At 39.1% G+C, this 258,209-nt stretch overlaps 1 protein-coding gene across 5 annotated transcripts; it reads right to left on the bottom strand.

The window, feature by feature from the left end:
- Positions 1–48,840: 48,840 nt before the first annotated feature.
- On the bottom strand, positions 48,841–196,215 carry EML4 (EMAP like 4). Of its 5 annotated transcripts, none has more exons than XM_015621767.2 (24): positions 195,896–196,215; positions 117,723–117,905; positions 107,097–107,226; positions 101,922–102,095; positions 99,691–99,819; positions 96,599–96,624; positions 96,122–96,154; positions 85,265–85,388; positions 80,254–80,403; positions 78,735–78,804; positions 77,368–77,478; positions 74,961–75,056; positions 72,618–72,752; positions 72,259–72,394; positions 70,345–70,496; positions 68,702–68,827; positions 68,451–68,582; positions 67,744–67,811; positions 63,719–63,807; positions 62,488–62,585; positions 58,616–58,703; positions 56,617–56,715; positions 52,156–52,286; positions 48,841–51,689 (listed from the first exon to the last, which is right to left on the bottom strand). In XM_015621767.2, the coding sequence occupies exons 1-24, from the start codon at positions 195,918–195,920 to the stop codon at positions 51,225–51,227; spliced, it is 2,970 nt and encodes a 989-aa protein (XP_015477253.1). In that variant the 5' UTR covers positions 195,921–196,215; the 3' UTR covers positions 48,841–51,224. The 5 variants fall into 5 exon arrangements, with proteins under 5 accessions (XP_015477253.1, XP_015477252.1, XP_033369210.1 ...); XM_015621766.2 differs by lacking the exon at positions 195,896–196,215 and adding an exon at positions 135,984–136,168; XM_033513319.1 differs by lacking the exons at positions 96,122–96,154; positions 195,896–196,215 and adding an exon at positions 135,984–136,168.
- Between the last annotated feature and the right edge of the window lie 61,994 nt (positions 196,216–258,209).

Raw genomic sequence — 258,209 nt, 5'->3', positions numbered from 1 at the left:
GGGAGAGGAGGGAGAGGAGGGAGAGGAGGGAGAGGAGGGAGAGGAGGGAGAGGAGGGAGAGGGAGATTCTTCTATTTAAATGAGTAGCACTGCTCTTAATGAAAGAGGAAATCTGTGAGATTTTACTTTTCTGCTAAAGCCTTTTCATGTACTCATTTTTTTAAAAACTCCTAATCTGAGCTTTATATAGACAGTTTAATCACTCTTGATAGAAAACCTGGTCTCCAATCCTATTTGGCTGAAAACCCAAAGCATTGCTTGCTGCAAGATTAGCTCCCTAGGGACCATACTTCCTTATGCTTATATATCAGTCTTGAAAGCTGTTCAACAGATTGTAGGCAATTTTAAGTCTGAGATTAACTACCTATTTAAAAAATGAAAACCTGTCATGGTCTTTTTAGATCCATTCAGGTTTGGAAATGTGAACTCTGTTATTTTCTACAGACATAAAGTCTGTTTTTTAACAGGTGGTTTCCAAAATGTCTTTGATAAATAAACACCTCAGGAATGTTTTAAATGGCTGTGTCACAAATAGAGGGTGTTCTTTCATTTGTTTACTCTGCATTTTCTCTTTGCATTTGTAACCATTATATGGAAATTAAAGCAGGGAGAGCACCAGGCATAGTTTCAGATCTAACAGAAATTCTAAATTCCATGAGAATGAAAACTTACAAATTTAAAAACCAGAAAAAGGGGCACCTCCCATCCTTCCCCATTAGAGCACGTACACTATGCACATGGTTAAATTATAGACCTCATTGTCTCAGAATTTCTAAGTTCAAAGAGAATCAAAACTTAAACTGATAAGAAAAATACCAAGGGTTATAATGATAAAATGACATTAATTATATTAAATATCATGTATATTTCATATAATATGAAAGGTATAATAAATTATAATGAAGGACTAAATAGAGACTGTCTGCTATGATTGGGTCCATTACAACCACAAGGATTGTTGGATTCACTGCCCTCCTTCAATTTTCTGCTGTGTGTGTTGTGCCCTCCTCACGTGCTCGGATGACAAGTGAGATGTTAAACCAAATTCCTGGCCTGAGCCCATCTGGCCATCCCTCTTACAGGTTTCTCCCTGCAAACCATCACACTGCCTCCAACAGCCCAACTATTTTACCACCCAAGTGGGAGATATTTCATTACCCTAGGTGTTCTCAGGGGACAGAGATAAAGATAAAAGAAGATAAAAGACAGAAAGAGGGCCTGGTAGAGTGCCTTGGGTAGGTTACAGCCCTGTTCAACCAAACCAGCTGTTAAAATGGAATGTACCTCCTGGGCTGCTCATTGCAAAACTTATTTTGAAGATCACTCACTTTTCTGTGCTCCTGTCCCCTCTGTAGAGTAGAGATCACCACTCAGTCTCTGCTTGGCGAGTAGTGCCTTATCTTCCCTCTCATCTCATCCAGCTCATGAGGACCGTGGGAGCCACCAATGTCCCTCAAACAAGCAGAATGGAACTTTCTGCTGGTCACCATCTGCTGAGCTGGGTCATACTAAAGGTCCATTACAACTCTGGATTTACATATATGCTGCTGCATTCACATGCATAAAAATTAAATTGATTTTTTTAGCAGCCTTTTAAATAGGGAAGGAGGTTCCTAAAAAAAAACAACCCAACCCTTTTTCTGAAGGTGTTTAAAAGATTCTGAACAGAAGTATGACAGAATAAAACCATGTATAAACACTTATATATAAACTTCATTTTATTTTACCTTGTAGAATAAGTATTTTTACCCTTTATGGCAAAAGAGAAATTTTTGGCACCTGATTCTTCCCATGTCACATGTGTATGTCTGGAATTGTTTCACTGTACTTGAGGGGCCCATCAGGTTTCAAGGGCTGTGATTGCACTTTGTGTCTGTCATAGGCTGAGCTGCGCAGAAATCCAGTGGATTCAGACAGTCTCTTCCTCAAGAAGGATCAGACACTCCCAGAGAGTGGAAAACCATTGTCACCTGGCTCCTGCTTGCTTTGTTAATCCTCTGCATGTGTCCCAGCTATGGATATAGTGCATGTTGTGTGATAGCAAGGTCTAGAAAAGAAAAGGAACAACAGAATTGACTTTCTTTTCTCTTCAAGTACAAACATGAGAATGAGCATCAGCCAGCTAATCTATCTCAGATCTATCTCAGATCTCAGGAGACACACCAACAGGACAGCTATTAACAAAGCAACTGGGTAGCTAAATGCAGCTCAGAACTGATTTATCCACCACAAGGTCTGAATATTTCCAAATCTGCCTTAAATAAATACAAGACTTCATTTTAGTGTGTGACAATTAAAATCTGTATTTTCAAAAAGAACAGATTTCTAGGTTCTGTTAAAAGCAAGAAGTGAAAAACATGGACCAGCTGAAAAACACTGATTCAGAGCTACTCTGGGTCTGTTATATGCCAGGAGTTTTTACCAGAGCAGTGTTAATTCATGAGTAAGGCCAGAAAAAAAAAATGGACATGGTCCCTTTGAATTAAATCTATTTAGATTAGCCTGTAACAGGAAGGGAAATACTGATATTAATCTATAAGCTCCCAGTAATTTGCTAATACATTAAGTATGATTAATTCAGTTATCTCTTCTTTAATAATTCATCCAACTACATTAATCAACTTATTATTAATAGGAAAGGTAATCAGGCTTTTTTTTTAATCAAGAAAAAGATCATCTAGACTAAAAGCATAATTATGTTTACTAAGAAATTCTTTTGTTTGACAAAATATTTGACTAGTTCAATCAAAATGCAAATTATACCCCTATGGAGAAAAAAAGACTGCTTAACAGCTAAATGTTCCAGGATTGCACAGACCTTGCTGGTAACAATTTATTTTGTAAGATCTCACTCTCAAAGTTCAGTCCCATGGATTATATTGTTGTGCATTTTTCACAACAGTATCTTAAGTCTGGGAGAAAATCTTCCCAGAGATTCAGTGCTTGTCTTGTTGAAAGCATAGTACTCATATTTTTCCTGTACCCACTATATATGCCTATATATCCCATACCTATCAAACACTAATTCTCTTGGAATTTCTCTCTCTGGTCATGGCCACAGGACAAAAATACAGCAAAACGTTTAAATATTAGCAGCCTCCTCACCCAGAAGCTGCCAGTTGTTTTTCCTCAAGGGGGTGAAGGTGGTGTGTACCACTCACATTTCTTGGTGGTGCTGGAACACCTCCTTACAGCTGCACCTCAGCTCTCCACTTGTGTTATTCACTGCAAAAGGCCTTGATTTTGTCTTCCAGTTGGTGTTTAATCTGCCCAGTGTAAGCAGATTGTGGCCTTGAGAGAGACTCAATCCTGTGTGTCTTACAGCCCTTGTTGTTTCTAGTCATGCAGGTTCCTGTATGTCAGCACATCATGGCACCAGGACTGGACTTTTCTTGAGCTTCCCCAGCTATCTCATGGCCTCCCCTGCAGAAATCAGTTCCACATGATTAATTTCAACATAGCTTTCCTTTTTTTCCTATATACTTCTTACCAAAATAAATAAAGAGATCAGGGAAAAAAATACATGTTTCCATGAAAGTTAGATACCCTTCTTCATTTTCTCTCCAAGCCCTTCAGGCTTTCAGATGCTTAGGAGGTGAGGTTATTCTTGACAGCACAGTAAGGTCTTTCTGGATTCTGGGCTTTTTAATTTTAAAACTGAACTTTGGCATCTTAGAGAAGTATAGAATTTTTTTTCACAATCTACATGGATAGTTCAAAAGAGAGGGAACATACTAGAAAGACAACTTGCCTGCCACATTTACAATAATAATTAGGCTAACTGCTGAGCCAAGAATCAAAGACTAAAATTTCATTCCTCGAGCCCCATGTTCTTCTTCCTGTGGCACTTGAAGAGCAAAGCTCTGGAGAGAAAGGGAAAGGATTTGCTTCTGGGCATCCACAGGCTGACAAGCCAGAGCAGCACAGCTTCCAGCTTGATCTCAAACCCTGCTGGGAACTATGAACTTGTTACTGCTCTGGCTCTCCTGTGAAGCCTGATCTGATGGGAATTCTCAAAGCACATCTGCTGGCTTGGGCCCTGCAAGGAAGAAAAGCAGACCAGTCTGTTTTTATAGGCTGGCTTCATTGCCAACTTCTATATCTGCTTGCCTCTCCATTTCTGTCCCTTCATCCCTGCCATCTCCTTTTTCTCCCTCCTGATTTATCACCTCAAATAGCAGTCCCAACATGCCTGTGCTGAGCCACACCTGTAATTGCTTTACTACATTTATTAGTCTCTTTGGAAACAATTCAACTTCAACAGACTATTTAAATTTGCCTTTTGACAGAGCATGATCTTGAGCATGATTAAAAAGTGAGAACATTTTCCTTCAGTAGGAACCTGTCTCCCTGTCACCACTCCAGCACCTGTTTATAGTATTTTTGTTAAGCATTCTCTGGAAAAGGAACTGAACTCCAGTCCTTCCTCCACAGGTCACCAGTCTGTAATGACTCCTCCTAAGCTGCCGTGAAGTCTGTCCATGCAACAGGAAGGAGATAAGATAAGTGGCGCTTATGGAGCAACATCTCAAAAACACAAACAATCTGGCAGCTATTTCAGTCTGGGCTGGGAATATGAACCTATGCAGGCAGAATTCCAGTTAGAAGGTCAGTAGTGACCAATTTCTCTACTATGCAGCTGGGAAACACTTTGCAATTAATTCAGCCTCTACTGAATTACATTATGACCCTTTGAAATCGATAAATCTGAGACAGGGAGACAGAGATGCTCTTTTATGCAAGGAAATTTTAGTTTGTATAAGAACTCTAAATGATATAGCAACATTGCCTTTATCCATGCCATTAAGCCATCATGTGCTTGGGGGCATATATTTTTACTGATCACATACCAAATGTCAGCATGATCATGAAGAAAATACCAGCAACATTCACACCTAAAACAGCAGCATGGAAAAGCAGCATCACTGACACTAGGTAAGACTCGACATCTACAGCCATCTAAACCAATGTCTGGGTGTGTGCTGACACCAATTGGATGGTGGGAGGGGATATGTGGACTAAGACCAGTGCAGTCTGCAAATATTTAAGCATCCTAGGGAATGAAAATGCAACTTATATTTAGATGCTCATGTAAAACATATTTAAAAAAATTTTAGTTTGATGGTGTATAACATTCAATTTGGTAATTTAACAAAACTGTTGGGTCTTTAGGGATGAAGACAGATCTTTGCAGTCAATACAGAATGCATTATCCTACCACACACCATTTTCTCCTCCTGATTTGCTGCTCTTTTATTAGAGCAAAACACCCATCTTTATATTAACTATTATTTATAGACCTATAAGGGACAGAAAATGACCTCTTCTATAAGTAACCTATTACTAATAATTCTGGATTTAGTTTTACTATTTGCTTCCTTGGCAGATATAGCTCAATTCAGTTGAAAAAAGAAATTGAAAATCATCCTAAATAAGGAATGACAGAGAGGAGTTGTAGGAAATATGGACTGAACATGAACCTGGAAATGACATTGGCAAATGAAACAGGTTTGCCAGGTCTCCTCACTGAAATATCACCTTTGTTAAGGATTAGTTATGACAAATTTGTGTTTTTGCTGAAACTTTCCCTTACAACATAAATCCAGGAAGGACAATTTAGATACAGCAATTTGTAGTACATTCAACTCTGGAATATTTTCTCTATTCTGAATTTACTTTATTCTGCCACATGTAAATCTTGGCTCATGCAAATTAAGACATGGAACATTTTTCATTTGATTTATATGATAAACAGGTGATTTCTTATATTAAGCAGCTGTGGGGTTTTTTTCCCCTTTCTTTGCCTTTTTTAACAAACAAACTTGTACTCTTAAGTCTTTACATAACAGGGAATTTTTGAGAAACTTTTCTTGGAGATTTTAAGAATCTAGAAAGTACTTCTGTGCTGGAAAGAAGAGCTACATGTATCAATCCATCCCCTGGATGTAGGATAAAGTAATACTTATCTAGCCTTTTGGACACAATTTTTTATAACTTATTCCTGATGCTTTACATCACCACACCTTCTTCAGTGCTGCTCCATCTCCCTGGCCCAAAAGGGGATTAAGCAGACTCCACCAGGATGGAAAGCAAAAGGAAGAAATCTGTCCCAGATGATGTTAATGGCAAAATTCCTGCTATCTTTCAGAGGGAGCCAAGATCTCACTGGCATTATTTTGCCAAGCTCCCCTGAGTTTTCCAGTGGAATTCATCTGTTTTGAGTTGGTCTAAACCAACACACAGGTTGGTCTAAACTCTCACAGTCCCAAGGAAAACAAAGATCTACCACCTCAAGGCATAATATGCAAACATCAATCAGGCCCCAATTTTCCCCTGATTTCTGTAAATTTAATTCACATTTAAAACCACAAGAGTGCTGCTCGATATTAACTGTGCTGGGGATCCCAGCAACATTGGTCTGCTCTGCATTTGAGCTGATTGAACTAATATTGCATTTTGCTACATAGAAAAGCAGAAGGACTCAGAAGAAAACCATGTTGGCAATTCAAAGCAAACATTTAAACAGTAAACCAGGATTTCCAGCAAGATATATTAAAAATTCTTTTTCTACCATAAGAGGATAACAATTGGTAGAACTTTTAAGTTAAGCAAGGATTTTTAAAAATGGACATGTCTCCTGTTTTTTTGGAGTCTGGTAACAGGCAAAGTGCTGTTATACCTCAGAGTTATGAACTCATATAAAATTGTTAGCATCAAACAATCTCTGTCTACCTTCAAAAAATTGCTGGTGATACTGCAGTCTTTCCTGATTGCAAGTCACAAGAAATTCTGGGTTATTTTTTATTTTAAGTCAATATTGTTACCTAAAAGGTGCCACCAGATATCTCAGGAAGTCCATACTGATGTCAGAAAGAGGTCAGATTTTTTGCTGGCAGTAATATTCATTGAGATCTATCTCCCAATAACCCAGCCTTTCAACAGCTTTGATTTGTGCATATCTGATTGTTTTATATAATACTTGGCAATCCTAATTTAAAACCACAGACTTCTTGTAAATCCAGTATTGTTCAGATGTCTGTGAGTAACCAAATGATCTTAACACTGTATTCTCAGGCCTGAAAGGAAGTTGTTAAAATCAGATGAAAAATACCTGTAATTTCATTTGCATTAAAATTAAAACATTAACACTGCAATGCTGCCACCATTTCTCATAGTAGCTTTATCTATGAATTGCATTTGTGTTTTCCTCTGTGTGGCTCTAGCCTGTTTAAACATTGGTTTTACTCTTGTAGATGCATTAAAGTCTTTGTAACTTCAGGACCCAGTGAATGCTTGGAGATAGGATTGCCCAGTCTCGTCATATTTTTGGGTAAAACCATTTGAGCAACCCTCCTTTAACACATCCATGATGGAAAAAGAAAAAACAAAGATGAGATCATTCCAGTAATCCAGGTTCAGAGGGTAAGAAGCCACCAGAACTTCCTAAATCAAAGCTGTTTGCAGTGCTGCATTGCCTTTGCGCTCTGTAGCACCCCAAGTTTCTGAATGGATGCATGTCAGGCATCTCGAGGGTAGCCAAAGAGCCACTGCCTGGGCAGTTACAAATCAAGGTCAGGTTCTCATTCCAACTCCCTTTCTGGTCACTCAAATTACTTTTTTTCCTCATTTTTAATAAGAAATTTATATTACTTTATATGTAAGTGTACATTCTATATTTTTTGTAATTGTGAAATAGATACAGAAAATACTGATTTCATTCATGTCACTTTTCAGAACACAAAGGTAGGCACTCTACAGTCTCAGAACAATTATGTTTATGTAGATTATAATCCAGCTGTCCTTTTTCCCTTCAAATTTTGCAAAGATGTAGCCTATTGATAGCAATTTTCTGTTGCTAGACTGTCCTGAATTATAGTTCCCCCAAGACTTAACAACTTATTTTCATATTGCTTTTACACTTTCTGATTCATTAAAATAAAAATTCAACCCTCAAAATAGAAACCTGAGCTTTCCAAAGAAAATGTGTGAAGAGTCTTAAATTATGAATGTAAAAAACTTATTCACATAGTGCCACTGGCGTGATTCATTTTCTGTTCCCAAATGCTTTCTTTAATCCAGAACTTCTGAGTTGAGAAAGTTCTGTTAGTATGAAACAAAATCTCTCAAAAACAGTGTATTCCATGACTAAAACTATGAAACATCATATTTATGGGGAACACAGGTCAAAATACACACCTATTCAATGTAAATTCTTTGATATTTGTGTGAAAATGGGAAACTGGAATGGATATGGCCCATTCCTGTGATGTGACCTGCTGGGAGGTTTCAGACCACACCTGGGCAGTGCATGAGGACTGTGTCAGTGCCTCAGGCTGGCTCACAGCATCCTGAGAGGGTTTCTGCACATTGGCTACGTGGCACAGACATTCCTCCTCCTCACAGCACAGCTGCAAACTGCTCCAGCTCACAGAGTATAAGTCTGTGGTCTGCTCCAGGCAAAGCCTAGTGCTTGTCTCCTTGCCCTTGTTTACTTTCCTTAAAACACCAAACATAATAATAAAATGCCATTTATCCTGAACATTCCAAATCCATGGGGCCATCAGTTATGAAGAGTGAAATATCCTTTTAAAAATAAAAGTATTTCTTTTACTTTGTTTCAGGTAGCCTTGCAGAATCCAGCACAAAAAGAAAACACACACAGAATGCAGCTATTCTCTGAGGACCCAGTTAAGTGCACATAAATTCCCTTTGTGTTTGTGTGTGTTTACAAACACTGAGAGTCAACTTTTCAGTATGAACTTCCAGTTCTGCCTGTTGTAAATGAAAAGGTCAACAAAACCTTGCAGCCATATTTTATAATTTGTCTTACTAATGTCGATAACAAATAGTTAAGAACAAACTCAACTAACTGAACCTGTCTCAACATGAAACTCAGTTTTACAATTCAGTGAAAAAGAACCAGACTGCCACAATAATAAATTCTTCTTACAACCCCTACCATTTTCCTGTGGATCCATAACATTTTCCTACATATACTTTACTTCAGTAGCCAGTAGTAGTCCATTTTACCACGCAAATCTTGACTCACAACAGGCATTAAGGCTTCTTTCCAGTGAGCTGAAGCATTGTTTCCTTCCAGGGCCAGTACTGCCTCAGAGCTGTTGTGGCGTTAACTTGTCCCAGGGAGATGCTGCTTCATGCTCTGAGCTGAACCACAGACCCTCTAGAGCTGGTATTTCCAGGAATAAAGCAAGAAATTCTTCTGAAACAAGAATTCTGTGGGAGAGAGAGCAAGCTATCACATATTAGCAAAGAGCATTGGCAGAGTGATTTTGAGCCCCACCACACAGGTGACAGTCAGCATGTGTTGTGCACCTCACAGTCACAAAGTACAAACCATGGAGCAGTTTCCCAAAGCACCACTGGTGCTGGAAGTAGCAGCTCCCAGACAGTGCCTGGGGAGGGCCATGGTGCTGGGAGATGGGTATTTCCACACCACTCTTGGGCTGGCACATTTATCACAGAGTAGGGAGGCTCCTCAGAAAGTTCACTGCAAGGTTGAAGGCAGCTCTCCTTGGCTGACGTGATGATTAATGCCTCTGCTGGCCACGATAGATTCACACGTAATTTACACCTGTGTAAACAACTGGAGACACAGCCCGAAGGATCAGAAGGATCTGATCCTACTGGAGCATAACTTTGGCAGGTTTGCACTGATGTCAGTGGGAGCATGCTGCAATCAGGTCCTGCTTGTTTTAATAAGTGTCTCTAAGCCTCTGGAAAGTTTGCTTTAAAAAAAAAAATTAAAAAGCAAGCTGTCTATCATTTATTGACACTGTGAGATTATTTTAGCCACTCACACAGAGGCTAAAGCTATATTTCAGCATGGAGAGAGAGTGCTTTTCCAAAATCCTTGCCATTTTCTTCAGCATGATATAAATAGATAATCTACAGCAGTCTGTTGTTATCTTTTAAAACAAATCCAAGGACCCAAACTTGAACAGCATGTGTCTTGATTTACACACCCTGCAAGGTATCTGATAACCTGTGCTTCAGACCCCTCTCCTCATGTCTCTGGGTAATAGGGGCTGAGGTCTCAGCTCTGCCTGAATTCACACCTATCATCCACCTTCAGCCTCTCACCACCAGCAATGGCAAAACAACTGGAAAACTTTGTGCCCCTGACTTTCAAATATTCACCTCTGTGTTTTCCCTTGAAGCCATGGTACTGCTTTTGTGCTGCTTCTTCCTTGGGCCTCGTCTGTCAGATCAATGCATTCGTTAAGAAAATCTTCACTGCCCAGATCATGAACAGACATCATAAAATCGTTATATTTGACATTTCTTATTGCAGGTTTTATATGGTAGCTACATTCCTGCCACAAAAAGGACTCAGAAGACTTTTCCTGATGTACAACATTTCCAACAAGAGGAGGAATGTAATTAAAGTCTGTTTTCTATAAGTCTCTACTTTGTTCAAAGATGAATCCAGACCTCATTCTTCACATTCCCTTAGTTTTATGGTAATTGTGGATAAAGTGAAGGGAGCTGCAAATATCTTTACAATTGCTTTATATTACTTGGATAGATAATTATTTGGTTGTGCCAACAAATGCATACTTAGTCTTCAACCAGTGAAAGAAATTATATGTATTTCTAGACATAATTGTGTGCAGATGAAAGAGCAAGAATAAATTTTGAGAGCCAAACTGAAGTCCCTTTCAAAAATCAAGAACTTAACTGTTCTCACACCCAACAATTAAGATTACATTTTAGGAGAAAAAGTTTTAGATTTTCATTTAATTGTGATTCAAGGAAATATTGAGGCTGAGAATTCTGCAGTTAGTGGGGAGGGAAAAATTTCCCCTTTCTAGTGAACAACACTCAGGAAGGCTTAGCCCCTTGGAAACACCATAGTTTGCCCAAGTTTGCACATTACAAAGAATATTGCTCTTCTCCACAAGAACACGTGGGATAGTTTCTGTCTATCTCCCAGTAATCACTGAGGTATTTTGGAATGAGAATTCAGCACACAGATAAATCCAAGTATTCTCATCTTAGTTTTCCATAATTTCCAACACTCATCTCTCAGAAATTCAGGGGAGAGTGAGAGAGGTAAAAAATTCACAGTCTCTGATGCATGAAAAGCCACTATATAGTTAAAGTATTTCCTCAGGTGCTCCTAGTTTACAGATTTAGAAATATTCCTTACGGACACCACAGTGGCAGAGCGACAAGACAATTCTCAGTGCTGCTCATCACTGAGCCAGGGTATCACTGAATGATATCTCCCTGCTTTAACTGGGAAAAACTGCTCCTCCACGTATAAGGGACTAAAACCCACAATTCAGTTACTAAAAGTATGTCTATCATTGCAGCAAAATGCACCAAAAGAAATATCAGTGGGAAAGGGTACATGCTCTTTGTATAATCATCATATCTATGTGCTCATCTATGGTATTAACCATCAATAACAGGCATCTTTTTAAGGGGTTTCTTACAATTATTTTTTTTTCATATCTTAATTCTAAAGAGAGAGAAAATCATCTGCATTGTCTTGACACATGCTTGTTCTGGAAAGGCAACTAAGTGAAGAAACTGAAAATAAAACTTAGTTTAAAATATTTTCAGTGACCAAATCAAACCTTAGGTGAAAAATTCTGTGTAGTGACATATGGATTTCCCCTCAAGTGATATTGATATTTCAGTGTACTAGGTGCTATGCGGACAGACAAATTCATATTAAAATCCTATTTCTTGACCTGTTGCCTTAAGAAAAAAGATGTAATGTAAAACTTCCATTATACTCAAAACACAGTCTGCTAGGTGGAGAGAGGGATGAAAAAAATTCCAGCCCATGACTTGTTTATGACAGTCCCTGAGCAGTGCTGGGTAATGAATTATTCTGTGTGAGTCAGCAGGGTGAGAAAAGCCAGGGCTCACTGCGAGACAGGGCTGCTGAATTATCTCCTCTCACCTGCCACAGTCACCACCTGGAGATTTGACATCCCCAAACTCATTTGCACACAGTCCTCTCCCATGGCTCCTTCTAGCAGCCATGGAGCACCTGTTTCCCTGCCACCTCAGGTAAAGTGCAAATTTCCTGTCATTTAGTCATTTCTTCTCCCCCAAGGCCAGTGGTACACAGGAATGCTTCTTGAAGAGAAGCATTCCTGCTAAATACAGGGAGGATTTAAGACAAAAATTGGGCTGCTGTGCTCCCAAGTGGGGAAAACAACCCACCTAAGCTACAAGCATCAAAGACAGGTAGGCAGTAGGAGAGAGAGAAGATTTACATGTAGGAGCACCTTCTCCAGTTTCTTAAAATCTTGCATGACCTCATCTTCATATTTAACATGGAAGTTATGATATACCTGTTGTTAACCTTGGGTAAAATTACTTAACACAGAATTTAAGAATATCTAATTCAGAATTCAAGAATATCTATCAAAATACCTAATAGTTGTGGGATGGTCTTTTTTAGCAGTGAACATCAAAAAAACATGATCATCCAAACAGGAGGTTACTTGCCCATCACTGTTTGCATTCAGTTTAAATAGGATGAGATTCCAGAAAAGCACCAAAGATTGCTCAGTCCAGACTGTTCTGCTCACTGGCAAGAGTTTCACAAGGTGCTGCAAACAGGCACATGTACACATCCTTCACACTGCCCCAGTCACACCAGTGGATTTATGGCAAAGATGAATTCAGGCTAGTATGTCTAACACAAGGGCATTAGTCCAAAGCAGTGGAAAAAATGAAGAAAGTCCATTTTAGGGATAGTATTGTTTTACTTATTAAATTATCTCTGTTAAAGCAATATCACTGACATAGTAAAATGTTAGAGTTCAGGAGCCTTGAGAGATATTGTAGTTCCTAATCATTGCCCTCAGCAACTGTGTATAATATATCACTTTTATCCCATGTGGAGAATCATTACCCTTTGATTCTGAATTTGCAGAAGAGAGTTCAAGAGCTGCAGTCTGTTTCCCACATGATAGAAGACTAAATATTTCCATTAAGACTGCCTAGTCTGAGTGATATTTTTTGTCACTGCATTATAAAAAAATTAAAATATTGGGAACTTTTAATGTTCCATAGTGCTGAAACCATTCCTTCTGGATTTACTGAGGCATCCCAGAACCTTTCATAGTCTTCCAGTCACACAATACAGAATAGCAGGTCTTCCTGTGCATATCTTAAAACATTATTCACAGCTGTGTTTGGACACACATTTTAAGACTGCTATAGACAGGGCTGGCTGTAGCTGCCTGTGGCTGCGATGTGGGTGGGAGACTGTGCAGAGACATTTGTCTCAGGAGGAAATTCTCCCCCTTTTTTATTCATTCCACTATTTTTCCTTAAATGTGTATAGTGTGCATGAAAGGTGCTGCAGTTGAAGTATCTTTAGTGCTCAAAATCCCAGCAGTACCAAGCATGTCCCCACCCGACAGGCTCAGAAACAGCCCCCTGCTCAGGCTCTACAGTGAAGCACAACCTGCAATAGCAGTTTCCTTGTCCCCATGCCCTTGGGCTTTGGGGCCCAGAGACCCTCTTAAATACTTGGGAAAATTAAAAATAACAAGAGTAACAAACTGTAAAAGGTCTACCAGTAAAATAGTTTACTACTAGACCTCTTTGTTACTAGTTTTTGAAGACTTCATGTGGTCAGTACCAAAAACTTTGGAGGATGTTCTATACACCCTCTGAGAAACCCCTGTGAAAAACTTTGTGCAGCATCCTGTACCTCTAAAGCAGTTAATTCATAACCTAAGCCAGAATCAATTTCAAGAGAACAGTTTCAAGATATAAGTCATGGCACCTTATCAAGTCCTATCCACTTCTACTGAGCTTCACACAATAGTGAATTACCACAGTGATGATTTAACATTTGTTCACATTGGGCAGAGTTTCCTGATGGTTGTAACTTTGTTGCTGGAAGCAAACAGCTGCATTTTTTGGACATCTTTTACAAGCACACTAAACTCATCCTTCCTCAAGAGAGATCTTAAGCCATAGGTACACACTTGGTGGCTAAATGGGAAATTCCATCTGTAACATCCAAAGATGTAAATATCATACCACTGGTAACAATGGCTGAAAAAACCTCATCAAATTAAGCACCTTCAAAAAGAAGCTTTTTGTCATATACACATCATTAGAAAATAAAATAGGGAGACTATTTGGTATCAGTTATGGTTGGCCAACCAGCTGGATTTCTACCACATCAAATTTCTTGCCTGTTTTGTTTTTATGGAGACAACTGGGAAAAAGTATACTGAGGTCCTGGGGAACAGCTGGGTTCTCTCCAGACAGGTCTGCTTATCCACTTCAACCTTGATCCACAGCAGAAAAAGAGTACCTGAAAACTGAAATGTTATCCAGACATTCACTGTTAGGACCTTTTCTCTACTTCTTTGTTAAACAGCTCTGGTAAGCCCAAGCAAAGGCAGAGGAAGCAGCCCTTTCTCTGCCTGCCTGCCCAGCAGCAAGTCCTTGGGGCTCTGCACCAGAAAAGTGTCCCCAGCTGCAGTGTGTTTGCTTCTGGACCCTCCCGACATCCTCAGTCTCCACAGCCTGTTTACTCTTAAATACCTAGTGAAGTGATTCATTGGAGGAGTAAACCTCTCTTTTCCATTAGGAAGAGCTGTGAGATGTAAAATGACTTGGAACTTGCCTGACAAAAACATATCAATGGCTAATTGTGCTTGCACTGAAATGGAAGCAATTAATCAATTCCAGCATGCACATTTATTTACAGTAGGAAATTATGAAGGCAAAGCAATCTGTTAGGCTGAGCTTTCTGGCTGTCTGTTGGGATTTGCCTTCAGATTTACCTGTGCTGGTTTCAAAACGTTGCTGCCTGTGATAATGAAAATAGCAAGTAAGCAACAAGAGAAAATGGTGTCACAGGAGCATTCTTTATCAAGGAAGCACATGGATGAAATTTATCCAGTTTATCCAGCACCTAACACGTGAGCTTTTTATGTGCAAGAATTCTTCCTCTCACATTAATTTCAGCCTCCCTTGAACTCAGCACATGCTGAGCAGCAGGACCTGAGCCAAAGCAGAGGCTCAGCTCCCTGCAGAGACCCTGGGGTTCCCAGCCCCTCACCCACTGGGGTGATGAGATAATCAGCACAAAGGGGTTTAAAGCCCAGGGCAGGTGTGTTTTTCCACTGTAAGACATAATTTTGTTGAAAAAGTATTTTGAGTTTTGCCTAAATGTGGGCTGGTGACAAGATTCCAATGAAATGAAAGGTTATGAAATTCACATCATTTTTATGAGTGACTTTTGTGAGTCATTACTATTAAGTAAGCAAAAAGTATTCAGTGTCTGCCAACTGACTTTCAATAGCTATGGAAAATTGTTTATCACAATTTAGGTTATCTGTGAACTTCTTCCTTCTGACAGAAGTAGACCGTGCAGAGTTCAGACTTCCCAGAATTCAAACCAGCACAAAATCTCCTTGCCAAATCCAAATCTGAGATAATGAAAGATGATCTGTTCCAAAGCATCCAGCTACAACTGTGTGGAAATGCAAGATACAATACAATATGAAGGCATTTTTTGATTTAAAGACAAAAATGTGGGCTATGCACAGTTCTAACTGTTCTTTACATTGATTTCATGCACTTGTAATCACTCTATTTCAAATGGGTAAATGTCTTTAAAACACAAAACATGTACTTGCAAGAGCAATGACTTTTCAGAAGCTAACGTGACATTAACCTAATCTTTCCTGTTTAATCTGCAGTCAGCAAATGGGATATAACATGACTGTCCACATCCTCTGTGGCTTGAGCTCAGAGGGAAAGCTGATATGGAACACATTGATGGAGGGGAAAAGAGGGAAGCAGGACTTTCTATGCATAAAGCACAGCTCTGTTATCAGGATGATTAAAGTCATTTACTGTAAAACAACAACCTTCCAGATCCTTCCAACATCCTGAACTCATTCTGCTGTTCTGGGGTAATTAGATGGGTTTTAAATGTTGTAAAATATAAGCCTGTTTACGGAAAAATGTTCTGCTGATCAAGATGTCTCAGTATATCTGGTACAAGTTTTCATTTCTGTTCTTTCTAACATCTGTCACATAAAGGAGCCAATGGAGTTTTGTGAAAACATAACTAAAAAACCCCTGCAACACCAGCTTGCTGCAGTTTAAACCAAAACATCAAAGAAGAAACACAAATATAGGAGGGCTGTCAGGGATGCAAGGAAAATAAGGGTTTTGTTTGAATTCTTATTTTAAGGAATGGGAACATGTCTCTGTGTGTGTGCACACATCTGGGGTTAGGTCTTCTAGGGCAGGTTTGAGGAAGAAACACAAATCTCCTGCAGCCCTGAAAAGAGTTCTGCCATTTAAAAAAAAGTTTGAAAGAGAGGAGATAGCAGAGCTTCCAACAACACTGTTTTTAGATCTCTCAATTTATTTTTTTTTTCCTTACAAGCCAGAGTTTCCAAGTAAAATTTTTTGGTAGCCATCCAGTTTCTCTTACCAATTTTCTTTTCCATGTTTTCCTTGTCCTTTGAGGCACTGACTGAATTCTTGGCCAATGACTTTTGATTGCAGTCTCATTTTTGTCCATTCCACCACTCATTTCACTGTCCCAAACCTCTCTGTAAATACAGTCTCTAGCTTCCTATAGCACAGTAAGGAGACAAGACCTCCCCTCCACAGCTCCTGCTCACCAGCTCGTCCTGCTGAGCTGTGCTCCCACACCATGGCAGGGTCATGCATCACGGAAATAGTTCACCAGTGGAGAAGATTTAGGAACTAGGATATATCTTTTGAAGTAGGCATCACTTGATTAGCAGGGCTTACGGGCAGAAGCTTTGCCAGAGGGACTTTAACAACACAATACAGATGTACCTATGTCTGTGTACACAAGTTTCAGGGGAGTGTGGATTTCTCTAAACTCGGTTAAGGGTTCAATCTTTTCTCTGGTAATTACATAGTGTTTTCTGCAACTGGTAGCATGATATAACCTTCCAGGGTTAAGTGGCAGCCACCTGCTCCCTAACCAAGCCTGGGTGTAGTCAGCCTCCAGGCAAAATTGAATTACCTGAATCACTAGAGCCCAATGAAACTCAAACTCAGGGCCAGCAGCGAGCTACACAGTGCAGGCAGCTCACACCAGATCAGCTCATCAGATCTCTCTCCACACACAGCCACTGACTGATAAGAGTAGCATCCCATCACAGACAGCTCAAGGAAGGCAGCAGTCCAAGTGCCACTGGAAGATTTGAGTCCAGTTAAACTGGATATTTTACAAGTGGACATGACAGTTCAAATATCCACACTTCATCCCAGAGCTGAAAAAGTAGAATCATTCACTGTGATAATTTCTTTCTGGATTGAGCAAATAACAGCTGCACTGTTGTAATTCCTGCCTCTTCAGAATGCTTCTAATAATAATTCCAATAATTTTAATAAAATAAAATGACACAAAGGAAAAAATGGATACAGAAGCAGCAAGAGACTAATCAAACAACACTTTTCAAACTCTAAATCGGACATACTGACAGAAGATGTTCTACATTTAGTAAATTTGGATCACAGTCTCAGGTTTCTGATTTACATAGAGTTTGGTTTCAAAGTAGGTTCAGTCCATATTAATAATAGTTGACAATAATCTTATAGAGACTCCAGTACCTTTTCCTGCCACTATAAAGGCAAATCCTGATTGCATCTGAACATCAGAATTGTTTGGAATAGATATATCTACCCTTTGATGTTTTCTTTTGGTACTACTGAAAATGCTGTTTCTCATTAAAAAGCTGAGCCAAATTCTGCAAACTTCCAGTTTTGGTACATCTACTGGGCACTAACATGAACATGAAATCCTTGTTTGTATAATTTCAAGAAGTTACCAACCAGATTTTCAAGGCTGATGGCCTGGTATGCTTATCTCTCTCTGACTCCCTTGTTCTTATACCTTTCCTTAAGTAGTAGTTACCATTTGCATCAAAAACTACGGGATTAGATGGACATTTGCAGGACAGATCTGCTCTAGGGTTTGCGTAATTGAAGGAAACCTGAAACAGATTCATTATTCATTCAGAAGCACAGTTTTAAACATAAATTCTGTTCAAGTGGAAAGCTCAATTTTTCTCTTGTCCTTCATTCAGAAGATTACTTACCTTGATGCTTTCACTAGAACATGTATTTTGAACACTTCTGCATCAATTCTTGTAAAACTTTGACTTGAGACTACTTACTTTAGACTAAGTTTGAATATTTTTGTCAGTATATTAAAAACAGCAATCTAACTGGTCATATATCTGAGATGGAATGAAGTGGACCAGAAAAAAACATCCTAGAGGAGTGTAACAAATGTTTTCCAAAAGAAAAATAAAAAAAAAAAAAAGGGGAGCAGGGGGACTGAACTACATCACCATATTGCAGTGTCAACAATACAGATTCTGGCAACCTTTTCCCTGGAGGTTCCATTGGTAGGGGGGAAACACAGTAGGCTTAACTAACTTATCAATGGTTCCTGTTGGTTTGGACAGAGAGGCTTGTTAGACTCTTGGCAAAAGCAAGGATAATTTACAGTAATATTTGGTCATTAACAGAAGTTCAGTGGATGCACAGCTTGGAGTTTCAGCAGGTACACACAGGTGTACCTCAATTTCACTGGGAGGGAATTCCAGCACAAGGAACAGTCAGAGAGATAGTGACATAATGAAACAGCTCACAGCAATGCTTGCTGAATTTTTGATGCCAAGACACTCTCTCTGCAACTTTACCATGGCTCATCTGGACAATTTCCTCTCGGCAATCAAAATCAGTTAAAAGAGAAGACAGGCAGCCAAATCCAGGCAACGCACAGTGACTCAGCACCAAGAGCATCAATAGATCCATGCCATTTATAAGTGACACAAATGACCTGTCTTGTTTATACCAGAAGAGTCTGTCAGTTAAAAAAATCTATTTATATTTAAATGAAATTACTTCTTCCTTATCTACAATGTTTACAAAAGATGAGCAGTGATCGGAACAATTTCTGTCTGCATGGGAATTATGAAAATTCTCCACTGTTTTGTAGATGTCACCAATGGTTAAAGGAAAATACATTATTTTACTTTTGACCTTTTGTCAGACTGATCTGGAACATCCATATGTCTTTTTATTTGATTAAAAAGTTGCCTTCTTTTTTTTCTTTTTCTCTTTTACCTGGTGCATTGAGGTTCTGGAACAAGGAGCATAACAGCCTTTTATTTGTTCTATCACATATCTCAGCTCTCTGTTCTTATATTACTTTAATTCACCCATCAGCACAAAATGTTTGATTAAAATAGACATGGGTGGGTGTGTGGCATAAATTGCACTTAAAACAGCAATCTGAAATGGGGTTAAGAAAAATTATGTCCTTATGATTAATTGCAGTACTTTTTTATTTGATGTGAGGTACATGCTAATGACTGCTTTTAACATATTCCTCTTCTTTATTTATCTGTTGCTTCTTCTTTATTTATCTGTTCACAAAGGCATTTGATTAACTGCTGTGAGTTGGGTTTTATATAAGCATGCTTTACAAAACAGAGGAATAGGAAATAAATTTCTTTAAAGAGGCAGATTCTGCCATTGTCAATCCAGAAAAAGCATGAAATTGGGTACATCAGCCTTTAATTTTTCTGTCTTTTCATTCAGCTGCTATTGGCACAGAAGCTCCATTCTGCAGATAGTGTGAGTTTAAATTATGGGAGGTGGGGGTTCCATGAAAATGTCCAAGCAAGCCACTAACATTCCAACACCTCTTTCCATCCCCTGACACTTTAAACTCTTCACTCTTCTGACTGGTTTGGCCACTCCTATCAATTCAAAGGCTGCCAGGGATGCCAAGAGTGCCTGTCACTGGAAGAAAAGATCACCTACCCTCCATTGCTCCCACATGCACAAAAAAGACAAAACATAATAAGCACAATATATTTTGACCCTTAAGAATAGCAAAAGTCATATGAATAGTGTGTAGGCAAGTGAAGTTGACCCAAGTGGTTCATATGAGAAAGTCTGAAGCCTGTTTGGTCTCAGTTCAGTTCAATATCAATATTGACTATATTGACATCAATACATGGCCACATTATAAAGTTTCTGTCACCATCTTCCCTACTGAGCAACATCCTTGCTGATGTCACTGAACATCAGGGACTCCTTTGTCAGCAGCACCTGCTACACAGAAATCACACACTTCACAAACCTTGTCAGCATCTCATGGAGAGAAGTACCTGTGGACCTATATCCACAGTTTTATAATAAATAAAACACTTGGCCATAATCAAACATATCATGGTGTGTATATCCTCTTCTTCACTGATTTTTTAAATTTTGAGCCGGAAATACATTTACCACTCATCAATTTCAGGAAAATTTCTTTAGTAAAAATTTGCCATTACAATCCTCAGCTCTTATGATCTCCATGTTGCAGTCATTTGCTAATATCTGCCCTTTGCCAGCATTTTAAGCCACAACCTTCTGTTCATTATTAAATCACTCTAAAAAATGTCACCAGTGACAATTAATCTTTAGGAAACAGAAAAAATAGCTGCAAGATTCCATATGTTATCAGTTAATTTTATTCCCTCCCAGTCTCATAATCCTCCTTCCATTTGTTCCAGTAGTTTACTTATCAGCTCCCTGAGAGTACCTCAGACAAGTCACTTCTTATCTCCTGACATTACTTAAAGTACAAGTTGAACAATGATATTAGTCAGTCTCTGTGTTTTCCTCTCCCTTTCTTCGTTAGAGCACAGGTTTAATGCAGCCCACTCTCTTGCACTTGGTATTCACAGAATTAAACACTTAACAAATACAATGGCTTTTTAATAACTGTGTCTCTCAATAGATCACAATGAATTTGAAGTAACTTGACTGTGTAAGATAAGTTAATTTAAATATTTGTTTAGTGTGTTTCATGGTGAAAACAGTATTTTCTCAGTAAGCTTGAGAGCAAAGGATGACAGCTGGGCTGATGGCAGAATAACCTCTTATCCTATGGGATAATTGCCAGGGCTGCTGACAAGAGCAGTTAGAAAACACTCCCACACTGAATATTTACCTCAGGATCCTAAATCCGAATACTTCTGAAGATAACGCTTTCTGCTTAGATTAGACAAGATGAATTCAACTTGCAGGGTCAACTTAGTAAGGCATAATCAGCAAAGGACTACAGCAGCATGACTTCGAGGACCAGATGGCAAACTAGAGAAATATACGAAATTCCAGGGTTATTCAACATAAAAAATTATGCATAAACATTTATATAATACATGCCTTTTCAAAAAAAAAGCATTTATTCTGCAGCTGGAAAGTAAAAGGAGAGAGTGGTTCCCTAAGAACAGTTGTGAATGAAGAGCAAGTTGAGCTAAAGAGACATCAGAGAAGACATGAGAAAAGCCGAGGTTGTCCAAGAGAAGAGTGGATCAAGAAGCACCAGTGTATGATGGCAAAAAGAAAAACTGGTGAGGAACAGGAAGGAAGTAAGGAAAGCCTGGATCTTTATGGAGGCAGGAGAAGAGTAACAGGAAAATAATGGTACGGTCAAGCTGCGGGGCTGGAAATTGGTTTTTCCAGCAGAGCTCAGACTCCAATTATCAGTGTAATGCACCCAAATGGAACAGCACAGTGGGAGTGGTTTGTTGGTGGTTTTCCCCTTTCCCCCAAAAAATGTCTTTCAGAAAATCCACAATAATAAAAATTTATGCATCTTTCTCATCCTTTGCCAGCAGCTGTCTTTACAAGCCTAATGTGATTTCATGGCCAGGCACTAGCAAAATTAATTTGTATTTGCTACCAGACCAATACTCAGTTGCTTTATCTGCAGTTCCCTAGAAAATTTGATTTGTCCAGTCAATGTACTTTGAGTCATATGTTGAGAAGCTGAGTATAATAAATGCTTAATTCTTTATAAATTAGGTTTTTTCAACCTGTGACTTCACCAATATTTTTTCAGTGCACCTGCAGAAAAATAATTAAATTCCGTCTCAGCTCCTGGTGAAACAAGTCCCATGTCTCTGGGAGTCAGCTCTAAGTGCATTCCTGGAGCAAAGACTGGAAACCATATGGAAATAAAGACTTTGCAAATCTGTTTGCACAGAAGTACATGACAGTGTTTACTGAGAATAACAAATTTTATGTTGGCACTTCAGATCCTTAGCTTCACGTGTCAGGGACAGCACCTCCTCTCTCTGTGGATGGAGCAATCAACAAGCAAGGCAGTTGCCATCCAAATTGCCTTTGAGAGTACTAAGTAAATATTCTCTGTTTTTGAGAAGCCTGGAAAATACAGCCACAAAACAATAAAATGCAACTACTAGGAGAACAAGGGAGAAATTGCCTGCCTGCAATCACTTATATTACACTTCAGAAATGGTCTAATTTTTATTCCATTTTTGAATGCCACTTGAAAACAACAGTGGTCAGCTCAGACAAAGGCTTCAGCATGCCCTGGTGGTCCTTGTCCAAGGCTGGTGACCCCAGGGGTGCTGGCTGCACCCTGCTCTTACAAAGCACAGAGGAAAAAGTAGAGCTGAGCCCAATGGTGAAAACAAAGGCCAGTGACAAACCTGGGGAGGTTCTAAAATTTAGAACTCCATGAGCTGCCTAAATTGGTCTAGGAGCTCTTCCAGCTTTGAATACAACTAGAAATTAGGATATAAAACACATGGGCTGCCTTTTCCAGCATATATCTGTGGGAGGCTGAGCACAGCACTTGACCCTGTATTTAATACCTGAATGCCCTTTTTCCCATTTTTCTGAGTGCCACCAGAGATTTGTGTTCCCTCTCAGTGCCACGAACCTCCTTACAGCACACACTGTTTCTGACAGCTTGGTTCATGATCTGGAATGATTTCATTCCCACTGTGGAAAGCAAGAGAAGGTCTTCTCTGGTTCAGCATGTCCTGTGTGCCCCTCTCTCAAACCATGATTAGCTGTTTCAGCTCTTATTGAGATACTTTCTGACAAATCTGCAGTTTAGATAACCTCAGTTCATGCCACAAAATCTCTCCAACCAAATGAATTTTGTATTTCAGTCTAAGATTTAGGGTATATTATGTAGGCTATTGGAAAAAAAATAAAAAAATAGGTCTGTTTTGTGAATGTGTGGAGTAGTATTTCTTGTTTTCTTTTAATACCAATGCTAATAATTGTTAAATACAACTTTAATGCAGAGTTTAATTTTAAGGGTACACACTAAATAATAAATTTAAATATTTCAAAGTATTATTTTTAAGTCTAAGAGAGTGTAGCATGATGCAAATTACTGGCAGCTTACTGATACAGAGCAAGTAACTACCCAAGTTTGCTGTTTAAATTTAGTCACTAGGATTATAACTGGCTAGGCTAAGTCCTAGATACAAATCTTATGGGATCAAGTGAGGCTTGCATGTCACTGCAGTTTAGTGAGCTGCCTACATTTAAACCTGATTGAAGCTTAAGTAGATCAGAAAGATGGCCAGCCTGTGACATATTCTCAAAGGCCAAATCTCCACAGGAGGAAGAGAATCCCTCAGATTTTAATAATTAATTTTTAAATTACTTCGCCAGTCAGTCAAAACTAAAGAAAGAATATGTTGTAATTAAACAATCAAAAAATGCTTTTGGATCTATCATCTGGTAACTCAGATAAAATTGCATCCTTATGTTTCTTTAGGATGTTTTAATGCCTTTAATCCCTGATTATATAACAGTGTTTTAATCTAAGATAAATTGCAAAAGAGCAACAAGGTCCTCGAGAGTTTTGATTTTCAGATTCAGTTTGGCCTAAAGGCACCTTATGCTCTTAGAATACCCCAACAGAAAGCTTTAGATCTCAGTAGAAACCATGGTTGTTTTGGGATTGTTTCAGGTCCAGAAGAGATGCTGGGTTTTAACTTTTATGCTCAGCACAGTTATAAAGTTTAATCAGTCTTTGGTGTGCATGCATGAGTGCTGTGAGCACTTGAGCACAGTTCAGTGCCTTTTTGTTCATCAGTGGGACAATTTTTAATCCTCTTCTGTGTCTGTGGTGCCTGCTGGCTCTTCAGAATAGAGTTCTTCTACTCTATTTATACAGCCAGACAAAGCAGCTTTTGTCAGTCAATTGTTAATCATCCATGCTGAAAATACCAAATATCCCAGTTGTACTTACTCTTAGAGCTGACATAAATAATACTGAACAAATACTTAAAGAAACAAAATCCATGTCTCTAGAGAAAGACAGAAAATAAGGCTGTAGAATATACTCAGTGTTTCTTTTGAAAATTAGTTAGATAAGGATAATCGCTGTCATGTCACAGATATAAAGACAATGATACAATTAAAATACGTTTTATTTCTGTGATAATTTTTATGGCAGAGGGGAACAATGACTTATTCAAATTCACAAAAATAAAAATATTTGCTAAGGCTAGTTCTCCACCTAGAAGTGAGGTTTAGGCTCAAGAAAATCAAAAGTTTAAAAGCCAAACACCACTGGTACCTAGCAGATGTCAGAAATGCAAGTTTTGGTTGGGGGGGTCTCGAGATTTTAGGTACTTCCCTCAAACTATGCTTGAAAGACAACCTCAGAAATAAAGAAAATGACTCCTTGCAATTCAGTTTGCCTCAGCTGAAAGTGCAGAAAAAATGACAAGCAAGTGTCACACAGAGCAGTGATTTTTGTCATTGCTCCTATTCAGAATAAAATGGGAGCCATCACACTACTGCTTTGTAGTGAGACTTCCAATCAGTCATTATTATGATGACAAATGTAAGGCACTATTCACCTGAGCTGAACATAAATTAGAGAGTTCACTATAATAAATCCTGGTTAAAATATTAAACTCAATGAAATTACATTCATTAATTAAAAAAATAAATTATGCCCTGACATGTGAAAAGCTCTATACTGTTATGTGAGAGTAGTTGAAGTCTTTGGGGATGTTTAATGGAGAACAATAGAATTTCTTTGTGGAAAGAAATGTGGAAAGTCTGCCAAATATTTTAGAGAACATTCTTCTCTTGATACATTTAAAAATATGAATAAAAACTTTTATATTCATAATTTACTGGAAGGTCTTAAATAAAAATACATTTTGTGAAGTTGCATCTCCTCATAAAGAGGGGAGAGGCATTTATTGAAAAGGCATGTTGACTCCCAGGGGCTATTAATGCTGTTCCCAATAAAGACACAACCCATTGGGAATGTACCTTTAACACGGGTTTTTCTACACCATCTCTTCCCTTCTGAGGAGGGGAAAAGAGACTTCTTCCTGCTTCCTGTCAACTTTTGGCCTTGCAACCACTCAAAAAACATCACACTAGATGTAGAACTGGTAAGCAATTACCCTCTCCTTTACTCAGTCTCCAGTTCCTCCTTGCATCCCTAGGATTTGTGTCAGCTGGGTGTGCCAGCAGATTATATCAATAAAATATATAAATAAAATAGGAGGCTACAGCCTTGCTTGCAGAAAAGCACCTGCTTGCCAGCTGAGGTTACACATGGCAGGGTGTCCAGCTTTGATTTCCACTCCTGAAACTCATCTGGGTTTTCCTTAAGGAGGCACGGATGCAGTGTTACGTGGATGGGAATCCATGGTTTACTGCCCCTAAGCAAAAGCCGCTGGGCTGCTGAGTCAGGTTCAAGCTCTGTTACACTCCTGAGTTCTTCACCAGCCACTGCTGTGCTTGAGAAGGAGACAGAGGATGTGTCCTCTACCTGCCTTGCTCCAGCCATTTTCTATAACCTGAAGAAAAGAATGGAAAAAAGTAGGTGTGTGGATTCATTCCAGCCTTAGCACGCGAGAACTCTGCCTGCATGGTTATTACTTGCCAGACTTCTTTGGACAGGTTTTTCCTACTGATCTGACCACCTGACCTGATTGCAGAGAACCAAAAAGGATTGTGATAAAATGTGAGAAAAGAGAAGAGCAGCATGGCCAGCTGATAAAAGTCAAGGCAGAGGCAATAATTACACTTGTCATTAGTTGTCATTTAGAAGGCTGTTATGAAAAGAGATGTGTTTGGTTCTCTGAAAAAACAAAAACTTGTTGGAGAGGTGCAAATTGACTATTAGGAAATTATTCTAATAATACAGGTGGAGAGACACAAATACAGGTAACCAATATGGTGTTTGCACTGGGACATGAAGCACAGCAAAACCGAGCACAGAGCAGAAAAAGAGAGTGGCTGTAACAATCACTTGCTACCACGTCTTGTTTTTTCATAAAAAAGTACAGTCAAACAGCTGAATGTAACATATATATTTAAAAAACCTCAGAGTTAAGTCACTGCACCCAATATGGCAGGTTTTAAGTTCTGCATGCCCAATATTTACTATGGAGAGTGGAGCCTCTAAACAACATCATGCTGCCCCCTTGAAGCTCCACCACAAAACCTTCTCTTCCCTGCGAGCCTGCACATCTCCAGAGCTCAGGAAGGTGTGTCCACCAACAGCTCCCAGGTGCCTCACCACAGCAGTCTGTAGTACACATCTCATGGAACAGATGATTTACCAGAAACCCAGAGACGTGGGTTTCTGTGGATTTTCATTTCCTATTTCATAACACTGCTACTTATCCGCACTGGAATGCATGATGAATACGTCTATACAAGCCTAGTGGAAAAAACATACTGGCATTATGCATTTTATATTTTTCAAAGGCTCAGAAAGTTGGCCAAATCAAAGCCAATTTCCACTGAAACTCTCCAAAGTCCTTCCCAATGAAAGCTGTAATCCTGGCCAAATGTCAGTTCTCAAATGGGCTATTCAAATAATAATTTTCAAATGTTTTCACAAAGGGAAAAAAATATTGGGGTTTCTTTTTCCCTATTTTTACTTCTACAAACAGAATACAGGCATATCATCAATATTTATTAAACAATGAAAAAGGGCTTCCTTTCTCAAGCAACATTTCAGCCTCAGAAGAGAAAGATTGTGCCAGATTGAAAAGAGGTAATTTTGATGGCTAACTCCATCATACAGTCTGTTTTTGGAAGATCGCTGCAGTAAGTTCAAAATCAATTATATTAATATTGATTCCTTGCCAGAATGAGGACACTGCCACATCATACCCTGACCAGGGCATCTCCCTGGGTGGGGGAAGCAGCAGCACTGACATCCCACGTGCTCATCCCACACCCGCCCTCACACCTCCTCAGTTCAAAAGGTTTTATCACTTAAAGCAATAAACTGCCAAGTCACATAAAAAAATTAGTGTTAAATCATTCAGAAAAGAAAGTGAACCAGCAAGTACATCATGACTCATGATCATTTATATGTTTGTTTTTACAGATTCCCAAAGCCTACCAAGAGTTTGCTGCTTATAGGAGTGTAATTAAATACCTTCAAAAGGTATGCTCAAGCCAAAATATAAATAATATTTTTCACTGGTATGCTGACAAAAGCTTTATTAAGGTGGTAAAATGAACTTTTCACTTCATCATTTCATTAAAAAAAATACAAATATTTGGTATATTTATGCTGACTTTGTTGCAGTGAGGTCCAGGTGTCATGTTATCCATTTTAACTAAGCTCAGGCTTTAGCTCAAAAGAGAAAACACAGCTGACTCAATTTTACTTAGTAAAAGCTTATGGCTGCCTCAGAGTACATTTTCTTTAATATTCTGGTTCACCTCTAGCTTTCACCTGTTGTTAGAAGCCTCTGGTATCATTAGCCTGTGGGAGGAACAAGATTAACATCTGATATTCTGGGGGAGGAAAGGAAAAATGATCATAATTTTGTACCTTCTTAAAAAACGTCCTGTTATTATTTGCTATTTTTACAGGCTTCATTAGAACATACAATGAGGGAACTTCCAATCCAACTTCTTTCATGGTTTAGTGTTTTATGGGCAAGAGCAAATCCAATAGATGGAGAGAAACAGGACTGCCAGCAGAGAACTTGAGCCACCCTTCCTTGGTGACAAAGTCCCCAGCTGACCTGCTGCACTGCTGGGAGCAGCTGGTTCTCTGGGATGCTGGTATCTCCAGGAGCCAAAGGCACACCATAAACCTGGCTTTGCCATTCTCAGAATACCATGGTCTGGAGGGTCAATCTTCAGCTTCAGAAAGCAATCTGGGGAAGATGAAAACACCATGCAAGCAAGTGTAGCTAATTCTATTCTCAACCCCTTCAGCCTTTCCTAATTTTTTTCACATTATGAGTGAACAATATATTAGTGATCAGACTCCATTGTCATCTTGTGACTGAGTTTGAATTGTCCCTGACAAAAGCCCTTATATCTGTATTTTACATGGTTTCCACCCTGACATGACATTTCCAACTTTGTCAATCCTAAAAGCCAGGGAACACTTATTTTCTATCTCAAATGCAACTATAGTCAGGAAAGTCCAACACAGCTAGCTATTTAATTATGGGATCATGGCCAATCCTTAAAATATATTTGTATAGCTTGGGTTGGAAAGGATTGGAGTTGACATCTGGCACAGCTCACAGGAGATGCTCTCCAAACCTGCCACTGAACTGACATTTTAGTTGGTACACAGTCCGTAAAAGACCTGACAAACTTGCTGGGGATGGAAGCAAAAGCTGCTGAAAGGCACCTTGTAGAATATATTTTAATTTTTAATTAATTAAACTCCTTGCAACAAAGGAAAGAAAAAGCTAGGAAAGTTGGGAAATAATGTCTGTACCTAACTAAACTTGCTACCAGGAGAAAACACCCCTTAAAAAAAAGCACATCCTCCTCAAATGCCTTAATACCATCCCCTTTCCTCATTCTGCTCAGCAATCTGACACCCTGGATATGAAATCCTTTAAGCTTGGATAGACAATTCTCCTTACCTGAGCCTCCAACACCTTGCAATACATATTTCCATCATGTTAGGAATACCTCTAGCCTAGGAATTGCTGGACTAGTGTTCAGCACAGAATTTTACAGTCCGTACTGTAAAACAACAGTTGATCTGCACTGCTCCTCTCCTAAAACCTCAGTGGATTCAGCTGACTGCCATCCTGTTTCAAAGTATTGCTCTCCTCTATCATTTCTGCAGCAGACCAAAATCCAAGGGTTCACACTTTTCTCAAAAAGCAGAGCTCTAGGACTGAATTAACATCTTGCAACAACGATTTTTCTTTTGAACAAAAGTCTCTGCTGTTTACTGAGGCATCTGACAAAATTCAGTCCTGCATCAAGATTATTTTTGGCTGCTGCAGAAAGCATCTAAATAAATCCAGAATCAATTTTAATGCAAATTTATTTAAATTAATTGTCTAGACATGCATATTAATTGTATTTTCATATTCCTTTCAGATATTTTTGGGGAACAGCTAAAGCAGGAGGGAAAACATCTGTTCCAGGTGAATGACATACAGAAAAGCCATCAACTGGAATACGATACCAAGGGTGGATGAGCCACTAACATTTCTCTTTAAGCATTGTCTTAAGCATCTCAATAGCCTGAGCCTAAAAATCATAAGAGAGCCTTTGTTTCCGAACACTTATGCCAGTCAGATTTAAACATACATAATTAGATATGGAAGATAGACTGAGCTAACAGAAAACCAAATGTATTAAAGATCTGAATTTCTAATATCATACTTAAAATCAAAGGCCAAGTTCAGCTTCCAGCTCTGCTGGTGCACTTGTTTCTGTGGTATTACTCCAGATTTACATAGCAAAGACCTGAACCTCAGTATAGGTTGAGAATTAAATGATATCCCAGCAAAGAATGCATGTTGCATCTGTATCTTACTTTTGAGAATGCTACCTTTTTTTCCTCACCATAGGAAATAATAATATGTGTACATATATATATATATGTAAAATGTAATAGAATTATTACTGTCCCATCAAAAAACCTGATGTAATTTGTAAGACAATTAAATACAGAATCAATGAATATTTTTTCAGAAGCATATATGATAGAAAGCAAAAGGAGGAAAGACAAGTATATTACTTAAAAAGCAGCTACTTTTGAAAACTGCTCTAGTTAGCCAGGATGACAAGATAAATGACTTACTAAATTAAAAGTTTTGTTACCCACGCAAAGATTCATTCAACCCACTCACAAGTGACGTGTTCACCACCATACTTAGAAAATTAAAGGATTCCCAAGCATCTCTTGCACACTAAAAGCCAGATGATCCTTTCAAAGGGAAGCTTTATACTTGCAATGTTTTCCTAGGAATGAAATATTGTTAAAAGGAGATCATGCACAGTAAACACTTAGATTTATCAGCAAGCAAAGCATGTTCTTTGATTTTTTTTCCATAAAGTTTTGCTTTCTCTTCCAGTTTTCACTGTTTCTATTACTTCAGATCTAAAGGCCCATGATAAACAGAGGAATATATGTGGAAAGATAGAGGAATATATGTGGGTAGATAGAGGAATATGTGTGGATAGATAGAGGAATATGTGTGGAGTTAATTACAGGCCCTGGAGAACAGCCAAGAAGATACACAGCTATGAAACATTTACTCACATTCCATAGGTCATATGAACAATGCTAATGGGATTCCCAGTTTCAACACAGCATGGAAATGAAAGTGGGAAGCCTCCCTCAGGAATAGAAAAAAATCTAAGCTGAAAATGGAAATTCAGACAATAGGGAAGGCAGTTTTAGGACTTAATAATACAGGGAACCTGTGTCGTGATGGAGGGGAACACACAGGTTTTTTAATGATATGAAAAAAGCAGATTGTTAAGATCCTGCATGGGAGTTTTCAGCATTAAAATATAGGGATTAACATGCTGCCAGCAGGTGAGCCTTCCCTCTCCAGCCTCCAGGCTTTGAGAGGAATGCTTGAGCAGTAAATAGCAAACATCAAGCAGGTTTGTTCTGATCTTCCCTTCTGACTCCCTTTGTGCTGATTTGATACTTAGAATGAGCAGCCAAGACCCAGAAGGTCCTGCTTTGGATTGCCTGGGATGGAATTCTGCTTGGAGAAATTCTGCACAATCAAGCTGCAGACAGCAGAGGTGCTTGGCCAAAGCCTCCTTCAGGACAGACACATGAGCAGACATGAGGAGGCACGGCTCTCCCAAAAGAGGGAGAGAGGATAAGTTGTATCATCTGGAGTGACCCTGTGCTCATTTGAGATGTTTCTGGGATGCAAACCAAAAACCAAGTGAGTGGGATCAACCAAGAGATTTTTGTCAGGATTGTGCTCCTGACCCAGAGGGCGCAGTTAATTCCTTATGTGTTAAATTCAGCCGGGTGGTGCCCTCCAGGAGTGCACACATTGTGCTAGTGGGCAGCAAGTCAACAGGATCAGATTAGAGCTATTGAAAAATAAATTTCCCCTCAGCATTTGCTGCAGACAGCAGACTCCCCAGCATGGTTTTGCCATACAGATCTCTCTATGCAGAGCATTTTTTGTTAACACCATCATTAGGGGAGTAATTAGCTCATCCAAATCAATCTGAAAAAGAATCAAGTGAGAGGTGAAAAGATGTATTCTACCTTGTGTTTCCCATTCACAGACACCTTTTCATTCCTAATTCACTTTTTTTTTGGACTGTTTTTTCATGTGCAACATCCCAGATACAAATACGCCTCTCTCAAAATAAACCTCCTTTGCACCTGTCAATATCTGCTGTCGTCACCGCCAGTCCCTCGATTGCTGCTGGGAGAGGTGGGTCTGTCAGCTTCTGTAGGTGTACAAACTTCATCTCAGGAAATCCTTTCTAACACATGTCCTCAGAACATTGCTGTCAAAGGCAGGGGTGTGCTGCAGAATTCCCTACCAAGGCTCCTAAGGATGAAACCACCTACCTACAGTTCCACACATCTTCTTATGCTCAACAATTGTTTTGCCAAGAAACAATCAGCATATAACCAATACAGACAGCTCAAAGGCTTGTCAGCAGTCTGAAAACACTCAGGTTTGTCGAGACAAGGACAAATCACATTCCTCACAGTAACAGAGAAATTGTGTATCAAAAAGAGAAGTCACATCCACAGCACCGACCGCAGTATGATTACTTAATTCTTTATGGAAGTGCTGGAAAAATATTTAAGTGCCACAAAATATTAAGTTGTTATAGAAGGTCGCATTTGAAGAGTATACTTGGATCCACATCACCTAACTAAAGCAGACTCATGCTTTCTCTAATCCTTCAGAGAAAAAGGAGTTATCATGAAGTGCTGCACTACTTACACACGAGGTAGAGCATGCCTTCCTCTGCTCAGCAAAATTCTGATGCACAGGATCACAGTTTACACATTCCCTTTTCCAGGTGTTTTTGCTTTATCACCATTTTCCAGGAAATTGTTATTTCTGCTCCAGCCATGATTGACTCTGCTCATATTGCTCATATATTTGCTCATATATGCTTTAGCTTCTACACAATAATTTTTTTAAAAATAATAAAGATAAGGAGACACTTTTTTTTTATCTCTTCTTGCAATCCTATCAATAGCCTCTGGATACTGGTGTTATCTTTGTTGGTATTTTCCCCAAGCCTCTTTAGGAATCAGCAGCTTTTGGAAAGATTTTTTTCTTTCATCTCTGGGTCACATTTTTGCTTGTCTTTTAAAATAAGTCTTGAGTTCTAGTAGCCATTATTGCACAATCCAAGTGAGAGAGAGCCAAAAAAAATTTTTAAAAGAAAAAGCCAAAGTATTTAATATGAAAATAAATTCTTCTCACTGTAGTTTAACTGGGGAAGGGAGGCAGGGAGAGAAGAGACTAATGTTTAAGCTGTGAATATTTGTGGCTGACAACCCTTTCATCCATCCCACATGCCAACACAGCCCCATCACAGTATTTGCAAACATCTGAGGCTTTGTATATGCAAACCACAGAGCTCTTTCTAACTGCAAATAACTCTGAAGGTGACCAGGTATCTTTTCAGCACCCCCAAAACCTGACTGGAGGTGTATGGGAGCCTCCTCCCTTTTCCAACACCACAGACTGCAGAGCAACAATGCATTTGTCATCAGCTGCTGCAAGAATTCTGGATAAGATGAATTCTCCTGCATAAAAACTAACAGCAGCTGGCAAGTGCATCCTTAGGAGGTTCACAGCTCCATGTACCAAATATCAAAGTGGCATAAAAGCACAGATGTGCTTTGGTTCAAATAATGAATAATGCACAATCTCTTCACATGCATTAGAGAACATTAACACCACTGCCTTCAGCAAAGTTGCTGCTGCTTTCATATATGAAAAATCTGAATCTGGCCTCTGATCTTGAAAGGTCTGCATACTTCTTCTGTCATTCCTTCAGCTGTACTTTAAATCTGTCTTGCTGACATCCCGTGGCCACAGTGCACATCCACGCCATATCACACTTTCCAATCAGACTTGTGCGTGCGTGGGAGACAACTACATCCCTAATGCAGGCCTCCAGGAGAAATGCAGACTATTAAAAGCATTCCTTCCAATGTTAAACAGGATTCTGCCAAAATACTTAAATATAGCTGGTCAGCAGCCTGCACAGTGGTTTCTGTGATGAGGCGAGACACCGGCTCTGTCTGCGCCACGGATGGAACTAAGCTGGCAGCTGGTTAGAGTCTGTGGGTCTGGGCTCATCTCTTGGTACAAGACAAACTCAGCCAGGTTGGCTGCCATTGACAGAGTATCCAAACATGTCCGTGGCCCTAGGAAGGCACTGAGTAGGTGTGCACTATTCAGATTCAGAAATGAAGGATAAGAAAATGTCTAGGGCTGTTTATCCTCTAATTTCAGGCCAAGGTTTTAAAGGTAAAAAAATGAAAAGCTGCCTCCCAGCACGACTTTGCAAACTGAGATGAGTTTTTCTTCAAAGAGTTGGATGGTTTATTTTCCTACCCCTGGTTACTACCCTCTCCTTTTCCTTGCAGTGCTGATGCAAAAGTATCACTAAAACAACACAGGGACCAAACAATAATTAAAACTTTCCATTACATTGCACTGACATTATCAAGCCGTGGGTGGATTCACTGACACAGTAGTGGAAGTAAGAATTCAGCATTGGTTCCATTCTTTAGAGATGCAGTGCTGCTGGCACCCATACAGAAACGCCTACAAGTCTTGAGAGAATATGATAGTTGACCTAAAATATTTGTATACGCTAGGTTATTCAAACAGTTTTCAAAATATTTCTCAGAGTGAGCCTTATTTCAGTTTGATCTCTGGCTCCCTGCTCAAGAAACATCTTGCACTTAATTGAGAATTTGCTGGGAATCTCGATTTTATCCCAGCACTGCATGCTTGGCCAAGGAGATCTAGGGTCTCTGCCAGCAGAAATATACACTGGAAGACAGGCTGCCTAGTGTTTTACCAGTGCTCCACCACATGTTGGACTGATTTGAAACCACCAACTGCAGTTGTATTCCTCCACAAAAAACAGTTCAGTGGGGCACATTTGACCATGAACCACCTCAGAAGGACTGGAATTTATATGGAAAATTTTGTCAGGCAGTCTTTACAGGGAGGGAAGCAGTAGCTCCCAAAAAGACTAAAGAAAAACCCTCAGCGTGTACACCAGTGTGTATGAGTATCCATTTGCTCTCATTTGGCTTTATCTTTCTTTGCACACATGACTCCAGATAGAACCAGAAGTCTTGAGCTTTATTATCCCTTAGAAAAGAAGAAATCTACAAAATATGCCCCTTTTTGCTATTACAACAACCAAAGATGTGCTATGGAACAAAAACGTGAGTTAATTATTTGAAGGGGAGTAAATAATAAAGGCAATCCAAAACATCAGATCTGCCTTACAGGAAAAAACAAGGGCTGGGCTAAAATTCAGGGGAAAAAGAAAATAATCCAGTAAACCAACTTTTGGAATGAAACTGGCAAACAGATATGCCCAGATATCCAAGGAAAATGGCACCAGTCACTTGGGATGATAAGAACTGGCCTACACCGAGAACAAGAAAAGGGGAGGGAGCCTTTAGTGTTAGGGACAGAACCCAAAACACCAGGGTCACCGAGTAGCATTAAAAAGTCAGCATTCACCAGCAATAAACACACAGATGGACACAGAGAGGCACACACCCTTCATATGAAACACATCTGATATTTTGACACAGCCTGGCATTTAGAGGCACCTGAAGCCCACTCCTCCCTCCCAGGTAAATGCCCAAAGCATGGATCTGGGCCAGGCTCTCTCCCTTTTCACTCCATCTTCCTGCTACCCTGCAGGAGGTGGAAGCCCTGCAGCTCCTCCAGCCAGGTGCTGCAGGTGCCCTGGAGCTCTCTCCTGGCAAACAGCAAATCCCCACATCACCCCCACATGCCAAGGAAGAAAGACAGCCCAGGGTCCCCAGGATACCAGGTAAAGATGTCTAATACCTAAATTAGTTCAGAAAAACCAGTGCCCTTCCCCTCCTCTGCCAGCCTCACTTTCTAGAACAGCAGTGAGTTCAGGTCAGCTTTCCCCAGAAAATGCCTTCAGCAGTCTCCCTGCTGGCATGTCCTCAGTCTCTGGCTCCCAAGGGGACAGGTGCCTGCAGCAGCCTCAGACATGCTTTTAAGCTCTGCTGAGCACACAAAATTCCCCCATACACCTCAGCTTTACCAACAACTCTCTCTTCTCTGGTCAGCAGCAGAGATGCTTAATTCTCATCATTCAGCTCAGGTCCCCAGCTCTGCCAGCTGGAGGATGAATGAGGCTGTAGCAGACGAGCCTTTGACTGAATCCATCCTTTGCATTCACAGTCACATAGGAAGTCTGGATTGTCAGACTTCAATCTCCAGAGCAGCAATCCCAGGGCTGGGTTTGTGACCCGAGCCATAGGTCACCCTCCCTCAGAAGCAGCCCAGAAAATGCACTGACAAACCAGTGGTTGACAGTCATTTTCCAAGTCATATATTTTTCTTAACAGCATTGACAGCCTGATTTTTTCTAAGACTTTCCATTTCTTCTGAATGAGGAAAAATCATCATATAAATATACATATGTATACAAATTCATCCCATATACAAATTCATTACTTAGACATACAAATATACATATTCATCCAGTATACAGCTTGGATGAACTGCAATGCAACTCCAAGGTTCCCAGGTGTTTACTGTTTGAAACATGGTTCCAGCCCTATATGCCTCAGTTCCATTTCCTCCCCTAAGGATTCACTCTACAAACATGCCCACATCATTACCCAGCTCCAGAACCCTGTCCTCCCCCTGGACCAAGAGTTGGTCCTACATCTACTCAGGCAGCATTTGACCCAGAAACCACCTCTCTATTAATCACACAACCCCATGAATTCAGTCCATGAAAATAAACAAAAAACCTTACCAATGCAAACCAGTGAAAGTTATGAAGAGTTCAGGTTTCCCTCTCCTGGCCTCCATGGTATAAAATTTACCAAGAACAAGTGGGGCAGAACAGCTGTTCTTTTAGGAGGTGTTCCACAATCCCCACTCTATTGTCTTCTGACAAGGATTATGCACCTCCATACCACTTCCTCAGAGGGCACCATATTATGAACCCCACAAAACACCATATTGGTATCTCACTAGCAAGTGCAAAGACTGGCACTATTAGAAGAAATACATGGATTTCATTTCCACCCTGCCCTCTCGTCCAGTGGACATTAGAGAGTCTTTACAATCTAGTTAAAATCCCCCTTGTTTCACAACATGGGTGCCTATCCTGGCAACTTGCTGATGAATTTAATCTCTTTGTGTTGTTGCCATTGTTAAAATGTTTACCAAACTTCAAAACTAAAGCAAACTAATTTAGATTATAGCAGAGTGCCACCTAGTGCTAAGCAGGTTCGATTTCAAAAGGCATGCTCTTCTCTACTGGAAAATATTGACCAGAAATTCATTCTTCAGCTGTACTGGCAGTGTAAGACACCCTCTATTAGATTATAATGAATTATAAAACAGTTATAACTCTTTTATATTACTAATTATGTTCTTTGTAAAGTTGACAAGGCTCTGCCACTAGCAACACTCCACGGCTCCAGGTGAGTGCGTTTTCCCAGTTACATGTGCTCTTGATTGATGTACTTTTTGTCCCACCAAAAGAAAAGTTAAACCCCCTGGATGAAGTTAGCACATCACACAAGCCAGGAATATTTTCTGTATTACAGATGAAAGTCATTTGCTGATCCCAGCAGAGCTCAACCAAAATACTTATATGTCCCACAATTCCCTAAATAGATATGAGGTGAAAACTCTGCTTGTGGGCTCTCAGAATGGTAAAGGACATGAAAAGAGATGAGGGAGATGAAGGTTTTCACTCCTTAAATGTGTTTACTGGTTCCAAAGGCTGGCAGAGTGTGGGGGGAGGAAGAAATTCCCTGATAGCTCCATCAGAGATTAAGCATTTCCTACTGTTAAGCTAGAGAAAGCCTTTCCCTGGCTAGGATGATGTTCCCATGATGTAGATTTTCTTCTCTGAGACCAACAAAGGAAAAATTGTGTTTTTAAGAAATTAAAAAAAAAAAAAATTTTTTTTTTTTTTTTAATTTCCTAAACCTACAACACACCCAATAACAGGTGTTTTATAAAATGAGATTTCCCAGAAAACAATACCCAGAGTAGAGAAACTTCAGTCCCTTCTCTGGTGAGTGTTACGTGTGGTGATGAACAACTGGCTCAGACAGACTATTGGGGTGGAGCACAGATATTCCCAGGAAAACACAGTCTGAGGTAAAGTCTATTTGCTGTTCAGTTCTGTCTTCTTCCTTGGGTGTGTTTGAGAAAAAGTTGAGATTAACTGACATTTGTTACCAAAGACACAGCCTATATTTAGGCTAATAGAAATGGGCAGAATGGAACAAGATATAATTCAATGAATTATTCTGTATTACTAACCCAGTTCTTGTCTCATCCTGTTCCGTGCTTTCCAAATCCAGCAAAGTCACAGAACACCACTGTCACTGTTGGCCTTTGTAGCCTGTTATAATTTACAAATATGGACCATGGCAAAAAATGTTATCAAATCCTTTTGTTTTACAGGAAGAACAAGACTTCATGGCTGCTTAGCAAATATTTCTACATATGAAAAATTCACCCTTGCAGAACACAATTTGATGAGGGTTTTTGGTTTGTTTGTTTCTTTTTTTGTTAAAAGCAGTTGAGTTTAAGAGGAATGAAGCTCAACAGTGTAGCAATTTGAACCCTTTGTCTGCTGTGCAACTACTGTAGGAACAAACTGAACTACTTTCTTTATGTGGTAACCAGAAGCCATCTGCTCTGACCCAAAAGCCTCAAAAGATGAGAGATGTGCCACTGTGCTGAGACAAAGCCCATTTTTAACCTGTGGAAGAACTTGGTGCAAGCCCAGCAGCACATTAGTAGGGTGTGGGGCTGCCTTGGTGCCAGTGGCCTTGGGAACACTTGCTTATAAGCACAATTTTAAGCTTCAGGCTGGTCCCACTGCACACTTTTCCATCACACAAAACTCAGGACAGGTGGCTCCAGCCAGAAAAATCACACTTCCACAGCCTTTCATTCTTCAGTCTGTGTGACAGAGCTCCTACCCCACGGGTAAATGAAAGTGCCCTATCTTTTACATCTTAAAAAATCAGGAGTCCCCTTATTCAAAACTTAAAACAATGATTAAGACAAAAAATGAACCCTGGCTGATTCTAACAATTAAAAATCATATATAAACATATACATATATACATATATGAATATATAAATATATATGGCAAGGATGCACTCCCCCCAGCTCTTCAGGATTACCCCAACACCCCATAGCTGTTAATAACCTCAGCAGTTCATAATCTCCAGAAATGAAGCCTCCACAGCTGGTTCAGCTCTCTGGTCCTGCAAACCTTGCTTGAGGCAGAGGGAGGCAGGGGCTTTTTGCTCCATCCTCGTTAGAGCAAAAAGCTCCCTTTCCTCTTACAGGGTTCCCAGACAGAGGCAAAGTTAAGTGCTGCTGTTCCCACATTCCCTGTTTTACTGAGAATGAACCCACTGCAGCCCAAGTGCAACAGGTGCCACATGCTCTTCCACCGTGTAAGATTCTGTCCCACGTGCTGGTGTGCCACACAAAAATGTGTGCATCCTTGCAAGTACGCAAAGATTGCCACAAAACCTATTTTTATATGTTTTAAAATATATAAAATAACATTTAGCTATGTACACATATCTGTATATATATGTCTGCCAAGGCAGCCCAGCTGTTTTACAGCAGTGAGATGCCCTTTGGCCACACACAGGGCAGCACACATGGGTGAAGCCCTCTGGGGAAGGTTCCCCACTGCGGGGAGCTCCCCCTGAGGAGCAGCACTTTGGCATCTCCAGCCTCCATCGGAGGTGCCCCCACCTCAGGTGCCCCTGAGGTGACATTTGTGGGTCTGAGCTGTGACTCCAGCTCAACACAAGCTCAGCTGCCTATCCAGGGCTCTGCTTTGAGAAACCACTCCCCATGAGGAAGCTTCTGTTCTAACCAAGAACTTTTAAAACCAATCCAGTAATCAGCAAAGGGTCCCATATTGCAAAACTGCCCAGACAAAACAAAGGGACTGAGCCCAAATCCCCTGCCTGATACCCGCCAGTGGAATCCTCCTCCTTGGGATATTACATTTGAACTGCTCCAAGCGAAACGCAATGCTCAGCTGTAAAATATTTTCTTTTTGGCAGCTCACAATCTTGTTCCAAAGGCACATGTGAAATACATTCCTGGGTAATCTTGGAGTGAAGTGGGCCAGATGGTAGCAGTCAGATGTGACCCAATTCTTCTTAAGCTCTCATATTTTCATAAATGTGTGCTTAAAACCCTCGTGCTTCTCTCCCACAACATATATGTATTTCAGACTTTTTTTTGAGGCAGCTGCAGGCACATACAGAGCTGTCACCTTCTGGCAGCCTGTGCCTTGGGGTGAAGGGGCTGTGCACATCTGTAATGGAACAAACCATCCCATCGCAGTTTTCATCCCGTTTCCCATGGATCAAGGGGATATCAGGCAGCCTCCTGGTTTAAGGAGGGTGAGGGAGCGGAAATACTTTCTTCAGACTTTACTGAAAGGAAACAGATAAAAGAGGAACGGGGGTGGAAACTGGTTCCATTTGTTATATCAGCTGGAGGGGAGGGAATGGCTGTCAAAATGGCCAGGGGAACAGCTGGACAGCATTTTAGCTTAAGGCCTAGGCTTGTTTTTCTCTCTGAGAGAAATCTTTCAGATTTTAAAATGCCTGATTTTTGTCCAATTAAACATGCACGCAGGTCCTCCCCTCCTTCCGGAGGGTTTCCTTTTGGTTCTTATTCTATTTTTGCTTATCTAGCAGAGGCATCTGAGTCATATCCCTGGTGTCTAAATGTTTCAACATTGACTGCAGTGTGGCAGAGCTCAGGGTGAGCCCACGTGGCTCTCATGAAAATCCATTGCCACAGGAGGATCACCTCCGAGGGCAGGATAAGGAAAAGCCCCGCCAGCCCAGATGGCAGCTGTCAAACAGGGCTAGGATGGTCCTGGCCCTGATCACTCCGTGTCCTCACTCACCTAACAGCAGTTTTAGGATGGCAGGTCCTACATTTCATCCCATATGGTGGAGAATCGGTCTGAGCAGCTGAATTTAACTTCCAAGGCAGAGCACAGCCTCCCTGGTGGTGGCTGGGAGCTGCTGCTGGCTGTGGAAGGGCTCACACTGTGCACACAGAAGCCAAATTCGGCAGCGAGAAGTACGACCTGAGAATCCCACACCTGCACCTCACCAGTGTAATGGGTTTGCATTGTCTCCAAGGAAGAGACAACTGGAGTTGTTTAGCCTGGAGAAAAGAAAGCTCAGTGAGAACCTTATCACTCTCAATAATCACTCTCTACTGTCCAAAAGGAGGTTGTAGTGAGGTGGGGTTTGGACTCTTCTCCCAGGCAACCAGGACAGGAAGAGAAGGCCTTGAGTTGTGCCAGGGAAGGTTTACACTGGATATTAGGAAAAATTCCTTCACTGAAAGAACTATCAGGCATTGGAACAGGTTGCCCAGGGAAGTGGTGGAGTCACCATCCCTAGAAGTATTTAAAAGATGTGTAGATGAGGCACTCGGGAACATGGTTTAATGGTGGACTTGCAGCACTGGGTTAATGGTTGGACTCAATGATCTTAGAGATCTCCAACCTAAATGATTCCATATAATACATTACTGAAGGTATTTTTTGAAATGTCTCTTGTCCTTTGCAGTTTCTTGGCAAAGCTTGTTGCAATGCAGAGACTGAGCTGGAGAGATGGGTTTGCTCAGAATGGGGCAACAAAGCACTGTCAGTGCTAGCAGGGTACCCATGGCACTCCTCCCCAGAAAATGAACAGCAGTAAACCTGAGAGACCAGCTACATCAAAATACAACACCAAAAACCCAAGCTACCACCACCACCAGCACTGCCAAAACCCCATCTCTAAATGTTCTTGAGAGGTAAAATCCTATTTCCACATACTCACTGTTTACCCTAGTGAAAAAGAGAAACACACACCTTTTTGGCCACTGCCCAAAGTAGAGATCCTGAAAACTGATACCATTCACCACAGGGTCGAAGTTTTGGCAGAGAGATTATATAATCAGTTCTTACCTGCAGCAAGTTAAAATACCAGATGTTCTGCAAGTGAACGAGAAATAAAAAATCGAAAAAATACATGCAGAACATGATATATTTTTGGAAAGTATTTCCTAAGTTAAAATGTAACTGTGCAGCACTGCTTAGTTTCAGTGTTAGTACAAGCCTACAGAGCCAGATTAAGTAATCACAGGTGCAACAAAGGTACTGTAAATTAATCCAAGTATTTCACCAAGAATGAGGAAAAATCTAATTAGAAAAAATTCTGAAATGTCTTTGTATAAATTTCTGCAAAGTTGCAGCATTTTCCAAGCTATCCACTAGCTCCAACATGAGGAAGAATATAGTCTTATTGCATATCCTCCTGCCATTGGTGGGTACAGGTGCTTTCCAGGTCTTAGTTTGGAGGTGCGAGCATCTTTCCACCCAGGGAGATTTTCACCTTCTGGTAGGACAGACAGCAACACAGCCAAGTCATCAACCCAGCTCCAATTTGTACTGAGCTGGTGGTCAGAGATGAGTTAGGGACACTATAAAACAGCTGGAAAAGCAGGACTGGCCAGAGCTACAGTACAGAATGTCTGGGATCTCATGGGTGAAGGTAACCTGCATAGCCTGTATCACAGATGGGATGTTCAGGGGAACACTGGATGAACAAGTTCAAAAGCTTGAATATCTGTTTCCTTTAAGGGCAGTCTTCAAATTAAACATTATTAGTTTCTGTATGCTAAGGGAAGTGCTATTGCTGAACCACAGGATACCTGAGGGGGGAAAGATATTTGAAACCTGCTTGAATAAAAAAGGAAAATAATGAAATCCAAGCCTCCCACAGGGTGCAGGGAAGGGTGAGGGTAGAATTTCTGATGAACAGAGGGCTTGTATCCACAGACTGACCCCACGAGCTTTTTTCTAATAGAATATATTCCTGGATGGATGTAAGGAAAGTCCTTTATGATGGTCTGTCTTGTAACAGGTTTTGACAAAAAATTGCACAAAATTCTTCCTATTGCCTCTTCTCTACTAGAAAAGCCCCTTTTGAAAGGTCAGATTCTTGCAGTTTAGAGAATGAGAATCACAAACCCATCTAGCCTACAATGTACTGGCAAGCACGCTCCTTTGCCAAGAGAAAGTAGGATGGCAAATCCATGCAAATCCCTCTCCTTTTATATCTTTCTCCATCCTTTCAGCTTTCAAATTTCAAACCAACCGAACTCTCTATGTCACTGTTTGGAAGCCACTTGTCTGTTATCATTTAGAAAACAAGTGTTGTAATTCTCTCTTTCCTTGTGTCAGTCCTGTTTTCTTCTCCTAATGAACTCTTGGAATCACCTTTCTGCTTCAAACTTAGGTTTGTACCCGTGATTTTTTTTTTTTTTTTAATGCTAAATTAGAATTTGCCTGGTGTGAAATTTCCATATTCATGATAAGAAGGGGAGGCTCTTTTTCCAAATGGATGTCAACAAAAAGCTGCAAGTTTCCATGCAGCATTACAGGTCAGGGGGTAAGAGCTGTAATTATGTTAATTTATATCTTTGTACATACATACATGGGCAGTGTTTGGTGCATGTAAATCAAAGAGAAACAAGATCAGCATTACCCCTGTTAAAGCAAGTACTAAAGGCAAAGTCTAATCACCAGTATCTGCAGCAGAAATGGTGTGCATGTACCACACTGGGCTTTTAGGTGGCATCTATTTTGATGGGCTTTTTCTCACAACCATATCCAGTAGCTGTGGAGCCTCACTCCTGCAACAGTGCATCAAACCATCACCTGTAGCTGGACTGATTCTGGATCACAGGACAAAAGAGTGGTGTGTTTTACTGCTGTTTAAATGGGGCTCTGCCCTGAAAATCACCCTGAACTGAAGCTCCCTGAGAACTACCAGGAACAAACCTCATGAAGGGGCTTTGAAAATGTGAAGGAAGAGGGTAAAACAAACAAATCAGGACAAGGGTGACAAAAGGGTGGCATGTTGGGCTGATCAAACCGTGCTTATTCCTTTGCACACATGATACTCATTCCCCCTCTTCCACACACATTCCATTCAGTTTTACATATTTTACAGTGACGTGGCACATCAGATGTGCAGCGAGACCATGTGCACAGAGTACAGCACCCCCAGGCCAAGCTCTTTGCACACACAACCCCGTACAGATGCATCCAGCCTGAAACTCATAGGCCAATTCCCATGATTTCCAGCGAGACAAGTTTTGAATTCAGCAAAAAGCTGGACTGTCAGCCGAGCCATTTATGGCAGCTCTCCCCATCTGCAGCCCTTCCCCCTGTGCACAAACCCTCTTGCTGCTCTTTGCTGCAGAGTTATGATCAGTTCCCACAGGCTGATTGTGGGGAGAAAGTGCTTGCAGCAGGAGATATTATAATTGGCAGTAATTCAGGACCCAAAAATGGGACACAGGCCATAGTTCCCCTTGGTCTTTCCTTACAGCACAGCTAAGCCAGAATTTCTATCACGCTATCTATGACATTAAAATCCCTGATGTTGGTCAGGCTCCAAACTGATGGGGGGAATTTAAGAATAAACTTTCCAGTCAAACCTGCGTCAGTCTTTGTGTCAATGTGTTCCTTCACTCATTTCCAGTCAAACAGATTTAAATCCATGGAAGAATGAAGGGGAAAAAAAAATAAAAAATCAAAGCAGTAAATGGGAAGGCTGCATACCAAATCCTCTCCCTTCCCTTTCTGAGAAATTTATGGACTGCAATAGCCTGCAAGCCTATTGAATGTGGCTAAGCTGCAAATACTCCAGAAGAAAGCCATCCAAGGAAGTGAAACTGCTGCAGGAACACCACCTGGTTGGCAATGATGATGAACCATTTGACAAGGCTCACCAAAACACCATGACCTTGCCAGCATTCCATCAAGAGGTGGGTGGAAGAGTCTGCACAGCCACCTCCTGCCACTCCTGAAGTGGTACAGAGGAGCCCAGGGACACAGCCAGCCCTTGGAGCCTCCATAAGGATACACAGCAACCCATGCACACACGGCCACGGGCACTTGGAGCCTCCAAGTGCAGCATCAGTGCAGAGAAACATCACCTGGACAGCTGAAGCCTCTGTCAAAAGTTTTCAAAGACACAAGGCAAGGTGAAGCCATTCCCCTCTTTGCTGTTAGGGATAATGAGTCTAATTTAATTGCTGGAAATAACCTGGAAGGTTCTCCTGTTCTTAAGAGAGAAAAAACATTCTGAAACATTATGTATAATTGAATGAATATCTATCAGAGCAAGAGGTCTACTCTGAGAAAGATGTTTCAGAGGTACAGCCCTAGGAAGGCCACTGAGAGGGCAGTTTGAAAGATGGTTATTCAAGCTGTTTGTGTGTTTTTGTTTTTGTCTTTTTCCCTAGAGAATTATTGAGTCTAATACAAAATACTCCAATGTAAGTACAGCTTCTATGAACACCCCCACAAAATACAATGTAAGCAGATCCATATGGTCCTGGCAAAGGGTGGAACGGACATCTGTCCTGAAAAATCCCTCATAGGTATGCTTTTTTGAAAGTATAAAATGCTCCACATCTGTTTTCTTCCCAGCTGGCAGAAAACCCATGGAACTGAAGGTCTCCTGATTTGTGAATCAATCTACAAATGCATTACAACTTCTGACATAAGAAACTCAGCTTAACACGCTCAATTGACATTTCATCTTCCCTTTGCCAAACTTGGGGTAAATGGGATCCTTTCAGAAGCCCTGTTTATACAACAGTCATTTCACATTAGGCAGTCATGAAAATCTAAATTTAGCATTAGCAACGGAGGACCCCTGTGCCTGGACAAGATGTTGACTCTCACTCTGCTCTCAGTTCTGTGTTGTCTAGTCCTTCAAGTAGAACTTCTAATCAACACAATGCTGAAAACAGGGTTTTCTACAGAAATTCTGCCCAGGGTAGAGTTTGTAGCAGCAGAGAAAAGAGAGTGCCCACCCATAGAGGGGTGCTGCTCATACCCACCTCTAGACCAGAGGAAATGTAGCAGGAGCAGATTTGCTGTACAGTGGGCTGCTCTGTGCACACACACTTCATAGCTCTATTTGCTCCCTCTGCTTTTGCTGTTAGATAGAAAACTTTTTGCCTGCTCTGCTAAAGCCAGAAGGTTTGGTTATAATTTTGTTTGTTTCTGGGAGTTTTTGGCTTGTTTCCCAAGCTATGAGGTGAACCCCCAGGCTCCCCTGATGTAGCAATAACACCAGGTTTGTTCCTTTTACTTAGGAAATACATAGTTTTTTTAAGTTCCCAGTTCCATTGTCAGTGTCCCCCCAACAGCAGAGACACTCATTGTCAGAGTACAAAACTCCATGGATTTTTATACTTACATCCTAGGTAGCATTTGAAGCTGTAGCCATTGTCTGGTGCACACAGCTTATGACTTTCCTCTTCTGTGATTTTCCTTTATGCAGCTATAGGTGCATAGCAGGGTGTGAATAGACTTAAAAAGGAAAAAAATTATTGCCAGTGGAAGGGCTGATCACTGATAGAGCTGTGGAGGGGGATAAACAAAGGGGACACACACACATGGATGGTAAGTGGATTGACAAGAGTGCATCTAAAGGAAGCTGAGAGAACTCTAAAGCAGCATTAAAAGCAAATGTCACCGCTTGCTTGCAGCCTGGGAGGGCAGCGACGAAGGCAGAGTGAGGAGCCTTGTGTTGTGTCACAGGGGATTGAGAGCAAGGACAACTGGCAACACAAGCAATGCACAGAACAAACATGGCACTGCTGGAACATCCACGGAGGGGAACAGAGCAGAACAAGAGCTCTCTGGAGCACATGGCTCACAAAAGCATGTTCTAGATATAGTAACCTAAAGGCACTTATCAAAAAATAAAATTGGGACAAGGTAACTGACTATGATTTGGACAGCCTCCAAGAACTTAGAGAAAGTTGGTTTTTTTACAAGGAATCGACAAGTGTGGTGGTTACTTGAGAGCAAAAATAATGTGACCCATGCAGAGGCACACAGCAGAGGCTGCTGAAAAGGCACAGCCCTGCTGGAGATCACTTGGCTGGTGGGAGCTGGGAAGTGTCCAGAGATCACCTTCTGAAAAGGGTACTGGGCTGTAAAAATCACAAGGATATACATATCCCTTAAAGAAGTAAGCTGTTTGTAGATTTTGGTTCCTTAGAAGAACTTTTTGGAAGAAAGCTGTTTTCTAGAATAATTTGTTAAAACCCATCCAAAATCCCCATAAACTTCCTTTCTCAAAACCACTTTTTAACTAACCAGTACATCCAACAGAAGTGCAAGTTTTTATAGGCTTTTGCACATTGGAAAAAAATAGAAGGAAATTTGGGGTGTGTGATGGGGAGCCTGCTCTGGTAAAACCAGTTCCACCACTGCCCCTCCTCTCCCAATCCTCTTGCCTTACCATTCTTTTGGGAAGGCTTTTTATTCCATGCTCCTAAACCTTCTTGATTAACAGTGAAGTCATCCACATCTCTCTTTCAAACCACAAAAAAAAAAAAAAAAAAAAGCCTAGCGCAGCCATATCCATTTGATGCTTGCATATGTGTATGTGCACACAAAGCCACCCCATGCATGTTAAATACATTAAAATGTGTACCCTGGCCTGAGCTCTAAAGGGTATAATCCTACTGTAAACTGTAAGCAGTTTTTCATTCTCAGTTGATTAAAGTATTAGTACATAAAACATCTGTCAGAAATAAAGATTAGGCAATGGGCTTGGACTTGTTCACGAGGAAAGCAAACATGCAGCACTAATATCACTCAAGTAAAATCCACCTCATGTAATAGTAACCCTTCCACTGCCAGGAGCCCACATTTTATTAGCATGAGGCTGTGGAAATGAAGATTTTTTTTTGGTTTGTTGGTTTGGCCAAGCCTAAATTTCACCTGGACATTCTACTTACTTCATCCTGATTCAACTGAAATACTGCAATGAAGTGAAGGAAACATAAGGGGGTGCAACACATCTTATGTGGTGAAGCGAAAAGTAGAAAATACAGCATATTGTTCAGTGGAGACTAATCAATATAACAATCAAAGTATAATTTTTGCTCATGTTTCTAGGCAAAATCAGAATCATTGCTTTCTAGTGATGATTAAGAAAAGTAAGAAGCTAGACCTTGACATGCCATCATATGCAAAAACTAGTACTTGTTATTTCTATACAAATAATATAATGAGAATTCCAGCATGATCAAACCAAAAAACCTCATCATTCATCAATACCCATTCCCATCCCCATCTCTTTCCTCATCTATCCTGAAACTTCCATGGGAAAAAAACCCCACATGTATACATGGTCATATTCACAAAACCCAGTATCACTTTATCTAATTCACCCATGTGGATGCAGACTGCAAGAATCCATGAGCATGGCACTCCATAATAACATTTCCAGTGTTTTACTACAAAATTTTACAAACATTTTAATATGGACTTTAAGTTTTCCATCATGTAAAAGGGGATGCAGTTATAGTTTTATGCCTTCAATGGTGTCTCCACCCTAAACTTCATCTCCAAGGAACAAATACCATCATGCAACTTCTCATAACAGCAGCTGCTGTTGTCTCAGGTGATGAGTGGCCACTTGGAAACCCTGCCCCACCTGCATCAGCAACAAGGACTCAGAGACCAGCTTACCTACTCTTCAGAAAGACTCCTGCCTCACTGAGAATCCCAGAAGAAGAGGTGGCAAAAGCCTTGAGCTGGACAGGAAGGGAGCAGAGTGTAGGAAAGCACAGCACTGCACAGCTGCAGGTGTGCTGGGAACAGCACAGCATGACCTTGGGACATCTGCTTGTTGCTCATGGTAGAACATTCTCCTGGTGTCAACATTCTCCTGACAATTTGGTGGAAGAGTCCAGGTTTCCAGTCCAACTCAGGGTGTCAGTGATGGTTTTTGTTAGCTTTTCCTTTAAGTGAGGATGAACATGAGGTATTTGTCTATCTTGCAGGTTTCTGCCTTCTCGCCCATTTTGTGAAGGACAGAAACCAGATGCAAGAAATGCAAATGAATCAAAGCCTTTGAAAAGACAGAAGCTCTCACAAGGAATATATTCAGCATATTGTGACCTTCTGCACCTGCAGCTGGGCAGAGACTATGAGGAATGGGGAAACATTGTGGTATTTAATACATTATAGCCAAAATAAGCTTGTACTTCTCTCATGACTTCCAGAAGAAAGCTTCTGGGCAGAGCTCTGGAAGGCAGACTGCGTTTTGCAGCAGGACAAAAACCTGTTTGTAACACTCTGCCACTCATCAGTTAGCTACAGAAGGATAATGCCAGATGTTCATGAAAAATGGAAAAGGGAAATGTCATAGAACTTTTGAGACATAAACAAGAGCAATATTTAGATCTGACAATAGAATTCATAAAGCAGAGTTAACTTACTTTTAGACAGCCTGGGAGTTTATCAAAAAAGCACATTTTGTGAAAGTTCTTTCAAAATCACAGACCCAGACATTACAACTGTAATGAGAGCGTCCACTTTATGTACAGAAGGAACAAGAACAGATATGGAGACACAGCAATATTTTATTTTGATTATTTTATTTTTTTTTTAATCTTCAAAGTTTTCTGCCTCAAGACAGGAATGCATGATAGAAATGGCTCAAACATCTTCACATGAAACACTCTTAATCATAATTCATTCACAATTATTTTTCTAAAACATCTACAGTTACATAATCCCATTTCCATCCATTATCACAGATTTAATTATTTGTTAAACAGTAGTTGCCAGCAATTGAAAGCTGTAAGGCTTTTTGCATATTAGTAGAGTCTTCTGAACTACACAAGAATATCACAACTCTAACTCTCACTTACATGGCAACCCCGGGTGACAGATGTTCCATAGAGAAATGTGTTGCTTATGTGGAGTTAAATGACCGAGAGCTCTCTGTGCCTCGTTAGCTCTACTATCCTTTCTCCTTTACTAAGATAATTTTCTAAACCTACAGCATATTCCTCATTTGTAACCAAGAACTTTGATGAGCTGATGAACTTTATCTTCCACTGCTGCTATTTGGCAAATTTGCAAGTCAGGCATACTCGAGCTCTCCAGTAAAACTGTATGTACAGAGCACAGTTTAAACAGATGGGTTGCTTGGAATCCATTTCTCCCTCCATCTGAAGGGAACTACTTTGAGGTTCTCTGGAACTGTTGTAAACAAGAGGATATTTTTTCTATATATATATATATGTGTGTATATATATATTTATATATTTTATATATAAATGTTCTAAATGTCCTTTGGGAGTCCATTTGTTTTTATCTTTCCAAATGATGACTAAATACCTGATCTGTAGCATTTCTCCTGAGAAGATACTAGTAAGGGAATGACAGTTTTGATGCACTTTGGAATGGCACAATCACGTAAACGTTTGCACAATTAAGACTTATGAACTCATCCAAAGTTTCTAAACATGATATTCTAACTAAGAACTAAAATACCAGCACAATGCAGCAGGTTAAAAAAGAAAATTCTATGTAATTAAAATATAAACAAGTACATAGGAAATGGATATCTGCCAGTAAATCTATATCTTTTTTAAAGTAGGAAATGTATGCACTTAAGAAAAAAAATGTAGCTATCTGACAAACTTTGTAAAAAAAGTACTTTCCAAATGCATAACAAATGCCAAGATATCCCGTAACTGGCCAGGTATAGCCACATGAGAGCTGCATGGCTTAGAGCAACCCAGGGAGGGGTGGAGTGGAAATAAAATCACAAAAACACTAGATCAGCAAGTCTAGGGAAAACAAAAAAAAGAAAGTCACATCATCATCATCTAAATTACTGTATGCTTATATCACAACTGCTAAAGGAGCCAGGGGAAAAAAGAGAAAGTAGAGATTGCAAGATTGCAGTTTAATGATTTTTAGGAATTACCTCTAAAAATTCAGAAGAAAAAAATATCAACTTACTAATTCTAAGCACCAATTTAATAATTTAAGTTAACTGTATTTATATTTTTCATACTAGGGATGGAGCAAGTTCTGCTTGAAGGCTTAAAGTTTAACTCTGGAGCCCATCTGACTTCTGTGTTCTTGTCATGCTTCCTCTGCTGTTCACATCTAAGTCACTATAAAAGATTCTCTCAAGTTTCCAACTCTCTAGGCAAGCAACTCGTTGAAGAGACAATTATGTCCTATAGTTTAAGTTAACTTTCAGGTCATGAAAAGTGAAACACCAGTATTTGGTTATTCTGCTAGTTAAGAGTCTGTGAAAATGGAACAGCCAACACCGTTCCTTGACAGGATTTGCCTTAGAACTAGCAGCACCCAGGGCAGACCAACTCTGAACACATCCAGACTCCATGAGGAATTAGTAGTGTTAGAAAATTGCATATGTGTTAGATCAAGAAGGCATTGCCATACATGTGGCATTGTTACATTATTTTTCCTCTATTTTTCTCAAGAAAAAACAAAGGAAAACAGCCCTACAAAGAGCTTTTTGGTTGTTTTTTTCATTCTGCTTGTCTTTGCACCTGGAAAAAGCAGCACAGTGCCTCCCAGCTGGAACAGCTCAGTGCTTCCCATCAGCTCAGTTCTTCCAGAAAGCACTTTCACATAGTTAAGGTGGTCTACTTCACCTAATTCTCAAAGCTAACCTTTTTTCCAGTATGTATTTCATGCCACTTCCTGACAGCAATTTCAGAACTGAAATGGATCTATGGTAATGTCCACTACTAACTGCGACCAGATCTTGCTACAGACCATCAAGCCAGGCCCTTGGGATGGTTCCACACATTGAACTGAAGCTCAGACTAAAAATCTCACTGAAACTCAAAATCTGGAGTGGTCATGAATCTCAGCTACTCTTTCCTATTTGAACCCTCACCCTTGTAATGAAAGCACGCACACCAAGGGAAAATAACACCCGCCTGAGCTGGGAGCATTAAGACACCGGTGAGTTATCCTGCTGCTCTTCCGTGACCGTGGACTCGCTGTGCTCCTCGCTCAGCTCGTTGGAGGGCTCCTCGTAGCTCGGCTCGGCGGGATCCAGGCTGCTTCCCTCGCTTTGCTCCTCACTGTGCTCCTCGCTGGCCTCTGCAGACTGCTCCAAGTTGCTCTCCAAGGAAGCCGGAGAGCTGCCAGTTACACTTTCATTTTGGTTCATTTCGTTAAAAGGCTGTGGGAGATGTGCAGGAGACTGCACAGCGTTTTCACTGGCAGGGATGGGCACTTTGGTGGCACCGATATCCAGGACAATGTCATTTGGTGGCAGAGTTACCTTCTCCACAAGTTTCCACTGAATAATGCTCATGTCTTTCCCTCCAGTTGAGATCAAGTGACCGTCGCTATGAGTGAAGCTGACGTTTGTCACATGACTACTGTGAGCACTGTATTTGTGACTTGGGGCCTATTGAAAACAAGCACAAAGATAAATCACAAGTTGACTAGAAGAGTACACGATACAGAAATTTAAAACTACTAACATTTTTGCTTAGCCCTTCATGAGAACTCTTAGTTCACAAGAGTAAAGAATTATATTTATATTAGATTTTTCACTGCTATACTTCCTTTCTTCTTTGCAACTTGAACAGATTTAGATTTTATAGAAAAAGTAATGGACCTAACACTAATGCCAGCAAACACAAAGCATCAAGCCTCATCTCCAGAATTAAAGGGTAATTATTGACACTTTTCTTTTATATTATTTTATATTTATATTGTTTTAAACTTTCTGTTTTATTTGTGAAATTAATGTGGGTTCTTGGATAGAAAAGAAGTATTTGCCTGCCAGGTTCCTAAACAACTATGCTGGAAGCAAGGAAAGCTTTCAGGCAATGTAAACAAGCACATGGACTAGACCAGTCTAGCCTTACCTTTGGCTTGGAACAGGGATACTGAAAGAGATGGACCTTACAAAAATCATCAGCCACTGCTATCACCTTTCGGTTATGGGATCTGACAAGGGCATTTATGTCTGTCCCATCTGATCCCTCAGGCCAAACTCCTAGGAAAGAATGTGGAAGATAATCAGCAATGGTAGTTTTGGAAACAAATGAACAAACAATTTATGAACAAAAATAAGATCTATAAAGCTGTGAGAAAAGGCAAGATGAACAAAACTCAGCAGGAAAATGGAATGTGCATTGCATTAAATGTCATTAATATTTTGCTAGCCTAATGCTGCTCCCCCTACCTTGCTCTCCCAAATCCTCAGTTTCAGCCAGGATGATATCTCAGGCTTAACATTCTTTTCCTGTTCAAAACCTCAGTCTTGTTTAAACTTTATCTTTAGATTAAGTTTGCTGCTAAAACTTGTAACTCTTAATACTGTCATTCATGAACAGATATTTTAAAAGCAACAGTGATGCTGAAGCACAGGGCAAACCCAGGTACCGTACATTGTGGTCCTACTGGTTTCTTCTCTGGTTTATTTGACTTCTTGTATTTTAAATCTTAGTATTTGTGTAACTCAGAGAAGACAACTGATTGATGATACTCTGCACAGAAACACAGCCTGTGCAAGTTTCATAGATGTAAGTGCTGTCAAGTGCTCAAATGCAATTCAGTATGGTTTTAAGTCAAAAGAGTGACACAGATATGTCTAAGACAAAAGAATAACAACATTCCCTAGATGAAAAACCCTATCAAATTTGGGATGAGGGAGACTCAAAACAAAATCCTTTTAACAAAACAAAGACATTAGAGATTCCTGTAATAAAACAGACAATTCAGATCTGCAAGGAAAGCTGAACGAAAGGTAAGCACGGGATTATAATATAGTAGTACCTTGTTTTTTTATCAGACTTGGGTTTCTGATTAGGTCTAGGAGTTAGGAGGAAATTTCCCCTCTCAAATTTCACCCCCACCTTTAAAAACTGTATGTCCAGTTGACCAAGAGGACTGTTGATTATCAGATTTGAAAATATCTTCTTCCTCCCTTACAGTTGCTGACTTCAGTAAAATAAAAAACATGTGCTGTCTACTGTTTTATACAGCACAAAAAGCCAACTCAGAATTGCCTTGCCTTCTTGTTTTTAACCAAAATGACAAAGAGTGTTTAAATTTAAATCTGTTTTTCCCCATTCTTCAGTGGGTGGAGTAAGAACTTTATTTTCTTTGAAGAATAACAAAGGCAGCTTGTTAAACTTGTTACAATGCCAATAAGTTACATTGTAGGTAATTTACTAAATAAAGACATGAAGTGCTAAGGATAGTATTCAGAAACATTTTAGTGTTCTCACATCAATGAAATCAAAGTGAAAAATACACACTATTTAAGAATTTTCAAGTAGTTCAACATGAATGAATTTTACCTTTCCTCATTCATTCTATATATGAAATACTGTCATCATGAGGGTGCAATAAATGCCTGAAGTTTCAGCTACCACCTTAGGCAGGCTTTGACAAAGAACTATGCAATTTCCTCTTCTTTTTAATTTCCTCTTCTTTATAATTTAAGATTAAAAGGACTAATAGTCAAGACTGAAGCTTTTATGAAGCATCTTTGATGTTCACAAAGTCCTTTAGCAGCTCCAAAGGTAAGGCAACCCTTTATCATAAGACAGCAGGATTTGCTTTCAGTGCATCAGGCAAACATGAAAAATCCAAGACATTAATATGACTGAGTCTTGAGTTCCTAAGATAACTGCAAAAATTCTTAATAACTGTAAAAATAACAACCCCCCCAAAATAATAGGACTTTATTATAAGGCATGACAGCAGCACATCAATTTTAATAAATTCTGCTAGCCAGCAGTAAGCCTCTCAAAAGAATCTGTTCAGACAAAACTGTGGGAAATGTGCAGCAAACCCAAGAGTGACTTCAAGTGTTCAGGGTGCAGAGTGATGATACTGCTGAGCCAATAGTAATTGCAGCTGCCAAAAGGAGCAATGCTCTTCTCATCCAAACCACACATTTCCATCCTTTTCCTTCTGCTGACAACAGTGTGATGCCTGATCCTATGGCACACTACCAAACAGAGCTGAATTGTAAAATATATACCCCCAAAAGCCCAAATCCCACAAACTTAACCCTGTCTCCTGAAGATCAGTGAGCAGCCCCTGGCTTTCTTGGATCCCTGAGCCAGCTGATCCTTGGGTCCAAGCCAGGTTAGCAAATATCTGATGGGCTGGCTTAGCTGCACTGTCTGATTCAATGGGAAAATACTTGCCATTGTTTGAGGTCAAACCATAATTTTAAGATTCTGCAAAGGGTGTCAGACTAGTAGACAGTATAAAATTAGGGCGTGATGAATCTTGGCTAGGAAATTTAAATATATTCTGTTCTGCCCTGGAATACCATCACATTATCTGCTTTACCTATTTCATTCCCGGGTCCTCTGGCACACTGAAGATTTTAAGGGCAGTTGAAACTAATTAAACTGAATTCAGAGTGGTTGAAGTTTCTATTAATCCAAAAGAAAACGCAGACAAGATCAGGAGACTTATTCACTTCTAAAAGCAATAAGTAAAATGGTTATGGGAGCTGCTCATGCCCAGCCTGGCCCCAGCCACCAGTAACAGCTTCTATCTAACAGCTGTTAAAAAGACAAAGCCAGTGATCTAGATGTGAAACCAAACTCTTTCTGCACTCCCACATCTCACCTCCTTAGGTCAGGAGTAAAGGACACTTCTGGGAAAGCCCTGGGATTCAGGGAGCTGCTATCCCTATTCTGTCTACTCTAACACCAAATGTAGTGGAAAAAGTTCAGCAGTAAGAGTCTGCTACCTCCACGTTTCTGGTAGATGTAAGTACTCTGCAAGAAACTATAAAATGTTTCAGCTCAGAGCCTATTCCAGAAGGAATACACAGTCCTTACAAAGTTTCTTATTTGCACCTGGGAAAAGACATCATATCAGCATCAGAGTTTTGCTTTTCACTTTCTGTGGCATCTCCCGAATCTTCTGATACTCCATTTTAAAAAAGGCTTTTCTACCGTACTATTATTTCAATCACAGTAGCTAAGTCAGTGAGGAAATGACTGCTGTGGTCCAATTCCTTGTCAGCCTAGGCTTACATGAACAGAACATCAGGAGATGCTTCTACTTCTCCCAGACAGATTGAATAAAAACACCTACAAATACATAGCCTGCTTCACAGTTCTCAGGCTAATGGAAGCAAGTATTTTCATTGAATTAGCAATAAGCAACAGTATTCAGCTCAAGAAAGAGCATACTCGTGTTTATTTCTACTACCTATCAAGCTTCAAAAAAAATCAGAAATATTTATTCTTATAAACTTCCTTCTCTGATCCCTTTATTTATCCTATTCTGTCTCAGATCTTTGGTATCCAAAAAGGAAATGATGCCTGGTTATTAAGCACCAAATGCCCTCCACCCAACCAATGTGCCACACTAGTGTGTCAGTGGAAGCCCTCACACCAATCCTTTGAGGCTACTTGCTTGTCAAGCACATGACAGTCCTTAAATATGCATGAGAAGTGTCAGAAGCTAGAGAAAGGACTCCTCACACTTCAATGATTTTCTTCTATCCTGCATGTAAACTGGTATTCAAAGTTGACCTCCTAGTAGCTGTGAAGAGATTTGTAGATCTAATCCTCACCTCTAAAGAATTAGCTGCTTTACTTGCTATTGGTATTTCTACCAACATGAAGAACAGACGCAGGTGCCTGATCTCAGTGGTGGAGGAGAGATGTTCAGCACCCTGCTCACACAACTTCACTGGGAGGCTGAAACTTCCTTTTATACCCCTCACAAAGGGGCTTCTCATTAATGGTCAACAGAGCTGCCTACACAAAAGCAATTTGAACTGTTTTGTCACAGTGTAAAATGGTATTATTAAAAGCAGATCTGTCAGCTTTTTTAAACTGTTTTTGTATATTGCAAAAAAACCCTACTAGGTAAAAATCTGCTTACTCTAAAGTTTGTTTTATTCTTTACAAACAGAGTATATTACTTATCTTTGACTGCCAGTATCAAAGTGCTATCATAATTTTAATTTATGAACTATAACCTACACTTGTAACACTCTTGTTCCTGTCCCAAAACAATATAAACAAAGGCAAATGCATATGTGCCATATGAGCACTTTAAAATACAAGTCTTTTGCTTCAGTGCCTCCATAACTGGTAGCCTAAAATGACAGTGGAAGAGTCAACCCCCCAACTTCAATAACTAAATAGAAATCAATTGTACATTGTCTATAGAACAGTTTAACACAGTGCACTTTAACACAGAGCTCAGCCACTATGGTCTGTGATCTCAGCACCATCCCTTGATAACCATTAACAGTGTACTTTTAACGACAAATTAAAGCAAACAAAAACACAAAAGCACAGTGTTAGTAGCTTAAAAGCAAGTTAAACAGCACTTACCAAACACCTGGAAGCCTAGCACACAAGTGTATGTTGTCCAATCTATATCCTTACAGTCAGAACGATTCCTGATTAGCTTACAGCCACTTGGAATGTCCCCTGTAAAAAAAAAGTGAATGATGAGTTATGCAATGCAAAATTATACTTCCATAGGTGCTCTTTGAAGAGATGCTAATGAAGTAAATAAATGCATCTTAAATCCAATCTGGAATTAAATTGTAGAGGCAAAGACAGTCCAGCACCTGTATCAAATTCCAGATACTTGAAGTTTTAACTTGGTTTTTATGAGTCATATTTACTTCTTATTTCCCTCTTCTGATGGCATAACCTCAAAAACACTTCCTTGCAACTTGAGTACTCCGCTACTAACTCTACAAATGCTATAATATAATAATTTCTTCTTCCTACCAGCTCCAATGATGTATTAAAATTCACCAAATCATTCAGAAAGCTGTGCTTTTAAAACAGTGAGCATCTACTGCCAGAGAAGCCTTAGACTGTTTTACAACTTTTAACTAGAAAAGGAAAGATTGTATTGTAACACACAGGCCAGTAATAATGTCTTGGTAGATACTGGAGCTGAGAGATCAACCATCCAGTTTTTACCTAAAGGATGTAGTATATCCAAAGAAACTGCCACGGTAGTTGGGGCAAAAGGGGAACCCTTTGAAGTGGGGGTTATTAAAGATATGATGATAGAATCAGAATCAAAAATTGGATTGGGAAATTTTCTGTTAGTACCGGAAGCAGATTATAATTTGTTGGGAAGAGATTTAATTATGGAACTGGGGATACATATAGATTTAGTTAATAAGGAGTGGAAGATAAGATTATGTCCTTCAAGAGTAGAAAGGATGAATGGAGAAATAAAGAAGCAACTTACTAAACTAGTGATGGAAACAAGATTATCATGGGTTAAATGTGTTCCACTAGCCCTTTTAAATATTCGAACCCAGCCAAGGGCAGATCTGGGAATTTCCCCTTTTGAAATGTTATATGGTATGCCCTACAATATAGAGGAAGTTCAAACACACCCAAATGTAAGTGATCAATACATCAATAAGTACTTAATAAAATTAATGAAATTCAGGAAAGCATTATGGGAAAAAGGAATGCTAGCTCAAAGACCACCATTGGATTTTATATTACACCAGGTACAACCTGGAGAGTGGGTGCTGATAAGAAGCTGGAAAGAAAATCCCCTAACACCTGGCCAGTAATAATGGGTCGTTCCTATCCTCCCTTTATATGAAATTATAAGCACCAATACTTCCTTTTGAAAGACTGCACTATCTAGATTTGAAAATTAAGTTGTGACAGGCAGAAAAAATATGTTAAGGTGTTAGACATTTAAACTGTTTGCTATTTTTTCCTGTAAAGGGAAAAAAATACAATCCTCTTGGATCCAGTTAAAGCCATAGGAAGACACAAATAAAAAAAAAAGTTAAAACCGACTGATATGCACTACTGATGCTGAACTTCTAGCATAACCACTATGTGTTATATTTGTGTTTTCACATATTAAAAAAAATACAATCACAAAAACATTATTACCACTAACTCATTAAAGTAACATTTACTGCTTTTCTTCATTTTTACCACACCAGCCAAGATAAAGTTTCGAACAAGAAACCCCAGGAGAGAACTGTGGCACAGGCCCCCTGATTTTATTCCCCCAAAATAACTGGTATTGTTGACACTAATTAGACAACTATATTATTTTCAATCTACAGAACTTTTGGCCAACATCAAGTTGTAGAGCCACTTGTTCTGTAAATTCTATGCTGTTAAACTGATTTACGACCTTGTAAAGAAGTAAGCTATATTTGGCATTGCCATTAGGTAATACAGAGCTCTGAATAACATCAAGATATCAGGTTACACAAGTTCAAATCAGTCCCTTTGTCAGTAAGCATTTTGTACAGTCAAGCACACTTTTCTAAATACTCTGACAGCTAATACATATTTCTGTTTCCAGTGTATTTTATTTCATACTTACAGTATAGTATTTCATAGTCTCCTGAGTTTGACATTATATACTTGTTGTCCGGGGACCAGTCAAGGTGTGTAATATAGCTGGAATGTCCCTGAAGAAGAATGCATAACACCAGTGTGAAACACTTGAATTTAATTGAAAGTGAAGCAGAAGTTGACCTACAGATGGGAGAGCTAACAGCAAAAAAAAAATCACCTTCCCACCTGCCCCAGGTCTGCTGCAATTCACTTGTGCTCCTTTAAAGCTCCTTACTCTCAGTGCCGCACTTGCTAACAGCTAAACAAACACAGGCTGGGCATCATGCCTCTCCCACCCTCCCTGGTAAAGCCAGGCCTACTTGGACTCCAGAATTATTTACTCCTAGAAGGCATGATGCTAAAATATGGATGAACCCAAATTTATACTGGAATTAAGAACACACACATTGCTACTAATTGTGAAAAGCGAGTAACTTGCACAGGATCAGCTTTAGATCCTAACAAAAAAGTGACAGATAGAAATTTTTTATTTCTCTATCCATTTAAAATAACTTCCATTAAAAACATACTCATGCAAATAACCCTTGCTCATCCTAACAACTTAGGATATCTTGGTTAACAACTGCCAAGCAGAAGTACAAGATCATTGACTGGTAATACAAGAATATGTTTCTAAGCTTGTTGAAAGTCTCTGCTGTGCTTTTTGCACTGCACCGTGTTCACACCAGCTTTGAAAGGTGTCTGTCCTACAGCTGCTGGGTCATCTCTATTAAGAATCAAAACCTTTTGGTCTAGTTGTTTATTATCACCATCAAGAGCACACTGAGGGTTAAACACCTGGCTTTGGTTTTGAGGAAGAAGACAAATGCAGCTGGACAGAGTATTTTTTCTGTGCACAAACTTCTTTTGAGGAAAGTAAGAGCAATAATAAAGCTACAGAAAGCTCCAGAGAAGCCACAAATTTATATAAGGTAGGAATCATAGGTAGCAAATTAATAAAAGTGACATTCATGTCACTCTTCCTCTTCCACCCTTCCATTTCATCTTATTGTTCCTTTTCCCCTTGTAAGACCATCTGTTTTCTCCCTTTCATAGTCATTCATCATGCTGATTCCTTCCAGAATTACATGTAGAGATATACCCATGTCCCATCTCCCTATCCCCAGGTCCTCTGTGAGACCCTGCAAAAACATTTAGGAGAAAAGCTGGCCTTTATGATTTCTCATGCAGCAATCTCTGCCTCAAGCAGAGGAACTGTGTATTGACATAACTGCTTTGCAGTCATGGGTGACACATATGATACTGACATGCAAACCTGGTATTAAAAGAAACAAACCTGCACAATTGGCTAGGTTTTTTTTCTACCTCCCCTTATTTTCCTACTCCAATTTGCAATTGAACTCCAACACAGAAAAAAAACTGGTCAGTCATTTACTAAATCCTGCCAGACATTTGGCAGCTGTTAAAATTCCTGGAGGCGGTGGGGAGAGGGAACAAAGCAATTGGTCAGGGGGCTCCAGGCTGCAAAATCCCTTCAGGCAAGTGATCACTAAATGATGAAATGGAGCACAACATTGTTATCATATTTGCAATAGGAGGATCCATTTTCTATTAAAATCTTTCTTTGGTAGCTGCCCACCAATAAGGCAACATTTTACTCTCTTCTTTTCTGTACCTTTATATATAATGAATGATTCATATTTTCACCAGCTAAGAAAACTATCTGACTAAATGGAAACTCCTCCTCCATTGGCAGTGTTTATCTGTTTCAGACTTCAGTGGTGCAAGGTTCAAAATGCCCACAGCCTTTAGGACAGGCACACTAAATCACTTCAGGTTAAGTCCAGTACACCAAATACTTCAGAGTGGCAGTCTGTGTGGCTTTCACCCCACAGCCCTGTGAGTAAATGCCCAGTGAGTAAATGCCCAGCACTTATTTCTCTTTTGCTAAGGTGTCCCTCATGTAAGGCAAACAGGGATGCTGACATGCTGAAGTTCAGTCCCAGCCCACACCTTCACACTGCTGACTGCATAGCTGGACCCCTCAAAAACCAGCTGCACCAGTCAAAATGCTCATCTGAAGTTCTGATCAAAGCCAACACCATCCCACTCTGTGGAAAAGGGCCCACAGGTCACAGCCTTGCCTCTCTCTCAGCAACAGAATGCCTGGCTGTGAGTGAGAAGGGATTTAAACCTAACAGCAGGCATACAGTTCTTATGCACCAGCTAATGCTAGTTCAGTAGATAAAATCCTTCTGAAAGAATTCAAATAATGTATTCAAGCTGGAAGAAACAACCACAAGTTGACTACCAGGAGGACTGAGTCATACTACTTGGAGGTCACCCGTGAGGCTACTGAATGACAGAATGCCAGAAGGATGCAGTGCCAGGAGAGTGCTCCGGGTCCCGAGCATGCCTGGGTGTCTCCCTGCTTAGCATCAAGCTGGTTTGAACCCGCCAGGGTGCTGGCAGGGAACACAGGGGAGGTGCAGGGCATGTGAAATTGGATCTGCAGCCTTGCAGTGAGCTCTGGGCAGCTCCACATCGCTGCCTTCTGCCGGCTGGGAGGGTCAGGGAGCTCAGCCCCGACAGAAACCATGCTGCTGATTTTGTATTCTACGTGCAGTCACTCACGCTGGAAGTTAAAGAATAACAGAAACCTGCTCTGAAGCCTTGACACTTCTGCCTGGGTATAGCAATGCTCAATTCTCCCACACCAATTTTTACAAACGCTTTTCCTGCCAAGACAGCAGGATAGAGGGACATCCAGATGTTGGTTTAAATTGCAATATGCTCTCTCCACGTACATAATACATAGAAATAAATGATCTCATACATCTTCGAAGAGCTCACAGAAACCTTGAAATACACAGCAAACCAAATATTATGTATGTTGGGATTAGCCATCTCGAGTGATTTTATATTCTATGGTTTAAAAAATGTTGAGGTGAGATGCTGTACTGAGGTGCAGACATCCACTGCTGTCCCCAGGAGCCCCACTGGGGCCCTGGTCTGAGCTCCCTGTGGGAGCTTTCCCCACCGTGTGAGCTCAGGCAGTGATGGGGCAAACCCAGTGCTGCTGCCTGCCCTGGCAGCCCTGTGCCCCCCACAACAGCTGCACACAGGCTGCTATGACCCCAGTGCTCTAGTGTGTGGCACATTTCAAAGGTAAACCTATATTCCCATGACATAATTTGAAAATTTCATCAAGTTTCACTTGCTCTTAATGAAAATATTTTCACTAACCTTAAAAGACAGCTGAACTTAAGGCCAGGATGTTCAATAACTAAACACTTACAAAAAATAGTCTGTCTTAGTACTGGGACAACCTCATCCAATGTAACAATAATAACAAACTCCACTACCCATGCTACATTTAAATCTATTTACTCTGGGCCACATCCCTCAGGTTCAAGTTTTGTAGTAAAAATTACACCTGAAAACAACGTCTATTTGCAGCCTCCAGGACAACACGTCCTAATGGAATTACACCACCCTAATTTTATGTTGGTTCAAGAAGCACTTCACCAAAAGGAGGAGAATATCCTCAAACAAATGTAATATTTTCATTGAACAAATTTCACCATATTCAACAAGGCATTTCTTCATCTTACTGCTGATTTCCCATTTCAAAGAAAGAAGGCAATTGTCTGATAAATTAGTCATATCTGATGCAGAAATGATCACTGCACACTATGAGATGTAGAGTAGCCATCTGAGACTGAAGTTTAAAATCAATCAAATTCTGAAAAAACCTTATAAAACACATATCCAAAAGGGAAAAACATCAACCTGGAGAGAGTTTCACTGCTTAACATCTAAGTGTATGTGTAACATCAAAATGCATGTACAAGACATAATAATCATGTAAATGATTATACATGTTCCAAAACTTACAGTGCATTTTCCATATCTGCTATACTTTCTTCCATTTTCTGTTACTACGTAGAGGTAAATAAAGTTGTCGTGGGATCCAACTGCAAGTAAGGTGCCATCTACAACACAGAATATTTAATATAAATAAAGAGAATGTTTGTCTTGTGATTTTTAATTATTTCAGATTTATTGCGAAGACCATGGCCTCAGTTAAACCACTCCCTATGAATTGTACTGAAGGATTCATAATAGTTTACATTATGTTGCTTTTCAGCTATATCTGTTTACTTTGTGGGTATGTTTTTTGGATAAGTTCTTTCACTTCTGCCCTTTTTTAGAGTAAGTGTTCAATGGACAGGATATAAACCCTCAGACTGCACCAGATTTCTGAAAGCTGTTGTCAGCAGGCAGACGTGAGTTTTATGCATCATAAAAATGCAGAAGAGTATTTAGTCTACGGATAGCTTAACTTTGGAGGTGTGGACTGCAAATAAATCAACACTAAACATAAAAAGATGTTGAATTTTCAAACATTATAAGCACTTTTCTATTCTACCTTATCTCCTTTTAAAAAATGACAAGAGCTGCCACAAACAACAATAGTCACCTGTAAGTGTCAATGAACATCAGTAATTTAAAATAAACTGCTGTGCTTGGCACATGCTTTGCTCTCTGACATGGCATGTGAGCCAAAAGCAAACAAGAAAAATATTTACAAGGGTGTTCTTCCTTCCTGTTTTAACAGAGGAGTCAGCCTCTGATGATTTCTCATGTCATGTCTGAAGAGGAGACTCAGCACTGGTTTGGGCTCCATGTAATCCCAGAGCAAATACTTCACAAACAGTTCCAGACAGACATGAGCTTAGTTTTATGGGTTTACATTAATGAACTTGTAAAATAACTAGAAAGGAAATTAAAGTATCACTGAAATACTAAGGTTTTTACAGACTTTTCTGTCAACTTGTAAACTATTTGAGAACTTCTTTGGGAGGAACAAAGCTAGCATTTATTATATTAGCAGAGTTCAACATGAAGAAAAGGCTGAGAAAAGTGATGATGATTGCAGTTACAAAATTCCAGGATTTAGTACACACTAACAAATCCATAAGCAAATCCTCAGTTACACACTAAGCATTTGAAACAATTTTTTCAAAGTTGTGCCTTTTCTAATGTCTATGGAGTAGTTTAACACCATTTAACAGAACATCCATCTGGTTTATAAGAATTATTCTGACTGTGTAAGTCTGCCTACCTACTGAGTAGCGCATCACTGAAAGCTGTTCGTTGCCATCAGTGTGTATTGAAACCAGATCCCTCGTTTCTGCATCCAACACAAACCACCTAGAGAGAGGAGAATTCCAGTAAGTATCGCTTCCACTAAACAAAAAACCAAGTAAAAGAGCCATAAACACTGCCTGCCTGCATCATCTTATGCTAGCCCCTCAAGGGCAGCATAGAGAACATCTCTTTTTAATGGAACACTTTTCTGGTTCACAAAGCAATATGAGTTTCCGTGAACAAAATATAAAAGATTCTAAATACCATTCATTTTTTTCCCTTTCCCTTAACACTGTAATAATCATCAAAATGTCTACTGGACAATAAATATCTACCATGACCAGATAATATGACTGCATCTTATCATCATTAAGCCTTAAGGCTACAGCTGAATTTTATTCTACTTCCCTATTTTGAAGATAAGTTTTGATATAAAAACTGATCTTTCAATTTTTATAAAGCAAAGTTAGAAAAAAAAAATTGGAGTAGTAGATTTAAGTGAAAAACATTTCCATACTCATTGTAAGCACAAATTATATTCTAGTTTGGTACTTTTCTCTCTTTTCACTTCTTTTCATTTCTATGAATAATTTTATTAAAGTAAGAAGGAATAACTAACCACTCATTAGAATCTGACATTTCATAAACTATCATTTTATATTTCTTGCTTTGATGATTTATAACTAAGGTAATTAATTGCATGTTTTATTCTTTAACAGTAACTTTTAACCTGCAGTTTACAGTTTATGCGGCAGATGCGAGATGCTTACAAAAACTAACTTGCACATAGACCAAAATAGCCACTGACAGCAAGATGTGCAAGATCAGTGGAACCTGAGCATTTTGCAACAGGTCTGATGTCCACCCAACTCCTAAATACTCTGAACATTAGCAAGACAGAGAAAATGACAATTTCATAAAAATACGTATTCATACCAACAGATCACGAAAACAGAAGGTGTCAATATGGCTGAATTGGAGCTGTACTCAGAATTTAATTTCTTTGCTCCTAACTTGTGCTCTCACAGCCATGTACATATGCCACAAGCAGATTTCTATCCCCAATGGCAAATGGCAAGTTCAAACACTGTGGAAATGAGCAAGGGAATTGCACCCTCTGTCTCACAGTGAACTCAGTGGAACATTGTTAAACCTGGGACCATTTATTCCACAGGAAAGCTGTAAAATGAATTCCAGGAACAACATCACACATTGCTTTCTATGGGTGGGGATGAGATTCCAGCTTGTGCTCACCCAGTGTCCAACAGCAAAGCATCTGGAAAGCAGCCTGGTCCCAAAGGCTTAAAACCAGCTTGTGGTTAGAGAACCACATGAAAGAAATTAAACAAAATACACATAAAAAAAAAACCCAACTCCACATGGCATGGACTGCTGGATAACCTGTGTGCCAGACAGACAGAACCAGTGGAAGACAGGAAATGTGTAGCTCTATTGCCTGTTTTATTTCCCTGTGGCTCTACCTTACTCTAAGGTAACCCTTACCTAACCTTGTCCTTCAGCCCTCAGTTTTCTTATCAACATTAGCACTTTTCTTAGAATCTTGTTGGTTTTTTTTTAACACAGTCCCTCTGAATACTGGTATGCTTAGTACTCAAGATATTCTACTTCCCTGCAAATAGTACCACTGGAAGCATGACAAAAGTATCTGAAAAGTACCTTGAAAAAGCTTTTTTTAGTTTTACAGCTGTGCCTTTTCACCAAGCAGCAGAATCTACAAATAGAATTAGTAGTCCCAAATAACTGATGATCAGGTCCACAGCAAGTATTTAAGGAAGTGGTAAAAAAACCTGCAGTAGATGCTTTGCAGACAGCCCAAATGGGGAAATTATACTGAAATATTTATCATGGGAAGTGATACATGAAACATGCACCAAAAGCGCGATGCTTGGCCTGATAAAAGACACACTACTGTAAAACAACAGACAGCAATGGGACAAAAGGTAGAAAAGTCAGTTTTCTTTTGATGCCAGAGCTTTAACCACCAAACCCAACTTCCTTAGTACTCTATTCCTTGCCTGTCTTACCTCTGTGCTGAAAGCTCAGCAGCACTAGAATGGTAACAGATGCACGCAAGGTTTGGGTTTGCCGAGTTCTAAACAGATTAGACCCATTTAATATTTGCTTTAAGATTTTTAGGCTGTGAATCAAGTTATTAAAAGATTTGTTATGGATTTGAGATTATTTTTTCCTACGTTAATCTAGATATATCATGCAGCCCTCATTCCTTGGGAAATAACTCCCTTGGACCAGATTTTCTGGCACAGAAAGCACTGCATGATGCTGCTGGGTAGGCAGTAATTTTAAAACTGTTTTGTTTATCTTGATTCAACTCCATTTATTTCTCATCCACTTATACACTTACCAGGTCTCATTTCAACTCAGTTTCATTTGTATATCTCAAACCCCTCACTGAACCACACAATTTCAGAACACACTAAAATATAATGGTGAAAATATAACTGTTTAAAAACCCTTTTTATTGAGGGTAAAAAAAAACCCCAAAAAACTCCAAGGCCATTATCATAAACTTCTTGAATGCAGTATAAACTTGTTGCCTCAAGTAAATTAAAAATAAGAATTTAAACTGAATGTGCCAAATTTAAAACATAACGCTAAATGCTCCAGGAGAGGGGAAAAAAAATAGACAAAAGCAAGCAACAGATTGAATGCTTTGGCCATGTGATGTGCCTTAACTGTACTTTAATATAAGTTCAAAAACATCTAAAAATTCTGAAGAAACATAGCCTGACCTTCTTCCCCTTTTTCCTGTTTCAAGTACTCTTAGGCCTGTATATTCTGCTCTGTTCAATGAAGATAGAAATATTAGTTCAATTTAATGTTTATAATTGTAAGATGGAAAGGTTCAACATGGTAATCAAATATACAAGAGCTCAGCAAGGCTTTACTAGAAGGTAAACTTGGTTTTGTAGCTGTATATAACACCTGATGAATTTAGTGTAGACTGCATCTTCATCTTAGAGAAAACTCCTTAAAAATATTTTAACATTTCATTTTTCCAGGAAATTTTGCGTGTGTTGCACATACTCAGCAGTTTCTAAAAACCAAACTTCAAATGTTTTTTAGGCATGAGGTTAGGCATAAAAAAATTTCTAGCTGGCAAATTAAACATACAAAAAAATTTCCCAATTTTCTTAAATGCACCAGACATTATTTTATTATCAAGTTATCAACCATGAGGTATAACTGAAAAGCAGATCAAAAATGCTATTAGATTTAATATGTATTCCTCTCACCTTTGTAATGCTATGAACAACCTAACCTTAGTTGGTTTACTGGTGCTCCCCTCTTGGAACATGATACCAAGCCAGAGTTTGACTATGAAATAAAGTAGCTTTTTTCCCCCATTGTAAGAAGCTCAAGTTAAAAAGAATTCAGTTTGTGCTTTGACAGCTTGCAAAGGCACGATGGCTTCAGGAAGAACAAGAACAGTTCAGTACCACTTCTGTGCAGCAATGTGCCATGCTGAACCTTGTCTTACACAAAAATCAAAATACCAATCTGTTCACTTGCCTCTCCACCTCAGTCTGAAAGGCTGCAAGTGTGTTTGATTTGGGAAAGACAAATATCTTTACTGTACCTGTCTTAAAAAGAAAGGGACCATGAACGTTGCATTGAAATATATGATAATTGGAAAAGACAATAATGAGTGCTCATGGAAGTCCCTGAGGAAAAAAAAAAGCTTAAAAAAACGAAAACAAAACAAATCCCAAGATCTGGGCTTTCATTTAAAGAGTTGTTAAAAAGTCAAACCAGCCTAACAGCAATCAGACAATTCTTCAATTCTTCTTTCTTTGTCTAACAAATATAATATGCTCCACCCTCTCCTGCCATTGTTTTTAGGCTCCATAACCTCAAGCAAAAAGAATAATAAGCAAATGACTCCAATTATAAGGTGCACTGTATTAAAGTGTCTCCTTTACATTTTCTGTCATCACAGCTCAGCTGGGAGGCGTTTACCTGCCCGAGTGTGTTCCTATGGCGACCACAGCTCCGCTGGGATGGAAATCCGCACAGTGCCCGGGCTCCTGCAGGAGAGGCACAGACACATTACTGCCCCAGCCACACCCTGAAGGCCAAACAGCTCTCCTTATACTAAAACTATCAGTATTTTAGTATTAACTACTAAAAGTCTCAGCTGAGCTGACACGGGAAAAACCAATCACTTAGCAGCACGCTAATCCTCAGACAGCTCTTCTCACAGTGTAGCAGCGACATGCACTGTGAGACCACCTTGTGAGTAAAAGACCTACATTTCTGTGAAAAAAATAATTTTTCTTGGACATTAGCAAAGAACTAGCCAAACTATTAATTGAATGACAGTAAGGAAAGGACATCTAAAGCCAAATCTTCACAACTGTATGATGACCTCTTCAGATTGTTTGAAGAACAGGGAAAAAAAACCACTTGTAACACAAATAATGGACTAAGATTTATTCATGTTGGCTTGTCAAAATGACATCAAGCAATGGTAACCAGATTACATCTTACCAATGCCTGATGAGCCTTGTTAAATCCTTGTTAAATTTACCAAAGCTTCAAGATAGCTGTTTTAAAAGCATAACTGTAGGATTTTTGTTTGCAATCAGGTGGGACAAGAGTGTTCCAGAAATTGAATGCTTTTTCCCATTTTCTGGTTTTATATTTAAATTAAAGGGTTGACATACATCTAGCAGCCTGGTCCATTCCAGTGTGTGGTCCACAGAGTTCCACATACAAACTTGCCTATCTTGGGCACATGTTAAAAATAAGTCTTTGAAAGGATGAGATGCCAGTCCCCAGAGTTCATCTGTATGTCCCTAGAAAGAAACCACATGTAATTTAACAACTAAAAAAATTAAGATTCTCAAAATAACACACCAGCAGAGAAAATCTTTACATTTTTGGGTTATAGTTTAAAAAAACAAGTTATGCTCACCTGTACCTCCACTACAAAACCATCATTAAACGTTCCCCTCAAAACAAAGTTTCGTGAAGTACCCACTAAAAATTGACCAGCTTTTCCTTCTGCTACTGCTCTGATTGTTCCATACTGGTCAGGAACCTGCAAAAAGAAACATCTGTCAAATCACATGAGGCATCTTGCTAGGTGCCTCATTTTGGAGGCCACAAATAGAGCACAGTGACAGAATCAGAACTGGAGTTCTCCCTGTAAAAAGGAACAATCCAATTATTATAACCTTGATCAGGGCTTGACCTGAAACCTTTCTCATCTATTTGTTCAGCACAGGCATACAAGATCTTATTTCAAGCCAATCACTCATTTTAATAACTTCAGTAGAAAGAAAATTACAAATTAAATTACACTGCTTTTAAGCGTCAAATTCACTAAACAAATGCACTCCACAGCCCTACAACTCATCTTATAAGGAAAGGAGTAATACACTGTTACTATTTACTTTCCAAAACACGCTTTGAAAACCAAGAAAAATCTCGCTGCACACAGTAAATGCTTCCTGATTTTCTTATTGTTTCCTGATTAGCCCAAAGTAAATGTTCATATGCCTTATGTTAGCAATGATTCTGAATTTTAATTACTTTGTTTATTGCAGGCTTGAATCCTAATATACTGCTTTATTTTACAGTGCACAATTGTTTGGTTTCTAAATTATTTTATTTGAGAAAGCACACTGATATTAAGTGATAACATATGATAGAAAAATCAATCTGTCAGGATTCTGGTAACATAAAAATCAGCTTTAACATGACATTACTAACAAAAGGAAAATGGAGACACTGGTATGAATAGAGTGTTTTATTTGAGCCTAAGAATTGTATATGATAGTGGCTACATTCTCTGCCATGTTTTCTAAATGTCAGTGTTAGATTCAAGGCAGTAAAAAATTCTAGACTGAACTTACTTAAGTGTTAAGAAAAAATGCTGCTATGAATGGAAAATAGGTAAGTGGAGTATACCAATGTTTAAAGAACTGTTTAGGAAGAACATATTATTTCAAGTTAAGGGAAAAGCCCAAGTTTTTAAAATCCAAAATACATTACCTTTTCCAGTTCATCCCCAGTGACCTACCACTGCCATATTGCAAATCACAAAGAACAGACATAGTCACTGAACACTCAATTTAGGATAAATTTAAAAGAAGCTCCTCATCATAGCTTATTAATCATTAATTATTACAGAATTTCAAAATGTATTTTACCACTTATGTCAAACACTCTACACTAAAACCCTGAAATGCTGGTGACTTGTCTTTCCCCAGAGAGGCAAATTTATAAAAACACAGGCAGTACTAAAGAATAGCCTCAAACATCCTCTCAAACAGGATGAATTAAAAAACCCAAACAACTATGAAAAGGTTTTCAAGAAAGAAAACCCTTAAATTTTCTGTTTAATTTAAACATAGGAGAACTGAAGCCTCATATAGGCTCATTTATAGGCTAAAATTTAAACACTTTTGTAATAAAACATTGTAATCCAATTGAAAAACAGCAACTAGAAGGTATTCTTTCATCCTAACTTCCCCGACTGAGGGTGGGGAAGGCCCTGTCTTGCTAGCCAATACCTTGTTGAAGGCAATTTCCTTGCCTCTCTTAATTTCTTACCTCAATTTCCCTTTCAGGATTCAAATCATGATCCCACAGGATGATCTTTCGGTCTTTCCCACCTCCAGTTAGCAGCATTCCATTCCTCATTTGACAGAGTGTGAACACACTGCCATCATGAGCTTTGATTTGTCTGCTTATCTGATATACTCCTATATGCACAAAAAAGAAAATAAAAACGAACACTAGTCATTTTTTCACCTAGGGTTTATGAGAAGTTTTGCCTTTAGGCAGAAGGATAAAGGAAGTGTATAATAATTACATTTGGATTGTCAGGTTTTTAGTATTGCAAACACAAGGTGGTAGTGTTTTCTTACAGGATAAAAAGATAAAACAAAGGGCCTGTCTTTTTGAAGAAAAACTTCTTTGCAACTGATTGTCATACAACATGTGAAGGCAAAATCAACAATTGGTAAAATGCTTTCTTTTTCTCTGCTTTCCAAAGGAACACAGTTTTTCCAGATGCAAGAGAAACTGTCTTTTAGAGTAAAAAAAAATATTTAGCAAGTCATTATTAGAAAAGAAATAAAGATACTTTATTAAAAGAAACTAACAGTCTTGTTGTCTATAGTTTTTTGGGGATAAAAGGCCAATTATTTATAGCAAAATTTCCAGGATGCATGAACCTAATATCTAATGCTGGATGCTGCCACACATAAAAATAGTACAACCAGCATTTGGCATCTATCGAGACAGCAGTCTAGCCAAAGGAAAATACTTGGAAGAATGAAGGAGATGAGAATATTAAACAACAAGGGTAGTAAAAGAAGCCTTTTGCATCATCATTGGGTCTTCATATCAAAAGAACTGATGTTGGAAACTAATTAAAAAAACCTAAACAAAACAAGATTCTGGTGCTGCATATTTTTAAATAGCAATCAGAAAAAGTGAAACATCACCCAGCTATGAGCTTGACTCTGCCTATGGCTCAAATCAGTTTAAATCAGTGTGCCCTCATACTGTAAAAGAGAGTATGAGATCAAGTCCTGTGACCAATCTAATGTGATAAGCCAACTAAGCCAATGTAAATAAATATTCTATTTGGTAACTTTTAGGATTATACTGAAAAAAGGTTAATTTTGTGCAAGAAATTAAAAATTAAATATCATATAATATGTTGAATTACTTTTCCATTGCAGTTAACTTGAAAGATGAGAAAAAGATTTACCTACAAAATCAGACTTACTGTTAAAAATGTACTTTTTACATGAATGTTTTCCTGGCATACCAATTTAAACCAGAGCGTTTGAAATAGCTGCCAAGCAAAATGAATTATCATTGAATTTATGAGGGCTCAACTGTGCCAGGTCTGCATATGTTGGGTAACAAATAATTTTCCTTTCTTTTTCACAAAAGCTTTGCTCTAAAGAGTTAGTTCAATTTCAAATTTCAAATTTATTTTTTTAAAAAGTATATCAAGACTTGAGGGTCTGCTAAACCAGAAATAGTTATTCACACAACTGCTACAACTAAGTGTTGTAATTGTACTTCACATACAAGTCCTGTTAATATCAGCTCCACCACTTAATGGTATCCCTCTGAGATTAAGCATGATGCAACATAAGGCTTAAGAGACAAAGGCAGCTTGAAGAATCCCCAAACTGATCCCACAGCCTTTTTCAAATCACCAGATCAAAGGAAAACTGATTATCCACATTTTTTAAAAATGAAAAACATTTAGATAAAGTAGTTTTCATTCATTTCACACACAGTTCTGTTAATTATACAGAAATTCCAGACTGCTCTCAAGTCAGCAAAGTCATAGGACTTGCAGGATTTTCGTAGCACCTGTTACTGATAGGAAGTGAATGCTCTGAGTCAGGCCTGTTTCTCTATTCCTTGCCTAATGCCATCCTTTACATTTGTCTTCTACAGATTATGTAAAATCTGTGATTAACTCCCAACATAACCTACCTTTAGCTCCTTTTCCTGGAGTAGCTTCTACAGTAGTTTTGCCCCATATAAGTATTATCCCACCTGAGTCTCCAGTGAGTACATCACCATTTCCCAAGAAAGCCAAACACTGAACAAATTTAGGTTTCTCATATTTCTGAAACAAAATAAGCAAGAGAAAGGGATAATTCCTTGTACTTGTTACATAAATAGAATAATGCATCCACACTCTCGCACTCTGCATACACATAAGCAGAATTTAACCTTTTTTTTGTATGATTACCTCTCTGATCAGACAGTACATGGTAACAACGAAGCAAATGTACAGAAAACGTGATTTCCATTGATTTAAAACTGTCCTGGTATCAACATATCATTACCCCAAATATCCCTTGCTTCCTTGATAATGAATTGCCGCTCCAGGTCCAGAAAAATATATGGGATTTGCCACATGTTATTATGGTATTTGCATCAGTGGGATGGAATTCTACAGCAAGAACGACTTCATTTGTAGTCTGAAATAATAACAGAAATAATATTATTTCATATATATTCAGATAGGACATTAATGACCAGAAAAACACGTAAACCCCAAGTTTTAGAACAGAGATATGTAAGAAATACTTTCAAGCTATCTAGTTTAAGTGTTCTGTGCTAAGTCAGATGTCTGAATGATTGCATATATAATTCTATATATATTGATTTTTCACATACATAAGAGATCATTATTGAACTTCAGTACAGAATTTAGGGTTTTACATTCCCTTTTTAAACACAAAGGCTTCTGATCTCTTGAATAGCTTCTGCCAAGGAAAGTGAATAATGTATAAAAGACACTTTTTTGGATTGAAAACCCTGCTTAGTTTTTGTACAGATTGGTTTGCTATTCTGGATAACAAAGCTGTGACAGAGGCAAGTAAGACAACAAAAATATTGTAGGATTATATCCATCATTCTCTTTCTGAAATTCTGTAAAAAAAATTTTGGGGTTCTTTGTTTTCTATTCCTCCTCACAAAGAAGAAAAAGAGAAGCCTGCTTAACTCAAAATTCTGAAACTTAGGGTCTCACCTTTGTATTTTTACTGGCTGCATGTAATTTTACTGAATTACCAACATCTTACAAGTCTTTCATCCTTTACCAATAGATTTTAAAAACACAACAAACTGACTGGTCATTTACTTAACTTCTAATGTATATTCAACCAAACTGTCTTTGAAGACAAATCTCCTGCAGGCAGTGACTACAAAACTAGAAAGTAAACTCATTTACTTGTACAGGATTTCAAAACAGGCTGTCCAGAGAGGCTGTGGAGTCCCCTTCTCTGGAGATACTGAAGACCTGCCTGGGCATGATTCTGTGTGACCTGTTCTAGGTGAACCTGCTTTGGCTTGGGGGTTGGACAGATTATCTCCACAGGTGCCTTCCAACCCCAGCTGTTCTGTGACTTATACATAAGAGTACTGATAAATCACATCTTTGGGAGAAACTTCTCCTACTTCACCACTTTTGGCTTACTTTAAAAAAACAATCTCCTTAAATTTCCTTTTTGTTTTGTTTTTGTTCATGGCCATATACATTGAATTATGTTTCTCACACAGTTTTCGCATGAGCAAAACTGCTATGTCAAAAAAAATAAATTGGAATTTAAGGACTGAAAACCTTAATGGAGTTCAGCTAAGAAACAACTTTTGTTTTGCATCCCAGCTCAAGGGATGCAACTCTGCTCACAGTGTCTCCTGTGGAAGGTGCTTAAGATACTGCAAGACCAAAAGTCCTAGACGTGAATAAGTTCTGAAGGGCAAACTGTCCCTGCCAAATAATTTTTAGCCAATTCTGAAACACCAAGGAACTCCCCTGAGTGCAAAAACAGTCAAAATATAATGTCAGTGAACGGGAAACACAAGGCATATGCCAAATAGTTTCACATAAAATATAAAAAAGGAAATAAAAATGCTGTCATAGAATTAAATTAAAACTTGTAGAATACAGTTAGCATTAGTCAAGATAATCTAGAAAAAGGGGGTCAAACCAACCTGATTTTGTTATCTGAAATGGCAAATTTGTAATGATCTAGACATATATGGTTGTAAAGCATGATTTATAAAAACATAAAAATACTCAGTTCCACATGCAGGTAAATATTTGCTTGCTTGATATTGGATAACACGAAGGATTGGGTGTTCCCAGTGAAAACAGCTTTACAAGAGCACTGAGTGCAACACCTCTGAACACATTTCATTGGTCTGAAGTTTGGGAAAGTTTGAAAAGAAACAGAAAAGCTGGCAAGGCTGCAATCCACGAAAGTACTTAGGACTTCAAAAGAGAAGAGACACATACTGCAAATAAAAAACTGGAATTTGATTCAGAAAAAAATACAATAAGGAAAGTCTAAAGTATTTTACTTTTTTAAACAACTACAGATTGAATCATCAGTTTAGTTTCTTAAAGTTTCCAGGATTTATTTTTTTTCAATTAAGAAACCACTAAACAATTGCTTTATTTACATTGGCTTTTAAGGATGAGTAAAATGTAATTACAAACTCTTCAGTATTCAAACCTCTTGCAGTAAACAAGTTAAGAATACATTTCTGTGGAACCCTTAGACAAGCCAGCAGTATAACACAGTTGCAGTTTTCAAGTACCATCAAAAGTGTGTCTCCAAAACCTGTAATTATGGGAATAAAACCACTTGTATTTCAGAATACTCATGTGTAAAAATTACCTTTATCTCTGCTATTTTTGATTTCCTCTGCCAATCCCACACTGTAAGCATATGCTCGTTAGAGTCATCAATTACACACAAATGAGTACCAGAATCCTAAAGGAAAAAGAAAAAAAAAAAAAAGGACTGACAAAGTATTATCATACCCAATTTAGAAACAGAGCAGGGCAGAGGTATTTTTAAAAATCCACAAAGGTACATAAATGAACCAAGTCCTTTTAAAGTAATGACAACCACAATATATATATGCAGAATTTTCTTTTTTTCTTTTATAAATATAGACATTTTTGTATAATCTCATAAAAAATGATCATGCTTCAAATAACACTCTAGGAAAGCTTTAAAGCTATTTTATCAAGTCTTTACTCTGGTTTTGTTTGTTTTTACGCTGGGTTTTTTGTTTGTGGGTTCTTATAAGTATTTTGTTTTTCCTCAGGTCTCAGAGGACAGACAGACAGCTCCACTTGTGTTTTTTTCCTAAATGCCACTATCACATACACACAATTACATTATCAGATTCTGTAAGCATGTCTCATTTTTTCCTTATGGGTCATAAAGTACCAGCAGTTTCATCAGGTAGTTGGTAAAACTGCAGCAAAGGTAAAACTTTCTGAATAAAACAACGCTTACAGGGGAGGTAGAGCAGAACCTACAGTATTAAATAACTGAAACCACTTATTTTGAGCAACTTTACAACAAAATGGTAAATATATGGCTACATGTAATTAAAGGAATAGAGAAAAATATCTTAAAACAAAACCATATTTATTCCCAGCAATAACTTGCACAAACCAGTTGTTTCAAGGACATTTGTAGAAAGATTTAGAGGAGACTTCAATTATCTTAAAGTTGATTCTTGCACTTCATTCTCTAACAAATTATGAAAATAGAAGTGGCTAAAGTTATTATTCCCAAGCACTATTCTGAGCAGTAATATGCAAATATACATTTGAATGATTAGGTGGGAAGAAACCCTGAAGACAGCATTGGTGATGTACGCAGCTCTTGTGGGGGTTAATAAATTCTGTCGTGAAAATAATCCTAGATATTGCACACAAATTGTTTCAGTCTAGTAAGCAACCATGTGAGACTCTAATAAGGTATCAAATGAAGTTGCAGCTGAAAAACAGAACCAATAAAAGCTAAAATCTAGTCCTCAAAAATTCCCCAGGTTTTGGTTGTTTTGTTTTTTTTTAAATGATGGAATGCATTCATATTCACACTGAAAAAGATCTCTATCCGAGTATCTAAGTTTTAGTGGTTTGTTGGAGTGACAGGAATGCTGGTACTCCTTTCACATTATTTACTGAAACACAAAACGTACAATGCTAAGAAATTTCTTTCAATTGCTTTTTTTCTTTCAATTGCTAAGTGAAACAGCAGCAAGAGTGCAAGAATTTCTTTTCAACAGGTCACCCAGAGACACTGTTGAGTTTCCATTCTTGGAGATTGCCAGAAGCCAGCTGGACCAGAGCCTGAGCAGCCTGCTCTGACAGAACCTGCTGCAAGCAGGACAGTGGATAAGGTGATCTCCAGAAATACCTTCCCACCTCAGCTGACCTGTAAATCTCTTCCTCTATTAGCAAAATACTGCAGACATTGTTTTCCTACATTTTCTGGTTTTTTACATATTTTAATTCTTCTTGATGGAATGCAAGAATCCAGCCTGGGCTCTCAGGAGGTCTGATATGTCTCAGCTTTTTGGCAAAAGTGCAGTGGCAGCTTAAAGATTAAAATATGGCCATATTTTAGAAAAAAATAAAAACCCAATTCATTTCCAAATTTGAAATGAGATCTTTCTGAATGCCAAGTAGTGGATCTCCATGCACTACCAATTTTTCTGATAAATTCTATGGGCCCAGTAACAAAGACCGCTATTTTTTTCCTGTGTAAAAGAGGTCAAAAATGAACAAGCTATTCCTCAGGAAAAAATAGTACAAGATAATATGAGGGTTTTGGGTTTTTTTTCATTTCCTGTTGGTGGATTGAAACCTACTCCAGCTGTGAAAGCAAAAAAGTTAACCCTTCTATCAGAACTCATTAAATTTTGTCTTCACAAGCCTAACTAACAAATTGTAACAAATTTTAACATCAAAGTAAAAAGAACCAAGGTCCTCACAAACAAAACAAAACCACCAAACCAATGTGGACTTCAATTTCTCGTTAGGGCTTTTCTTGTGTATTTATTTACTGTGCTGGTTTGTTACTGCAATTTCACATGTGCCATTTCCTGTTTTTCCCGCTAGTTTGCTGCTTTTATAAAGTATACAGAAACTTACTGGCACTTTTAATACCAAAAGAGATCAGCCAGACAACCACATGCAAAAAATCTCCATAGATTTCCTTCCCATTTCCATGGGACTGGCCACGTTCTGTGGAACACCCCGAGGAACCGCGCCCATCTTACCGCTTTGGAAAAATCCAAGCAGCCCACTCCGCGCTCAAAGGTGCCGAGGCCGATGACCTGCAGCGTCGCCAGGCTCACCGAGTCCCACACTCTAACATGGGGCTGCAGGGGCTGCGTGGGAAAGCAACGGGACAAACGGGTCACCAGCAGGGAAAGCACCGCGGGCTGGGGCCGAGCTTTGTTAAGCAGCTGCTGCCTGAATTACAAACTGCAGAGCAAAATGCAGGATGACCTGTGCGGGTGGTGCTGCTGGGTACTATCCTCAAAGTCAAAAGGGGAGAGTCAAGGCAATGTGGATCCTTATGTCTGGGCTACCAACACCGCGGCGCTGCCATCGAGGCAGGAAAGTGGCATTTGGTAGTTGTGAAAATACGTTAACCAATTCAAGGAATCGAACAAATAATGGAAAAGTCATCTTGCATTTCAGACCCCAGACTAGCGATATTATGCAACAACTAAAAATAATGATCAAATCTGGGATTATATATATAAATTAGGAAAAAAAGTAAAGAAACAAACCCTGGTGCACTGAGTCTCTTAACCATCACCAATCACTCAATGAAAATGTCTGTGGTTTTATTTCATACAACTACTATTCCAAACTAGCTTAGAAACAATCACAAATTAACTTGGCCTAAGGACAGCATTCACCATTGAAAATGACAAATCTTTTTACTGATGGAAAGATAAACCAACCAGCTCTAACAAGAATCAGAATATGCTCAGTGGAAATCATGTATACAAGCCCCCCCACATAAATTTCTTACAACATATAAAAAATCAGGTTGAACACTGAAAAAGAGATATATTTAACATCCTTCTACACTTTATAGCATCTTTTTTCCCCCCCTCTGTTTATAACTTCTTGAAAATAGTCCAATTATTCAAATTCTGACAGAATTATGCCAAAAGGTGGAGAGCAGCATTTAAATATACTTGCTCAGAAATGAGCAACTTTCTAGGAAAGCTTGGTATACCTTCCATGAATTCTCAAAGTTGGTTTCCTCTTCCACGAAGCCTTAAGACTATACTGACCCACAGAATTGGAGATTTGCTCTCCCTTGGGAGAGGACATATTGAAAGTAATATAACATAAATTATGTGGCGTTACAAATCAATTACAAGCTTCATGTTTGCTTGCAGATAAAGGACTTTATAAGCCTCTGCTCTTTTTAATATATGGTTGTGTGCTTCATTTTACTGTCTTTTGCTAGAGATACAGGCTGTTACCTGAGAAAATCAAAATATCTCAGTAAATGCTGTGCATAATGTAAACTGCAGACAGAAGGTGATGATTAAAAAACCCCAATCCACTTCGTCCTGATTTTCAAAACAAGTTACTACTGCTCAACAGCTCTATTACTTACCCTTCCATCTTTATCCACTCCAGCTAACTGTCCTGTTGCAATTCTAATTTTGTCTGGATGAACTGCAAGACTAAGACAGACAGAAATATGACTTGCTTTTGCTGTCATAGGTCTTCAAAACTGAGAGGTGTTTTGTAAATTTTTTATTTGTATCTCAACAAAAGCCCATGAAGACACTTATGATCCTAAATCCCACTTTTAAGGAGACAGCTTGAATGCTTATCATCAGATATTTCATTCCACAATGTATTAATTGTTTGCTGACACACAACCAGGAGTGCCAGAAGAGCCACCTCCACATGTGCTCTGACACATCTCAGGTTTGCACTACACTGGAAGTCTAATGTAACAAAATCTACATTGTCTTGTAATGAACCTCCTACACATAGTTATGCACCATATTTATAAGCACTAAGGTGTATTTTATGCCTAAACTTAGAGGTGTCACGAACCCAGTGAAAAACAGGCAGAAAGGTTGGCTGAGGGTTTGCCTGTGCACCCAGGAGTCAGAGATTACCACCACTTGAAATAAGTTACTGATGTAATTGTACTACCGAAGTGCAATGCGCTACTAGTGGAAGTAAAACTCTGCCCTTGCTTATCACATTTTGTTATGAAGCTGATGTGGAAAAACAGATTTTATACTTCCTCTCAGTCTGGGATTTTTTGATCTATATTCTTAATGGCTTTCTCTGTAAAACTGCAATGGTGAAGAAAGCCATTGAAGAAATAAAGGGGGCCAGAGCAAACCTGAAGAGATCATAAAGACGGACATCAAAAAAATTTACAATTCAGTGCAATTTTCTGAATGAGAGCAAAGAACACAAACTGGTAACATTCCTTCCACAGGAAGCAATTACACAGACAAGAGAAAAAAGCTTTAGATGTCAAATTTTCTCCAGTCAGGTACTGCATAGTAGATGGTTTATGTTCATTACATTTTGTGCACTACTCTTCAGACTAGCATAGCAAATTCTGCCTTTGCACCCACATTGGCTTCAATTGGACATTGGCTTCAATTTTTCTTCTATACTTTTCTTTTTTGCTAACATCTTTCTGATTTTTCTGATTCTCTTTATACTTGGACAGGGCATCTTTTACAAAACAAGAGTATGATTGTTCAGGTTTGATTGACTTGGTTTTCTAGTTCTCTTTAAGACTGCACTTTTGCCATACTGTCTGTAAACAACTGATTTAGAGTCAGGCTAACAACAATTTTTAATTTCTGGGACAAATATTTGGAATAGTTTATGCAATGATCCTTTCTTTAACCTGGCACTCTCAGATTGTACATGTACCCCTTGTTTTACATTTAAACCAGACATCCTAAGCTAGCATGGACTGCTCTGACACAATTTGTTTGTGCTGTGTTTACTACAGTGAAATCTACTGGGATTGATTAAACAGGAAATAGCTACAACTATGATGACATTAATTAGTTTGTACACACAGCAGGAGAGGAAAAGAAATATTTCTGCATTATTACCCACACACTTACATGCAAATTTTGTATACTAACCATTTAACACAGTCTGTGTGACCCAAGTAGTGCCGCTGGGTTCTCTCCTCATAGTTAAACAGTACCACCACTGAGGCTATGAAATACACAATTTCTCCGGTAGGAAGGAGGTAAACATTGGCTCGACAGTCTCTTCCACGATACCCATATCTATATTTTTATTTAGTTAAGGTTTTCATAATCACTGAATACCAGGAAAAAAAACAAATTATTTTTTTTTTCCTCTTTTTTCTAAAGGATTCCTGCAGAGCTCTCATGTCAGCAAATGCTCTTCAAGTTTTTCCCTCTGGAACTACAGCATGATTTCAGTAACACAGTTTAAAAATAAAACCAAAAAAAAACCCCAAAAAACTGGACTTCAGGAACTCAAATCCCTCAAGAAATGATGATAACTGATGTTAAAAATAAAATATGGTAGAGGAAAGCAAACACAGTATTGCAGTTTCGTAAGAATTTTCATGTGAAATTTCATTAGGTAACAGGAGGACTCTCTATTCTAATTGAACATTTTTTACAACAGCAGAGCTGTGTATCAGCAGGCTAGAAAGCAGTGTTGCTTTCATTTGGCCTTCTAAAACAATTCCTAATGCCCTACAGGGAAAGGCAAGCTTCTGCACAGCAGCTGCCAAGTTCAGGAAAGATTTCTTTAGCCTGGTTTAAGAGTATTTTTTAAACAAAGCAAACTTAAAAGAGATTTACACAATGAAAAATACTCTATCCAAATCTACCCAAAATATATAAAAGGCATGTTTTCTGTAGGAATATGCACAGCACCTAATGACATTCAGAAGTTTTACACACTGTGAACTAGCCTTGGTTGGCACTGGTCAAACGTTATTACAACTCGTTATTTCTTTGGAACAGGTGCAGTTTTCTTCCTCTAGACTATTAATGTGGCTGCCTGCCTAAATTTTAGTTCCTTGGGTCACCAGGAACAATTAACATAATAACTCAGACTTTAACATCTAGATATATAGCCCCAAAAATATTATTTTCCTGTTATGTCGTGCACTTTAGAGAGCTTTCCACTTCACTGCTAACTCATACACCTGCAACAGCAAAAAAAAAGATGGCAAACACATTAAGCAACTTCTACTAAAGGATTCCAGCTTCAGGTCCTGGCTAATAAGGTATACAAAAGGAAGTGAAAGGCCCATGTGGAGAAAGCTGAGTGGATGAAGGTGGCCCTTTCTCATAAATGAAGGCAGGTGCAGTAGCTCAAATTTGGGAGTGTCTAAACTGGTATTCCCTAATCTGATAGTCTGAGCTCTATTCTCCATGAAAAAGGGCCACCTTTTTACCAAAAATGCTCCACTACACTTCCCCGCTACCCTTCCTCTTCTGCAGTGCCACCAGACCAGAGGAACACATGCAAAATTAAACACATGCTGTAACTAAACAGTAGTTCAAAGAGGGACACTGCATTCAGTTGTCAATTAAACCTCTCTGGAGTGTGGAAAACAAAACAGATTTATATCTTGCTGTCTTCCGTTTAGTAGGGAAGAACACAATGGCTCCCCTGAAGCAGAGATTATTCACTGGCTTGCTAAGCAAACGATACCGAGAGAAATGCTGATATAACACAATGCTGAGGGCAGGAAAAAAAGGATGCCTCTGTTTCTCATCCATTACTATTTACTCCCCCACTCGGTTTTCCTCTTTCTTCTTTTAAGCACTGACAGAACTAAAAGAAACCCCAGAATGGCCTTTTATAAAAAATAACAAACAACAAACCAAATAGCTCAACTTTCAAAAGCAATGAGCTATAAACCAATGACAATATTTTTTCTAACCTGAAGCATTAAGAATGCTATTTTAAATACCTTCTCAGAAGAAAGAAGCAGGTTTTGCTCATCTGCTGTACACAATAGGGAATGTATTGATAAGGATTTAAGGAATGTATTAATAAGGATTTACTAAGATTGACATCTTTGAACATTCATCCTAGAAAAGTATTAATGATTTGCACAAACATGAGTTTCCACAGCAGAAGACTTCCATGCTTAGCCAAGCTAGAGCTAAATACTCTGGCACCCACCACTGAGCTCTGACATTCATGAAACTGCAAGAAAAAAAAACAACAACAAAAACATTTTCTCAGTACTGCCTTTCTTTTACCCCTCCTATAAAACAGAGTAGCGAAGAGTGGCTACATTTTCTAGAAGCACATTTTTTACAAGCATGTAAATGAACCACCTGTTTTGTGGGACATTTTTTTTTTGCTTTCTTCATTCTCCATCCCAAACTATCCTGAGTGAAAAAAAGGATTGTTGCTCCACAGTATTTCTTTCCTGCTCCACACATGCAGAACAAAGCAGCACATACAGTGCAACACAATTAATGCAGTAAAATTAATGCAATAATTGACTGCGTCACTTCAGAAAAAGGGTTGACAACTTTGATGCTTGATTTCCACTGAATTTCAGTGTTTATCTTTCAGTGAAATTGATGATTAAATTGGGGAAATGGAGAGATAGTTGCCTTGATACTGTGATTATTTCTCACCAATTAAGAGGACTGTTTTGTCACAACATTTGATATGTCTAAAAGCTTTGAGTTTTGGGGGTTTTTTGCTTGTTTGTTTAACTGGCTAAAAATAGCTACTGCCTTCATGAAAAGTGATCTACCGTACACCAGAATTCAGCAGTATATTTACCACTGTCTTCAATTATTCTTAGAAAGAAGAGCACTACTGCTAAAAATAATCTCATAAAATGGAGTCTAAAAAACCCTCCTGAAACTGAGCTACTATACACTGGGAGAAAAAAATCCACAAAGTCACTGCAAAAAGCTACATTGACTGTGAGCTCTGAAGCTATTAAATAAGCCAATATTACTATTACTAGAAATGCCAGATATGCTTTAACCAGTTTTGAAGTGCAGTAGCAAAGATTGCACTACAAAGCTGGGATACTCAAACTATATTATTTAATTTAAATGACATCACTCAGGAACCAGACACAGTCAAGAGCTCAGACTCCCCCATGAGCTGCTTTATCTTGCCAAGCAGCTTAGGCATTTCTTCAAATGACTATAATCTTCAAGACAGACAAAAGCTAAGTTTCCCTCTTTGAATCTACAGTACAGGGTATCAGCAGTTGAATAAACCTACAGGAAACATCTAAAAAGGAGACCTCCCCACCCCCCTAACCAAGCAATAAACCAAGAAAATCCACTCCAATAATCTGCCTGTTGTTTCCTTGCAGTTGGTCATAGCTGACCAGCATTTTCCAAAAGAATAATAACAAAGGAAAACCCAATTATAAAAAAAAAAAAAAAATCATCCAAAAGGCAGGAGAATTAAAAGAATTCAAAACGAATCCTATAAAATGGAACTATTCAACATGCAGTTGAGCTTTCAGGTGCAAAACACTGACATTAGCAAAATACTCAGTGAATAATTGTCCCCATGCTTTTTTAAGAAGGTGTACAGGGTTCAGTCTCCCATCATATTTGCAAGATTTGCTGTCTTGCAGATTTGTTCCCCCTGTTAACCGTAAGAATAAAGCACAAGGTCTGCTGCTGCTGCATTCTCCAAACTGAAGAGCAATTTTGTTCAAATTCATCACAGAGATCAATATTTAGTCCTCATAAATTTTACTGCCTTTTCATCATTTTCTTCACCTTTGCATCCAAAAGATACCCCCACACTCATAAATCTACTGGTCTGATTTGGGATGACATTTCCTTAAACAGATTCCAAAACATATGGACAGCCTCTTTCGACTAGATTTATTTCATTTTAATTAGACCTCAGAAGCCAACTGGTTTAACCTGAACATAAGGTTCTTGGACATTAAATGTGTCCACACTGGGATTTGCACCTACTTAACTGAGGGTGTGATTTCATGATCAGTTTTCATCAGTCCAAACTGCTCTCTGATGCTGGAAAAGTCAAGCTGATGCTCCTCCTGTATGCCAGTTCCAGTCCTTGCATATTTGTGAGGAAAATCAAACTAATGTATGGGTCCTGCTTGAAAATTAACTTCACAAAAAGAGATTACATTTCAGCCAGATCACTGACTGACCCAATTCACTCCACAGTCATGAATGCCAGCATCAGCAACCGAGAGCTGTGATGGTAGTAAAATTGGGTACCACAGTTTTACAAAGCATGAAAAAGAGCTCTGTTTTCCTTCCAGTCAGACTTTCATCTGAAACTTTCCTCCTGACATATGACAGTGTATCATCAACATTCCTAAAAAATCTTCCTTCTTTCTTTCTGCAACATCAGAGCATCGAAATTCAATTATTAAAACAACTCAAGTGCTGCCTAGATATGTTATTTTACCGAAGTACTAAGAAACTTACTTACACAATCACAGCTTACTGGAAAAATCTTCCAGAGATGAGGGAGTGACGGGAAGACACAAACGTCTGCAAAGGCACATTTCTTAATGAACTTAATGTCTGATCTAGAGAACTTGGAGAATTGTCATCAGCCACACACCTACTCAGTTCTTCAAATGACAAATTTAGTGCACTTATTACAAACCAGTTTCCAAGAAATTAACTGCTTCACTTTGGAGCTGAAATACAGAAGCAGTGCAAAGGATGGCTGCTTCTCCAATCATCAGTAAGTAGGAAAGGACAACAAACTCAACATCTTCCATAGTTCTAAACTTCCTAAAAAGGATCAGAGATTAAAAACTAAGTATTCCTGAAGCAAAGCCTACATTAATATAGTAGAAGGCAGAGGGGGACATTTTTCAAACTCTGTAACTCTTCAAAGATGCTTTCTTTTGCATTAAATATAAATCAGTTAATAAATTAGAATTAACACCAACAGCAAAACAAGGAAAAAGTATTTCCGTACCTATGTTGTCTGCTATTTAAAGTTGTACCATACAGGAGTTAAGAACCATTTCCATTGTTATATTAATTTGAACCTTTTCCCTCACCTTTTAGTTTTTACCTCTTAAAAGTGAACAGACAAGACTGGATTCTAAAAGGGAAAAATGCAAGACAAGACAAAAAGGGAACAGTGAGTAGTTATTGATATTAAGGATACACCCACTCCAGTTTTAACTTTTCAGGAGGCAGCTCTGTCCTAATATCATCATAGTTTTCTACATCAGAAGGAATGAACATTGTGATTGGTCGGCCTCGCATGAACATCTTGATATATTCTCCCTCTGTTGAAACAAAAAGGCACATCAATCATGTGGCAAGTTTACACAAGAAGAAAGACAAAAGAAACCAGTAATAAGCACAGAGATGCAAATCACACTGGTTATATAACAATTATTTTTGAAATGTGAGTTTGGTAAAGGCTCAGATTTTATTTTTTTTTTTAAATGGAACATTAAACACACACAGAACAAGCATTAGTTGAATTTGTGATAGAACAGACTGAGCATATAAATTTTAGACATGCAAGTTATAAAGGCAAAATCCAAATGCAAATCTGAAACTGAATAAATAATTAGTCAAAGAATTACAGGATGGCGTATTTCAGTTTGAAAAGGACCTGAGGAGGTGTCTAAGTCCAACCTCTGCCTGGCTATGAGGCCAGACTAGGCTCCCCAGGCTTTTGCCTATCCAGATTTGAAAAACTCCAAGAATGGAGATGACACATCCTCTCCTGGCACCTCTCAGGACCCTGGGGGCCTTTCCCAGTGAGCTTGCTTCATGCAGACCCTCTGTCCCCTGACTGCATTCCTGCCAGAGACTCTTCTTTCCCATAGGTGCAGGACTTTATATTTGTCTCTGCTTAATTCTGTGAGGTTCCTGCAAGCCCATCTCTCCAGCAGAACCACTGGGCCCCCAGTCTGCTGTCACTGCAAACCTGAGAGTGCACTGTGTCACCTACCTCAGCCATTGCTAGACATGATGAGCAGGGCAGGGCCAGGCCAGAATCCTGCAGGCTCCATGTGTCACCTACTGGCCACCAGGTACGGTATGACCCACTAACCACAACCCTCCGAGGCCAACTATCCAACTGCTTCCCACCCCCACCTTTCCAAATCCTCATGGCCAAGCTAAGACACCAGGACATTGCAGGAAAATGAAAGAGCTTTGCTGATTAATATAATCAAGAATTATATATCATCACAAACTAATACAGCAACCTGAGCTATTAAGCATCGTATCCTGAAGAATGGAAAAAAGCAACAGCTCAGAATAACTCCAGCTAATGTTGCATACACCTGTGACAAAACATGTGTATATCATCTCTGTGGGAATCTGAGCACTTCACAAGCCTTTAGGAGTTCCTTTTCAAGGAAGGTGAGCTTACCTACCACAATTACAGCTCCATTTCAAAAAGCACTGATGACAAAGAGCCAAATATTCCATCAACTTTGGATCAATGAAGTAGCAATATTTTATTGCTCTTCAGCTTCATTAGCAATTAATATCAAATTTTAGTATAAATATTAACCAAAGTAATGTAATATTCAGCTCTAAATTTGGAACACTGACACTTTTTTATGAGTGGGGATTTGAAAATCATAGCAGACACGGGAACTCAGAGTTCAAAATTTGAATAGTTGCGTAGAAGTGGAGTAGAAGAATAGCTGTAAATTAGCAATATGGTATTAAGAAATCTCTAATCACATTTGACACAACAAACACTAAACTCTAAAATGAAGATTTTTAAACAATTACTTTAGTACTTCTTTAAGAAACAAACATGAAAGACTCCCCTACAATCTTGAAGGAATGCTTGGAAATATTTCCCCAATTAAGCATAAGTTTAATAGTCAGACTGCATGATTGTGCAACCTATTTTGGGCCTTCCCTAAAACACCTGAAATTAAAATTATGAGAAACTCAGACTTATTTCCACAGAATCATAGCATAACAGCTCAAGTCAAACTTGGAGATCTAAAAAGGCAAAGAAACCAGGTCAATAATTGTAATAATTAAACAATTTATATATATATATATATATTATATATAAAGACTTTTCTTATTTAGCATATTAATGCAAGGAAAGCTGAGCCATAGAAGTCCACTATGAAAGGAAAGAAATATTAAAAAGGTGAAAAACAGTTGTCTTGCTTCTTTCCAAGAACAAACATGGGTGCTTTGAACAAGAACCCCATGAGTCTCTCCACTGAGAACAGTAGAAAACCTGTGTCAGATAAAATAAAAAGGAACAAAGATCACTCCCTGGTAGCTAAACTAGACACAACAGGTATTTTACTACATGTGCATTACTTAACTGCATTGTTAAGAAAAGCTAAAGGTTGGAGCTCTCACTTGTTTGACATAAATGTTTAGATAATTATTCCAAACTAGTACCATGCCTCATTTATCTACCAATACACTTTTTATAGTATGCATATTCTGAGAAAAAAATCACACTGGCCAAACCCTAGAGTAATGTATTAACAATGACCTTTCTATTAAAACCTGGCACCCACAGTCTTTTAAATTTAAAGCCTGAGGGTATTTACAAAAGATCCATCATTGTTAAACCATAAATTCTTGATTTAACACTGAGCTTGACACTTCTGGTTCCACAAGATCAGTGCAAAATGACACCACAAATTTAGGATCAAATTTTTCATTGTTGCCTAGAACAGTGGAGACAACCAGCAACTGAAATTCTTATGGATGGAGGCAGTTGCACCTGTTGGGACTCTGCAGATGAGAGACACAAGAGTCCAAGAGGAATACAGTCAAGTGCCTGTCAGAAGAGGTTCTCCTGGATCTCAGGGAAAAGAATATCTACAGGGCATTCAGATACAAATTAGCTCTCTGAAGTTCCCCATTAAAAAATAAATTTTTTTACCCTTACTATAGTTACTCAAGATTACCTTTGAAGAAATATATATAAAACATTTGTTAGAAAGACAAAGGCTACATAAAGCTTGATTAAGCCTCTCCCTAAAGAAGAAGAAGGGTTAGAAAAAAAGACAACCCACTGAAAGATTTTTTTTTTGTCTAAGACTGTAAATTTCCTTTTGTTAGAATAACCTGTAGGGCAGATACAATATTAATGTAAAAATCTTTTGAAATACTAGAGAGGATGACAGCATACCAACACCATTCTCAAACAGCAATTAATTGCCTGAGGCCAAATTCTTGTATTTGCAACTTAAGAAAATCAGTGATTTAACTCTTTCATACTATACTACTTCAACTAAATGATCAAGAGCATTAGACAATATTGCTTTCCTGAAGCCTCAATACAAAGCAGAATGTCTAGACTTTTATGTCCTTTTTTTGGGAAAAAAGAGCCTTGGTCATGTTATGACAGATATGTATGTAAGGGGTGACAAGGGAGAAAAAGCCAAAACTTCTAAAGAGAGTGGGTAAAAAACTCACTAAACCCTAGCCACCAAAAAATCCTTGACAATTCTGGTATCTACCAGCCTGAAAACATAAGTATGAAAGCAAAAAAATATTTTGTACCATATAAAGAGGTCTTCAGATCCCACTCTCCAATGATCAGAAGCATCTGGGGAAGATGAGGCTGGGGGCTGTGTGTGGAAAGGGCCAGGAGGTCATACCATGACGAATTCTTGGCACTTGTTAAATTAATTAATCTGCAACTGCAGACACCCTATAAATCCTTCCAAATATGGATCAAACTAACTGAAAAGCACAGCTGAAGCTCTTCAGGTAGCACACCCAGGTGCCATGGATTATCCCCAACACACAAAAAGTAACAGCTCAGACCCAGAGTTGCTACAAAAGGCAGCATCAAGTGGCTGCAGCACCCTGGCTCCAGGGGCCAACTCTTCACCAGGAACAGCTGTAGCTGCTTTCTGTGCAGCTTTGAGCTCAGATTCACAGCCCTTGCCAAACTCTGCTTGGCTCCACGATATTTCACCTCTGGAGCCTCAACAATCTCTTTACACAAGTGCCAGGTAACACAGGATCAGCACTCCCAATTCATGCTCCCAGGACTGGCTCAGGCTTATTAGCCTCACATAGCAGCCCTCTGGGTGTGCCGGACCTAAGCAGAATGCGTGCAGCTCTTGGCTCTCCATGGGTCCCCCAGAGGTTTGGGGAAACTACTAACTCTGCCCCAAAGATGCAGAAACACTTAATTTGACTAAAATGTGGCCCCACTCAGCTTAAGTGACACAAAACACTGCTCACAAGGAGAGACACAAAGAGAGAACATGGTGAGGACACATGTAAAGGTAGTCTTGAACACTGTGCAGGCATGGGGCTTTGCAAATTAATGCAAATTAATGTGATGAGCTAGAGGAACATCATGGCTTGGCTCAGCTCAGCCTAGTCCAGCCTGACAGATACCAAACATGTCCCCCCAAGTGCCCTCTCTCTGCTTGCATTGATATTTTTTTACTTTGCAGAGTACTGCAGCACCTGCTTTGGAGAGCAGAGCCCTGGCTGTCACAGAGAAAGACATAAACACACTCTACTGATTTCAGAATAGCATCCAAAAACCTCCTCCCACTACTAGTTGGGAACTACTCAACTTCCAGGTGACAAGAACACAAGGCCAGGTTGTTTTCTTTCTGTGTGTGTGACAGCATGGCTGATCACTTCAGCACAGGTCTGCCTATCTGCTGTCAGAAAGTGAATGAAAACAGCAATCCTCCCAGCCTTCATATTCTGAAAAAATAAAAACATCCAGCTATTTAACTCTCTTTTTGTATAATAAGGGTTTAGTCTGTCTCTACAGCACAACAAAATTTACCCTTCATGGTTATGGGTGCATGCAGTGTTACAGAAGAGAACCTACCAGGGTTTTGACTTTCCACAAGGCCTCTATCTCCATTGGAATTACTTTTGATACATCCTGGGATTGCATTTGTGTTTTCAAAATAAGTGAGTGGTTCAATCTTTGTACAACTAAGTGGCATGTTATAGCCCCTTCCCCTACCACTTAATTCTGGCAAGCACCTGTTTATAGCTAGAACCTTGCTAGTCAACTCCTGCATGAATAATTAATTTATTTTTTTTTAATATTACTCCAGCCTTAGGAACATCTAGGTCTTACTGCATTAAAATCTCAGCTTCCAACTCTATCAGTCTGGCCTCCCAGCTTTGTGTCATCAGTGAAATTTCAGTGCTTCTACTTTCCTGTGCTAAATTCATTAGCGTAAACACTAAGCCAAGTAGGTTCCAGCAGGCTGAAGGCAGATGTTAGCAACCAAAGTGTCTACAAAATGTTCTTTGGAAGTTTACAGCCTGAGAGAGAAGAAAGGAATAAATATGTTGGTGAAACAAGGTGCTGCTAGTGAGAGGGAGCTTCAGAAGCCTGGCTGACCTGCAAGAAAATGAGTGCATCTTCTCTGACAGTCACTGTAAGCCAGCATGGTTACCTTGCATGCAAGGAACCTGTTGATAAGGCAATCCAGGAATGACTAGAACTAGGGGCAAATAAAATTTGTAGACAAATAGTGGACTGAAAGTTTTCTGTAAAGCCTCCTTGTACCAAGAGCAGATTCCTGTTAGTATGAATAAGCTTTTAATCAGGCCCTATAAAAAAAAAGTTGAAGAAATAAGAAAAAGCAGCTCAGTAACATTAAAATTCAACTCCAAACAATTTCTATTAATTCACCTTTGGAAGAAAGTTTAAAACCCAGCAAATCAGGGAAAGCAAGCTGGAAGGTAAGGCCAATGAAAATCACCCTGCAGGTGATAACAGAGAAGATACTGCAATGCAAACCATCTGAAAAGCTGAAATTAGTGCTTCCATGAAACCAGCACAGAAAGACTCATGCAATGGCACTTAAGCAATTTATTACTTTCCCAGAATCATAATCTTAGGATACTAGGAAAGGCTTGTGAAGGAAAATAATAAAAATAATAGGAAAGAAGAAGAAAAAAAGATCAAAGAAGTCTTTGTAGATTAACTCAGAAGTATCTATAGTGAAAAGCAATTCAGATGACAAAGCTACTATTCAGGTACTTCAGAAATTTGAAGACAGTGACACTACAAAATCCACCCATTTTCCAAAAAACATGCCACAAAAAGAAATCAAGTAGTTTTGTAGAAGCACGTGAGAAACCTTCACCCTCAATTAATGATTTCTTCAACAAAACTGGACATATTAGAAGAATGTATTTTATATGACACTGTTCCTCATTAGACAAGACACTGAGATAACCCCACAAGTCTGTGCTGTAATTAACTGCTCTTCAGCTAGCAAGTGTGTACATAATGGGATGTCTAATGAGCATATAGTAGATTATATATACACACACACGTTTTGTTCTAAAGGAATCATTACAGTAATTTTGCAAATTATTACTGACTATTTTTCAGTAGGTCTCACCCCATTTAGTTTCAAATTTCAACATGGGCTGATGCATTAAAACCCTAGCTCAGTTCTATTTGTATATAGCAGCGCCCTAAAGTGATTTACAAGCAAATGAAAAACCCCAAAAGACTCCAACTTGCTTGGCCACCAGACCACTCTAATAATATACAATAAACTACCACATCCAGGGTACATTTATTAATCTGTCTTCACCTTCTAGTTGCTTGATCAGTGAAGTTATGCTTTTTAAAACTACAAATAGCTTCTTTCACACAAGCCTCCTGCTTTCAGGCCTGTGTCCAAGAACTCTGCAGGACCACTAACCTGAGGGACAGGAGCTTAGAAGCCTTGTTCCTAATTTAAAACACTGGCAACAGCACAGAGACCAATAACCAAATTCAGCCACGAGGCCCAGACCATTGCATTCAACCTGACAGTGGAATTAAAATGTGGCTGCAGGTCTGCCACCTCTCACCCCAAGCTGTTATGTGCCAATGCCTGCTGAACCTGACAGACAGACAAGCACTGTTGTTACTGAGCCCTGATGCAGTGCCAGCCAAGCAGTCAAATACAATAGATGAGATGAGAGACTTGTCCTGATTTGGAATGACTTTACAGCTTTGCCTTGAAATATCTTAACAGATCTTTGATTATTAATTTTACATAATTTGATATGTAAACTTTGCTTTTTCATTTATTGGGTGACGTTATGAATCTAGGTATTAACAACAGGTACCATTAGCACTGAAATAATTGAAGTTTAATACTAAACTCTGACTTTTTATAAAAAAAGAAAAAAACTGAAAAAGGAATACTGGACACAAACAAGCTCAATAAGACTATCTAAATGCTTCCTGCTTAAATAATAAAATCCTGGCTTCGCTAAGAATCAGTGATAAAAACTCCCAAGTACACAATTTGGTTTTGTGACAGTATTAATGGTTCTTAATAATGTGCACTGTGCCTGAACAAGAACAAGAAGCCAAATAATGTTAGACGAGGTCTCCATTTGCTCTCAGGTATGGGAGCATATTCAGCAACCATCAGATAGAAAATCAGTGTCTGATGAAAAAGCAATCTGAGGAAGACAATGAATTTTGCACACGTTGTCAGCAGGGTACATTTTTTCCATTGTGTGCTCCACGACTGCTCTAAGCTGAAACTACAGCACAGTTAAACTAACAGGAGAAAAAGTATGGAAACTAAAAAAGCACAATTTAAAAAAATCGTAACAAAACCCAAAAAGCTTAGGAATGTAGTGCATGTTTTCCATTAATTCTTTCACATATGGTTTTTATTGCCATCCAAAAAGTTCAAGCATCTCTTATTACCTTATAATAAGTGAACAAGTGATTAATATATGGAGCTGCTATCACTGAAAACCAAACTCAAACATACAATCTCAGTGAAATAAATTACCTTTTATCTTAAAATAAGCCAGATCTTTAACTTCTGGGTATAAAAATATGAATGTCTTATGATTAATACTTTAAAAATGTTTCTGCTGAAGTGAGAAGCAAGTTGGCTTTTATAGGCAATTATAAACACCTGCTGGTAAAGAACTTAAAAGAATAGCTTTAGTTAGGGTCTTTTTAAGGCTGTAGTAAGCACCTGTTCATTTCACCCATAGCTTTATTGGATTTTCACAGAATTGGATTTTACTGTAAAAAGGCTGGTGGTTTACAAGGACAAACAAACACACTGACCCTATGACCTCTGCTAGCACAGACCTAGAAGCATAAAGCTTGGGACTAACCTTACGGGAAGTATATGCAATTCAACCTGAGTGGGAGAGATAAAAGCACTGAGGGAACAAAACTGGTACTGAGAAGGTACTAGATGACACTACAACACTTGTGGCTTAGGCATGGAGACAAACAGAAGAAAATCAAGTAGCTGCTCACAAGGCAGCTGCAGGCTGTGGTTCCCCATGCTGCTGCTGCTCCTGCTCGGAAAAGATAATTGCCTAATGTCCTGCTGACATTTACATGCAACACTCACACCAAACCAAAGCCAATTCCAACACCACAGCTAATGCTTTTCACTGCTGAAGCTCCTCTAAGACTCTCATTTGCTCCCCAAGTCTTTCACTTTAATATCTAATTCCAACACCAACAGAAACCACAATGAACTACACAGAGTATCAGAAGACAGATATAATTGCAGTAACTTCTGCTGCTAGAAAAATTAGATTCCAAGAACTAAGCATGCAAAAACGTATTCATCTATATTTTGTGGTAGTATACCATACCAATATTTTCAAAGGTGTTTTTTTTATTAGCTAAATCAAAACAAGGAAACAAAGTGATTCCAGGTGGTTCCAAAGCAACACAAAATTGTCATCTTCCATCCCATTACCCTATGCAAACATCTTCTGCTATGAAAATCTGCAATTTCACAGTGATTCCAAACTTATTTTAGGTGTATATAAAGAGACTAATGTATTTTTACGGTAGATTTGCTTTGAAGCTTAACAGTTTGCACACCAGTAGTCTTCCCAAGAGCCTCCTTCAGATAATTTCTAGGTCTAGGAAGCACATGGACACAATCCTTATGGGAGATGAGTGCTGGGAGCATACACAGTTTTACACACAGCTCAGTGAAATGAGTAGCTCAGGGGATCCACTGTAATTTAATTAACACCATGCTAGAGACTGCTCACCCCTAGAGGCAAAGGCTGGCAAGATACAAAGGAGCATCAAAGCAGCTGTAACTTTTTGTGCCCTTGCATTCCACAAGGAAGGTTCTGTACAAACACCATGAGCAAGGGCAGCTCTTCATCCCACCTTATCTATCCAAGACAACACTGTCTGAGTCCACAGGATTTACCTTAGAAACATTATGCTAACTGTCTGTACAAATCTTCAGCTTCCTGACCAGCTGGGTCAAAGTGCCAACTGGAAATTGGTTTACTTATATGGCAACTGTCAAGTACAAAACAGGCTAAAGTCATCTGCCCTGCTGGGGAAGTGACAAAGCATTGCTGAACTTCTACTGGAAAGGATGGGTAAACCTGCTGCAACAACAGTAACCTACACAGGGTTTTTTCTGTGGCAGTTAACACAACATAAAAGCTAACAGTCTCACACATACAGTCACACTCTAAAACCTGTAAAAAATACATTCAATGACAATATAAAAAAAATAAAATTGAATCCTTTAATTGCATTTGCATCCATGTTAGAGACTGAATAAACATTTTGCACTCCATGTGTTTAAAATGGAGCAAATCCATTTTCTATGACAAGACTTTCCCTCCACCTCCCATATGTGTGGGGCCCTGTTATCTGCATCATGTTTCTCTTTGATTCCAGTTAGGCTCAGGACAGGCTATGGCATGACACACTTGGAAGGTGCCCATGTATCACATCTTCTGCACAGTAACACAGAAGATGGCAAGGAGCACATCGTGGTACACAAAGTTACAGCTACCAGAATGAGAGAACTTGAGGGTGGTCCATTTTAGGCAGAACATGCAAAGTTGTAGAAGCACTGAAGGTATTTTAGCTATACACAGCTTGGTTTTGTGAAAAGCTGTTTTTACTAGGAAAGGTATTTTAATATAATAGTTTTATTCAAAAACTTGCAAAGCTAAATTGCAGCTCATCTGGCCTCTACTGATTAGCTTTCCTTTTACAGTAGCCAGCGCTGTACGTATGTACTGTTCCACAGCTGGTTAAGTTAAGCACCATGGTGCAATGAAACATTTCTTCTTTGTTCTTGATACTCATTCATTCTCTTTCACACATCCTGTCTCTGAAGATGTTTCTGGTAAGCATCAATTCAGAATATTTTTATACCTATAATTTCTCTGTGAACTAGAAAAAGATAAAGTAATTGGATCCAAGGTGATTTTTGCTTCCACTCCGACAATTCATATATTAACTTGCAAAAAATAAGAGGTTTTCTTTTCTTTTTTGAAGGAGACCAAAAGCAATCAAACTGTGAATAATGTAAATTTGCTGACAGCACAGAATCTGAAGACTGCAGATTTTTTAATTAGCAGCAAAAAGCACAAGACAAAACCCCTGTACATAGATCTGTTGCGTACAGCATGCACTTGGGTTACATGCTTTAATCTTGAAACTGCATGCTTTAGTACAGTTTGCAGGACATAAAAGCAGAGTAGTTGTGCAACACCAGAAGTGGACTTCTTTTGTTGTCACATCCCACCATGTTCAGATAGATGGCTCTTTTTCCTGACTGAACAAGCCAGCAGCAGCAGCAGGTAGCCACAGAAGGTAAGATTCATTGGTGCAAAGACATACACTTCAGAAGAGACTCATTTTTCATTTCAGGAGACTGTTAAAACCTTCAGTCTCTGTTCCTGTCTAATCAGCATTTATATGTTGTAATATTGGCAAGACAGAAAGCTGAGATAAAACAAATCTTTTAGTTGGCAGTTCTTAATATTCTGATATCTTAGGCAACGATGCAAGACTTCTATTTGAACACATACTCCTCTCTGATGAAATTATGTGTGCCGTAATTTATTTTAACTATTCCCAAATAGTCCCCAAATGCAATGTTCATATGCATATAAATTTCCGTAAGAAGAGAGTTGAAATATTAAGAGAATATGCACTGATACTCTTTGATGGTGAAAAGCCAAATAAAAGATTTGTGAGAGTGCTAAATTAGAAGAAAGCAACCAAAGGGCATAGCTTAATTCTTACCTTGGCTGTTTTTTTCACGAGTTGACATTTTTGCTAGTTATGGGACAGAAATAAAATATCTTAAAACTACTTCTAAAGTCTCACACCTGCTTGGATGAAGACTGGCACATTGATCAAAACTTTAGATTTTTGTTTTCATAACCACTCTGTGCACATACATAGAGAAAATAATTTTTAAAAAGGAGTTTATTTTACAAAAGTAACTCAAATCCTCCCACCACCCACCTACCAAAAAACTTCTGTACTTATTAAAGATCCAATCTGATGAGGTATTTCTCCATAACCTCAATAATCATATATATGTCTGGAGTACCTTTTTGCCAAATGAATTCTTGGAGTTGATTAATGCCATATAACCTCCAAACCCCTGCTTCATAAGCATATGTCCCAATGTATTCATTTAGACAAAATACTATTCAGTCAAAAGCAAATATTTTCAGCTTCATCCAGTATTTAAAAATCAACGTTTTTATTTACCTTGGCTGACAATGACATCTTTGTGCCTGCGGAAAAATTCAAAATATTATCATTAATAATATGCAAAATGCTTATCAAGGCAACACCATCTAGTTTTTACCCAATACTGCATTTGGCAATACCATCAAATTCTGTGTACAGTGTAACTGTAGTATACGATGCTCAATAGTTAATCTTGATCACTGTAGTGCATTTTTATTCATATATTATTATATGCAGCTCACTATATCTTTCAAATAACTTAGTCTTTGGCCCTATGTTAAGGGCTTCTAAGAATTATTCTGATAATTACAAAATTCAAAAAGCTTTTAAAACTAAATTATAGAGGGCATGTTCCTTTGTGCACAGAAAATTCCATTTTGAGAGTGAGAACTTGTAATAACCAAATGTTTTAAGCTGCCAAACATCCTCAGGCCTGCATGCAAAGCATTTAACACCTGTCAAAATAAGCTGTCAGCACACAACAGCACAAATTTTTCTAGGAATTAACTCCATTAGACACATGGATTAAATGTAAGAAAGTTGCACTTTCATTTATACCAATCCCTGCAGCGTTACTGGATGTGCAACACGAAGTCAACAGACCGTAGTTGAGACATCTCTCCTTACCAGAGCCAGAAATGAGTTACTCATTAAAAAACTCAGTAATTTTTTTTTTAATTTTTTTTTTTTTATGAGAAGGGAAAAAATACTAATTTCCAGCATCAGACCTACTTCTTAATAGAACAGCACTCCTTGACAGGAGAACATATTGCATAAAACGCTCTCTTGAATTCATTTGAAATTCAGCAGAAAGGTATGAGTGGCATCCAGTATTTTTAGCTGGATGGAGGTCAAATTTTTGTAACAGTGACAAAGGGTCAAGCATATGCATGAGGAAAGTCATCTCTGGCTGTCGGTGGAATCACCCTTTACCAAACTGCCAGATGAAAAATCTAAATTGGATACCCAGTCTTGCCTGAACACCACTGAATTGTGGCTGCTGTGGGAACCCTTTTACTTCTTACAGTTTTATCAGACTGATTTACAGCTCAGTGCTGACTTAAAGACTGAGCTGAGTAAACAAAGTTCATATCCTGGGCTGATAGTGCAAAGCATATGTAAAACATTTCTGTCCTGGGGCCCACATTAGGGGCTGGATTCTATTCCCTTGCACAAGGCTCCCGTAGATTCAAGCAGATGAGGCCAATGTTTCAAATTGTGAATAATAAATTAACTATAACAATACGTCTTTGCACAGTACCAACCAATTTTTATGGAAATGTGGCACACAGAATGTAAGAAATTATTATTAATGTGTGTCCTTGTATGCAAACAGTGCCTCTGTTACAAATGGGAGCTCTAAAACAAGGGACACAACAATGCAACATCCATTCTTCAATCAGGTGACGGTCTACAGTTCATGTTTGAGGCTTAGCTTTTGCCAAATATAGTTAAGATATAACAGCTCCAAGTTATGAACAGACAACTTTCTCTAACAATAATTAAAACTAATCTTTTTTTGCCCACACTTTTGTTAGATACCTGACCTTTTTTTCTACATTAGATACTATAGAAGGAAAACATTTGAGGTCCCTCAGAAATAAGCAGAATCATAGCAAAATGAAATAAAATACCTATTTTGACCATATCTGAACCAATATATAGTGTCAATAAAAGTAAAACTTATTTTTTAATTTTAGCAAATTTAAAATATGTATCACACTGTGAAAGGTATTTTAGCAGCATAGCAAAAAAAAAATCAAGGCAGAGGGTTTTGTCATTCCAAAATATTATCTAGCAGTGTCATGCTATAATCTAAATTGCCAAAGGGCTTTTAAATTCCAACAGTGAAAACCAATTATAAAAGGAAAGGAAATACTTGCAAAATATGCAGGACATAATCCCCTCACACACAGCACTCCACTGCTCTGCAGAACTCTTCAGGCTAAGGATAAAGCTTTACTAAATGTGCCGATATCCACACCCAAGATTAGTTTGCTTTTGTTCTTCCCATTCCCAGGGAAGAAGGAATGCACTTACACCACTCTTGACTATGTATTTGAAGGTCTTAGATGCAAGCTAAGGAGGGCACTACAGACATAATCATAAAAACTGGCAATTACTCTGTAACAATCTGAAAGGTCTGAAGTGCTTTATTTGTCAGAATGGGATGGGTTTTCAGGTAGTTCTGCCTTGAACCAGTTACGGGCTATTTGAGTGAAGATTAGTGAGCAGATCTAGGAATCTGCAAACACCAAGCTGGAAGAAGCTGCCAGCACACTGGGGGGATACTGGCAAAAAGAAAAGGGGTCAGTCAAAGAATCAACACAACTATTTCAGCAAAATTTCAACAAAGCCAAAAAGAGAAATTAAGTGTGTGAATACAAAGTGGGAAACCCAACTGGCAGAGTACTGAAGACAAGGGTGGGTCCCAACAGGGCTCAACAATTTGGGATTACAGCAAGAAGCAAACTCTTGCCCCTTGTGCTGACAGGAGCAGGAGTAACTACTCTGTGCTGCTCACCCCCAGAGGCCTTGACTGGAGACCACAAACCAAGAAAATCTGCTGCTGAGGAAAAGCATAAGAGGAATGGTTGCCTACAGCACATCACCTGCTGAAGGTGACACTGAAAAGAAGATCCCTGCCTATAGTCTAGAACCTGCAATGAGGAACCTGCTAAACAGTTAAACTGAGAGACCTTTCTGAAATCACAAAAGTATGTTCCAACTATTACAGTCTACTTTGGAAACATATCCTACGTGAAATCCAGAAACTGACTTCAAGGAAATACACTTGCATTTTAAAATCAGCTTTAATTAGGAAAAAAATGGAAGTTTCACATCACTGGCATTAAGCCATAAAATGTCATAATGCTGCTAATCCAAACAGACAATATTAAAACACATTTACACAAGAGTTACTTTATAATAATCTTAAAATTCCATGGTCACCTAGAGCACCAAACTGACAGGTTATGTAAGGAGTCGCAGTAAAAACAAAGATGCAAAAGGTCCTAGCATATACACCAGTAAATTCACTAGCATTCTGTGATTTCATAATATTTAGACTCTCAAGTTCTCTTGCTTTTATGTATGAAACCAATACATACTTGTCTGCATTCTTTGCCACTTTTGATATTAATTTAGACGTTGATGCTACTCTCATCAGCTTGTTACGACTGTCATCGGAACTCTCCCAAGCACTGTGAGCTTTTTCAACAGTCAAGGATTTCTTTATGCTAGAAGAAACAAAAGAGTATTTTACAATTACAAGATAATAATGTAACAATAATTGGAACTTGTATGCAAATGGACAGATCAAGCAGCAGGAGACAAAAGCAGAGCTAGATCTTCCTTCAAGCTGCAGCATGAAACAGGGAAAAAAGATTAGTCAAAAAGTTCTAACTGGATGAATGAAAACAATTGAGCAAGACAATGCCACATTTTATCTATTCTTTTCCATTTCCAAATGCTCTTACATAAAGACTTGAACGAAATAACTCTATACTTCATTACTACATCACTAACAAATTACAATAGTGGAAAAAATGAGGCTAAATATATAAAAGCCTTAAAGAATAAACTTAAAAAAATTAAAAATCAATTAAATAGATAACAATGTAATTTTTTTCCCCTGATTAACTGTTCCCCAGCTTTAGCTTTAGCATTGATTTCTGAGGCAGAACAGTTCTATCAGATTAGTTTCATATGGAAGCTTTGCAGTTAGCACATACTAAATCACATTAATGGCTTTAATCCTTTTGAAACAAATGTTTGCAAACCTCTTGCATGAGTAAGACAAGCTAGGTTTGGCCTGATCCTAGAGACAATTAAATCCATGAATTATGATGTAATTTTTCAACAATCTTATTGCAGACAATCTACACTAATGGGAATTTGCAAATTTTGTAGTCACTAGTTCAATAATTTCGCATATGCCTTAACCACAGAATACATGTTCAAAAAGCAACCTAGCCCAAATTATCCTTCAACCAGCTGATTTAGAGTTTGCACATGTCCTGCCAATAGTATCACACTTCATCCCGTCAGAAATGCTTTTTGCAGGAGTTAAGTCCTGAAATGCAACCTTAGAAATGGCAAGCTCCTTCCACAGCACCTCAAGAGGCTCAAAGGTCCTGTGACAAATAAGTTAATCAAATCAAGTTAAACCCTTAGAAGACTAAAAAAGGCATTTATTTTTTTCCCCACACTGCAAAAGATTAGTAAGCAAGACTTCAGACATCTTTACAGGGAGATACCAGGCAAGAGAACAACAGGCCGCAAGTTCAGCTTCAGACAACTCACAGGTTTGTGCAAGACATGGAGACAGAGCCTTTATGGAGTGTTATAACATGCACCAGTCAAGTGGAAGTTTAAATATTTATAAGAGCTGTGAATTCAAGCAATGCAAGACAACAATCCTGTGAACCACAGTAAATTTCAGAGTAATCAATTTCATTTTCATTTTGTTTCAGTCTCTAAGTGCCAGAGAGCAAAAAAGAAAAAAAATTACACCTTCCAAAACAGTAAGGTGGCAATGAATAAAAAAACAAAAACAAACACAAACAAACAAAAAAACCCAAAAAATCCATGACAAGTGATCTGCATAGTTTTGAAATTTAAAAGCTACCATCCAAATCTTAAAATCCATTTTCTTGACTTCAAAAAGCAATCTAGTATCTCTAACACATACCTTTTTTTCCCCCCTGTGCCTAATTCCCACAAAAATGGGTGGGAACTTATAAGGCAACCCTAAATAAATTTCTGCATTTTTACTCGAGTCAAGTAGTTCTATGATCTGGGCATAAAACCATCCTGCAACCTAGCAGGAATTTAAAAGGGAAATAAAAAACAGCAACAAAAACAAAACTGCAGTCACTTTATAGAACAATTTGAGAGTAAAAGTTTCTGAACCAAGGGTTGCAATGATACTAGTATTTAAAAAATACTGTTATGAGACTTAATAAATGGCCATGTGGAAAATACACTCCATAATTCAGCTATATCAGACAAAATCTATGAAGTGTATTTGAGAAGAATCAAGTCAGAGTGATCATTAAATATTTTACAATCACAGCTGATTAGAGGTAATCTATGGTATTAGGATTTTAATCTGAGAACAAAAAAACTCTGTAATCTTAAAAATATATTCAAAGAAAAACATGCGTTTTTATCTATTTGTTCTGCTGCAATGCATACTGAATGCATCTTCTCTAGCAGAAAAAGTATCAAACCTTAACTTGATCATGAGATTAGAACTATTTCACATGACTTGTTGTCAAATATGAACTCAGTATCATTACAGTCATTTTCTAGTTCTGTACTGTGGTAGTGTGAAAACCTTTTAGCTGGAGCAGAACTCTTGCTTTCTGGAGTTTGCCTGTGTGTTTGGAGAGTCTGTGAGGAGGGCTGGGGAGAAGGTGATGCTTGAGTTTGTGCACTGTGATCATTAGAATGAGAGTCCTCTTTTTTTTCTTTTTGTCCTGGAGGTTTTTCCTTCTTTTTTTCTGTACCGCTGTAAAATAAAGTGTAACATAGGGAGGGAAAAAGAGAACAAGCAAATAAATTAGAAAAGTGGGAGAAAATGTCCTCTGTGAAAAGATGGGAGAGGCATTTAACAACTTATTATAAACAACCACCAAAAGAACACTTTGATTATGTACTCAATCCCTTCATGTTAGCATTTTGCTGAAATAATGTTTATCCACTAGCTCTAACAATAAAAAACAGTCAGGAAAACATGGATGATTATTTACACATTTCAGCTGTACTACATTAACTATGATTTTAAAATTAATGCAACTTTGATTTGAGAGTGTCCTTCATTCATGGTTTCTCCTACAGCAGTCAAAGCTAACACAGATTGATGCTCTACAAGAGTGCCATCCCTCAGGAAGGAACCTTCCTCTGGTTCAGAGCTCCCTGACCACCTTGTGCTGCCAGCCAAGGCTCAGTGCAAGTCAAGGCAGGTCTATGACTTGTGCTGTCTCCCATTAGTGTAAGCCCACCATGAAACTGCATTTGTGGACATACATGCTACTATCTTAGAGTTGCCACCAAAGCCCTGGAATGCTGGTGCTGGTCCCTGGGCTCTTCTTGGCTGCACCAGAGTTGAAAGGAAATAATCTCTGAAAACTCATGGCTGTTTTGATGTGTAGTTGACTAATATCAGATTCTCTCACCACTTCTTTAATGCCTTCAGCCATGACAGCTAAGAACTCATCTTTATTTTCATAGTGCATTTATTAGTTTCATATTTGAAACATATTTAAATACATGCCATTACCAACCTTAAACCTATTAGAACCAAACCAAAGGTTTGCTAGGTAAACAGAAAGATTAATTAAAAGGCTCTTCTATGAAGTTACTTTGTAATATACTGAATCACACAAACAATACTGGGACCTGAAAGAGAAGAGTACTCTTGAGTACATGGCCTATTTCTTTTTTAAGGAAAAAAAATTAAATCTTCCAAGACAGACTTCTCAGTGAAGAAATAATGCAAGATACAAACACCAGCTAAAAACATAACAGAAAGATTTTTCTCTTAGGGTCAAAGTAACCTGCAAAGTAAAAAAGAAACAGTAGCTTTATGAACATGAGGATCCAATTTTTTTTCCCTCACAACAATTTCCCCCCATTTTGAATTACCATAATTATTTGTATCTTCATTTACCTTCTCTCAAAACATAAAGAAAACAGAAAAGCAACATTCAAAATAAATTAATAAAAAATGGGCACCGAATTTTAACATATCATTCTTAAGAACATCTTTTTGCTTCTTTTTTTAATTTCAGTTAAAGTGTATCATCTACCAATGAGACAAAGCCTCCAAGACTGACAGGAGTTCAACTTTTCCAACTGCTTTCAGAGAAAAGAAACACTGAAAAACAGGTCAAAGCATGAATATGAAACCCAGACATATCTGTAAGCATCACTCAGGATTTCTACTGTAAAATATACTAACTGGTTTAAAATGTCAATATAATCCATCAGAGTGACTTTTTTTTTTTTTTTTCAAATAAACCAGATGAAAACAAAACAAAGAATTTCACATTTCTTGAGGGCATATATGTGATCATAGAGAACAAAGCTTGGAGAACTGTGGGGTTTTGATTAATAATTTATAGCTGAAAGTCCTTAATTAACTGGTGGCACAGAAATTTATTATTATTTTTTAATCAGAAGACTTAGATTGCATTGCTGGATACAAAGCACACTACACTTAATCTTTTTGCAGTCTGTTGCAAGAAATGTAGTATAGTGAAATAAATTACTGGAAGCTCTTTTCGCTGAAGAAAACAGAAGTCCCCTTTATTCCTACTATGACAGGTACACTCACACTTTTAATGTCCAGTTTAACCATGACACATCAGCAATTCACCTCTGCGCTCCCCCAGCAGGCTCAGGTGAATGCTACTTGCTGAAAGCAGCATATCATCTAACCTATCAGTTCAGTCCCATATTTTGTGTTCCTACCCAAACTCATCTTATCTGATCCTTCCCTAGAAACCACATCTTCAGTGTGGTAATCTCTTCACTGAGCTTGTCACTGCAGATTATCCATTTCACTTCTTTGCCATAAGGTTTGCTCCTTAAGATTTTTGTTGGGCCATGAGAATTGCTGAATCACTCTGGTTTCACTCTGGACTGTAGCACAAGGTACACTTGGATTCTAACAAAGTGTTTTTATCTATCACCAGGCTGCAAGCAGGCTTCGCTTTTGACTGCCATTTTAATTTGGAAGGAAATCATGTAGATATGTGGCAGTCTGAGTACTGAATATCTTTGTTCTGAATTTATTTGGTTTACTCACTTCTGCTAAAATCTTCAGCTTAATTGTATTATGACTGGCTAGTACAGAATGGCTCTCCCACTAATACATCTTCTAGTAGGTCTTGTGTAACTGCTGAAACCAATTCAAAACCAGAATTTTTCCTGTGGGTTTCTAAAGACTAGTTGTTCTGGGAAGCAGTCACTTAATGCATCCAAAACTTCTTTCCAAAACCCAATTTGATGAGGCATTTCTTCAGTCTACAAGCGAGTAGTTGAAAGTTGTTACTATCTGTCCTAATTTTGCAACTTCTCTCAATCTCACTTAGTACAATGTTTCATCCTTTGGACCACAATGCACTGTTATCTACTTGGATGGTAGTCACTCTGAAACATCAAGGCTACTGTTATCAGAGGCTGTTTTCAGAAGAATGTTTACTCTTAAGGAAAATGATCAAACAGGTCTCTGGCAGTCATTGTTTGTTTGGTTTTTGTTTGTACAAAGTATAAACCTGTTTCCAGTCCAAACTATAGGGATGAAATTTTCTCAACACATCCATTATCACATCTCTGTTAATGAGACATCATCTACCTATTGTTCAAGGAACATTCCTGGGCTCTGATTTTAGTGATTTCTGGTATTTTAGAATGCCATTGTTGAAATGAGACATCCTGCTGCTGTAGAGCTATGAAGGCAGCTGATTATATCCATGATCTCAATGTTCAGGTTTGCAGAACAAGATGAAACAGTCCAGGAAATGAAACTGCTCATTCAGAGAAGAAATTCACACACTAAACTTCATCACCAGTAACAGTTTGGACATGGGTAGGCTTTCTGTTATTTTTGCTAGATGTATGGCCGCACACAGTTAGAACATGAAAAGCCCTAGGCAGGCTATGGGGTCTAAAGGTTAATTCCATGTCAATAGATGACTGTGTCCACCTACTGCACCAGTTCAAGCTTCTGCCTGAAGAAAGGCCTGGATAAGCTGGGGTGAAACATGCCTGTCTCCTTTGGCCTCCCTCCTGTTGAACATGACAAGTGTTAGAAATAAACATGGTTACTCTACCTTTGTAAGGAGATAGGACTACTATTGACATTTACTTGCTTTTCCTTTCCCCTTTCTCGAGCTGGTAATTTTACAAAAGAGCAAATTTGTTTCTTCCAAATACCAAATAAATTTATGTAATAAACATATGACAGTGAAAGGAACTCCTGGAAACAGAACCTTCCTAGGCCTTTCTAAAACATGTCTTGATAAAGGGAGTCATGTGTCTTCAGCTGCACTGGAACTGCCAATACCTCCCCTGGACAGTTATCCAGGAGCTCAGGGAGAGCTGCCCTCTGCATATGAAGGTTTTCTCTTTTGGCCTATCCAGGTCTCCTTTTAAAGACCTTAACTCAGATGAAAGGGATGCCGGCCACTCCACTCTGCTCTTATGTACTCAAGGGTTGAGCAGCCAATGCATCAAGCAGGTGATTCAGCACAAATGCAAGCTGAACACCACAGGAATCGGACTGGCTCTCATCAAAGTGCCAAGAGCCACAGTGGTAAGATTAATGGAAAAGTGCTAACTAAGAAATACCTTCCTGCAGGAATGTCTTTTGTCCCTGTGCATCTCACACTAGCAGATAGAGACATACACTGATCACTGTCTGATCTATTGTTGAAAAGTAAATGTAAGAATTCAACAAAAAGTAAGATATGCAATGCTACACAGTGGAGAAGAGCGGGGCACTACCCTCGCTTTCCAGATTCTGAAGGGCACTAAATCTTCTTCTGATTTGTTCTCATACAGTTTATATTTGCTTGCAGCATTTTTATTCCCTGAAGTATATAATTTCCCTGTCTTGCTGTACAGCACAGTATTTACATCCACACTGAAAGATAAACCAGCCACTGAAGCTACCAAAGTACTCTACGGCGGCCAAGAATTTGTTCACATAACTTACCAGAGTTACACATTAGAGTATTCTCTGCCCTGTGGCTAAATCTGGCAGCTTGTTCTTCACAGCAAACAAGAATAGGTACAAAACCTACTGCTGAAGAACCCATGCAATCACTGTCTAACAGACCCACAGAAAAAAAAGCAGTTAAGCAAACACTTTGTTTACTGTATGAAGCTGGAAGTATTACATGGAGAAAAACCACTGCTGTTTGGGTCCTAGCTCATTTAACTTCCAAATTACTCGAGCAATATTTTTTCTTCACATTTGAGATCTGATACAGATATTTTTCATAAGGACTAAGTAACCATATTTGGGGTTAGATTTTCTACCCAAATATGTAAACCTTTAACTTAGGCAATTTACTATTATCTCATAGTTATTTTGCTATTGCCTACTTTTTAGGCTCCAGACAATGAAGTCAGTTTTGCCCTTTAATTTCCTTGACGGAAGGAAGGAGGGGGGGACAAAAAAAACCAACAAAAAAAGAGCATATGAATACCAAAAGGAAAAATTTTCCATTTGCACTGGAAATACATTTTCCTATTCCCTTAGTGAGAAATCATTTCTACACTACACACCACAGAAATACTCTCCCCATTTTTGAACTCTTTTCAGAAGTGTTCTGTATACAGCCCAACAACATGGTAAATCTCCAAAGTTTATTTGTGCCGTACTGGACTTCAGGCAGCTCTGCTGAGTGTTGTGCAGAGACAAAATATCAAACTCTTGCTCTGTGTGGTTTTGGGGTTTTTTAATATATAAAAAATTTGAATTTTAATAACAATTTGGTACCTTTTTGCAGCAGATGAAAGTGTTTCTTTTCTGGCAACAGAAACGGATGAACTGTGGCTTGTTTTCCTGCTTCCTGTGCTCCCATTAGTTATACATGACATCGAGATAGCTTCTCGGAGGCTTGGCTGACCTAGAAAAAAGCAATATTGAAGAATGTAAGGTTTTATAGCTATATCCAAAGGTCCACATGAACAACAAAAAACTCTCAGTTGTGGACCTGGTATCACACAGCAGCAGCCTCAGCATTCAGGACAAACATCCAGTGACATATATTCATGAAACCTTAACCTAAGAAGCTAAGAAGCTGGACCTGGGAATCCTGGGACACTAAGGCAGGCAAGAGCATCCTGTGACAGAGGTCAGTTTCTCTACTGCTATGATTTCATGAAAGAACTGTCAAGTTATTTAAGGGTTGTGATTCTAAGGATAAAACAAAAAACAAACAAAAAACCCACAAGATTTTCAGTTTCATTTCAGCTGCCCCTTCCATCTTAAAATACCTTTCAGTATATGCCGTATGGTATAGCTATTAAGTTTCTGATACTGCTCACTCTGTGAAACATCTGCCATATCCAGTGAACATTACAGACTCTCTCCAGGGATGAATCAAGAGGGTATATGTAAAGAAGGCTGCTGTCTGTCAGATGCCCACTTCACTCATTGCAGAATTTTAAAACTATGCAGTGAATGTGGGAGGGGATTGCAAGGAAGACAAGGGGGAGCACAGGCTCTTCTATTTTCAGAGCTGAATGCTAGCCTGGCAATTAGCTCCCAGACCTGCCTCTTCCACAAAATGCCAGTGAAATACAAGGCATTTTGCTTGAACTTGATATTTCATCCTTTCCCACTAATTGCCTTTCTTTTTTTTGTGCCTGTTTTATTTCCAATGTCTTAATCAGAGGAGAATTTTGCCCCTTCCTCCTTTAAAGTGCTACACTTGTACTTTTCCCTTCTGAAGTACAATGTGCCCTGAGAAAGATCACTGAGCAAATCTCACATTAAGCATCCAAAAATCAGTGGAAACTTTTGAGCCCCTCTGTGTCACATACCCATTTCACAGACAGCAAATTTCTATTCTATCTCATAGGGTTGTGATGGCCGGTCACTCTGACTTCAGCAACAAACACAGAGGACACGACCGACAGAAAAATAACAGGTCTGTGTTCATGGCAGGCTTTGAATAGTGTGAGATAGATAAGGCATGAGGCCACACATTGAAGATAAAAGTGAGGATAAAACAGCAGCTGGGGAAAATCGACAGCTCTGTGAACAGAGGACAAACTCACACAGATGCCTCATGTGAACACTACCAGCCATGTGTCACAGCGCAGCTCTTTCAAGCAGGTTGAGAGGCAAATTGATTCTTATTTTAAACTACCACATTATTTACAACAGATACTCATCAAGGGAATATTAGATGTCAGAACTATTTGGATGAATGCAGAAATGGGCTGGCCTACACAAACCAAACACTACTTCAAATGCACCAAGCAGCGTGCTATCAAATCTGAAATTCTGATCAGGAAAGCCAAAAGGAGCATGTGGAATATCTCAGGCAGAAATGAGAATAAAGGAAATGTGAAAAAAAGTTAAGACACACTTAAAACCAAAAAACGCTTCAAAGATCATTGTTCTTCCTAAATTCCGTATAAATCAATTTGGCATGACTCTTTCTAACTGGTAGTTTTTAGAGACTGTTTTATTTGCAACATAAACATTTAGAATAAAAATTTTGTTCTTGAGTTTGTTTTAATATATTGCTCAAAAGCTCAAGAGATTTTTTTTACCCCATGTAACTTAGATGCAAGAACAAAAGCTCCTGAGCTTAGAAAGCACATTTAGTATAGAAGCCTATAAATTAGCTTCTTTTATTTTCAGTGACAAAGTCATCTTCTTTGTGGAGATGCATAATATCAAGGCCCATGATTCACTCATGAACTGTATATGACCTTAACATCTCTGTCTGCTCATTGAAATAGATTAATGTCTCTCCAACCAGCTCTAGCATGGCTTTCCAGAAATGTGAATCAGGAGACGTAAGAGCAGTAATTCCCAGCGTGGTGGATAAGGCATTCAGTAGGACACATAAAGGACAGCACTGCTACACAACAGGCACAGGAACTTATTAAGATGGGGAACACACTGTCAGTGTGCAAGCAGCACACTGCTATTTTGTTTACTGACTACATCTAGAATATTTCCCCCTACTAGGTATGGAAAGTGTGACTTCCTGCTTATGTCCAGGGACAAAACTGATTACAAATAAAACTCTACATCAGCGAATACCCATGACAGGAATGTGCACTGCTCCATGTAATGATGAATACAATAACAATAAAAAAGGGATCCAGACAGCAGCTTTGGGATTGTTTTCCAGTAAGGTGGATATGGATGGTAGGTTGGCAAAGTACTTCCTAATGTCAACAAGTGACATGCAAAATCCCATTTGAGATTAAAATTTTTGAATTGAAGTAAAAACTATTTTTGCAAAATGACTAACAGCTAAACATAACCCAGATTAAAAACTGCAGTGACAATTTTCTTTTTCAAGTGTCAAAAAATATATCAGGCTTTCTTACACTCCAAAACAAAATCTTGGTCAGCGTGACACACTCAATGTGCAATAAAATGTAAAAAAGAAAAAAAGCACCAAAAACCCCCCAACAAACAAAAATCCCCAAACCCCACACTCAACACCCATAAGAAACAAGACTCCTTCAAAATTCTCTATATACTGCATGTTAATTAGATAGTCAAAAGTGACTTTAGAATAACTGCTTTTAAAGGGAAGAAAAAAATTCAATTAATCATCTGCAATTATATGTAAAGAAAATGCATTTATATTTTAAACCATGAAAAGGAAAGGTGAGTTGAAGTTCTGTGCACATCCCAGTGAAGCCTGGCTATTGACAGAGACACACCAGGGGGATCTTCCCAGCTAGGTCAGAAGTGCAAGGAAGCTGACCCACCACTCCAAAACACAGGACATCTCTGCAGTCAAAAGATGTCAAAAATTAACAACACAATAACTTTCTTTGTTGCAGAGATAGTCCTTCATAGTAGTCAAGTGCTTTTGCTCCAGAGACCTGGAAATAATGAAGTGGCACAGGAGAACACGAATTCCAGATCAATACACTGAAACAATTGGTTGTCCTAGCACTGCGCTGCACATCTCTGCCAATACCATGTCACACGCCACCTCCTAGCATAAACAGTCTGAAATTTTTTGGACTGAATAGCACTTAGCTTTATCTGCTAGTTTGGAACAAAAGCCAGACATAAACTGAATGTAGAATGAAAGGCAGTGCATGGTGACCAGGATTAAAGCCAAACTGTCAGAGATCAAAGTGGTAAAAATGTATTTTATGGAACAGATTCATCTCTGTTCTGATAATTTTCACAGAAAAGTATCTGTAGGGTTCAAAAGAAACATTTTATTAACATCTGTCAAGTACACAAATGTGTGAATGAAAGATAAGTAGGATTAGAAAAAACAGACCACAATAAACCAGAAATCTATTTCAAATTCTTTATCAGCTTTGATTAGCTAACTAGGGAAAAAATGAAGCCAAGCTGTTAGAGAGAGTGGTAAGCTTGAAAATGTGTGTCTTGTGATAACATGAGAGCTTTTCCCTCCAAACATACTTACAAGGTGCTAGAGCTGAGAATCAATTAGTAACACACTTTTCTTCCCAAACCCAAAACTTAGAATATTTTACATTAAAATGTAGTTTATTCTGTTATCAAATATATTAACTGAAACAATTTCCTCAATATCTTTGTATTTACTAATGTTCTGACAGGTAAATCTGCCTTTTTTTACAAGGAAAAAAACAAACACTTGTTTCTCTTCTTCAGGTAATTTTAATTTAAAATAAGTAGCTGCAGCCACATTAAAGTGACTTTTCTGGGCACTTAATTGAAGTGGATTTAAAAGAAAAAGCTCAAGAAATAACACCTTACAAAAATTTAAAAATCGATCTCTTAAAGGTAGATTTTTCTCTTTTTTTCCCATTAAGACTTACATTAACCAAATCCTTCAACAACCTTGAACCACTTGACTTTCAGCAAAATGTGATTCAAGATTATAAACATATTAAATGTCATGGGGTTTTCTGCCTGGATTGACAGAAAACCAATTCAGTACTCTTACTAAAGAAGTGCACAGTGTGTGTAACTCACCAGAAAGCCCACAGAATAAGCTGTGGAAAACCAGCCAGAAACAGTTTATAAGTATAGCAGAATGTAAGATTTTATCTGCACTTCCTTCCTAATAGAACAATATCAAAATCAATAGAAATTATGACAAATCTTAGACTTAGTTTAAGGTGTTGCAATGACTTGTACAAAAGCAGCTAACTTTAGTCGTGGCTCTGCTTCCAGACTCTCAAAGGATGTCAGGTCCCTCAGCCCATGGAAGATGCTGGCAAAGAAACAGCATGGGGGCACAAAAACTCTTCTCCAAGAGAGTACTGTATTCTGTACAGTATCTTCTTCAGCACTCTGTTTTATTCAACTACTTCACTTACATACTAAGAGTCAAATTTTGATTAAAACTTCTTAAGTTGAAAAAGTGTCCTCTTCTATCACACAAAGACAGTTCAGGTTTCAAATAATGAACAAAACAAATCAGGATAAAGAGTTCACTACCTGTGGGTCATGCTTCTTGTTTAATAATCAAATTTTAAGACAACTAAGTTTCAACAAACTTTATGATTCCTATAGTAATTACAACTAGCTGAAAAAAATAAACATTCTTTTAATATTTTTCAATGGAAGCCAAATTTCAACTGACAGCTATTAAACATACATTATTTGTCATTTCCTAGTAAAATGAAAAGAACTAGCCAAATAGAGGCATGTTAATAAGAAACAGTTTGAGAGTGTATAGCTAATGCATAAACAACTTGAGCTCCAAGGGCATCTGTCCTAGTAGGTACATAAGTAGGTAAATAAACTAACTTAGATGTTAAGAGTAATTAAATATTTATTTTTAGATTTCCAACAAGATTTTTATAAATAATGACTTAACCCATATATTTCTAACTTTAAATGACCCTCATAGGGATATAAAACTAATTTTTCAGGTGTTAGGGGAGCCATGGCAGGCATTTTAAAACATACTACAGGAAACCGAAGACTTGTTTGTCCAATTTCTTATTCAAATCACATAGCTCTTTTCCTTCTCCCTTCTATATTATTTTATATACTTTCCCAGAGGCACCATCTACATGCTCAACCAATTGTGAAATGGGCTAATTTTAAGCAGAGGAAATAAAATTTTAACTACATAAATTGAAACAGTTTGATATACTCTGGCAAACAACTGATGAAAAAGCTACTCAAATAAATAAGAGTTTTCATTTGAAAAAGTTAGTGACAACATTGAACTCTTTCAGCATTACACTTCTTAGTTTGACAAACATCATGGAGAATAGCAGAGTACCACTCAAGAAAATTTGCTCACACTGTTCTAAAAGAAGAACACAGATGCACAAAACATACCCAAAACTGTAAGCATATGGAAAAAGAATAAGTATACTTAAAACCAGAACTGAAAATATTCCTCTACAATGTACAAGATTAGGTTACAGAACTTTAAAAAAACCTCTGAGCCTTGTTCTTCACTTCTCCTTCCTAAACTTGGTTTAGCTGGCTAGTGACCCTTAGCTCATTAATGCCCGCTAGATCCAAATTCTTTAAATAAAGGAAAACATACGAAAAACATCAAGAACAGGAAGTGTAACAGAAGAAAAAGAAAATATTCAGTAAGTCATAGCAGAAGATAGGAAAAAATGGGAAGAAATGCAGAAAGAACAGATGGCACTAAAACCAGTACCTGGGAAATGCATTAAGACCTCAAGAGTACCATTATTTGTTATGTGAGCATGCAGCCTGCAGACTTCAATAGGACTTTTCCCATGAGTAAAATGACCCACATACAAGCTTGCCAGCTTAGTTTTAATATTTTGGATAAGAACCTATGTCACACCACTACCATAAGCATTTTCCTATTTAAACTTCTATTGTCTGTTTCTTTAACATTTACTGATAGACAACATAAAGATGTACTCAGTAATTAGAACAATTCTGCTTACTGAATAGTGTAAAGACTGAAAAAACACAAAAATCTGTCTCATTCTTTCATTAATAAAGCTTGCTGAACACCTGGAGTCACTTTTTGTTAACATAAAACAAAATGACTTAATGTTGGTGAAGTGAAACCATTGTTGAGATAAGGTAAAAATGACATCTGAAGTACTTACACAAGTGGAATGAGATGGAATTTGATGAGACATGCTATTTCATACAAGAGGAGGGAGCAGGAAAAGAAGGAAAATTCAATGGGCTCCTCTTATAAAAGCCCACTGCACAAAGGAAAGTAAAAAACAAATAAAAAACCCTACCAACTGCATTTACAGTACGTACCTGTTTTTGCAGGTCCCCAAGTTCACTGCTTTAAGTAAAATAAAATGCCTCTCAGTTTGCCACTCTTCATTGTTATGGGAAACCCTCTCTGCAAACTGCCATCTACTATCCAATTTCACTTGTTGAATTTGCATACGAGCTATTTAACATTAATTCCTGCCCAAGCAATAGGAAACATTTCTCCAAAGGTTTAACCTTTGTCAAGTCTCCTCATTATTTCTGAGTCCAGAAAAAGGACATGAACTCTTTGTTTCTCTACAGGCCAACATCATATGTACTTTTTCAGGCACAAGCTCATACTCCAGTGAAATGATTAGTCTGAGATATTTCACTGGTGCCACAAACTTGCCTGCACACCCAGAGCCTGAGGGATGAATTCTCCTGTTACACACATTTTGACACCCTGGAAGATTTTAATAGGTTTACCAGGCACCAGCTGTGAGCCAATCTATCTTGCTGGCAGCCACAAGTACCAGACTGCTTTATGCTTTCCTTTTCTTCAGTGTCCAGGTAATCTTTGTTTTTGGAATTTTTTGTGAATGCTAACAGCATCAATCATGCATCTACAGCAGAGGCATGTGGCAACAAGAGTGCAGAGCTGCCAAATGCAAATAATTTCCCACCAAAGAAATTCTTCTTACCAAGCCATCTATTTAAAAATAAAAGAGAGAAAGAAAAGAAATTAAACCCATAAACTCATTCTCACACTATGATCCCTACAAGCCCTGTAGCTGCTGGGACATGATCCCTTACCAAGCCCTTTCACATTTCTAATTCTCAACACTATCTTTGGACCTAGTAATTTCTCCTTTGTGTAGTTATTCTTAGCTGTATGCAGAGATGAAGAAGCACTATCACAGTCTTTTTATATTGAAAAGATTTGCTCTGTTTAGAATAACTTTGCATTGGGAAGTTATGTGCAAACACTCTCAGCCTGCTTTTTCACTGTGAAATACAGACTAATGCTAATCCTGTTGCGATCCCTACTAGAGGTATTTTCCCTATACAGTATCTCCACTTCATGCTTTACTAGGAGACACTAAGGTGCCTAAAAAACTTCCCCTTTATCTTGTCTTTTACAGTTTGCAAATCCCTGTATAAAAACCCATTTGCTTCTGAGACAGAACTTTACACACAAGATATTAGGTAGCAACCTCCTGACTGAGAGCCCATCAGTAAGAAATATAAATCTACCCAAACCGTGTCAGTTTTTTCACTGGAGACTGGACTAAGCTTAAAACAAGCATGTGACAGAAATGTAGGGGAAAAAAGATAAACAAAGATTTAAAGGATAACACATAAACTTTATCTTCATCTACTGTTTCAATCTGTCAATCTAAAATAAAAGAAATTAAGAACAGAATTAGATCACCAGATGTCCCATGCAGACAAACAAGACAAAGGACAAAGTGATTGCTTTTTTCACTAAGTCAAGCCATCAACTTCAGAATAATAAAAATCAGTTAGAAAGAGATCAGGATGGATTTGTCCCTTTCAGTGTGATTCACTCTTGGCTCACAACACTTATTTTTAGCCTATGAAAATTCTCTTTTCAAAGACACTGCTGAGGTGGCAACAAGAAAAAAAAAATAAGAGAGGTTTTAGAAAACTCATTTTAGCAAAAAGTAGAAAAGCCACCCTTCAAACTAGGTTAGTTATTGCCTTACTTTGATGGAAAGATTCAGGATGGCTCTTTCTGGTACTATTTTTCTTGTTAAGTTCAGTTTGTTTTAAAAGGATTTATCTCACTGTGTTGCCATACTTCGGATTAAACACATCTCTCCCCATGTATTCAGAAGTACATATACACATCTATTCTCTTTACTCGTTATTTATGTCAGTATGTATTTAAGGGCTGCTGCAGAGAAAAATACTTCTGTGATTGAAAGCCTCAGCATATTTCTTATAAGAAAATTAACCTATAATATTTTACATGAAAGTGCAATTATTGTAATGCATAAATCCAGATTCTTGACAGGATCACAAACACCAAAATGAGTTTTGGAGGAATACAGTTACATTTGCAAAAGTATTGGGTTGACTAGTTAGTCTGTTATATACATGCATAATACTTCAAAGAAAACCTAACAGTTACTTATTTGAGTATTATTTTTGTATGATAATTCAGATCATCTTCTAATCCTACTTATTAAAAAAATAACACATTTCTCTCTGTTAAAACATTTTAAGAGTTTTTTGGCCATTGAAAGAATTTAAAATACAGAAATCAAAAGTAGAACCTAGAGCATTGCAAAAAGCAATGTATGAACTTGTTTAAATCCCAAGTTTATTCCTCAAGTCTAATTTTAGTCTCTTAAAATTCCAGTCTCTGTAAACATTTTCTTCTGTGAATTCTATGTACAGTTGATTTCATGATTACAAGTGAAGTTAATGTGTTTTCTGGTGGTATTGGGTAACTGAACACAATGGGAACACATCCATCACCAATTAAACACAGCGCCAATTAGTCATAATTCATTTAAGTTCAGTGAATTAGATCATGCATGTATGTATCTGTCCCTGTTCCCATCTCTTTCTTCACAGCTCCATGCTGTTGCCATTCATTTGTAGAGATATAACATGATCAAACAGAAGATATTTAGACATTCCACCCTCCCTCTGCTCTGCCTCCCCCAAATAATTAGTTTATTTCTCACTGAACAAATGGACTTACAGAATTCAGTATGGTCCCAAGACCCCCAGAAAGGAGATAGCCCCAAGGCATTTTGCAGAACACAGGAAGTTTGCCTGCCTGTACACAAAGTTTGCTGGGTGTTAGACAGTCCAAGCCAAAGTGCACATCCCAGCTCCTCTGCATTTAAATAGGAAGAATAAGGCACTATGGACATGATTTCCCCATGGTTTTTCACTTGGACATTTTCTCATAATGGACAGCAAACAGCAGAGTGATTTAGTCAAAATAGCTGCTAAAGCTATATTTAAAAAGAGCTCAAAAAAGAAGCTTCAATCTTGATGAGGCTAGACATGTAAATTGGGCGGATAAAAGCTGCATTTATAAGCAGAGATGACAACAGTCTACCATTTAGCAAGCAAGAGAGAATGGCAGGATTCAGAGCCCAAGCCAATTAAGCATCATGACTTCCTTCCATCTGGCAGAGAGTCTGCAAAAACACTTAAGTAAGGAATTTGATCCCTCTGTCACATCTAAAATAATTCAAACTTTCAGCATTTTCAGCCTATATAAAGTGGTCACCCAAACAAGCATAGGCTACATTGTATCAGTTCAGTGTTAAACTGGCACAGGTGTAATAGATGCACTGCAACACTCACACAGGGATTGATCCCAGAGATCTCTGCGCTGCAGGGTTTGATGTGGTTACATGCAATTATGGTGAATTAAAACCATGATTTATTTGAAATATAACCTCATATTTTATAGAATCAGAGACCTGATATATGCCAGAAACATACACAGCCATAATTCTCTTCAAATACACAGCTTTAAGTTGGAGTAAGTTCCAAACTCAATTCAAATACTTCTCCAGAATACAAAATAAAATGTCCACGGGGGGGCAGGGGGCAAGGGAAGCATATGAAAATTAGTGCAAGAAGCATCTAGTTTCTTTACTTTTAAACAATTCTGCATTTTCAGTACTGCAATATAGAAGTTACTAGTGACTAACCAAAAGAGATATTGCTGCTACATGGCCATTTCTTACATGAGATCTACTGATGGCGAGTTATCTTTGTACAGGAACAAAAATTAACTACATTCAGAAAGCCTTCTTATTTGGTAGAAATACATTTTGGTTTTTGTTTTGGTTATAATTTAGGAACAAGAGAAAACATAATCTCTAATATGCCCTTTCAGTCGAGTAATTTCCAGGCAAAGTCAAAGCTAAGACTCAAAACTGTCCATAAGCCCCAGAGCCTCCGGTGGCAGGTTAGCATTCCACTACTGAAATTAAAACAGGAACTTTTTAGCAAGAAGTAAGGAAAATTTTTAGTGGTATCAAGAACGTAACAATGTTAGCAAACATCATAATTAATAAGCATATTTCCGATATCTGTTGGCTGTATGTATTTAAGCCACTATTATAAACTAACCCCTCCAGCTCAAAATAGATCAGCCTTCCCAAATGAGACAGAAAAGGGAAAGACGAGTGACCAATGGAGAACATTCTGACGTGATAACACAGTCTGACTCTAGAAAGAGTTTACCAAATTTGGGCTTACCTTTACTTGGTGCTGATTTTCTCACAGAAGCTACATGGTCTTCAGAGATAGCAAGACGCCTCAGCACATCAGCCAAGGCTGCTTTTAGCACGGTGATTTCATCTTCTTGTTGCTGCACTCTCAGCTCCAAGGCTGAAAGACGGTCCTGGACATCGGAGGTGCTCGCAGCTGAGATGCTGTCATCTGTACAGAGGCAAAGCAGAGCAGAAAGAGACATTGAAATGCTTTGTTCTGAACTAAAAGCCACAGGAAGAGGCATGTACAGCACAAGTACATCTGTCCCATCATTTTGAAATACTGAAGACATTCTAACAAACATGTTCAGGCGAATAAAGAATGGCTATTAGCATAAATATCAAATGAATGCTTCAGGACAGAAATCATTACTAATCATTAGCAAGGAGCATGGTCCTATTAAAATCACACGAAGGAATGTGCTCCTATGAAAAACATGCTTACAAGTACAAGGAAGACTGAAATTAACTTTATTTAAACAGCCAACTGAATTAACCTAGAAGGTTAAAACTGTGGTAAAATTCTGCAATATATTCTTGTAGAACTGTTGAAGAATTTTAACTATGACCCTTAATATTAAAGCAAGTTTCAAAGTTAAAAAAAAAATGTCCACAGTTGAACATACAAGTACTGTTAAAAATGACCTAATTGCATCAAGTGGCAGTCTCAATTTAAGTTATCTATATCAGAGTTCTTAAATTCAATTCCTTCTCTTTAACTTTTTTCACATCACCACCCTGGATGCGCCAAAAAACATACAACCTTATAAGATCTGGCCTGAAGTGAAGAGAAAATAAATGCAGTACAAGAAGGTTCCAAAAATCTGTTTGGCCACACAGAGACAGATTAGCACTGAAGGCCTAACCCAGCCAAATCTATTCTTCAGTGGTAAAAAAGGAAATTACAGCTTCTGCTTACTCTTTGCCTTTGACAGTTCTTTGCATTATTTCTGCCAAGCCAAAATAACAAATAACAGAACTTCATATTTGGCTGTTCTAATAAATCATAGGCCAATCACTTAAAAAAACCCAACAAACCTATAAAAGAGTACGTCATTCAATCACCAAGGTACTGAATTCCTTATCCATCCTGTCTAAGACTTCCTAAAATCTCTGTAAGGAACTTCTAATAGAGGTTTACAAAAATTCACTTGTATTATATAGTTCATTTAAGTTCATATTCTACAAAATAAATACAGCAAAATTAAATGCAAAGCTAAATAACTGATATTATTACTGTGATTCTATTAAATCTAAACTTTAGTTTCCAGTATTCTTAGGAAGACATATCAAGGAGAAAAAATTTAATACAAGCCACAATCCTTATACTCTGATTTTCCATAAAAAAAAACAAAACAAAAAACCTTAATAACTTTCAAAATACATGTAAACAAAAGAAATACTGAGCCAAATTCCTCCAGTGAATTCACTGTCAAAGAGATTAGGGAGTTTAATGGCAACTTTCACTCAGTTAAAACATGATACTCACTACTGACGGGCCAAGAGCTGAACCAACCAAAATAAAGCATCATAATTACTACTTTCACAATGCAAACAAAAGGCCTACCATGAATTAGTAAAAAAAACCTAAAAACACTTTAGTAATGAAATGTATCCACAATTATTACTGAATTGAAAGGAACAGTTAAGATTACAATAATAAAACAGCCCCTAAATGACAATTTTGCATATTGTTTTAATTCACAATTTGGTTAAAGCAAAAGCAAAAGCGTACACTGCATTGCTAGTACTATATTCATTCTGGATGATGCAAAGAACTGCAGGGGAATTCAGTAACAAATAAGATACATAATCAAATGGAGATCCAGAGACAACAGATTAGGACTCAACAAAAATACCTTTAATACCACCATCCAAAACTGTACCTCCCTATATGCAGAAAATTGATTTTAATGACTCCACAAGGCCAGCACATCCAATGGTCTCTCAGCAGGACTTTACAAACCCAGACCTGTGACACCTTCCTCAGGCTGGGAAGGACTGTGTAACATTCTTTTATTAAAACCCTCATGTTCAAAACATAAATCTCCATCTGTTTCAAGGAGCTGGGAAAGGTCCTCCATGTATACCTATGCAGCATACAAAAAAGGAACCAAGGCTAACGGACATTCATCCATGAAGAAAAGCTTTCTCTTCAGAAAAGTAAATGGACTTATAATTCATATTTTTACTATCCTGCAAGTATCAGCCTTTAAGCAGATGAAGTGGACCAGTCAAAATGAACACTTGAGAAAACAGTTACTTTCAAAATATCATAAACTTTGTAACTTCTCTTACACTGAGTAGCAGTCCAAACAGAAGAAAGCAGTTTGATATTTCCTTAAAAAAAGAGGAGGGAAAAAACCCAGGCAAACCCCCCCAACTTAATTTTTTTTGCTTTTTTTGTTAGCTAAAGTCTTCAATTAATAGATATTATCCATTATAATGGATAAATTATGGGTATGTTCCCAGGCTGCATAAATATACAGCAGATCACTGTAAAACACTTGTAAAAGGAATAAGCAGCTACGTCAAATCATCATTTTAGAAGCCAAATATTACTGTGCTCCCTGTGTAGAGTCCAAACAAGAGTAATTACCAAACCAGAAAAGGCTCCACTACTGATCAGTCTCTGTGATGAGCACAGAAGCAAATGCTCAGCACATTTCTGGACATCTTTATTTCACATGAACTACTAATTGACCTGACTGTTGCTGTTGAACCCCAGCACCCAAAACTGGGGTGCATTAGCTGGCTGCTGCAGCTCCCAAAGGCATGTCACTAATTAGAATTTCAAAGAACAACAGGAGAGCAAATCTTCCTGCCCTGTAAGGGTGAGCTTTGACCTCCTCAACACATCTGGTGCGACGGCAGAGGAGTTGACCAACGCTCTCCTCTGTGAGCTGTACTGTGGAGGCTCAAGCCTTGGCACAGCGCAGAGAGGCAGAAGGAACCCCAAACTCAGCTTCAACCCAACAGCTTGTTAAAGGGCACAACTGTGGAAATGGGGCATGAGGAGAAAGCCAGGAAGGTTGAGCCATTCAGCTGATTTCAAACCAGACAAAGCAATGTGCCCTGTTGTACAATGGGAAGTTTCAAACCCTGAGCGGCTGCTCTGCATTGCAGAAAGGGCACGGGAGACACAGTGACTGAAAGAAGCTGGAGAACAAGGATATCACTGGGAAATCGAGACATTTGGTTGATCAAAGAATACAGCAGCACACTTCATTGTTCTTTATCATTCTACAGAAGCAGCATCTGTTTCAAGTGATGACAACCATATATATTACCAGGTATCCCTGGCAACTATTAGAGAATTCATACTAGTAATTCCCAACCCATGTATCTCACCCATTACAGCAAATATTCAACTGAATTTCAACATGCCCTTCCTGACAGTGTCTTGAAAAGTAACTCAATAGGGATTATCTTAAAAGAAGATGTACTAAAAGTAAACAAAGCTGGAATCCATGAGATTATTCTGACAAATCTGCACAATTACATCTTTTCTTCACAGAAGTTTTCAAAATCTCTTCCAGATTTCTTCTTTCATTTATAACATATTTTATAATCTAAAGAACTACTTCAAAAGAAGTTCATACCAAAAAAAAACCCAAAAAAAACTTCCATCAAGGACATGCCCTCCCCTTCAGAGAGGAAACAGCTCTTATGCAAGAACAAAGTCAGTTAATAGGAAGCAAAATTCCATCTCCTCCCTTCCCCTTCTCCCACTCCTAAACATCTGTCCTTTCGCTTGTGCTGACATAGAGGTGCATCTATCCAGGCCTTCCATAAGCTGCTCTTCTTTTATTAAACCAGAGAGAAATTTATTTAAAGAGGAAAACCAGTTAAGAAAATAGAGCAAGTAATTTGTAAGTGCAGTTGACTATTGAGTCATTAATTTGATTAATTTTAAAAATACCTTTTAAGTTCCCTGGCTATTCTTATTATAACCAAACATCACCATTTCTGATGTGTTGGTCGTATTTTCTAAGCTGTTGCTGACCTACGCTTTTAAGGGACACACTGGGAACAAGATGCAGTGTGGAAGAAAAGCACCATCTACAGTGCTCACTTGTAGTAGTGAGGAGACATCCACAGAGATGTGAATCTAGGTTATTTCAGTCTTAAAAACTGGTTTAAGATAAGAGTACTGGCACTCAAATGACAGCAAAAGCATGCTAGGTCTAAACATACAGTACTATAACTTTCAAAATAAAATGTTTGTTATTTCTCACAGTTCATCAGTTTGATTTTTGATTTTAGCCCGGAAAACATCTTCCCTTGCTTTTGGAGTAAGAAAAGATATACATGGGATGGTTGTATTCAGTACTCATGAGATGTAAGGATGACCCTAAAAATGAGGGTTCATTTCTCATAGTCAATGAATAGCACTGGACAGGTTAGTCTGTGTAGGACTCTTCACAGGCACAGGCATCAAACCACTCCTAGCAGATCAAACAAGGCAGCAATTCCAACTGCCTCTTAGCCTTGGGCCAGGAACTTCAAAAGGGGGTCCAGGACAGGGTGATGGTCCTTAACAAACCTTCCAAGACACACATCTCATATGTCATCTAGCAGGCATTTGAGGGTACCAGCATTTGAAAAGCATCACCCTTCATCATGTGCTGCCTATGCAAATGTTGAACTGGCTACATTTGAAAAAATATAAAAAATAAAAAATCTTACTACTGAACCATCTATTCTGGGTCCCCTCAACAAATCCAGACCAACCATTGTCACCTGAGTAAATTCCTCCCAGCTTTGATTAAATCTTAGTAAGGAATTAATTTTAGACATAAACAGCATTTCAGAAAAACGAATTCTATAAACTCCAACGGATGGAAATTTAAACCGCAGGGCGGTGTTTTATCCAATATAGCCGCATCAACCATAGGTAATTCTAAAGCCCTGGCTGTTAACCCACAGCATTCTCTATATTTTGCCCAGAGAGGTAAGAGTCTTTTTTTAGGGAAAAGGAACAGAACAGAAATTACTGGGACTGGAATAAAGATCTGGCTGACAATTTCGGGAGATAACTATCCCCAAAGAACCTTTTCTCATGAGGACCATGATCTGCTCACGTGTGAAGGAAAGTATGTATTTATATAAATTCCAATTTTTGTTTTAAAGAGCACTGAAAGTTTTGACTCTGGATGAGGTTTATATTTCCAGAGAGATATCTTACAAATTTATTTTTCCTACATGTTATGAGAAAGAAAACTCTCTACAGTTTTCTGCAGATCACCTATCTAAAGAGTAGTTTATAGAGGGTCTCTTATAGCTTAAGAAAGTGCAAAGATCAAGAACTATGTTACATATCTGTAATTCATAATTTTCAACAAAAAAAAAAGTAGAATTAAGACTCCATACTTTTGTTCACAGTATCTCCTCCGAATGCCAGCACATGCAAAAATTATCTCAGTTTTGTAAAGGACATGAGTCATGGAAAGAATACAAGAATGGGAATTAAAGCACACAGCATGAGCACAGAGGATTCAAAGAGCTCTCCCACAGCCCAAACGATACTTTATCATCCTAGAACCTAGAGCTTATGACATGGCAGTGGAGTGGGAAGTTCCCCCCAACTCTCCCTTCCTGAAAGCGCAATATCTGGCCTTTAACTCTTTCAATTACCTCACACATCTTTGGATTCCTGTGCTAGCTGTCCATTCTTTTCCTAATCTTCCAGTTTTCCTGCACCAAATTCAAACCAATGCACTTCTTGATCTCACACTTGTTACTGGTGACAAAAGTGTTAGTTCTTTCTTTATTTTCTTTTTAGAATAATAATGCAGATGTTCTGAGATGGCTACAGGTAAGCCACTGACTGTAGACAGTGCAGTATACTAACATTTCCAAACTGGCTAAACCTTATATTTGTCTCCTTCTTAGACTTCTAAGACATTTCTTCAGGTTTTCAGGAAGAACATTGTCACACAGCACTCATTTGCTCAGGATTGATGCTGCACGAGGACCATCACATCAACCAGACTGTGGTCTGAACAGTTTGAACAGCTCATGAGATGTTTTTAATGTTTCATAGACCCATCTAATTTTACCCCATACAAGTAGATAATAATAATAATAAAAGGATATATTACTCTACACTAACCATTCAACAAACCACTTTGATCACAAGTCCACAGCAAGCAGTATTTTATTTGTCTTTAGATGATCCATGAGATGATTTAGCTGAAGCCCATGAGTAATCTCCTGTGCAACAGCTGCTGCTGGCTTTCGATATTGTGGACTGCTTTATGGCCAGTTTGAAGCATGTTCATGTCTGTGAGCCTGCATCATTACATTATAAAGAACATGGCCCATGTTTTCAAGCAACTTTATTTGAAAGGGTTATTCTATAAGATGATTTACTTCATGCCTAACAATTAGTAGCTCTGTTTGTATATGCTAGACAGATTTGTGCACACATGCAGATATTAATAAATTTTTATTTGCCTGTCATGAAAAAGCAAATGAAGGAGAAAGATTAAAAGTTGACACAAAAACATCCTGACAAAAAAAATAACCTAATAATAACCACAAATTAAAGAAAGTAAAAATACTTTTGTAACAAGCTTGTATCTGCTGCTGTAAACACTCAGTTTTAATACAGATAATCTAGAAATATATCAGTTTGAGATTCACAGGGCACAGCCCCACCCATGCCATATTTGATTAACATGAGTGTTCTGCTTGCCTAAGTTTCCAGTAACTGTATAGCTTACTGGGCACAAAATTTTTATATTTCATATTTGCTGATACTAGGTTTGATAGATAGACTGCAGTAACAGCACAAATGCTTACAGACACTTCTCAGATTTGACACTGGTAACCATTTGATTACTTGAAGAGGCAGATTATGCAGGCACTGCCTCATACCCTTCCCCAGCTTCGTACTTCCTATCAGCTCCACCTCCACTGAGATGCATCTCAAAAGTAAGACCATTCATGGGTTTTTCCCCACCCACTGCTTAAAAAGCCTTGTGATTTTTAAGTACTCTTCTTCCCCTAATATTCCTTGGCTACTGATGCTCCTGACATTCTTCCTGATACTACTTTTCAATGCTTGGCCCTCAACATGCAAGACAAGCCCATACCCTTCCAAAATAATATTTCTGCTACAAATCAGTGACCTTTACACTCCATAGACAGAATTCGTGGTGGCTATGGGCACCTACTTGGGATCCCCCATGTATGGCTTAGCAGCTATCCCAGCCACCCCAAGCTCTTATCAATATTTGGCACCACCCCATTTTCACGTCACAATAAGAAGAGGGGCAGGGAGCATCTTTTCTGACATAGAGGCTTGGAAATTCACACAGCAACCAGACACAGCTGCAATACACTGCTCTACTGTAAGTTACACATGCATTAATACTTTAGCACACGCAGATTAGTATTCCTTCACTTGAAATATTTCATACTGTGCTAGAAGTGTTAGAACATTTCCATGCTAAAATGCTAATTTAAAAGTAACAAATGAAGTGAACATGAAACAATGTAGGTTAATCCCCATCCTCCTTAATGCCTAAACTGATCTAGCTAACATTTTCTAAGAAAACAACTTTTCATATGCTGAAGGGTGACCACACCCCTGAAGTCTTCCTCTTCACCGAGGGCTCAGCCACCTCTCACCTCCCTGCACCAAAAGCAGACAGCACCCAAGCCACCTATGGAGAAGCTCAACAGGCTTTCGTTCTGCAGCAGAGAGACAAAGCCAGCCACTGCCTGGGGCTCCCCAGTGGCCCCAGCAGGCAGGACACCCAGAGTAGGAAAGCATTTCTCCCATGCTCCCAAAGCCTCACTGCAGAGGAGCCTACATGCTGTGCCTAGCTCCAAACACCAGACATCAGTGTGGAATAGTGCTGAGCTCTCACAGGTAAACCCACCAGAAGCAATCAGGCTTTTGACATGTACAGGGCAGTTCTCCCTATGCACTTTGACAATCAAGCCTTTCTAGTTTCAAATTAGGCAACTGCTTAATTAGAAAATTAAGCAATTAGCAGATGCTTTTGACCTTAATCTCTTTTTAACTTCACTCTTCCTCTGTTAAATGAAATTAAATTCATGAACCCACATTGCCTAAAGGTTAATTAACACTTGTGGGCTACCAATGAACTACCCTAAGTGCTGCAGCAAGGTCAGTGTTTAAATGCATGCAATTTTTCAAGATGCAAGATTAAGAGCTTTCCCATAAAAATAAGAGAGAGACATGTAAAGAAAATAAAGGTAACTCAAAATACCAACCAACTGCTTTTATGGGAAGAATCTCCTTTTCTGAATTCTAACTTGGAGGAGACTATGACCAAGTAATTAAAAGCTGAATCTTACTGCCTGTATGATTTCAACACACTCTTGAAGGACAGCCCTAACTCTGACTTTTAAGTTCAGTCTGACTTCCCATTTAGAACACTCTATGTCTTTAATGCACAAATCTAAAAAAAGATGGCAGCATTAATTGCCATTGACCTGCTCAACAGAATGAACGATAACCACAGTCAGGCTCAGACAAAAGTACTGCTATCCAAAACAACACAAAGTCCAGCGAATGCACAGAGTTCATGGAGAAACATGGGACCATCTGAAACAGTGGTTTCCCTGGAGTACTGTGCAAACTCATTTGCACGGATACCAGCAGTTATGTGGCAGGCAAGGAAGTTGGTGTGGAGGCTTGTAAATGGAAAGGGAGAGAGAGGAAGGAGGGAAGAAGAGGGGAAAAAAAAGAATCACAGTAATCTCAGATTCTCCATCTCTATCAGCACCCATCCCTCTACCCAGAACCACTTAATTTTTTAACTGCTCTTGCCAGAGTGATGGTGCTAATTCTTGCTCAAAGAAGTGTATGTATAATTAGAATTATTTTTTTTTTCCTGAATTTAAGCCCCAATTCATACAGCTTACCTCTGGTTATCCAAGCTCTATTTCCAAAACATATACTTTCCTAGTAACACATGAATAAAATCCAAGTTTGCGAAACATTCAATCTTTAGATTGCAACAACACATGCAAAGTCCAACATTCCCCATTAATGGCAGTGCATCTCCTCTGCTGCAAAGCATTTCAATTCAGTAGTACCAACATACTTTCAATCTGACATTTATGGAAATCTTCCAATATCTTAAATATTTATTGCTTATTTGGGCAACTAACTTAGTCGGGTTTTTGTCTGTGGTATGCTTTGAACAAGTACATTTTTGCCCCAGAGGAAAGAAGTTCTACTCTAAGATTGCTATATTCTCATCAATTCTAGAGTAACACTTCAGCAGCAAAGCAGAAAAGCACTGAAATCATTAAGTGAGATAACATCAGGCAAAGCAAAACAACCTCTTCTTTTATGGATACATTTCATTTTGTACCATGCAATGTTTACTTACAAAATTCTACTCATCTCAAATCATGGCACACAAATGAATAATCTCTAGTTGCTGTTATCTAGAAATCATGATAGACATTATCCCTGTAAATAAAAGTGTTGGAACATTTCTGAAAGTTTTTGTACTGGCTGCTTCATTGTGCTGTGCATTTCTTTCCCCCAGGACTCATAAATATCTAATTTATAACATCAAAAACACCACTGTACAAACCATTTCTTTGATCTCATTCTGTGCTATTCTAAGCCAATCTATCCTAAGTGCCACTATGCAAAACTCCATCAAGAAAAATAGAATTCTGGCCTGTAGTATTAATTTCCTTTCCCAATGAAATACAGACCTCCTTCTCCCAAAACACTCATCTACTCTGCAGGGAAAGCTTTCCCTTTTAGCACTGCTGGAAAAATCAGGATCTGAGCATTTTTTGCTCAGCAGAAACATGCTTACACCAGAGCAGGGGGAGGCACCAGCACTGGTGTACACAGCGCTATTTCAAGCCTCTTATCATGCCAAGTCACAGGACACGGCAATTTCAGATAAAGGGAAAACCTGTTTTGAAATAGACTCCCCAACTTGCTGCCTTATCTTAGTTTTCTGGTATTTCAGGTACAGGAATTCCTTCCACTTACTCACAGCCCTATGTGGCCACTGATTTATTACCTCTCCATAACAGAGCCCATTCACTAAAACACCAGCTTTGAACTTCAACTCCGACAAGCTAAAGTGACCTTGAAAAGTTACTGTCCTTCCTTGAATCTTCTAATCCAAAACCTAAGGATGACAATCCACTCCCTCCCTTGAAAAAAACAGCCTCTAAGAGACAAGCCTGCTGAGAGTATTCATTAGCTAGTTTTTCTCTCCTGACCATTCACCCACAGCTCTGCCGCAGCAGGGCAGGAGCAGCCAGTTGTGCTTGTAAGGCCATCATGCTTTATCCATCCCACTGGGAAGCATCTCCTGCAGAAGGCACCTCTTTTCCCAGCTCTGTCACACAAATGTTACCCTCCCTGCTGCAGGGGATACCATCTCACAGCCATTCAACCTCTCCTGTGTCTTGTAAGCAAGAACAGACACAAGGCCTGATTTTGATATTTTTAGAAGTCTACTGTTTCTTAGGAATGTGAGACTAAAGCTCTCTAATCACAAACTTGATCCAATTCAACACTTGCAACAGCATCAGTCAAAATCCTGCGTTTTTTTACCTCCACCAAGAAGCTTCCATAGCTTCTGCAGCTGCTTGTAGCTTTGGTATTAGGGAAACATTTCTACAACAGCTTGCATTTGCCCCAGGTGGAACCAAATCCACAGCAGTTTGGTTTGGTTGGGGGTTTCTTGTACAGAAAAGAACCAACCCATCTCCATAAAGACCAGTCACACTATAGACACAACTAAGCTGTCTGCTTGATTTCAAGGATAAAGCACATGGCTCCCACACAGCCAACCTTGAACTTGGTATGCACAAGTACATTAGTCACAATCTCCAATTAAGTTACTACACAGGAGGAGCTACTGAGAAATATCTACACATTGTGTGTCAGGGACAACACAAGCCAGAGAGTAATAAGAAGTATCTGTGCTGGTGAAAGTCAACAGCCACCCTCAAAAAGGGGACTGAGTATAAATACAAATAAACCGACTAGTTATTTAGTTAAGCTCTTTTTTATTTTGTTATGTTAGCAGTTAAATAGCCCTGGTGAAGTAACAGCTGCAAACAAGGTGTGGGTGGAAAGCATTGCTCACACCTTTCCTGCTGCTGTGGCTACTGCTGCCTGACAGGAGACTCACTGTCCTGCAACAAGCTGCTTCTCATGAGCTGTAGAAACATTAACGTTTGTCCTTTTGCAAAGATAGTCTTTTAAACAATTCAGACTGCAGATCTGTCACCAAGTGTTGCTGCACTCTCCTTAGCAAGGACACTATCAACAAATTCCCACAAATGCTCTATAAACAAATGATGTAATTGTGAAATGAAACAGATTTAATTCACGACAAGGAAGAACTCTTGAACAGCAAGATAGACATCCGTATGTGTGACTGCACATCTCTTTTATAAAGCTGCAGTTAGGCCACTTCTGCAGAAATGAATACATAAAAATAAAACCAGTTTCAATCATAATTTCAGTTGCTAATCCTGGCACTAGTATACCCAAAATGGAAAACTCCCCAGAAAAAGGAGGAATTAAGTCTCACCTTTATTTAGGCTGAACCACAAAGCAGATTTCAGAACTGAAGCAAAGCAAACACAAGCACTCTGAAACAGTCTTACATGATACTACAGCTTTCAAGAGAAAAATCAATCATTGAACAGAACACTTCGGTTGACACAGGCAGGCTAAGACCTTCTAAAATTTCACCTTGAAGGTATTTTATGTAGAAGTCCTACACAAAATTGAACTATCACGATCACTGTTGATAAATCACATGCATGTGTGCATGGAATTTCCTTACAGGGGAAAATTGCCTTTCCATAAGGATACTTTTCCCTTTCTCCTCAAAGGATCCTGTAGAGAAACACATTTCTGTGTGGAATGTTTCCCAAATTTTGTACATTCAAAAGGGATATATCTATCAAACTTGCTTAAATACATCACATTTTATATCATAAACAGATTACTTATCTGATCTTCCTAAAGATGGGGTCTCTGAAGCATAAAAAAATCTTCATGTTTCTCTTCCCACTATTCACTACAAAGCAATGGTTTTTAGGTAACAAATGTAGCCCTGCAAATAGCAATAGTGACTGATCATGGATATATGTGTCTAGTATTATAAATACTACAAGTGCTACAAATACTTGAAAAACAAGACTTGAATATAGTTGGGACTAACAGCAGTGTCACAAATTACAAGTTGCATTTTTTCCCATTTACTTCCTTCTTCCTCAAAACTAAGGCATTAGTTAATCAAGAACTGATAACAATCAAAGCCACCTCAGAAAGAGAAATTTTTATTTGCTAAAGACACAGTTTCAAAAAAAAAGCAGTGATGTTTTTCTACAAAATCACACAAGCACCAATGCAACGAGAGTGCCTCTGAATTGCCATTCAACCCACCACTACCACATCAGCTTTCAGTCCCTTGCAGACCTATGTCAAAGCTCTTCTGTAGTTATCACTGGGTAACACTTCCAGCTTTTCATAACAGATCAGGAACAGCAATGCTAGGTTAGGCCTGCCTGAACCCACAGAAATAAAATTTATAGATTTTTACTAATATATTCCAAATCATCAAGTGAAAAGCATTCTGGAAAAAAGCTACATATTGTAGGTCTCCAGTGGCTGCAATTCAACTTTATTCTCTTATTTTAAACCCTGGAGATTTGTAGTTGTTCGATAACTGTGGGGAGAACAATCTAAAGCCAAAAGGATAATAGTTACTCTGAAAGCAGCAATTATCTTAAACCACTGAATTATCTAGTTTATTCCACTAATGCTTATGTTTTAGGACTGATTAATTCCACATACACTTACTAAGCATTAGCTATGCTAATTCAGCTATTTATACATATAAAAGAACCATCCAGGAGGATACTATTTCTGCTTAATACTGCTAACCAAAATAACAGGATCCTTCATGCATGAAAAATATTCCTCCCACCACAACAGAATAACATCAACAGGAACAAGATTATTTATAACTTTTCAGCATCTTCTAACCTTTTCAATAATCTTATTTAACAACATTTATTTTATTTTTAACAAAATATATTTTTTGGGCTGCAACCTGGAATATGCCCACATAAACCAGCAGGGAGTGAGCCCAGAAGAGAACTACCATGCAGTAACTACTCAAGCACACTGCTCTTACTCAAGACTGAATGCCAGCTTGTTTAACCTACTAATCCACATTTACGAACCTACTGTGTCAACATGCTCCAAGCTTCCACCTTCCTTTGGCCCTCTGCAACTCCTGCACAAGCCCATGCTCTAAACTAGGTGTGACCATTCTTGCAGCCAGCAAAGAATTCTCATGTCTTCGCAGGCTGCAAGAATGGTCATGCACTGTGTACACCTGGGGGAGACCTCCCAGAAAGCTGGAAGAGACAAGTGACCCTGCCACAGCAGGGCCAGGAGCACAGCTCTGCCTCCACTGAACAAAATGTCCAGTTAATTATTTATAGTACAGACAGAGTGGTATTTTAAAAAGTTTGAACTGCATCCTTTAAAGAAAAAAAGTTTGTCAAAATGTTTTTCTTCTCAGCAGTTTTTCATATCATTACGTGCCTAAAGGTTTCCTTGATTGCAAAAAAAAGTATAGAATATTGTAAAGATTGGCAATTCAAAGATTTCTTCAGTGAAATCCATTAGATGTTTTCTTCAGTTCAATGTTGTCCATAAATAATCATTCAAGACTCTGAAGGTGAAAGCAAGAAGAAACACTGGGAGACAGAGTATGTTTCTTTACATTAAGATCAAATCAAAAGTCGAAGCAACAAATTGTTCTAATTTTAGTATTGATTCAGTCTGTAGTACTACTGTCTTGGGCATGGTTTAATTTGTTTTTAAGCCAGTCAAACTGTGGGCTGCTGCTAAGAGGAGTGATTTTCCTTGAAGGCTCATGCTGCTTTTTCTGTCCCAGTATCTGCTGCAGGACACAATTTTTGGTGGCTACCTGACACAAAACTTTCTCCACCCCCAATTAGTTTTCAGTTGGATCAGCCCCACTGGCCAGCTCCTGCCAAACCCCTGCCCAACACCCTTCAGGGCCACTTTGCCACCATGCACCCAACCTAACCCCAGCACAGAAACTGCACCATACCAGTGCAAATCACTCAGGGTGACACTTGCAGCTCTGATTTTTTCACCTCTATCATCTAAGAAAAGCAACCTCAAAAATATCTTAACGCTCAAGACATTGTGTGACATTTATTTACCGAATAAGTCAAATCATGCAAAAACCTGAAGTGTCAGCCCAAACCAGGTTCTCATGGAAGTGAACGCTCCCTTTAATGCATTTCATAGGGATCAGAAATTAGATTGTGGGTATTACCATGGTTTTAAATGCTTCTGAAGAGCTTCACAGGCAAACAAGGGCAAACTCCAACAAATGCATGCATTTTTAGAACATACAAAGAACAGAAAAGGTGCTGGAAGAGAAGAGCAAAGCAAGAAGACCTATCACCTAAATCCTGATTTTATGATGCATAAAGACATCTTCTCATCATGCAATAAAGAACTGTGACTCATCTGTCATATCTGGTTATTCCTTCTTTCCTGCTCATAGGGCAGGAGCTGCATGTCCAGCACTTTTTCTGTATTTCTTTGTAAGTTCTGCTCTCAAAGCTGCTCTGGCTCCATGCAGAAGGAGCAGGCTGAAGAAGTCTGCTGCAAGAGGGAAGTTTCCAATGCCACCTCTTTCTGGCTGAACTTACTTCTCTGTGAGAAGCAGGGGTATGAGGTAGGGTTCATCATTTGACAGCAAAGACTTGGTGCTGAGAAAGTGTGTGCAGTCTGAACCTTTCTAGCTGACCTTTAATGACAAGTTTGCTGCGTCAACTCCACCTCTGACATTTCACCAATTTTGATACTTCAGCAACTTGCAAGTGTGGCTTGCAACTACTTCAACTTGTAATTACTTCCTGCAACTGCTAAAAAACGGTAACGATTACCCTGCACAAGTCACTACTATCTCCTCAACTCCCTTCTGATGACTAATAAGTATTCCTAGAACTGTTAGGACCCAGCTAGAGATCTGAACTGGCAAAACAGAAAAAATGTTACCCAAAAATGATACTACTGTGTTAGAAGGTAACTACAAAGTCAAAAAACGAGACTTCAATTGAGGCAAGGTACTGGCCTTCTAAATAGCATGAGATGAAAACCTATCCCGACATTTACAGTATGTACCATTTTATGTTGTGTACACATAGCACTGCAGGCACTAGAAAGAGAAAGGCTCTTTTAACACCCAAATACTCACAGCACAGTCCCTTATGTCAGACACTAATTCAAATTAAATAATTTTGCACCAGCACCTGTGCAGGGAAGCAAGGCAGCAGGAATAGCAGAATGTGCCAGCCACTGTCACTGCCTGCCAACGAGGCAGGTGGCACAGGCACTGCCAGTCGAGGTGCCCTCCACAGCACAGTGACAGCCCCTTGGCACCAAGCCTAAGGCAGACCCAGTGTCACCCTCTGAGAAACCCTGCAGAGCCACTGTTACAACCCAACTTCTGCCATCAATATCTCCAGCAACTGGAAAACACTGTAAAAACACCCTAAACAAACTCTCTCTATGTCTTAAACATTAAAGACAAATGCATACAAATCAAGAGTCTGAAAGAAATCAAGCTTAAAAATACTGGGATGTTCGAGCTTGTTTGTTTCTTCCCCTGTTTATAAATACCAATTTCAATGCCAAGTATCACTGGAGGTAAATATTTAATCTAGAAGCATGCCAACTGAAGATTTGTTTGCAGATAAATAATTCTCTTGGTCAAAATGAAAATTTCTATCCTGATGAGTATTGTCTGAGATAAATTCCAGCCCATATCCAGTTTGATAGCTACACTCTTCCTAAGGGACATGTCATTGCCTTAGCTTTAATTATAAAAGGCTAATTAGAAAAAGAAGAAAAAAAGATGTCTTTCCTACTGACACCAGACAAGCTTTTTTAAAAAATGTGATTAAGCTGCCTATCAGCAGCCATATGTTAAAAGGAAATGCTAGTTCTTTACTGCTGAATTAGGAATTAATTTTTAGCTCTGGCAAGAAATGGGCAATTAGAGGTGTGCAAAACAAATCACAATTAAAGGTAGAAAAGTTCTGTAGAAAAATATATCACACTAGGATACTTATTTTTAAAAAAATTAAGTTATACCCAAAACCCTCACCTGAAATACTCTACTGTTAGTATAAAGCCCTAAGCTCGTTTAAATAAAGCGAGAATGAGCATGCATAGCCCAACAAAAAGAAGAAAAAAAAATAAATACTTTCTATAACTTAATCTCAGGCTTTTCCATACTTGTTACCAGTGCAAAAGCCCTCAAGGCTGAAGTTAGAAATTTCACAGGAACAAAGCACTTGTTGATTCCCCATCAATCCAGTTTCTTATCACTCACTTTATACACAAGCCAACACACTGTCATTGGGAAACCTGATATAAAGGAATATTAGGCTTAACCATACAAGTAGGAATCAAGTTTTAAATCAACAAAACATACTACCCTGCTAAGAATATCCAAAGCTACATTTTCTTTTAATTACAAATGCTCTTATCCTGCAAAATGCTCAGACTTGTATCAAGATTTCAGTAAAAACAATTTCCAGAGACAGAGAAAATAAAATAAAAATAGAACATATGCATTCAGAAAAGAATGCATTTCTTGCATCTTATTTTGTCGGATTTCTATACAAACCTCAAAGGTAAATCTATTATGTCACACTCAGTTTGGAACTTCAAGATATGCCTTGAGTTGAGGTTTGAGATACTGATAAATTTTTTACGGACAATCACAGAAACTTTTGTTACAATCCATTAAGTCAGTAGAAATGTTGTCACAGAAACCTTCAAATATTGGTAAAAAAGTTCCAAGCTATAGCCATAAAAAATGCTTTTCTTTTGAATTTTTTTCTGAAGACAAACAGCTAAACATTAGCTTTTCTTTTCTACAGTAAAAATCCTTGCAAGCCTGCAAAAAAATCATACAAAGCACTTAAAATGTTAACGTTTCCAATTTACCCTCCCTTCTTTCTTGAGGGTTGCAACATCTTGAATTCTAAACCAAATGCTTTGAATTCTGAAGCAGATAAAGTACAGTACTCACTTTAACAAAGTACATTATAGCAAGGTCCTTTCTTCCATTAAATGCCTACAGAAATCTATGCTTTAAGCACTTGCTCCTTTTTATTTTTTTAAGGAAACTTTTCTGTGGACCATTGTATTTTCGGCCATAAGTGCAAGGTTTTACATGCGAGATGCTGCATTTGTATCCAAATTGCATGGCATGAATCAGCAAGCAAAGAACGGGTAGCTCGCTGACGTCTGTTTCATTCGCAGTAAAACACTTCCACTCCGTGTATGAGAGGAACACGCTTTATCTCTGATAGGATTTCTTGGCAAGGGTTATTTGGTTGGCAGGTCTTGTTAAGGCCATATAGTTTTTGTAGCTACAGTCAGAATAATTAATTACCTAATTTGCACTCAAGAGAAGCTGTTTTGATAGCAGCTGTTTAAAATAGAAAGAAAATGTATTGAAATATTTCGTTTTTACTACGACACTGGTAAAAATAAAGGAAGAAGGGAAAAGCACCCCTAGTTCTGAAGGGCAAATACAGGTTGGACAGACCGAGAAAGCTGCAGCAGGCGCAGTTCTGCTCTCCCCTCGCTGAACGAGCCTTTACTGCCGCCTGCCTGAGGCCCCGCGAGTCCCAGCGGGGTTTCCTCCGGCTTTTCCTTCGGAGAGCGTCAAACCGAGAGGTCCAAAGGAAAGGCTGGACCCGCCAGAGCCGCCCTTTCACGAGGGCTGCGAAAGGTCCCTCGCACCAAACTCTTCCCTCTCCGAGCCCCGGGCCGTCGGGACGCACGCTGCTCCGCACCTCCCGTCCAGCGAGCATTAACTTCATCTTTGTCACCCTGTAGCCTCCTCCGCTACCCACGCACGTCCCGGTTGCATGTGTTTATCTCTTTTTTGCCAACCTTCTCGCGGTGCGGGTGCCGCACGGCAGCGAGCCCCCCAGCCCCTGGGCAGGCACACCTTGCGGGCTGCTGACGGGGACGCGGGGCCAGCCAGCCTCACACCTCGCAGGGCAGAGCCTACCCCGGCGCTGACAGGCTTCCCTTTCTCTCGCCTCCAGGGATGGGAAATGCGGGGCGGAGAGCGCCGGGGATGGCTCTGAGCGAGCCCTCCCTGCGCGGGGCAGCGCGGTACTTTACCCGTGCAGAAGGTGGCGAGCGCCGAGGGGTCGCAGGCTGCGGCCAGGCAGGACAAGCTTTCCTCCATCCCTCCGGCCGCCAGCGCCGCCGAGCCGGCCCCGCCGCGCCTCAGCGAGAGCTCCCGCGCCGCGACCCGGCCGGCGGGCGCCCAGCACACGGTCCCGGAGCACCGAGCCCTGCTGGCGGCGGCCGGCCCCGCCGCCCGAGCCCCTGCCCCGGAGCGAGCGCGGGAGGCCGGGGGCGGGCCGGGGCCCGGGGAGGGGCCGCCCGCAGGCGGCGGACACGCGCTCCCTGCGGCACCGGCCGGGGGCCGCGGCCCCCGGGGCCTGCTCGGCAGCGACGCGGAGCCCGCCCGGCAGGGAAGCGGAGCCCGCCGAGCTGCTCCCGAACGGGAAAGCGGCAGCTGCTCCTGCACGGACAGGGTCCTGCACTCTCCCCACAGGGAAGCGCAGCAATCGGGAAAAGACACCCCCGCGCCGCTCGGTGTCACGGCCGGGGGCACAGCGGTGCACGGGCCATAAACATCCCACAGCCAGCCGTCTGTCCGCGCTCGGGGCATAAAGAACCACCGCCAGGGACTAACGACAATACCACCGGGAGATGCAGATAAACCATTGTTGTTTCAAAGCATGTCTGTCTGTCCGTCAGAAACGGCACCCATCTATCGTCAGCCACGGCGCGACATGAGGAGTGACAGGAGCAGTGACACGGGGAGTTCACACGGCGGGGGAAGAAGGCGGCAGCAGTTTGCTCAGTATTATATTGGAATATTTTTCACATGACATCGTTTCGAGACGAAAAAGCAATGACATCACTGGCACTACACTCATATCCATTATATGAAAACTAAGCAAAATATGGCTTAAAAGCATCAGCTTTGCAAAGTTATCATTCCGTTCAGCAGAAGGGAACTCGTATTACAAATGCATTACAATCTATTTAATGTGATCATGATTTTGTCTGTCTTGCAAGACGAAGCACAGCCAGATGAGAACTAATGAATGCAACATGTGTTCATTCTTTTGGTAGCCGTGCCTGAAGCCAATTGGCAGAATGACTACAGCAAGATAAATGTCAAAACAAAACTATTTGTGAATATGTACTGCATGTATTTTGACTCTTTTATCATACTTGAAATAGTTTATTATTTTCGAGATTTTCAAGCATATTAAATAAGTCTGGATTAAAGTTTAGATTTCCAGACAACAGTGAGATTTTTTTTAAAAAAAGGGGGGAGGATGGGGGTGGAAGTCCGTGTCTCCAGTTAAAAAACAAGAAGGGGCAGCGCTTTTTTCCCACCATCAGAAATGGTTGATGAGAAGGTTAATAGGTTCATAACAACACATATAATTAGGACAGCACACAATTGGTTTTGTGTGTTTTCCCCAGGACTGACAATCTACATAACTACTGTAGTATATTTCTTTTCCAGCAGTTCCTGATCGACTGGAGGAATCGACCTCTGCAGTGATCTAAAAAAAGAGATGGCAGTCAGCTGAACACAGCTCTGCAGTATGAAGTCAGCCAGACAACTACTGTGATTAACAAAAAGGAAAAGGACTAGGAAACTGCCTGGTGGAAGATGATAAAGCGTAAAAGGCAAGGGCATACAATTAAGGACCCTAATGAAGCCATGGGCCTCAACACACAGCTGTGATACTGGGATTGACCAAGAACCCACATTCCCAACTCGTCCCAACCTCTACGTTGCATCAAGTTATTAAACAATCTTAATTGCAAGATGAAACACCGAATCTTATCTCAGGAGGGCTGGGCAGACAGAATAATCTAACACACGTACTTTGGTATCCTTTCAAACTCGACATACTTCCCAATACAACTATGAAGCCTTGGAAGAAATGACAGGCAAAATGCCCCATGAGGCCAAAGAGACGTTGTATGCACTGGTTAGATCCATGCCAAGAGCAGGAAGAGGCTTGATTTGCTATCCTAAAGACACCATTAGCGCTCTGAACAATGACACATTACATGCAACTGGAAAAAAGCATCCAATGTAGTTCACACCAATAAATTGATTTTAGAATATATCGATTTTGAAATAAGTAAAGCACATCATATTAAAAAAGTTAGCCTGTCTTACTATAAAATGAGTATGAAACACTGCTATTTCTGGGTATTTTAAACAGAGCTTAGTGTCTGCTCCATCAAAAGCAGACAGGATGAGGCAGCAGGAACCAAAGCAAATATCAGAGCACCATCAGAATGACCCTCAGAACTCTAACCCTGAAAATGGCAGAAGCACTCTCAACTCACTTACCTCCTGTTCCCTTCCTCAGCTGAAGATTTGATCAAAATTCCTCAAGTTGCCTTTAAATCCCTCACCTTATCTCCTTCGTTAGGATTTTTCACTCTTCTGTCTCTGGCCCTTCTAAGCCACCTGCCCTTTTAAGCCACCTATCTTCAGCAGTTGTCTATCTCTACACTATCCAAGCTGAAACACCATCTCAGGTCCCTCTTCCCTGATGTTACTTAATATGAATGGTGGGTGATGAGGAAGTGCTCTTTTTAAGTATTTTAGATAGGCACAAATAATGAAAAAAAACCTTAAAATACAGCACACACCAAAATAAAAGACACACACAATGTAAGCCTTTGCTTAGGAAAAAATTCTCTGATTATTAGCAGTGCAAAGTGCATTGCTACACCATGAAAAGAAAATAAATAAACACTCTTCAATCTAACAAAATAAAGCCTGTTAAAGACCAGGAATGGAGCTCTGTACACTGTACAAGTACAGATTAGTTCATTGCTTGTTTATCTCCAACATACAGATATTTAGGAACACCACACATCTGGTGTTGTTCAGAACTGTGAATATCCCAAAGACTGCAGCAGCACCAGTTTATGACTGTAGAAAAGGAATTATTTTAGACATACTTCAGGTTTTCATGGGTCAAAAAACACTCCAGTGTGCCTTTTCTTCAAAGAAGGGAGCAAACGGCTCCTCCAGATTTTAAAGACAGCCATAGGAAGGCATGAACTCTTTGGAATCATCACTTCCATGTGCAAAGCAGGACAAAACAGGTCCCCATGGGTCCATACCTGAAAAATTACCTTACCCAGAGCTAACTGGTGACTAAAGTCACCACATCCCCAGCTGCAGATCAGACATTTGTCCCTAGGACATCTTTAGTAGTTTAAAAAAAAAAAAAAAAAAAAAAAAAAAAAAAAAAAAAAAAAAAAAGAGGAAAATTATCTATTGAGCTTCCTTGGCAAGTGATACTGCTCCTAAGAAAGTACCTGCCACATGAAATTTGGAAATTGGTTTTCACAGAACTAGGGTTTCTTAATTTCCTTCAGATTTAAGAGATTTCAGATCCAAGAGCTGCTATACAAGGCAGTCACAGTGTTATATTCCACCCAGAAGATTACTGGAAACTCTCCCTATCTACCTTTTATTCATGAAACCTGTAACTGTACCTAAGCATCACAAAGTGGTAACTGCAGTGACACTAGTTTAATGACTGTCTTGCTGTTGAATTGCAAGAGGGCAGCACTAGTTAATTTTGTTTCCTCATATATATGAAATCAATCATGCTTCCACTAGCAAACGATCATTCAATTATTTTGCTTTCTTCTTTCTGAAAAGAAACTTCAGCAATGTTTCAGCTGGCAATTAACCTCACTGCCAAGAATATCACCCCTCAGCAGCTGCATTCATTAGCTTTACCCCACAGAAAAGAGAGAATAAAAGTAATTTCTTTAATAACCACCCAATTCCTAAAGCCTTTTATTGCTTTATCTTTAGGGAAAAAAAAAATCAGTTTGTTTTTAAACCCGAGTTATATCTGCTATCACTTGGCAAGCACAACAGACCAAAACCATCTCATCAGGTGAGACAAAGTAATTAAACAGTTTTACAAGACACACTTCAGTCAAGGATGCTCATTGCATTAACCCTGCTTCCAGCAGTACTTGTGAGGTATTCAGAGGTTGGTTAGTGAGGTAAAAAGAACAAGGACAATCTAGCAGGATCCACTGCTCCCACTAACACCTGTGGGAAGTGGCTGCCTCTGCTATCTCCTCTTCACTCCAGGTGTTGGGCATTTTAATAAATCCTAATAAAGTTCCATTCTCCAAAGTACTAATTCCAGGTGTAATGAAAAGCAGGACCTTTGACTAGGATTAAGGTCACTTACACTTGGCATACAGCAGCACTACTGCTAAAATAAGCATCCCTGCCCTTCTCCTGCATCCTTCCCATTCTCATCCTGCTCTTGCCAACACAGCTCATGGGGCCGCACAAGGAAGCACACCAGGAGACTGAACAGCATGAAACTTAACTCATCAATATCAAAACAGGGAAACTCACCAGACCAGTCATATGGTGTATGGCACAATGAGCCACGCTGCAGCAGCAAGGGAAGTGGCAGCACCCTCTGGAAAGAGTGGTGGGAATCGTGTCTGTCAACAGCAGCTCTGCCCATGGATGACTTAAGGAGATTGTGAAACAGCTACACTTGTAAATCACATTTCATTGCCAGAAAACTGAGCAAAATAAGAACTGAAACAGGAGAGTGAAGTCCCCAGGCAAGCAGTGCTCGGGCAGGATGTGACAGAGAGCACACAGCAGTGCCTGAGCCCCTTCCCTCATCACCCCCCTCCTAGACTGTAAACTGAGCTCCTTCATCCTATGGCATTTTTCTCAGATGGAGATAGCACACATAAAACAGAGAGGTGTACAGTGGATCTTAAAAATCGTCCTACGGCTGTCCTCTGCAACTAAACTGTACTCAGCTTTAAACTAAACCATCAGCTTTGAACTAAACTAATCTAGGTTAACCGGCCTAGGAAAGTGATCCAAAAACACATTGCCTAATTTGAAAAAGAAAAAAACCTGCAAACAACACAGAGCCCTCCAAATGCAAATACATACTTTAGGAATAACCACAGGAATGTCTATTTTTGCCAGGGGGGGGTTGCTGCTGCAGCAACTCTACCAACATGATGGAGGTGGCAGCAGGCTGATGTGGAGTGTAGGAAGGGTAGCTTTGTGTAAGGCTGGTATTTCACTGAGCATAACATCAAACCACAGCTGCAGCACGCCTTCCGCTGCCAGCCTGCAGCACTTGCACGCAGACTGCTTGCGGCTGCCTTCCTGCCTCTCCAGCAGACAAGATGAAAAAGTGTTAAATCTAAAACACAAAAAGGTGTTCCTCCTGCAAATTTCGTGTTAGGCATATGTTCCAGACCGTAGTTCAGACCACATAACCTAGGCAGTCACCCATGAAATGGTGCATGAGGAACAAAGATCTGAAGAGCAGCATCCTTGTTAGATACAGTCTGTATCTTTATGGAGATAATCAGTTTCATCTCTGGTCAAGAACTAAGCTTCAAGATTTGGACAAGATTTGCATAAGTGGTATTTTTAAAAGTGCAGGTAAAATTGCACAGGGTTGTTCAATATGACTCATTCCCATTCTCTGAAAGTGATCAGCAAAAGTTTAATTAATAATGACAACTGGTGGTCTTATATCAAAGTTATGGTTATGGACCAGCTATGGTGAAATGACTGCTGTCTAATTATTTAGCTTATGCCAACGGAAAGACAAATATTGCTTTTGCCATGCAGAATTGGGGAAACAGCAGTGCAGAGAAATTTTAATAAAGCACTTTCAAAATAAAATACCTATTTCTAGAAGTACAACACTGCTAAAGAGTTGTGCATCCTTTCAGAAAATGATTAAATGTCATTCTTGCATGTCAAAACATTTCCATGTGCTGGCTGTTTCCATTAACACATTGCTGAAATGGTGACTATTTTTACTGCTTTTAAAGTAGTAAAAAATAAACTAAGCGTTAAAAACCCAAGAGAATTTGAAAGAGCACACTATTTATGACAGAGACCAACAAATTTCTTGTTTACTATCCACTCTGAAGTGCTCAGGAGGTAGAAAAGCCTTTATGAAAAACCCCCACCAAAAAGCACAATCTTTCCCACAAAGCTAGTTCTGATTAAGCACACAAGATGTGGATGCACAGAGGGCTTGCACAGTGGGTGACCTGCTCAGCTGTGCACTGGGGTGACATGTGACTGCACTGCCATCACCCCACTCCATCCCAAAGAGTGGCTCAGACATATGGTAAGTCATGGAGATGAGGGACAAGCCTCACAGGTGCCAGTCTGGCTTCATCTACACGGACAGGAACACCTTTTGGCTTCCAGACTTCTGCATATGCCAGCATAACCCAAATCTTCCACCCAAGGGGTGGGGTGATCATCTCCATTTGTGATCACACAGCAGAAACACAGCATTGCTTATTTAAATATTACCTAGTACATGCAAATGTAATATAGGTGTCAGACCTTAAGCTATTACTCCACTTCAGAGTCTGACCTTATCAAAAGATCATTTACAGCCACACAGTTTTGACATATTATATACAACAGCTGTACAGTCCACAAATTAATTACCCTTCTGACTACCAAAGTGGTTTAAAGGGAATCTGTAGAAACAGTTTTATATCTATGTCATTCCTTTAAATCTAGTTGACAACAGATTTTTGTACTCTGAAGGAAAATGGGTCACAACAATAAACACCATGATTTATTTACAAATTTAGAAATATAGGATTGAACTATTGTGAAATCCCCAGGCAGGGTTTAGGACCTATGCTATTGGAAAAACACACAAGATACACATTAGTGTTTTTTCAAAAAGGCAGGTATAGAAATTCCTGTTTACTTCTCTCATTTTTCAGTAGTGTTCTCAGTATCCTAAAACTTGGTGAATATAAAATGGGAAGAACAAGCCATACTATTTCCACAAATTGCTTGATAAAAAATTGTCTTTAGAAGGAATCACATTGATACACACACAGAAGCCAGAAGAGACCTTTCAACTAGGTTAAAAATAAAATCTACCAGACTAGAAGTCATGCTTACTTGAAAGTCTGAGTAACACTATGGACATTAACACATGGACGCTAACATTTTTTTCTTCCTGTAGGACTAGTAGTATTACAAAAAACCTGTTACAACTTTGCCAGCCTCTCTCTCTGGAGGGTAACCAAAGAACAGCAAGAAACCAGCACCCCACCATTTTAACTCCCAGCTCTTTCACAGAAGTCAAGACCAGGGTCAACTTTTGTCTACAGAATTGTGTTGGTATTGCCAGAAAATAAACATTCGATAGGTCAGAAAAAATAATTTCTTCCTCTGGATCACCAATCCTATTGTGACAGCTAAAGGTCAAAGCAAGGAACAAAGAGGCTAATTTCAAAGAGGGAGAAAGAGAGAGAGAACTGTGATGTGCAGTAGAGGTGTAGCAGAACTGACAGACCAAACAGCTGTGTCAAGACAAGGACACACCATTCTACAGGGGAAAAACACCACACAAGAAGAAATGGAGAAGACCCTTAATGGCTTTAAGAAATGCAGTCATATTTTTCAAGAATCCAGCTTACCAAAGATTCAGACACTAACTAAAGGTCAGAAGCAAGCAGGAGTTTGGTAGTACCATATTACCTAAGAGGCATTTCCACACACTGTGGAACCACCACTGCGAGGTGGCGATGGTTATGGTAACATATGATCAAGCTCACTATGTCCTTACTTCACCACAAGAAACTCCTGTACGACAGATCTACCTAGTTATCGTCAAGTAATAAGGGCTGAAAAACAGGAGAACAATCTAGAACACGCTGAAATTGCAAGTTTTAAAGGCATTTAATTGAGGCTCAGATGAAGAGTTTACCCATCTGTTCCTTGAGAAGGATAAAGTTCATGAGCTAAGTGAATAGAATACTAGGGGTGATAGGGCTACAACTAAAAACAACTTCCTTGCTAGCAAAAGACAACAGTACTGACTGCTCTAACCTCCCAGCATGTTAGGATAAGGAATAAACTATACATATTTGCATACTACATAAACTAAACTAATAAAAACTATTTTAATGTCCTGCCTTTTTTTTTTTAATTTTTAATACAGACTACAAAACATTTAGGTTTTTTTAATATGCAAGTGTATGAAGTTCACAGGCTTCATCTAACTAGCTGTAACATGCATGTTTACACAATGAATATCACAGAATGGTCTGGGGGTTGGAAGGGACTTTAAAGTTCATTTAGTTTCAACCCCCTGCCATGGGCAGCAACACCTTCCGCTAGACCAGGTTGCTCAAAACTCCATCCAATTTGGCCTGGAACACTTCCAGGGATGGGACATCCACAGCTTCTCTGGGCAACCTGTGCAAGTGCCTCACTACTCCCACAGTAACAAATTTCTTCCTAATACTGAATATCTTGACCTACTCTCAATTTGAACCAAAAGCCTCTCTCCATTGCTCTTGTAGGCTTCCTTCAGTGATTTGAAGGCTACAATTATGTCACCCCAAACATTTCTCATTTCCATGCTGAACAATACCAAATCACCTAGCCTTTCCTCAAAAGGGAGTAATGAGCACAATTCTACCAAAAGGTTTTAGGCAGAAACTTGACAAACACCTTTACACACAGCTTCTTTTAATCCAAGTTTTGGGGATTTGTGTGTTTCTTTTTTAACACTAAGTTCTGAACATACAACTTCCATTTGAAATACATATAAGATATGAAATGGACTGCAAATACTCTCTCATATCAGCTTGCACCATGTTTAAAGCACTCCACAAATGGACTGAAAACACTGCACAGAGAATTACAGCATCCTTAGACCAAAAGAATTTATAGCGTGTTCAAGAGGTTTTAGTCAAAACAAGACAAGAAGACAAACAGTTATGGTGACTTATTTATCTGCAAGTCTGTAATCACCACAGAAGCTCATAGGACACTGAGTACCAGACAATGTTACAATTTCAGTCTAAGTTTTATTTAGTAGCAACGTTTTCACCTGCTACCTCTATAAACAGGAAGACTCAGTTACTTCCTTCAACCAACTGCTAGTGACTTACCATCTTAACACAGCCCGCAGGAAAATCTGCTTGAAAGTAACAAACCTGTGATACGGGCATTTTATTCTGTTGCTTCATGGCCTGTATTTACAGCATGAATATGTGTTGGTTTGTTGGGTTGCTTGTTTTTAAGGGTTTTTTCCAACATAAAAGAAGGCTTCTACAGGAAAGCATGGATTACCAAACTTTATTCAAAGGCATCAGAACAAAAGGAATGGCATTATATATCAATGAGAGGATTGGCATAAATGCAGAGAAAATTCCAGTCCCCGTTTCTGAAGTTTTCACTAAACATTGCATGTTTCTCTAGGAATCATTTGAAGATGCATCCTACTGGCAGTGTAACGGATTTGAAGCATGTTCTTCTTCCCCATCAAATACTCAGCTTTTCACTATTCTGTCAAACTGTTCAATATTCTGCCACACCATAAGAAAATAAAGTGTAAAAGTTTACTACAGCAATCAGGTATTAATGAATTTGTTGCAAATCACTTGTGCAGCTTTCCTACATTTACAAAGCCCAGATATTAAAAAATGTACATAGACACATTTGTATTGCAAAACTAACCCTCAAAACCACCTCGTTGAAGGTCTGTAACCCTGCAAGGTGGCTCACAAGGAGGAAGTTCCTCCTAGCTCTTTCAAAACAAATTTAAGAGAGAGCATCTGAGGACTGTAAATGACTATACTTCATATCCTTCAAGATTTTCTTAATGGAAGATTTTTACCTCAGTATTTTTCTTTGTCATGCTCTTGACAGAATTCAAATCACTCATTTTGTCTCACCACAGGAGAGCTACTCGATTTAATGAGTAACTCATTTGATGGGTAATCAGGAAACTGATTTTATATGCTTCATTGCTATCAAGAGGTCAGCACTACCTTCCATTAAGGCAAATTACAGGGTTTCAAGCATACCTGCAATCAGATGAAATCAAGTTTGTTCTTGCAGCATCCTCAAAGCCCAGAGAGGATATGTGCATTGGAGGAACACGGGAGAAGTGGAAAGAGGAGAATTAAATTAAACAATAATTTGGAGGAAGCATCTTACTGTTTTCACTGATGAAATCAGATCTACGGCATTAAAAAGGACATGAGAGAACATGGGTTATTCACATTGTCTCCTTCCTTTTCTCATTTATAAACCAATTGTTATTCTTAGGCAGGATAGGAAGGAACATTGGAAGGAATGTAGTAGCAAACAGTAAACTCAGCTTGTAATCCAATCTTAATCACCCACCTGAAGAGCCATACAAAGTGGCCTGCAATTAAGCTACACCTGAGACCACTGAACAAGTACATCACGTGTAAACATCAACATATGATGAGTCCACTTAAAAAAAAACAAACACCTTTTTTAAAAATAAAAACACCTTTTTAAAAAATAAAAATTGCATTCATCTATAGTCACAATAATGTTTAAATGTTAAACAGCTGTTTATTTCCATGAAACCCTCCAGTCTACAAGAACACAACTCCAAGCAATGCCTTGGGCTGTCTGTACCCCATGCACACTTGTGGTGTGGAGCAACTTTGATGCAGGTGGGGACAGCAGAGTGGCTTTCCAGCACAGATCCACTCTCCTGCAGACAGGATGGAGTCAGGCAGTGGCTGTGGGAATGGAGCCGACCATTCGGAAAGCAGGCCAGAAAACACTTGCAGATAACTGCTTGCAAGGTACCACTCTCCACTAAAAGGATTAAGAGTGGAAATAGCACGTACTTGGCACAAATCTCTGAGTCAGGAGTTTGGCTTAGATCATTAGCAAATTTGCAGTTTAAACAGGATTCAATGTTGGAAGATTTGATTTGGTAAGAAGGTTTGAGATGCTGCTGCACGATTTAGCAGCAGGGAGGAGCCTGGCTGGCAGCTGTGCCCTGGGAGGAAGAGGGCACAGCTCTCAGCACAGACCTGCTAAGCGAGGTGAGGGACAGGCTAGAAACCTGGGAGAAGCTCCAGTTGATGGAAAAGGGAACCAGGACTCACCTCCAGACCATTATACCCTATGCTCTGATATAATTTAGCGTAACATGACAAATTTCAACGAGTTACTACAGTAGGTATACTCAGATACAAAAGTCTTTAGAAAACCAACATTTTATCCAAAACACACCTAATGGCATTTGGACAACTTGGGCTATATTAAATATTAAATGATGCTTTCACTGCTTGATGTAAGGCATCGTGTTCCCAGTGACTGAGTATCAGAGCTACTTTTGTAAAATGAATGGCTATTAATATTGTTACTCCATCAGTCAAAAAAATTGCTTTTCCAAATTATTCAAGTTCTTTGATTTCCCATACTGGTTTGCTAGGAATAAAAAAGTTTAATAAATTCACAAAGATGACAAAAACAGTAGTATGCTGACTTAACTGAATTACAGACAAAAAATTGCTTTAGTGTACAGTACTGGATTGGCTTTTGAAACGATCTGTTGTTAAAAGAGAAGGGGTAGGGGAGGAATCTCAGCCTCCTATTAAGAGGTGGTAGTGGGAGTTTACCCCACAACAGCCAAAGTATATTTTAATATTTGGTGTAGCTGGAGGAGAGTGAAGCCTCCCATAGTTGAGTGGAGTGAAGTTGTCTGCTGGGCAGAGCCACTAGGTAGCAGGATCTGTTCACAGAGATGCAGTTTGAACAGGACAGCCAGACACTGTCAGGTTAAATTAACTATCTTTGTTTAAACTGTGTTCTGAAGCCAACCTCAGAACCCAACTTACTGGGAAAAAGGCAATTCTTTTGACCTTGTGAGTTAATTCAGGATCACTTCCCCCACACATATGTCTGATTTTCATGCTTCTTCCTTTTGCAACTTCCTTTTGCAACCTTTTGCTAAATTTCCAGTTTTGCTAAAACACACAAATTCTCTTCCTTATACTTCACAGGTTCTTCAAGCATGGCCTTTAAAGAAACCCAAACCCTTAAAACAGTCCCGGATCCATTAGCAGTAGAACTGATGATGTAAAAAAACCAAAACACCCCAAAACAACACATCTGGAGCTGTACAAAGCCTCCTCTACCAGGAGGTTAAATCCCTGGATATGCATCTCTTGGTAATGTTCACTTCACTTTGGCTTACTTGAGCATTCATGACAAAAATGAACAAAAGCCTCTTATTTTATGGGCCGTATTGATTGTTCCAATGCATTCTGATCCTATCTTCTACAAACAAAGGCAGGATTTAATTGCACTGGAGCATTAAGCAGAAAGCCTTTAAAACTCTTTTCTGTTTAACCTGTGTGAATTGCAAGTGGCTGTGTCAGAAAGTACTGAAGCATGTGCATTTCTGAAAAATAACCTGCAGTTATATATGGGCAGGTCCAGTATCAAAGTCACTTCAAAACACATAAGCGATAAAAAAGAATTATGAGTTTGCCTTCCTAACCTTTACAAAGATTAACACAATTTTAGGTTCATAAAAAAAAATAACCACATAACCTTGCTCTAGGCATTGCTGACATTGCTGGACTATTCCCAGCATATTTAGGAGGGGCTGCACAATGACAGCAAATCCACATGTCTGAATTATCAATGCAAAATTACTAAAGTTCCACTTTAAGCCAGAAAAGACACTGTATTTTTTGCTTTTACTCATTCCTCTAGATGTAAGCTGAAATTTTGTGCCCAATACAGTTTTATAACTCCCTTGTAAATTATTAAAATAAAGCACATCAATGAAAACAAATTCATGGGTTTTTCCCATAGTAAGAGTCAAATTTCCAATCAACTGCAAAATCCAGCAAGGTAGCAATTTATTAGCCATGCTCAACAAATCAAAGGCCTACAACAGGGTTCCAGACACACAAACTGAAAACCAAACACAAGCCACATGAACACAGACCACCCTGCACACTCTCCTAGTGATGGGATGGGTTTCTTTACTTTGGCCAGTGTTTTATTCCCCAAAGCTCGCACTGACCAAGGCCCTCCTAAGGAACCCTTGGCTGCATTGATTTTCCTGCCACAACAAGACAAGAGCTGCTTCCAGCTCTGTGGCACACATGAATGACACACAGAAGCCCCATGGTGTCTCCAAAGCAAGGACAACCTCCTGGGGGAAACATGGAAGGAAAAGCCACAAATTCCTTGCACAAAGGGTCTATTTCTAAATTCTTCCATGGATTTCCTATAAATAATGACATTAAAACTGTATACTCCTCTTTGACAACATGCACAAAGGTGCTAATTTCACAGGTTTGGGAACAGAGAAGGTGTCATATCAGCATGTTTGACACTAAGGTCCAGGCAGGAAATAAAATTAAGGGATGTTAGCAAAGAGGGGAGAACAGATGGCCAACAAAATACCTTTATTTCCTTTAAATATTTCCTTTTATCCTGTTTTTGCTTTTCTTGCCTATTTAAAGCATGAATTGTTGATGACAGGAACTGTTTTGAGGCTGTTATTACGCTAAAGAATGTTTTTTACTTTTTAATCGAGTAAATTTCTCCCAGTATTTCTGCCTAGAAAAAAAATAATCTTAGTCCACAATACACACAATTCCAGTACCATTTGCACATTAAAAAGACTGAAAAAAACAAATTTAGAATTTACACTTCACTCTCCAAAAGGACCTTGACAAAAATGAAACCTACCCCTGGAACAGCAAAGATTAAAAACATTAATTTCAAATTCTTATTTCTTGTTTTTCTCTCTTTTCCTTAGTCTAAAAACAGAGTTGAAAGATCTGGTAACTAATCCTTCTTTTGTCGAGTGGCAAATAATAGAACTCAGCAAGATCTGCACTTCTCCAAATAAAGGCTAAAGGCTTTTCTTGACAAAACAGGACCTGATTACAATACTCCCTAGATCTCAACAAGAATTCATCTTTAAAACAACCTGCTTGTGGGCTTAAGAGGTTTCTTAGTGACAGGAGCAAACAAGATCCCACCTGCACAGAGGACCAAAAGGTGGCCTTGAAGATTGGTTTGTCTGTATGCAAACCTGCACCCATGACCCTCAGAGCCAGGCAATGTCCCATCAGAACTGCCCACTGAGGGTCATAAAGGACAAAGCAGCACCAAGATATTTTGCGGTTGATTACTGCAAAATTCAACGGCGTTTCAACATGGGCCACACCTGTTCAGTGACCATAAAGGAATTACTGTGTCAAGTGAAACGACAAGATGATATTTATTAATGAGCTGGTTTGGGGTTCGAAAGTTTTGATATCCTTTCTCTGGCATGGGGCGATTACATTAACATTAAAAACATGCTCACCTGTTAAGGAAGCAGTAGCAACAATATGCCTGGGGCTACTTGAATACTAAAGTCTGTATTAGACATACAGTATTAGGCAGATGTCTCAAGACTTGACAGTACTGAACATTTTTCACATAGAAAATAGTCTGAACAATCTTACTGCACATGCTGCAAAGATAAATCATGGAGCATTAAAAGAAGCTGTTAGACAGGATGTGTCCCACTTCCTCTTCCTTCTCATTGAAAACTAAACAACATAAATCACAACCAGTTATTTCAAATGCAATCAACCCCTGCTAGGCACCACTACTTGCTAATGCTTTCCCTCTGCCCATCTCTCCTCATCATCAACTCATAAGGGGAAAAAAAAATAAAAATAGAAAAGAGTCAAGCAAAAAATCCCCCATCCTCTGTACACCCTCACCTACAGAGACCCATAACCAGCAGACAGACCTAATGTCTTCCCCTTCTGAAGCCCAACTAAAGCTAAACAAACACACACACACAAAAAACAAAACAAAACAAAAAAACCCAACCCCCTCCCCCCCCAAAAAAAAAATCCCCTCACACAACAACAAAAAAACCAATCAAACAAAAATTAGAGGGGGAAAAAAAAGGAAAAAAAGGAGGGAAAAAAGCAAGTGAAAAAGGGAAAAAGAAAGTAAACACAGAGAACAAAGCCACAAAACCCCAGCAAGCATGGAAGAAGGTCTGGGCAATTAAATGAAAGCAACAATCTCAACAATACAACAATGTATGTAACAGATCCAGATATACAATTAAAATTTAACTATTCAAAGCTTACATGGTTTTACATCACCACTAACTTCCATCATCCCTCTTTTAGAGGGAGGAACCATCCACAACCTACACAGTTTCACAACCATTAGCATCTGCCATCCCACTTTCACAGAGAGGAACCACAAACACTTGCCTATACAGCACAAGCACCTTTAAGTAGATGCATTACTGTGCACCATGGAATTAGAAAACAAACTGAGTCAATAATTGGTGTTGTCAGATATTTTATATCAGTCTTTCCATTCCTAAACCTTCTCATATCCTAAAATTGCAATTAAAGGTAAAGGGATCACATCTGGAAAAAGAATCATACAACTTCTTGTTTTTAGACAGCCACATTCCTCGTATGGCAGTTAAAAACTTGCCAGAATTTCCCCTATAAACATGTTTCCAGCAATTTCGGCTCTCCCACGCAGTCTTCAGTCCCAAAGTTACAGTCTCCTGCAGAAAAGGTTGTTTTTCATAAACACACACACACAAATAATTTGGCCACACATTTCTCTTGCATGATGCATTGTTTTCCACATGCTAGCACCAGAGTGTCCTACCACAGCTGACAATTCAGAGACTCAAAAGAAAAAGTATTAGCCTCGCAGGAAAACAAGTCTTTGCCACATTATGAAACATAAGAAGTAGGCTAAGAGAAACATAACCTTTGAGAGGTGGCCAACACTTACACACAAAGGCGAAAATTGCCAGGTAGGGTAATGGATGAGGGAGAAGAAAGGAAGGAAGGAAAAGAAATACTGAAATATAAGGGCATCCTACGGACATTTACATCTGTGGTCCACAGATTCTCCCTCATAAAAAGTCAAAGAAAAGTGTGAATTCCTGAGACACTAACATATTTTATTTTTAAAAAAACCCAAACGAGCATGAATGATAGCAGTGGCATGGACACAAGAGCTGAAGGATTCCTTGGCTCAGTGGTCATGATCAGTCACAGGTCAGCAGGGATGCTGTCCAGTTGGTTCATGCTGCTGGACAGGAGAGATGACCAGCAGCTCAAGGAACCACAACCCAGCCCTGACCATTCCTGATCACTTCCCAGAGACACAGTCAAAGGCTGGCAGAGGGTATTCAGTTTCTTTTCCAAGCTAAGGAACAAATCTGTTGAGGAACCCAGACTACCTGGATTAATAAAAACCTGACCTGTGATGCTAAAAATAAGCAAGAAACATTTTTTTTTTCATAAGTGAAAAAAAAAGCTTAAGAAAGAAAAGCATATTTTAGAGGTTACAGGACACCAACAGAAGATTAAAACCAACTGGGAGCCTGCTTGAGCTGAACCATGCAGAAAAAATCCTGGGGCATCACTGTTGCTATGCACTGCAGCTTCAAAGGAGAGGGAGAAAGACAGCTACTACATGCTGAGGTGTAAGAGATCATTTAGGAAAAAAGAAAAAAAAAAAAGCAGGAACATACACCAAAGAAATGTTTTGCCTTCCATTTCAAAAAAGATAACAAAATGACACACTGAAAATGAGGAGAGGATAATGGTTATTGCCACATACAGTTTAGAGACAAAATGGGACCACTTGCAAATAAAGAAATAAGGGGATCTGGATAATCTCCATTCCACAACACTGAAATAACTGGCACTCACAACAGTGACAGATATGCCAAAAAATCACTACAAGAGGCAGAGGGAAAGGAAGTAATTTGGGAGTGAAGGAAGATCAACCTTGGTGCATGCAAAAGCATGATCTTGATAAGACAAGATCTGAACAAAAGAAATCAGAGAAAAGTAATTGAGCAGTGAAATGAAGATAAAGAAAATTTTACTTGAGTAATTTATTCCTCAAAAAAGAGGAATAAAGAGCTTGCACCAGTGAACTTATTCCAGAATTAATGCAAGATAAACAGTAGTATTTAGAGTATAGACATATAACATTTTAAAGATGAACAAAGCACTAGTTAAAAGACAGGCAAAGAGAAAATGTATTTCCTTAGGTTTTGTGACATCAGGGCTATATGTGAGTTACACAATAACCACACAAAAAGAGCAGATACACAACAATGACTTCTGAGAAACCAAAGCCTGGAGAATTATCTGTTCCCAAAGGCGTCTCTCAGAAGCTGGACAGTCTTTTGGAGCAACACTAGCGCAATGAAATTTAAGCATATAAAGTGAAAGAAAACTGAATATTAACTTTTGCTACGATCCAGTAACAGGAGATGAGGGGGAGAAGAAAGCACCAACTGCTGTTTGAGACTCATAATTTGCAGTACTTCTACACATGCACACACAATAAATGGGTATTTTCAACAGAATACCAGAATGATCAATTGTATAAGGTATTGGCAATCCATTATTTGTCATTTTAGTTGTAGCTACCAAGTCAAAATCAAAATGAAACCAAATCATCCGCCCTTCCCAAAACCAATTTACCAGAAACAGGTGCAGAGAAGACAACTCAGAAGACAGATCACAGAAAAAAAAAAATTATAATACTGTTTTATAAGGGAAGCTAAAGCACTTGGGATCCTCCAGCTTAGCAATTAAGAGCTGAAAGCAATAGAGCTCTGTAGGTATGTTTATGTAAGGCAGGATGGATCTCAGGAAAAGGAAGGGAGTGAGGGGGAAGCACAGGCTTGTGGAAGCACTCCCACTGCCCCAAAGCTTGAGGTATTACTCCATCTGGACTGGCAAGCTGTACTTCAACAAACTTGAAAACTTCATCAGGGTCTGCACAGTACCTCATTTATATATTCACTACTGTTTGAATTAATTTTTCCTGGGTGAGACTTTTGTAGCTTAGGTATGGTGTGTTCCCCCACTAGCCAGGCATTTACATTTAGTACATTCCCTGCTATAACAGAGATGTAGAAAAAATATCTCTGAACTTTTCTTTTCCCTCCCTAGGGCACACTATGCTTTATTCATGCTTTGTCATTTTATAAAGGCTTTAAATGTGTTAGAATGGGAGAGTGGGAGCAACAGGCCCATCTAGATTTCAACTTTTCTTTTTTACACTACTATTTGGGGAAATTGTCCCCTTCAGCCCTCCATTCCAAAGTCAGCTGTACTTTAATAGTCCATTACAAGAGAAGAAACAAGTCTCAATATTTACTTTTGTTGAACTATCAGATAAACGCTGGGTCTATTTCTGTTCTATTCACATTCTCCCACAATTTCCATTACAAGGTATGCTCTAAGCATTTTGACAAGAAGTTCGCCCACTGCTAAAAGTCTCAGTGCTAAAAGAAAAAACAGAAATGTTTATTTAGGTTTTGGTTTCAAACTCAAATTTTCAAAATTAAACTGAAATTCCCTCCAGCTTATCCCACTGCAAAACAGGTTCACACAGTCTAAGAACTCACAGACACAAACTCAAAGGTTGGAAAGTGAACTTCAATCCTATTTTACAGGCAACATACTCTGGGTTTTTTTAACTGTCCCGGAATACCAACAAAATGTACACATCTTTTGTATTTCTTTGATTAGAAACGTGTCATGATGCCTTTTGTTCTCTTCCCAAGTTTGCAAGGCATCCAGCAAACAGGACTACCTGCACTGGGTGTAATACAGAATATAGCACTATTTAAAATTCACTGTTAATCATTAAATTGCTAGATTATGCATATATGCTATTACTTGCTTTGATATTCTGGGTAAAGCAGGCATTAAAACCTAAATAGGATTTACGCAGGATACTTCAACAGCAATCATATGCATGCCCAAAATAACTTGTTTTCAGCAAATTTACATATTACTTTGCATGTGTCATATCTCCAGTCTCTCCCTTTACTTGGAAGCATGACACTATTCTGGCAAACCACCCATCTTTCCCCCACCCCGCTTCTTCAACCTTTCTTGGCATTTCTTTTTTTTTAAAGACAAGTTCAGCTTGCTGTATCCTATAATGTTTTGGAGTTTTTTTGAGTTTTGAAAAGTATTTCAACCTTTGAAATAACTTGCCTTCTCCAACTGGCAAACATGCCCCATTTAAAAAAGCAGCAGCCTACTCCCAAATCTATAGCAGCAAGATGAGCTATGAAAGGAGGAAAGGGCTCTTGATTTGAACAACTGATTATGACTTTTATCCCTGCTACATGGCAGGTTCACAGTCAATCAAAAACAAAATAAACCTAACTGAAAGAGCAAAAGTTATATCAAGCCTACTTTAGCTTTTTTAAAAGTTTTTTATTCTTTCCCATGTATGAATGATGTGGTATAAACCTTACTGAAAAGCTCTGGTATACAGCATATAAGAAAAGATAGAATGTGCATATAAGAACCCAGAACTACAGTCCTAGAATTAGCATCCTCTTATATTTCAGTTTATGTTCAAGTGTTGCTTTTTGCAGGACAAAATCTGCCTCTGTGTCACATTTCTACTGTTCAAAACCCAATCAAGTAAGCAATCACACAAAGAAAAACAGCTCTGCAGGACACGCAGATTAAAAAAAATCAAGACTTTCTGACTGCAGGAATTAGTTTTTACTGTTTTCTTTGCCTTTTAGTAGAAGCACTAGAAATGTTTCACAGAACTTTACTTACAGAGCAGTGGTGCTACTTTGCTGGTTTTTTATTCAGAAAGGCATAAATAAGAATACGCAACCTAATCAAAATGCCTCAGGGTAATATTATTTTCTAACCAGCCTTCTCTGCCTTATAAGAGAGCAGTTAGACCTGCTAACAAGAACTTTGTCCTTTACTTACTTTTCTTTCTTCAAAGGAAGATGTGGTTATTTTGGACAGCATGTCAGTATGTTCTAGCTGCTATGAAGCAGCTTTGAAAATATACGATGATAAGCTCATTTGGTACGTAGGCAAAAGGAAAAGGGACAACTACACAAACCCCAGGCCCCTTGTCCCCCAAAAAAACTCATTCTGAACAAAGCTGTTAGTGTCACATAGCAGTAGGAAGAGAAGAAAAATTCACTTGATACTCTGAAAGTTTTCACAGAAAACTGTTATCTGAATTGTTTTCTTTGGATGCAAGGGGCTAAATAAGGGGTTTATTACCGCCACTGTTCAAATATAGAGACATCTAAAATTCAATCTAAGCCACCACTCCCACCATTTCTTCCACCAACAAAATGAAGCATCCTTTCAATTTGGATTTGGCAGACAGAGTTAAGGAAACTGAGTTTCAAAAAGCACCATCTCAAATCCCGAAACCTCAGTGAGGACCCTCTGCCTTCCAGCCTGAACCCTGAGGGATGCGCAGGTCCTTCGCTCCTGTCAAATACAGCCAGCCCAGGCACACAGAAAGCTCAGAGCTCTCATGTGCCACCTAGGGAAGCCAAGTAACACCAGGAAGCCCCCACTCAGTGGACTTGGGAGACGGTATTGACAAGAGTCAACATCCTATTAGTGAAGCTGCTGAGCATCTCCCTCTCAGCCTGATTAGTGTCATGGTTTTAACCAAACTACTCTCTCCTAGGAGCCAGGCCCATAAACCAATGACCCCAAGAGCATCATCTGTCTCTGAAAAGCAACCCAATGCATTATACTAGCTTTTCCTATTTTTCCTGACAGGCATGCTTCTCTGTGCAGCATTTCAGTTTAACGCTCATTCTAAGCAACTTTCATTTCAGGCTGTGGTGATAACGCAGCAATCCCTCAAAAAAATTTTTCTAGAAAATACTTCTGACAGCAAGAAAATATTATGACAATTATTCTAGGAGTTCTCCCATCCTCCTTCCTAGAAATCAAGGGTAAAACTCCAAAAGGAGCAGGACCTCTCATTCTTAGCCTCAACTCAAACACTGTTACTAAAACTGAAGCAGGTTTGACCACTGGCACTACAACAACCTGGTGAAACAAATGGCACCTTGTGTTTGATGGTGTTTCCCTCTTCTCTGTGCTCTGCTCAGACACAGCCCCTCTGTTCCCTACCATGGCTTCCTCAAAGATAGAGGTAACCTTAATGCTGCTTCTCCTCAAATTTTATAAAAATGGTTTAATACCAACAAAAGGCATTCTTAATTGTTACTGGAGTAAAAAAAAAAAAAGTGTTACTGGCAAAAAAATCATGTATATAAATATCTCATAAAATAAATATATACATATATATATATAATTATCCATTTTATATATGCATCATATATATATATATATATTATTAGGTATTACTATAAAGAACAATGTAAGGTCTCGCTTTAAAATAATCTCTTCCTATTCCTGCCTCAACTTGTGGGTTTTTGGAAGTTGGAGACTTTCGAGTGAAAGGTTACATTGTGGGACACAAGAGTCATGGGAAAGCATACTATTCTTATTAAAGCATAGAACTTATAGCTAAGTAATAAATTATCTCTTCCCAAATTTTAAAAAATTGTTATGCAAGTAAAGGAGAAATAACATTTTCCAGAAGCCCTATGGCAAAGAGATAGGCATCTACTACATGAATTCATGAAAACTGGGCATTGGTTTCCTTAGGCCTTCAAAAGCCTGAGACCACAGATATATTAAATAAAAATTTTTAAAAAGTAGGGACAAAATGGTACTTGCTACCCCTTGACTCATGACCTACACAAGTTAGCTTAGCATGGCCAGGGCTTTCCTCCTTCTCTCCCGTTCTCACCTTCCAGCTGAAAAATATGATAAAAAGATGCTCTTCACCCAAATACTGAATTCAACCCACAGTCAGTTTCTTTTTAATTTTGCTAGAGAACATTTTGCATCTTGACACATGGAATGCCAGCAGACAAAGAGCCCTGAATAGGTATATTGATCAGAACAGGTCTTCCTGTTGAACACTTCTGGACATGATAAACTACAGCCACTTCAGAACTGTCCACTAAGTCTTTAATAAAAGCCCAGTTTTATACTGACATGGCCACAAACTGTGAAGACCTCTCAAGTGTTTTCCAAGTCTTGTAAACACAGACTTACATGCTATTAACACAAATGTCAAGAATTCCCAATATAGAGTATATATAAAGCATTTCCTTAGCATTGTCTTTTGTGTGCCTGAGCACCAAGCCCCAGTGCACCACAACAAGTAGCAGAATAATGTGTCACAGTCTATGCCAGAGACTTCTTCTTGTACACACATTGTAAAACGATCTACTTCTTTTGACCACAATGAAAAGGTGACTATCTTAATTATTAGATGCCTAGCATTGCCCTATCAGTCCAAATACACACCAGCATCATTTTAATCTAGACACTCATATCCATATAAATTTATGGAAATGTTCACTGTGTAGAAGCAGCAGACATATGTTCACACAGATTTTCCAAATGTATACACACACATATGCTCTCAAGCAACCCGCCCTCTCCACCTGAGGAGACAAGATACTCCTAGAAACATTGTCTCTGTCATTTTACACATGGAAATGTACGTGCTGAAGTAAACGCTTCTTTCCCTGGAAAAACAGGGAATACTTGTTCTAATTAACACAGTACCTTAGAAATCCGCTCACTAGAAGCAAAACAGAGTGAAATTAGCTCTTCACCCACGATCAGGCAGCGAAAAAAAAATCTTTATTTAAAAGCCAGGTATATTGTTCCAGCTAAGTGCAAGCCAATGACTTCAAGTGACATTTACTTTGGCAACCTCACACAAATCAAGATCACCCACTTTGCCTTCAAAAAGGGATTTTGGATCAACCACATTAATGGGACACTGTTCATTCCAAGTACACCAGTTCACACAAATCTGGTTTTCAATAGAAAAAGTCACAGACTAAAACCATTTCAATTCTCCTTGGAAGAAAATAAGCTTTTTGTACAAGTTGGCAGTGTCACTTGCCTTTTCTTCAGTTAAGAGAACAAAGTCGATGTAGGAGAGGTAGAACTCACCATGCAAGAAATACTGTGAGAGCACAGAACAAACTGTTTAGCCAAGATCTGTAATTGCATGGACACAAGCACCTTTTTTAACCAAAGCACAATGAAGTGGGCAAATTGCAAACAAAAGGCGAGGGCGTCTGAAGGCTGTTCAGAGAAGACACAATGAAACAGAACTAAGAAGCTCTCAATTACCTCAGCCTAGAGATAAAACAGGGGAAGGTTGTATACAGAGTGTACAGAAAACTGCTGCTAAAGAGGAAAAACAACAAACAGCACAATTGCCCAGGAGAGCAGAGCAGCTTGGGCCAGCGAGGCAGCATCCTGCCTTTCCATTACCCCCATGAACCAGAGCCCAACCAGCTCCAGCTCACACCACGCTGGCTCTCTCAAATCCTCCTGCCTTCCAAGCCCAAAATGCTTTGGGCTGCACGTCTCCATTCCTGAGGAGCTGTTCCACAACCCATGACAACTGAATCTCAGGACTAGAAACATTTCAGAGGCAGTTGGGTAAAATCTTCCTGTCCTCTCCTTTTCAAAAATCAGCCCTAATCATGACTTACACACAGTAAGCTTTGGTAATCTTCATGCAAATGTATTTGGGTGTTAATTCCTGGGGCAGGTAATAGAGATGGATGTTCTCGCTGTAACTAGAGAATTTTCCTTGAGCTAATTGAAAACAGGCATATTTTGAGAAATGCATTCTACTGCCAACAGTCTAGCAGGGAGGCAATGCAAGAATGATTTATGAGCTGTGAATATCATGTAAATCTGTCTTCAAGTAAAAGGTTCATCTCTGCATAAAATAACGTTAGGTACTCAATTATCAACACTTTTAAATTTACCTATTTCCTAACAAAGCAATAAAAATCCCAGTGCACGTCCCAGCCCTTTATCAGAGGTCATCACATACCAAATGAAAGGGTATCATTTATATCTAAATGCAGCCAGAAAACCAGGCCTCAACTAAAACATTCTTAAATTACATTTTTTTCATGTTTTTTTTCCAAGTCTTTTACCATCCCATTTTCACACTACTTTAGCATTCACCACTTACTTAGTTACTTTGGAAGCTGAAAGACCTTTTTTCATCTACAACAGCTGTTGTATACCTCTTGCCTTCTCCAGCAAGCTTTTAAAAATTCATTTCAATTTGAAGACTACATATTACAGAGACAAGAAAAAAAATTGTTCGAGGAAACTCTCAGTAAAAGTCAAATATTCGAACAACTATCCCCAATTCTTGATGGAATTACATTCATCAACTTCTTCTGAGGCACACACAGTTTTCTTTTGTTTATCATTAAGGATAAACTGCTCTTGATCATCTGGATCTCTCAGTTTCATGATATATATAGATATATTATGTCTATCATAACTTTACTTCAAGTAAAGCTGAAGCTATTCTTCCTGCAAACACCCACTCTCCTATCCAGACCACACTGAACACAGATGATGTTTATTTGTATTGCAGCAGGAAAATCTGCATATATCAATGCCTGAAAATGCATTCAATGAGAAAATGTAATTTTTTTCCCCTAATGAAAAACCACACTAAATACTTCAGCAGCCATATTAGAATTTTTCTTTTTTAAAAAAAAAAAGTTTTTCTATATTTGGTGACCGCTGCATTGGTTGGAAAGTGCTGCCCATAAAAAAAAACTGGGCTTGCAAGTTTATTTTCCTAGCCTGTGCCTAGTGGAAAGTAGTTCAGTCTCTCAAGGTACAGAATATGCATGAATCCTTCCCCAGCACCTCCGAGAGACTTGGGAAAGGAGTGGTGCTGATTAGCTCTGGAAGTCCTGTCAGAAGGCACAGGAGAGCAAGAAACACACAACAGTATTAGCAAGTTAGAAGGGAGGAAAAAAAAGTCTATTTTTGTAAATGAAAAGTTTTGCATGCCCATTTTAACTCATAAGCAGTGGGACATGATGATGAATGTAGTATTGTACTCAGCACGGTAGAAGATTACAAACTGCTTTCAGTGAGGGTCTTTGGGAGTTGTCCCATAATTTGGCAGTAAATCAGGCAGGACAAAGATGAGGCATGGCTGAATGAAGCAACAAACAGTCTAGAGAGGCCCCACACACCACTACTATCATTTCTTCACAAGTCATTTGTAAAATGACTGCTTCATTTACTTCTGCTGTAAACAAAGATTTGACCCCTGGCATTGCATCTGACTGGGGAGCAGTATTAACAAAGCTCTGAATGCTCTCCAAGACCATGATCCTTGATTTCAGCCCTCTACACTCAGAAAACGTTCAAACATGATGCTTAAAGCACTTTGGAGCCTGACAAAAATTAGAATTTACATCCAAGGGTGAAATTCCAGAAATCTCAGTACGAAACTTTGGTATTTGATAATTAAGGGCCGTGTGTATGCACGCGCATAAATATGGATGGCTCCAGGCAGAAATGGACAGATCTGCTTTTGAAATGCTGATCCTTCAGGATTTAATTTCAAAACTCTGCTGGGGGTTTTTCCCCTAAAGCAGTTAAAACAGCTAATTTGTAATTAAATGCTTGCTTGCAGTTTGATAATGGTGAGAAGTTGCACTCACCAGAGACTCGGTCCTGAGCAGAGGTCAGTATACACCGCCAGTACAGCACAGGGGCCAACTTGGCACATTAACACACTGCAAAACTGTAATTGCTGTCCTAAACCTATTAATTTTGAAGTGATTCTTACAAATCCATAATTACAGAAAGGCAAATCCTCATCATAAAGCAGTGAAAACCATATTCACACAGTCCTAGAGGGAGCACTTTCAGCAGCTTGGCTCATTAGAAATGTATTCTTGCATTAAACACCAATATCAAAGACAAATGTTAATGCAATACCTCAGAGCCACGCTGAAAACAGCATTACAGTGGTGAAGAAGTACCTATTTAATTGGATTCACTATCCCTTCACAATGGAAGGCAACTGGAGCTCGGTGATTACGTTCTGCATTACTTTTCAGGTATCAAGCATAGCATTGTAAAATCCTATTCTCCAAAACCCACACCATTTATACCATTCAGCACTTGAGAATACTGTGTGTCAACCTTACCACAATGATCAGGAAGAGAATCCATTTATTCTGCTACCATCCAGTTGCCTCAGCACAGAGGGGCTGGAAACCTCAATAGTACTTGCTGCTGCTGCTTTTCCTTCTAACTTGGCATTTCTTTAGCACAGCTTCAGCAAAAGGAAGAAAGCAAATCACCTCAGAAGTTTTGCTGGAAAAGGAATATGGCTAAGAACAAAGGTTAAAACTGAAAACTTGAAACTGCTTAGCAGAGGTGTGGCTGCTGAAACCTGACATAGTTGCGTCACCAAGATTTTACTTTGGCAAACACAGCTTCCTGAATTCAAACAAATCACAGACAGAACTATCTTTTGTTCCAGCAATAAGCAATTATTGCACAGACATGCTTTCAAGGTCACTTGCGGGAAGAGTAAACTACACCAGGATGTGTCAGTCATAAGTAATGCTTTAAAAAAGTTAGCACCAAGCAATGCATGTTTAAAGCCTTCCACACTTAGCAGGAGACCAAGTGCTTACTTCCTTCCAACTGACCACAAATAGACATGAACAAAAATACCCTTACAAAAAGCAATTAATATTTCATAGGTACATATTCTTTTCTATTACATCTAATTCTTAATTTTCATTACAACCAAAATTAGTTTTTATTGCTTTGGCAAAATAAAATTAAATGTCTTGTTTTAAAGACTTTGGTAGAAGAAAATGTTGCCTTCAAAACGATTTTAAGAAGAGAAAAATGTTAAACAGGGACTTAGTTTTCTTCAGAACTCTATTGCAAAAGAAATATTTTTGTATTTGTTAACACAAATCTATATAAGCTATATTAATATTCTTAAAAACACAACAGCATTTTAATTACAAGTATTGTTGTATTTAAGTTAATACAAATATTTACCCTAAAAAATGTAACATCAAAGGTTTCAACCATTCCTAAAAATGTCACTTTTTCTTTTCAGGAGGGCAATTAATGGATTACCATTAATAAATGGATTACCATTGACAAAAATAAGCACAAAGAAAAAAAAAACAAAACAAAACACAAAGAAAAGCCAGTTTTAAAAACGGACATGGCATGCAACTCTTCTTTAGCATGATAAAACAACTTCATTGAGAATGAGAAGGAAGATCATCCCACATTTGTCTGGTACAGAAGTTTTACACCCACTTTGAAATAGGCTGCTGATGCCTGAAGTTAGCTAAAAGACACTGTACTAGACAGACAACAGCATGTTCTCACACTGAAGGTCAGCAAGTGTGAGGAAATTATTAGTATGGGCTTTACCACATTATGCTTAAAAACAGCACCTCCTTTTAATTTACCTACCTTTGCATCCTTCAGTTACAACAAACTGAATATTATCAACTGAACACTAAGTGAAAATGAAGAAAATTATGTGATCCCTGGGAGCATTTCGCCTTCAACCAATGTATGAGTTGTCAAGTCTAATGATAGATGTAATTGTATTTCAGAGTGTACAATCATATATCAGCTTTACTGTGCTTCAGACTACACACCAATTACTCAAACATTGCAAGAGCATTCTTTGTAAGACATTGTTCACCTGTGATTACTGTATTTAAAAATCCTTTCAAAGCACCTAACATGGGAAAAGCATTATTGAATATTGCACTGAGTGCACCAAGTAGAAGAAAACATCTTGAGCTGTTAGATTTACTGCCTTCAGTGAACACATTCTCTCCCAATACACACACACACACACACAAACAATGATTAACTCCCATAATTCAGCACAAACGGTAATAAAAGACAGGTTTCTTCTCCCAAGCAGGAAAGTCCAAGTTAAAGCACCTTCATTTCGCAAGCCTCAAACATTTATTGAGATAACACTGACACGGGGCCTCGTCTTGCCCCAAGTACTTTACATCCATAACATACAGACTTTGAAATGTGGGGTTTCTACTTGAACACATCTGCAGAAGCCATTCACACATCAAGGATTTACACATGCCCCTCTAGATAAAAAAACTATCAAAAAAAAATCCACTATAAATGCAATAGGCATGTAAACTGCTTTGCACATGTTCTTGGTAACACACAGTGAACGAGAGAAGAATATTTGTTAAGTGCATTATAAAGTTTAAAGCCCCTCTGAAAAAGTATTTCATTGCATTTGATGCTTACTAATAAGATTTAGCCTGACCATCAAAAAATTTAAAAAAGGTTAATTTCATAAGCATGAATTATGGATCTCCCTGTGCCACAGGAGGGAGTCATGACCACCAGCCACCATCTGCACTAGATCAGCTGGAAATCTCAAGGAGTGACAAGGAGATCCAACATGTCCAGCCTGATTTCAACTGACTTGCATTTCTCTTAATAAAAAAAGAAACAAATCAACAGCTGTATTTGACAGCTTCAGGACTGACTCTCTTACACCAGACCGCCTCAGCCCTCAGATTTTTCTTTGCATATTTGAGATGGAAATTCTCGTGTTATGGGGCAGATCTCAGCTCCTCAGAAGTATTTTCCCTGGTGACAGCAGTGGCTGCAAAGCAGATGGAATTGGGCAGGCAAAGACATTGTGTCTCCTACAGCCACCAGTACATGGAAGTACTTGAACTGCTAAGGGAGTTCAATTTCCAGACAGAGCAATTCCTTTTTAATTCTGTCTATATCCAGAGATAACAGCCCACATCATCTCCATTGATGCTACAGCCTCATAGCAGCTCGTTAAACACTGGAGAGAATATACTCCTATGTTCATAAACATGTCCTAATGACTTTCCCAAGCATGAGTCAAACAAGATAAAAACCAAAGCATTTGATTTGGGAGTTTTGTTTGTCTGTTTGTTGCAGGGGGGAAAGGTTGATTGTTTTTATTGTTTCTTTCATAAAAAAGAAGTAAAGAAATGTTCATTCCATCACCCCTGACATACACTGAAGTCAGAAGATGCTCATGTGATAGGGCTGTACTTCAGAAGAACATTCAATCTGGTGAGAGTACTGGTGAATCTATCCTACAGCATGTATCAGAAAAGGGGAAAGCATTTGCTTCTCCATTTATGTTGCTAACACATTCAGACATACTTTACTATGGAGGGGGGTGAGGGGGAAGAACCAGAAAAACTAAAAACCACACCTCTGAAACTGGCCAATGTCCAAAACCATGATAATTTTACACTTTGCTAAAAACAAAATGTTGTTTACTGTAATACTTCTTACTTGCCACTCATACAAATGTCTAAATCATTTGATTTCTCATAAGATTTCTCAGCTTCAGTGGCCTCTGAAAGAGATGTGTTATTCAATGTAAACACAGATTCTGTGAGAACAAGGATAAGGAAAAAAGAGTGGGTGGAAGTATTTCCTTTTCCTTGGATTTAGTTTTGCTGAGTGTTCATTGTTCACAGAAGATGTTCTACCTTTCCATTGTCTCATATGTTTCCCCCACCCCTCCTTTTTTTTTTTGATACCTTGGAGACAAGCACTAAGACAAAGCATTCTAATTTCCTCCAGGTACTTAAAATTTGGCTTCCCAGTTCTGGATTTAGAATCTACATCAAGGTCCTCTTTAATCTGTAAACTCATGTTTGTCCTGTTCCCTTGCTTCATAAACTAAGACAGTAATTAAGCCTCAGTAAATCCTCTTAGCCCAACATGCTGTCCTTGTCTCATTGCTCACTCATGCTGCTTCATTAGGTTACTCTGTATTATCTCCAACTGGTCTAGTTTTAGTCAAATAATTAACTTTCCTTATTCTTTTTGTCCTTCCACCATGCTCACATTGACAGCAAAATGCACATTTGGAACAGAACAATCTCATCATCCCTGACTTCTCCCAGAATTCTTTGGCATATCCAACTGGTCACAATAGTTCACTGCGTTTCAAGGCACCAGCTTGAGTATTGCTTTATTCAACATCCTAAAGTGTGACAGTATTTCCCTCTCACTGACCAAAAAAAAACCAAAAAGACCAAAAAAAACCACCAAACAAACCAAACAAACCAAACAAGACACCTCCATAGAATTACTTATCTACAGCCCCAGGGTTTTTTTGGTTTTTTGTTTTTTTTCCTTTAACTATGTATTGGAGAAGGAACTATTTCACTTCCTATTTTTGTAAAGCGACACATTACAAAGTAGACCATCTGCTTCATAGACTTCTCACCCTTCTGATTTCCTTCCCATACATTTGCCTGATGCATTTTATGGCTTTCTGTATTGGTTTCCTCAGGCTTGAATTCCCCTTTTCTGAAGGGCCTCTGTTGACTCAACTTTGGTGTACTTCTCTCTCTTCCTGCTTCCCTTTTGTCTTTTTTTTTTTTTTTTACACCCTCCAGACATAGGTATCCTTTCTGAAACCGGATGTTACTTAAACTTTTATGACCTAAATTTAATTATTCAAAGTTCTTTGCTTCCCAAGTCAAACTGTTGATGGCCTACTTCTGTCTGGAGGGGTAGGCAGACAGGAATTATGCTCCTTCCTCCACAAATTCACTGGACTTGTTTGGGCAGGGCAGAGTTATCAGCTCAGGGTGATCACTTCAGCAGTACTCTTTTAGCTTTTATTTGGGAAAATATCTGGAAAAACCTCTCACATGTAAAAACCACAAACATCATGGCTTAGTTCCCTCTACCACAAAGGTTTTAAAAACATTTTTGTCTCAGAGGTAATCTGCTTTTACTTTAAATAAGGGACAGAAGATAGAAGAGCAAGACCTACTTAATTTTTTCCTCATCACAGCTGGCATGTGTAAGTTTAGGTAATTACAGTCAATGTAGCAGAACTTGGCCAACCCTAATCAGCTGCCTCTGTATTACTGTACACAAAGGGCAGGCATTCAAAACTGCAGGAACCTGTTAAAGCAGGTTGTGCACTATAGCTCATCTTTCCAGTTAAGTACATACTGCTGAAATTCCCTAAATACCTTTTAATGCAGGATTATATGAAACAGTTCTTATACTGGCAAAATATAGTGCTCCTTCATACTCATGTGTTAAGAAACACAGAGTAGCAGAACACAAAAAAAGGAAAAGTGTCATACCAAATTAAGAGCTCTAAAATTCTATGGCTAACCAGAATTAAGTATGAGAAAATAGCATTTCCATAAACAAAAAAAAAACAACAAACCCCAACAAAACCAAAAAGAACCCCAAACTCTACAATATACAGCTCTAATTATAGAGTCTGATAGTCTGCGTTTCAGTTTCAGTAGCTAATTAAGGCTGAGAACATTCATTTTGTATATGAATGTTACTTATTTATTTTTAAAAGACCCTGCACTGTACACTAAAAAATTGAGTTAAAGATCAACAGGCTTGTGATTAAGCCTCTTGTAATATAATTTGATGTAAAATTCAAACCACAAAACAAAAATTAAATTAATATTAATCAACATTTGATTAACTGTCGGCTAGTACAGATCATGAAAATATCAAAAGCCAATTAGATGCAGTATCATTTCTAATCTGCACATTTATACATGGATTTGGTTTTAATACAGTTAAACCGAGTACTAATGGTAATTTCAGGCTCCTGTGTATGGCAGTATCTGGACACTTTTAATTATTTAGAGACAAAAACCTATTTTGCAATTAATTGAATCTATTCTGTGGACTACACTCAAGTTGAAATTCTGACTCAAGTAAGGAAAATAATTACCATCAAATACCTGCAATCCATTGTCTCAATTCACTTTGCTAGACATGCCAGACTTTTACAAATGCTCAGACAGAAATGTCAGCTCTCTCTGCAAGTTTTGAAAGCATACACACATCTTCCTTAAAACAAACAAAAACCCCAAAAATAAACAAATTAAAAAACACCACACCAAAAAATCAACCTTATTCAAAATTAGTTTCTTTTTAACATTTTAGTGGATGAAGACTACCTGCTTCATGGCTGCCTATTCCCTGATTCCAAGGCAGAATAAACTACCTGGGTAAAACTGCAACTGTGCCTCTTCAGTAGTATTAGAATCATACTCTAAAACATTTCAATCAGCTGCTTCTTCTTTTTTTTCTTCCAACTTAAATTTAATCCTTTTTATTCAAGCACACATATTCTACAGTTCAGTACCTTCCAAAAGTAACATACAGTACAACCTGGCACTGCTATCAACTGATGCTTTTAAAAGTTATTCTACTCTGCAACTCGTGTTTGCAGTGTATTTCCAACAGCTGGGTCACTCAATTCAGAATTCAGATATTTGTACACATGTCTAAATCCACATCATCCCAAGAAATGCCAGTAAGTACTGGACAGACAAAAGGACACTGGCACTTCATAGACATGGTTTAGAGCTAGCTGCCACCTGTCTTAGAGGAAATGAGAGATGCACTGGAATGAGCAGTGATGTTTCACCAACCTTGGGGATAAATGCCTCTAAGGAAATACATGCATAGAAAGAAGCCCAAGCAAACTTGTCATAACTTAACAGATATGAATGACATTTTCATTGCTTTCTCTTCTTAAAGATGTCATTACTTTTAATTTATACACACAGTGTAAAAAAAAAACACAGTGAGAAACAGAGCAGAAAATGAATAGAAGTCTCAAACACTGAAGCTGAAAGTTCATTTACAAAAGTTATACTTTCATCTCACATCTCCAAAATAGGCTTTAAACATTTAGGTCAATAGCTACTTAGCCTACTGGAACAACCATATTGCTCTCTCTTTAAGTATTAACTATATGGAGGCAACACAAAAAAAACCACCAAAGCAGAGAAAAAAAATATTATTCTACAGCTAAAGTGAAAGACAGAAGAGGAATGTGAAGTTATTTCTAAGCATCTCCGTGCTAGAAATACACCTCTGTTGTACAAGATATGACATATATTACTGCAGTAGTTTAGCCAACTTATGAGCACATACAAGCAGTAATGCATAACTGGTACTTGGGATGCATTTATTGCTGATTCTCCAAGAGTTGCAATTGAGAGATAGTCTCTAGTATACAGAATTATAGAGACATGATTTCAGATTATTTCTGCTAGAGTAAGTTAAAACAAAGAATATCTCAGTGAGTCTTTCCATGAAACAGGCTCATTCTGCTCCAATGCCAGTATAAAAAACATTAGAAGTTGTTATCTCAGCATTGATTCAAACATCAACAAGTGCAAGCACCCACTCAATCTGGCAAAGTTATAATAAAAGCTTTTTTACAAGGTCTCTCCTCCCTAAAGAGCAAACTTCAGTGTCATCGTGATCTCTTCCCCACCCTGTACCAAATTCCTTAACTTTTTTTTGTCCTGCCCAGTTTACAGGTATCAAGACTGCATAATTTCAAAAATAACCAATAAAATAAGCTTTAACTTTGCAAAATATCTATATGTGATTTCACTTGTAAAAAAATCCAAATAAACAAACAAAAACAAAGGCATCAACGCACACACATTAAAGAAAAAAAGTTTCACACGACACATTCATTCTCCAATTCCCCTCCCTGGGAAACAAAACCAAAGAAATCAGATGGACACATAAACAATCTTTCCAGAAAGCACTTAATTAGACCAGCACTCACGCCAAATCAGTCAGAGTACAATATTTTAGTTAAAGCTAATGCTACCTCTTCTCTTCCATGCAAACAATCCAAATTCCTCCTAAATTTAGACCAATGGATAAAAATTGATGAGTTATTTTATAAGCTGAATGGGTTATAAGCTGAATGGTATTATTTCTGTGTCCATACATGGCAGGGTGTGCGTGTGTGTGTCTCAAAGAAGTTAAACTTGTCAATAGTCTTTAGGCAAACAGCTGAAGGACATGTTCTTGCACAATACATTATTTTAAGCTCGCTGAAAGCTGATGCAATATGCAAAATGCACATCTTCCTTTCTTATTTTTAGCATAGGAATCCAGCTGCTGCCCCATACTACACCAAGGGAATAATAAAATAATCTAGTAAGGAATAATTCTGCATGCTTACTAGACAGGATAATTACACTGCCTGTACAGTACATGCTAATTGTACTTGGCTACAGACAATTAAACAAATACACTCAGAAGCTCCCCATCTGACTTTCAAGCCACATACAGTGAAATTCACGTTTTATAAATCTTTAACTGGAAGTAAAAATGGTAAGGTTTATCACAGCTGTCACAGCTTCATGCAACTGAATCAATTAACAATAGAAACCCTTAAGACAATACAGATAAGGGAAGCTTGCAATTACTCATGAAACCTAACTGGAACAGACTGCAACACAATTTCCCAGCTCCTGGAGCAAGTGCCCGCATGACCTCCCCAAATCCCGCCAACAAAGAGGAAAAAGCTGCTAGTCCCTGCCAGGAGCTTGTTTAAAGTACCTGCCTGCACCTGGGGAAATAAAAAAAATGCAGCAGCCAAGCCACATAAGCAGAGGGATGGAGTAGAGCAAGAGAGGATGGTGGAGAAAATGCCAGTGCATCACAGAAGGACATTTCCAGCTCTTCATTTCTGATGGTACAAAAAATTACTTGCAGTCTGAACTTTATTTATAGGCAGTTACACATAGACCTGTGCTCAAACTTAAGTCTGCACTTTAAATCTGCAAGGGGAAAAAACACTGAAGAAAGGAGTGGGAACTTCTTCTGTATTTCTCTTTTGCTTTGTGGCAGAGGTGACTGAAGTGTCAGTTGGATGAATCTTGGGAGCTGAAGTTGAATTGCTTTGTCTCCACTCAACTCCACTAATTCCATCTCACAAACTCACAGACCAGGATCACATTTTAATCACAAGTTTTCTGTGCTTATTGCTAACAGCACAAAAGGCAAATTAACTAACAGCTCAATACCAGTGAGTAATGACTACATTACTAGTAATTATTAGAAAGGGAATTATATTCTCCAAAATTAATTAGATTGTTGAATTTCGATCAGACCGACAGACCAAGAATCACCTTTATAACTGCAAATGTAAGGTTGTGCCCAGGGGCAGAGAGGAACATCAGAACTGCCTAAAAGTTAGTGGTTTTCTCCGAACTAAAGTTACTGACTTGTGTCAGAAACTCAAAGATTGCACATGATCTTGATTAGGTCACCGCAGAGACCAAGATCTCCAGTGATTGCATACAGTGAAAACAGAACACGTGTTTCTTCCCTGCAGCACCATAAGGGAAAATCCCAACTGCACATGAGCTTTTCCCTCTCAAAACCCTGCCCCAATTTTCCCCAACACCCAAGTCCTCTCTCACTGAAGCAGCAGTTTAAGGTGAACTTGCAGCCCCTTCCAGCAGATATACCTTGCTGCTCAATTCCATATTCAACCTCTGCAAGGTGAGTATCAGGCAACCTGTAGAGAGAGAGGGAAAAAAAGCTCCCCCAAAAGGCACCAAAAACAAACAAAGAATGAGCGGGGAAACAAACAAACAAACAAAAATCACCCACTTGCCACTGTCAACAATGAAAAAGAAATTAAAATAATATAAACATCTTCCTTTAGGTTAAACTAGATTGCAAGTTTTTCCCTGTATTTGATAGCAGACTATTTTCAGAAGAGTGACCACTACTCAAGGTATGGTGAATGTAGGTATGAATTCCATTCAAAACTGAAGGTATTCTCTTTATTGTAAAACCCCTGCTGGCATCATCTATACATAGAGCACCTTGAAAAATGGTTCATTATTTTCTGTGCTTCCAGCAAACTCAAGTGTTTAAGAATAAAAGGGCAATGCACCTCCATTTGTATTTATATTCCTTTACATTTGACAAGTAAATGTCTCCAGTACCATGCACAGCTGTATAAATTCATAGCTGGAATTTTTTTGACATTCATTCCAGCAATTCTTAGGCTTTTATTTTGCATACATCAACAACAGCAAAAAGGCTATTTTTTTATATAACCTTCAAAAACATTGTATCAACACTTAGGACAAAAAACAAGCACATGCAAATTTTCAAGAACCATTTTTTGCTCATTTCCAGCACACTAGATCTGATCTCTGCCACCACCACATTATCTTTTTTAGGTGACATTCTGACCACTGCATTTGCTAATACAAACCACTTACACAGCATACTGAAAATGTATGTTCATTCATCAAGGTGCCTCACTGAAGATACTTTTCTTTCCAAAGATTTTCTGGAATTAAGTCATCTACCAAACACTTATCCACTAGCACAGTCAACATAATTGTATATTTTTTGACAATCAAATCTGCTTGGCTTAATTAAGAGGCAAACAAACATCTTTGGCTGTGCAAACCTTCTCAGGTTCAAAACAAGAATTGGAAAGAACATGTAAGTAATAATGGAGTGAGATTTGCAAAATCATTGCACTAAGGCATGATGTAAGGTTAACCTGACTAATACAGAGCTATGAGTATATATTTTAAATACAATATAGCTGTTTGAACATGTCTGTCAATGTAGCAGATTGTGGTGGGTGCTGGGTGAGTTTGACAAGGGAAAGGGAACGGAGAGGGAGGTATCAGGTGGGAAGAGCAGAAAAAGAGGTATAAAATCAGTGTAATCACCACACCACAGGACCAACCATACTAATCCCCCTTTTTGACAGCAATGTTAGACTGAATTATTCCTGCCTTAAGTTGCTGTGCAAAGCTAGAAGCCCTGTTTCTGCCCACAGTCATCTCCCCTATTTGCAACTTCATTCCTCACGCTGACACACCGGGAAAATTCTCCACAAAGCTCACAGACATCCCTTGTTCCTGAGCTGGAAACACGCTTTCCCATCCCTGTTTTCTCCCTAGCAAGTTCACAGCTCCCTGGTGTTCAGCTGTGACTTCCCAACACTCATTCAAGTTATCTCACTGCCCTATGAAACAGGACCCCTGCCCCTGTCTCCACCAAACCCTGCCCAGAGCTGCATCTTGAGGCTCAGATGTGCCTAAGTGTTCAGGATGATTGTGCTTGTAGTTCCTGGGCTTATCCAAGCCAAACATGAGCTCCTTTTCAGAAGAACAGTTTACAAAATGAATTCTGAATAACAAACAATAATTTGCCATCATGTCCAGAAAAGAGTCTCGCAAAGTGTAAAGAAAACAAAAAAAAAAAGAAAAAAAAGAAAAAAGTTGTACATTTAACAGTTTTAAAACTTCAGTGACTTTAAAGCGAAAATGATGTAAAAATTTTTCCAATATGCTGAATGCTCCTGATATTTGTGGTTTTACTGCCATTCATTCTCTTAAAACCACTCTAACTCAGCTGCTTTTCAGGAATCAATCAGGATCCTGATACTTTGCAGTTTTACTGTCATGCATTCTCCTTAAAACTACTCAGCTGCTTTTCCTATAAATGGTCTCCACACGCAGCCAGTGCAATAAAGTTTAAACAATGTAAATTAGTACCGAATAAATTAACTCAAACCAATTGCAATTCTCCCTTTAGTTTCTTTTCAGCTTAAATCACTTTGAATGTGACACTTTCACAAATCTATACTGGTTGAAAAAACAAAAAGATTCCTCTGCTGGGCTCTCAGTTTTCCACAAACAATTTCCAATTCTTTCTTAAATGCAATAATGGATTTTTAGAAGTGTACAATATTAATAATTTCCATTCCACTAACCTGCTAATTAAATCTGCATTGTTCAAATGTAAGGATTGGGTGAGAGAAGAAGATATGTGATCATTTTTAGGCATGGGATGAAAAACTGGCCAGGTCATCAGGCTTCAAATGCAGTGGTTGTGGTCTAATAGTCCTACTGGTGGCTGATCTCAATGGTACCTGCTCATGGGTCAGTAGCCAGGTAAATAGTGCCTCATCTGGCCCATGGGATGAACCTCATCCTGGTTAAGAGTAATCAATACTCCACTCCTAATGCAGTTTAAGGGAAGAATTCAGGTCACATTACATAGATAATTCCTGGGTTGAATCACCACCCCTGGAGATATTTAAATGCTATGCAGATGTGGCACTAAGGGACATGGTCTAGCGGTGAACCTGGTGGTGCTGGATCAATGATTGGACTTGATCTCAGAGGTCTTTTCCAACCTGAATTCTATAAATCCATGACATCATCAGCCTTGGGGAGGACTGAAATGGTGGGGTGTAGGGCTGCTGCTCCTCAGCATCAGGACAAACTAGAAAACTGATTTGGCAGAAGTCTCACAATATTCAGCAAAGACAAACACAGTCTTGCAGCAGTGCAGGAAAATCCCACACAGCCATTCAGGCTGGGATGACCAGCACAAAGAAGCTGAAGATCCAGGTGAAGGAACTGGGGGGGGTCAGCAAAGGACCCTTGCAGCAGCCAAGGCTGTCCACTCACTGAGCTGTCTGGGCAGAATAGCAGCCAACACATTGGCAGAAATTATTATTCCTGTGGTGGGGGGAAGCTAGACACATCTCCAGCTTGGTATCTCCCAGTACAGAGGAGATTAGAGAGCTGGAGAGAGTCAGTGGTAGGGAGGCTGCAGCACATCACGGAACACCAGAGGCTGTGCGAAAAGTCAAAGCAGGAGCCAATTCAATCCTTCACTACCTTGGGACTAGTGTGGACTACAGAAAAATAGTGAATCAAACTCTCTTCAGCAGTGCAAAAGGAAGGGGCAACAAAGGAAACTCCGACTCAGCCACCTGTTCTACCTGTTGAACACCCTCAACCCATTTCTTTTCCTCTGTAACCTGAGTTGTAACCTTTTTTTTTTAATTCTAGATATTCAAAACTCAGCTGGAGAAAGACCCTGACTAACACTATCTGCTTTTGAAGCCATCACTGCTGGAGCTGGAGGGTGCTGGACCAGATGACCTCCAGCGGTGACAACCTACATTTTTCAGTGATTCTATGATCTATTCTAGGACAGCATGCTTGGTATAGGATTACAAGTGTAATATAGCAGCAAGCCAAAACACACTGCCAGCCAAAATGCAAGAATAGAAGATAGTACTCTATGCTCTTTTGACATACTCTTGTCAGCAGATGCTCCAAAATGCTGTGTCAAAACTCAAGGAATAAGGGGAAACATAAGGGGAAAAAAAGAAAAAAATAAAAAAAAAAGAAAAAAAGAGAAAAAAATCCAGAAATGCAAACACACAGTTGCCTAGACATTATCTGTACATAAGGACTTCTGCCTTAAATATAGCAAATCATACCTTTCTGTGGCTCAGCATTGAGCAACAACACAGGAAGTACATAAGCTGGTGGCACTGATCTGGCGTGAAGGGGAAAAGAAACATCTGGGACAAAAGGTAAGTGTCTTGAAAATAGAAATTTTTAGAGATTCTGGTTGCTGTTTTACTGCCACTAGAACCTACTCTGAAGTCACAATTCAATGACTGCTTTATTGATGTGTTTGAACAAATCCTGATGTCACTTATTGAATACATATGTGTCACTCGTTTTGTCTCAGTCAGAGGTACTTCACTGCATGACATCTTGAAGAAAACCAGGAGAAGAAATTTGTTTGTTTAAACAGGAGCATCTGATATCCAGCTAAAGTAACAATGAATAGTCTGTAACAAACAGCCCGGGGAAAACAATTTTCTGTAACACAGCTGATACAACAAACTTTCCTCCAATATAAATGTGGCACTGGCGTCTTGCAGAGCCAGCAGGGCTGTGTTTGGGAATTGAGACCCCTGGACATGCTGGGCCAGAAATTCAGCTGATGTTAATCAACAGAACCCCATCAAGGAGAAGGGATCTGGCCTGCTGTGCTTCAGCTGCATATGTTGAAACACCTTCAGCAGAATGCGATGTGATAACTTTGATTTATGTTGATGGACAGTCCCCCCGACCGAGAGTCTGTTAAAAACAGGGGAAGGGATTATTACTTGTTTCAGTATCTGATCATTTAAGCCAGAGGTTGACAGAATTTGCCCCCTCTCTGAAAAATGTGAAACCAGTCTACATACATGGAATACAGAAGAAAAAATTACTTTTTGCTAATAAATATAATAAAGATACTGTGTGTCTAAAGTCTAAGTTAACTTTAGAAGTCTAACTGAAATTTAGAAGGCTTTTAACTGAACTTTGAAGGCTGGAACCTAGGTGGAACAAGAAGAATCTACAGTGGTGACAAGTGCAGGTTAGTAGAACCCAACAAGATAAAACCCAGCAATAAACTGTTCCTCACACTGATCTTCCTTCTTCATGTAGTCACAAAAACATCTCTCATCTACTCATTGAAAAGTCTATTTTCATAAGAAAAACTAATATTTTGAAGAATTTAATTTTCAGTGATGGCCTGTGGGGAAGAATGGAGACAAAAGAAAACAAGCCCATCCAACAATATACACCTCCAAAAAAAATACACTTGCTACATGTGGTTAAAGTTGTGGGCATTTACAAACAAGCCCACAAGCTTGAAGAATGAGGTGAATGGACTTGGGTGAAAATAACTTACACTAAAATACTGGAGAATTTATGCACTAATATGTAATTTAAAAATAGAGGTTGAGACATGTTGCAGACAGTCAGCCATTACTAAGAATGCATTTCTGACATTTGGAGAACAGCCTGCATTGTAAGAGTTTCTTCATGAGCTGTACGAGTAGCTATTGAACTGAGTGCAATTTATACTATCATACATGTAAGAAGAAGAAAATGCAAAAAAAATTAAAAAAATCTTAAAGAGGATGGAAAAGAAGGGGAAACAGTTTCAGTAGAAGATTTCCTATTTTGCTGGTCCAAACATTCTGGAGACTTCTGATGAAAGGAGTACAATCAAATGCATTTTGAATGTACAAAAAACACTGCAAAGATGCAAAGCACTGAACTCCTCACCGTTCTTGCCAAGCTGCAAATTAACATTTTGGGTATGCATTACATTATTGCAAAGCAAAGCCATCTACATAGATAGTTTCAGCTACATGCAAACACGCATGCACTGGAACAGTTTTTGTTAGCTCCCTGATTGCAAAGAAATACAACACAAAAATAACTAACACGTGTCTGAAAATCAGCCAACAAGTGAAGAATAAGCCCTGCATGGACAGATGCAAGGGGAGGAAACAAAAACCCCATACCTATAAGCCTTCTGTGAGGGCATGTGTGGCACAATGTGATGAGTAACTAAAGATGCCAACACTTACCAGTTTCTAAATTCCTGTCTGCTGGCTTGTCAAACGCCATTTACAAAAATTCAGCCCAGGCAAATGAGACTCCATCATTCAAGATAGTGTAGCATCAGAAATATAGGATTTAAACAGATATATCTGGGTAATTAATTTATAAGATACAGAAAAACTGAATAATCACTCAGACATTTGAACAAATGCAGTTGCATCTAATATTGGTACCACTGGTCATTAAATTAGGAAGGTTATACAAATAAGAAGTCTATATGTCTATTAAAAATAACAAGAAAACTGAATTGTACAGTTGCACTTTCTTGATCCAGTCATCTCCATGTCACTATAGATTTGCTGGTTTAGACAATTAAAATAAGCAGATTAGACCACCAAAAAGAGCTGGAGAAACCATTATCTATCTAGTCATAGAAACATAAACCTGAAACATTTATATTTAAGCATTTTAACCACTTCCAGGTGTTTACCTGTAAAGGGAATTTTTAAACAGTTAGAACCCCTACTTAGTGGTTTTATTAGGGAGCATCAATGTTTTGCAGAACTACAAACATACCTACCATTTTATTTTTCACTCACACTAAAAATGTCAACTCACTCATACAGAAAGTGCAAAGTGATCAAAAGGTGACTTTCAGACCAAAAAGTATCCATTTATACAGATATCAATGCCTAAAGCCATAGCATGTTTTTTTTGAGTAATGTGGAAGAACTTCTCTATGAAGAAATTAACTGTATCACTGAGCTTTAACACTCAACAATCCTCTAGATTTTTATGCATCACCTTATCTTTCAACACATTTTGGTTATTGCAATCGCCTGTGCTCCTAAGGCATCCTCTCCCCCACCAACACCTGCTTTTAATTAAAGATTTAAGTATCTATCTTGAGATATAATGCTGTCTCCTGTCTTCTGCCAGCCCACATTTCACCTGAAGAAACACCATTAGCTTGTGTGAAAGGATATGCTGGGGGTGGCAATCATGCCTCCCATTTACAGCATCCCTCTCCTTTTTCAAATTTTACATCTTCATACTTGCAGCAAATCACTTCCATGTGGGGCTGTGCTCTTCATGCCTGATTTCTATTCAAAGGGAATTCCTGCTGAAAGACTGAACCGATTCAGTCATGTTTTAAGCTGATTATGCACCCACCCCAGAACATCTTCCTCGCGCTCTGCACAGAAAATTGGTGCTGATGTAACCGAGTTCCTACGCATTTCTGCTCCGAAATACGGTTTCTGTCAAAATGAGCTCCAAGACATGACACACACACCCCAGCCCAGCCTTCCATCCCTTGCAAGGGCACAGGTGGCCAGGTTTTGCCAGCTTGCAATGGCTTTTCTCATGGGCTTCTGACTCCCGAGCACAATCAGGTCAGCTGGGAAAACAAGTCAAATTCTGAATGGCTGAATCTCACAGGCACCATAGGAAATACCAGGAAAAGGAGTCCCCAGAGAAGAGGGAGCTGCTGGTGGGTGTGGTGACAGTGTCTTCCTGAAACCCTAATGCAGAGGAATCATCAGAAACCTTAAGAAATGCCAGACAGTGCCTCGCTACTGCTACATTAGCTCTTTAAGAAGTAAAAAAATGCATGCAAAGAGCACCACACCACACAAGTTAACCGGCCTGACGTGCCAAGGCAAGTTCTCCAGGTTAAATGTTCACCAAATATAATTAATTTTAGAATTTCAAATAATTAACTGTAGGTAGGGTGTCATTTACAACGCAGTAGTTCTGAGGGGGTTGTTACAATAGCAACTGAGCAAACAAGCCTGATATTGCAAAGGCTCCTTCACTCCCCTGTTTTCTGAAAGCAACTGCAAGCAAACACCCTCCTCTTTATACACAAGGGCTTGTGAATACATTTAAACTTACTCTGTGTGAGAAACAAGCCAATTAATGGGAATTTCTAGCTGCAAAGGATGGTTTTCATCTAAAATGCTAAAGCACAGGGCAAAGGTTTCATAGAAAAGTGATAAAATCCCTTGAAGTATAGAATTTGAACCAAAAAAAGATGACCACAGAAGTACTTCAGCATAGGAGAAATATCACAATATCTGTCTTTCAAAGACTCCTGCATAAAAATGGTACAGTCACAAGCACGAGAAAAAGCTTACCATTAGCAATCCCAGTCTTCCATACTGCTAAATTTTGCTCCCCTTCTAACCCTGGCCTCTTTCCTAGCAGGATTTCAGAAATAGCACTGTACAGGAGGTTCTGTACTCCAGAAACTATTTTACTCAAATTGCACTTTTCAACAAAATGATGCTTTTTGAGAAATCAAGATGATTTCTCTTAAGCTGCACATACTTGTAACATCATTGAACCTGACCTGATTTTTTTTAAAAAAATACATATATTTACACTTATTGTACAAAGCACACACAACAGAACTCACTTTGCATGCATTACAAAAAGAAAATCCCAATTTTGCAGAAACAAGCAGTTAATACCTCAGCAAAGCACACGAAGAACACCTCCTTAATTGCACAGCCCACTGAAAGGCATTGGGGCAAGGTTCTAAAGGCTTAAAACCAAGGGGCTCTGAAGCATTTTGTATTTCACAGGACTCCTGAATAATCAGTAATTTAATCAATATTTAGCCCCAAGAAGTAGTAAAAGAAGGATAAAGTTTCCAGACATGGAAATAAGTTTTCCAGATATTTTGACTTTGTGATTGTCACGGCCAAAACAAAAGACCGTACTTTCCTCTGCCATTAAGTAAATACAGTACATAGCCTTTCTTAAAGCCCTGAAATTTGATTGTGGGGAAATAAACAAATAAAAACAAGGAGGATACAGATGAAAAAGCAACTTGGAACAGGCACTTTTTATGCAGAGCTCATAGTTTGTGTTATTAATACATTGCACATGGACCCTGTTTGAGTGAAGTTTGAGTGAAGTTAAACATAAAGAATCTATTAACAAAGCTACAGTTATTATTTCCTACAATGGTGACTTGTATGGTTCAAACTGTGTGAGAAATTAGTAAATAAAAAGAAGCAAGGAAAACACTATAGACACAGATAGTAAGAATTGAAATGATCATCCTGAATTAACTTGATAGTGCACTATGATAAAGAGAAAGCAAGCAAGGACTAATAAGGACCAGAATCACAATTCAGGCATTCCACTTGGGGATGAAGAATGATCAAGTTGCCCCGGGCAGGAGGGTAAGAGGATTACTACAACCCACTCCCAAAGGGAGCCCCAAGTGACCTGCCACAAAGGAACAATTATAACTTCATTGACTATTACCTAAAATTACATTTTTCTCACATTTGCATGAAAGTGCAGCTGTAATTACTGAGCCAAAATATTTAACTGCTGCCTTTGACAAGATGAACCAAGCTATGCCTATTTCTAAGGTTCTTTTTGTAACACAAGGCTGTTCTAAAAGAAGTCTCATGAAACAGAATAAGCTGACAAGCTCTTAAGAGTATGTTCCTTTCCAAAGGAGTTCCATGCTGCACTACTGTCAGCAAACAGAGCCAAGGTTGCAAAACCACTTTTACTATAACATTTTTTTCATGTCTTCAGAGGTTTGTAACTCTCTCAAGTTTTTCCCTTTTTATTTGAAAGGTTTCACATTCACTCTGGGAACTGTCTCAATAAGCATCTGAACATGCTTCTTAAAATACATATTAAAAAAGAATAGTACTCTAAAATGGGATCACTCAGAGACTACATAATGTATTAAAAAGTATCTGTGACCAATTGGAAGCTGGCGTCCCTGTTAGCTAAAGTATACAGCCAAAACATTGGGGAATGGGATTTACACACCTAGCAATTGAAATACGATCTCTAGGGTTGGAAATGACCTTTAAGATCATCAAGTCTGACCATCAACCCACCACCACATTCCCCACTAAACCATGTCCTCAAGTGCCATAATGTTTTCTGAACATTTCCAGGGACGGTTACTCCACCTCTCCCCAGGCAGCCTATTCCAATGCTTTACAACCCTTTCTGTATAGAAATTTTTCATAATGTCCAGCCTAAAACTCTGCTGGCATAAACTATTATTTTGCACTCTCTCTATTTATTTTTTTTTCTGCTTGTAATATATCTCTGGATTCACAACCTATGTTCACAACAAAAAAAAAAAAAAGAAAGGAAAAAAAGAAGCAAAGAATTCTGAAGAAATGTAATATAAAATAAATTATAAACCAGCCTTCCATCTGGAATTATTCAGAGGCACATATGGTCATATTTTTAATGTAGAAAAGTTTTGTAATCTGATACTTATTTGCCTTTCCTATGATTAGCTGCTCCACAACATACTAGCTTTAGAATATGAAGCTCAAAATCAAGTCTTATAAATGAAGTATTAAGTTAAAATTATTGACTCCTTAATTTCAGATATTTCCATAAAACCTACATTCTAAGGAAATACGTGTTTTCTATAAAATATACATTTTAACGGAATTAGGTTGGCTTATTTTTTCATTTTAGCACACAGCAACTGTAAAAAAAAAATTGAAACACATTTTCTCATCCAGAACATATGCATAAACTGCCTCAATAAGGACAGCAAGACAAACAATGATAATTAAACGGGATAATTATATCATTAGCTAATTTCAAGTTTGGGGTGGCATTGGCTTGGTTTAGAAAACAGTACTATGTTTGCTTATATTTGATTTTTGAGAAGACACAGTGACATAGGTGGATGTGAAAAGTTAGGCTTTCTCAGGAGGCTTTGAAAAGGAAAATCCATTCTGTCTTTTCACACACCTTTTTTGAGAATGGCAGGAAAAAGGAAAAAATGGAGGAAAGGCAGCAGAGGAAGAAAAAAGTTGCTGAGATTTGGAGAGTAGTGGGATGTTCAAGAGCATCCAGCTGTCTCCCCAACTGCTCTACTACCACACCACGTTGTTCTTCCTCCCTCACAGCCTCTGTCCTGCAGGCACAATACATCAAGCAGTTATTTTCACCTCTGGGGTGTGCAGTGAACTACCTCCACCCACCATGCTGGCAGACAGGAGCTCCACAACAGAGACAGATGGGCCTCTGCAAAGGGAACTGGACCACAGGCTGGCTGTACCAGGCAGCACACACCAGCCAGGCACCTTCTCTAACTTCTTTACACGATGTTATCTTTACAGTTTCCAAACCACTATCTGCCCACTCACCTCCCCACATCTCTCGTCCTCCAGAGATACAGTAACAAACTGATCCTCCCAATGACCTCCCACTCAGTGACCCACCAAAGTCAAAGGCAGGTGTGGTGCCAGCACAGACCCCTGCCCCTGAGCTCCTTGAGGACACCAAAGCTGAGACCACAATGCTCCTCATCTCAAAACTCCTCAGAGAGACTCAAGGGTTTCTCCAACATGACTAAAAGAACAGAGCTATTGCAGTCACCCTGGACATGCAAGGAAGTGGTTACCATGAGATAAACCATCTAGCCTGTAACTTGGATCAATTATCTGATTTTCTGCAGAAACAGACCCATTATCATGCTGATGGGCACACAACTAATCCTAAACAATTTATACAAGAAATCATTTGGGCTTCAAGTGCTCACCCTTTGTCTTCCTTACCCTACTGCGCACAAATACAGCCAATACTCAGTATTGCCCTGAAGAGGCATTATAAAAGGAGGCTAAAAAAAAAAAAAGTAAAAAAGTCTTTGCTTCCCAAGACAGAAGAGTCACATTCAGCTGCCCTCTACTGCCACAGCTGTCTCACACCAGCCCCCTGCAGTCCTCCAACACAGCTTCATGCACCACATGGTTTGAGCCATGGGATGGGTCCAGCTCTTTCCCCAGCACAGCAAGGTACCATGCTGATGAGCTTGCACACACAGAGCAAAGCCAGCTCCCACAGGCAGCAGTGCATTGTCCACCCTCTGAGCAGGGAATGCAGTGAAAACACCACCAGAGCTTGACTCCATCTCATTTGCTCTTGCTGCCACTTTCACAAATGTTTTTATACAAACAGGAACACTGACCTACTAAAGGACTACAAATTACTGCCTCAAAACTAAAACGGAGGGGGTTTTATGGTAGGTAGTAAGCTGCTCGATATGCAGCTTACTCAAAAGGGAGTAGAAAAGTGAAATGCAGAATGAGAGCAGAACAGCACACATGGCAATATAGAGATCACAATATGTAACACAAAAGCTGCAGTACCTCTCGGTACTTATATATATATATATAATATATACTTATATAATTACCTCTTGGTAATTATATACTTTATATGACTGCTACAAGTCACTTGCTAGATCAATAAAAGAGGCAGCACTAGAAAGCACCCAAATACAACTGTGTGTTCAATTACAAAACCAAAGGTAAGTTTCCTACCAATTACATTGACGCATGTGGGTTCAAAAAAATACCCTCAGTAATAAAGCAGATACAATATACACTACGCATGTGAAACAGCCAGCACAGCCAGAAATCATTAACTTTAATACCACAAAACATAAAAATTAACTGTAAAAGCAGCAGAGAATCTCTAGTGATCTGATGTTGTACTTCCTTCTAAGTTTCATGTGTAATTGCTGTAATAAAAGTCCTTGGAAAAATAAGTTACGTCAAACAAAATAATCAAACCAATAATGATTAACAAATATGTGGAATGTACCTCAGTATAAAAAACTAATATAAATGCCTTTAAGATTATTTTCTATACATTAAAATGTTTCTAAATAAGCAGAAACTTACCTACTTTCAGTGTTTTACTAGCATGGAGGATGGTCCCCTTTTAGTACATAAACACACATGAAAAATTTGAAGAAGAAAAGAGGGAATGAAGAAAGGCATATGGCAGCCATTATCTTATTAAATTAGAGGGATGTTTCTTGTTACAAGAGAATTGAGGAGCAGAACCTTGGTGGACTGAACAGCCAGTAAATTGCAACAGCTGCAGCACCCTCCTTCTCCAAGATCCTTGGAAGTGGCCCAGAAAGACATCAAGCTATCAGAGCATCAGCGTGCTTGGTTCACATAACACAAGAGGTAAATGACTAAAACCTATTCCAACACCTGTTTCCAACAGACTGAAAATTGTTTCTATAATGCTAAAGTCACTAGACTTCAGCATCTGAGGAAAGCACAGATTAGAAAAAGGGTGACATGACACAAAGTAGCCCATGACAAGCATGGTGAACATGGCAAGTGTGTCATATATCACCTCAAAAACTTTCCAGCAAAAACCTGAAGTTAAATGGCATTCAGCGAAAAACAGAAAATAATATTCTACATGGAATAGAAGTTTTTAAAAACCCCAAATAATCACAAGGCACCCACAGAAGTACCTGAGAGGGAATGGGTGGTTCTACAAAGCTACATAGCGTTGGACAATCCAGGTATTCATAGGGAGGAGCACATGCCACAGCAGTCTAACACAACAGGAAGAAAAACAAGTTGCTCTGCAGAGCATCCCTCCAGCAGCTGTAGCTTGTCACCATCCCCATGAAACCCCTCAGAGAGTTCACCAGAGTGGCTCCTGCAGTCTCAAATTAGAGGCCTTCCTTCCAAAGGCAGACATTTTCCTTTCCCTTCCATGCTACAAAACTGCTTATTCAGGGAAAGTCAAAACTACATGTGATATGTAATTATTAGCATTACCCCTGTTTTGTACAACCACATGGAAGTCTCTGCTGTCACACTACCCCAGCTTCCCTATACATCACTCAGGACCACACCTACAGGGGAATCACCAAAAGAAGCAGAGATGGTTTCCATCTCAAAGGTCTTGCCCCAGAGGGTTTACCCCAGATCCCATGATCTGGCTCGGCTCCCCAGCATGACAGCACCCACAGGCAGCACATGGCTTAAGGCCACCAAGCAGCTGCTCTTTGTGGAACTTGGAGGAGACTGTAGGATACAGCATGAACTGTGCATGACAGAGAAGGGGGAATGTTAGCACATACACATTAAAGCTGATGAGGCAGATGAAAATCACTATGAAATGGCTGCTTCTGCACCCCTGTTTCTCAACAAAGAAAGATGCAGATCAAAGGCAGAAGCCAGTACCTGAGGCTGTTAAGCCAGTACTGCAACTCAAGGGATGGTTAAATCCCAGAGTAATTAAGCTGATGAAGAAAACTGGAGTTAAGAGTCAACAGACAACTCTTAGATGACATCAACCCTACCCATTTTTCTTCTAAAAATACATACCCAAAGATCGTATGATAGTACAGAAGAGCCGTTTGCCAAAATACAGCTTCTTGCTCATCTTAGGCAAGTCGCTTCTTTCTAGTAAAGATTTCTATCTTCTGCCTGCTAATTTGTTTAACTTTGAAGGTATTTTGAGTTTTAACCCATATGCAGTATGCAAAAGACTCCGTAAATAGCAACATGGCAAAGACAAAAAAAACAAAAGCTATTTCAAAGCTTTTCAAAACCAAAACTTTAAGCTTTAAAAAGCTTAAAGTCTTTCAAAACCAACATGCATACTGCAATGCAAAAAGATAATCAGGAGCCAGTAATACTGACAGGAAGCCAAAAAGTGCATTAATCAAACATACAAAAAGTAAGTCCAGATAGGGCTATATTACATAAGAGAGATGTTATATATAATGTGGGGGTCAGTCTCCCAGGGAACAAGTCATACAACACAGGAAATTGCATCAGAACAGGTTTGGATTTGATACTGGGAGAAGTTCCTTCACTGAAAGGGTAGCCAGACTTTGAATCCTTTAAATGAAACTGGGGGAGAGGGTAGGAGGATATCAGTGGGTGTGTTACTATATATATACATATGCAGACACCAGGGTCTGGAAATTTCCCAATTAGTTCTGGAAACTAAAATAAGGACTATTAAAATTTTATATGTTTAAATTACCTTCAATTAAAGGCTGAAAGGCAGATGTAAGTGATCTTATCAAACACAAATCTGCACAAACTGACAAATACAATTTAGGCTTCAAATACTCTATGCAAGCTTTCTTGTCAATTCTCCTTCACTTTCCAGCAATTCCCTGCCATTTTATCTATAGCTTTGGGAAAAAAACAAAATCACTTTGTGATCTACAGAAAACAAACAGCAAATTTTGCCACTCACAAAAGCCAGCAGCCAAGTTAGAGCCCTTTTGCTAGTACAGCTGCCATAGCTATAGGAGCAGGAAATTGAAATTTCTACCGCAAATAATAATTAAGTAAATGCAGATAATTAAAAGCATGTTAGCAAGAATCTGTACACACAAACCTGTATTGTTTAGCTAGGTAATAACTGAATTGATAGGCAGAGGGAAACAAAGTAAAATCTCTACCCTAACAATGTTTCAAATACCTTAATCCAGTAGTAAACAGCTTGCATTCTTTGTTTCTCAGGTGAATGATGACTTCAACATTTGACTACTAAAAGTCAAATTAAATGCTCTTCCAGTTTCATATTTCTCTACAAATAGAATATTATACACACATACAAACATTCCTGTAGCAGAGCCACAAGCCTGGCATGCACACACAAAATGAATGATCAAAAATCTGTTCAAAACTCAGATGCCTTGATATAAAGAAAAACTGATCTCCTCTCTCCTGTTCAGTAAGGGTGCCAGATTAGAGTCCCATACCAGCTCACTGAAAAATTATCCCAATGAAAAAGCAACATAAGATTCCTCCCAACAAATATTTCCTGCATTTGCTAATGCACACCATGACATTTAACCCATAATCAACCATTCTGCAGGACACTAAGATCAAATACTGGCAACATCTACCAACCTGATGCCCACAGCTTGAACCCCTCCGAAGTTTAAATAACTTACAACTATTAACATCTAAAAGTTTGGCATCTAAAAATGAAAAATGGAAGTCTATTTCAGAATTAAATTTGTCATCAGATGAGGCTTGGAGCAACCTGGTCTAATGAAAGGTATCCCTGCCCACAGCAGGGGGGTTGGACCCAGGTGATCTTTAAGGTTCATTCCAAGACAAAACATTCTGTGATTAAACAGTAACTTCTATTCTGTATTTTTCCACATCATGAATAAAGTGGGATTGTTTTTCAGTGCTTGTCTGGGGTGGCTCTAAACCTCAGAGTTTACAAATTTAAAGATTGCTAGGTTCTATCTGTTTTCTTTGCCCCTAAACCAGCCAGCATGCAAAAGCTAGAGGCATCATGTTAATCTCACACAGAAATTATGTCCACAATTGGACAATTCTCCAATTGAATCATAAAAATGTACATCAGTTTGTAACACTGTTACTGCCTAAAATGCTGGAAATGCACCACCAAAAGCTCCACAGCACTTGTGGGCCAGCAATTGTTTCTTCCTATTTAGAGTTTGTACCAACAATTCAGTTAGTACTGACAATAACAATTAGTTATTCCAGCAAATAGCACTGAAATATCATTTCTAATGACCCACTAATAAGCCAAATAAAGTGTTCAGGGGGAAAACAAAGTGTTTTACCAATAATCTGAATTGTTTACTGTTTTCTACAACTATGCCTAAGACCCACTTTTCTCTATGTTTAAGAGAAGCAATTTCTATTTTTAAAGCTCCTTTGAAAATACCTCAAATCACCCAACTCTTTGTTTATAACCAACATTTCATCTCTCCAAGCATCTTTCAGAAAATACTAGTCACAGATTACAGAAAATACAGAAAAAATTCCAGATCTGGAGAACAGCACTGCCAACATGTCATCTTTCTTAAATGTCATATAATTTTCATGGGAAAATGCCATCATTAAATGCTTAGAAAATAGACATGCAGATGGATTCAGTGCTGCTTCATGCTTATCCTGTGACAGAGTATTAAAAAAAAATTTAAATTATTTTAAAAAACACCTGTCAGAGTTTGTACTGTCTGTTATTGTCCCTCTTGCCTCATGGGTTTAATGGACACATTTAGAATTCAGAAAGCAAGCACCACAGCCACACAAACCACTGATTTCCTGCCAGGTCTCTCTGATGGCATTTGCACAGGACACGCTGGGAGAGGAGGGGATAGCAGTTCAGTGCAGAATTTCACAGTTAAACAAAGTTGTAATTACCTCCTTGTTAGAGCTCTTGTTTAAAGAAGCCAAGTGATACTATGCAGACACGAGTATTGCCATGTCTCTGAACCTTGCAGCTGAAAAAGTTTAATTTATGGTTCTTACCCCTAGAGGTTCCTCCTTTCCATGCCTCTCTTTGGAAATACCAAAAAGCACATTATTAGATATACTCTTCTGAAATTCCATTCAATCAAATTCGACCCAAACAACTCCTAAACCGTACTGGCTGCAGTGCACGTTCACATATCTGAAGTGGACTCTCCTCCCAGAGGATCCCAAATGGATGTGTGGAGCAATCACCTCAGAACTGTTCCTACTCAAAGAGTGGTTTCACCACATCTACACCAGAGATGTGCGAGAAAATCTTTAACAGGAGTCCTTTTCCTTCTATTCCATGTGGCCAGGTCTCCAACTTCTACTGCTCCAGGAAAGGAATTCAGTCAGTTGTGTCCTACCTGAAGGATTATGTCTACAATATCTACAATTATATCTACGATTCAAAGCCACTCCAAAGTTTGCCTATTAGTTACAGAAGCCAGAAGTACTGGAAGATATATAATAAAGATTTAAAAAAAAAATTAATCTGGGGAGGTGATATCCTTCCTCAAAAACTGAACCTGTGAGACTGAGCTCTACTCTGCTGTGTTTAAACAGAGCTTGCCAATGCAAATCTTCAGTTCTAAGGAAGGAAAGATCCAAATAATGCACACACAGCAGGAAATGTCTTGAGGAAGTGGCATGGTCTGCTTGTCACCAAGAATAAGGGGAATGGAAACAAACTCGAGCCCACCCTACTGCTGTTCTTCTCTACAGTGATGGGCACAAAGCTCATCAGAACCCTGATGCAAAAACATTTTTCTTTTGTTCTCAAAAGAGAAAAAAGTAACATATATAACTGTAAGGAAACTAATAGTTCTACCATTCATCTTATATATGTTTGGGATTGTTAAAATTAGCTATGCATGTGCAGGCTTGCTTACCTCAGCCACTGACTGAATTTAAGCATTTTAAAACAATTTCTAGTACCCTTATGTCATCATTTCATTAAAAACCATAAAAAGTGGTGAAATCATTACCTCTTTGTTTGGACAGCAAATATAAATTTCTTGTCAACAGCCATTTTCTCGCTTTTGTGTCTCAACTCAAAATAAATAAATCCTACTCTTTTGTCTTTAAAGTTGTAATGTTCTCATGAAAACACATTTTCATTTTCCTTAACTAAACCACATTTCTAGATCTAACTAATTTACAGCATCCCTTTGGAGAGCCAAATCTGGGGCTTAGAACCATTTTTTTTTTTTTTTCTTCATTTATCCACTGGGTTTCAAACTCCCAGTTTTCCCAGAGGATTATGAAAGCCTGCCAATTTAGCTTGATGCATTAAGACTGTTTACACAAATCCAAAATACAATCAAATATAAACCAGTCTGGTTTCAGCATCCCCCTCCCATATTTTTTAAGCTCAAAACTGGCCAGAGAATTGGGAACAACTCTGGGCTGGAACATTGCATTTACTGCTCTGAGTGGAGCTTCAGCAAAATGAGAGAACCAGGTGACAGACAGCAGTATTTTTCTTCAGTTTAATACACTGGAAATTCCATGTAATTGTACAAAATATATCACATCCAAAATACATCATATCTATTTACAGTGCATAGCTGTTGTTTCTTCTCTTGTCCCTCACACTGCATTTCTATTATGCATAAGAGCCATTCACAAGTACAAGCAGCTCCAGAAAGAACTGGTATTAAATACAAAAAGTAAGCCTACTTCTACAGTAAGACAGATTTGCACTCAAAAATACCTTCCTTAAGAAGGTACAAGAGCATGCAATCCACATCACTAGATGGGGCAGAAAGGCAGTGAACACCACCAAAGAAAGAAAGAAACTGGATTCCCCAAAAACGTGGTAAAAAGTAGCTGTCCCTCCCTATCAACAGCACTGTCATGCAGAGCAGTGCAGCCATTAAAGAGTCAGGAAAGGGATCAAGAAACCAGCAGTCAAAGAACAACAAGACACAGCTATATTTAGTAAACAAGTTAGGCTGAAACTACTGACGATAAGAAAAAGAAGCAACCCACTGAGAGGCAAAACAGTCAAAAAACTAATTAAAAAACATTAGCTCATTGAACCCAGTAAGAAGACTTAGGGCAGAATGCTTAAGAATGTTGTAGCACTCACTGATAGTCTGTAGCATGAATACTTGCATCATGGAGCAAAAAAAAAGCTAAACAAAAAATAAGAAAGGGAGCAGGCAGGAAGAAAAGAAAAACGCAAAATGAGAAAAAACTGTTTGTATGTTCCAAGATTTAGCAATAAACTGATATTTTTAATGATGATGGTGTTGTCCTCCACATCCATCAGCACCACCCACCCACTCTCATTGACTGAATGATCAGTTCAGACTCCAAGCTGCCCCACAGACACAAGCTTTTGCAATCTGAATGCCCATACGTGTGCTAAAGAGCACTCACACTCTCAGAAAAAAATTGCACATCACCATGTGGTGTCCAGTTATCCATCCTTCAGCATTCAATTAAAGGAAAATCCAGAAAACTAGAATTCTGCCTCAATTTAAACAAGCAGATGAGGGAAAAGAGGGAAGTAATTCCTATATAAACTCCCAGTGCTTACTTGTTTCCAGAAAGGAAAAGTGAGGTGAGCAGCGGTTCCACCTGAGCCCATAAGTAAGTGCAGAAAGATTTCTTGAAAAGGAAGTTAGTGAAGCTTATGGAAAGTTCTTTATCAGGTGTTTTTCACCTCCTAAACAGAAGAATGTCCCTACTAGAAAGGCTCAACACCAGCAAAAGCGGAGAGGCTTGCACTGTCATCGTACATGCCACGTGCTGTAAAATTAATTATCCTCTAACACCCTTCCCATTACATTATGTGAGAGTAAAACAGGAACAACATTCTTGGCCTTACGATCACATTCATTAAGGATTAGGTTTAGCAAGGACCTGAAGAGAGAAGGCAAAAATAAACCTCACTAATTGATACAAACCACACCAAGAAGGGAAGCAGCTCTGAAGAGCAAGGACTGGCGTGGATCACCCTTACTAACAAAACAATTATTATTAATAATAATACTTGCTAAACAAAATACTGCTTCAAAAACTTCTAAGAACACCGTTCTTGACCAATTTTTTCCCTCTTGCATATTTCATGATATAAGGCATAGAAGGAAAAAATCCTTTCAGAGTAGGTTCCTCAGGCAAGAGACAATCCTGTCATATAACTCTACTGCAGTATCAAAAGTATTAAAGAACATGAAAAACCCATTGTAAGGCCAGAAATTATTCTAAGCATCCCAAGCATTAATAATAGCTTTTCTAAGGGAGAGAGAAATTTTGAGAGGGAGTTCTAACAGGCTCCTGTGTTTGAGATACTACTCACAACGAGACCAAATATTACCAATTACTCTGTGCAAAACCAGGATTGTTTTTTAAACACACAATCCTTTGCTTTTCAGCTGGCTAGAGAGCAAAGGGTTCCTCCTCACTGCACATGAACTGAAGACCTCTAGCAAAAGGTGAGCTGCCGCCACCACCAACTTTCTAAAGCAAACAGCCTGTTCCCTCCTTGCTGCTGGAGTTTAATCTCCCCTGGCACCAGCCAAGGCCATCCTTCTCAGGCAGGGGAGAATGATGTCCTGCCAAAGTTTTTATTTTTAAGAAGACACACAGTGACAATAGCACACAGCAATCCCACGAGCAAGCAGAGCCCTGTGAATCAGGCTGAGCTCGCTGTTGCTATGAGCAATTGCATTGCAGCACCACGGCCACTTCTGCAGTCTAGACGGGCAACGATAAAACTTAATATTCTAGCCCAAATAAATGACAAATACCCCACACACTCATTTTTCTCGGTAGTGAGCCCAGCCAGAGATGAATCATCATGCACACACGCTTTCCAGGCTCACAGCACCAGTGACCACAAGATCCTCTCTGCCTGAGCCACCTTGAGCCCTGTAGCAGCTCTGCCCACACAGACGGGGGGCTCTGGAGAAGCCTTACCGGGTTCTAGCAAAGCCACAGGTTCAACAGACACTGCTGGTTCCTCCAGGGCTGAGCAGCAGCACATACTCATAATGCTGCCTCAGAACCTACTCAGAAGACAGAGAGCTTCTGCACAATACCCAGGAAAAGAAATGGAGCAAAATGATATGAACCGTCACCCCTCCCGTAAGTGGTTAGCATATAAACTGCAGTTAGTAGCAATACAGCCACAGAACAAAAGGTAGATACTGCACAAAATGATAAATAAAGAATTTTTTTTATTATGTCTCCAGTTCTTCTTCCAGTAACAACGGCAGAGCAAAGCATTGGTCTCCACTTAGTAATTTCAGCTCTCCTTTGCTTTCTATTTCCCTGAAAACAAAATGCACAGGCTCAAAGAATCTTAAAAAAAAAAAATAAAAAAATCCTAAATTATTCTACTTGCCTGAAACTTCAAGACAAGAGTGATTTTAATTTCTCTGTGAAACTATTTTCAACCATAGAGAATCCTTCAGAAAGATTCCTTCTAACCTTCAGGGCACCCTGCACAGCTGCACAAAAACCCCGGTTTGAAATCAGAAGTTGAGACTTCTCCATATTTCTATGAGTTACTATTCTGCCACAGACATCAATAATGGAGAGAGTCCTTTTGAAATGCTTTATTCCAGATTGTTATCACACACACTGGTGAAAAACTTGGAAAAGGCTGTAGTGATTTTTTTAATATAATCTGATGAATGTTTCCATATCTTTGTTTACCATGAGTTATTGTTACAGAGTTCAATTAGCAGAAGCCTTCTCAGAAGGGAAAACAATGCAGCTGCTAAAAGCAATGGAAAACTGTCCAGCAAAGAGTACTCACTCCTCACCAGCCCCAGGCAGCCTGCCATGGCTGGCTCTCCCTAAATCTAACAGATCTCACACCTTAGACGAGACCCAGCAAAGTCACTCTCAGAGCTGGCAGCTACACACAGCCCCACCTGGTCCCACCTACCCTCAGCTGAAGGCTCCCACTGCTTCCCTCCTGGCATGCTTCTCCTACTCCCTAACAAGACAATTTAGGTAGAAACCCATCAAAACAGTAGGGGCAAGCACCAAAGCAGAAAAGTTATGTAATCCCCAATGATACCTAAAACTCAAAATTATTTATGGCAAAACTATCAGTCTTCTGCAGTCCTGCAGCCCTCTGATGGGCATGTCTGAATCAGCTCACCCGGGGCTCGCAGGCACCAGCGTGAGAGGGGAAGAGACGCAGGGCAGTAGTGCAGAACAAACAGGAGCGAGGGATGAAGCAGGACAGCACTTACCGACAGCCTTAGCTGCACTATTTCCCACACGGGCTTTTTTATTTGCCTTTTTTATTTTTCCCTTTTGCTAGAACTCTCTGCTTGACTCCGTTGGCAGAATCAGCAGTGCTTTCTCTGCTCTGATGCACGTCTGTTTTGATGAGGACCCTGAGGGGCAGGGGAACTTGGCAGCATCAGAGCCAGACACCCATGCTGTGCTTCTGTCTCAGCCAGGGCACAAGGCAAGAGCCCAGGCACCCCAGTCCAAGTTCACAGACTTCTTGTTCCCATTCAGAAGCACATTCTTTGACTTCGAGGGATGAATCTGAAAAAGCAGATGGCCAGAATCCATTGAGCCCTCTGAGAGCCATCACTTTGGCAATGCCAAATGTGAGACACAACTGTCCTACATGAGACAATAAATGGGATCCAGTTATCACTGTGATATTCTAAAGGTACTGAAGTCACAGCAAACAGGAAATAACTCAGTGCTTTATCAAAATAACCGATATCTATTTCAACTGTGCAAGTTAACTCATAACATAGAGTTTTTTTTTACTGTATACAGTAATTGTATACTTGTAAGTAGAGTGCTACATAAGCACTTACTAAGCCAATAACCAAAACAATTTTCTAAATTACATATAAAATGGTTTCTTTCCTCTGTTTATTCTCATAAAAGTTTCAATGTGGAAGCCAAAAGAAAACAGCTGCGTAAAGTATTTTCAACTGCAAGAGACATGCAAGAAGGTATTTCTGCCTGTGCTAGAGGGCACAATCTGTAATAACATTTTGCCTTCCAGATAATGACAGGAGGCATTAAAAGGACAACTTGCTCTCTAATAAGCTTGCTTGACTGGTTGAGCATGCACATACATAGACAGCACAGTTTTGCCAACAATAATTTTAATTAATTTTTACATTTCATTCTAAATTACATTAATTTATGGCCTTCCTAAAAGACATTTAGCAGACAGCTGATTAAATTCAAGCCATTAGATTTTAATTAGAGATGTTTAAAAAAAAAAGGTCTCAGAACAATTCACACATCTTTGTGAACACTATGTGCTCATTAGCAGCTAGAAAAGCCAACAAGTGATTAAAATACAGAAGAGGACTGAGCAGCATGATTCAAACCTGGAAACAAAAAAGTCACATAAAGTTTCATACTTCAAAGCAAAAGATTCTGGGAATGCCCTCCCCTCAGCCCAAGTCCAGAAAACCTCTGAGCATCAGTGCTTGCCACAAAAGCAAAATCAAAGGCCAACTAGCAGTGAATATCATAATACACATTTTAAAAGGTTGAGCTGAGCTTAATCCTCATTAAATTCACATAAAATCACAGCGTGTTCCTGAACAAACAGTGAAACAAATTAAAGATCCAGATGGAGCCCCCGTTAACAAGACACATGGGATGCCCCAATGAGCCCATCATGGCTCCACAGCACAAGGTGCTGGCCCACCCGATGATCCAATGCCACTGTCCACTGAGAAACTCCATGCCAGAAAGCAAAGCTTAATTATTTCATAATAATTGAGTTTTTTCCTACTTCCAACAAAAAACAGTTATTTCTAAATATCGACCTCAGGGGACCAATACTGCACGAGTTAAAAGCAATATCGGTGTGCTTTGATATGGTGATCAGTTCTTCTGCTGGGTTAAGAGGTTCATAAATATTAACCAAGGCACATTTACATATGTCACCCACAGGCACAATCTTCCCTCAGAAAACCGGGAACAGAACCCGTACAATTCCTCCATGTGTCGCTTTCTGATCACCAGATCTAAAATGGCCATGGCAGTTACTTGAGCAAGGACAGTATATCTGGCAAAGAGCCAAACTACCAAAGCATACTGTTAATTATGGTGCACCGGTTTGGTTTGGAGAGATGCCCAAAATGCTGGAGTTGACATTTCAAAAACCTGAAAGGTTAGGATCACACTTAGAAGTATTTAAATGAGTCAATTTTTCCAGAAAATTGAGAACTATTCACTGTTACTACAGGTTTTACGGGAGTGACGTAAAAATAAATTAGTCTTGTTTTTAAGGGGCATAGATTTATTATTCTACAAAAGATGGAGTGAGTTTGAGCACAAAATGCCTGCAATAGATGCAGCAGCACTGAATACGATGAGAGCAGCAGGTAGGCAGCACCTCGAAGTCAACGGTCTTAAAATTTGCAGAAATGGAAACTTACACGGTTTACAAGTGTTACATTTGGATACATGGTCAATTGACACCTGTAATCAGCACAACCTGGCTGCACAGGCGATCTGTCCCCCAAACGAGTCAAAAACTGGTCTGGTGGAGTATTTTTGCTTCAAGAAACTGGTGAGAAATTGCCGCAGCCTTCATAAAACTGAAGGCAGAGCAGCCTATCAGTTTTCTGGCACCAAAAACAAGCAGTTAATATTTTCGCTCACGCCAGGGCTCCGGCAGAGGAACCTGCCGCCCAAGCAGCCCGAAGGGCGCCTCGGGCGCACGGACGGATGCTCGGACACCGGGAAGGTGCCGACTGCCCCGTTACCATTCCCGCGGATGCCGCCAGCGCCCCCAGGTTTCCAGGGGTGCTGCGTTCCCCTTGGAGCCGCTCTGAGCCGGGACAGGGCAGAGCTTTCCGCGGCTCTCGGTGCGACACCGGGCCCGCTGCACCCGGACCGACGGCGTCTCTCCCGCTCGGAGCAAAAAGAAGAGACAAAAAACAAAATAACGTTTAAAAAAACCCAAACAGCTTGAGCCAAACCATCAGCCCAAAGCCAAGCAACTAGCTCTGGGGAAGCGCAAACCCACGGCGAGCGAAGAACAAAGAAGGCAAGTGCAGCCGGAGCTCTCGCAACAGATGGTTTGAAGCTGACCAGATTTCGCGCTGGCATCCCCTCCCCTCCCGCCGCGGGCGGTGTTCGCACGCACCGGCCCGGCCGGCACCGGGCAGTCCCTGCCGGCGGCTCCGGCATCCCCGCCGGCCGCAGGTGCGCGCCCCGGGCCCCGCCGCAGGCGGGCTGCCCGCACCTCGTCCCGTCCCGTCCCGCCGCCACTCACCCAAACTCCCGGCGAAACCGTCCATCTTGTACGGGGGGAGGCTGGTGCCGGAGCCCGAGGCGAAGCCGCCGTCGTGGTCGGCCGGGACAGGTTCATTCACCCGCGAAGCAGCGGCAGGCAGCGGCGGCGCCGCAGCCCGGCGCTCACAAGCCGCCCGGGGCAGCGGCTCCGGCGGCTCCCTGCGCTCGGCGGCTCCGGCTCCTCCTCCTCCTCCTCCTGCCGCCGCTGCTTCTGGCGCTGCTGCGGGGCCGGCGCTGCCCGGCTCCGTCCCTGCGCCGCGACCCCAGCACGGCAGCGAGTGCCGAACTACTCCCGCCCCCGCCAGCAGCGCCGCCCCAGCGCCCCGTGCTGTCGTGCTTCCGACTCCGCCCGCCCTGGCAGCCGCCGCTTCCCCTGCGGGCGGGCAGCGCCCAGCGCCTCGGGCCGCGGCTCCGCGAGGGCTGCGGCAGCTGCCCCGAGCACAGAGGGGCCGTAACGGGACACGGGGTGCGGCCGGAGCAGCCCCGGGGCCAGCGCGCCTTCTCCCGTGCCGGTCGGCCAGGAGCAGCACCTCGGTTTATAGTCAAAAGCTTGTGCTATCGAGTAGGCTCTGGGTGGGTTAATTGGGCGGCTTAATGTAATCACCCCAGCAATCTAAAACAAATCTTCTAGGTGAATCTCAAAACGTTCGTTCAGACTAGTTCGGGGAAGTTTTTCTTCGCTGATGTTAAGTCAGGGGAACTGTCACTTCTGTACCCTGGCATTTCTTACAGCTGGGCATAAGCAGTCACTCCCGCCGCTCCCAGCCGCCCGGGCTCCCGACCGTCTCTTATAACTTCCAGTCATGTGCTTGATGTCTGCGGAAAAGAGAAAGTAGGACCAGAAATTCAAGTCAGCTCTGCTCCATACTATCTAATCGCCCAGTCAAGGCGATTTCGTATGTTAAGCAACATCAACGAGTTGCATGACGCACTTTCTCCTCGGTCAGGAAAAGCTCCGTACCCATCGCAACATCCTGTTTTGTTGTAAGTATCTCCCCGGAACGCAGTCTCGGCGAGTGCCGCAGTTACACAGAGGCGTGGGTAATTGCCTCACGAACACGGCCCTGGCATTTGCAGCTGGGCCCTCTAATGACAGGCTGTGGATGTTGTCGAACAGGACTGGGGAGAACTCGGAGCTGGAGAGCAGCACAGACCTGCTGGGAGCAGCCCACATTTCCCAGCACCTTCCATCCGCTTAGGCAAAAGCATCGTTATCTTGCTGATCTGCAACATTCAATAAACCCAGGAGGTTTGTGCTCGCCCACATTAGAGAAAAGCGCCTTGAAATTTTTCATCAAAACCTAATCTCCACTGGATTTTCCAGCAAATTTTACTGAACAGCTGCCGCAGCAATGAATTTGAGTGCAGCTGCCTGCCAACTACATTAATAATCCACCATCATACATCCTGTAGTCTTGTCAAAAAACGATGTCCTGTAATTGATCTGCTATAAATGAGCCACCATTAGCCTCTAGGGTCTGGTCTTAATTACTACCAGGCATTAGAGCTTCTACTCGCACTTGGAGTATGTTGTAGAATGGCTCTATATGGAAAGGCTACTTTCAGGGTCTCTTAACTATGAGAAATGGGCCCTGCAGTCAGTATAGTCCAGTCAAAATTCCTTTCAAAATGCTTCATTTTACGGACAAAAGCAAGAAGAGCCAGGCCGTGGTCCTATCTCCCCAACCCCCATTTATTGCTTGCCTCAGGGCAGGTTTCCAATATGCTCAGAGCATTGGGAGTACACAGAGAAATTTCCTCAAGGTAGGAAAGGAAAAGTGCTCTGGGAATTCAGAACCTGTGCACAATTTTCTTCAGAAAAGAAGTCCCTTTCCTGCATACAGAGCCTTATGGAAATTCCCCAGGTGGGATTTGTGTGTGTTAGGTGTGCTGTTTTGCTAAACAAAAAACCCCAACCAAACAAAAAGCAAGCCCAGCTGCCTTCTTCAGCTCTTCAAAACCGTCCTTCAGATACATCCGTGAGTGAGGTATTCTAAGCATCCTTAGGTTTGTAAGTGTTGTCTCTATTTTGTAGACTGGAAACTGAGGTTCAGAAGTGAAGATGGCATCATAGATCCTTGTCTAGATGTTTGATCCTACTGAAAATGGTTAGGAGCATGAATTAATGCCTTTGATTAGCTGGGTTGTGCAGAGCTTGTATGGAAGTATACCAAAAAGGTTAAAGAGCTGCAAAGAAAACCAGTTCTCCATAATCTTATATTGAGCATGAATATGGTACTAGAGTATTGTTGAGAGCCCAAGATTTGGTTCCAGTATTTCAAAAGTAAAGCTGTAGAGTTAAGGAAATGAACAAAACTGAGACATTTGGGAAGGAAGTTTACTGTGATGTGATTTGACATTGGAATTTCTGAAGATAAAACAGTATGCAGAATTTAACTAAATACGGCAAACTCCAGCTTTTAAATTCTTATGTTAAATTCTTCAGTCTAAGCCAACTTCTGTGTGCTATGTAAATTTAGGTGGGGTTTTGACTGAAGCATTAATTTATTTATTGATTGTGATGTACACAACAGATATAATGGCAGTATAGATAATATATGAAGAATATGAAGCAGAACTTCAGCAAAAAAAAAAAATCTGTAGTAAATACATCTATTACCATGTGTATGTAATCTTTAACAATTTTAGTTGGCAGATGAATGAACTTACAATTAATGGCTGAAGAACTTACAATTAATGAAATAAATACTCTTATTTGTGTCAGTTTCAGACAGGTGGTACTGGCAAATTATTTAACATAGCTGTAAACTGATTAACAGTATGACTGTTCCAGGTGCAAACCCTAAGGAAAAGGTGATTTCTTACCTTCAGTATAGTACTAATGTTTGACAGTACTAATGTTTGACTTGGAGAAGGGAGGAATTGTACCGTGCTTTAAGGGGTTTAACTTCTGTTTCTTTGTTGATAGTGATTCAAAAACATGACCCAGAGAGTGGTTACAAAGTTTTAACAAGCTCAGTTATTGTATCCCTCTAGTTTATGTTTTGATGCTAAGGAGAGATAATGCTATTCAAGATTGGAGTAAACTTGAAATATCCCATCTCAACTTTCAAATCAGCTAAACATCCAGTGCTTTATTGCACATATAGATAGCAAATAGGGAAAGATAAATGTGATACTATGGGGCAGTACTTTTACATCAGTTTGACAGAGTCACAGTTTGGGAGATCTAAATTCTTCTCTGCCGCTCTCCCTCCCCCTGCATTGCAGCCAGACCCCTTGTGACTCCCACTGGTTCAGGAGGCAGCTGGACCAATGCTGGGACAGGCAAAGCCTGAGCTCTGCTTCTCAGAATAGCTGGTGAGCAATGAGCCATTGCCTCAGCTGCACTAAATCACTTTGGTGTTGCTGACTGCAGCAGGCAAGGCTGACAGACCCTAGCTGGGGACCTGAATGTACACACCAAGTCTTTCTCTTACCAGAGGGAAGTTATGGAAAATGCAAACCCCAGAAGGAGGTCACCCTGAAATACACAGTGGAGGCTACACACATTCCAGAGATATTTACACAGCCCTTGAAGGAAATAGGCTGTTTTTTCCCCCATTGTTTCATTTCTCTGGCACATTTTCCTTGGACTGCAAGTTTGTGAACAGCACTTCTTGCAAGAATACCTGTTTGTCTTGGTGGTTTTTTTTTTGAATTGACATAGTTTAGCAGCCTTCAGCCCAGAAATAGTTTATAACCTTTTGGTGGATTGAATGTAAATTACATTTAAGCATTTTTCCACTGAGGAAACATAAAAATTATTAACAACTGCAAATGAAATTGCTGAGATTCTTGTACATGAAGTTGTGAGTCTGAACTTAAGCCATTTCATCTTACTGTTTAGAAAGAGAAATGTACATCCCACAGGACTCATCTTCTCCCTCCTGCAGTTTTTCTGATGCACCTCTTCAGGGTGAGAGCAAAAGCCCAGATGGGAACAAGCAGTCAGAAAGCCACAAGTCTGATCCAGCCCCAGAAGTCTGATCCTGCCTCTCTCCTGTTCTACCTGCAAACCTAGGAAAAGGAGAAGAGGTGAGGTGATGCTATTTACAACCAGCTGTGCCCCACAGAGGCATGTGATATTGTTAATTCTCCCAAGTGAGTCTCAAGTACCCAGGGGTCAGTGATGTAAGGGAAAAGATTTGATGCCTGACCTAGAGGAAAATTAAATTACTTCTTCCTGATTTGTAGAGGTTACTTCTCTTACCTTCATCACAGAATCTCTGGAGGTTTTTTTTCTGGGCTGGGATTTTGCCTCCCCCAAGAAGCAGCCTAAGGTTCAGTCCCTCAAAATTACCCAGAAACACGAAATCAGCACCTGTAATGCTGAATGGGCTGGAAGGCACTAAGAGTCTTGTCAGGAACTTGAGGAGAACTAAGAGAACTTCCATTAAGGCTTCTAATTATGTGTTTAACAAAAATATGGCCTAGGATCCAAACAAGGATGAATTAACTGCTGTGTCTCCTCATTCATGTTTGGTAAAGACAACAAGCTGTTCCTGTAGAATGCATTTTAGAAGCCAAGTCTTTCTGATATTGCTCTGTACGTGCTTCCTGCAGTTTCAGTAAAGTATTTCTAGTGGTCTGATCTTAACATATGCCTAATCATCTCCTGGTCTTCCCCCATTGCCTTAAAAAGTAAGAACAGAAATTTTCCTCCAAAACAAAAATATTAGAGTTTGCCAAAAGCTTTCCAGTGACTAAGTTCTGTTTAGGTAGACTTTTTTGTAGTAGTAGTAGGATGGATCATAGTCTTATTTCTATAGTGGCACTACTTCTTAGCTGGTTAGCATAAAAATTCATAGAGGTTGACTTTTGAAGCCATATAGAGCTGATCTTTGTTTCACTTCTGCACATTTAGTTTTTGTTTTATTGCTAATAGATTTTCATCACAGTGTGCAAAGTTGTTTCCAAATGTTTGATGTCTTCATTTAATAGCACAAATACAATTTACTGTCCGTCAAAAAAGCCAAAATTTTTTTAAATGTAGTCATGATTTGTGAGAGTCTCCATAATGGAGACTGAATAGAGATGGCTTTATTTTGAGAATGTGCTAAGAATCCATATCCTGAAAAGTCCAGCTTACAGGTTGCTTCTTTGTGTTGATTATCCCAAAATTTCAGTTCCAAGCCATTAGGACTGCATAATTTCCTGGGGTCCTCATTAAATGCACATTTAGGTTCAGGTGTAGAACCTACAAATCTCTGTTAGCTTATGCTAAATTTCCCATCATTACATTAATGTGTTTAAAAAGTAATAGTCTCCTACAAATGTGACTACTGAGTAAAAGAAAAATAGAAGTGCTCTAGTGCTGATTCATTTACCAGCCCTGGTGGGAAATGAGCAGATTTATTGTGATTCCTAAGCATTTAAAAATTGGCAGAATTCGAGCAGAGATAGTTAAATCCTGCATGTACAATACTTTTTTTTTTACTCATGAGGGGAAAGGCTTAGCATTGTAACTAGAGAGCAGCTTAAAAGTTTTATTCTACAGCTTTGTATTGAGCTTGTATTAAATAAGAAAATCTGAAAAACATTTCAGAAAGCTGAAAAAATAGAATTTATCTTCCTTCATCTCTCACTAATTGGATAAGTGGTCTGGTTTGTCGTACTGAAAAGCACACTCAAGTTGTTTTCTCAAATTAGTGAGCTCCTCATGAACTCCTACCTTGGTCCAAGTGCTATAAAAGTCTAATGTCTTACATAAGTGCTAAGTTAAGGATTTAGCTGAGGCATAAATTGGTTCATTGGCTTTGTATCAGCCATTTACATTAGGGTGCAGTTTATTCTCTGCCTTAGGAAAAAATGTGCTCCAGCTTGTACTCAGGAGCACTATGATGAGCTCTCAAACAATCCCTTTTCTGTTCTCCTTTCTTAGAAAAATTAGGAAAATGTAAGGCTAGCAGGTTAGTGATGTTAACAAGGAGTACTAACTAGTAAGTCTTCAAACTGCTGGAAGAGGAGCTGATTTTTCAACTGAGAAGTTTATGGAGATCCCCCTTGGGGACAGAATAAATTAGCGTAACATGTGGAATTTATTTTTTTTTTCCCCTGAGTGTTAAAACATCTCCTGTAGCTTTGCATTTTATACAGCTCATTTTCCACAATAAGAAGCTGCTCTGCACAATAAGCTGCGTGCCTGTGTATGTGTCTGTAAATAAATACAGATTTATTTCCTATAGATCCTCCTCCCTCAGTGCTGGTCGCCCCTCAGTGCAGTTCTGGTTAAGCTATTACTGTGCCTGAACCATTTGTCAGGGGAAGGAAGTGCCTGCAGAGAAGTGATACATTGCTGTGTAGTTTCTTGCTGTGAAGTGTTGATTTTAAAACAGGCTGGCAGGCAGCAGCCCACCTCATAATAAGAAATGAACAGACATGGTTTAGGAGGTTTGCTTTTCTTTTGTCCTGTTGTTCTGATACCCAGTTTAAGGAATCTTTTATTGTCTTTCAGCTATGCCATACTCAGCAATAGATGTATGTCTTATGTTTGGGCTTGTCCCCTCTGGGAGCTCAGGATTCTTTCCCATTTCCATTTCTACCTTCTTAAGCTGTGACAGCCACTCTATTGCCTGGTTATTAGCCAGCAGGGCAGGTGTGTGATGCTTTCCTTTAGAAAGGATAATGTTAGCACCCTAATTCAGTGAGCAGCACCATGATCATCCTCTGCTCTACAGGCTGAGAGCACCAACAAAGGTGTTAGACATAGGCTGGAGAGTGAAGACCAAAAACAGGTCAGCATGGGCTAAACTGAAATAAAGGGGAAAGAAACTCTACTGCCATTCAAAAAAAAATAATTTTGCAATAATAGCGATCTATAGATAACTTGAATTAAGGGCAGAGCTGTTCTCTGGATACCAACAATGTACAACTGAGCTTTTAGTTGTTGGCATTTTCATATCTGCAGTGTCAGACATTTACTTCCCCAGGAGAAGATGTAGCTCTAGGAAGGAGCTTCTGCCAGGCTCAGGGATATGCAGCATTCAGATGTGTCATACAGAAACAATGTATCACTTGCAAAGTCTAATGAGGCAACTGATTGTGTCTTTGTGAATTAATAATATCAGTACCATCACAATTAATCAAGAAAATAAAATTCTAATCTTGGTTACCTAATGGTCATCAAAACCATTCATCTTAATATCTCCTGCTTTGAGAAGACCCCCAAGGTCATTCAGGCTCATAGTGGAATGGGGGTAGTGATAATTTTCTGTGGGTCAAAATTGTAAATGCTCAAAGAGGAAGCTTCAAACCTGCCTTGCACTGTGATTCCTAGTCATGGATCCCCAACAAATGTAACCAGGGCAGTTAGCTATTCTGTAGTCAAAGGCAGTAGATTATTATTTTATTCCTAATAAGGCTGTCTCAGGCATGCAGTGCACAGTTGCAGTGAATGAACTCATATTTACCTGTGCCTGAAGAATAGTTAATGAAGCACATTTGTTTTCATTTCCTTTACCTACCCTACATTTACTAATTATAGTTCCTAATTAATGATGTCAGCAGTTGAACTTTGGCTTTTAAAGCGCCAAACCCATGCTGTGCTGTAGACAAATTTACATTCCATTTATGCAAGTCATCCAATTAAAATTTACTCATAGAAAGTATGTAATATGCCCAAATGAATTTTTCCCCTATTTATCTGCTTTCTTTGCTTTTCTGTAGAAGTGGACAGCCTTTCCCTTTATCCCAAATAGGAATTCATGTTAAAAAATAATAAAAAAATACCAGGAAAAAAAAAAAACCCAAACTCATCCCTGAAATAGGCAGAAAAACGAAATTAAAGCAAAATTTCTCAGGTCAGATTAGTAAATTAGCATTTTTAAATCAAGAATTGTGAGAAAGAAAGCACTCCCTCTAATCTTCCTTATATGCCTGCATTTAAAACTTGAAAAATATAGTAGGGGGAAAGAGTAATTTGATATTTTCCATACCACGTGAAAACAGCAGATGGCAGCAACACTGACTTCGCTTCCAATTGTGGGGTTTGCCCTCTTCACTTGGGGGGGTGGGCTGTGAATAATTTCTTGGCTAATATCTCTTCAAGTTGGTCCTGAAAACACAAGAAACTCAAAACTTCTACCTTCTTGCAGGCATGTGGTCTCAATGTCTGTGATCTTCCTCCTGGAACGGCGTTTCTTGGCTCAGGTGTCTCTGGACAGGCACTGAAGTATCCTCTGTCCTTTTATGTGGTTTGTAATGCTTGGGAAATGGTACTGGAGGCAAAGGTGAGCGTCCAGAGCAACTTGGTCTTTTTGTTTTCTTTTAAATGCAATATTGGTGAATAAGGGCATTTGCCCTTCAAAAATGTGCTTCTCTGACAAAATCCTTAATGTGTCAGGGCCACAACTCCCAGGGTTTACTCTGCATACAGAGAACATTTCAGGCTGGAAACAAGATATGAGAAAATTGCTTCCTGAGCATCATGTAATGAATAAATGGTATCACAGGCAACGGCAGTGCTTCTCAAAGGAGGAAGAAAAATGCCATTCAAAAACTAATATTGTTGAAGTTGTGAGACAGGCACTGAAGACAAAAGTTTCATTTAATATCCAGGTGCTCATAAATTCATCCTTTGAACAACAACCAGTGGAGGTAAGATTTCCACAGGTTGTTCAAGCATTAGCATTGGGTTCTGCAGCTCCATATTTTCAGAGGTATAACATGTTTTAAGGAAATAAATCTTGGACTATGAAGGGCAAGTTTCCTTTAGGACTTCATAGCTGAGAAAAACAGGACAGTACTCAAATTTGGCAAAAATGTCTCAAGTTAACCATTCCTGTAACATTATGAATGGTGTTTCATGCTCTGTACACTCCTTTACCACATCTCAGAACAGGCAACTCAGTCCTCTCCATTGGACATTTCTAAATGTTTCTAATTTTTTTTTCTCTCTACTCTGCCAATCCTTTCACAATCTTCCCTTCTACTGTGAGATATACGAGATTGTTTGGCTCAGATGGCCCTGCCAGGTTGACTGCCTGTTCCTGTCCCACTTCACATCTGTGATATTCTGAAGGTTCTTTGTTTCAAATTTAAACAGTAAAATTTCTAATGGCTTCATAGTGACCTCAGACTTCCAGTATTCTCTGTTTCTGTGTAAGCCTTTTAAAGGTTCCCTCTCTCAGTCGGTATCTCTGCATGCTTTGGTTGAAGTATGCATGACATGCAATGAAATTTTGGTTTTGAATGAAAGATACACCAGACTGATTATATTGGCTATACATACTATTTTCCTCTGCCAAATCTAAGGATTTAGAGATGTCACCAGCATTTTCTTCATGTGGAAAGTCATTGTGAGCAGTTCCAGCTGTTAAAATTTATGAAGATCAAAATCTACTCTAAGTGCTCTTTCTACAAAGTCTGTCAAACCACAATCTTGCTGGAAGAGTATAGATGGAAGCATAGGAAAGGTGAAATTGACTCATCTCTCATATTTTTCTAATTTCAGTATGATTGCTACTATATTTTGTAATTCAGATTATGTTCTAAAGCCCAGGAGATTGGAATTGAATATTCTTTTTGTCATGTCCCTCCCTACCTATGTCAGCCTTCTAGCATCCTTCAGAGCAGGGAGTACCAGTGCAGTTAGCTGCACTTACCATAAAACTGCAAAAAACCATTTCAAGGCACACCACACCAGTAGAGTGGATGAAACAATGGAGTTTTGCCCAAATCTTTTACCAACATGGAAGAAGGGGATGAGCATCCAGTCATCTGGTTTAAGAGGAGACTGTCAAGGTACCAGGTAAGTGGAGAAGGCGAAAAGCATCGGGCAGTAGAAGACCTTACTTAATAGTTCAAATGAAAATACCACTACATAGACTACAAGGGTCTCAGGTAAACGAAGCAGTAGAAGTTTGATTGTGATGGCAGGTGTTTGGAAGAGCTATTTGGTTATTCTAACTGTTCCATGTAATTAAAAAGTGATTGATTTTGAGGACTGCAAAAACTGTATTGTAAAGCTAATAAGCATTAATAAGATGGCCAGAAAAATACAGGACTGCAGGAACAGGGAGAAAAAAAATGTGGAGGAACACTTATTAATTATTCCTGGCAACTAGAGGAATAGACCAGACTCTCTTTAACAAACATAGAATCAAGTAAATAATATTTTTCTTGATTTCTGTGCCTTATGGGTTTATGTACATAGGAGGAATTCTGCTTAAAATATGCTGTTTTCAGCAGAAAGTGAAGAGCTACATTTGAATCATTTTGTATGTAGCTAAAAAGATTACTTGAGAGCATTTTGAGTGTTACTGTCTTTCCTCAAGGTCCAGAGAGGAATTGGAGGGCAGACACCAGTTTCATACTCTGCTCATCCCTCCCTTGCATGGACAGTTACACCAAGAAAAATCAAAATACTGCCCTAATTCAGCAGCAGCACTTTATGATCATTCCTACTCCCCTGTCTCTCTTAAATAATAAATGTGGGGTAGTGGAAATCCTTCTCAATAATATGTCTCACAAATGGAGGAAAACTACAAAATGCATAAAGGAACTTTCACAAAAAGAATGGCATTTCTCACTGCATTTCTCAATGCAATTTCATTGTCTTTTAATAAAACAACTCTGGGCTTTTTAAATACAAGCTGTTATCTGTAAATGTCACTGGAACCATATTGTAGCTGGTGTGTGAGAGTATGGAATAAGCACATCAATGTGCTTATTGAATGTAACATGAATATACAATATGAATAAAATTCTTTTGCTGTACTTGGAATTGGCTGTGTTTTACTTTTTCTCAGTATTCTTCCTGCATATAGTTCCTGTATTGTCTTTACTTGTTATTTAAACAAATTTGGTCTGGATTTCATCTGAAATAAGCTAAGGAGGTCCATATATATCTTTTAAAATAAAATTACCTTTTTAGGATTCCTACTGCTTGCAATATGATTGCAAGTACAGTTTATCCACTCATTTCAGGAGAAAAATTTGAATCACCACTGGAATGCATGTCTCAAGGAGAGAAACTCTACCAGCAGTGAAGCCCCTCATCAAAAACTGTTCCTAGTAGTTTTAAGAGTGTATTAAGGCTTGGATTGATTTTGTGGTGATTTTGGTTTGGTTTCTTGCCATTATTCCAGAAAATACAAAGATCAAAGAAAGAAAGACTTATTGATTGGCTCGGATCTGGTAAAAAACTAGATTTGTGTCTTCTAATGTAACTAACATTTTACAGATGGCTTGGTTCATGTTAAAGCTAGGGATGCATGTAGATTGAATTATCACAGGATTAGAACCAGCTGCATTTAGTTTGAAAATATTTTTGTGCGTATTCTGTCCAGCAAAGCACACAGAGCAGATTCTTCTTGTAAGAATTCCAGCAAATGCCTAAAAGAATCCCCCATGGAGAATAATTGAGAGTCTGCCCCTGTTTACCACTGATTACATTTTGTTCAAAGAAACCATGCTGTACATGGCTGAACTCTTGAGTTCAGGTCCATATATCTCATCCTTGACTGTGAATTAACAATAAAAAGGATCAGTTCTGAAGAATTTAGTTGAATAACATTAGAATCTAGCCCAGTATCCAAAGGAAGTGACTTTCCAGTTTCCTGCCTTACATTTTTAGCACCTTCATAAAGGGATTTGGAAAAGTCTGATTCTAATTTTGTAATGTTTTGCACTGACTCTGCGCATCTCTAAATGACTACACCAGATGCAAAACAATGAAGAATCAACACCAGTGAATTCATCTGCTAAAAAAATTATACTTAATGATTTACTTCTTCATGCTCTGAATATAAAAATATTTTCATAATATCTCAGGACACACAGAAATATCAAACACAGAACAGTACTAAAACAGTAAAGATTTTCAATTGAACTAGATTTACCCCAATTTATTAAAATTATTTAAAGTCCTTTGAAGATACTGTTAAAAGAAGTCTTAAATTATAAAATATATAATGTAAATATAATTTATTAAAATTTATTATGCATATCTTTGATAAATTATCTCTGATGGTTTATCAAAATGTGTCACTAAAATACTGGCATCCACATTTGCAGTAATGTTACTACTATTAACTAGATAAAACAAAACTTGTTTCTTCTAGTGTTAGTACTGTGTAGTTTATTCTATTCAAGGTTCTTAAGGTCATTACTTTTGAAATATTATGAAAAATAAGGATAAATTCTTGCTTAGTACCCTTGAAGTTTTGTTGTTTTTTTTATTGCTACTCGCTTACACTGAAATTGTTCTGGATGCTCATCTGCAAGGAAAATAATTTTCTGCAAAATTCAGAATTTGTTTGCTAAATTAAGCTCTCTTTGCATATCTGTGTTAGATTTTAAAATAAATTATTAGTGATGCTTCGTAAGACCAGTTAATTTTTAAGGTTGATTCTTTTCATATTTATTGCATGGGATATTCCCAACTAAAAAGGTTCAGTCTTACTAGGAAGAAGTGCTTCATACTTTTATTAAGTGGAGGGGATATTTCTTTACAGAATTTTCTTCCTGAAGCACATCACTTATGGTGAAATCTGCATGCCTTTACAATGCATGTTTTTCTCATAAACTCAAGTCCCTTTACAGCTTATGCTGATGCTTCTGAGAAATAAGGCTTTGTCTTCCAAACAGAGCCAAATCAATTACTGACTTCTCATCCACAAAGTTTATGATGTAGGCCAGGCTCCTAAAGTCGAGTGCAATTTTGCATCAGCTATTATAGCTATAAGACTTTATTAAAAATGTAGCTTTAATTTTGTGTGCCTGTATTTGTATATCCAAGGAAAATACAAAGCAAAGTCTTAAGTCTGTCTTCATCTTGTCTTGGCAGTCTTTTTGACTGAATTGCATATGAGCTGTACAGATTCAATCCAGTTCAGCCAGTTAAGCATCTCTGCCTGGTTTTTGCTAATTACCTTTTTAATTCTCAGCAGTAGCAAGTACAGTCTGACTTGCTGCAGCAAACTTCAATGAAAAGAATTATTCAACTCCCAGAAGACTCTATTCTGAAGTCCTGTTGTATTTTTCTTTTTGAGTATTAGTTTAAAAGGAAAATATGGTTCTTAAATTTTCTCAGCCATAACAGAAAAAGCTAAAAGGCATTTGGGCCAGGGTTAAGTAAAAGCTTCCATACTTGTGCAAAAAATTTGTTTCAGTTTTTGCTTGCTAGCAGTTCTTATTTTTAATCAGGTGTCTCATCAGCTATTACCAGGCTTCTACTCACAGAAAGAAATCAGCTTGCAGATGTCTTTCACAAATATGTGTCTCTTTATTTCCTTTTGGTCTGTTCAGTTTGCATTCAACTTAAGTTTTTGAGCTTTCTTTACACCTGGGGATATGGAAATTGTTTTAACTGTTACATGAAATCCTCTTGTTATTAGATGTCTTATTTTCAGGACTTTGGGAAATACTTATAATTTACTAATCAATTTTACAATATTAATAGTTTATAGCAAGAATAATTATAAGCTACAAATACAATGCATTGAGCCTTGTGTTTTAATATTTAATATTATATTACATACATGGTCTTTTAATACAATATATTCCAATAAAAATCTCTGATTAGGGCATACAGTCTTTTCTAAAATGCTGATGTCTCAAAAAAAGTGAGTAAATAGACACCCACAGAACTGCAGCAACATTCAGAGGCTACAACTGCTGCGCAGTGTTTTTATGCTGAAATTAACATGCTTTCTAATTTAAAAAAATACATCTGTCAAGACAATTGATCTGATCTCAGATTTAGTTGCAGAGCACTTAGAAAGAGAGAGCAGGGATCAGTTAGCTGAACACCAGCCTGCACTACCAAGAGCTGATCTCTCCTCAGCCTCTCCTGGAGCACCCTCATCAAGCAGCCCTACTCCACATCCAGATCCAGTGGGGGGATTCCATCTCTTCTTCAAACAATCATGACTGTGCTGCATGAAATGTGGTCAGTGGCAAGGAAATACATCTTGGCTCACCAGTGAATTTTAAGAGCAGATATTTCAAAGTTTCTGTTCCTGCCTTTAAAAAGCAAATTGATTTGTGGAAATAATATTCCTGATTGATTTGGAGAGTTTTTTTTCCATTTCCAAGCCATTGACTGTTACTGATGGATCACATAATTAGGTCTAACTAACAGTTAATGTAATGTAAATTAAAATATTGAAGAAAGGAAAACTACTCATGATTTTTTAGCTCAGACTGCTAATGAAAGTATAAAGTAGTAATGAGGAAATTTAAATAACAACTGAAGATGTATTAAAGAAAGAAGTCTAGGCCAGCTCTTCCTCTATTTACTTGGCAAGACTGGAAGACTGATTTATTTTTGTTTTGTGTGCACAAGCCTCTTGGGACAGCATCACTTAATCAAGTCCATGAACCTCCCAAAACCTGGCTGACAAACATTTCCATCCCAACTGACTCACACCAGAATCTAATTGTGCAGAGGTGTCAGTGAACATGCAAACCACATTTCTATTGCCTCAGTTTCAGGACTAGCCAACATCTTCAATGTAATAAACAGTCATAAAAAAAGATTAATCTGATGTTGATTAGCTAGAGGTTTTGTTATAAAGCAAGGCGTAATGATTCAGAATAGCCATGATCAAGAAATTGCTTCACTGATTGTTTCACTAAGAAGGAAAATGGAGAATAGAGAAGGCCAGGTTGCACAATATAATGGCTTACACAATTAAATGTTATTAAATAATAGTATAATATGTGATGCAATTCTAGATTTATAAAATGGATCCCAAAACTAACTGGAAACCAATAACGCTTGATAGATCGTACATCTGATTATCTACAGAGCTGTTCAGTTCTGCCCATGAGAATTCTCTAGGTATTCCATTGCTGTTTCTGTTTTATGGTTTGGTTTTTTTGTTTGTTAAATTGTGATGTGACATTTTCTGGAGTATTCACAGACTACAGGTATTTTTCTGATAAGGTTATATTTCTAAGGGCTGTGATTCCACCCGTGGATTTACTGATGAACTATGCCTGCAGGATACCCTATGGCCTTACCTGTGAACCAAGGCAATGGAGATAAAATGGTCAGACATAAACAGGTAAGATCATAGTCAAAGTGAACAGATAGGAAGCAAGAAGCATCAGGAGTGTACCTGGGGAGCAGAGAGGTGTTCTGGAGAAAGTGTGCTCATTTCTGTGGAGCAACACTTCATCTGCTTTATGGGCAATGTTGTGCTGCAGCTGAATCAGCTCTGGAGAGAGCCTTAAAGTTGACTTGGGAAGGCCTGGAGGCTGAATTGAGCTGGGAGCCATCAGCAGAGCAACATCCATCTCTGCTCACTGGTGCCGCAGCTCTGAACCCTCCACTGACGTTGTGGTCCAGCAACAATATCTGTTGGAATAATTTAACAGGCACACAGGTTTATTTTCAATAACTGCCTGAAAATAAGAACAGCACAGAATTTTTAAGTCTTTTGCAGAAAGACCAAATGTAAATTCAAAAATGAGGATCTGTAATATAAATACGGCAGAGAAACTGTTCCATATGGCTTGATCCCTGCTCCCTGAGATCACTGACAACTTCTTTTGTGTTAACTGAAATGGACTTTGGATAGGACTTGGTAATAATTAGAGTTCAAAATGTCTGGCAGTCTTAGGAAAACAGGTGGATGAATCCATAACTAAGCAAAAAATGAACTTATGCATATTTATTGTGGACAGCTGCAGGCAAAATCCCAATGTTTTAACCCTATACAGCCTTTGTTATGTGCCTACATTCCTTTGCACTGAGCACCTGTTATTTATCAGTTGCACCCCACCAACATTGCCTTATGAGGAAGAATTGGCCGTGATTGATATGGACACCATCCATGGCCTTGCCTGAGGGATTCCCAGGGAAGTCAGGGACATCTGGTGTGAGAAAGGACTACTGGCTGGCTGCAGGAGTGTAGCCCTTGAGTCTGGATCTTATTTGGAATTAATACATGTGGATCTTCATCACTTCTTTGAAAAGCACAAATTTGCATAGTAACAGGATGAAAAGCAAAGACACCAAATCTGGTACCACACCCTCCACCCATGAATGTGTTTTTCCAGCCTCTCTTGAACCAATTAAAACTATCAGGTGAGCATTTAATGGAATGTGGCTTAATATTGTTAATCAGTAATTGTTTGAGATAAGCATATTCTGCAATAAACTAAATAAAAAAGAAGCAAGGACTGTGTCTAGCACACATGAATAATTTGCATGACAAAACTTGCCATAGCATTACAGTTTTACCAAATACTTCATTATTTTCTCTACTTTGCTGCTTTATAAAGGACTAGGACTGCTTCCAATAAAAATGGGAGGTAAAACTTCACATGCTCCACAAGCAGAAGCTCAAACTTTAAAGCACTCCTTTCACTCACACTTACTGATGTATGTCTCAATAGCCGATATACTATACAGAATTTGAAACAGATATTCTAGAAGATGTGAAACGCAACTATATTTGGAAAATATCCTTGTGTATTTTCTGTAGCACCTTTTTGCACTGTTAAATTACCACCTACTCCCACTAAATCCACTGACATCAGCTGACAGCAGTCTTTTGTTGTTACCTTCAGAAGGTTCTGCATTAGGTCCTAAAATTGCCCTTGAAAAATATAATTAAGGCTGAAATCCTTATTTTATTGAAGTTAATAACAAAACTTCAATTTCATGTGTTAATGCTGATGATTGCAAAGAAATGGAATTTAATTAAATATATATAATTGCATCCTTTTGTATGAAATGACTAATATTTCCCTATTATTCTCTAGAAGAGATTCTTTTTTCTTTTTGTCAGTCTGCCAAGACAATGCTGGGATGGCCACAAATTGTCAAGATGATCTGAATCTGAGTCTTAGTAAATATAGTTGCGTTTCACATTTCAGGCACTGAGTGCTGTGAACATGAGAAAAAAATATCAGAGTAGATTTTTACATCTACCTTCTAATTTGTGTTAGTTTAATTTATTTCTCTAAGTGTTTACCTCTACTGAAAAACCACTGTGACTCAGCCTATGCCCTTTCATTGTTTGAATAAATGTCTTTGTAGAGCACATTTATTCACTCTCTTCAGACTTCCAAGCTTCTATTTATCATTACAGTTCTACCTGCAGTTGGTAGGAAAAGTAGTAAATTATTAAAATTATATCATGGAACTTTAAAGTCTTCCTTCCCTCCTTCCCTCCTTCCCTCTCTCCCTCCCTCCTAAACACCAGGTATAAGTTTCCAGTACCTGTTTCTTTATATTAATATTCACAGCAACCCCTGCAGTCCTTTGGGTGTTTTTATTTTGGGAGGAAGAATGCTCTTCTTTCTGTGTTGGCTGTCAAGTCAGGACTTCTTTCAAAAGAGTAATTTATTCCTCACCAGGAATACTGTAGGATGTATTTTTAAACCACATAGAGTTTGGTTTTAGTGGGACAATTTATTGGAATAGGGTTGAATTAGAACAGGATTTGCATGAAGAAGACACATATGATCACTAAAAACTATTGCTAGGTGCATTTTGCATTGAATGAATGAGTTTTGAAGTTTTACATCTCTCTGGAAAAATTGCCACCTTTCATATCCTAGAGGTCTGTGTTCCCACCAGTTCAAATTATCCAGTCCTTTCTCTTCACTGCATCATACTGAACCCTCCTCAGGACCTGTGGTGACCCTTTGCTTTCATCTAGGACAAGGGTGTGATAACAGTTTAGAAATGGGCATTTCTCTGCAAACTGCCTCTCTCTCACCCCCCACCTCCACATCACTCTGTCATGGAGGGCAAAGTCTTGGATTTATGTTTTCATAGGGAAGCTTCCACTTTAAAAAGTGGAATAAGGTATGCCATATCCATTATGCATTAGGGGTGTCTGGGCACAGAGCTAGTGCTGGATAATTGGTGCTCTATAAATTCACATTCTCCATTACTGTCCATATCTTCCCTTTGTAGCCAGGCTACAAGTATGACATCTCCATAAACATTTTTCACAATCTTCTGTCCAGGTGTTATAACAACTATTTGCTTGGCCATATCTTAACTATCTACATTTTCCTAAAGCTCCCATTCCCAAAGTTTTCTTTTTAAATATAATGACTTCCAAATCCTCCTAAGTATAGATGTTATCCTTATTCTCGCATTAAGGCAGGTCTATCTGCAATTAAAACGATGCTATAGAGTTACAAAGAGGAAAACAGATAATGTTACCTGGAATACACAAAACGTTACCTGGCAGAAAAAAATGTTACCTGGCAGAAAAATCTGGGGAGATAATGGGTAGATAAAAATCTCTTTTCCTCTTTTGCTCTTGTAATGCCTTAATCATGTCAATGGATTCCCTGCAACATTTACCCTGACAGAAACCTGAGCTTTATTCCTAAACCACTGCAGGAAGTGTGGCTGAACAATAGATCCCTTGTGCTTACTCCAAATGGCAAATAGATGGGAACAACACCATCAGATCTGCCTTACCAGTTAGCTTCAAGTAGCATTGATAATTACCAGAATCTGGATCCGCCTCTGGTGTACACAAACCTGAGTGTATTTCAGCAGCACATAGTGCCAAACCAAAATTATGTGTTTATTTGTACTTCCAATATAATTCTCATTTCACTGTGAATGTATGGATTGTTCTGTTTATCTATGAAGAAAATATTTTGTGAGAACTATTTCTATGCTAGCAGAGTAACCACAATTATTATTTAAACAATGTGATCTGGATGAACCAGTCACACCATTAATTTGTATTATCTTATTAAATGGATAAAATTCTTGGGATTATATCCTTCTTTTAGTGGTCTTTTAATTGTCCCTTCATTATTTTGTAAAGTCTAATGTTTGAATTTGAGGAACTTCTTAAAAAATAAACTTCAGTCCTGCTCACTTCATGCTGGCATCCTTTGGAATTTTCAGTGTTCTCTTCCATAAGCCCTTGCAGAGCTGTGTAATGTGTTTAGCATAACAGAGTGTTTTCTTTTTCCTGTGTTCTGCTTATCAACTGCACATTACCTTTGACTTTTCATGTCTCCAGCAGACTGCAGACATAATTTAGTTCTCTCTCCCTCTTATAGTTTTCTATTTGTTACAGAAAGAAGGCAACAAATCCCTCCCTCACCATGAGATTCTTCCCTTGTCAGTCGTGTTCTTTAATGGTGTTGCTTGCAGCCTAAAAGGGCTGCTGCTCTCCCTGAGAGGCAGCAGTTTATTCCTGGCTCAGCCACTCTTCCTTTTCCATGCAATCATGCTGTCAGTTCACTGCAGGTGCAGGAGGTGGATTTCTGCACAGGCAGACCCCAAGTGAAAGAGAGACACCCAAACACCAGCTCCTGTATCTTTTCAGTAATGCCAGCCTGGCACCTGGCTCCTGGCCCAGCAATCCATGCCTGGGACACTTTTGTCTCAGCCTACCCCTTATTGTCTGCAACTCTTCAGTTACAAACCCTCACATCGTCCCTTTATGAATTTCTACAACATTTTTATTTCAAGACAAACAGTTTTGAAAAGAAACTTTTTAGATGTATTTTTTTTCAGAAAGAAGATCCAAAAAGCACGTGAATATAAACAAAGCAAATTTGATTTACTTTTTTTTGGAAAGTACATCTTGGTACCCTGTGTGGCTGTTCTTACCCAGCGGTGTCATGCACAGACAGAGGAAAATCATATGTATTTACAGAGGGAGAAAAGTATTTGGCTGCCTCCAATGCCTTCAGCAGACTTTTAGATGTATTAGCTAAGAGTGTGCTGTATTCCTGTCCAATTTTCTGTGGACCATAACGGCCACTTCCCTGCTGTTTCATGGGTGAGTTGTGCTGCAGGCAGGAGATCTACATTCCTATAGCTGCCTATGGAAATGATGCTGGCATCAGGGGTCCCCAGGCACCTGGGGAGTTGGGAGGTTGGTGTGGAGCCCACAGTGCCATGACTCCCCTCTACCTGAGCTCCTATAGTGCCAGGGCTCTCCTAAAATTCCCTGGCAGTCCACTCTCTGCTCAGCTGTGGTGAGGCTCTCCCAGACCTCTGCCAGCACTGTCTCCATCATGCTCATTGCCTCTGGAGCACTTGGCTCTGGTGCCAAAATGTGCTCCTGAAGATCCTGACACACACATACATGTGAGAGACACACTTCCTACTACTCCAACCCAGAGCTTTTAGGATCTGATTTTGCTCATACAAAAGTGGGTGTTTTTTTCTCTGTTTTTCCTTTCCCCCAGCCCTGATGGCCATCAGAACTGAAGCATGACAAGAGACTGCACAGTCCCAGGCTTGCAGGGCTGAATCTCAGGACACAGACCCTGCAGCCTCTCAATCTCACCATTTTGCAGAGACATCATTTCACTCACAAGAGACACACAAACAGGGGAAATGGACCTTATTCCTCCTCTCTGCAGTGCACACAAGCTCCAGAGCAGCCAGACTATGGCCTTCTGGTTTTCATTATGACTAAATGTTGGAAATGTGGTGTGCACTTTCAAAAAGGGGCATATTGTGTATTTAATTCTCTAAAGAAGAGAAGAAAAAAATACTTGTTTTGGTTCTAAGTGAGAGAACTGGGGTAGTGTTGTGCCATGTCTTCCAATGATTATTAGCCAAATGTTTGTGTACATGCTGTTAAAAAATATTTTAAAAATATATAAAAATATGTAACAATATAAAAATATATATAAAAAAGAGATGTGATACTGTTCTGTTTGTAATGTGGGTGTGTATAGAGTCTTATTAATGTTTCTTGATAAGAAAGACATATACCTCGTGGGAAAAAAAGCTGTAGTATGTAGTTGCTATTTCAGTCCTGAAGTCTTGATATTTTTAGCACCTTCATTTTTGGAATAACTTTTACCAGAGCTGTATGAAACAGAGATACACAATACGTGCAGAGAATGCACGAAAAGACTTATTTTACTTCAACTGTGCATATGTACTGGGCTTCATAGTACAGTGTGTGTTTTGGGAACTGGCTTAGAGCTGAAACTTGGCAGTGCAGGGGTGTCCACAAGACAGATAAACCAGCAGTTTGTGCTGACAGACCCCAAGCTCTGCCTACAGAGCTGTAACAAGACCTTACACATTAAAAAAACCCAAAAAAACTCAAGAGAAACATAGGCTGTCATAAACCCAATTCATTCCTACTTTATAAAGATTTAAATCAGGAATAGATTCCTTTTTGATCCAGTGAGGTTAAAATCTCAATTGCAGAAATGGACTATCCCTGTGTAATAAATGAAAACTCATGTCTGCTCTGTGTAAGCCTTTTGCAGCGCAAAGGCAGGGAGGTAAAGACTGAGGGAGCAAAAAAAACCACAGGCAGAAAATTGATAAACAAGAATCCAACTACAGTTATTGGGGGAAAACCTCTCTTCCTTCAGCTGGATCTTCAGTTGCCCAGCATTAGTGCCTTTCTTTATATGGGCAGGATCCTGAAATACAGGCAGAGCTACCTCTGGAGAAAATGTTTCTTCCCTAGGAAGTGCCAGAATTTCAGCAAGTGAAGAGCATGTCCCCTCTGCTAAACAGGGACTAAAGCTCAGGCACCAGCCCTATACATTCAAAAGTCCAAAAATCATTAGGCAGGTCTAAAAATCACAAGATAGAAAAATACCAGCTGTGCAATTCTTTCCATTTGCTTTGGATTATTGGAAGTTTTCAATTTTGCTTCCACTTTTGTCTGTAATCCTGAGGGCATATTAATTTTCAAATGAAACCTATAGGACTTTAGAAAGCAGAATATAAAAAAACCCCAAACAAACAAAAAACTTTCAAATGGTAAGAGTTAAAAATATTACAACCAAAATATTACAAATATAGCTGAGAAGGATTGGTTTAATACAATAAGAAGGGAAAAAAAAAGACATCAATTTCATTCCAGAAGTTGATACTTCTGACATGATGAGGGAAGGTAAAGGACAATATAAGTTTCTAATATGACATGTATGTATGGATGGGAGGTTGCCAAAGATTTTAAAAAGATAAAGACACAAAAGCATTTCTATGAGAGCAAAGCTAAGCATCTCTCTGCAAATTCTGGAACTAATCATGCAGATTGTATTTCTTTCTTCCTTAATCTTGTGGTAAAGCAGATTGGCTGTTAGCTTGGGAAAGAAAGCCTGCTGCCACCATGAAATAGGCTTGGGCTTCCTTTACTACTTTACCTCCCTCTTCCCCTTTTGTTGCAGGAACCATAGATATAGACAACATTTTTTATTTCTGATTCTTTTTTCCCACTGCTTTTTTCTTAAGATTTTATGTGCACATTCAGGGATGTTTAAGGTATGTTTTGTAACTAGGGGTGAAAGTTCTTGAATGTTTTGATGTCGGGAGTTTGTAATTTCTGTTCTGTTTTGGAGGGAGGATCTGTTGTGCCCAGGGCTTACCTCCAGTCTGTGCTCCCGTGAATTTTATCTGCTTGTCATTTTAGTGACAAACACAATTAAATAAATTCAAGTCACGGCACTGATGTCCTTTGAAATGAAGGGACCACGCACATGCAGAGCCAGGGGGTTCCCCTGTGCCAGCTGACACCTGAGCACAACACAGACGGAGCTGCCCCAGTGATGCCAAAGCCTGAGCCACGACACACTGAGCTGATCTACTGGGCATCACAGAGATACACTGGAGCAGGAAATGCTGGCTTCGAGGAGTAGAAGCCATATATCCACTCCTGTGGGAAAAACCAGCTATGCTTCTCAGCTAGCAGGGCTTTGCTGGGGTAAATTGGGAGGGCACTGCTCCAGGCAGCCAGCAGAACCTGCAGATGCTGTTTTCCTCAATATGAGCAGCCTGTGGATGGTTCTGCAGAAACACGGATCTTTTTCTCAGGCAAGAAGAGCTTTAGAGAAAGCAGAAAAGAAATAGATTTTCTCAGCAGGGAAGAAAAGAGAAAGATGAGAAGTGTGGCACTAAACAAGGAAGAAAATCTGTTGGGGGAAAAAAGAAAAGTTGGCAGTGGGGAAAAGCCAAGTCCAAGTACTAGCCTGTGGGTTGCACAAATTATCTGTGCAATTAGGATAATAGCTTCCATGGCAGTTACTGTGGAAGAAATATCATAAGACTCCAAGAGATCCAGCAGAGACTCAGCTGCAGAAAAGAAAATGATACACAGATGAAAGATCATATCCTCTGTTCTTCAACAGACCATATACAAGATTTCTTGTCTCCCTTATTTTTCTTTGTATTTCTAATCAAGAGTTTTGTCTCAACTTTTTTTTTTTTCCCTTTTTGTTCTGTGCGCATAAATCATTAAGGGTGGCACTGCCTTGCTGACATCATCTGCACTAAGAAATCTTGTGCAAAGTAGTACATGATAGAGTGGCAACATCTGAACCATATTTCATCTGAATGCTCATACATCATTGTTTGTAACACTGCAAGTGCACAACTGCTGAAGACAATTACAAATTACCCTGCTGGAAGGATAATGAGACTTGTGTTGTTGCCTGTCGTTCTAACTGGAAGTTTTCTTCACTGGTGCAAGTATGACTCCTTCCCTGAGAACTGCATGGCCAGATATATGGATTCTATCCTTTCTGTCTTTGTGCTGCAATACCAAAATATGCTACAATACCTGACATAACTCCAACTGAACCATCTCCAGAACTGGGAACAGTTCAGCTGCATCAGCGCAGTGCTATGCCCAGGCTAATTAAAATAGGGCAGAGGCTGCACTGATACAGCTATATTGTTCCTGAAACTAAGATATTATCTCAGCCAAGAGCTGTGCTGTGCAATACAGATACACTCTCATAAACCTGGTGAGAGATATATAGATATGTTCTTTAAGATTCAGAGACAAGCACATGTAATAACTTTCACCTTACCTACCTGTTTTAAATATTGGCACAATCCTAAAAGATTTTCATCTTTCCTCCCAGGTTTTCCCCTACATTCCAACAGCTGCTGAAGAAAAACAAAAACCCAGAACTAAAAGTGACTCAAGGAGGGAGTTCAGAAAAGTTCTCAGCCAGTTCTTGTAAAAATCTTGAACAGAAATGGTCCAAATTTTCCCACTAATATGAGACATGGTCCCTCGTTCATTACTGTCAAAAACTTGGCCATTTTCTCAAAGCTGACCCACTTGTTTCAACATATGCACTGATATGACCATTTGTTCCAACATATGCAACTTTGTCCTTTTACTCTTAGTCTACCAAAGATCTCAATGTTCTTATCTCTGCTGACCCTAATTTTCTGCTCTTCTTTTCAAGGTTTTATAATGTAAGATGAATTTCTTATGCACAGATTTATAATAAACTTCATTTTTTCTTGCACTTGTTATTTTTAAAATGTCAAGGCTTCTTTCTACATACTCTGTGCTACTAATGCTACTAGAGGCTTCCAGCTATGCAGAATTTTACCAAACTCCTTTCCTTTTCATGATCATGGCTTGCTGTCTGTTTTCTACCTTCCACCCTATGAAAAACTAGCTTATCCTCTTCTATGTACTAGATGTAAATAGTTGAGACTCCCAGAGCTTTTCACATTGAACTGAAGCAAGTGATGCTCTCTGAATGTGATTATTCAAGACCCCTTCAGTTTCTCTGTTAGTCTCAGACAGCTGGAGCTTTCAGTGGATCCAGGCTCAGAAAACTGAGCAGAACCAACAGAAATGGCTGCAGGAAAGAAAATATGACAGGCCAAAAGCACTGTTACTGGCCACTGTGTGACTGCCTGTAGAAGCCACTTGGGAAATTTTAAGTGAATTAAAATACCTGCAGAAACTCTTCAACTGGTGAATGGTTTGGTTCAACCAGTAAATGAGACACCAGAGTGCCTATCCAAAAAGCTGGTATTTCTAACAAATCTAATTGTGATCAGTAGATTTAGTCTCACAGAAGAGTTGACATCAAGGACTGCCATGAGATGGTACACAGGAAAAATCAAAAGTAAACCCATCCACTTCCCATCTATTCCGAATTTGTTCATCTGTACCAAAATTCTTTTCCTTTTATTTGCACTCAGAAAATAAAAAAAAACAGGAAATTCAGTTTTCAGATTTGCTCTTTACAACACACTAGCAGTGGAGATTTACTACTGTTAAGATGTGCACTTTTCAAAGCACTGAGCTTGTTCCAGAACCTGACCTAATAATAGTCATCTTCTTTAGAAGCTTAATTGTCTCCTAGAGCCAGCAAACAGCAACTCTGCACTGCCCCACACAGTTCTGTCTGGGCAGCTCCCACTGGCATGGCACCAAGTATGAAATAAGAGATGTACTTAGAAAATTTATCAATAATACACAGTTGGAAAAACTGGCATCTAGAAATAGATAATATACAGACAAACAGGAAGTGTATTCAATAAGGTAGAGTTTCATTTATCCGTCTTTACCTCCAATACTTTTATAGGCAAAAATTTTGCAATTGTGGTCTATCAACACAACAACGGGGAGAGAAGGAATGGAAATGCATTTCTGACTCATGTGGAGAATGTATCTTATAATCATTAGACTGTTTCAGGGAAGCAGTTATGTAATTGCCTAATCAAGGAACCCCCTCATATATGCAGTGTTACCTTGGCAGCAGCCTAGGTCTCTTGGGCCCTGCCTTGCTTTCATGTGTGTTTTCATGCTTCCAAATTTAAAATTAGCACAGGGAATTGTATCTGCCTCTACTTAATTCTCTTGAGAAAGGTTAGATAGTCATACCATGTGCATGAGAAGGTAGGGGCAGAAAGGAATACTTTTCCATGTCAGTCACAATATCACATTCTCCTGGCACATCCTGGATGTCACCTGCATCCAGGGGAGCAGGAAGAGCCAGACCAGTGCTGGAGGTCTGCTTTCACATCTTGTCAGCTGAGATGCCATGCAGTACCTACCCTCAGGTAATCCCACCAATAAAAGTCTCCTGGGTAAGCCCTCAGGAAGTAACATGAACCAGTATTCCCATGTGAAACATGCATATGTGTAGCTTCATGAGAAGGAATTTCCTGCTGCTTGACTTGCCCCGTCTCTACACCAGTCCAGGCAGAAAGCCATCTTTCTACCTGCATTATAGCTGAACCAGTAATTGTTGCCTTACTTCTTCCTTGAATGGTCCTTTACAGAATTACTCGTGTTCTCATCATTTACTTCATTGCAAATGTAATAAAATCAGGCATTTTCATTTCTTCTTATAAGGAAGGCCCACAGATCTGAAAAAATATTCATTGCTCTAGTCTGAACCTTTCCCTTTTCTGTCCTTTGATTGTATTAAATATACTTCATTAACAACAATAACTCACCAGAATACAAGAGTGATACCTCTCATTATGCATAATAAATCTTGTGCTCATTTCCAAGTAGTTTTTCCTTCCCTTCTTTAGATATTTTTATTTGTTTTGTGTTGAAGTTTGGGTGCAGATGGCTTTTGTTTGTTTGGTCGGTTTTTTTTTGCTTTGCCTTTTAATATTTTTCTTAAACTTAATTGGATTTTTGGGGGGAGGGGAAGACATATTTTGGTGACATTTTTCCAATACAGGTCTTCATTAATATAAAGAAAAACAAAAAAAGGCTGCCTAAAACCAGATTTGCAGCTGTCTTTGACCTGCTTTGTGTATCCACTGCCAAAAGTAACTTCTGCTGTGCATCTCAGTAATCACCCAAGTGCTGCAGCACGTTCAAATTGATCTGCAGATGATGGGCAGAAATAAGTGAACTAGACATAAACATAGAGGGTGAGTGAAAGAACAGGCAAAAGAGAAATGTCCTCAAATAGATTATACAGGTCAAGTCATGCAAGTGCTTTTATTACCGCTGATTAATTCTGTCAGCTGTTATGTTAATGTGCTGCATGGCATGAGCAGGCACCAAGCAAAAGTACAAGGAAGCTGAGACTATTTTCTAAATAAGGATGTGGCCCAGACTGCTTGAAATTGTGTGTGTCTGTGCCTGGCAGAGTGATGATGGATGATAACAGGATGAGAATGAAATCTCTATTACTGTGCTTTGGCAGTGCAGATACATCCCTCTCCAGACTCAAGGAATGAGAGGCAGGTTGGTTTTTTAATTTATTGCCAACCCCAAGCCTTTAGAAATCTTGAGATCATCTGATACCATGTATTTTTTATAATAATAAAAATTGGTTGTCCTTTATTTTCTGGGCTGACAACACTTCTTTTTTAATAATCCTACTTCCATAAGTGCTAGAACTATACTTAATAAAACAGAAAGCCAGAACTTTGCTATGTGCCAAGAACTGGGATCTTGGGAAAATTACAAGCTGCACGGGCTTCTGATAACATTATCCATTATGTAACTTATCTGTAAGGTCAGACCTCAGGAGGGGAAGTACAGTGATGTGTGCAAGCTGGGACAAGCTTCACAGATTCAGCACGTAGGAAAAGAGCACCTGAGAGACTTTGGGAGATAGTTGCAACACGAGCCTGGCATTTCAGCCAAGGAGGTATTTAAGAGAAGGTGAGTACAGAGCAGTACATGGGCTGCTGGAAGCAGCTGCCAGCTCCCCAGTGAGAAAATCTCGCACAGACAGTGGTGTGAAAGCTCGCCAGAGTGGCCTCTTGCCCAGCATGATGGGAAAGCAAGCGCTTTATTCCCTGGGAGCTGAGCCCCTCCCTGGGAGCCAGCCTGGGAGTGAGGCTGAGTCCTCCTGGCACTGTGGCACCTGCCCTGGGCTGTCTGTCACCCACAGCCATCCTCAAACACGTCCTCCACTCCTCTCCTCTCCTGAAAAACAAGGCGTGTGCATTGCTGCAGTGACAGGAGCCCTTCCACTCTGTGAGGGAAGAGGGTTTTACCCTTAAGGAAGCACTTTTCCTCACTACGGTTCTGGCACGGCTCACGCCAGCACAGCCCAGCTGGCTTTCCTACGATGCGGGATTCCCCTGCAGCTGTACAGAAAAATTCCCCAATTCAGATGTGTGACAGGGACTTGAAGTGCTGCCTGCAGGGCCCTGAAGGAGTTGAACCTGGTGAAAGTTATGGCGTGCTGAGGAGGGACAGCCCCTTAGGGCTAGGACGGTGTCGGGGTGGGTTTCCATGGGAACCAGGAGGAGGCTGGTGCTCTCTCTGCCTTTGCTTTGAAGGGCTGCGAGTGGGAGGCACACAGAAACTCCCCAGTGTGCTGGACCACTGTGCACAGCTGTCTCCCAGGAGCCCTAGAGAAAGTCCTGAAGATAACAGCAGGGGAGAGACACAGGATGAGGCTTTCCAGTGGGTTCCTGTGTCAGGGAACCCCCTTGTCATTCCAGCATTGCCCATCTCCTGTCTGCACGGGTTCTGCCCTCCTGCTGCAGCCTCCAGGCTGCTCACTGCTACAGCAAGGCCACAGTTCCAGCAGCCCAAGGCTGGGGACACAGGTGGGGTAAGAAAGGCTGAACGTGGTTTCAGACCATGCCTTGAAAAAGAGTTTGCATTCCTCAAAGTTTGTTCACTTCTTCCCAGTACACCAAGTAGTCTAGTAAAATGATTTGTCTTCCCCTAGAAGCTGTGCCTTCCTCCTAGTCACAGTGATACCCATCTGCTATTGGGAGACATTCTTGCAATGAGTATTGTGGCACTATTTGGGTGTCTGTTACTAAGAGCACCTTGTTGCCACAGGGGACCTCGCTCTTGCAAGGTAGTTTACATGGGCTTGTGGGTTTGTGAGGGAAACTCGACACTGACTAATGCCTTGCTACCCTTTCCATTGCCATTTGCTTTGTAAAAGCTTCCGCATGCCCAGCAGGCTGCATTTCAGCCCCAATCAAATATGTTTGGTCAAGTGGTGCATCCAGGTGAACATCATATCACTACAATCTGTTTTCATCAATGCTGGTACTGTTTAATAGGCAACCCTTTTTTCCATTTCCCTCTAGCTGTTAGGAAATTTTCTCCTTTTTTTGTCTGCTCAAGTATGGATAAGGTTGTAGATCAAAGAAGAATCACATTCTTTTATAAGTAACTTTATAAATAATTTTAATAAAAATGTATTAAAATAATTTTATATACTAATTTCCATTCAGTTATAAAAAAAGAAAGAATGAGTATACAGCTTGCAGATGTTGCAAAAACATCTTCCTTCTTTCTGAATTTTTCTGAGATATTATACATTACTGCTCAGTTTGCAGGTAAAACATGTCTTAGATGTGGGTAGTTTTGGTGCCTGACACTTGATAGATAAGTTTTTCCTTTGTAAATTGTGAAAGGATATTCTGCTAGTTTTATTTTCTCTTTTTCCTTCTCAGAAAGGGAGCTGGAGAGACCAGATTTGAGAGGCAGGAAATGAAAAGCAGGCTTGAGGGGAGGAGGATGGAGATTGAGCAGCTGAGAATATGACCAGAAGGCTGAATGCTGACAAAAATGGGAAGTAACCCCATGCTCTGGCAGATGTTTGAAGAGTTAATTTAGCAGTTTTCAATGCAACTAGAAGTGGTGTTAATTTTTCTAAGTTGTTCAGCAGGCTGGAGCTGTTCCATAGGCTGTGGGGGAAGGCAACTCCAAATTGCTGGAGCAGGAGCATGTAGCAATGAGGGGACACAGCACAAAAGGAGTGAAGAATTACAGGGAGAGAGATTGTGCTGTGTAATGGAGATTCTGGATGTTATCAGGAGACTGAGTCAATGAATTACGTAAAAGGTGGTCTTCTCCTCCACCTCATCTCTTCTGTGTCTGTGATGTTTCTCCAAATTTGACTTCACAAACTTTCAGCCTTCATGCCCAACGAAGGGTCAGTGAATAGGCTGAGGATGGAACACATCCCCTCAGAAACTGGGGAAAGACAAGCTGGAACATTTTCCCTATGCTATCCTGTCGTTTGGTCCTCTCATCCCTTCCAGAAGAGGGGTAGCCATGAAACTTGCTGTGAATACCAGGGACCTTGGCAGTGCCAGACCCTTCAGAAGACAGTCAGAAATACCTCAAAGGAAGGTGAAAGACATTTTGCTCTGACAAAAAAAACAACATCTCATTGCCAATGACTTTTGCAACTAAAAATAGGCTCTGAACATGTGATAGCATGAAAACTCTTTTCAATAGATACCAAGCCCTCTCTGGGTACTTGACCCCTTTCTTCTGGAGCACTACTTCTCTTATGCCCCCTTTTGTAGCCCCATTTTTAAGAGAGCAGGGCTTAGCTAACATCAGATCTCACATGTTTAGGAGAAAAGCTTTGAAATCTGATCTGCCAAAAGAAAACATACCCTAACTCTTAGAATTCATTTCAGGATATGGACTTCTTGGGCTGCCAGTGAAAGAGTAACAGAAGCAGAAGGGAAAATGCATGTTTTAAACTGACAAGCTGTATATTTTATTCCTAATGCAAAAAGACAAATTGCTACATGAGTGAGCATGCACCAGAATGTGATTAAATCTAAATCCAGAGCACTCACATTCTTCACAGCAGGGGCTTGCACAAAGTTCTACCCTGAGTGTTTCTGTCTGTTTGTGGAAAAAATAGTTGGTACCTTGTCAAAAACCCAGGCCAGGCAACACATGCAAAACCTTTTACCCAGATATCTATTTGTGTCAATCTTCCACAATACAAAATTTGAATTTGTAATGAAACAGCCTCAAAAGCATCTGGAAAATATTTGGGGCCACACTCAGCTGTTTCACTCAGCTTCAGAAACATTAAGCATAGTGCCATAATGCAGTTTTATTAGCTTGCAAATGTGTACAAGGGCTCTGACACCTTATATTCTCAAGGAAAGGCTCTTTCAAGTTGATCAAAAAGAGATTTTTTGTCTCATGCGAAGGGAAATTAAGCTTTTGGAATCACTGGTGAAAATGTTAAAAGAGAATTCTGGAAGAGAATCTGCTAAATGCAATGAATTAATGCAGTGGGTTGTTTTTGGTACATAGTCATGTAACAAAGTACAATTTGGCTCACCAGCTGTCAGAAAAAAAGGCTTCCAATTTCTGCTGTGAGCAATAAAATACTAATACAGATAAACAAAGTAAATAGAGCTGTTAAAAATTAACACTAATGTAAACAAGAGCAGAATCAGGCACAAAAGAGATCTAGTAATTTGCTTCTGCAGATGAAGATGCAAAAGAACAGCATCATTAATAAAAAAGTTTTTAGAACACTTTCAGTATTCATCACTAATGGCTATTTAGTGATGTAAAACTTCTATAGTACATATGGAAGGAAGCTGACTCTAGATATTTACAAATCTGGGGAAGAAATCTACTGAGGCCAATGGATACATATCACAAAAGCTCTATTTGTGGCAATGGCCATTAGTAGGATGACCCCATAAACCTCAGACTAAGATTATTTCAGTGAAAAATTCCAGTTTGGTTTGCAAAATACTTCAAAGCAGCAACAGCAACAGATGATTCACAGGCAAAACTTTCTTTGACATCTACAGTAGCTTGACTGAGTAAAAACTGAAGCGCAAATCGAAGACAGAAAGTCCAGTAAGCAGATCTTGTTTCTCATTCTGTGTGATGACGCTTGTCTTTCTTGATGCCTTACCCGTAAATTGGTGGAGCTCCACGTGAATTTTTGAATAGGAGTTTTCAGGGAAAATCCCAGGTGCTGCAAGAATAGGTAGGTGCATGTTTCCCCCTGAGTCAGCCCTCAATCTTCTCTCCAGAAAGTCTTGAGGCATTTCTGATGGCCCCATCTTTCATTCAGTGGTGTCCCGAAACCTGACCACGTGTGAGCAGAGGGACCAGGATCTGGGTCACCAGCCATGCTTGTGGCCACCTTTTCTATGTCAGTGTCCCCAGTGCCAGCAAGGGGACAGGCTCTGGCCCCCTGCCAGGTGTAGAGGTTTCCCTGCCTGAACAGGGGTGGCAGTGCTGGTACCCTGGCGGAAATTCTGATTCACCCGCTGTGGTTTTGCCTGTGGAAAGTTTCAGATCAAGCTGTAAATTACAGTTCAGTGATCATTGTATTTGTATTTAGTGCCTTCAACTGCCCTTTCTAGAGTAAGGTTGGTGCCTTCCTCACCTACCACAGATTATGGTTGAACAAAAAAAAAAACAATTGTAAGGCAAGAATTTCCTTCTATTATTTTGCTGCATCCTTCAAGTTTCCTTAGTATTAGCAGAAGCAAAGGTTTTGGCCAAAGTTGAAAGAAATAATGTGCGATTCCTTCACCAGTGAGTTTTGGTGTCTTGAAATTGTTTCTTTCCTTTTACTTCTCCACTTCCATGTATTTCAGAAACAGAACTTAAGAAATCATTCTTGCTTACAGATTGCTCCAAATCAAGAATCTAAATATTTCACATTTGGATTGCAATTCTGATTTTCTGTATTTATAATGCTTTGGAAAATAGATTGTTACCAGGATTTAAACAGTAGCATATGATGTGTTGGGTAAAAATAGAACTAGCAGAAAAGGATGTGCTTTTTGCATGCCTGGCACAAATAGAAGGGCTGGCGAGCAGCTTTTGAGCTACTTGATTTTCACAAAAATCAAAGTGATAAGTCAAAAATATGGACTGGGCCATATTTCTGATGTTAAGACCTAAGGTGGAGTAAATAGACCATGCTCAAATGCAGGTTCATACTTAACATCTTAACACTTGAAAAATGGTGTGTATATATATATATATATATATATATATATATATATATATAATATATATATATTTTTTGATGGAACCAGCTTCTTCCTCTCATTTTTTGCCCATTTGTTTAACCTACCTCTATTATGAAAGCTGTAAGAAGGGCATGGTTTGTAGAGAAGGAAAGGTAAACAAAATATATTTAGATGTTCAGTGCACACAAGACCAGAGTTTGTTTTTTCCTGTAGCAGCAGCAAGACTAATAAAATTTATTTCTTCTGCTTACAGACCTTGTTTCAACTACTGCATAATTCTGCTCTCTAAATGCCATATTCTGTGCTCTGTTAACATCATGGCCTTCTGATGCTGTAATCATTCAGAATAAGAGATAAGCACTGAGATAAGCTATCCCAAAAGTCGGGAGAATGCATGTATTCTTCAGATCACACACAGTTTTTCTCAGGCTGGTCTTGGCATATGTATGTGTTTTTGTAGTACTTAATGCCAGACAGAATCTGGATAAATCTGATTTTTGTCAAGGTGCCATGGAAGAATCAGTAAGGTGAGATGCTGAAATCAATACCACCCAGAAAGATGTAGTTTCCCATCTCATACCTACCTAGCAGGTAAATATCTACTGAGGCAGGTCAAATGCTCTCCTGCACATCTCTGCACTTGCACACAAGTCCCCTCCTGCTGAGGACAGCCAACCCAGTTAATAGTCCTGGAGGATAAGAAGGAATTTCTCATTAGGCTACAAGTGCTAGAGCATTGTGTGAGATGGTGAGGTTTGGTGGTCTGATGATTAAAAGTGAATTGGGCTCTGATCTACCCATTTATATTTTGTTATTAGTATGGATCAGGTGTCACATAAAGTCTAGCTGAAGGGACCATTCCACCTCGTTCAGTGTCTTAACTCATGCTTGGATGTTGAATGTGACGCAGTTACAGTTCTGCTAGGCTGGTAAGCCAGCCGGAAAACTGGCTGGTTGGTGTTAGGGGTGATTGTGCACCAAAGCTGGGATAACTCTGGAAGGTGATGGCTGCTGATGCCCACCTTCCCTATTCCTGACTTGAAAGAAAAGTCTGAACAAGACCTTTGGAGGACAGTGTCTGATGCTATCCTTCTCTCCTTGCAGAGAGGAAATCCACTTGATACTTGCCATAACTGCAGCTACAAATCTGCTTCATAAATGTGTTGTCACTAGACAGGGCTTTTTAAAAAGTAACAGTAATCAATTTGCTGTGTTTAAGTTTGACAGATTTTTGTGGTCAATGTGCTCTTATGGGAGCTGAAGTTTCCAGGATGTTACTGGAATGCTGCAGCCGTGCTTTTAACTCTTAGAGGAGTTGAATCTCTTTTCTTTCCTGTTCCTCACCCAACAGCTTTCACATGGGATGTCATAACCAAGGTGCTGGAGTGCCCTTTGGCTTAAACGTGCAGCAGAGATCTTAAGCTTGGTACTAAAGTGCTGCATTGGGTCAAGACAATGCCTAATAATCAGATGGGGAATATATTTTAGCTGCCCAAAGCTTCTCAGATAAGAAATTCAAGAAAGTGGAGATTTCCATTCAACATCTGCCTTTTAACAAGTTTGGAAGGTTGCTACGCACAAATGTGCTTATGCATCCTGCAAATATCACAGGTTGGGGGATCAAACCCTAAGCATAAATACCATACTGTACCATAAATGAATTAGTCATTACTCATTCTGTCTTATCAGTTTATTTTTCTTTTTCCTAGAAGCTGTAGTCATCCAGTTGTCCAACAGACCTTGGATCTCACTGAGTTTTCATCTCACTGAACCAAAAGTACTGGCATTTCTTTGTATGAAATATAATACTTTCTGCCCATTATTGGTATCTCGGATGGAACCTTGGAAGAGCAGGCTCCAGTTGAAACACATTTCTCTAAGGGAATGTGCTTGGTCTTGTTTTTGATAAGTTTCAAGTTATTACAAATCTACCGAAACTGAATGATTTCTCACCAAACCGAGACATTCTTATCATTTAATTGCATCTTGAATTCTTCCTTAGAAACCTGAGGCAGAAATTGAAAAATTAAAGGAAAAGTCATAGAAAGGCTTGTAATTTAAAGCAAAGCCAAGCACTGTCTTGTTCTAGTGCCTTGTAATGCTCCTTCCCCTTAAGAAACATCAGTGTTCTAGAATTATTTTTCCATTCCCAAGTTAGCAAAAAGAAAACTTGTTAGGAGGGCTATTCATTTAGGGCTTGTCAACAGATCATATATTTTTAAAGTGAGCTTGAATGTAATTAAAGAGTGAATTCTGAAACTGATTAATTAAATTGAATTAAATTACTCTGTGAATACTGTTAAAAACACTTCTGTGGCTGCCACTACTTAATCCCTTTGGAAAAGAAAGCATCTATGTGAGATTTTAATTTAGTTTAATGAATCCACTTTAAAGAAAAGTAAGAATTAACTTTCCTGGGTGTCCTAATTTGTGCATTTTTCTTTCCTTGTTGTTTACTGTCTTCACTTGAAGCACACTCCCCTGTTGTGGGACAGTTCTTTTGCTCTTCAGATCCAGCCCCTTCCAACAGGGAGAAAGCCTGTCCTGCAGTTACATATAAACATTGCAAAATGTGAACATTGTTGGAATTTTTTCTTGCATGTGCAAAGTTTAACATTGAAAGCCATTCTGTCTGCCTATTGTTGCATTCAGCATGGGGAAGAGTGGCAAGTTCCCTGAGCAGCCTGGAAAAATGAAGGTTAAGCTCTCAACTTCAGCCTTCTGAAAATGAATTTCAATAATCTGTGAGGCATCACGGAAGAATGAAAGGGAGGTTCAAAATAGCCTTACTTTAAATAAAAACATACTTTGGCAATGCTACATTAAATGAAAACTTACATGCTTGACCATCATATTGACATGTTCATGACACTCTCAACACACTGCAAATATCCATGCAGACTCAGTGCCAAAAGTTGGAGCAGACAACCAGATGTGGAGCAGACTCTGGCTGAGTCTGCTCACCCAGCAGGGATGGGGAGAAGCTTCTTTGTTGGGGCTACAATCCATCAGTTCCTCTTTGGACAACCCCAGCAACAGAGACAGCAGCATCTCTTCTCTTTGTGGGATGTTTTGAAGCAGAGGCTGGCTGATGGAAAGCCCACTAGGGAGAGTGTTGTAGCAGAAGCACAAGGAATTTTAGGATGGGGAGTGGTGCTACAGAATATCAATTCTCTGCAATTATTCAATGTCATGCAAACATGAGAAGCTGAGATTGTGCTCTCTGGGTGCAAGTATTCCAGCACATTCCTTGATCAGATGTCTTTACCTCAGGGAGCTGGGCTTCTACTGAGATTTTGCATAACACCAATTTAATGTAGACTTCTATTAGAGCCATTTCTCACTTATTTTAAGTAATGACTATTTGTGTCAATAAATTTCATTGCTAAAATAATGCCAGGAAGCAACAGTTAGTCCAGTCCTGAGCAGCTTTAAATCTAATATATATATATATATATATATATACAATGTCTGCATGCAGATGCCAAGACACAGCTCCGGACAAGCACAGGAATAACAGACATGATTACTGAAAACACACTGCAAGCAAACATGTTTAAAAACCTCAGAGAAGGGCAGGGGGGTGCAGTTTAATCTGTATTACAAAGCTCCCATTCTGTACAATGTTTTCTGAAGGTAGTGGGAAATGTGAATGTTGGGAAATCAGTGCACCCATGCAGATCACCAGGTATCCATGACCCACAATGAATGTGCCATTAGTCATTGGCCGCACTTGTTTGGCTCTGAGTAATGATGAAATGATACAAGAAATATGTCAATCACCCAGTTGCAGTAAAATAGAGGCTAATGTCAAAACAAAAGGATTGACAAGAATGTAGTGATACAGCCAGTTTAATTTTTGGGCAGCTAATGATGTATAAGGATGTCATTTAGCTCTGCAAACAATGTACAGCCCAAACCGAAGCTCTGGGGAAGCTGCACTCTCAGCCAAGGAGCCAGACTCCCCCGCCTACCCCCTTCCTTAAAGCCCACAATTCTGTTGAGACAGTTTACACAAGAGTTGAACAGTGGAAGGTCACTGACTTTCTTTGTAAATCACCTGAGAGGAAATAGGATGGGTTTGGAAAGTAAAGGGAATGCAAACAAGCCAGGGAGGAAAAAACAAAAGAACTCAGAGTGATGACTCTGAGGGAAAAAGGAACATTCTGAGTAACAACAATTTTTGATTGTCGAGAGATGTGTAAATAGTGTTCTGTAAATATTAGTAAACACTTAAATAAGGATTCAGTCCTGAAGCACACAGTGCACATATGAACACATTGTGTTTAATGAATCAGAAATACCTATCTTAACACACACTTAAGGACGAGGAAGTTTGACCCAAACAATAAAAACTAAGCTGAAAAATTGCAAACTGAAATGTGAATTGAAAGCTCACTCCTGAGCCAGTGAAGAATGGCACAGGGGACTGTGACACATGGGTTTAGGGAAATGAGTGACATTCCAGTTTTGCTTCGGAAAGCTGCATCACTCCCCCCAGCTCCCTGCTGAATGAGGAATGTGCTCTCCTTCATCTCACTGTCTCCCCCTTCTCATTGCTTACACTGAAAACTCTTTCAAGAGTGTATCTTTCCATGGAGTTTATATTAACCTCTTCCTTAACTTCGTTCAGCTGCTGCTTGGAATCATTCAGTTTTGGTTACTCTGAAAATTGCATGAGAACAGAAAATATCCCAATAGAAACAGGAGAGAGCTTTTTAGGCCAGAGTTGTTGTTGTGCTTTGACCTTTTTCCAAGCACAGAAGCGCTTTGCTTTGTCTCAGACCGAAAGACACTTTGCCCACATAAATGCATGCTGCCAACATAAAATGGGATTTATTTGCCCCACAGGCAGCAAGCTGAATCAAGACTCACCACAGTGACAGTGACATTAAACATTCAATTGCAAATGTAACATTGTTCTGTAGCAGGTCTCCACACTGACAGCTTGGATTGGAGCTGACCTGGAGCACAAGGAGCTGCCACACATCCCATGTCTCCCTCCCCATCACAGGTGACACATCCCTTCTTATCCAGGACCAAAGAGCGAGCACTGGCTCCTTGGAGAAGTTGGGTTTTATAGCTCAGCTGCTTCCAGAGCCACTTCATCACCCTCAAGAAATGCTGTCATGGGTAAATGAATCCCACCAGAAGCTGAAGTTTGATCCTTGGTAATTCATGGGTGAATATGAGGTTGCCCTAGCCCTGCAGACAGTGTGGGACTGAGGTCCAGACACAGGGAGCAAAAATCACTCTTTCAGAAAACTGCAGGCTTTCTTCTTGCCATGAAATCACAGGCTCAGCCCAGCTATGCAGGAACCCAGCATAAGGGAGGTATTTTCTTGCCCTGTATACAAAGGGACAGCTGAGGGGACAGATTTAATAGTGAAGTGATAACCTGCTGTACTGTGGTGCCTTTACTGCACTCTGCCAAATGGCTCTTATGGAAGAACATGTTAATGAGGAAATGCTACTCCCTTGTATTATTCTGCACATGGAGGTGAGGGTTGATTTTAAAGTTAAAATCGGTAGGTCACCTCATGATTCTCAAAGGAAGTTGGATGACAGATAACACACTTCTCCTCTCTGCACTCAAATTGTCTTATCTACATCCTTTGTGTTTTAAAAAATCTGACCCTGGGCTCTCCTGTTCCTTTTAGACTTACTTTGCAAAAGACAAAAATAGACACAAGAGCTATTTCTGCCTTTCACAAAGCAATTCTAGTATTTCTTAGCTTGAATCCTGAGACACATACTCCCTTCTCTACCTCCCTGCTCCCTCTCTCTACAGAGGATCCGCACCATTAACTCTGTGGTTTGAAATTGCACTTTTCTTCCTCTCAGATTATTCTTATCTATTTATAAAAAAAAAAAAAATCCCTTTAACTGCTCTCCAGTCTTTCAGGCTCATCTCAGAGGGCATATTTGCATAAATATCACTGTGATGGTGCAGGAATCCTTTCAGAGGAACTGGATTACAGAAGCCAGGTGCTTAGTTTCAAAATTTAAAAAAGGTTTTGCATTTCCATTCAAATATGACAACTATGTTATTCACAAAGCATCGTTTTCAATGTAGCGCACAGTTTAGAAAATCTGCCTTTAGAATTCTTTTTCCACTCTTTGTATTATTGCATGCTGTATTAAATTGATTAAAAATGAAAATACAGAGGCATGTACCTTTTTCATATGTTTGCATCATGGTCTGCTCTAATATTCTTTCAAGTGAGTATAATAGCATCTTTCAAAAAATTGCAATTAAGATGTAAAATGTCAAGTATTGAACATAAAATGGTTATTAAACATTATGACAACTGTATAAGGAAAAATAATAAAGATAAAGTCAACAGAGACCTATAAATTTGTAAGAAATACACATTTCTACTTTGCAAAATGAAAAATGTACTCTCCCCCTCTTCAGTTTTATATCCTACTTTATCCTACTGTATCCCATAGTTTCTCCATAAATTACAAGTGATAAAAGGTACTGTCTGCATTGCCCATTGTACATAATATCAACATCTATTTTCCAGCAGGGAATATTCTAACACCTTCTTGGGTCATCTTTTTTCTGAGCAGAGCATAATAAAGATTGCGAGATGAGCTGTTTTCATTGCAGATTAAAGTCAAGCTGGGAAATAGAAGAGATCAGAATGCCCCTTCTTTTTTGCTGCTAAGATCACCCTTGGGATACCCCCTTCAAAAAAACTCCAGAAAAAGGAAAATTTAGTTATTTATAGCACCTTTTTAAACAGAAATTCTTGTTATGACGTGACAATATTCAAACTTATGTCCATTTTAAAAATGCAAAACTGAAATAAAACATATGTTTTGACTTAATGCCACTGAATTTTGGCATTTAATAATGTAAAGATTTTGACTTTTGAATTTACATCTTTTTTTAGAAAAACAAGTTGCAACCTCTCTCCCACCACCTTGAAACCTTAAAACTGGAAAACATTTAAAGAAGCATGTAGATATTTTCTTTTTCTCCTGCTTCCCTCCCAACCCCACTTTCCTGCTGTTTTCTAACAGTTTCTGGTTGTAGGGAAGATGTGCTAGTTAAACAGAATGGAAAAAAAGTCATTATACACAATAAAGCCCAAAGAACATACAGGTGTTTGCACTTGTGTGTCTGTGAGAAAGATCTTCTCTAACTTTATGTATTCTCTAGAGATACAGACTTTGAAATAAAATGCCTCAAGCCATGTATTTATCTCATTTGTGTGTCTTGGTCCAAATGTATCACTGGGATGATTCTCTTTATACTTAGAGCTGCACTGAGGAAGCATTTCTGCTGTCTGAGGGGAACCTGTGGTGTGGTACCTACATCTGTGAAATAGGAACCATCCACCTTAATAGGAATAGCAATACTTCCCTTCCTTTTTACAGTGCTTTGAGATTCATGGAGGAAACAGAGCTGTAGAATAAGATTGCATGATGTTTGCTTTGCAATTACTGGTGTACACAGTACAGAGGTTTTTAGCGCACACAATAAAGTGCAAAGAAAGAATGAGTAAAAAAATGTGTTTTTTCCTAAGTAAGGCTGTTTCTGCAGAATTGCCATAACTGCTCTTCATAAGTGCCTTGTTAACCTGTTGTCCTGCATCTGAAAATGAGATGACTCCATCTGAAACAGGATGATCCAACATCCTCATGAACAAGGAGTGGTCACCTAGAAAGTACTGAGACTTGAAATGTTTTACTTTCTCTCTCCTGGCTTGAGCATTTCATTCACCTGAGTATTTTTTGCTTTCATTAAAAGAAAACACTGCTGGCTGTTGTGTGTGGGGGGGTACAAAAATGTCAGCAAGCCTTTGGATCTTTCTAACACTGCTGAATTACACAGGCAGACTTCATGGGGGATGGTAAGAGCCAGAGCTGCTCTTCACGCCCTGTTGACTTCTGAAATGGTCTGACAGGACTTCTAAAATAAGAGTCTGGTCAAAAAAGACCAGAGTACAGTATAAAAGGTAACTTTTCTGTGATTGTCTTATTTCATAAATGACTAAATACAGATTTATGAGTAATTGTTTGCAATTTTCATTGTTCTCTGGTTGTCTTCTTACTCTCTCTAGACAAAGACTCCTCTTGCCAATTTCCTATGTTGGTTTTAGAACTTAGATGGCATGCTTTGTGCTGGATCTGGAAAGACACCTCATCATTCCTAGAAAAGCCTGTTTTCTATAACTGGGAGGATTAATAGGTCCACGAGGCTCACTGTGCCATCTGCAGTACCTGAAGGAAATTCCTGCCATGTGTCTTTTGGCCAAGGAAACTGATACTGCCTTCCTCCAGGAGATCACTCTTGCTAGAAGCAGAACAGTAAATGTAAATGTGCTGCACTAAATATTTCCTACAGCACAAAGAGCTTGAAGGGTGTGTTTCTTACTCAGCTTTCTGGTCAATAGCATGGGAGTCTTCATACTATACATACAACTAATTTCAGAACAGCAGAATGCCATACGCCCCCCTTTGGAGGAACATTTTAGCAGTAATACTCCTGGGGTCTTTGCTGGTCTTGAACTATTTTTGGGAATATTTATTGCATATTTTGCTTTGAATGCAAAATTATTCCTCTGCATTGCAAAGTCTGTTTGTACTGAACTTTTCTTGACTAATCTGGCAGGACCTGAGAGGGATGAGCAGAGATAGTAGAGACTGTAGCTTTCCCTGCTCAAGTGGGATTTTTCTTTTTCTTTTGTTACAGCTGAGATAATCCAGACTTCTGTTCCAGCCTGTGCTAACAACCAACAGGCACAGATAGACAATCCGGTACCTAGAGACTGGTAGACTGCAGAAAGGAATTAATCACATTTTGTTTCTTTTTCATGGATCCACGAGGCTTGTAGAGAGAAAAATATGTGTCATGGCTTGCTGTGATAGCCTAAGCTCCTTCCCAGTAGGTTCTATTTGTTTGCTGTACTATTATGTGTACTTCATGGTTAGTTTTGGCTGGAGTGTTTGGAAGTTAATTGGTTTTTATTCAAAGTGATTTTATTGGGCCATGACAACCATTCATAAGCTGTCTAAGATGGATTGGTATATTCATGGATACTCTGTTTCAGGGAAGTTTGTGTTTTACAGTTCAATTCAATGAGTCAAGCTTCAATTCACTACTGCATGAGTTTTCATAACAGTATGGACTGCAAAAGCCCCACAAGAAAAACATCCAACTAAACAAATGGCAGCTGAATACACGATACTCTGGAAATGGCCAGTTTCTTTGCAAATCAGTGGCAGGCAGTAGTGATTTTCACTGGCTGTAACATACCTTTGAAAGTAAAAAGGCTACCTGTCAAAAGTGTCAATCTGTGTTGCCATTTAATATTCTGAAATGTAATTATTTTCCCAAAATATGCGGTTCAGTTCTAACCATCTTTCAACCCCTGTCCACAGGAGTCAGTGGCATTCCAGAGAGAGAGACTAAGATCAGGATTTTGCCCACTACCTTAAAAGATCTACCTACAATGATCTACCTTAAAATGTCACTTGCTGCTGGTGTCAGTAAAGGCTGCCACTGAACTAGCTCTGTATTTAATATGACTTGCTACAGCAGACAAGGAAAATTTATTCCGGAAAGAGTAACTGAAACATGCTCCTGGGGTTTTTATGGTTGCATGGTGTAACCCAGCCCTCGGCAAATCTGCTGCCCCACCAGTATTTTTCCAGTTGGCAATTCTTATATAGATTTGTTCCAGCTCCAAAAAGAGGTGAACTACGACTGGAAAAAGTATTTTGCACATATATCTCTAAACCTGAAAAGGTAATACTGCTGGAAGAATAGCCCAATGTAGAAAAAGATACAATGTTTTTTCTGTAATGTTCTAGGTGATTGTGAATGCAGTAGAGCTGCTCTGTAAAAATTAATTTTTTTAAGGCCTATTATAATTAACAGAAATTGGGGAAAAAAGCTTGTTTCTAATTTTAGATTGCAAAATATGGAATTACATATTTAACACCTCCAACACTGTGCTGCAGACAAATACATTTGTGGAAATGCAGACAGGTGCATGTTATGTGGGCCATGGCATATCTCTTCAATTAACCAACAATTGTGCATGCCAATCTTCATAAGCATTTAAGTGCCTGCTTTGCAAGAGCCAGAAACAAGTATTGAAGATGTGGAGAGCCTGTACTTTCTATTCATAAAGCTTTCTAAGGCTGAGTGCTTGGAAATCTTGTAAAGCCAAGGCTTGGAATTTCCAGTATGTGTTTTTGTACCTCTGAAGAGTTTGAAAATACCAGCTCCCAAGATGTGCAAGCAGCTGTGTTTTTCTTAGATTCCCTCATTATGAATCAAACTTCAGGTGTGTATTAATTAAAATTTGTCAACTGACTAAACAAATATCCATGCTATTTTTTTGAAAAATAAAAATAAAACCTCATGGTGTAATTCTAGATACTTTTAAATACCTTTTAAGGCTTGTAGCAAGCAGCTGTTGCGATGAAAAGACTAAAAATTGAACTGTCATTAAAATAATGTCAAGGTAATCAACATTGTTGAGCTGTTGAATACCTTTCAATATACCAACTTTTGAGACATGGAGTACCAATCTAGCAAACATGCATATGTTTGTTTTCTGGGTGTCCATGCCAAAATAGAACTGCTCCTTGTGGCAAAGTTAGGTAGTCCTATAGAGGCTCATAGGAGTCTGTAAGATAAATCTCTTAAATTTGAGATGTTTTGTTTCATTTCAGTGACAGCTAAGTAGATAAATAGTAAGAACTTAGTTAATTTGCTTGACTGGTAAGCATGAACTTAGATATTTCACAGCTCTTTACTTATATATTACTTATATGTTTACTTATGTATTACTTATATATTTACATTTATTTATATATTATTTATATTACTGTAAGTTTTGGGGGAGGTGGATGGTCTTAGAAGCATGAAGATTTACATACAGTGCTGAGGCCCTGGGACAGAAACAGCCGTAGCCACAACTGTGCTAGAAATGTGTTTAGAAATATTCAGGTGTTTATTAAAATTTCCTAAATTCCTGATAGTGAGGTATATTTGTTGTATTAACAGGTTATGGATCCTGAATATGTGATCATGGATTAGCCCTGGGCCATTAGTAACTCCACCAACCATATTAATATTGATTTGGTCTAAAGTGTGTGAGCTGACTAGTTGTTTCATGTGATGTGATGCACTCGTTCTTGATCCAAAAATGGCATGGTATGGTTTGCACTTGATTGATCCTTTACAGTGTGTTGTACTTGCCATATAAAGTTTAAATTAATTATATCCAGTAATTCTTAAATTCATTATCAAAACCTGATCATTCCCACATAGAAGAAAAAAGTAGAAGATACCAAAACTAACTTTCTCAACTCCATTTTTTATTTTGCACAAGTGAAAAGTACTCAGCAATGAACAGAGAAGCAAATGATCAAAAGGAGGAACAAAACAACCATGGTAGGTTTTCTCAGGAATTAAAACAAAAAAATCTCACAGATTACTACTAAGGTTTCACAAGTGAACATTGACTTAAAATATCTCTGCACTTTTTCTTTCAGCCCCCTTTGAACTCATTATTGGTGCTTTCATGAATACATAGCATACCAGAGAATAAAATCTCTTTTGAAAACAATTTGTGGAGTTTCATGAATGTCAGTGATTAAGATCTTTGCTGCTCCTGTATTAATCTAAAAAAATTTTACATCAGCAATACTTGAATAGAAGCAAAACAGGAAATTAATAAAACCCCATGAAAATCTTTTCAGGGTATGTTACCTAAGCTGTGAATCAGATGAGGAACTTGTCTAAACAGATTAATTTCAACAGTACATAGCTTGTACAAAGTCATAATGATGTACACATACCTTACCCCAGCCAAAGTACTTTTGTTCTTTGAAAAGCTCTATTAGAGGTAAAAATCTGTAGAGACAAGTTGACGAGGAGCCCCTGAGCCTTCAAGATACTGCAAACACCACTGAGTGCTGTTACCAAACTTTGGGTGCCACATGTGGCCACGCTGGCTGGAGAAAGGGGCAGCCTCTCCTCAAAACATCCCATCTGAAAGGAGACAGTGTTTGCTTGCTGCCTTTTTTTTTTTTTTTTTTTTATGGAGATTTGGATGATTCAAACTCCAGACATTTGAAGAAAATAAAAATGTTTGAATGCCTTATGAATGAGTCACAATGCAATTTTAGATCTGTCTTTTGGCATGACAAAGTATCTATTGTAGAGAAAGGATTTCCTGATCTCAAAAATGCTACTGAATCATTGGCTTACAAGAGCAAACTTTTTTTTCACAAAATCTCTGCCATTAAAAAATATCTTTTTAAGCTTTTCATTTGAGACACAGCTTGGGTTTGTTTTTTGGTTTTTTTTTGCCAAGAACTCTCAGTTGTATTTACAGTGCATTTTCACTGTTGTAAATTCCTATTAGACTGCTTGGAAAGGAGAAAGAAGCAACAACTTTTCACAGGGGGCAGACAGAAAGGTTTGGGATTGACTGTCTGGGACCATTACTCTAACTTTTTTGAGTTTCTGACTTAAAACAGCCTGTTTTTGTTTTCCATTAATCTTATTTTTATCATGACCTTGCCTAGCTTTAAAAAAAACTGAAAGAAATGTAGAATGCCTACCTATTAACAAATGAAATAAGAATGTAGTAAAAGAAAACAAAAGTAATAAAATAATAATAAACAAACAAACAGAAAAAATACATGAAATCATTTAAAATAAATAATTTAAAATAATTTTAAATAAATCATTTAAAAATAAATAGAAAAACATCAGAAATCTTGATTTCCCTTCTAAAGTTGCCCAGAGGTTGCACAGTGTGCAATGCATCAATTTTGCACTCTATTTTTACACTTAAAACATATATGTATGTAATGCATGCATGCATTTTAATTTGAATATTCAGAAGTGCAGTATGTTGAAAACATTAGCACTGGATAGTTTTAAAAATGTCATCCTTTTTGTCTGTTTTACATTCTCAGGCTAGGATATGGGAAAAACTATAAAGTGATTCTACCACTCTGGAAAACGCTGTCAATATTTTTGCTTAATAACAGGCTGGCAAACCTCTCTTAAGATAGGTTTTAATTGATATGTTTATGCTACTTAATTGCATTTTTTGCATATTGTCTTCATACATTTAACATGAAATAATGACTTGACTTACTGGTGACATAGGAAATCAGTCTTGTGGAGTCAAGACCTGGACTTCAAGGAAATCCGAATTGCAAGCGCATTCACAGTTGTCAACAGAAATTTGCTACCTCATTTCAAGAGCTGAGATGGCTGAACATTGCTTCTTGAGTAAGAAAATACTGAGCAGTACATGAACCTTAACAGGTCGTTACAGAGCTCTGCTTGCTACCTATGTACGTGCTGTATCTAAGTTTTTCCTAGTTTGGACTAATTTCTGGATTCTAGACTATGGGAGAAATAGTTTTGAGTGATCCATGGATCATTGCATATTTTTGGTTCAGTGACTACCTTCATATATTACCTTTTCAAATATATAGGAGACAGCAATCAAGTCAAGATTTGTTTATTTTTAGCTCACGCTTTCAGTTGTAAAAGTCACTCGCGCTTTTATTTGTGCCACAAGCACAGAAATTTTATATTGCAAATGTTGTCATTTCATGCAAAATTAATTGGTGAGGCAAGAAGGAAGGATAGGAATGTTTGTTCCTGACATAGATTCAGTATATATTACAATCATCCATGAAAAGATTTCAAGTATGATGTTACCTTTCTTTCCTACATCAAAGAAAGAATATTCAAGGCAAAGCCATGATATGTAAAGTTTTCTTGAAATGAATGGAAACATGATATAAAAGCATTTCATATTTTCCTCCCCAAATAACTATAATTGTGGTTTTCTTGAAGGTATAAAGGACCCATAGCAATTCTTCAGAAAAGGAAAAGCAAAGTGGCTTTTATCCAGGCTTAGTAATAGTCTAAACTTAAAACAACCTTTGCCTAATTTTGTCCCAGTAGTACTGGTAAGCATGGACTGGCTCATGGACACTGCTGGACAGGCTGTTGGCACGGAGCACATCCCGGCCTCAGGAAGGTTTGCTTGAGAACCTGATGTCAGTCTGGATTTTCTTTGGCTTCAAAGCCATGATCTCACTCATATATCAAGGTGAGGGCAAATAAACTGATGTCAGCAAAAAATAATTCCAGTCCCAAGAAGAACAGGTATGTGGAATGCCAGGCATGTGTTGTGGACCCTATGCAGCCTCTCTGAACCATAAGAATAGCTTGTTCACCACCCTGCCTCCTCCCTTAGCAAGGAATTGAAGTCACCATGCAAAAGGATATTGACAGAGTTAGAAAAGCCTTCAGAAAGGTTGACATGGTTTCTACTCCCAGGTGACAAGTAACAGGACAAGAGGAAGCGCACTCAAGTTGCACTAGGGCAAGTTTAGATTGGATATTGGGAAAAAAGTGCTTCACCAAAAGGATAGTGAGGCATTGTAAAAGACTACCCAAGGAATGAGTAACCGTCCCTGGAGTTATTTGTAGATATGGCACAAAGGGAAATGGTTTAGTGGTGGACTTGGCAGTGCTGGGTTAAGGGTTGGACTCCGTGGTCTTAAAGATCTTTCCTGACCTAAAAAATTCTATGATTCTGTGTCCACCCTCAGCAGATGCTGGCAGCTGCACCCCAATGTGCAGGATTTCCATGCAGTCTATCACATTGTGCAATCCTGTCACTTCTAACTGACCTGAGAAAGACCTGTTTAAAGTCCTCAGATTTTTCTGTGGTTTTCATACTCCAGTATTTTATCACATAATTATCAGTAGGGAAGCTTGATCACAGGCAGTTTGTTTTAGCCATGTGTGGATGGATGGATTCTGGGGAAACAAGGCAGGCATCTAATGAAGATTTGAGAGAAGTTTCCAGCTCTTGAGTGTGCAGCTATGAGGCTGGAGACACTGAGACCAGTGGAGACACTGGTGTCAAATATGATGCAGTTGTAGGCTTTCTGCATTTCTGAGGTGAAATGCCAAGTTTGGAAGATACCCTGTTTGAACAGCTTAACGAGCAGACAAGAGGGAGCCTGTGGGTTTGTGGCCGCTGCCCCACAGGGCACCACAGAGACCTCACAGCTCACGTACCTCTCTCTTTGCTGAGCAGCCCTGCGCACACCCCGAGCCTGCCCCGGCAGCATTCGGGTTAATGCCTGTTGTTCAGGTGTAGCATTAACCAACAACCTGCACAGAGTTTTGTGCCTGTGGAAATCAGAACAACAGAATTTACTGCAGGGCAAATGCAAGGGACAGCTTGTGTTTCCTGGCAGTATTTATATTGGCAATGCTTTTGGAAGCCAGCGTGTTTCAGCCAGTGTTTACCCTTCTGCACATAAAAGAAGTAGAGACTAAATTTGTTTTCTATGAAGGGGGAATATGATATTTCAAGTGCTGGTTTTTTTTAAACATCATTTTCCTTGTTTATTTTTTCTTTCCCATTTGTTTTATCCATATCCATTTACTGCATTTTTCCCAAACTTTTCTTTCCCATATTCTTTATCACTGCATACCTTTTCCACTAAAGCTTCATTTACTTTTGAGCATTTATTTGAAGCTCTTCTTACCTTGGTCATAGTATTTTGCTGTTGCCAATCCTTCTAATTTTTTCACCAAATAAGTTATATCTTTATTTCACATAATGACTATCTGCCTCTAGTTTATTTTTTACTTAATTGCACATAATTAGATAACTATGGAATTGAATAGAAGGATATTGGAAATAAAAGTGAAGTGTTACAATGTGAAATTAATGGGGTTTCACGCACATTTATTTTTCTTATTATTTCTTATTTACAGCTATTTTTTATTCTAACCACAAAACTGTGGTTACCTTTTCTTTTTTCAGCTGATTGATAAATCCTGAAGGAGTAAAAAGATACTGGAGCTGTTGTTAGTTGGTATCTCAAATTCATAAATGCAGCAAAAACAATTCCTCCATTTTTAGCTTTTTTATCCTTGTATTGATGAATAGAAGACACCTGAAATCCACAGACCATTGAAAGTACTTGAAATACTTGATTTTATGACGCCGTTTTGACAAATCTGAAGCTGACATTCATGTTTTTCATTGGGGTCCAAGCTTCTTACTTTCTAAACAGCAAAATTATCCTGATATGTTCAGACTTGCTCCTGAGATAGATCAGTAAGAACCTTCCACATTTTAAAAGTATAGTTTCCCTCCTGTATCAAGCTCACATCTCTGATCTGACCAGCATATATTTGAGTATTTCAGTGATGATAAAATAGAAATGCTTCTAATGTGAACATGCTGCAATGAATGCTCATAATTCCCTAGTAATTATTGAAAGATAATAGGCTTCTGGGCCTTCCATTTTTTCTGTGATATGAGCTCTATTCTATGTCCCTTGGGGTTTCATTAATCAAGACATTCAGTGCTACATATTATAGAAGCCACTCAAAGACTTCTTTTTTTTTTTCCCACAAGATAGAAAATACACTTTCAGTGTGTTGTCAATTGAAAAAACAATTTTAAATTATTTATAACCAAGTTCTTCAGACTTACTAATAAATTTTATATAAGATGCTATGGAAAACAAACATACAGGAGACTGTTGAACCATGATATCACTGTTTTTCATTGTAAAATGGCTAAAAAACCAAAACAGCATTAGGAAGGTATAAAATTCTGAATTTTGCAGGTGTCCTGTTCACCACTAAGCTGTGGGTCAGGAGTAAGTTTTCAAGGGTGCCAAGTGGGCTTTCACCTTCCAGCCAGGGCTGTTGGGTACAGCATTGTATCCTCACGACACATTCAAGCTGTTCCTTGATCCAGCTTTTTTCTCATACATCAGTTGGGTTAGTCCCAAGTGATGCTCATTGGTTTGGTAGTATTTCTTCAGAAATATTTTCTTTCTCTTTACTGTTATTCACCAGTGTTATGACAGAAAAAGACCTGGTGTTGTCTGAACATCCCCTGTTCTTTGTGTGTCAGAAAGTTTATTAGCACTGGTGGGTCAGGGGAATGGCTGTTTTAGTATTGGCACAATCACTGGAGTTTATTTTGGAAATAAATTGCTGGGAAGAAAGCTGTAAGGAAAACGCTTGCTTATGCTGCACATAGCTCCTAAAGAACCAGACCTTGTAGTTCCTGCAAAACCTGACCTTTCCCTATGTTTTATATCACCCATATAAAGTCAGCTTGCATTATCTGGTGGCAAATTCCAAACTCAAGAAATCATACATAACAGGCAAATAAATTTGGGGGTTTGCTGTAGTCTCTGTCAGGGGTCTGCACAATGTTTCCCATGAAACAGACACTTTATAGAAGACTGAAGTGCATGATTTTTTCCAAGAGCTCTATCAAACTACCTCTGACCATTGCATGAAAACTGCCTGGGCAGCCCTGGGGCCTGCACTGACCACCCTAATAGGGAAACAAAACATTGGAGAGAGGGAGGGGAAGAGTAAATGAAGCCACATGGAAGTTTTTTAAGCAAATTATTGAGCAATGTGTTGTGAGATAAAGTACTGATTAATGCCTCAGAATGAAATACTTCTAAGTATTGCATCTTTTTCTTGACCTTGAGGGAGCACAGAATGCTCTTAAGCCTGATTTCCAAGCCTTTATTAATCAAGGGAAAAGAAACTGTGTTCCTTGGACTGTATCCTTTGCTGTGATGTACTTAGGCTAAATTATGCATCAAGTTTACAATGAGTATTTTGACAGTCCAAACAGATACATTAGTCATTCTGCATTAACTCAGTTTCTAGGGGAGTGGGAAAGTGCACTATCTGTTCCTATGGTATTAGAAAATAGCCTACACAGAGTTCACATGATACAAGAAGAATCATGAACTTCCTTTTCCAAGGCACTGTTTCAAAACACTGAATGGATTTGATGTGGAAAAATCACTGCAAGGTTTGAAAAGATATGGTCCAGGTGGGTCACCTGAAACTTCAGGTTATTAAGTCCACAATGTGGTGACTATTACTCCCCTGAATGTTTGTCTACAGATCATATGGTGGTCTTTACTTCAACCAAATCCCTTTACTAAACTTGAGAAAAAGGATTTGTGAACTAATTCCCATGATCACCTGTAAGGATCACATGTCATAGCACAGATCATGGGGTTCTGTGCTGCCCTGATGTGCTGGCTCTGTCCCCAGGCTGTTGTAGAGGCTCTATGACCATCTCTTCTCCATTTTACTGAGTGCAAAATGGAGAGATATGACCGTGTGAGTAGCCTGGGGAATCTATCACCACAGTCAAGGGACTGAGGTAGGATTTGACTATATCCAGTAAGGATGGATTTTGCCCTGGTCTTGTTTATGTTTGCCCTTGTAACAGTTCACAGAAAAGACACTGGCAGAGTTTTAAATAAACCAAAGTAGACTCCAAATAGCTGCAAAGTTGCCTATTAATTAAAGATACTTATGCTTATGATCCCCAGGCAGCCAACGTGGCTGCAATGCTGCTAACCTCAGATTTGCTGTAGAATTGTAATGTAGATCACATCATCTGGAGCACCATATCAGGTGTATCCTCACTGAAGTGATAAAAACATTGTACTATAGAATGTGACTTTATGAATGCATAATCCAGATGTGCTGTCTCTGCATGGTGGTGCGCTGCTGAGGAAGTCACTGACATGCTGCTTTACTCTAGAGATCTGTGCAAAGCCACAGCTATCTGAAACAGACTTGAGTATTATTTACAAAAAATCAAACCTGGGTTGGTTTTTTTTTCTCTGCCTGAAATGAAACCTAGAAATTTGTTGCATGCTACAGCTCACAGTACTCTAGTTAAACTGTCACTGTGGAGCGTATTTTCCAGATCTGAGAACATGCAGGGAACTGTAAAACATATGAGAGGATGACTTTATATAACTGTGGTCTGTTTCCTCACAGAATATGACTGTTCATTTTTATCAGCCATGTTCCTAAAGACCTCATTTACGTTGGTCCAATTTGAAAAAGAAAAGCCCCTAACTCAAGAACTTGTTTTGATGACACTTTACAAAACACAGGTAAGAAAGACTGAGATTTAAATCATCCATGATCTTAGACAGATTGGGTTGCATGAGTCTACTTTTTATTTGACTTCTTTAGGGACCATGTTGCAGTTTGGAACTTTGAACATGGGCAGGATTTTCCACTCCAATGGATTGACAAGTGTAAAGAACCAGCTTTAATAATGTATTTTCTATCCACCAATCAGAGCTAAATATTTTTAAATCCTATTGATATTAGTGAACTCTGTGAAATATTTTTCCATTTTGTAATAATTAGCACCAAATCTAAGCCTGCCTTCCTTAGTCATTACCCGTATACTGCGCTCCCACAGTAATTTCCCACAGGCTGCAGTCCAGCCTTCACCTGATACCTGGGCATGCAGTTCTTTGTGTGATATCCACAGAGGCTGGACCCCAATAGGCAGATGTCTTAAGTTGTCATACAGTTGCTTAGCAGACAAACCAACACAAAAACAAATTAATTAAGGCTTTTTTGCTCAATTCTAATACAGCATTCTGTGCATGTCTAATAATAATAAGCCATAAACAAGAACAGTGTTACCTTTTCAGCTATGAAGAAAAATGTGTATCTAAGTGGATAATCAGGACATCTATCAGGAATAATACAGGATTTTCCCAGTTTTCGTATGGTGACTGATCTCTATTTCTTCTTCTGTAAGCTAAAGGCGGAACCCAGCTATACTATGAATAGAGAGACAAAACTCATCCCAGTTTCTTCATTGTCCCTATCAGTGAAGGCACATTGACCCAAGCTGTGAAAATGGGAGACAGAGGAAAAAGATAAGCAGAGTTCACTTAGTCTCCCTTCACTGTCTTTAGGAAATCTCTACAAGGTAAAGTGAAATCTAGGCCCAACTCCTGGAGATGGCTTTGCTAAAAAATTTTTATCTTTCAATCACTAATTTTTCTACAAAAGAAATTCAACAGCACTATCATCCAGCTGAACATTTGTAAGAGCCAAAGAATTCATATTCCTTCAAGTTTTTTTCTGATAAGTGCTGCAGAAATATAAAGTGATAATATTTAGAACTGATCAAAATGAATATTAATTCTGTAGCTGAATTCAGTGTTTTGTTTTAATTGGGCCCCAAACTGCCATCAGAAAAATAAAACTTTCCAGCATATTTTATTTAGGTTTATCTGAATGTTTCCCCTTCAATAAGACTGAAATACTTGGGTTTGACTCAGTCATAAAGAAGGCCGAAATTAATATTTTGATAACAGTTTTCACACAGAAAAAAAAAAGTGAAAAAATTAATACATCCCTGTGAAATGTTTCCTGTAATCCCCTCATCCATGTGGATAACAGATAATTTAACAATTTTGACTGTACCTCACTGTCACAACAGAAATAAAAATGTAAATATCAGAAGAGTCACCCCCAAACTAAGTTCTTTTTTATAAAATAAAGCCTACTATATAAGGGACTTGATGTCTTTGACCTACCAATTTCTCTGGTGAACTAAACAAATTTCAGCCATCTGTTTTCACTTATCTGGCACAAGTACGTATTTCTCGTAGCTTAATCTTTGATTAAACTGAGAAGGGAAATGAATAATTTAATTGAATTGCATTTCTAGATAGAAGATTTATTTCCAGGATTAGAAGCTGTCTCCTCTCCCAGGTCACAAGAACTTACAAACCCTGTGTCCTTAAGTCTACTCCTCTGTGGATGTTTGCCTGCATCATGAAGGATGTACATAATCTGATACCACTGATGGAATTACCTCAGAAGAAGGATCAGGGCTGGAAAAGCTTAGAGAGCAAAATGTACTCAGAGCTTCATGGGATACTCATAGATAACTTGCTTCTAAGCAGACATGATTTGTTCTCTTTTTTAATCTTGCTTCATTTTTTGCTAAATTTAATAATTTTTTTTTTCCCCTTGTAACCATTCTAAAGCTGTTAGAAAAGTGCAGAGTTGTCTCAGATAACCAAACACACATGAGAAATTTTGGACAAGCCAGGATCCACCTACTAGAGGAAATTATTTGAGATTTCTTTAGAGATAACACTGAAAATTCAAAATGTGGTTGGATTTTCTCACTATTGCTGCAAGGTAATTGAAAATGGTCTCTAGGTCTTGAGGCCTTACACCTTTTTTTTTTTTTGTCATAGAACACGGTGGAAGAATTTTTCTGGAAACACTCCAGATCACTCAAAGACATGTCATTTCCTCAGTTTCTAGGGAAAGAACAACAGAAAGTTGTTTTAATCTTTCCAAGTAACATAGTTATGCAACTTTAGATTTTATGAAGCTGCATTCCTTCCAATTAAAATTACAATTTAATTAAACATAGGAGAAGACTGATAACATTAATCAAGGGAACACGAAAATAACTCATTTGTGTCAGCAATATTGAAATTCCTTCAGCAATAACTCAGATGAACAGATGAAGAATGCCACCTACAGTTAAGGACAGGAATCTTGGCCTCTGCCAGGGTACCTGTTTCGGGTTTCTACACTGTGATCAAAACACAAAAGAACATTTAATAAATCACAGCAATACTAAGCGAGGTAATGAATTGCTGAAGCTGGATGATACTGCTATAAACAAAACTAAAAACTTTAGAAAGTGATTGTCAGGTGACTGATCAAGTGAGTGATCAATCAAGTGATTGAAAGGCATGGGCATTCAATTAATTTCTTTCTTCAAGAGCACATGCAACTTCTTCCATGAGCCTGTACGATATTTTTTAAAACACAGTAGTCAGTGTGCTGACATCCAGACTGTCTACATGGAAATTCACAGCAAGGATGGTGAGAAGTTGAAATAGTGAGAGGTGTTTTACAGCCTTTTCCACCATTATGCTAAAATTCTGAGAGAGTTCAGAGGATTGTGATTTAAGCTGAATGCTCTATGCTAGAAATGCAGGTTTATCTTTTTTCTAGCCAAATAGTCATTAGACTATGCAAAATGTCTCCATAGAAAACATTCACTACTTTGAGATACTCTGCAGTACTGACAATAGCTGAAGGCACAGTTTTGAGTGTTGATCAGGTTGTTGCAACAGGCAATGCTTGAGCTAAAAGAAATCTTTATCTAAAATAAAGTATTTTATTCATCTATCTCATCTGTTACATAGAACTCCCAGCAGGACAGCAGCATCACTGGCTATTTAAACCTGATTTCCCCAGTACACTGAATGTGATTCAATTGTTCAGATACTGACTTATTGCCCTTCTGATACTGTCCAGCTCTGAGCCCTCTGTGACTCTGCTTTGCCTTTGCTTTCCAGGCAGAATGATGCATATTCTGCTTCAAAAAGGTGGGTCACACAAAGAGTATCCAAGACTGTGCTCTGGGCAAATGAACACAGTGTCTGAGGTTTTGGTCTGTGGGATGTTTTCCAACTTTTGACAGCAGAACACTTCTGAGCAGAGATTGCACAAACAACAGTCCCTTAAATTCTAAACCTGGCCAAGCTATGAATTCTTTGGGCATTATTAAGGTGATTAAATGTTTGTTATACAGGTTGATGTTGTTTTTTAGAAATAGCTGAGAATAATGAAACTGCAGTTTTACTCTCTGTTTTGGCTATAATTTTGACTTTACTTCAACAGTTGGTTTTCTAAAACCCTTCTACAAATTGCGTAGAGAACTGCACCTTCCCTGTAACCTTGGTCTGAAGCTCAAAATGCTGCCCTGCCATGATGATCCCCTGTCTACCACGACAATCCCTGACTATGGTTGAATGACAGGCTGAAGTCCATGGTCCTAATCATGACTCAGACATCAACTCCTGGCGTTGACTGCAGTTTCCTTCGCTCTCTCTAAAACAGAGAGATAAAGCCTGCTTTGAGAACACCATGAGATTTCAAGTTCATAAAAGGTTAAGTGTAAGAACAAGGAAGTGCAATGTAATGATTTAATAGACTTCCCCATAGCATATAAAAGTGTTTGGAAGTAAATCTGTCCCAGGTAATAAAAACAAGATATAATGCAAAAAGAATAAAAAATGTAGCAGTAACCTTTTGGGTCATTGATTATCTTTTTGTGCGCAGGCCTTCACCAACTGGGTGTTGAACAGCACTTTACCAATGGTTCCATTGCCGTGAGCCAGGTAACTGGCACAGAGATCTGCCTTCCTGTTTTGCTTTGAAAGATTGGTTTTTTGTAATCTGGGTGTTCCTAAATCAAATCTTTTCTTCTGTGTGTCTTTACACACTTTTTACACTTTACTCTGCTTAGCAGAGACTGCAAGGCTATTGCAAGATATGCAGCTCTCTCAGTGATATCAAGGGTACTGTGAATGTTGTGACCTTTTTGGTTTTAGCTTAAGGCTCCATTTTCTGGAATTCTGGCAGTAAATCTCTTTAAAGATGAAAATAAGACCAACAGTTTTAAGATCAAGGGAAAATAGAGCCCAGGATGCTTATACTTTGACAAAATGCTACTGAGCAGAGCCTGAACAAACCACAAGTTTGTAATCTGATTTGACTTGATTCCACAGAGAAACTGAGAGAAGTCTTTTACTTGAGTTTGCTTCCTTCAGAGTACAAGGGAAGAGGATGGTTTGAACTATTAGGTTGCCAGTATACAACAGCGAGCAAACAAGGAAATAAATTTATGCTGGAAATTGTGGATGCCTCTTGCTGGCTGGTATTAGCTACCAGGCATGTGTACTTGCTGCCTGCCAGGCTGGAGCTGGATGGACAGTTCTGTCTGTCAGCTCTGTCTGTCCTTCCATTACTTCTTTTCCTTCACAAAGCAGCATACCGGTTTCATACAAGGTCAAGCCCTTTGTCTTTAGAATTTTCTTTAGGTCATTAGGAGCTGTGTCAGAGTCTTGAACTCTTTATTGCTTTATGAAATTTAAATTACTTTATTGCTAGTCAAGATATTCCTCTAAATTTGTGTGGCTTCTGTTTCCTTTAGTGCAAGAATCAGGAAGAGAAAAGGTAACAGCAGCTGAGGTCTCGGTGGTTCCTTGCAGAACTGCAGCTGCGGTTTTGGCTGTGACTGTGCCCTCTCTGAGGCAAGGTCATGTCCTTCCTCAGAAGGCCAAGCGCACCAACGCCTGCACACAGCAGATAGGCTTTGGGAAGGAGCTGGGTGCTGTGGTGGGCAGTGCTCTGGGACAGGGCTGTGGAGGCTCTACTCAGGAGCAGAGTGCAGAAGTACAGAGTGTTTGCTACCATGCTGGCAGCATGGCCAAAGCTGCATTATCTTGAGAAGAACGGAGTCATTTTTCAATGGGCAATTATGCTGCTAAGATGTCAGGATTTCTCCTTTTCCTACTTCTCTTAGCAGGTTTTCTATAGCTCAAAATTTATGTTTTGATTTGAGCAAGGCAAAAATTCTGGGGAAAGGTAACTACATCTCGGGGACATTTTGTCTCGTTGCAAGCCACCAGCAAAACGCCCACATGCTGAAAGTCAGTCTGAGAGGAGGCACTAAAGGCTCCTCCATCGTTCTCAAGAATGGGAGTGTGACAAAGGCTGCTAAAACTGGGGAAAACCAACACCTTTTGGCAAAAATTGAGACTGTCAGCACAAATGTGTGTTTCTGATTGAAGTTTTTAGAGATGGTAAAAAAAAGAGTATCAATTTATCTGTATTAACATAGGAAATGCAGGCTGACATTTCCTATACTGATTTTTACCCTATGTCAGTTTTCATTTAGTCAAGGTTGTGGTCTAACACATATTAGAAAGTACCTTCAAAGGATACTTCTGAAAGTGTAAAAGTTTTTGTTTTTTTTTTTTTTTTGCTTTTTGGGGGACAGGTTTTGGTTTGTGTGTTTGGTTTTTTTAGAATCAATGTCTGTTATTCCAAAACCTTTAGTTTTGTGAATAAATGCATTCAATGTGGATAGCCATAACCTTCCTGGGAAAACCAGGATGCTTATAGAGAGAAAAATACGAGCTAAATATGGAAGTGGTTAGTATAAGATCATGAGGAGCCCTCATGACTTCAGGAAACCATGTGGCCATTTGCATTTACATCCCCTCTAACACATTCATTGTTGAAGCCTAGAATCTGTCAACAGCATAAATCAATCCCCTGCACATAACACTGAGTTCAAGTTTATTATACCATCAAGGTGAAGCTCAGCTATCCCTGCTGTCATGCTGCTTTAAATAAGCAAATAGATGAAGCTAATTTAAATATCATCTGGTTTTCAAGAGAATGGAACTCCTTGCTTATATTGCAAAGTTGTGTTGGATTGGATTGGAAATAACAGATCTGAGTGGGGAATTTTTTGAGTGAGGCAGAAGTGAAGGGAAGTGAAAACTGATACTGAGTTTTTATACAATGCATCAAAGTTTTGGCACAGTTATTGGCTTTGAGTGTGAAACTCTATCTCCTAATGTGAATTAATTTCACCCTCAAGACAGAGCAGTGAGTATTGTGCTGCAGAGCTGGGTATTATCTTTTGGGCCCTGGTGCAATGAGCCAAACCGGTATGACAGACATATCCTGACTGTTGGGTTTGCTTGTTCTTTCCCTAGAAGAGAGAATGGGCCAGCCATTTATGTCGTGGTGTGAATATATGAAAAGAATTACACAACTCAGGTGGGGATAAAACTAGTGACATTCAATGGAGACAATTTTAGTATGGTTCATAATTCCTTCTATTCCTGCTAGCAACTTCTGTAACTCCTCCCCACATTTTATAATACTGAAATATCAGGTGGATGTGAATGCTTCACCTACAAGTTGCTGCACTTCTGAACTCAGAAATAGTTTTAATTTTTTTTCCATTTTCTGCAGATCAGCTTCTCGACATCCATGCTAGGCAGATGGAAAACTTTTCATAACTTTTTAGACACCATGCAGCAATAGAACTCAGAAAAAGATAAATTGCATTATTCTATTTTACAAATTCAACATTAATTTACATGGCAGACCTGCTTTAGGTGATCTAAATAAAACTCTCTGTCTACAGTTAAGTGTAGTTCTGTTTGTCTGGGTATTTATTTTTTTTTGTATTAAATTGAATAATGCCTTTTATCATTTTGATTGCATTGTGCTTGGACTATTATGAAAAATTCACTCCCTCCTGTCTGTATACCTATCTCAGATACTCATGGTAGTGCCTGATGGTATATCCTGAGTACAATTAACTATTTATATTGAAGGCAAATGAGTACATAGGCCCATATACAGGACATTCAGCTGGGAGACCTCAATCCCTCCCCATTTTCTGGTTTGTGTCTTGAAAACTTTTACAAACAAAACAAAACAAAACAAAACAAAACAAATAAAATAAAATAAAACAAAACAAAATAAAATAACAAAAGCAGCAAAGAATCCATCACCGGTTCACCATAGACTTGATGACAAGAATGAGAGGCAAGATTGATGTCCTGTTCTTAAAAAGCTGGTGGAGAGAGATTTTAGCTGAGATTTCCCACTATTTAGCTGGTTGTTGAAGTCATTCAAGAACTGATGGCTGGAGAGGGAGGAAGGGTCAAAACACCCTCTACTTTTCTCCCTGTGTTCACTAACTATTGTTAGAACATGAATAGCAATGAAATTGGCATAATCATCCAGTTGTGAAAGCTGCAAAGCATTTCGATATTTCAACGAGCTAAGGTCTTGTGTGCTTGTGTTGGACACTACAGGCAGAAGCTGATGCTGAGACAATATGGGTATTTATAGGGTTTGGGAAGCATCAGCTTGGAGAATCAGCACTATGGACTAGAATTTGGCACCTGTGCTCAAAGCCACCTGTATGTGGCAAAAACAAACACACTCCTTACCATTAACAAAACTGCGTGTCCTCTTCCCAAACTCTGTAATAGAAAAAATAAGCTTCACTTTTGTTTTCTCTGCACAGCTTTAGCTTTGACCTCTGTCAGCAGTAACAGAAAGTTATCTCTTTTGGCATGAGAGGATTTGCTGCTGCAGACCTGCGTGTTCACCAGAGTTCCCAATCAGGAGCAGCATTAATCAGCACTCCGCAGAGGATGCCAGTGCGGAGCGAGCAGCCGGAGGCACTTGCAGCTGGGCACTGTGGGGCTAATGTGGGATGGAACTTTCCTGGGAGCAAGAGCCCACACCAGACTGCCACTGCACAAGCTGCTTGTGTTAGGTGTGTGATGTGGGACAGGCTCCAGCTGCACCTCCTCATGGACACAAGGAATGATGGTCCATTGGCCACTGCCTGCCAATGTCATTAATCACTTGCTAATGTGGTGAGTGTGCTTAAACTAGTATCAAAAATAAAAACAAGACAATGACTGATTGGAAAAGCATTTTCGTTATCCCTTATGAGCCACATAGAAGAAAATCTCCTGAATAATTTATCAGCTGGCTAATGACTGAATACAGCTTTTATAATGCTGACGAAATGGTGCTAAATTCATCCCTGATATACTCTATGGAATTACACCAGGGAGCAATTTGGCACAGTCAATAAATTGCAGACATTTTTAACTGTTTCAGTATCAAAGGAGCAGTAAGTAGGTAGCAGCAATAGCTGGTGTCTGAAGAAACCTTCATATTATTTGAAATGAGTGGGATTTTTTATTTCCTCATTTGTAATGTTAGATCTAAAAACAATACAATTAGAAAAACAAATGAAGACTCTCATTTAGAAAACATTGCATGTAGCCCTTCATTCAAGATTAACTGTAGTCCCAGGATATAATAACAAACAAGTCTAAAAAAAAACCTTACACATTGAAATATAGCTCTTTCCTGTTGATTTATCTTCTAAAAGTAATTATTTGTTGACATTTCCCTTTCAAGCACAGAGAACGTAACTTGTCATCTATCAGAAACTATTCATTAAAAAGAACTATTTTGGTGATTATAAACTTGCAAGAAAAGATACCAAAACTTTAGTGAAAGGAAAATGAACAAGCTAAACCTCTTCTTGTTCCTTATCCCCTCAAGATCTGGGTCCAAATTTTGTGAAAAAGATATATTTGAAAAAAAAAATAAGGAACTATAAGATAAAAATAATTGAATCAATTCTCTTGCTGCTTTTTATCAATGAAGGAAAAAGATTTTTCAAGCAGGATTTAGGGAGGAAGGTGTAGATATGGACTGCTCAGGCAAAGTGGCAATGGCAAAGACAGCTCACTTTGGCTAACTGGGAACAGTGAGAAGTCCTAATGACTGGGCTTTTCTGTAACAGGCATTGAGTGCATAGTAATTTTTAATTTAAAATTAATTTCCTGGTAGTTTGTTCTTAATAAATACAAAAGTCACAGCATGGGGGGAAAGAAAGAGAGGCCAATCCTCATCTTCTGAGGAATTAGGATGTTTCCACCCCTACCATGTCACACCACTGTGTCTTAAAGTGTTACCATGTATCTAGTACAAATTCTGGGAATCCGCTGAGTGCTTTGGGAGATGATGGATATTTCTGCTTGATATTTCTGCTTCAAACTTCCATTGCCACTGTGCTTCTGCCACAATTATCATCATGCGCTAAACATAAATGCCAAATTTCATGTTATAGTAAAACTACACATTTTCTGGGTTCAGACTGAGCGGAACAAAACCGCTGTCGTGTAGCAAGTTCTGCAAGCACTTTGGAGCTGGCATTTATGGGATCAGAAATGACGCTTAGCACATGAATTCGGCGTGACACAGACAGCACGTCTGGCTCACCACGCAGTTGCTTTACAAAAGCTCCAAATCCTCCAAATTTACAAGGATAGTAAATTTCTAAAACATACCAGTTACTAAACCGAAGAATTAGACATTTACAACTTGTGTTTCCCCACGGATATTCCCCGCCGAACATAAATCCCGGCGTGCGTCACAGCTGCTCCCCTCGTAGGCGACTTTCCTCGCTTCAGCGAGCAAAGACAAAGCAACGGCAAATGCTCCCTGGCCTTCGTGGCATCCCTTCCAAATGCCACGGCTGGGGTGTGACCGGAGCCACCTCGCTGCGTTCTGCTGCCCCTGGCTGCTCCCGTTCTGGGTGAAAAGTGCCGGCTTTCGGCGCCTCCGCGGCCTCGGCGCCTCAGGCGGCGCAGCGCTGCCCCCCGGCGGCCGCGCGGCCCCGCTCTGCCCTGAGGGCGCTGAGGGGCCGAGTCGCCTCTGGAAAGCGGGACAGAGCCAGGGACCGGCGCTCACCTCCCCACCGGCTTCGCCCTGGGCCCCGTGGCCGTGTATTGGAGGTCAGCTTGGGGGCGTTTAGGTGTGTATCTGCCAGATATTTCACCCAGTGAGCCCCCTCGGGGGCGAGGATTAGCGGCTGGAGACTGGGCAGCCGTGTGTCCTCACGGAGCCGTGTGTCCTCACACGTGTGCGTGGAAGGGCTGCGGGCAGGGCTGGGGTGGCTGACACTCCCCTGGCTGCAGAATGAGAGCCGTGGGGTTTTGGTGCTGGGGTTCCTGGCAGCAGCGCTGGAGTTAGCCTCCTGTGCATGCACAGAACTGAGCAAAGGGGTTCATAAATCCGCAGACAGATTTTGAGGCCAAAAGGGACCATCAGACAATCTCGCCTCATTTTTTGCATAGCGAAGGCTGCAGAGTTTGGCTCAGATCTGCACTGAGCTTCTAATTTGCTTACTAAAATCATCTTCCCCAGAAAAGCATCTACCCTTGATACGATGAGTAACAAGAGTTGGGGAACTCACCACATCCCTTGAAGTTTTGCCACGGTAGCTTATAACTGTCACAATTAAAACGTGCTCCTGCAATATAATTTGGTTTTTTGTCTGGCTCCTGTGGCTGCACACAGGTCTCAATCGTTCTGTCCTGAAAGTGAAGAGGTCTTGAATCCCTCTTTTTGTCTTTTCTGAAAGTTTTTATGTGACAATCAGCTCATCTCTCATTTTTTTGATAACATGCTGTCATGGGGTAGCTTTACCTTTAAAGCAAAGCTGAGGAAAGAGGGGAAGTTAGAAGTGCTGATGGCTGATGGGGGTTCTTCCTCCTGACCAATTATCAGTCATTTCCAAGAATTGACAGCAGTTTAGGCCATTGAAAAGTG

This window comes from Parus major, chromosome 3 (genome assembly GCF_001522545.3).
Source record: "Parus major isolate Abel chromosome 3, Parus_major1.1, whole genome shotgun sequence".
NCBI lineage: Eukaryota > Metazoa > Chordata > Aves > Passeriformes > Paridae > Parus > Parus major.
The sequence above is the reverse complement of the archived record's forward strand: the minus strand, read 5'-3'. Positions and strand labels throughout refer to the sequence as shown.

What these genes read in the sequence shown, in the direction of transcription:
- EML4 (XM_015621766.2), bottom strand. Translation starts at nt 136,050, where the DNA reads ATGGAGGAAAGCTTGTCCTGCCTGGCCGCAGCCTGCGACCCCTCGGCG. An exon ending in GCTCGCCACCTTCTGCACGG is followed by an intron (nt 117,906 to 135,983) that starts GTAAAGTACCGC and finishes GCCTCTGTACAG; the next exon opens with ATGACAGCATCTCAGCTGCG. An exon ending in AAAATCAGCACCAAGTAAAG is followed by an intron (nt 107,227 to 117,722) that starts GTAAGCCCAAAT and finishes GCTTTTTTCTAG; the next exon opens with GTCAGCCAAGCCTCCGAGAA.